General features: G+C 47.5%; 3 protein-coding genes across 6 annotated transcripts; 2 read left to right on the top strand and 1 right to left on the bottom strand.

Moving 5' to 3' along the window:
• The first annotated feature begins 67,969 nt into the window (after window positions 1–67,969).
• On the top strand, window positions 67,970–244,747 carry GALNT10 (polypeptide N-acetylgalactosaminyltransferase 10). 2 transcript variants are annotated; one of them, XM_036424766.2, is made up of 12 exons: window positions 67,977–68,265; window positions 150,995–151,097; window positions 153,671–153,809; window positions 172,890–173,056; window positions 213,669–213,854; window positions 216,770–216,953; window positions 220,447–220,564; window positions 231,110–231,217; window positions 236,458–236,679; window positions 238,538–238,654; window positions 240,363–240,512; window positions 240,995–244,747. In XM_036424766.2, exons 1-12 carry the CDS (start codon window positions 68,107–68,109, stop codon window positions 241,151–241,153), a joined length of 1,812 nt encoding a protein of 603 aa, XP_036280659.1. In that variant the 5' UTR covers window positions 67,977–68,106; the 3' UTR covers window positions 241,154–244,747. The 2 variants fall into 2 exon arrangements, with proteins under 2 accessions (XP_036280660.1, XP_036280659.1); XM_036424767.2 differs by lacking the exon at window positions 231,110–231,217 and having other exon boundaries at window positions 67,970–68,265.
• Window positions 244,748–254,932: 10,185 nt separating this feature from the next.
• SAP30L (SAP30 like) lies at window positions 254,933–269,506 on the top strand. 2 transcript variants are annotated; one of them, XM_036424768.2, is made up of 4 exons: window positions 254,933–255,790; window positions 259,911–260,033; window positions 262,270–262,368; window positions 264,357–269,506. In XM_036424768.2, the coding sequence occupies exons 1-4, from the start codon at window positions 255,593–255,595 to the stop codon at window positions 264,483–264,485; spliced, it is 549 nt and encodes a 182-aa protein (XP_036280661.1). In that variant the 5' UTR covers window positions 254,933–255,592; the 3' UTR covers window positions 264,486–269,506. The 2 variants fall into 2 exon arrangements, with proteins under 2 accessions (XP_036280661.1, XP_036280662.1); XM_036424769.2 differs by having other exon boundaries at window positions 254,939–255,790; window positions 262,270–262,290.
• A 13,673-nt stretch (window positions 269,507–283,179) lies between these two features.
• HAND1 (heart and neural crest derivatives expressed 1) lies at window positions 283,180–286,724 on the bottom strand. 2 transcript variants are annotated; one of them, XM_036424596.2, is made up of 2 exons: window positions 285,730–286,724; window positions 283,180–284,170 (listed from the first exon to the last, which is right to left on the bottom strand). In XM_036424596.2, exons 1-2 carry the CDS (start codon window positions 286,273–286,275, stop codon window positions 284,069–284,071), a joined length of 648 nt encoding a protein of 215 aa, XP_036280489.1. In that variant the 5' UTR covers window positions 286,276–286,724; the 3' UTR covers window positions 283,180–284,068. The 2 variants fall into 2 exon arrangements, with proteins under 2 accessions (XP_036280489.1, XP_036280488.1); XM_036424595.2 differs by having other exon boundaries at window positions 283,180–284,173; window positions 285,730–286,687.
• Window positions 286,725–287,031: the final 307 nt, after the last annotated feature.

Below are 287,031 nucleotides of genomic sequence, written 5' to 3'. Positions count from 1 at the left end.
AAAAGGAAGCATCATGATGGCACGCAGCTGGCCCCAGGAATTCTGGACCAGAACCAAATTTGGTGTTTGTGGATTGGATGTCAATTTGCTGGCTGTGTGACATTGGGCAATTACTCCTCGCTGCTGAGCTGCAGTTTTCCCATGTGTGGAAAAAGAAAATGATACTCCTTGCAGGATGGGTAGCAAACCCAAGTCATTCCATTTCCCTGGCCCAGGCTTTTAACCTTGATTTTACCTCAAGTTCAGGACCTATTCAGTTTCATGGCCATGTGGGGGACAGTTAAAACGATGGCAGGTAGTAAGAATAGAATCTACACTTCCGGAGTGTGAGGTTGACTTAAAGAGTTTGGAGTTTGGACTAACGTAGATGTGCTATCTCATGGGAGTACATATTTTATTCAAAATAGTATATAAAGCATTTGGTTTTATAGCTTAAAGTTATTTTTCATACCTGTAAGCCTTTAGCCCAGGCTACAGCTTGCAGGTGAATCCAGCCTGCCACCTATTTCTGTAAATAGAGTTTTATTGGTTTTGTTTATGCCTATGTGTTTATGTACTGCTCGTGGCCACTTTGGCAGAGCTGAACATTTGTAACAGAGATCATAAAAACCACAAAGATTAAAATATTTACTGGCTGGCCCTTTATAAATAAGGTTTGCAATCCTGCCATAAAGTATAAGATCATTTAAGTTTTCATAATAATAATAATTACAGTAATGCCTGATGCTATTACAGTAATACCCATGTGCTTGCTCCATGCTACATACTGTTCTAAGGGCTTTATATGTGCTATATAATTTAATACTTACAACAATTCCATGGTTCACACAGTATTGCTCCCACTTTATAAGGAAAAAGACTGAGGCAGAAAGAGGTTAAGTCACTTGCTCAAAGTCTTGTAGCTGGTAAGTGGCACAGTTGGGATTCTAATCTAGGTGGTGTAAAGTATTAGATTTCCTTAGAAACCTTTACATCCATTTTCCTTTCCACTCCAACTGAGCCACTCAGGATATGGAAGACAATGTTAGGTGGTCCGCAGATGCGTTAGAGACATCCCCTCTTAGCATATGAATGCTATTCCATTTTAAGTTATCTTTAATGTTATGAATCTCCCTTTTAACATACAGCAGTGCCTTGCTAAAATGTAACTGTACTGCTTTGTTTCATAGTATTTATTTTTATAGTTGCCTTCTATTTGTAGCCAATGATCCTTGTTTTCCTTTTAGAGCAGTTTCTTTTCAAAACAAATTGATTTAGGAATACAATAGAGTCCATTCAAGTGTTAAAGAAACCATATTAATAAAGGTATAGATGGTGTGTAAATATGACAAAAATCATGGCAATGGTGCAGAAATGAATGACAGAGCCCAGGGCACTGGCCCAGGATGCAGGTGACAGGGCCCTAATCTCAGTTTGGTATGTGGCTATGGACACAACAGGTGTCCCCTGAGCCTCAGGTTTCTTATCTAGTGAGGGAGGGAGTTGAATTAAATTATCTCCCAAATTCTATGGCATCCTAGTCTATTCTTCTTGGGCTTGGATTCACCGTGCTTAAGCTTGAGCCAAGATTAAATTAGATTTGCTAGAGATCCATCCTTTCAAATCCTGTAAACACAGAGGACTCGGCATCCCTGTGTCTCTCCCTCTTAGGGTGAGCCTATTAATCCCTATCTAGATTACTGCAGAAAAGGTGGGGAGACAGATGCGTAGGGTGCAGGATTCAATTTGTGCTTCTGGGCTAGAAATTAAACATGTCCAGGTTGGTCCAAGGCATTTATCAGGAGAAAGAGCGGGTCTCCGACGTTTCCTCATTCACAGTTATCCCACCCGCCCACAGCAGGAGTGGCCTGATGGGGGTTTCTCTCCCTCTAGAGGCTGTGTGTGTTCACCCAGAGACACTGTGTCATAAACTCATGATGCCTGGGAGGAAAAGAGAAGGATTCTTATTAGAAAACACAAGATGCAGCACTTCAGTGGGGCTCCAAGCCTGTATGACAAATAGCCTGGCCAGTACTGGCAAGAGGAGGAAGACCCGTTCTTATCTTTAAGGAGACAGTGGGTGGAAGAGTGGCCGGGAAGCAATCTGTTTACAGCTTATTGATATACTTAGTTCTTAACCCTACACCCCCACATCAGTTCTGAGAGGGTTCTCAGCAGCATTATTCATTTTTTATACTTTATTATACAGATGAAGAAATTGAGACTCAGAAAGGTTATAGTTCCCTCTCATTTCAATACAATCCTATAAGGGCCATGTATTATCATTCCCTATTATATATGTAGGGAACTTGAGACTTAGGGAGGTCAATTTACTCAGCTAGTGACCTGACTCTCTCTCTAAGTCTTATCTCGGTGCTTCCTCTCATGCAGGCCTTAGCAGGAGAAATGGGGAGGAAGGAGAAAGGAAGGAGAGAGGGAAGGAAGGATGGAGAGAAGAAGGGAGGGAAGGAGGGAGGGAGGGAAGGAAGGAAGGAGGGAGGGAGACAGAGAGAAGCTTGATTCCAATGGAGATGATAAGAGAAAATAAGGAGAATTTCCCCCATCTGTCATAGCTTCATAAGGGCATCAACATTCAACAACATTGTCATTTTTCATTTCGCACTGTGTGTCAGGAATTCCTGTGTGGTCAATATGATGCACAGTTTTTTCCCCAGCCATCCATGCAGATTTGAAATCATCTGTCAGTCCTTCCCAGTGACAGCTGATCAAGGTATCTGTGGCCAAAAGCCTCCTGGGTCCCTCCCACCACTGCCTGCAAGGAACAGGTTAAGAGCCACATTGTCTGTCTTGATTAAATCCTGCACCACCACCACCACCACCACCCCCCCCCACACACACACACACGGGCTCATACTTAGGCTCTGTACATAGTTTTCTGAAACACCTGACCCCAAGGAGTCTCCATCTGTAGTGGCACCATCCAGGCCGAACCCAGAGCCCCTCACGTCCCCTCCATTTCTGGGGTCCCTCAGAATGGCTCACCCCTATCTGTGGCTTCCCCCAGAGGCTGCCCTTGGCGGCCAGGTGTGCTCTGCCCTCATGGCCAGAGAGCCAGAAGTGCTGGGGAGCCAGTGACTGACCAGGGCAGGAGTATGAACACCCAGCACCCTCGCTTCAAGTCAAGGCCAACTGTAAGTTGTCCCTTTAGCTCCAGAGCTGTCCCTGGGTTGAGGCTGGGATTGAGCCTGAGATCACACCTTGCCTTGGCCTCTTCTCTGTCATGTTTCTACTTGGAGCACATCTCTCATCCCTCATCTACCTTCTTTTCCTCCATGTCCACAGACTATTCCCTTCACCCAACATCCCATCCCCATCATTTCCTGAATCTGTCTCCCTTATGGGAGGTTGTCTTATGGATGTAATCATGGTAAATGGGAACATCACTGATCAAAGTTATCCACTTTATGGGTCAGCAGATTTCTAGGCAACAGTCTGGTAGTGTCTATGTTAAGGTGACCAGACATACCGCTTTTGGTGGGACAGTCCCTATTTTTAACAATTTGTCCCGTGTCCTGCGGCGTTTTTAAAAAGTCCCAATTTTTGGAAAGATTCTTTTAAATCTTTTGGATTTTTTTAAAAATGCCGTGGGACGCGGGACAAATTGTTAAAAATCAGGACTGTCCCGCCAAAAGTGGGATGTCTGGTCACCTTAGTATGTCCATCTTATGTGTAAAGCCTTTTGGGTTTCACTACACATAATGCTGATCTATCCCATGCCTTTAACAGAAGAAAGTGAATAATTTAGAGTTGAGTTTCTTCTGGTCCATCTACTTACTAATCTTTGATAAGTGGCCTAACCTTTTTTATTTTATTTTATAAAAGCAAAGGCTTTTGCCAATCTTTTCTTCTCTGCAGATATTCTTAAATTGTTGTGATATAATTAGGTGTACCCCTCACTTGATTTTCTTCTCCCTGCAGGTAATGGAACAATTATACTTCCTTTCCCCCTTGATAGTAAACATGGTCATGTGACTTGATTTGGTCAATGAAATGTGAGCAGTGTATTTAAGAGCTGATGTGTCATTCTCCAAGCCCTCTTCCCTTGCTAAGGTGAACCCTGAAGCTTCAGTGTGAGTTGGTGGCTACTCCATCAGCATGGGAACCTGGAAGTTGTGATAACAGAGCCCCCTGCCAATCCAAAATGGGCATGTAGCACACACAAGAAATAAACTGTTGTTGTAAGCCATTAGAATTCAGTGCATGTATTAGTTTGCTATGGCTGCTGTAACAAAGCACACCAGAAACTTATTATCTCACAGTTCTGGAAGTTAAAGATCTAGGATCAATGTGTTGGCATGGCTTGGTCCCTTCCGAGGGTGGTGAAGGAGAATCTGTTCTAGGCCTCTCTGCTAGATACTGGTGATTTAATATTCATTCCTTGGCCGGGGGAAGCATCACCCTGACCTGTGCCTTTATCTTCACCTGGCATCCTTCCTGTGTGCACGTCTGTGTCCAAACTTCCCCCTTTCCATTAGGACACTAGGCCTATTTGAATAGGGCCCACTCTAACAGCCTCATCTATTTAATCATAGATGTAGTGATCCTACTTCCAAATAAAGTTATGGTCTGGTGTCCTGGGGGCTAGGACTTCAACACATGAACTTTCAGAGGACACAGTTGCCCCATAATAGCAGATGTTTGTGACAGCAGCATAGCTTAGCCTAAACTGACCAACATAAGGACCATCTTCCTCATGCTGCATTGTAACCTCTTGTTTTCACTTGAGAATAAATAACTTGCCTGTAGGCTCAAAATCAGTAAGAGGGAGAACTAGTCCAGGCTTCCTGATTCAGTAAATTGTGCTTCCAACTAGTCTCCAGAGGGTGGTCCCTGACAGTCAAGAGCTTTGCAGTTCACCGCAGTCCCCACCACTCCCTGGTCAACCCAGACACTGAGGGTAAGTGCCCTTATTTATATATTCCTTGTTTTCCCTTGTGGACACTGCATTTACAACCTTGCACTATGCTATACTTCCTCTGTAATAAGGATTAAAAGGGTAAGTCGTGCTTTTTTAATTCAACCTCCAGGTCACCAAAAACCTGGGAGTCATTAAGACCATCTGTGCCACTCTCATCCTACACTGCATCCGCCCCCCACTCACTCTGTCCCACCTTCTGAGCACAGACCAGTGGACTGGGTCCATCTTGCGCTTGTTTTCTGCCAAGCAAATTTCCCCTGAAAGGAATGAGCCGGGGATAAAAATATTGGGCTGATTAGAGCTAATGGGTTGTCGGGAAATGGCAGCTCCCCCCGGGTACATCCTTGACGAAAGTATCTCCCCGTTACAAAGGATGCGATCAAATGGCAACTTTCTCTCATTCCTAACATTCGCATCTCACAGCACAGATGAAAAAGAAAGAAAGAAAGAAACGCCACTTTGTGAAGCTTATGCCCAGGCAGAGACTCAGAAGCTCTTCAATCATTTATTGATTTTTTCCCATCTTGCCATTCCTATTGAGCATGATGTCTTTTTTATCCCACACCGAGGGGCTTTGTGCGTGTGCTGCTCCTCGTTAATGTGATCACAGAGGGCAGATCTAAGATGTGATTCGAGTAAATGAAAGCTTCTTCAGAAGCCATCCAGGTAGAGGCATTCTTTCCTAAGCCCTCGCCCGTGCCTTTGAATTCATTAGCTCGGAGCACACGGCACCTCCAGAGAGGCACGTTGGCCGTGTGTACATACCCCTGAGAGCCCGACTCTGCAGACTGGCACCGAGTCACCTTCTCCCAACCTGAGCAGACAAGGCACGCATTGTGTTTACTCCAACTTTCTCATTAATTTTGCTGGCTGCCTGACAGCCTCTGCCTCCTCAGATTAGATTTCTGGAATTAGGCTGATCTGCGTGCTGCAAGAAAGCTGCAGACCCAGCAGCGCCCTCCATCCAGACAGTAATTCCCGTCTCCATTTTGTAAGCCAAGGCAGCTGAAGCTCTGCCAGGGAGGACCTCTCTGAGTCTGCAGGGCTGAGAGGCCTTCCTGGACAGGGCAGGTGATCTGCCTCACCCGGAAGCAAACCCCATCGAAGGGCCACCGGCCACTGGGCTGTAGCGTGCAGCATTGGCCCAGGATTTGGGTGGTGTATTCTAACATGCAGCACTTACCCTGAAGGATCGCTCCAATAATCCATTAATGCTTTCGTGCAAATGAGCTCCACTAAATTGACTCTAGCCACCTAACAGGGTCAGGGGGGACACAGCGAGATAAATTCTAGCAGAAGAAAGGAATTTTAAAAAGCAGCAGAAGCAGGACCCACGACCATCAAATGGGCATTGGGCACCAGGAGGGGGATTAAATGGAGCAAGGCCAAGACAGCACAGGGAGACAACTCCTAATCACCCAGCAGTCTTAGGGGGACTCGAGATGACGTCAAACACTTTGTTGAATATCTAAGCTGTGTGACCTTGACTGAGACTCTGACTCCTTTGCAACTGTCAAAAGCCAAACCAAAGACCAGTGGCTTATCTCCCCAAAGGCAGAGGGGTGAATCAAAGGATCCCTAGAGAGCCTTTTTTCCAGGAATTTTCTGTGAAATACAAGGGACTCCAGTCAGTGAAAAAAGCCTCGGGTTTAACCCTTCACAGCCTTAGCGTCATCGTCAAAGCCAGATAGACTTTGCTTTAACGCTGAGCTCTGCCATTGCACAACTCACTGAGCAATCTCGGATGAATCCCTCAACCTCTCTGGGCCTTAGTGTCTTGTCTATAAATAAATCATAAAACCTACCTCACTGGGTTGTTGGGAGGTTTCAATAGGACAATAGGAATAATTTAGCACAATGTTGGGCACAAATTAGTGCTTAATAATAATAATTTAGCTATTGTGTATCATCATCATCACCACCACCACCAGCAGCAGCATGCCACACCTACCAGTGATCTTGTGCAACATCATGGTGAAGGGATGGGTCCTGGGGTCTGACCATCCTCTCAAATATGAGTTCTTATGGGGACCAGGCATCTTACCTGGAACAAGTTATTTACTAGTATTCTCAACTTTGGTTTCCTCATCTGTAAATAGGGATGATAAAAATACCTACCTCAAAGGTGAGATCTTGTAAATGAGTTGCTAAGGGTGGTGCCTGGCACACAGTGAGAGTGTAATATCTGGGAGGTAGGGACCCCAAAACTCCCTTCCCCATCTTCTGTCTTCTGTTTCTGCATCTCTTTCTTTTGTGACAGATGTGACCGAGTGGGTGGAATGAAATCCAGTTGTGTGGATGATTAGAATAGAGCAGAAACCCTCTCTCAACCAGAGTGGTGAAGACCCTGAGAGCCAGCTCAAGGAGCAACTCCAGTTTCTTCTGGGTGTTATTGTAGTCATCTAGCTTTGGGACTGCAGTGCAGAAGGATTGCTTCCCCCAATGTTGTTCCCATAAGAGTAGAGCTGGGGAAGGTAAGAGTGGCTGAGCGCTCTGAACAGTGGCTATCCTTCTAATTCGCACTGCCCAGAGAAGTGATAATATAATAGGAACCCATTCTCAGCAATAAGCGCTAGGGAACCACAGGGTCTGATCAATGTTTTCCGCAATCCTACTCAAAGCCACTGGCTCTTACTTTGTTAAATTTGTTTTCCTCCTGGAGCGTTACCTTCTGACCCTCTCCTTTGTTGTCCTCTTCTCTCTCTCTCTCTCTCTCTCTCTCTCTCTCTCTCTCTCTCTCTCTCTCTCTCTCTCTCTCTCTCTCTCTCTCTCTCTTTCCCCCCCTCCTCCCCCTTTTCTATCTTCCTGTACCCTTCTGGCTTTCAGAACTCCCAAACCCCACTCCCAAATCTTCCATGTCTTTCTGTCATTACTGCCCTAATATGGGGAGCACGCAACCATTGGGTGTTCCTTTGTTTACGAGACATTTACTGAATGCATACTAGGGGCTGAGGATATAGAAAAGAATCAGACAGCCTCTTGGTTCTCAAGGAGATGGACTAACAAATAGTGGATGTGCTTCCAAACAACTACAATTGCTTCAGCAAGTGCTTCCCAGAAGTGCACACAGAGTGGGTGTATACAGGAAGTGCCCAATTCTGGTTGGGTGGGGCAGAGAAAGCTGTTCTAGAGGAGCAGATGCTTGGCCTGAGACTGAGGGGTAAGTCTAGGTTTTTAAATAGTCAACCATCGTTTTGAGTCTTCATTCAAACAGCTTTGACTTAGACATGCATTTATTGAACAAGAACCAACATTCCTAAACTAACCAGGTTGTTTTGACATTTGTATGACCCTCAGTTTTCGTCCCTGAGCCTCAGTGATCCATCAGGGGAAAAGCTTCCCCTCTGGGGCTCCTTAATCCCAGTCAGTGACTAAGGTGGAGCTGAGTGAGGAACTAAACTAGGGAAGTGGCCAGGGAAGTCCCTAATAAGGCTCCTCAGTCATATGTGAAGAATGAGGATTTGTGCTTTACCATCTCTAAGGTTTATTCCTTAAATGATTAAGGAATAAATCATTTTTAAGTAATTAAGTGAGTAAGCCAACGTTTTCAAAATAATCCAGTGCCTTCCCATCTGTCTGCAAGCCCAGAGCTCACAAGTATGAGGGTCCTGGACTTGAAAGCCAGACCTCTTTCTACCCAACTATTGATCTATCCTCCCTCTCACTAGATCAATGGTGGGAGCAATTTGTGAGCGACAGCTCACAGAGATGGCATGTTACATTTAAGCCATTTGGGGTTTGAAGCCTTTTAAATCCTTCAAAACAATGCCATACCCTGCTGTGTCTCTGGCATAATAACAGGCCGAGCAGGGCAAATCTTGACTCAACTTCCATGTGACTATGTGAATGTGTGGGAATTAAAGGAAAGAGAGAATTCTTTTATTCTTTTTTTATTAAGTCTTAGCAAATACAAAGACCTTTTGGCCCAATTTTCCCTCTGAGTTGATGCCATGCACCAGTAAATCTGGATCTGAGAAGGACCTAGTTTATCTTGAAGTGTTGAGGATTTAGTGAATGAAGCATAGAAACTTTACTCCCAGGGTTTAGAGAAAGCTACATATCCAGTTACCTCTAGAAAGGTGGGGACCACATTTGCTCTATTCACTGGTGTATTGCCTGGCTTTGCTTAGTGCCTGATATGTAGTAGATGCTCAAGAATATTTGTTGAAGCAATCTATGTTTTTAACAACACCATCTCCCACCCCTATGCCATACAAGCTTTCTCTCCATCACTTCATTCCTGGTAATGTTATCAATCATGCCACCTCCTTGGATTTCTAGGGAACTACTTTGGATGTTCCATTCTCATTGCTTCCCTGAGTGGATTTGCTTCCCTGAGTCTTGCATCTGAAACCATTCATTTGTCAATTCTATTCTATATAATAAAAGGCTAATATGCAAATGGATGAACCACCAGTTACTATGATGTGCACTGACCACCAGGGGGCAGGCGCTCAAGGCAGGAGCTGCCCCCTGGTGGTCAGTGCACTCCCACAGGGGGAGCACAGCTCAGCCAGAAGCCAGGCTCATGGCTGGCAAGCACAGCGGTGGTGGTGAGAGCCTCTCCCACCTCTGCAGCAGTGCTAAGGATGTCCAACTGATAGCTTAGGCCCGCTTTCCACATGGGTCCTGGACTGGGAAAGGGTGCAGGCTGGGCTGAGGGACACATCCCTAGTACATGAATGTTGTGCACTGTGCCTCTAGTATGTGTATGGAGGGCCTATTTTGGTCAAGCTTCCAATTAGTGACACAAGTACAAAGATAAGAGACATATGTGAGATGCACTTGAGGAGATGTCAGTTTAGGAGAGGAGGCAGGGTGACAGACATCTGAAATCAAGGGCATGAGCCCAGACAGAGATGAGCAAAGCTGGACACAGGAAAAAAGAAGACCAATTCTCAAGGCAGCCCTATCTGAGTTCAGAGAAATGAGAGGTGTCTAGTTTGTGGGGTTTGGAAATTCAGAGTGTGGAACAGTGAGAGAATTCTAAAAGGAGTGGCTTTGGAGTTGGGTACATGGGTTGCCTGGCAGCTGGTTGGCTAGAACCAGGATCCCTCCCCATTCACCCAGCCGAAGGGGCAGTACCAGCTTTCCACAGGATCATGGCTTCCCTCATTTGGTAAAGAGGACTCTAACCTTCTATGGACCCCCCAATGTCAGGTGTGGGCCAACTGGTGTCCCCCAAACTATTCCTATAAGTGGCTGGCACCCCAAGTTTGGACTAATGGCACCAAGTGGCCTGGGTATCCCTCTGTTAAAGCTGTTTTATCACTTTTGCCCTATAAATTAGAGAAAAGCAGGGCCCCTGCTGGAAATCGGACTGCACTGTGGGCCCAGCAGTGGCTTCTTTCTATGGGGATGGAAGCACAGACTTTGAAAGGTTTCCCTTCTCCCCCGAATAAAACCTATTCTTAACTCGTGCCATTCAGCCCTAAGCCTGACACATGACATCATGAAGGTGTCCATGTGACATGGACATGAGGACACGCAGCAGTCGGCAGAAAGAGCATCCGAGTGAGCAGAGTATAAACTGGAAGGAATTGGGGGATACCGTGAAGAAGAGAGGACGGTGTATGTTGGGAGTTGTGGGAAATGGCCAGCAGCAATATCTGGAACTTCATCACTCAGGACCTTTGGGTAGATAGCTGCCTGCCTTCTTCCCTTTTTCTGGTAACAGTGAATAGTCATTGGAGGAACTTGCTTCCCCAAACATAGCATGCAGTCCTGGCCACATTCTGGCCTGGCCAGGAAGGAGCAGATCTGCACCATTAGGACTCTCAGATTTAAATCCTGAGCAGAATGACACAGGGACAGAAAAGCTCAGCACCAGCTCACCAAGGAGCTGTTTCTGCCTGGACCCTGGAGCTGCCTCTGCTGGCCCTGCCCATGGTCAGCCCCACAGACTTCCATTAACAGCCTCCTCCCACTTGGGCCTGAGTTACGCTGAGTCAGTCTGCTCGCTTGCAAACAAAGAACCTTAACACGGTGATTTTCAACCTTTTTCATCCCATGGCACACATACACTACTAAAATTCTGTGGCACACCAAAAAATATATTTTTTGCTGTTCTGACAAAAAGGTATAATTTTAATTCATTCACATCAAATAGCTATTGTTGTGTTGGCTATTGTTTTGTTTTTATTGATTTTAGAGAGGAAGGGAAAGGGAGAGAGAGAAAAGCATCAATGATGAGAGAGAATCATTAATTGGCTGCCTCATATACATCCCACAGAGATTGAGCCTGCAACCTCGTGCATATGCCCTGACCACAGAATTGAACCTGTGACCTCCCGGTTCATAGGTTGCTGCTCAACCACTGAGCCACGCCAGCCAGGTTGTTGTTGTTGTTCTTTTATTTGACAATATAAGAAAAAAGAGGTCAGTGCCCCTATCTAAGTAGTCAGGTATGTAATGTTCTAAAAATTTTAATCGTTGCCTTAACAGGTGGGCTTGAGCACCAGACTGAGGCAAAAGAATGCCAGCCCAGGGCACAAGTGACATCTAAACCCATGCCTTCTGAGTATACGGTGCTGGGCAGTTCCTTCACTTTTGGCACCATCAGAGCATTTACCCACTCCATAGGTACTGAAAATTGGGATTCAGGGAATTGAGGACCTCCCAGCTTACCACGGTGATCTCAGTCTCCTGTAGGGGATGTTCACTTAGGGAAAGATGTGTGTTGGTGTTCAGGAGGGGTCTTCATCTTTTCCAATCCACCTCTGTAGCTTGATAAAGAAATTAAAGTTTCACATGCACTAGGATGTGTGTGTATGCCTAGGTGTTCCAAAAAGTCATGGAAAAAAAAAAAACAAGTCATGAAACTTATTCAACAGCATCATTTGCAGCCATTGCTCTTACTGATAAAATTCACACCCACCGCATCATCCAGAGCCTGGTGGCAACCATCCTTCCTGGAGCTCTGCCTGGGATCAGGCTCTCCCTGACTCTGCTCTCTGCCTTTTTCAGAGGATCCTGGCATGGGGAGGTGCCAGGTATGGCCCTGGGAGGAGGCCTCCCAAGCAGAAGCCCTTAATCTTTAAGTTCACCTGCCTAGAGGCCACAAGCCACACAGGCATGCCCACCCCCTCCCTGGATTCTACTTCCCTGGGTAGAAAGAAGGAAGAAACTACAGGAGATGTAGATTTCAACCCCTTAAGGGAAAGAGCAAACTGAGCGCCCCTGGGTCTCTAACTGTCAGATTGCTAAGCCTTTCACTCCTTGATGTTGCACATAGTCAGCGACAGGCGACCTGTGCCTTGCCACAGAGGCTTTGGCCATCAAGCATAGTTGTCTTCAAGCCCGGTTTCATCTTCCCAGACATGCTTTCTGTGCAGTGCATTCTGGGTAAGGTAATTAAATCTAAATCCAGGAGAGGGAAGACAACTTCGGTCTCTTGCTATTAAATATATGGTCTTGATTAACGAGGAATTTCTTAACATCTTAGAATTTCAGAGCCAGAAGCAATTTTAAAGGTCATCTATTTCAAACCTTCAACTAATTCCCTCAAGTTAAAAAACATATATTCATAGATATGTGCCTACTGAATGCTTCCAGGCTCTGTGCTAAGTAATCTACATGCATTTCTCTCATGAATAGTCTTTGGATCCTTACAGTAGTCACTGGTGTTCTCTCCACCATCCAGACCAGGAACCTGAGGCCAGAGCTTTCTGCCATTCGCTGCAGGTCACAAAGTGAGTAGGCAGAAGAACCTCTTCAAAGATGGTGTCCTGGCAACTCTTATTCAAGCCTTATGTGCATACTTTAAAATGTTTCAATATGCTGCTAGTTGGACATTAAAAGATAGCCAGATTTCCCGTGTTCCATGAGAAGTCAGAAGGCCTGGCTGGCCACCCTCGGCCACATGCACGTTTCTCCATGGCAAGCATGAGCTTGAGCTGAGTAGTGGTCGCCCCTTTGGAAACAAATCACATCACATTAGCAACCGGCTTTGTGGCTTTCCAATGGCTCCTAATCACACTTGGAGTAAAATCCAAGGTCCTCACCACATCCCACAGCGCCCATGGGCCTGGCCCTCCCATCTGCTCCACCCTCACCTTGTCGGCTCCTATGCTCCACACCTTGGGGTTCCCCGCAGTGTTCCGGCTTAAAAAGCTCTCCGGGGGAGGGGGGGGGGGGCTTTTGCCCTTGATGTTTCATGCACCGAGAAAGCTATTTCTTCACTTCTCACAACTGACTTGTGCTGAGTCTTTAACTCAAATATTACTTCCTCTGAGTGGCCTTCTTGACCCCTGTTTAACTGTTTTCTGTAAACACTCAAAAAGCCATTACAATTTTATTTTTATTTTCTAAAGAATAGTTTACTGATATTTTTAGAAAGAGGAAGGGAGAAGGAGAAAAGGGGAGAAATAGGGGATGTGAGACTGCAATATCGATCAACTACTTCCTGCATGCCCCCTATGGGGGATTGAGCCTGCAACTTGGGCAGGTGCCCTTGACTGGAATCAAACCCACAACCTGCTGGTGCATGGGACCACACCCAACTACCTGAGCCACACCAGCCAGGGAAAACCATTGAAATTTTATATGCTGGGTAGCTGCTGCTCAAAATTACCCATCTTCAAATGGCAACTGCCTACAGAATAGATTGGCATACAGAGAAGTTAGAGGCAGGAAGATAAGTTAGGACCTTATTTCAAGAATGCCTGCCAATAGAGATGGGGGAGAGGTAGTAACAGAGGTGGTGCTGATCCAGGGGGAGTAGGGAGAGGGGCCATGGGAGGGGAACTGGTGCCTTGTGTAAAGACTGGAAAGGTGAGGGTGGAGGGAGCCATCGCTGGAATGTTAAACCAGTTAAAGGATGAGCTAGATTACTGAAATTGTTAGCCTCTTTCTCTGGTGGAAAGCAGTCCTCTGTGCAACTGCCGCCAGAGAACCTTACATCATTTCCCTGCTCCAAAGCAGGAAAGTGGATTTTTACACAGAAATTTGCCTGCCAGCTGCACTGAAGCCTTGACATTTTAAGTGGTACCTGCCTTTTTGTGTCAGACATGTCCCACAAATAAGAAAGCGACAAGCTTCCCTAATGGGCATTCAGCGTTCAGTGGGGAAGTTTGGTGCCTGCAGAAAACAAAGGGAGCGTCAGCAACAAATACATTTTGAGCCTTTATCTTTGGCCGTCACACCCGCTGTCTCCGTGCTTAGCCAAGCAAGGTCTTCAGGAGGAAGGCTGAGCAAATGGGAGCCTCCTCCCCACCTCCTGCTGAGTCAGTGTAGTAAATTGCAGCAGGCACATAGAGCTACCCTGCAATCAGCAGGATCAAGCCCCCTGTGAGCACAAAGTTGGCTTTCTAGATTTGAAAGCAGGTGCAAAAGCATGTTGGCCTCAGACTCTCCTAGGAGGAAGAATTGTAAAGGTACGTGAACTCCTCTCGCCATCCTGTGATGGAATGAATCCCTTTAACGTGATTTTGTTGGCATGTTCTTCCCTAGCAGGGAGCTTACCACTAACCCAAGACTACCTGGTCAATTGAGGCCTTATACTGAGCCCACTAATTCAGCTGGGGATTTCAAGGCCGAGGTGAGAGAAATGACTTGCTCTAAGTAATATATTAAGCTGGAGGCTGACCTTCCTGGGTCTTCTAGACCCCAGTCCTGAGCACATTCATTGGCCAGAACATAGTGTTTTAAAGAATGGTCCTGGGGTCAAAACCCAACCCTTGCCTTGGGTCAAGCCATATTTTTTTAAGTTTCAGTTTTCTTGACTAAAAAAAAAAAAAATAAAGACAATAGTAGTACCTAACTTACTGAGTTATTGTAAGGTTTAAATGAGAAAATGGATACCTCGTACTTGAGACTGTGCCTGGCATATAGCAATATGGAATGCTTTTAGCTGCTAAATATAGTTAATACTGATTCTTCCAATGTTTACCTACAAGCCTAGTTGAACATTAGAGGATCACATATACCATCCTGACTCCTGGCTGCTCATTATTTGCTTCTGTGTGAATCCTAGGATCTCATAGAGAGCCAAGCTAGCTCTAGACCAGCGTTTTTCAACCGCTGTTCCGCGGCACACTAGTGTGCCACGAGATGTTGCCTGATGTGTCGTAGGTGCAGACAAGACAAGAATTTTATAATTTTTCACTATTTTGTTTACTTAATATTTCATAATAAAGTAATTATAAAATACTTTCTTTGTGTTTATTTGATTCCTATTCAAGAGAATTACTTTATATATAGTCAATATAGGCACAGAGTTAAATTTTTTAACATTTTCTAATGGTGGTGTGCCTCGTGATTTTTTTCATGAAACAAGTGTGCCTTTGCCCAAAAAAGGTTGAAAAACACTGCTCTAGACTTCCAAAAAGACAAGCTGACAGGAAAGGATTCAGAGTGGCCAGAGATATTCCCTCTCTTCCAATCTTTACAGACCAGCAACCACCCATCTCCCTGATTACAGAAGGCAATCTTTGAGCTGGACCAAAACTTCTCTGATATTTCTGTAAGCATACCATTTATCAGCACCTTGGACAGCATACAAATCAGTACAGATATCGGAGGTGTCAATTCTTTGACAGTGCCATATAGGTGGCATCTACACTAATAAAAGAGTAAGATGAAAATTGACCATACCTTCCCGATACCCACCAGCCAATCAGGAGTGAATATGCAAATTAACCAAACAAAGATGGTGGGTTAATTTGCATATGCAGCCGCTGAGGACCAGGGGCCAGGTAGGATGCTTGCATCATAGCCATGGTGTCAACATAGGTGTTCCCCACCGCCCCAACCCTTCAGACCTCTGGGCAGCCTGGAAAGGCAGAACAGTGGCTCCCACTAGAGCAAAGGCAGTGCAGACAGCCAGGGGAAGGAAGGCCTCTAGTCTATAATATTTGAAAAGAAGGGTTACAGCAATCTTATTTCCCTGAGGTAAATTCCAAGGAAAGTTGTACAGCGGAATAAAGCAAACAAACCAAGAATAAAACCTTCTAGATGTATGGCTTTCATTTTCCACTTCCCACAGAAAGCATGCTCCCTCCCCACTTCCCCACTTCTCCCCCCAATCATTAAAAGTGTGGGATAGAAATAAATAAATAAATAAAGTTGGTACCCATTCCAAGGAGAGTGATTGGAACAAAGTAGGCACATTTCATGGGATTGGCTGATTTGCCAGCTCCCGCTCTGCGGCATTGTTACAATTACAGCTATTCTTGGGGATGTAATTCATTATGGAACCATTATTCCCAAGAATCAGAGAAGAGCAAAAATCAAAGGTTTATCATCTGGCTGCTGTGCAGAGAACACAGCAGGCTGCCTACTGGGCACATCCCGGGTGGCAAACAGAAAGCTCAGGGACAGATATACATTCCACTGAGCTCCTCTATCTGTCAGAATAAAATGATCCTATTTGCATCAAGGAAAGAAGGTTTCTAGCCTCTTGGTTGGCCTTCTGGTTAATTTCCAGTCAGCTGGCCAACAGAGGAGGACTTGCTGCCTGGAAAAGAGAGGTGGGGGTGGGGGTGTGCACCATCACTTCCAGTGCTCAGAGGAAGGACAGTTACCAGTTGTGGAGCTCCTGCTATGTGCCAGCATTGTGCTAGACACCTTATGTGTACGGGAGAGATAGCACTAAACCCCATTTAGCATATGACGAACGTGAGGCTGAGAGAGGTTATTTTGAACCTTTTCAGTGACAGAAACCCAATTCTGACTATCTTAATTTTTTTTAATAAAAGGGGAAAATATTGGCTCAAGTAACTAAAAAAGTCTAGGGGTAAGTTGGTCTTCAAGATATCAGCTGACTGGAAGAACTCAAAGGTGCCATGGCTATACATCACTTGTCTTGGCTTACTTCCATATTGCCACCACCTCCCTGACAGGCTTTTCCTCTTAGTTGTCAGATGGAGACCACAAACTCCTTGCTTCATTCTTCCAGCCTAGCAACCCCAAGAGGGAAAGAGAGCTTCTCTTCCTTAATAGTTCCAGCAGAAGTCTCAGAACTGACACCCATTGGCTTGACATGGGTCATGTGCCTAACTCCAAAGCAAGCCCTGTGGTCACAGCAATGGAGTACCCTCATTGGCCAAGCCTGACTTGAGGGCTTACAGTTGGACCTGAAGGAGAACCCATCCCCTCAAAAATCACACAGACGAACAAATGGAGCAGAAGTAATTCCTTAATAAAATTTGACTTGCAGCACCAAGAGAGGGAGGAAAAAATACAAGCAGACTACTGACAAGTGGCCACTTTCTTGTATCATGTATGTAAATCTTTCATCACACACCATGTGCTATACCAGGCTGCCCGTGCTTCCCACCCCCCACCCCTGCAAGCCACACTGCATTGCTAGCAAAGATAATATGTTATGTTCCCACTGGGTTCCAAAGGAGAGGACCAGGAAATTATGCTAGGTGATCAAACTCCAAACTAACATCTTCTCAAAAATCATCCATTTCCCTGCTTGGGGTGATTGGATGACAAGGAAGAAAGCCATAAGGGTTCTTCTATGGAAAGGAAAAATCCCTTATATTTTCCAAGGAACCCATAAAAAATATGGGTGTCTACAATATTTAAAGCTTTATGCAATGGACTGAGAACAGAAATAAATGTAAGACATAATAAGGTATAAAGAACTAAGTAAGCCATTATTCTTGCCGTCAAGAGAGTAAGGAATAATTTTTTAAAATTATTTACACAAGAGCAATTGTTAAATTTGTACCAAGTGATTTATACATGCGGTTTCATTTACTCTTCACAACAACCCTGTGAGGTGTGTAACAGAAAACAACCATTTGATCCAGGCTTAGAGATATTAAGGGGCTTGCCAGGTACCCGCAGCTAGCAAATGACAAACCCAAGATTTGAAGACAGGCCTCCTGATTTGAAATTAGTGTTCTTGACAGAAACCTATAGGCACCTCCATTCTTGCTAGGAGATGAGGTAACATTTCTTGGAAGCACTTGAGTGGTATATCAGCAATGTTTGGTTATAAGCCACAGAGTTCACATGCATACTGAGTTAAACAGAAATATAGGATATTTTGGTCCTATGCAGTTGAAACTCCCAAGGACTGTGGTTTACTGATCCAGGGGCACATGTAATGTCCAGGACTCACTCTCTTCTGAGTGAGCTCTCTTCCCAGGCAGCTGCTCAAGGTTAGCCACCTTGCAGAAGGGGTAGGGGGGGCGAGGATTTCAACAAAAATCCCTGATCTGAAGCTTGTTGGACTGTGAATCATGTGCCCAGCCTGACAGCCAGGGATACACTAATTGACAGTCCCTAGAGTCTGAGGAGCAGGTTGCATTAGCTTCAACAGAAACATGTGCATAGACCAAGAATGGCAGGATGTTCATCAATATAAAATCAGATTGCTTTTATTAACAGGAAGGGTAAGAGATACTAAGCTGATGAGAACAACTGATGGCTATATTCAGTATCTATTGCCTACTCTGTGAACAATATCTGCAAAAGGAAAAAGGTGAAGTTTACACCGTTCAAATCCTGGCTGTTGCCATGGAGCCCATCCAGACACCAGCAGGCCAGCAACTCTGGCTGCCTTTGCAATGGAATCCAAGCAGGGGGAATAGTCAGCAGGGGAGCAAACTCTAGTTTAAATGCAAATACCTCTGAGAGGAAGCAGTTGAGGGAAAAGAAATGATGAAAATGGAAGAACAGAGTTGGGACTGATAAACCAGGAGTACCCCAGCATGACCGTCTCTGCTCCATCTCCTGCCAAAGTGGGAAACACTTTTCTAGAAGTGATTTGCCAGTGGTACACATCCCAGTCACCCCTAACAAGGTTCTTAGAATGGAGCAGAGCAAGCTTCCCGATGGACAGAGTCTGTTCCACAAGGCAGGCCCTTTATTTGTTTTGCTGGTCATTTTGTCTGCAGTGCCTGGCCCAGCACACAACATAAAGCAGGTGCCTAATAAACATGCACTGAATGAGTGAACATCTGACTTCAAAGCACATGCACTAACCACCATGCGAAGTAGAAAAGGCAGATGTTCATAAATTATTGTGGCAACGAGGAAATAGATGGAGGAGCAAGCAGCCACAAGACACCAGCTAGGAAATGTGGAGGCCCAACAGGCTGCTGGTTCCCTTTTAACAAGCAGGCTTCCTGTCTGGCAATAAAGAAAACGATTTGGTTTCCCACTTTCCCTTTTTAGTAACTGCTGGGAACCTGTGGCTGGAGCAGCCATCAGCTGCAAGTGAAAGACCAGAAATGGGTATTGATGGACATCGCTGTTACTTCCTCCCAAGCACTTCACCCATGGCTTCCTGGAAGCACTGCTCTACCGGCCCAGCCCCTGAAATCACATGGAGTGCAGTCTATGTTTTTCCCCAAAACTGGGTTTTCAAATTTCCACTTAAAGGAAAATGGAGAATGGGAGGGTATGACCTGAAGTGACAGGAAAATCAATAGCAGGGTTTCAAAGTCATTCTGGATGAAAGGCTCAGAGGCCATATGATAGGAAGGGAGGGGACAATGAGGGGTCTGTTGCAGGCCTCCTGGGTCTTCTCAGAAGACACACTCCCTTTCTCCTGGGAGTGGGAAGGAATGGACACAGGGAGATGAAGAGTGGCTGGAGAGAACTCAAGTTTGGATGTAGACTGGCCTAAACAAACAGGAACACATGCTCTCCCCGTTCTGGGGCCACAATCTGAAATCAGTGTGTCTGGAGCTGTGCTCCCTCCATGTGCTTCAGGGGAGGGTCATTCCTGCCTCTTCAGCTTCTGAGAGGTGTGTCACATCTCTTCAATCTTCATGTGGGCCCTCCTCCATCCTCACAGGACATCTCTCCCATAATCACCAGCCCCACCCCCTGTTCACGTGCCCACTTCCAGCTGCTCACTTCTCCCTGCCCCCTTATTCAAGTGCCAATTCCACCCGATCGTGTGGCCCTGTCCCCTTGGCACCTGGTGGAGCCACCTGCCAGCTGGGCTGAGTTGAGAGGGAGGTGGGCCAAAGCTAGGGACCTCTGCTCCCCCTCTCTGAACCTCAGTTTTGACATCTAGAATCTGGGCACGAAAACCCAGTTGCTGCCTCCTGTCAACCCAGGTGCTTCAGCAAGGGGAGCCCCAGGCTGGACTCATTAGGGGAGAGCCCGGGAGGTAAGGGCAGGGCTTTAGAGTACCCTCCCATCACCCTATAGTCTGGGTCTCAATAAGGGGAGTAGTCCCTGAGCCAAGTTACCTTGCACTTCCCACCAAGCAGCCTGCCCTGGTGTTCCCACTGAACTGTCACTGCCAAGGAGCCCCAAGGGGTGAGGGTTGGTGGGGGCAGGAGTCAGGTCCAAGGCACAGACAAAGGGATGAATCTCCCTGTGAGTTCCTGCTGTTCCCAGAACCTGGTCAAAGCCCCAAAAGATGGGGCAAGCAGGGGTATATTACCTGAGGCTGTAGCTCCGATGAATATAGACTGGCCCAAACAAATAGGAACACACATTCTCCCCTTCTGGGGCCAGAATCTGAAATCAGGGTGTCTGGGGCTGTGCTCCCTCCATGGGCTTCAGGGGAGGGTCCTTCCTGCCTCTTCAGCTTCTGCGGGCTCCTGGCCATATCTCTTCAATCTTCATGTACTCCCACATGTTGTGTGTTTCAGTTTGTGTGTGTGTAGGTATGAACAATGTGTATGTACTAGAAAAAGGTAGACATATGGCTATGTACATTTATATACATGATGTTATGTCTGATTGTGGGTAAGTTAATATGTGAGAGGGAGGGAGGAAGGAAGGAAGGAGAAGGAAGGAAAAGCTGAAGAAAGAAAATTTGGAAGAAAGCGGGGAAGAGGGAAATGAAACAGCACAAGACAGGATCTTGCTGTTCTTTCTGGAAGCCTCTGCCAGCTCCAGGAAAGCTGGCTGGACTTGCTTCCAATCTCAGGGACTCTCTCTGGAGCCTGTCCATCTGCTGGCTTCTCTGTTCCAGAATCACCTCTTAGCACTTAGAAATCTCCATGAGGCTGGGAATGAAGGGGGGCGGGGGGTGGGGGGCGTAGTCAGAGTGGCAATGTGCATTTCCTCGGCCTTTCCATGAGTAAGAGACTGCTCAGTCCCTGGATGCTTTGTCCCTGACTACCAGGGCCACCCTCAAAGCCGGGCCCCCAGTCTGTTGGCTCCCTATGATTTCCACAGCAGCACTCTTGCTGCCTCCCTTCCCCTGATCCTCTCCATTCCTCCAGGCCTCCCTACACACTGCCGCCAGACTTGCATTCATAAGATGTAGGGTGCCCATCACCCTCTGCCTGAAGGCTGTGCATGGCTCCAGGCCTGGCCTGACCCTCTGATTATCCAAGCTGGGCTCAAATAGCTCCTCCTCAGAGAGGTCTCCTCCGAACCTTTCAGTCTACAGCAACACTCTCCTCCTCCCCCAGCTACTCCATTAAAATTTTTTACTTCACTTTTAGTTGTGAAAAATAACACACACAGCAAAGTACATAGGACATAGGTGCCAGCATAGTAGATGATTCTAAACCAAACACCCACGTGACCCTCACACCCCCCAAGTAAGAAATAAAATATTGCCTGCACCCTAGAAAGAAGCTCTCCTTTATTCCTAAATGGTTCCTCCCAGGCACACCCTCTCCCTCCTTCCTAAGGTAACCACTACCTTCTCCTATTGGTGATCTTGTCTGTGCGGATTAACAAGCTATTGCCTCCCTGCTTCCAGCCCACAGTTGAGATCTCCACATTAGGATGCTAAGGCTGGGACCCTGCAAGCCACTTTTCTCCTCTACCATCTAGCTTCCTCTTCGATGCTGCCAAGAGGGAGATAGCGAGCCTGGAAGAGTAAGAAAGGACTTGCTTTTCCCTATTTGCTTTCTAGACTTGTCAGTGTCACCACAGCAAGGCAGTTTGTTCCAGTAGCAGAGGTTGATTCCAATCTGTAGTTTTTCCAGGGCTCACAGAAACAATCTCCTGGTGCCCCTTCAGAGACATGAGCATCTGCCAGCTGGCCAGCACCCCCTGCTCAGAGGTGCCAGTCCCAGCTCTAAACCTCTAAGATTTAATCATTCTAACCTCTATCCTCTGTTCCCCTCAGACAGCTGCTTCCTGCAGTAACCACCTCTGTGAACTGCTTTTGCCTTTTCAGGTCTTGAATACCTGACGCGTGACTTTTAAAACTCTCTGTTAAAATAACTTGTGTGACGGTGTTTCTGCTTCATGAGTAGGCCCTGACTGATATAATTACCTTGTGGGTTGTTTTTTTTTGTGTGTGTGTGTGTGTGTTGTGTGTGTGTGTGTGTTTTAAATATTTCTACTATCTAAGGATGCATCTCTAAACACTAAATTTTTTTTCTAATATTAAACTTGAGCTAAACAGGATCATACAGCATGTACAGCTTTTTTTTTTTCATTCAAAATGTTTGTTGCATGTGTTGTATTGTAGGTATTGTAGTCTACTCATTTCCATTGCCATGATATTCTATTGGATGAGCATGCTATATATTGTAATTTATCCAGTTTTCTCTTGATAGACATTTGGATTGTTTACATTTTCTAGCTCTTGTTAATAATAAATACTACCATGAATATTCTTATATATATATTTATTGGTACAACAAGGAATTGTTAGGTCACTGGGAATGTCAACAGAAGTTTTCTAAAGGAGTTGTACCAATTTATACTCTCATTTGCAACATAGGAGAGGTCTTAATACTTCATATTCTCATTAAGTCTTGGTAGTATAAGTCTTTTAAAAAAACATTAGCCATTCTGTTGGCTATACAGTGGTATCACATATAGTATATGGTACTATTGCATTATTGTATTAATTTGCATTATCATGACTGATGAAGTTGAGAAGCTTTTAAAATATTTCTTGGCCATTTACATAACCTATTTTGTGAGATTCCTATTCAAGAGTCTTGTCTGCTTTTCTATTTAATTGACTTATTTATTGATTTGTAGCAGTTTGTTGGGAGCACAAGAGATTTGGTTGGAAAGTTGTAAGGAGGGCATTCTGAGAAAAGGGAAGTGTGTGGAAGGCCGCCTGCTCTGTTTATCAGAATTCTGACTTAGGGGAGACTTAGGGGAGTATCGAAAGTGTCACCCCTGGTTATTCCTTGACGTTCCCAAGTAAGTCTGTGCATGTGCAGACCTCCGGGTGTTTACTGGAATCCTTATGCTTAATCCCTGGAAGCCTTTGCCTAGAGGACAATGCAAACACATGTGTCCTCCCAAGATTACTCACCCTGCTGATTGTACCTAAAAATGCCAATAAAAGCCTCAGGAGTCAGGCAATCGAGGCTGCCTGGCTTCTTCAGCTGGGTGGTCCCTTAGCCTTCTCTTTCACAGTGAAACTGTCAGAGTAATCTGTTCATCTGTCGCTCAGGGTCTGCTGCTCAACCCCAGCAGCATCAGCTCTTTATATATTCAGAATATGACCTCTTGATCAATTACATGTTTTGTAAATTTCTTCTCGTTTCAGGGCTTGCCCTTTTACTTTCTTAATAATATCATTTGATGAACAGAGGTTCTGAATTTTAGTGTAGTCAAATTTTTACTTTCCCTCTTTATGATTAGTGCTTTTAAAAGTATTTTTAAATGATTTCTTCCTCAAAGAAAAAAATGTTGTTATCTTTTGAAAACTCTGTTGTTTTGTCTTTCAGATTTATGTCTGAAACCCATCTGATACTGATTTTTATATAGTGGTGCTGTATCAGTGGATTCTTATGAATTCTTTCAAAGCAAATGTGAATTATATAATTTATTTTTTTTCTTTCCTTTACTTATTTTGTTCTTTTTAGCCCTATGCCTTTAATTTTTTTTCTTATTCTACAACTCTGGCCAACATGTTCAGTATAAAATTGAATAGAAGTGGGGATTGCGCCAAGACCGGTTTAGCTCAATGGATAGAGCATCAGCTTGGGGATTGAAGGGTCCCGGGTTTGATTCCGGTCAAGGGCATGTACCTTGGTTGCGGGCATATCCCCAGTAGGGGGTGTGCAAGAGGCAGTTGATCGATGACTCTCTCTCATCGATGTTTCTAACTCTCTATCTCTCTCTCTTCCTCTCTGTACAAAATCAATAAAAATATATTTTAAAAAAAAAAGAAGAAGTGGGGATTGCAAGCATCCTTGTCATATGCCACATCTGAAAAGGCATGCTCTCAGCATTTCATCATAAAGTAAGATGTTTCCAGAAAGATGGGTGTGTGTTTTTTTTAGATATTTTTTTTATCAAATCAAGTAAATTCCCTTTTATCCCAGCTTTTCTCTAAGTTGTATATCATGACTAGATATTAAATTTTATCATATGCATTTTCTGTGTCTCTGGGATTATCATTTGATTTTTCTTCTTCAGTTAACAAGAATAATATAGTGAATAATATAGGCTAATTTTTCAATGCTACACTAGCCTTGCATCCAGGAACAAACTCAATTTAGTTAGCATGTAAATCCTAATTATATGTTACTGGGAATCATTTTTCTAGTATTTCAATTAGGCTTTTTGCATTTATGTTCATAAGTGAGATAGGTCTTATTTTCCTTTCTTGTATTATCCTTGTCAGGGTTTGGCATCAAAATTATATATCATAAAATGAGTTGAGAAGTATTTTGCCTCAAAAACATGAGTTGAGAAATATTTCCTTTTTTTTTTTTTCTATTCTCTTGGAGAGTTTGTTTAATACATTTGATAGAAACTGCCTGTGCAGCCATCAGGGGCTAGAATTTCCTTTGAGAGAGCATTTTAATTATGAATTATGAATAGCCTTATCAGATTTTCTATTTCTTCTTGCATCTGTTTGGCAAGTTGTGTTTTGAAAAAAAAAAAAAAAAAGAAAGAAAAAAATGTGTTCATTTTACCTACTTTATTTAAAAGTCATTGCTGTATAATAGTTGATACAGTCATTTTTCAATTTTTTTTAATTCTGTATATTATGTAATGATATCCCCCTTTTCATTGGTTATTTGTTCCTACTCTCTTTTCTTCTTTGATTAGTTTTTCCAGCAGTTTTCCAGTGTTCTCAGTTTTTTCAAGGACCAACTTCTGACTTTCCCTGTAAAACAGGAGTGAGCCATTCTCATTGACTGTCCTAAGTATTGAAGTTATGAGCCTAGCACATTGCACATGGTAAGTGGTCCTAAAATGGGAACTCCTGTTAGTGCTGTTATTATTGTTGTGGGTAGGTCCTGTTCCCATTGGAGTTCTCCTTTAGGCCCAGTTGTTGGGAGGAAGGAGCAAGCCTCTTGGGTCCACAGCCTTTAGGCAATGAGCTTTGGGTGGTGGGAACAATGACCAGCCTGAGTCATAATTAGAGGCAGATGAGGAAACTGAGAATCAGGAAGAGAGAAAGACTAAGGAACAGAGTAAGGATGGGGCAGGAGGCCCAGACAGCTCTCTGCCCTGAGCCTCAGATCACACATTGCCTTTCCAGTACCAGCCACAAATGCTCTTTAAGAAAGTCCCTTTGCCCTTTCCTCAGCCACCTCCAACACGCTCTCAGCAGTATATTCCATTAACTTGAATTTTATCAGAGTGTCAGTCAGTGGTGCTCTTGATCAGCTGCCCCGAAGTCACGCAGACACCAGTGAGGTCTGGCTTTGTGATCTGTGCCTTCCCAAGTAACCTTGGAAAGTCTGATAATCTCAGAGAGCTTTCCTGAGCCTGCAGAGTCCTGTCAGAGCCCGGTGGAGACTGGTAGAGCAGCAAGAGATTGGCAGTCGCTTTAGCAGGGAGAGTGGATGTATTCCCAGCTTTTTTACTCTGGGGAGTTTCTGCTGCTGTTCAGGCCACAAACAAAGCAGCAGTAAGTGCCCGGGCAAGACTGTACCTGGTGGCAGTTTGCTTTGAGTGACTGGCCTGAGCAAGCCTAAGCATCAGGACTGTGTGGGAAAGTCCAGGTGTGGGCTGTCCCTGAGGGCCAGTGTCATCCAAAGGCCAAGCCGCAGTGGTCACTGGCACCCTCTGCATCTCCAGAGTGCTTATGGATCAATCAGACCCTGATCACTCCCGCCTGGAGCACTGCACTGCACTTCCAGGTAGAGGGAATGGCCCATCAATAACAGTAATAACTTACTCCTGGCAAACAGTTATTAAACCACACGCTGATTTCATCAAGGCCGGATCACAATGATCATCCCAATAACAGTGTGTGCTTCCCTCCGAAGAGGACATGGTTTGAAAGTGCAGCCCTTGTTTGATGGGCTGACGGTGGAGTTGTGAGCTATTAGCTTTGTCATTTTGAGGAGGAAAGAAAAAGGAGTTGGGCAAATGTTGGATTCAAAGGACCATGCCATTATTCTGATACAGTAATTAAATAATTTATTTGCTAAATATTTTTTGAGTACCTACCATGTGCCATGCAAGATTGGTTAGATGCCAAGGATGTAGCAGCTGAATGAGATACGCTCAGTGGATTCATCAGCTTTTGCCACGTAACAATATTACCACGTATTTAGCAGCTTAAATAACACACATTCGTGATTTCAGAGTGAAGCAGGAATTTTGGGGGGGTGAAAAAGACAGGTTTTAGGAAATTTTAGATATTAAGAGGACCATGGAAGAAGCACAGGGCTGCAGAGCAGCAGAAGGTATATTTCCATAGAACAGGGGAGCTGAAAAGCTGCAACAGGTACATTTCCATAGACTGAGGGAGTGGGAATAGCCAAAGGTCTATATTTACAGAATAAAGGGAAGGAAGCCCTTCATCCAGAAGGAGAAGAAGGAAGCCAAAGGGAATAAAAAAGCAATAAGGAAGGGGCGGGGTGGGGTGGGGAGGCGGGGAGACTTCACTTGTCTCATATGAGGTTTGACCTTTGAGCCTAGAAGTTACAGTAGTAACCAGTCTAGGGGAATAGTGACCAGAAAGGATATCAAGGCATTAGGATCTGCAGCCTTTACTAGTATAAGCCATAGGGAAAAAGAACTCAGTGTACCCTTTTCCCCCTCTTCACGTGGGAGTCTGTATTCGTTCTTCAATAAATCTCTACCTTTACTATACTTCCCTCTGTCTGTTACAGTTCCCAAACAACCAAACAATGCAGGAGGAGAGTTTGAAGAGATTCACTTTATTCATCGCCCGATGGGCTCAGAGAAAATGAATTCAAATTCAAAGGCTACAAGCAGAACTTCCCTTTTAATTAAAGAGCCAGCCTTGTGTATACTTAGTGGTTATCTTGATGCTGGCCTTGAAAACAACACAGTTCTATCCAATTAAAAAATGTACCTGGCATGGCATTGAGATTATGGGCATATCTAGTCTCTGGCCTACAAGGTATATAGCTAAGTTTATCTTCATCATTATTCAAACAGGCTAAAGCAGACTAAAATGTAAACTTTTTTTTTTTTTTTTTTAGAATAAGAGGCCATCTAAGAAAAACAGAAAATTCCAAACAGCAGTTTTTTACGAAATAGGGGTTTTCCTTCTCATGTTCATGGATTCATTCGTCAACTCCAGCAGACAAAGGACCCAGGTTCCAGTCCAAAAATTCCATTTCAAGAGTTTCTGTGGGTCAGGAGTCCAGGCACAGCTTCTTAGCCAAACTTTCAGATGAGAACCCAGCCCTGGCTGATACTTTGATTGACATCTTGGGTCCTCTACAAGTTGTCAATCAAAGTATCTGCCAGGGCTGGGCTCTCATCTGAAAGTTTGACTGGAGAATAATCCATTCCTGAGCTCATGTAATATTTAGTGGACCCAAGTGCTTGCATGCTAAAAGTAAGAGCCTAAATTCCTAGCTAGTGTTTAACTGGAAGTCACCCCCAGTTCCTTGCCATGTGGCCCTTCCCAACACAGCCACTTGCATCAATCAAAGCCCGCAAGAAGGGAGGTTTCCTGGCAGGGGCGACATTATGCTTTCATGTAACGTAATCATAGAATTGACATTCCATCACCTCTTCCATATTGTATAGGTTAGAAAGTTCTAGGTCCTGCCCACACCCTCGGAGATGGGATAGAGATTTGGTCAAGGTTGCACAGCTACTAGCCGTCAAAGCCAGGCTGATGAGTGGAAAAGGCACTGAGCTAGGAGGTAGGATTTCTGAGCTCTTGCTACTAATAGGTCTCTGTCCGTTTCTCTCTCTAGAACTCAGTTTTCCCCATCTGTAAAATGACCTTGAGTCCCTTCAAATGCTGACCATGCTCTGATTCTATCTGGCTGAGCAGCAACTCCATATCAGCAGCCAATCTGGGACTGGCATCAGCTATCTCCACTCTGGACTGTGCCTCTTTGAAAGCCTGGAGTCAGTGATGTTGGGGACTGTGGTTAAGACCCTTTTCTCAGTGTGGCTGCCTGGTGAACTGGCTATTCCCAAACAAGCCCTTTTGCTGGAGACAGTTCTGTCTACTGAAGCACGTGAGGAGGGCACCAGCAGGAAGCCACACTGGCTGGGTTTAATCTATGGTGCATTTATTAAGATTAGGGTTTTAATTAAAATTGACATTTCAAAGACTACTTGTGATGGAGCTCTGCTTTAATGAGAAGCACATCACAGTGGCATAGGTAACCCTCCCACATGCCAGGCAGGAGTCTGTGGAATTGATGTAGGGGCACCCAGTTCTCTCCTCTCCTTGCTAAATTAGCTTATGATCCACCCACACAGAGTCATGGTAATGGCGGCAGTGCTGGTCTGACCCTCTGGGGACCAAGACTCCCTTCCAGATCTTTGGGGCTGAGTTTCTTCACATGTAAAGTGGGCTTGATTATCCACTTTTTTAGAAAACACCTGCTGAGCACTTAGTCTGGGTTAGAACTCCTGGTCCTTCTCTTCAAAGAATTCACAGGTAAGAGGAGCAGAGGCAAGAAAGTCAATGTCAGTCTTGGTTGGGTGGCTCAGTAGGTTGGAGCATTGTCCACCTCAGGTTTGATTCCGGGTCAGAGCACATGCCAAGTTGCATGTTTGACCCCTGGTTGGGGCACATACAGGGAGGCAGCCGATCAACGCTTCTCTCTCTTTTTCCCTACCTCTCTCTCTAAAAATCAATAAACATATCCCCAGGTGAGGATAAAAAGAAAAGAAAATCCATGTAGGATAAGCCCTTAGCTCAATGCCTGGCACATAAGAAGCTCTTGTGATAATTCTTTGTCTGGGTGCTATGGGAGCCCAGAGAAGGGCTCTTGAAATCCCACTGGGGAGAATAAGCCATGCTTCCAAGAAGAAGTATGGTCATTGTTTGACTCTCCAAGTATTTATTGAGCACCGACTGCATGCAAGGTGATAGACATAGGGTGAGAGTCCTTGTCTTCCAGAGCTTTTACCTATGGATTGAGATAACAATACTTACAACATAGCAATAATAGCAATGACTTCTATTTAAAGAGCACTTACCCTGAGCTCACTGTTTTATTTGCATGTCTCACTTCATCTAATCCTCACCAACAACCTTAGCATGTAGGTACTATTATTTCCCCCTTTTACAGTTGAAGGACCCAAAGCTCATAGAGGGTTGAGGACCTTGCCCAAGTTGCCTAGCTAGGAAACAGCAGAGCTGGGCTTCCTACCATGGACTGGGGCACTTAGAGCCTGCACACTTTGCCACCATATTATTTGGGTTTGGGATTTAATTGTGCACAGCTAGTGATGGGGTTAACCCATTGCAAGAATGTGTGTAAGTGTGGGGGGAGAGCAGGGAAGATGGGAGGGAAGTATACATGTTTTCACCCTTAGACTGGATGGAAAAACCAAGCCCTGGCCCCAAACGCTGAGTCAGGAGCCTCTGCTGAGGTGGAATTCATCAGAGAGAGAGCCTGAGATAAAACCCCATCTTCAGGTGGGAGACTGGTTAGGCCAGTTCTGATAACCATCCCTCACTGTACCCATGAAGAAACCAAAGGATCAAGATGTGAGGTTCCTAATGTTACACTAGCTACCACACCCAGATAAACGAACTGAGGGCAGAGGTCAGACTTGTCCCAGGTCATACAGCTCATGAGTGGTGGCCCAGTTCCAGAGACTACCCTGTCTCTACGGTGTATGACCCCTGGGAAGTTCTGGAGGTTCTGTTGTGTTGCCATTTGAGAGGAAGGAAAAGGCTCATCAAGAAGCCCAGATGGCCTGGTGACCTTCCTCAGCCTTCAGTGACCTTGCCTGAGAATGATACAGAGCTGAATTGGGATGAGGCTGAAGGAAGCCATAGGACCTGGACCAGGAGATGAGTGTTCCCAGAATCACAGTTCATGAGTGACCATCAGGACTGGAACCAAACCCCAACCCCCTCCCCACTCCAGATTTGGGGCTCTTTCCCTTGGTTATAGGCTCCCATGGCCCCCGAGGAGGTGACCACTTATCAGAAATATTAGAGATACCCAGTGAGATGTGGGGGCTAGGCCTGATGATCACAGAATTTCCCCTCTGAAATTAATTAATTATTTAATGCACTAAACATTTCTATTCTTCAGATACCCTGCCACGCATTTCCCCCAGACTTTATTTATTTGATTTAAAAATGTGTGCCAGATGCTGCTTATTCAGTGGGAAAAGAGACAGACAAGGCCCTCGCTGTACAGCCATCCCTACAGCTGGTTATGACTTTTCCCATTTTATAGATGAGGAAACTGAGGCCCAACGGATTAATCAGCTTGTGAATGGCAGAGCTGAGATCTGAACCTGTCTGTCACTTCGGCATTTGGCCTCCCCGTGTAGCCCCCAACATTTATTCAGAGAGAGATTTGGTTTGGCTCTTTATTCCCAAAGCCAGACTCCCCCACAGTGTCTACCCATGTTCCCATTACCAGCCAATGTCACCTCCTTGCCATCAATTCTCTTTTTCTCCTGCCAGACTTTCTCTGCTTTTCACTCAGGTTCCTGTGAAAAGGCGTGATGTCACGCCTTTCCACTCTCCCCCTTAGCATCAGTTGCTTCTGCCAAAGTCTCCTTCTCTTCCCTTTTCCAGCTTCAGAGTGTCTAGTCATTCTTTCAGGCTCGAGTCAGCTGCTGCCCCCTCCTCTGAGAAGCCCCCCTTGATTCTCTGAGGCAGAGACTGTCCTCTCTGCTCTCCAATCCCTACCCCTTCGGAGCATTTTTCATGGGTGCCTTGGCATACTCACACACGTCTGTCTCTCCCACGTGCCTGTGAGTTCTTTGGGATCAGGACCACCCACGTGGCTCTCATTCCTGCCACATCCATAGTCCCCAGACACACTAAGTGCTCAGTAAATGTCTGTGAAATGAATGCTCGAGAACAGCACAGCCTCTGTCTCCCTTGGTTTGCGTCCCGGCTACAGTCCAGCTCTGTCCTCACCCTTTATCCCAGCTGCTGACTCTGGGTTTAGGCCTTAGATGCTTCATTAACTAATAATAATGAGTCACTGTACTAGCCTCGGGAGCATTGTAAACGATACAGTGTCAGGAGAAGGCGGTGGGATGTGGAATTTCAATGAGGCTGGCACGGTTCTTGGAACAGAGGAAATGCCACGTGCAGCCTTTTTTTCTCCACCAGAGCTCACACATCAGGCCTCACCCACCAACTTAGAATTACTCCTCCAGCTCTAATTCTAGGCTGATTGCAGGGATTGCAAATGAGTGTCATACATATGTCAGGTGGGTAACGGGCTCCCCAAAGACCTCCATGTCCTAATCCCCAGGGCCCGTGACTGTTACGTCACGTGGTGAAAGGAAAAGGATTCTCCCCTCAGGGCCTCCAGCAGGAACCAGCTTTGCCCGGTCTTTGGCATCAGCTCAGTGAAACTGACCTCGAGCATCTGACCTTCACAACCATCAGAGGATAAATTTGTGTTGTTTTAGGCCAGATTAAGTAATTTGTTACAGCAGCAGGAGAAAACTAATACTTGAGTCTGCACCCTCTTACCAGTCAGACCCTGGTAAAATGCTATCCTAATTTGTGCATGTAGCCTCAGAATCATTCTTGACACAATACATCGGGCAATCGCTAACAACTGATCAAGGGGGAATGGAACCCATGTAGTCTTTTGTATTTGAAGCGGTCCAAATACCTCCTTCAGTGGTTTGGGAAATGGAAACCCAAAGAGAGGAAGTCCTTTCCAAGGACACGCAGCCCATTAGCGGCAGGACTGCATGCCCAGTCTTTCCCCGATGTCAGCCCCTTACAAGCCAGGATGCTGGCAGAAGCATCAGTGGTGATACATGTCCTGAGCCCTCCCTGCAGGAGCTGTGCTTCCATTGTGCATTCAGGGCTGGGTAGAGAATGGGCCTGCTCCACTCACTGCCCCCTCCTGGAAGGCTGGGCTCTGCAGCACAGGTTCTGGCAAGGCCTGGACTCTCAGGGCTGATTTCTTCATCTAAGCTCTCCGCTGAGATTCCGGCCACCCAGCTAATGACTTACTGGGGGGATCATTCTGCTTTGCTCAAATCTCTTCCTCGGGAAACCTAAGCTTGTGAAATGAGATTCCTTAGGGGAGATCGCTGTTATCTGAGAAGAAAAGATATCGGGACATTAGCCTCTGCAACAGGTGGGGGAAGTTATGGCTTCAGTGACCCAGGCGTCTTCAAACTACGGCCCGCGGGGAGGAGTCTGATCCGGCCCGCCAGGTTTTTTGGGCAGTGAGCGCAGCCGAGGTGTTACAGTAGGAATTAGTAGTTCATATAGTCCGGCCCTCCAGCTCTCTGAGGGACCATGATCTGGCCCCCACTTTAAAAAGTTTGAGGACGCCTGAATTTAATCGCTTTTCTGCCCAGGTTTATTAGCAGGGTGTGATCAGGGGCTCAGTTGTGGCTGAGGAGGTCATTTCCTGCTCAGAGACCCGGAGGCTCCCCCTGCCTTCCAAACAAAGTTTTGTTTTTTTTTAAATAAGTTTTTATTGTTCATATTATTACACATGTTCCTTCTCCCCCCCCCCCCCCACCATTGCTCTCCTCCACCAGGTTCCCACCCCACCCTCTGCCCTTTCCCCAATCCCCATTGTCCTCATCCATAGGTGCACAGTTTAGGTTCAGTCTCTTCCCACATCCCCCTCTCCCCTTTTCCCCAAGAATCATCAGTTCACTCCCCTTCCATACCTCTGATTCTATTATATTCAACAGTTAATATTGTTCATCAGATTTTTTTTTTAATTTCCTTGGTTTTTAGATTCACTTGTTGATAGTTACATATTTGTTGGTCATGATTTTTATCTTTATTTACTTTCTCTTCCAAAAGAACCCCCTTCAGCAATTCATATAATTCTGGTTTGGTGTTGATGAACTCCTTTAGCTTTTTTTTTTATTAGTGAAGCTCTTTATCTGACCTTCGATTCTGAGTGATAGCTTTGCTGGATAGATTATCTTTGGCTGTAGGTTCTTACTATTCATCACCTTGAATATTTCTTGCCATTCCCGTCTGGCCTGCATGGTTTCTGTTGAGAAATCAGCTGACAATAGTATAGGTGCTCCTTTATAGGTAACTACCTTCTTTGCTCTTGCTGCTTTTAATATTTTCTCTTTGTCTTTTGCTCTTGGAATTTTAATTATGATTTGTCTTGGTGTGGTCCTCTTTGAATTCCTTTTGATTGGAGTTCTGTGGGCTTCTTGGACTTGTAAGTCTAATTCTTTCACCACGTGGGGGAAGTTTTCTGTCACTATTTCTTTCAGTATGTTTTCGATATCTTGCTCTCTCTCATCTTCTGGGACCTCCATAATTCTGATGTTGGTTCGCTTGAAGTTGTCCCAGAGGTTTCTTACATTATCTTCAATTTTCTGGATCCTCATGCCTTCTAACTTCTGTGGAGGAGTGTCTTCTGGCTCTTTATGTTCCAAATCTTTGACTTGATTCTTGCGATCTTCCATTCTGTTTTTAGGACTCTGTATAATATTTTTTATTTCAGAAAATGTATTCTTTATTTCTTGTAGATCCCTTATCATTTCTTTTAGATCCCTTATCATTTCTTGTTGATCCCTTATCATTTCTTGTTGATTTCTTATTAATTCTAGTTGATCTCTTTTCATAACCTCATAGGTCTTATCGATCTTTTCTAGGAAATTCTTGAAAAATCTTATAAGCGTAGATTTGAACTCTATATCCAGTCGCTTTTTGTTCTCCATTTCTTTCGTTTGTGATCTATTTCTTTGTCGCATTTCGCAGCTACAGATGGGGCGGGGTTTCAGGATGGAGCCTACAGCCTTGGCTTCAGTCAGCCCTGCCCTATGTGGTCTCAGTAATCCCCAGGGTCCTTCAGTACTCGCTGCAAGCGCCTCTGAGAGAAAGGTGCCCTCGATTTTTGCCTGCTACCAAACAGTCTATGCTCTCCCCCAATGAGCCCTGTATTGGGGTCCAGTTCAGTTGGAAGCAGAGTTGGAGGTGGCGTTCAGAGCAGTCTGGAGCCCCAGTCTCCTTCCCCCCAGGGCAATCCCGCAGCACAGCCGACCATCCCTTCTCTGCTCGCAATGTGCGCGCCTCCAGGACCTTCTTTTGCCGCTCCCTCGGAGTTCCACCTTACAGCCCAGCTCCCGCTGTGTGAGCCTGGTCCCCGGAGTCTGGCCTAGAACTGGGGTTCAGAGCAGTCACAACTGGGGCCCAATGCAGTTGGAGAGTTTATCTCCTTCCCACTAGGGAACGCCAACCAAGCACTCAGCCGCCCTCCTCTCCGGCTCCGTCCTCTCCGCGCGCCGCGCGTCTCCGTACTTTAGGCTTTTCCAGCTCCTCTGCGCTTCCTTCTGGTTTTCTCTTTGCTTCTGGATGTAGAATTTCCAGTCAGTCAACTTTCCTGTAGTTCTGGGTAATGTCCATTTTATATTTTAGTTGTATTTTATTGAAATTGTTGTGTGCGCTGCGGCTAGGTGTTTACCTGGGCGCAGCCATCTTGGATTCTCCCCAAACAAAGTTTTGCTCATGGGATATTCCCAGTTCTCCTGATTGAGCTTCCCCCTTTCTTTCCAGCCTTACCTGCCACTACTCTTCCTCTAATGTTACGGGGAAGTTCACTGTTCTCTACGAAGAGCCGTGGGGAAATGGCTTGCCCATTAGTGGCAGTGCTGAGGCCAGAGCAAGAACGCTTAAATCCTACCATGCTTTCTATCCTACCTTCCACCACGCCAGGGGGCAGGAGACAAACATGAATAGCATACCAAACTAAGTTGTAGTTTTGTGTGCTTTTTAAAATATATATTTTATTGATTTTTTACAGAGAGGAAGGGAGAGGGAAACATTGATGAGAGAGAAACATCAACCAGCTGCCTCCTGCACACCCCGACTGGGGAAGTGCCCACAACCAAGGTACATGCCCTTGACCAGAATCGAACCTAGGGCCTTTCAGTCCGCAGGCCGACGCTCTATCCACTGAGCCAAACCGGTTTCGGCTTGAGTGTGTGTGTGTGTGTGTGTGTGTGTGTGTGTTTTAATGTTTATTATTTATTTATTTTTTTTTTATTGAAATCAGAGAGAAAGGGAGAAACAGAATGATGGAAACATCAATGATGAGAGAGAATCATTGATTGGCTGCCTCCTGCAAGCCCCCTACTGAGGATCAAGACCACAACCCAGGCATGTGCTCTTGACTGGAATCAAACCCACTGGTGCTCTACCCACTGAGCAGAACCAGCTAGGGCTTGATTTTTATGATTGCAAAATCCCTTGTAAACTAGTCTCATACTTTGGCTCTGTATATACTGTGGAGTCGATGTAGGGAAATGATTCTGCATGTTGAGTTGGGAATCCTGGGCTTTGTTCCTGTTCTTGACCTAAACGGTGTGACCTTGGGCAATCCCTAAGGTCTCGACTACATGATCTTGAAGTGTCTTCCAGAAGAGATTCCCATTTTCTCTGGACAGCCTGAACATCCTTTCTGAACTGGTAAGGAGGAATGGTCCTAGGTTGGTGGAAACTGGCCTGGCCTGAGGAGGAAGAGCCCACCCAGGAGCTTGGCTCAGCAGCAGGAAGGGGTTACTAGCAGGGTTGCACGCCTGCAGGCTGGACTGGAAAGAGAAAGCAGGACTCTGGGTCCTGGAAGAGGGTAAAGTCAGCTTACGGAGCAGACTGTTCACTCACAAGGTGTCAGGAGCCCTGCTCTGTGCCAGACACTGAGGCACAGCAGTCAGCAGCTTTGAAAAGGGTCTTGGTCTCAACTAGCAGCTTAGACTCAGTAATGGGGAGTAGGGGAAGACAGGCAGTTAAACAGGCAATAACAGCACAGAATGATGGGTTCGGGGGTGTACAGAGCTACAGGAACAGGAGGAGGGTCCCATCGTGGTGCAGGAGGGGTCAGAGAGGACACCCGGGGAGTGCCCCCCTCAACCTGAGCTATCTAATCATTTGCAAATGAGGAATACAGGAAGGATGTTCTAGGCCAAGGTGCAGTACAGGCAGAAAATGCCCAGTCTTGGAGGTCAGGGAATAGCTAGAGTGATGGACAGAGGAGGAGACTACAGAGTGAGGGCTGGAAAACCGGCAGCCGCTTTGTAGCCAGTGGGGGAGAGAGAGCAGCGGGAAAGGGCATCCATGTCTGGCCCTATAAGGTTTCTCTGTCTGGATGTAGTATAGGCTGTAGTAGGTCATTTGAATCGATGGTAAAGTCCACACTCTATTTCAGAAATTGTTAATTTTCAAAGCAGCAATGCACATGGCTAAAATAATCAGCCTGATCAGATAGTCAAGGCTAAGACAATCCTTAGGGTTGTCTTCAGAGGGGTAAGACTGAAGCTGTGTTACTGTGTAGAGCAAGCATGTCAAACGCATGGCCTGCAGGCCGAATGGAGCCCACAATTAATATTTTTGTGGCTCAGCCAATATAACGATTTGTAAGAAAACATTAATTTTATCATTGCTCTTGTTCTATTTTATACTATACTTTTAGAAATAAACCTATGTTTCTATGAAAATTGAAGCTTGTGTTTTTTTTGTGGCTCACATAAACTTAAGTATTTTTTATTTGGCCTGTGTTAGCCTTTGAGTTTGACATACTTGGTGTAGAGAAATAATATATGTGTGTGTATGTACTGATTGCTTCAACAAATACGTATTGAGCACCTACCATTTCAAAGATTGCACTAGGCCCTGGGAACCACAGCAAAGAAGATGTGCTAGGTTCCTGCATGCGTGGAGCTTACAGTGTATGTGCATGTGTGGGGAGGGTAACGTGAGGGATGGGGATGGAAGGCACTGGGAGAAGGCGCATGCAGATAGGAGCATTCATCCCAACAGAGATGTCTTGCCCTGATTGTTGCTCCCCCAGCTTTGCTTCTTGATTTGTTCCCATAACCTCCTACCCGCGCCCCCCCCCCCCCCCCAATACTTTTGTGGACCAGCGGGAAAGGCACAGACTCCTGGGAGCTGCCGATGGCTCAGAAGTCCCAGGTGCAGCAGAGGAAGCACTGAGCAGTGCTTTGGCTCATCCTTGCAGGCTGTTCCCTTCTGGTGTGGATCTTTTATCTACTAGCTCAGTGCTGACAATCGATGCTAATTCAGTCTTCTGAGACCGAATGAAACAGCCTGCATTTAAAGGGCTCGAGCTCTCTTTTCTGATTATCAAACGACCTACATAATCACTCTCACCCCAGTCTGCCTAGCAGGCACTCTTCTCCACAAAGCCTGACCAGGCTCTCTCTGTTGGGAACTGGCTGATTTCTCTTGGGCTTGCTACGTGGAGAGGAGACAGGGGAGCAGAAGCCTGGCCAAGGATTCCAGAACCAGTTCTTGCCCCTGATCTGTTTTTCACTTCCTAAGTGGCTCTTTGAATTTCTGCCCCATCACTACCACCCTCTGAACCTCAATTTCTACATTTGTAACATGAGGAGGTCCCTCCCCACTCTAAGATTCTAAATCAAGATGCCAGATCATACTGCTCCAGCCTTAAACAGTCCCCAGGGACTTCTCTGGAACCACATCACTTGTGAAGCACAGTGGTTAGTAGCACAGTGAATTGTGTGTGTGCAGATATGTACTGATTTGAACATTTCCAGAACATAGTAAGTGGAAAATCAAGTTGCAGAATGGTTTCTATGTTGTAATGTCATACATACATACACACACACACACACACACACACACACACACACTATATAAGCCCACACACGCATGGAAATCTGAATATCTCTAGAATGGGTCTGTAAGAGCCTTGTAACAGAGGAAGAAGGGAACAGAATATCTAGAAAGGAGATTTTAGGAAGGAGATTTACATTCCACTGTGCCTTTTCATACTTCTGATTATTTTAGCCATGTGCATTGCTGCTTTGAAAATTAACAATTTCTGAAATAGAGTGTGGACTTTACCATTGATTCATTTATTCATTTAACACGTATAAAACATCAATTATGTGCCAGGTACTGATATAGGAAGTGGTGACTGAGTCACCCCTGCCCTCAGGAAGTCCACATTCTAGACTAATGACATAAAAATCAATAAACATCTAATACTAGAGGCCTGGTGCATGAAATTCATATGCATGCACAGGGAGGAGGGGAGGTTCCTTAGCCCGGCCTGCACCCTCTCCCCCCATCTCTGCAGAAGGCGTGGCACTGGGACCGGGATAGGGCCCTCACCACACCACCTCTGCCATATCTGCAGAAGGGGCAGCGCCTGGACCGTCATGGCTGGCCTGATGGTGCAGGCTCACTTGCTCCACCCCCCACCCACTGGTCATTCTGGAAGGTTGTTCTGCCACCAGATCTAATTAGCATATTAGCTCTTTATTATATAGGATAATGCCAGGTATAGTTAAGGTCTGTGAAACACACAAGACAGACATGAAAGTGAAGTCTGGCTTCCCAACAAATTGTTTGACCCTAAGTCAATTGTTTTACCTCTTCGGTCCTCAGTTTCCTCCTCTATGAAGTGCTAGTAATAATAAGACCTGTTTCATGAGGTTTCTGTGAGAAGTAATGAAATTAATAACAGTACCTAGGATATAATAGATGCTTCATAAATGTCTGTTATTGTTGTGGCTAATATTACTGGGGAAGGAGTCTAGAGGAGAGTGACCAGGCCACGAGTTGTGTAATGCCGGAGGAAGATGGGGGTGAGCAGATACCTGAGACAGAGAAGGTAGGGGAGCTAGGAAGAGGTGAACAAACTGGGATGATTAGGGGTAGGAGTAAGATGATACGGAAGAAGACGGGCTTGAGGGACCAAGCCCAGAAGACCGAAGTGGATTTGGAGCCTTAACCAGCAGGGAGCCTATGCAGTTCCCCCTAAATGCCAGGTTGAGCCAGAAAATGGGTGGCAGGTAGGATGCCCATCCATGGCATTCTCAGGGCCCAGGGTCACAGCCATGTAGGTGTGTTAGTAGGTCTGGGTCTGACTGAGTGGTAGATATCTCCATGTTATGCTGTTGGCTGGGAGGGTCCATTCAAAGCTTCCATCCCATTTCCTATGAATATGCTACATTTCTTACTATTGGGTGACACTATCTGGGTAACACTCTCTGAAGGTCTTTGTCAAGACTTTAGATGCAATCTAGAGAGGGAGGACTTCCCAAGCAGCTGGCCTTTGGACTCCCAGAGATTCCAGGACAGTCCTCTGGACCTTGGTCCCTGATTGCTGGCTCAGTGACACAGGGCAGGGTCTCAGAAATGTCTCTTTGGAGGCCACACCGCCATGCCCAACCAATGACAGCTGCTTCTCAGGCACAGAGGGCTGGGAGCTTTTCCTCTGCACCCCAGTCAGATCTTACAGTGGGCCAGAGTCCCGCTCAGAGATCCATCTGTGATAGAAAGAACACAGTCACGTATTCATGGACTTCAAGTTTGCTGGATGCCCATGCATGTGTGTGTGTGTGTGTGTGTGTGTGTGTGTGTGTGTGTGTGTGTGTGTAATATGTATGAACAGGGAAAAGAAGGGAGTGCAGGTCTAGGGAAGGGAGAAAGCCAAAGTGAAGTCTTTGCTTCTCAAGAGAAAATGAAATTCAGACAAAATCATTGCCCTGGGGGCTCTGTGAGTCTCACCTGCATTCAGTGAATCTCATTCAGGGAAGCCTTTTATGCAAATCCACACAAACAAATTCTGGGCCCTGCTGGAGGCAGTCCTGGGAGGGCCGGCTCCCTTGCGGAAGCTGTGGGAGGAGACACATCTCCTGAAAGCTGAAGATAAGAGGCTGGCCACAGCCCACGGGACTCATTCGACAGTTCCTCTTGATAGCTTCGTAGCCACACACAAAATATATGCCTATGGCTTTTTGACACAAACTCAAAATGTCAAATTTTAAAAAATTCTTTTGAGCAGCAAAATCCCCTTTTGACCAACGGAGGTTTTAAGCGGAACACTGGCATAGGAGAGATAAAAAGGCAAGAGGCTCTGGTCCCAATATGGAAATGAGGATGGAGTCCAGTGCCCCACCCATTCAGGCTATGCCCGCCCACCTTCCGTCAGGCCTCCCCTCGGGAAACAGAGGTCTTTGTGCACATTTAAAACCTGTTTTCTCCCTCAGGCTCTCTTCTTCAGGGATGGAGAACCTTGCAGTCCCCTGCTGCTGTGACTACATCCCTTTGTACTCCACAGGGCCAGCAGGCCATCACCTGGAGCTCAGTGCCGTCCTAGGCTGGAGGACCAGTTCATTCCTCCTATTTAAGAGGAATCTTAAATAGGCTGTGGCCAGCAGCTTGGGAGATGATTTACTCATTCCTGTTTCTATGGTTTTGCCACACTGCCAAGGCCATAGGTTCTGGGGTCATGGGTTCAAATTCTGACTCTACCGCTGAAAGCTGTGATCTTGGCTAAGTCCCCTAACCTTGCTGAGCCTTTATCTTCTAGTCCCATGATCGGCAAACTGTGGCTCTTGAGCCACATGCGTCTCTTTGGCCCCTTGAGTGTGGCTCTTCCACAAAATACCACGGCCTAGGCGAGTCTATTTTGAAGAAGCGGCGTTAGAAGAAGTTTAAGTTTAAAAAATTTGGCTCTCAAAAGAAATTTCAATTGTTGTCCTATTGATATTTGGCTCTGTTGACTAATGAGTTTGCTGGACACTGTTCTTGTCCATAGTTTTTGCATCATTGCTTTGTATAAGAAGTGAAGGAGCTTCTCAAAGGCATATGCCCACATGACCCACGGAAGTAATAGAGATGAGTGATCATCACATGGAGGCCAGCAGGGGAGCACAGTCCTACAGGGGAAGTTGCCATTCGGATTCGGCTTCCCCTGGTTATTCCCCATGGGAAGGCAGGCCCAGGAATGGCATTTCACCAGTTTTCCAACAAAAACCAGAAATTCAGATTTTATGTAAAAACTCCCAATTTTTTTTAGAACGTAGCAACTCGTTTTATTTTTAAAACACTGTGGGTCCAACAAAACACACCTGGAGGGCCAGGAGCTTGTAACCTAGGATGTCAAGTAGCAATAACTGGTCCCCAGGAGTCACTCACTAAGCTCCACAATGAGCATGCCTCTTCCTTCTCCCCTTTCTCCTTGGTCCCGATCCATCCCATTGCCTGAGTTCTTCCTCTGGGAAGAGATCATAAATACACCCAGCTGAGCCTGCATTTAGAGACTGCAGGTGTCTGTCCTGCCGTCCCCACACTCTGACTGGTTTCCCCTAAGACATTTTCCTCTGGTCCATGGATGTCTTGGCAACTCTTCGCAGGTGGTTAAAGGCAGTTGGGCAGCTTCAGAGAGAGAGAGAGAGTGTGTGTGTGTGTGTGTGTGTGTGTGTGTGTGTATGTGTGTGTGTAGGGCGGGGGGGGGGGGGCGGGGCCTTCAAAGGTACCATCTCTGCTTCCTGCCTCTTAAAGTAAAACGGGCCTCTCAAGGAGCTAAGGATCTTTGCTCTGGGATCCTGAGCCACATTGCAGCAGGATTAAGCATCTTTCACTAACCATCCTCTCTGAGAGGAACTCTCCAGGCCTCTGATAATGTCCTTGGAAGATACACATCTGGAGTTGGTCCAGCTGCTTTTCATGTTTCTATGCTGGGACGGTGTGTGGGTGTGCGGGGAAGGATTAGGGACACGGAGGGGTTGGTCTTTTATTTTCTTCCTCCCTCCCTTCCTCCCTTCCTTCTTGGCCTCTCCTCCCCCCCCCCCCCACCCCACCCCCCTTTTTTTTTTTTTTTTTTTTTTTTACAAAAGTTACTAGACTTTCATGTAAATGATACATACTCACTGAAAAATTTTAACTCAGCAAAGTTCAAAAGAACAAAGTAAAAAAGACAAAACTAAAACAAAAACCTTGCTTCTCAGAAAAGTCACTGATAACAACCTAGTGAGGATCTTCCCAGATGTCTCTCCATATGTAGGTAAGCTGATATAGGAATGAGTGTTTAATTTTACATGGCTGGGCTTATGAAAATATCTGCACGGTTGTCTCTCAGACAACATGCCAGGGATGTCTTTCCCTGGCAATGTTCTCTGGTCTACACCATCGCTGTGGCTGCAGAATATTTCACGGATGCACCTTAAGTTATGTATCAGTCCCTGTTGAGAAGGTGAACAGACTCCCCCTGCCAAGGGCCCCCAGAGCCTCCGTGGACCCAGAACATACCATCCCACCTACAGATACCGGGACAGCTTCCTAGCTCGTCTTCCCGCTTTCAGGCTCTCCCTCCCCCGCTTGCCCCCCCTCCCCCCAACAATCCATGCCTACATAGCAGCTGGAGCTGGCTTGCAACCATGCCTGATAGTTCTGTGACTTCTCTTCTCAGAACACTTAAATTTCTTCCCATCACTCAGAATAAATTCCAAACCACTTATCATAGCCTATTAAGGTTATCATATTCACAATCTGCCCTGCCGCCCCCCCCCCCCCCCCCCCCCGGCTCCCTCTGGCCTCCTCTCTGCTAGTCCACAATCATTCATTCCAGCCTCAACCACTACTCTCACAAATCCTCTGCCAGCAATCCTCCCCCTAGCTTTTGCTAACTAGCTTTTCCACCGCTCTGGTCTCAGCTCAGAGAGCTCCTTTCCAATTTACTCTCCACCTCCCTTCAGTGTGGCTCTCCTTGCTCCTGCCAGTCATGATGCCATTACTCGGCTTTTTATTTTCTTCACAACACGCATCACTTGAAATTATCTTATTCATTTGTTCTCATCTTTATTATTTGCCCATGAGAGTGGGGACCTAGTTCCCAGCGCCTGGGCCCTGCCAGGTGCCCAGTGGCACCCAGTAATCCTTTGCTGAATAAAGAAACCAACTGCCTAGCCTCCACAAACCCCAACATCCCTAAAATCCCTATTTCCTCTTCCCCCTGGGTTTCCCTGCATTTCTTCCTTGAAATAACTCAAAGTGAGCTCAAATGTCTCTCTGCTCCTTACACCCAAAAGAGTCCAATCCAGAAGCCAGCTCCGGCCTCTTCTCTGCTTTATTGCCCACACATCTCACTCGAACCCCACTCTTCAGACAAATGGGGTTCTTGAACTTGTCCATACACACACCCCCTCTGCCAGGAAGTCTCCTACTCTCTCTTGCTCTTGCCTTCAGACTTGACCCATCCTCAGTCCCGCTCAAATGTCACCACCTCACACGCTGTCCCATTTTTGGCTGCAGCAATGATTTCTTCAGTACTCACGTGACACAATCCTTTCCACCACCGGGACATTAGCATTTTACGCCTTCTAATACTGTCATTTGTATCCCTGGCTTCGTCTTGCCTACTAGATTATAAATTCCTTGCAAGCAGAGACTAGGGCTTCTTTACCTTTTTATTAACAGAAAACATGGAGAAAGTGTCTTGCGTTCATTATTAGCTCTTTTAATCCTCACCGGGGCACTTGGAGTAACCTTGTTTTATAGATGAAGAGACTCTGAACGTTTAAGAATCTTGCCAAAGGTAACACAGCTAAGAAGGGGTGAAGCTCTGATTTGAATCCACAGCCTGAAGCTCTAACCGTGAAGCCAAAGCAGTTCATCTTGGTGCCTATGGCGAACCCCCCTTCCGGCTGTTGTTCTCTCTGTGCAGTAGCTACAGGCCCTCAGCTCTCAAATCCTAGGGCCTTTGAAGTGAAGGACCTGCAGGGATTCTGTTAGTGTTAACACAACAAATCAAAGGCCTGAACACTCAAGTCCAAGTCTGAGTGTCTGCCTGCGGGGCTCTGCCTCATTACTCACTGATGAGTCAAGAGTCAGGCTGGGGAGCCAGGCAGCGAAGAGGGATTTCTATCACACTGCTGCACTGAAGTGTTTCTCTAAATGGTGCCCATGCCTCCACCTCTCCCTCTTCAGCCAGCTGGGAATGCATCTGGCAACTTCTCTGTTTGTTTCTCCTCTCCTCTTTGCCAAAGTTTACTGCTCAGTGATCTCTCAATGAAAACCATTCCTGATAAAATGCGTGACCTTGGGCAAGCCTTTACCCTGGACTCCTCAGCATCCAGTTGTGTCTCTTCTGTAACTGAGGTCAGGCCACCGAGGAGGAAGTGGTGACCCAGAGCGCCGATGGGATCTGCCCAAGGTCACCTGGCCAGTGGATTGCTGGCACTGAACCTACATAAACATTCAGGGAGTATTGATGAGCCCTCATGTACCCACAACTCAATCCCAACGATTTGTGGTCAATCTTATTTCACGACTCTCACCCACTTCCTCCCCCCAGATTACTTAGAAGGAATGGTTTTCTGTGGTGCTCTTGCTTGGGCTTGGTCCTTGAGCAGTTTAATAAAAGAAAAATTGGCCTTGGTGGTGGTGGTGGTGGGAAGGGGGGAGGTCTCTCACCTTGCTGTGTTTCCCTCTGGGCTACCAAAATCTCACTGCTACCTGGTCCTTTGCTTGTAGTGACCTTATCCATTCTCCCTGGTCTCCCTCTGAGTCCTCGTCAAGGGTCTAGTAACACAAGACATTCTCCCAGATCCCTGAAATGTAGAAATCTCTAAAAAAGCCAAGCCCTTTAGGAAGGGTTTTCAGACCTACTGTATTTTCCGGCGTATAAGATGACCTTTGAAATGAAAAAAAGTCAACTGAAAATCGGGGGCAAAAGACCAAAATTGCACAAAAATTACCTGCAGATCTTGACGGCAAAGTAAGTCTTTTCTTTGAAGTGGGGGGTAGTCTTATACAGCGAATATAGGCCTAAATCTGTTTTAACTATAAAATTAGGTGGTTGTCTTATACGCCGGGAAGATTGTGACTATTTCATCTTTCATAGAGAATACCTCAAACCCATACAAAAGTATAATGAGTATTAATGAACTTGCCACCCAGCCTGAACAATTAGCAACTCGTGGCCAATCTTGTTCCATCACCCGCTTCCCCCTCCCCCATACTTTGGGACTCTCAGAAGTCACACATTGATATATATTGCTATAAATGAGCCAAAGATGGCCTCTGTGTATTGGCTCCTAGATTGTTTATTTCACTGCAGGCTAAACCCATTAGTTTAAAAGCCCATAGACGCCAAACTCAAATTTTTAAACATCCATTTGTTTTTTAAAAAAATCCCAAATAAGCAGATTTTTTAGCCACTTAGAGCCTGTCTGCTTTGCACACCCCAGAGACCTCACCCAGCATCTGCTGACCATTGATGAGGTGGAGCTAGTAATTATGAGATCCCAAGCTGTCCTTCTGAGTTTTCTGACCCAGCGATTTTCCACCCTATGGATGAGTGACAGATGTCATCTAGACACCTATGGCCCCTCTGTGACCCTCCTCTCCTGTGTTCCTTCCCTCTCCCTGCCCAAAGCTCTCAACAGCCTGATGTTGTGATGAAATTCCCCTCTCACGAAACACTCACCCAATAAAGCTTGTACATTAATGTTTCTCATGGTCATATTTCTTTGATGTGTCCCCAAATCCCTTGAACCCTTACGATGACTTCATCTGTAAAAATTTCAGTACATATTTCTAAAAATAAAAACTCTTTGAAAAACTACAGTGTATTACCACATGTAAAAATTAATGTTTCCTTATTATTAAAGTTTTAGTCAGTGCTCATATTTCCAAGAGTCTCATAAAGTCTTATTTTCTCTATTTATTTGGATTATAATTCAAATATGATCCACATATTTGGTTTGGTTGATATGGCAATTAAACCTCCTCAATATATATAGTCTCTCTCTCTCTCTCTCTCTCTCTCCATTTTGTTTGTTGAAAAAACCAAGTTGTCCTGTAGAGTATCCCATGGATAAATAAAGTTAATAAGATTGCATTCCCCTGATGTTGCATGTGAGCAGCCCAAAGTGGGCACAGCCTGAGGAGGGCATATAGACATGTCGAGGCTTATGATTGGCCAGAAGTGGTTACAGCCAGAAGTGGGCACAGCCAGAAGTGAGCATCTGAATAGAGGCCAGGGGGGCATGTGATGACCCAGAGCAGAGGGGCAGGGGCTCCCCATTACCAGGAAGTGGTCAGGTAAACAGTGGGGCAGGGGCAGGTGTTTATGCAAGAGATGTACCGCGAGGATGGAGGAGGGCCCACATGAGGATTGAAGGGATGTGGCCAGGAGCCCAGAAGCTGAAGAGGTAGGAATGACCCTCCCCTGAAACCTTGGAGGGAGCTCAGACCCAGACACCCTGATTTCAGATTCTGGCCTCAGAACAGGGAGAGCCTGTGTTCCTGTTTGTTTAAAACAGTCTGTATTCATCGGAGCAGAAGCCTCAAGGAATTTACACCTCCTTGCTCCCCCCACTTTTGGGGCTTTACCGGGTTCTGGGGACAGCAGGGGCTCACAGGGGATTCATCCCTGAGTCTGTGCCTCGGCCCTGTCTCCCCCCCCACCCCACCCCCTTGGGCTCCTCGGCAGTGACAGTTAAGTAGGAACACCAGGGCAGGCTGCTTGGTGTGTAGTGCAGTTACCAGCTGCCAAGGGGGCATGGCTGCACTATCATCTGGAAGTGGGCACCTGAACAAGGGGGCAGTGGCTAATCAGCAGCCGGAGGTGAGCATGCGAACAGATGTGCGGGGCTTGTGATCAGCCAGAAGTGAGCATAGCCAGAATTGGGCACGTGAGCAGGGGGAGGGGCCGTGAGAGGTTGTCTGCTGGTCCCTCCCTCCAATCAAGCCAGTTAATTGGCGGCAGTGAGCCTCATAGTGACCATTTGTTCCGATGGTTATGGCGTCCTGGTTGCTGGCTTTTTATATATGTAGATGCAGTAGCTTAGTTGACTCAATCCTGGATCATTTGTTCCTGGAAATGTGGATGGGAGAAAAGATCGACTGGGGGTATGGAAAAGAATACTTAAGCTCTACCACTGCTCACCTCTGCTGCTTCTGTCTTCTGGGATCAATGTGGAAGAAGGAAAGTATAGAGGTGACTTGTCTCACGGATTGCAATCTATTGTTCAATTTCTTGAGTTGTCTTGTGTGTGTTTTTAATTCTGGGAAATTTTAAAAGAACAGTACATACCAAGTAACTAAGTGTCCACTATCTAAAAATGACCATTTGAAAATGATTTGTCGGATTTCTTAAAAATGCAGCATGTAATTCATCTAACCACTTTGGTTCTCCATTCTAGATCGTATTTCCTCCAGAGCTCATCCCCAGCAACCTCAGTCATTAATTCAGGTTATTTCTGCCTAATCCATTTTATACTTGCATTTATAGATATGTGTTAACCATGTGTATCATGAGCAAATAAAAGTTAAAAGTTGAGTTTATATAGAAGGTATTATACTGTATATACTGCTCTCTGCTTTTCTCCCCTTTAAGCAATACCATTGAGAGCTCTTTAAAAGTTAAGAATGATGTCTTATTTAATCTCTGCATCCCTGGTGACCTTGTACATTCTAAATGCACAATAAATCACCAAAGAAGGAAGGGAGGAGGGTAGGAAGGAGGGAGGGAGGAAGAAGAAAGAAAGAAAGGGAGGAAAGGAGGAAGGGAGAGAGGAAGAAAGAAAGGGAGGGAGGGAGGAAGGTCTTTTGAATAAAACTTTTTGTGTGGCTCCCAATTAAAAGTGGGGGTAATTCAAAGGCCTGCTAAGTCCTCCACGCCATGAGTTCCCATTAGAGCAGTCATCCCTCCACCCTCTGATATGCTCACTAGCCTGTTCTTGTGGGGAGAACCAGCCATGGCTCCGAGAAGTTCCAGGCCACACAGCTGCCTCATGTGCTCAGCTCCAGTGTGGCCCAACTCTTGCTGGTCATAAATCAACCAGCCAAGGCTGAAGCTTGCATTATCTCAAAAATCCTCAAGGATTTGGGGATTTGCTGCCAGTTCAAACACTTGTCTTTCCTCCGTTCCTCCTCCCTCTCCCTCTCTGTCAACCACAGAGCACCTTTCTCTCTGCCTCACTGTCTTTTTGAGTAGCTTGCTCTGTCTCTGATTCAGAATTATAGCCTCTGTCTTCCTTCCTTCAGTCCCAGCAACTACTTTCCTGTATTTCTCCCTTCCCTCCCCTGAGTCTAGCTGTAGCCATAGATTCAGGATCCCAGCTGGGCCATACATCTCTCCCTCTCACTTTTAAGAATGCTTTTTATGGTGGCCTCTAGCACAAACAGCTGTTGGAACTTGTTTGAGAAAACCTCTGAGAGCAGATGCTCCAGCAGGCCTTTGGATTCTTCTTTCCTTTGCAATCTGAGATGGATTTGGGAAGAAATTCATTCATTCATTAACCCATTAAATAAATACTTATTGAGCTTTTATTCTATGGTCACCAAGGTGGATGCTGGGAATATAATAGTATGTAAAATAGTCCCTACAGAGTTTATAGTCTCTTGGGGGGTGGGGGAGAGAGGGGACATATATAAATCTAATAGCCACTTAAATATATAACAATAAATAATGATTAATGCTATGAAAATATGGTCCACAGTGTTCTAATAACAGTTAATGTCTATTAAGAGTTTATATAATTGGCACTATTGTAAGCATTTCACATACATTTACACTGAGTGGCCAGATTATTATTTCTAAATGCATAGTAATCTGGCCACTCAGTGTATATCCTATATAATAAAAGGCTAATATGCAAATTGTCCCCTCGACCAGAAATTTGACCAGCAGGCAGGCGGGCCAACTGCCCATGTCCCCTCTCCCTGGCCAGATTAGCCGGACCCCCATCCATGCACAAATTCGTGCACCGGGCCTCTAAAATATATATATACTGAGTGGCCAGATTATTATGTGCTCAGAGATCATAATAATCTGGCCACTCAGTGGATATTAACAAAGGGTTCTATAGCTTCCGTAATTCTCTTTTACATGTGATGAAACTGAGGAACAGAGTGGTTGAGAAACTTGCTCTTGGGCACACAGCTTGTGAGTGCGAAGGCCAAGGTTTAAACATGCCATGGGGTTAGGGGAGCAGGGGGAGGAAAGCCTTCTCTGAGGCTCAGTTTCCTTCTGCGTATGAATAGAATTTTCTTTCCCAAGAGCACACAGAGAACAGGAGGCAGGAAAAGGAGTATTCTCTGACCTCTTGAATTGCATACTAGTCCAGTTCTAAGGTCAAGTAGACTGGAATGTAAATCTGACTTAGTCTCTCAATTAATTAAAAATTCTATTAAGCCCCATAGAATTTCCTGGAAAAATAAAGAGACTTTTGGGGGTGAGAAGATGGGAAGGAATAGACACCTCCTGCTAAGATGGGCATGGAGGGGTTGAGCCTCCTGCCTGGGACATACTCGGGGAGAGTAAGGTCCTGGAAGGAAGGACCCTTGTGTTCTCTATCGTAACTCCCACACTTCACACACTGCCTGGTGCTTAATCGTCATTCATTGGAAAATGAATGCATGGATAAATTGAATTTAATCTAAGTAAATTAAGTGTGTGTATGGGGGGGGGGGGGAAGAAGAACAGATGGAAACTTCGTGTTTCTTCCAAGTTAGGGGTTTATGGTTCCAAAAACGTCATTTCTTTCCTCTCTCACTAACACCAGCCAACAATGCAGAGATTTTTCTGCCAGGTATCGGGGTCAGTTTCTCCTCTTTCTTTTCAATCTACATGTCCAAAATGTTTTCCTTCTGTTTCATAAAACTCCCTGTTTAATTTTTTTTTTCTTTCGGTTTTTGCTGATTCAATGAAGAGCTAAGTTTGATTTAGAAACCTTACCTCTTAAGTCTCTTTTGATAAAACAGTGCCCAGAGGACCTGTCCCTTTAAAGCCTCTTTATAAGTTTCGGAGCTAAGTAAAATGCCGACCACTTTCAGGATAATTACACCAGAGCAGACACATTGTTCCTGGAATCTGTTTCCCAATCTGAGTAAACAGAGCCTGGTCCTTTTTATGTTCTTATAATATGCTTTGCTTTCTCCTTCTCTGTCTGGAGAGCTGCCTGAGGCTTATTTAATCTCTGGACCAGAGAAGAGGGAAGGATTTGTTTGAGAAAACATCTTCTACAGGAAATTTGGCTATGACGGGACATTTGGCTTGGGGTCTGATTCTTTGCTGATTCTGGCACATTCGATGGCTTTCTCTGTCCCACAAAGAGGATAGGGAAGCCAAGAACTGCTCAGCAACCATGGAAAAGAGTGAAGAACCAAATGTAACCACCAATTCAAGAAACTTTAGGCTGAAACAATCAAGTAAAGCAAAGCCCTCTGTCACCTCTTTTTCACATGTGATGTGTAGGATAAGGATATACATGAGAATCAATCCAATGGGTTCCAGTCCAACTCTGTCACTATGCGTGATCCGAGACATGTGACCTAAGTTTTAGTGCCATCAGTTTTCCTCTCTGTGTAATGGGAATAATAATGGTATTTTCCTCAAATGCTAATTATAAAAATAAAACTAGATAATACCTTGGAGAACAGTGTCTGACAAATGATGATGATCTGTGACATGTGCATTTTCACAATCATACTTGCATGTGGTCACATTTTCTTTGCTCGCCAACTAGAGGGCCTGCATCAGAACCATGTTCTTCTGACTCCCAATTTCTATGCTCTTTTATTCTGGGCCATTCCAAAGGAATTTGACTGGCTTTCTATGACTCCCAAGACAAGGAAGTAGAAGCTACAGGAAGAGAGATTTCATTGCAAAATAGGGAGATTTATTTTTAAAGGTCAGAGGTATCAAAAATGACAGCCTCAGAAAAGGATGTGTTTTCTGTCCTTGGTGGTACACATATATAGATCTGGCCAGGATGTTGTGAAGGGAACAGAGAAGTTAGACTTGGTGGCCTTCCAATCCAGACAGTCTGAGTTTCTCATAAGAATGGGGAGTGTTTCTTTCTGCCAGCCCTCCACCCCACACTCCTCATTATTTTTCTGGGAAATCCATGAGGCTTGAGAGTTTATCTGCTGATCTAGTCCTCACACTCCAGCCTGGTTGACTTAAGAACTGGATTTCTTTTGGATTCAAGAATCTGGATTCTAGTCCTATTTCAGCTTCCTCTTCTCTAAGTGGTTCGGCGGGGCGGGGAGGATTCTGTAGTTTGCACCTACCCAGCATCAAAACCATTGTCTGGAACAGCCCTTCCATTTCTCTTCAGGGACCACTCCTTCCCTACTCTCAGTCCATGTGGCTCTAGTGACATTGTCTCAACTCCATGGTCAGCCCATGACCCAAATCTAAATTATGGGCTTTTTCAGCTCCCTGGCTACAGTATGTGCTTCAGGAAGGGGCATTTTATTCTAGTTAGTGGTCGGCAAACTGCGGCTCACAAGCCACATGCAGCTTGCGAGCTGTGGTTTGCCACTCTGTTGACTAATGGGTTTGCTGACCACTGGTTTCGACCAATCAGAATCCATCCCAAAACCTTTGCTAAAACTGTTGACAAAGAGATGCTGCTAAGCTTGATTACATGCAAGCTTGGATTTTCTGGGGTTCCCCACATGGGAAGAGCCTCCCCAAAAATGAAGTCAACATAGAGAAAAGCAAAGCTGAGAGGGGATGAGAAAAAATCCTGATGATTCTTTTTAATGCCTGGCTCCAATAGTACCTCAAGTTAGACATGCAATTAGCGTGTTTCAGTTACACTAACCAATAAATTTTGATTGTGTTTGGTTTTTAAATATTTGGTTATTGCATTTACTATTTTTTTTTATTTCAGAGAGGAAGGGAGAAAGATAGAGAAATAGAAACATCAATAATGAGAGAGAATCATTGATCGGCTGCTTCCTGCACACTCTCTACTGGGGATTGAGCCCGAAACCCAGGCATGTGCCCTTGGCCAGAATTGAACTTGGGACCCTTCATTCTGCAGGCTGACGCTCTATCCACTGAGCCAAACTGGCTAGGACAGTTATTGCATTTATTTATTTACTAACTTATTTCTCAGATACATTTGACTTGGATTCCAATCACCTGCAACCAAGAGCTTCAACAGAAACCTATCTCAATGCACTACTGAAGGCATGTCTTGAACTACACTGGTCTCTGTATCAAAACATACCTAGTAAAATCTTTAGGAACTGTTATTGAGTGTGTCACTCTACAGAGAAGCCTTGGGGTTTTTATGCAGCGACATGTATATCTATGAATTTGGGACCACTTCAATCACTGCCATCATTATCTCCATACTCCATATGTATAACCCCAGTCTTTACTACCATTTTCAGGGGCTGCCCCTCCCCTCCCTATTTTAGTGAATGAAATTATCATTTATCCACCAAAGACTGAAAGCACCTACTATATGCCAAGCATCGTAAGAGATTATGTTTGGAATACAAAGATGCATAAGGTGGCACAGGGTAAATGCTCAGTATGTGCCCACTATTCCTAAAACTGTCCAAGGTCTAAGGATGGCAGGGGCCTGAAGATACAGATTTAATAGCCTGGAGTGGAGGGAGGGGGTTCCATCCAAGGAGGAAATGCTCATCTTTGGCCGAGAATTGGGTGTCTAAGGACAGCTGTGGGGGGCTCAGGTTGAGGGAAGAGGAAATGTCCTCTTCTGGCTTTTCTAACCAGGTTCAGACATCTAGGGGAGCAAGCCTAGGGCCAGCCAAGGCTGGGGTGAGAGGCTCTCGTTGTTGAAGAGTGGCAAGACGAGCAGATACAAAAACTAACCATCCTCAACAAAGGGCATGCCAGCCTTTCCACTCAAGGCCAATTATTGGCCAGGCCCCACTTTGAGAGAACGTCCTTGGGGAGAAAGCACACCCCAGTCCCCCAGAACTTTGCTGTCAGATGTACCCTCCTCCTTGCCCCCTGCTGAGCTAGCTGGTTTGCTGCAGGGGCCGGCTGACAGCAGAAGGACAGCAGGATTTATCACTGTCCTCACTTGTCCATTTGTCTCCGCTTGGAAGGTCCCGGCAGGGGAGCTTCCAGGGACCGCGGGGAAGCGCACTTGAGCCCTTGACAGAGACACATGGCGGTGATTACACGCGACGTTAGGCACAGTTACTGTGAGGCACGGCAGCTCCGAGTCCTCTCTGGAGCACAGTCTCAGACGGACTCCTCAGCCTTTTTTGCTTCCAGCTCCTTTTATACATTATATGCAGGGGGAGGGGGAGAGGGGAGGCTCCTCTTTCCCAGGGGTGGAGACGAGGGTTCCCTCTGCTGGAACAATTGATGGGGCAGCCTGGGATGGTCTTGTTGGTCACCAGCTTCTTGTCCTGAGATGCCAAAGCATTCGTTTCTTTGTCAAGCATGAGACTCAGATCAAGATCTGCCTGGAAAGGGGAGTGTGGTGACGCAGCCCGAAGCGCTGGCAGAGCGTTCCCTAAGACGAAGGGTAGAGGAAAGAGAAAATGGAATCACAGAGCTGTTCACAGCCATGGACTCCAACTCCTGAGCTAAGGTTTGATTTCCCTCTTATCTCTGCCAACTTTTTAAAAAATATGTTTTTATTGATTTCAGAGAGAGAAAGGAAGAGGAAGAGTTAGAGACATCAATGATAAGAGAGAATCATCTGTTGGTTGCCTCCTACACACCCTTTACTGGGGTCTGAGCCTGCAACCCAGGCATGTGCCTTGACTGGGAATTGAACAGTGACCTCCTGGTTCATAGGTTGATGCTCAACCACTGAGTCAAAATGGCCAGGCTCTCTGCCAGCTTTTTATCTGGCATTTGCTGGCACACCTTCATTGACAGGGGGCCCACCACTTCTTAGGGAAGTTTATTCTATTCTTGGGCAGCTTGGGCACTTAGAAATGTGCTTCTGATGGAACAAGAATCTGCCTTTCAGTCCACCTTCCCCATCATCATTTCTCCGAGAGTTGCCTTTTGCATGAGGATCATCTGAGGAAACTCCTCAAAATGCATAATCCTGGGCCCAGCCCCAACCTGATAAAATGAATGTCTAAGGCAGGGGTCTAGGAGCCTGTGTGAGTAAGAATGTCTGATCTGTAAGATAAGAGTGCAGGCCCCTGGTATGAAGCAGAAGACTACTCACAAGCAAAAAATATCCAACGGAAAAGCCAGGAACCTGGAGGACAAACTTCTCCAACTTGTCACACTCTGCCAAGGATGGGGCTGATTGTGGAGGAATCCCCATCAGAAAGGGATGAACTCCTCAGGAAATCACAAATAACAGCTGCCATAGTACCCAGCTGTGCAGGCACAGTCCTGTATACCCCTTCCTACGTAGGCACTGCAATTACCTTCAGTGAGCAAATAAGGAAACTGAGGTTGAGAGAGGTGACTTCTCCAAGGAAATACTGGAAAGCGGCAGGACTGAGGTCTGTCTGACTCCATGCCCCTGAGGACCATCTGACAACCTGTTGGGAGCCCAGATCTAAACCCCCCGAGGTCCAGGCTTCATCCTGCATCTCAATGAGCAGACTCAGAGTTGCTGTCATTTAACTGTAAAACCAGTTTTCACCCTAACTCCTGGTAGGGGAGAGGTCCCTGGAGGCACTTCTGAGCACTAGCCAGTCCCCAGGGAGGCGAGGCTGCTTGGGGCTTCCAGGGGGTGACTCTGGCCCTGGGGAACCACACAGACCCTCAGGGAGCAGTCCTGCTTTCCTAGGCTGCTCCCCTCACCTGGCCACTCCTGTGGTGAGGCCCATACCAAACATTTACCCACAATAGACATGTCTATAAATGGAGGCAAAAAAAAAATAAAAAATTAAATACTAAATAAACAAATAAAGACCCACATATCACATGTCTGAATAGCTGACAGTTCTAAATTAAGGTAGCAAACTACAAAAAGAAAAAAAATTCATGTTCTATCATTATCTTGACAAACAATCTTTCATTGTGACCTGGAAGGCCAAGTTCAATTTTAGAAAGTGAAGGAGCTCCTTCTTACTACATGGCAATGGGGGGAGTGCTGACCCCCAGCCCTGGCTCCTGGAATGGCCCCCTTTCTTTCCACCCCAACTCTTCCCACCACCCAAAGGCCGCATGTACGTGTGTGTGTGTGTGTGGACACCCATTACCTGCACATCCCAGCTCTGCCCCCGTGCCCTGCCAATAGCTGCACCTGGCACCCCTTAGGCTGGGCAGACTCATTTTCAGGAGCTATGTCTTGCCCTGCCTGGTCTGGTCATGGCTCCTGAACAGCTTTCTCTGCCCCCTGAATCCATCTGCTGCAGCAGCTAATCACGGGGGCTGGGTTGGGAGCGGGCTCCGGGCACGGACACGGCAGCTCCTCAGGCCACCTGCATTAGTATGTCACTCAGCCACCTGGGGGCTGCAGTTCCTGCTCCCAGCCTGCCACCAGGCCTGGCAGAGGGGGCTGGGAGGCAGCCCCTCCCACAGCAAATGAAGCAGCAGGCAAGGAAATGAAGTATTGAGCTATTGCTCCAGGTTGCAAATGAGAGAGAGAGGTGGGGGAGGAAATAGAGAATCTTATACTTTGAGAAGGGAAGCTGGTCACCTAGATCATGAGGCCATATCTGCTTCACATCTCACCTGAGATTTGAAGTTTAAAAAATACTGTAATGGGGATGCTATCAGTGGCAATCCTACAGGTCATTGATCATCAAAGTGCTCTCAGGATCAACAGCATCAGCTTCACCTGTTGTTAGACATGAAGATTCTCAGGGTCCAATCTGACCTACTGAATCAGATACCCTGGCGGGGTCCCAGACTCTGCTTAACAAGCTCTCCTAATGGTTCCAGTGCTCACTGAGTCGAGAACCACTGGTGTAGGCAATGCAGAGTCATTGATTGTTTCAGAGCAGAGTATCAACTCATGAAAGCCCCGCTCATCAATATGTACTCATTCAACAAACATTTACTGAGAGCCAAACACTGTGTTAGGCGCTGGGGATTCAAGCTACAGCCTCTGCCCTTGAATTGCTCACAATCAGCTCAGAAACAGGCAAGTAAACAGATCACTAGGATGTGGCAAAGGCTAACACAGGATGACAGGTGGAGAGCACTGTGTGGTGGTGGATCACCAGATAAGACTTCCCAGAGGCAGCTCTGCCTTCGAGGAAACGTGGATGGGCAGGTATTACCAGATGCATCGAGCGGGGCACAGCAGTGTGCTCCCAGTGACAAAGCCTGTGCCCTTGATCACAGTTTAGGCAGGCTCCTCTGCGGTCCTCTTCTCCACTAGGCCTTGACCTTGGCCCCCATCCTGTCATCCATCCAGCCCAGACATAGCAAAGAACCCTGCTGAGTTACCCACTCACCCTTAGCTCTGATCAAATGCTTCATTCCTGGCCCATGGTGTCTAAGCCCTTGGATAATTCTATCATTATCTTGACAAATAGTCTTTCATTGTGGCTTGGAAGGCCAAATTCAGATTTAGAAATTGAAAGAGCTCCTCCTTACTACATGGCAAAGGGGGAGAGTTGGCCCCCAGCCCTGGCTCCTGGCATCCTCGCCCTGCCCCACCCTCCCCCCATGTCTTTAGCAAGAATCCTGTTAGGCCAGTTTAACAAGAACCCTCTACCCTTGAAGCTCCTCTTAATAACTTTCCACCATTGATCTCTTCACTCTGCTCATTGGCTATCAATCCCCAGATGTCTTCTTGGACTATGAGCTGAGCCCTATCTCTCTCCCCTATTACAACACCCCTATTATAATAGTCCTGAAGGAAGTCTTCTCAGCTGGTTTGACAAGTGTCAGAGCGAATATTTCTCTGACACTGAACAAGGGAGCACTTGTGCAGAGAAGCCCGGAGGAAGGAGAGAACTTGTCCTGTCCAGTTCGGGCCCTTAGTATGGCTCACATGTTAGAACAGAGCATGAGGGAGGGTCAAACAGGAGACAGAGCTGGAGAAGCCTACAGGGCGTGTGAGGCTCCCTTGGAGGTGGGGTTTGTCCTGAAGGCAGAGGGGCGTAGGGGGAAGTTTTCAGCAGAAGAGTGTCATGATTAGGCTTGTGTTCTAGAAAGATCTCTCTGGCCCACACTCTTACCTTACTGATCATGGTGAGTAGTTTGGGGAGCCCAAGCCTGGGGCCCCCAAGAGACTGGTGAAAAGATTGCTGTGCCCATGGAAGTGGGATAGACAGAACTGGAGTAGAAGAGGTGGTTGGGGGACAGTAGACATCTTTGAGATCAATGTGGAGAGAAGGCTGCGCATCAGAATCACTTGAGATAATTTTTAAAGCCTCCCTGGTCATCCAGTTGTAGCCAAGGCTAAGAATCACCGAGGCAGCCTGTACTAGTATATTCTTCCAATAAAAGAATTCCATACATTTTTTATATGCTTATCTGTTCAGATTCCTATGTTTAAACTTGCTCATCTTTGAACCCCAGTGCCTGTGTTCAGTGAATGAGGGGATGAATGAATATATAACCTGCATCCTTCTGCTGTGGCATCAGCCCTTTGGTTGCTCAGAAGAAATAGAAACCAATTTGTCACTCTACGTGGATTAGTCAGTTTAATCAACTACGGGGTGGTATGATGTATTTACTGAGCTAAGTAAATACCTAAAAACAATTCCACTGTTAATACTGAGTTGTCAGTGCTTTTATACACTTACCTGCCTCACTGCTCCTCCCTCCTGTGCTTACTCTGGAGGCCACCAGGTGGGGTGGACTGGGAGGGGGGAGACCTGGGTTCCAGTGCCCATTCAGTTTCCTCCACAAATCTGTGGAGTCTCTTCATCTTCCTGATGAAGAGGCTGGGCCAGACCAGGAGTTGAAACTTCCAAGACCCACAAGAGCCACTGTGGCAATTGACCACTCAACCCCAGCTTGGTGTGCAGGAAAAGAGGCCCGGTGTTGCCAGATCTTGCAATTTTTAAGAGAAGCCGCAAGTGTAGTTTTTAGATAAGAGGCTTGCTTTGAAAAAATACTGTGTGGGCCTAGGCTGTGAAGAATCAAGGGCTCTCATACATCCGACCCTTATGATAGGCAATTAGGCAATGTCTTTCAAAACTAAAGGAGTGGTTACACTTTGATCCAGCCAACCCTAAACTCTAGAAAATATCCCACGAAGATGCACCTCCATTCTTCATAGAACAAGATACACACAATGTTATTCACAATAGCATGATTTTAATAGCCCCAAATTGAAAACAACTCCAAATAACTGTTGAATCTTGATTTATTCACATCATGGAGTACTTTGTGACTTTAAAAAAGAATGGACAATCTCTACGTATTTTTATGGAGTGGTCTCCGGGGTCATTTACATGATCAAAGCAAAGTGCAGCACAGTGTACAGAAAGCGCTCTTCAAACTGAGGACAGAGGGAATTTGCAAACTGAGAACAGAGGAAATTGGCTCTCTGCCCTGGAAGTAAAGGTGAGCAGAGAAAGAGAGAAGGAGGAAAAGAGAGGGGGAAGAGAGAGAGAGAGAGAGAGAGAGAGAGAGAGAGAGAGAGAGGGAGAGAGATTGAGCATGTGTGCTCAGGCCTCCTACAGTAAGTGGCAGGGACTTATTTACTGCAGACCTCCTACAGGGACAAGCACTGCCATTGGCAAACCCAGGGTCTCATTAGAAAGCCTAGGTGAGTCACGCATGTGTAGAGTTTGCTATGTAGTAAGAGCTCCATAAATGTTTAGCTACCAAAATCAACACCATCTTCATTCATATGTAGATGATGAGATGGAACTTATAAAAGTAGTATGGCAAAAAGAGGAAGGGGCTCTTCGTTCCACTGTTGGGAGCAGGGAGGAGCCAGTGAAGGAGTAAGGGAGGAGGGGATGACATCTAAGCTGCATGAGAATTCATCCCCATAGGATGTGAAGAGTAGCCCTGAAAGGGGAGCAGCATGAACAAAGGTACAGAGATGAGAGAGAAGGACCTACTACTAGCCCTTTTGCACCAAGTACAAGGTCAGCAACTTGAACTTTATTATGAAGACAATGGTGAGACAACCAGCAGGAAGCAACGTGGCAAGTTTGCAAACCAGAATAATCACTCCAGTGGTGAAGGTGAATTTTAAGCGGTGGAAGACTGACGTGGCAGAGGAGTTGGGAGACGATGGCAACAATTGGAGTGAGAGATGACTAAGGCTTTAACTTGGCCTCTGAGATTAGGATATCAAGGCGAAGGCTCCTTAGAGTGTAAGAGAGAAACTCTTACAGAATTCCAGGAAAAGGCTGTAGAGGAGGAAACCTCCCAGAAAGTCCAGGGCAGTGTTCCAGGCAGGCACCCCAGAAACCGGGACTGGAATGGGGAAACCAGGAGCCAAAGGGGTATCTTTCATACTTTTCTGTCTGAGCATCTCTGCTCCGTTGTTTTCTTCTAATGGATGCAGTTCCTGGGTTACTCGTGGTTTCTGCTTTTCCCTGACCTCTCTTTACTGGTGGCCCAAGGGTAATCCCCAACCTTTAGGGGTTACCACCTGCTGCCTTCTTCCCTCTGGGCCACTTGGTTCCAATTTGGGACAGGATCTGAGTGGCTCTGCTCTTTTTTTTTTTTTTTTTTTTTTTCTTTTTTTTTAATATGGGTTATAGGTTAAGGGCTGGCCCATAGAGGAGGATGGGGGCCGGTTCCTGAGATAGAGAATTTGGCTATTTGAGATGGCAGGGTCTGACAAGGGACTCTGCTTGTGGGCACCTGAAACACATCTCATATAACAGGCCTAGATGGGAAAGGATAAATTTTAAATTTATTAGGCAATAAAACCTACATTATTAGGTAATTGTTTGGACCAGGGAGGTGAGTTGGAGTGGAGATGATGCCAGGGGTTGGCTTGGTAACTAGGTGATCTCTCAGCTCCATTTTCCTCTGTGTTGGTGCTATTCTCGGGTTCTAGGAAGCTTCCCCACTTAATTATAGTAAGTCAGGGTCTCTGCAGAAAACGGGTGCTGTCTCACACTGAGAAGTTTAAAGAGTTTAGTAAGAGGACTGAAGGACAAAGCATAGGATAAACACGGGATAGAGCGGCACATTAGGGCTAGAAGGAGTAGGGTGCTGTCCAGTGTTCTCAGAATCCAGGGAGGGAGGCCTGCCTGACACAGCCAGCCTGTGGTGATAGGAAGCTGGAGAGAGTGACACCCTGCCCTGGCTCCCCAAGCACTAATCCAGTGGGAAGACAGAGTAAGGAAGCCCACTGATGTGTGCCATACAGTCTCCCTGGGGCAGGAAGGAGGAGCTCTGGAGGAGAAAAGGTATGACGTCCATACACTCCTCCTGGTGGGGTTTATAACTGCCACCCCTCTCAGCCATGCAAGCTGGAAGGGGCCACACTCCCTGATAGCCTCAATCTGGAAACCCCTGTTCTAATTGGCTTGGGCAGGTCAAGCATCCATCCTTGCATGAGTCACTGAGGCTGAAGGGGAGTGGGTGCTCTGATTGGCTAAGCCAGAAGCTGTAGGTGGAGTCACTTCTGATCCAACCTCCCAGCTGAGATGGGGGAAAGTAAATCCCCAAGGAAAATCAGGGTGTTGTTAGCAAATCAGATAAAAAGAACATATGTCCGCTACTGCCCATATAGGACTCTTAGAAGGCTTTTAAGTGAGGGTTTGTGGTTCCTGCTGGATTGGTTGGGGGAAGAGAGCAGAGTGCAGCTATGAATGAGTGAGCCCAGGCACAGGGATGGGGCGGGCCCCTTCTCTAGCAGGAACGCATCTTAACATGCTGTGGCTTCACTGCTCACCAAGTGCAGTGTCTCCTCAAGAGTGAAGACCCCTCATCAAACCTTGTTTTCTAAATCTATTGCCAGCAGTGAGACATACTAGCAGGTGAGACTTCTTTGCTGAAAGATGCCACCTAGTGGATCATCAGATGACCTGCCACTTAGACAAAGAAAAAAAAGAACGAAAGAACGAAAGAAAGAGGAAATAAAACATGAAGAGAGTTTTCACATCCTAGAAGCCATGGAGCAATGGCCCTCACCTGATAGGAATTGGAATCCCCTGAGATGGCCAAGTCCTATCTCCAGAGGTTCTGACTTCATCGGTCTGGGGTGCAAGGTGGGCATCCAGAGATTTAAAAGGTCCCCAGGGGACTCTAGGAGCAGCCAAGGTGGAGACCACTGGGAACCGAGTTCCCACCCTTTATCTTGCAGAGGAGCTCACAGGTGGGAGTCACTTCTCCAAGAGTGTCAGACTCCCAGGAAACCCTTTTCCTTCTGCACCCACCCCCTCTCTATTGTGTCTTTGTACAACTATTTTTTTTTCTTTGTTCAAAAAATGAGAAGTAATGAAACAGAAGCACTCTTGTTTCCCAAGCCCTGATATGTATTTTAGTGGCCGTGCCAGGAGGAGGCTGGCTCCCAGTACACCTGATATTTGCATCTGACCCCTCTGACTAATACTCTGTTTGAGATGTACCCACCCAGTGACGTAGTATATTTACTCTTTAAGGTGTATGGCCTCTCTGTTTGCTCTCTTAAAATGTGCCCTACTCACAGCACCTTCCACGTCCACTGTCTTGATTCAATAGCATTCCCTTAGAGTTGGAAGAGCTGGCTTTAATTGGCATCTCACTGTGGAAATGACAGAGTAAACGCCGAGAGAGAGACAGGCAATTTTCTGTCTCCAGGTCATTTCAAATAGGCATCCTGCAAACCCTTTCTTTTCATTCAAAGTAGGAGCTGAAATGCCACTAAAAGTGCACACTGGACTGAATCACCAGAGTGAGAATCTATGTCTGGCTCCCTTTCTCCATCCTACTTGCAAGCTTGAGTTTCAGAAGTTTATTTATTTATTTTTATTGATTCCTGAGAGGGAGAGAGAAATAGAAACATTGATCAGCTGCCTCCTGCATTCCCCCTACTGAGGATCAAGCCCGACACCTGGGCATGTGCCCTGACGGGGAATCGAACCATGACCTCCTAGTTCATAGCTTGGTGCTCAACTACTGAGCCATACACACCACAGGGCTGAGTCTCAGAATTTTAGAACTAAAAAGACCACAAAGAACATCTGGTTGAAGTGCTTTATTCAATGCAGCCATATTCCATATTTATTTAGACATCTCCAGTTTCTGCTACCACATACACTCATGGATCCATACGTACATGATAAACCTGATGCTCAGATAATCTGAGCAACCTGTCTGACACCAAACAGGAAGTAATGGGCAAAGTCTGGACTGATCGAGGCTGACCAGCTGAAATTTCAGCTCTAGGACTTTTTTCTTCCTCTATATTAGAAGGTTGAGCCTTGTTAAATGTTGATCCTGGTAGAGATAGTAATTTGGGTCATTATCACCAGTGTTAAGGAGTTTCCTGAGTGTAAGTTTTAAAGAGGTGGGTCCTTGATTGGTTAATTATTTAATTGATTCAGTTCTCAAATGTTTGCTAGGAACTTCTTTGGGGCCAAGTACTGTACTAGGCATTGAGAATGTGTGTGGGGTGGGGTAGGAGAGACAAAGGGAATGATCTCTGTCCTCATGGGGCTTACGATACAGTGGAGGAAACAAATACCAAACAATCATCTTGTAACCATAAACACTGTGGCTGTTTAGGAAGGGCATTGCTAAGAGGTCACATAACCAGGAAGCTCAGTCTGTTCCCAGAAATCCGGCAATCCGGCAGCCTTCCCTGAAAATGCCTAATGATCTTGGTGTTCTCCAAGGAGAGGAGACGCTAGGGGCTCGAGGCTTGCAGCAAACTCAGAAGCCCAACACCTCTGGCTTCTCAGGCTTTGCTTAGGATCAAGCGGGCCTCTCTCTCACCACCCTGGAAATTGTGTTATTACAGAGTCACGATGCTCCCCATTTCGCAGATGAGGAAATTGAGACTCACAGCAGCTAAGGGATTTGGCCAAGTTTAGAGTGTTAAAGGTAGACTGACACACAGACCAACACCTCCTGACTTGCTGATCTGTTCTACTCTTACACCCCCTCCGTTTTGGGCTAGGCCAGATCAGCCTAGGGGTATAGCCCTTAACAAATGGGGTCAGCAATAACAGACCATAAGAAAGGTGAAGGCAGGTAGTTGAGACGGTTTTCATATCCTTATCAGCAAAGTTAAAGGGCCTGCCCCTGTCACCTATTACCTGTCCTCTAGCTGACCCTTTGTGCGGAAGTGTCTCTCAGAGGGTACTGGAAGACATGCCTGTTACTGATGACAACAGGGATAACTGAAGAGTGAGAGAATAAACAGCTTCCCCTTCCCCCTAAAAAAGACAGAGAGAGAAAAAAAAGAAAGAAAAATAAAGATGTGGAAGTAAAGATGGGAAGATGGGAGAGAAGAGAGGAGATACTCATCATTCATCAAATGTATGTATTAAACCCTTTCTGTGTACCATGAAAGCAAGTAAATAAGCAAATATATAAGATTTTAGCCAAGAGGAATATGCACCGTGAAGAAAACATAGAAAAGGTAAAGTATGATGTCACTCATATGTGGAAGCTAAAGAAAACAAACAAACAAACAAAATTGAAATAGACCCATAGACACAGAGAGCAAACTGGTGGTTGCCAGAAGGGAGGGGCTTGTGGGACAGGGGGACAGGGGTGAAGGGATTAAAAGGCTCAATTTGATAATTACAAAATAGTCATGGTGACTAAGTAAAGCGTAGGGAATATAGGCAATAATATTGCGGTAACTGTGTATGGTACCAGTTGGGCCACTGGAAATATCGAGGGGAACACTTTATAAAGTCTATAATTGTCTAACCCCTATGCTGTATGCCTGATGCCAACACAAAATTCAGCTTAAAGAAAATAAAAGTATGGAGAGAGCACTGCAGGCGGGCAGTCAGGGAGGGTCTCTGTAAGGAGGTGATAATTAAGCTGAGATTTGAAGGCCAAGCGGGAGCAACAAGGTGGGGGGAGAGCCAGAGACACAGCGTTCCTGGCCCAGACAAGGGCTCATTCAAAAGTCTGGGGGCTGGGCTGAACACAGTGCCATCAAGGACCAGGATGTGCATGTGGCCCATTTGGAGCGAGTGACAGGCGGGTGACACATGAGGTTGGAGAGGCAAAAACCCAAACCCAGGGCCACAGCCCAAGGTTTTCGTCACGCAGCTGAAACCCTGTTTACCCCTCCTCGGCATTCCTCTTGGTGTTAGACTTTCATTTCGGCCACAGTCACTAGTTTCATTAGGCCCACGTCTGCAGTGTGCCCTGTATGCACATCATCTCATTTAAGGCTCACAACAGGCCAGGACAGCTCCGTCTGAAAGGAGCGTTTCTTGTTTAATTCAGTGGATGACCAGATCAGCTTTCCTAGAGAAACAGCCAGAGCTAATGGGCTGCCCGCAGGTCTCAAATGACACTGCCTCAGTGAGTGGGATAAAGCCCCAGGAGTTTCCTCCCCCTAGCATCCCACATTGTAAGAGATCAGAGTCCAGGATGAAAGCTGGGCTAATGGGTTAGAGTTTCCATTGAGGGCCGACCAGGCCGACCAGCTTTGATTAACAAATCACTCAGTAAGACACAAGAAAAAGCTCAAATCCAATTTTACACAGAATCCTCTGGGGAGCTGGAAGAAAGGATGGAGAGGAGAGAGACATGGAAGGTTTTCCTGTACATAATCTCTCTTCACTCAGCTACACTTCACTCAGCCATTAATTACTGAGCATCTATTTTGTTCCAGGCTTGGGTGGGGGCGGGGCGACTTACCTTCTGGCAGTTGAGCTGGAGTCTGAGCTGAAATCCATGTGCCCTGGCTTAGCTCCTGCTGCTCTGGCCCAGGAAGAGGGGTCACCCTTTTGGCAATTTCCTCTGCCTGGAAGGAGCATGGGTTTTCTAATTTGAAGAAGAAAAGGAAGTCTGTGCTAGCAGAGGCAGGACAATACTCTACAGGACAAAAAAAAAAAATTTTTTTTTTACAAAGTTCCCCCTTGCTTGGAGCTCACAGTCTAAAGGAGGAAACCCAAAATGATACCTGTTCTGAAGAAAAATCAAGCAGATGGTAGCGATGGGGACACTCTTTAATATATTAGATGATATTTTAGATATATTGGTCAGGGAAGCACTCTCTGAGGCTAGACATTTGATTTGGTTGGTACCTGAAAGATGGGAGGGAGAGAACCAGGCAAAGGTTTAGAGCAGTGGTTCTCAACCTTTCTAATGTTGTGTCGCTTTAATACAGTCCCTCATGTTGTAGTGACCCCCAGCTGCTGCTGCTCTACAGCAGCGGTTCTCAACCTGTGGGTCACGCTAGCAGGGTTGCCTAAGATCATCGGAAAACACAGATATTTACATTACGATTCATAACAGTAGCAAAATTACAGTTATGAAGTAGCAACAAAAATAATTTGATGGTTGTGGGTCACCACAACATGAGGAACTGTAGTAAAGGGTCGCGGCATTAGAAAGGTTGAGAACCACTGGTTTAGAGGAAGAGATTTCTTGATAATGGCACAGCAAATCTGCAAAGGCTCTGAGGCCATCTTCAGTTGGTTCATTTGAGGAATACAGCAAGAAGACCAGGGTAAGTAGAAGAGTTGGGAAGAAAGCAAAGTCTACAAATCAAGCTGATCATATAGACTCTACACTGTAGAGCCTCGTGGCCTGTGGCAAGGATGCTCATAGATTAATGTAACATAACGGGAAGTCACAGGTGAGGTCCCAGGACCAGAGCAGCTTCATGTTTGTAAAAGGATCATCCTAGCTACTCTGTTTCTAGCATTGTGCTCCTGATGTGGCGGCACATGAAAGAATTCTGCAACATTATCTTTTCCTCCATGTTTGTCAGAGACAGGAAGGAAATTCAATTACATAAACATTATGTATCAACTGAAGTGTTTAAAAGGGGTTTGAGGGTTATAGTTATAGCAGCATTCTTCACAATAGTCAAAAGATGGTAAATAGTTCAAATATCCATGAATGGATGCCTGGATAAACAAACTGTGGTATATTCTTACACTGGAATATTATTCAGTCTTAATAGGGGTAGAGTTCTGACACATGCTATAACATGGATGATCCTTGAAAACATTATGCTAAGTCAAATAAACCGAATAGAAACGGACAAATATTGTATGATTCCACTTACATGAAGTACCTAGAATGGACAAAGTCATAGAAACAGAAAGTAGAATGATGGTTAGCAGCGTTTGAGAGGAGGGAATGGGGAGTTAGTATTTAATGGATACAGAATTTCTCTTTAGGAAGATTACAAAGTTCTGCAGATGGACAGTGGTGATGGCTACACAGTAACGTGAATGTGCTTAGTGCCACAGAATGGTTCAAATGGTAAATTTTATATTATGCATGTTATTACAATAAAACAAATATTTTTAAAGGGCATTAGATAAGAATCTAGGGATAGAAGAGTGAGCAGGCTAGGCAAAGGTAACAGCCAGTGCAAAGGTCCAAAGGTGGGAATGCGCCTGATGTTCTCTGATGAATAGCAAGAGGGCCAATGGGTTGGGGCATAATGCAGAGAGTAAAGGGTGAGGCTATTCACATATAGCCTTGTAGGATCTTGTCATTCTTTCTAGAAATCCAGGGGGAGGCCGGGAGCCACTGAAGCAATTTGAGCAGAGGGGTGATGCTATCTGAACTTTATTAATTCAGGATCACTCTGACTTTTACTTTTTGTCATTCCAAGTCTCATTTGCAAATGATGATAAGAAAAGCATTTATTTCACAGGGAAGCTGTGAACATTAAAAGAGGTGATGCATGCCAAGGGTTTAACATGGTGCCTGACATAGCATTCAGTAAAAGGTAAGCGTTACTGTGACAGAAATCCAAGGAAAGACAGCAGCCCCGTGAGGACTTTCGGAGGACTTCATGGAGGAGATGGCAGTTCAACCAGACATGGAAAATTGCATAAGACATAGATGGGGAAGAGGAGGGCTTTCTGGGTAGAAGGAACTAAGTGGTCAAGGAGAACAGCCAGCAATTGGTCAGGGCAGAGAGGAGGAAAGGATGTTTGATCTGCCCTAGCAGGCCACAGTGTGGACTCTCTAGACTGAGCCTACATAATGAGAGCTTTGAAGGTTTTGTAGCAGCTGTTAAAATCTGTAAGCTTTGATTTCAGAAACCAGAATCGCCTCCCCTCTGCCTGGAGCTGGAAGAACTGCGAAGGAGTCTTCAGGACACTGGTCCGAGGCTGGGCTGGATGGAGGTGGAGAGAATCAAGAAAACGCTTTTGGGGTGAAAAAGAGGAAGGCAACTAAGAGGGCATGTGGTCCCTTGGCATCAGAGGAAGCAATTCTGTGAAGAGCACTGAGGAGCCACAGGCATCACTGCCCAGCTCCGTGGCCCTCCACAGTGCCCAAAGGGCCACACTCCCTCAGAGCCCTCCCTACCAGACACATGTCACCGTCTAATGTGATTGTGCATTTGATGTTTTAGTTCCCAAATGTGGGGGCTAGAGTCTTTTCATTTCGTCCCTGTGCCTGGCACAGTGTCTGGTACACGGTAGGCGTTCGCTAAGGGTTTGCTGAAGAGCTAAACTGAGACAGTGACCGACAGGAGGTTTCAAATAAAGGGCTTCCTGAGCTGATTGCCTAGAAATACACGTGGGACTGGAGGGTATCCCAACCCCAAGGAGGCTGGGCTTTCGTGAGAAAAGGTCCTGCAGAGAGACGCCGCGGTCACCTCCCCGCCGTTTTGCAGGGTCAACAGACAGGTGGCAGGCGGGCACAGCTTTCCACAGTTGACACAAGGCGTTCACACCTAAAGTCGGGAGCCCCGAAAGGAGGAAAAACGAGGGTCCCATTTCACAGGTGTGGCCTGAGTACACAGGGTCCCCGGAGTCACAGTAAGCCCGCAGGTTCTCTCTCGGAGCCGAGCCGAGGTGGGCGGGGAGCCCCAGCTGCCGGGGCTGCGGGAGTGCAGCGTCCCGCCCGGCTCCAACACACCCGCACCCCCCGGCGGAGCGCGCAGCGTGCCCACCGGAACGCGGTGCAGAGGCTACCAGGCAGGGAAGTGGATCCCCGGGCGCGCCCCAGCGCGCGGAGACGCCCCGAAGCCTCCCCGCACCAGTTAGCGCCCAACTCCCCAACTCCGGGACTTTAGCAAAGCTCCTACGGGCGGGGGGGCCTCCGCGGAGCGGACCGCGCCATCGCGGCCCAGAGGGGGGAGCGGTGTGCGCTCGGACCCCGCGGCGCCCGGGCGGGCCAGGAAGAGCCACAAGAAGGTTTTGTGCTCCGAGACAAGACGCTCGGCAGCCGATCTATCGGAGGGCGGCGCGGGGCGAGCGGGTGGCCGGGGCTCGGGGCCGGCGGGGCCGGCAGCGGACATCCCCCCTCGGCGGTGGCGCGGTGGCCGCGCCCGGCTCCCCGGCTGGCGAGCAGCGGAAGTGCCGCGGAGTTGGAGCGGGGCCGGCGCCGCGGCCGGTTGTGCTCGCCGAGCTGCTGCCGCCGGGCGGGCGGGCGGGCTGACGCTCGGAGCGGGGGGGGCCGCGCGGCGGGGCCGGCGGGACGCGGCGGGGCTGACCGGCCCCGATGAGGCGGAAGGAGAAGCGGCTTCTGCAGGCGGTGGCGCTGGTGCTGGCGGCCCTGGTCCTTCTGCCCAACGTGGGGCTCTGGGCGCTGTACCGCGAACGGCAGCCCGACAGCACCCCCGGGGGATCTGGGGCTGCGGTGGCCCCAGCGGCCGGACAGGTGAGTCCTCCAGATGTTTGGGGGTTGGGGACACTTGCTCCCCTAATTTGCTTCTAGCTTTCGGTTCCTTCCCCCTGCCTTCTCAGAGTCAGCGCCGGAGACACTTCTGTTCTTTCCTTTTTTTTTTTTTTTTTTTTTTGGATGGGAAATTGAGGTTCGGAGAAAAGACAGGGACTGGTCCAGGACCCCACGCCCGCCAGAGGCAGAACCAGAACTGGAAACCAAGAATCCCGAAGCCCTGTCTGGTCGTCTGTTTCTTACCATAGGTTCCCGTCCTTCTTTCTGCCCATGTGTGGGTACCTCTCACCCCTTCCAGCATCTCTTCTTTTGGAGGATCCTGTCAGCATGCCGCATCCCAGGGTAACTCCTGGAGATCCCGGTGCTTCTAAATGGTGTCCAGGTCTTTTCTAATTTTCCCCCACCTGCTGATCCCTGCGTTCCCTACTCGGGTCAGCCCCTTTCCTGTGTTGCCATCTGTTAAAAGATGGGCCTCCCCGCTCTCCCTATTTGCTCATCCTCCCAGATCCTGTGGGCTCCTTGGAGTATGCAAAGATCATGCTCCCCTGGGAGCTGCAGGCCCTCGGGATGGGGAAGGGGACTGAGCTCCTGGTTCTTGAGGAGCCTGCTTTTTATTTTTTTTATTTTTATTTATTTATTTTTTTTTCCTTCTGAGGGTCTAGAAGTGGGGGCTCTGATAGAAAGATCCCCCAAATTTCCCTGAGTCTATTTGTGCCCAGTGCCCAGAAGATGGAATATTACATGCTTTCCTTGTCCCTTCTCAGAATACTATGACCCCTCTGAACTTGTTCAGGCTAATTAGGTGTGCTGTTTCTTGCAGCATAGACTAGAATTTTAATTTGTTTCTGCCTCCTCTGAATTCACCCATGGATGCAAGGGTGTGTATGTGTCACACATACTTCTAGACTGAGAGCAGATGCTCTGTCAGTTGGCTCCTAGCCTTCCAGCCCCTGACCCAGTAGCTGACAGTGAGCGAATGCACGCTTGACAAATGTTTCACCCAGTGGGATGTTTCAGGTTTGTGAAGGGATTTCCTTGTTCCGTGGGAGGCGGATAATTTGTGCAGCAGGGTCAAGTTTGACTGATTGTTGGCAGGGCGAGTGAAGAAGCTGACTTTTGAAGCTGATGGTTTCCCTTTCCCTTCCCGCTATCAAGCTGCTGTGTGGGGAGTGAGTGTGGCATCTTGAGCAGGGCTCCTTGTGACAGAACTGGCCAATTGTGAGTGTAGCCTGTCGCTCTGTAATTGTTGTAAACCATCCTATAGGCCTGGCTGATCTTTCTGGTAGAGCTTACTGTTTGGACACTCAGGGCCCTAACTCCTTTCCTAAATCCCTGGCAGAAACCCTGGCCGCCAGCTTAGACATCCATCCTTTAAATTCTGTGTTCCTGCGGGTGTTTGCGCCATGAATTCTTTCTTCTGTTCCCATCCTGGGTCGGGGTTAGGAGGTCAGGGTTCTGTCCTCTGCCCTGCCATGAACTTGCTGTGTATGTCCTTGATCACCTCTCAGGTCCTTCTCCGAGCCTCCCTTTCTCCTTACGTAAAATGTGGTTATTGGTCTAGCTCCACCATTCTGTAATATCATCCATAAATCAATGAGGAGTACATTGACCACCCTTTTTTTTTTTTTTCTTGTGGCAGGAGCCCCCTGTAGCATCCCTAGCTGTGGGGGCACCATCCTGGACTTACCCCAGGTCATAGGAGGGGAGAGTGCCCTGCTCAAGTGCAAACTCCTTTGGAATAGCTCTGGCCGTTTCTATAATAGCTCATAAGATTCTGCCTCTGCCTGGAGAAAGCCCTCGTATTTCATTTGCTGTGGATGCCAGACATCCCGATTCTCATTTTCTATAGACCCAGATGTGTAGAGAGAAGGTTAAGGTTAACTGCCAGTTTGGCCTGAACTTTCAAAGTAAATTACTCACTTGTGCAACGGGGAATTGATGGAATAAGGCAGCGAGAGAGAGGGAAGCAACAGCTGGGCGCTGCTCAGAGCCCTTAACGGAAATGGTCAGACAAGCACATCTGGGAAGGTCTCGTTCTTGCTCATTTCTTTTGCTCTGCAGTATCATGAAGAGCAGGAGGAGGAGGAGGAAGTGGTGAATGGGGTGTGGTGGTGGTGGTAGGGGGTACCAACTGATTATCCTTGCTTTAAAGGAAATGCCTAGGCTCCCTGGGAGCAGCCGAATGGAGCTGTTTCCCCAATGACAAGCTCTTGTATGTGCTATAGGATTCTGCACTCATCCTCTGCCTGTCAGGAGCACGCTGCCAAATTCCCACACAGTCCCCTGTTTGTTCCACTCTCCTGCAGATGCACAGCGCCGGGCTTGGCCCCTGGTCCTGCGTCTGAATGTCAGCTGGCCTTGAGGGAAGAGGCTGACTCCTCACAGTGACGGCGCTCTGCCTCTCATCCCGGAGAACCGGGATGTGTGCGGAGCATGCCAGGCTGCTGTCTGGGAGATCTGGCATTTTGAGCACACAGAGCTGCTTTTCCTTCTTCTCGATAGGGTTGACCAGTTCTGAGCTCAGCCTGTCACTCCTGTAATTGTTGAGCCTGATCCCAGAGCACCTCGTTGATCTTTCTGGTAGAAGTAACTGCAGAGGCTCTGGAGGGGAAGTCTGACAGGACTTTATCCAAATGAAAAATATATTCCTTGTGGGTTTGAGAGAAGTTTCTGTGAGAGTAACAAATGCACTGTTGGAATGGTCCTTTCACTCCTTGATTTCTCCATTGGATTGAAGGATACAGAGTTTTAAATTAAGAGCATTTATCATCTGCTGGAGCTTAAGTCTATACAACTGTCACACTGGCTCCAGAGGTGCTGGGTAGGGCAGCTGATTTATAAAGGACACAGGATGCTCTTAGGATTTCCAAATCCATCTGGTCAGACAGCTCAGCTGGCTGCTTTGAAAGCTGCAAAACCAAGCAAGAAAAGCCAGTCTTGAAGCCATCTCCATTTTAATTTGGGGGTTCCCTCTCATTCCTAGCCTCCATCTGCTTCACATCTTGGTTTGATTCTCCAGTCTGTTACGTATTCCAGATTTGGGAACTGGCCATGAAAAACCCATACTGGGAAATGCGATGCAGTTCCTCCCCATTTCTGAGCCGTAATCTCTTGCGAGAAATGACTTCCTTGGATAAAGAGCGACCATGGAATAGAAATTGGTGGGTTAATGGAATACCAGTGACTTAAAATTTCAAGAGTCAGGAGTTTTTACTCATTGTATCTTTATTTTTCATTGTGAACTTTATTCCTAGAACATCCAGAAATCAATACCTTTCCCCCCTCTGTTAGTCTTCCTGGTGGCAGAGCCTTAGCAATCGGAAAGTTAAGTGCCATAGAAAGGTAGCCATGGAATGATTTCCTTAATTTTCCACAGAGGGGCTGGGATCCTGTAGATGGCTGATCCCTTCCCTGCCTGTGTGCCCAGCTGAAGCCTGATGCTACGGGGGAAGGCTTGTTGATTTACCTGAGCAAATCTTGCTCGCCACCTGCTTTCTCTTATCCTGGGCTTGCAATCTCCCTAGGAGCCCAGCTGAGGAAGGCCTTGGAACAGAAGCCTGGGCTCTAGTTCTCTCTCCTTCCTTAAACTTACTGTGTGACCTTAGAAAAGTGGTTTAACCTCTCTGGGCCTTGGATTCCTCATCTGTGAGGTAAGAGCTTAGATTCAGAAGGGAAGAGGTAATTGTGTGTATAATGGAGCTTCCCCTCCCCTGGCCAGGGCAGACATTGCTAAGCAATCTCTTTCCCATTAAACCCAGACTTGGCCTCAGACTGTTTGTCAACACTGCTACTCAAACGGCGTCAACGGCATGTTGAAACTCAAATGTGATGTAGGGGTTAGATACTGTGAGGACTTTTCCAACTCTAGCATCCTGGAGTTCTGTGGGCTTGTTTGGAAGCATGTACTGGAAAGGCCTGGATAGTAGCCGTGTGTTTAAACAAGCTTTCGAATCTAACTGGCGAGGAGGCCACCGCTCAGAGATATGTTCAAACCCCAATGCCTTCTCTCAGGCCGTAGTCTCAAGATGTTCAGCTTTTAATCTGTTGGCTCCAATGACAGGATAAAAACTAATGGGGCAGGAATGAATGAAAGCACAAAGGCCTGTTTGAAAGATAACCATCTAGCTGGCTAATTGCACCTTGTGCACAGCCAGCTCTTCCACAGAGGTGGCATCAGGATCTCATCACTGAAAAACTCCTGGAGGCAAACTGGCAGCCAGACATATGTCCCGTGACAGCTAAATGCTCATGGGTGTTAGCAGTGGGTTGTTTCATTCTGAATGTATCTGACCCTCTGCATTCCATCTTGGTGTCAGAGCCAGGAAAAGAAGAGCTGATGGATAAGGCTCTGCTCCCAGGAAGATGGAAATAAGAGTCCTGCTTCTCTGAAAACCACTGTCCTCACGCCCAGTGAAGTGGGGTGAGGAGGTAGCTTATATGTGCCTTAGTTCCAGTGGCCTCCTGCCCCCCCCTCCCCCATCCCCCAGAGATGTCTTAAAGTAGAAACCACATCTTCTTCTAGCACATAGCAAAAGGCTTGCCACTTGTAAGATAGAATGTGTTTGCTCAGTTACGTGTATCAGCAGGAAGGGGGCTCATTTTGTAGATTCAGAAACTGAGGGGAAATCAATTCACAGAGAGGCATGCAGATCAGAACCGAGTTCTTCTCTCCAAGTTCTCACTCTGTTTGACCATGAATGCTCCCCCTCCACATGCTAATATTTGATCCTTCTCCGCCGTTATTTTCTTCATGAGCCGAGAGTATCACTCCCAGTTTGGGAGGCCAGCACTTACTGAGACCAGCTCTCTGCTGGAACTTACCTAGCTTTTACATTTTCTCTTCACAGATGTTTAGAGTTTCAAAGCAAGTAAAACGGATTAAATTTTAAGGTGGCAAAGGGATCCAGCAGGGGAACTAGAGGAGTGAAAGGGACGCATTGCATGTAGCATCCCAGGTGACACCATCACTGCTGTCCGTGGTAGATGGACTAATCCCAGTTCCAGCGCCACCTCAGATTCTCTGTCAGTTGCAGGTAACAGGATGAATTAAGCCACGTGGGCTGACGTGGGTCAGGGAATTTATTAGCTAGCTTCTGTAATCGCAATCGACTTCAGGTATGGTGTGACCCAGAGGTTCACGTCCTAGACTAGGGGTGTCGAACTCAATCAGAGAAGGGGCCAAAATCTAAAATCCAGCCTAAATCGCGGGCCGAATGGTTTACTGAACAGTCATGACCTGTCATTGTGATGGAAACGTAGCGGAGTGCAGTGATGACAGCGCGGTGCGGGCCACATTGCAAGGCCTGGCGGGACGGATTTGGCCCGCGGGCCTTGTGTTTGACACATGTGTCCTAGACTGAGCCCCCATGGTAGCAAAAAATGGTTGCAACTCTTTCCCATCTCATATCCACACCCAGATCCCAGAGAAAGAGTCTGTGACTTCTGATAGCTTCTGTAGAAAAGAGGAGACGTCTTGCCTATAAGCCCTAGCAAGATCTCCTTACGTATTATTGGCCCAATTTGGATCTATGGGCTCTCTGAACCATTCACAGTGGATGCTGACAGACCTAACCCACTCTAGAACCGCTGGTCATGTCAGGCCACCCTAGTCTTAGGAAGAGCAGTTGGGGGAAATCGGCTGGGGAGGAGGGGAAATGAAATCTGGGGAATGTCCCCTTCAGAGTCCTGCTGACACAGGATCCCAGGCAATCGAGGGATCAGCCGTGTGGTCCTCGAGATAAAACCCCTTGGCCATCCTGGACTCGGTTTTGATCCCTGAACCTGTAGTCTGGAGGTCTGATTCTCATTCTGCCCCACCCTTGGCTGTAAGCCTTAACTCTGTGGGCCTCAGTTTCCTCCTGGGGATCGTTGGCCAGCTGGAATAGAGGGCTGAGCCAAGGAGCAGCTGAAAGCCGCCTTTATTTCATCTTAAGTATGAGTTCTGCTGCTGCCCTCCTCCCCCCTCACAGGCGTCCTGAGAGCTGCCCCCGCCCCTTCGCATGCCCATGAAAAGCCAGTTCATTGAAAATTTCCCTTAAGCTGAAAAAGAACTTCTGTCTCTTCAGCTCTGACTCTTTTTTCTGCCTGGCCCTCTTAGCTGGAGGAGGCGGCGTGTTCATACTTTGGAAGCTAGAGGAAGCTAAACAATTCCGCTTGCTGGGGTGGGTGGGTGTGTATTTATGAGTGTGTGGCTTTCTCTCCATGTGTCTCTCTTCTCTCTTATCTTCGGATGGTTCCTGTTTGGTGCCCTCTGCTGAGTACAGATAGAAGAAGAAAGGGAGGAAAGCGGGCCATTGGTTTCCTCCCCTTCGGCTTTGAGAGACGTCTGAGTTTCAAATGCTGGATTTTCTTTAGTTTGGTGATAAAAGCCACATCATAAAATGATGCTAAGGACGATGATGCTGAGCATGATACTGTTAATCATAATAGCAGCTACCATTTACGTGGCACTTCTTCTGCTAGGCAATGGATTAATAGGCCCTTTATCTGTGCAGCTTGTCAGAGAGTCGCAGTAGTTCACAGGTAGGAGCAAACGAAGGAGCCGGTCCTCCTAGATTGAGACCCTGCGAGGCAGTGTGTCGTGCCTGTGGCCGAGGGAGGGAAGGATGGATGCCCCTGGGGTCATTGGAAGGTCGGCAATCCCAGCACAGGTGGTTGGCCCAACAGATCAGAAGTGGACCAGGGGCCAGGCAGTCTCTCGAAACGGGGGGTGGGAGGAAGCTGTGCATGCATAGGCAGCTCTTTGTGTCCCCCTCCCTGATCCTTTGACACCTGAGGCAATTATTGGGGTGGTTGGGGGGAAGAGACATAGCTGCTTCCTACCCTGGGAGAGGACCCAGATCCCCTGCTTCCTTATAGGGGTGTCGAACTCAATCAGAGAAGGGGCCAAAATCTAAAATCCAGCCTAAATCGCAGGCCGAATGGTTTACTGAACAGTCATAAACTGTCATTGTGATGGAAACGCAGCGGAGTGCAGTGATGACAGCGCGGTGCGGGCCACATTGCAAGGCCTGGCGGGACGGATTTGGCCCGCGGGCTTTGTGTTTGACACATGTGTTCTAGAAAGTATTCTCTGCCGCCTCCAGGAGGCATGCACGGGTTGCGCCAGCCCTCGGGTTTCTCACAGTCTCAGATCCCCCAAGCTTTGATTTTCTCATTGGCCTGCTTCTATCAGAGGCCTTCGGGACGGCACAGCCTGGTGTTGCTTTCTGCTTCTCCCTTCCTGCACCTGATGGTGTGTTCCACGTGCCTCTGGGGCTCCACACACACGGCTCCCTTGCCTCTGGCCCACTTCTTCCCTGCAGCCTCTCTCCTAAACCTGGCTCACCCCTGCTGGGCAACCTGGGGTAGCAAGGATGAGTCGGGGTCTCAGAGCAGAACCCCTCATGGAAATGTACCTTGCAGTGTAGGAATCGTTTTTAATCTGCTCAGACCGGCTGCTCCTGAAGGCAGGAGCTAACCTCCACCTTGGTCATCCACTCTTGTTTGCCCCCAACATTTGATGATGACGGAAGAAACAAGCGAGTGAAGATGGTTGGTGCTCAGTTACTGCTGGCCCAGTGCAGGCAGCTTTGCCTGAGGAATGGTTCTTCTCGAACTGCATGGCGCTTCAGAATCCCTGGGGGGTCCACGCCCAAGGGGGGGGGCGGTGTCAAGGAACCTTGTATTTAACAAACGCTATTGAGAGCCCATCAGGGAGCTCTCTTCTCTCTGCCCACATCCCCAACTTGCTAGCACCCCCCAGAGGCAGACAGACCTCGCCTTCTCCAGGGGCCCACTTTGCTTTCCCCAGGAGCACTTGGGGACCTGCCTTTGAACTTCTGTTCTTGGAGTTGCCAACCAGCACTCCCAGGGGAGCCGTGGGGAGCCTGTCAGTGGCACAATACTAGGTGCAAGCGTCTCGGAGTCCGGATCTTAGAACTTAGATCTTGGATCTTAGATCTGGGATAGGCAGTGCACTTGGAAAATCCCTCTGCAGTGGGCCGCCGGGACCCTCCGAGACCCTCCAGCTGTTTTCCTCTGATGTCTGTGGTCTGTTGCCCTTCCAGGATGGGTGCTCTGCCATCCTGCTTCGGAGGCAAGAAGGAGGTGCCTGTGCCGGGAGAGCAGTGGTACTAAACTTGGGGCCTCTTGGGAAGGGGTGGCATTGTGCAGATCCTAGGTGCCTCTCCCTTGAGCCGGAGAGAGTGTGGGATCAGGAACCAGGCCTAGCTCTGCCTCCCCCCCACTCCCCCACTCTCTGGAGCCACAGCCTCCTCCTAAAATGAGCACAGTGACCGCTGCTCCACCGTGCCACGGAGAGGGTGGAATTACATTAAAGATGAGAAAGCTGAGGTGCAGAGGAGTTCCGTGACGTCACCGCAGCCGGACAGTGATAGCAACAGGATTCTGACCCCTGTGCCTCCTGCAGGTGGAGCACACAGCCCCGGGCTCCTTTCCGCTGCCTCCCCGCCCCCCGGGCCTGGGGCCTGGGTGAGCTCCCCCGTCCCTCCTGGACATGAGGCCGTGGTGGGAGGTTATCGCCCACGGCCCCATGAGCCTGGGCTCTGGAAAGCTCTTCCCTTCGTTGCGTGTGCAGACGGCAGCGCCCGGGCAGATTGCAGCAGGCCCACGTGCCTCCCGCAACACCAGTTAACAAGGCTGTGTGTTTGTGCGGGTCTCCCCCCGTGGGTGGCGAAGGTGAGCCCTCCAAGGGGCGGACTGCGAGGCTGAGGGGGCCAGTGAGGGCTGGAGGGAGGTGGCTTCTTCCAGGGAATAGGTTGGAAACAGCTGCCGGGGGAGTGTGTGTGAAAATTACTTCCTGCTGCTAAAGCACATTGTATGTGCTCAACTGAAAACTGTTATTTTTTGCATGTTTCCTCCTGAGTATTGATCAGAGTCAGCTGCTGACAGTTAAAATGTGTGTGTGTGTGTACATCTATTTGTGAAATAACCAATTTCTAAATCTGGCACCTGACTTGAGTAAAGAGGTGGTATTTCTATTCTTGGGGCACCAGGGGCTGTGGTTTGGATTCCCGGGTTATTTTATTGATAATAAACCCTAATGGCTGTCTCCTTCAGAGGACTTCTTTTATTTGACCTTTGCATTATGTAAAACCCTCGTGTGTACTTTAATGGAGGTTGTAAACTGGCGGGTGTGTTTTTTATGGCTCACCTAGTGCTGGCCCAGGGATGGTTGGGTGTCTTTATTTTTAAATGTTAAGAAGTTATCGGTACCTAAACATCAGAATGGTTCACGTTTTTAAAAAATTCTCATTTCTGACTTGCGGGGTGGAAATGGAAAAGTCTGGCACCAGGGCCCCCGGTTCCAGTCTCACACAAAGGGGTCGGGTCTGGGTAGCAGCTGCCCCCTCTGGACAGGCCAGCTCTCCGCTTGGCCATGGTCCCAGCGGGCTTTGTGTCCCCAGACCCGGGTTCGGTACCCTCTGCACAGCCAGCTTGGCCTCCGGAGACATTTGGGTTCGGGAGCCCGGCTCCATAACCTCTGCCCACTGTGTTCTCTGTGTATCATGGAGGAGGCGGGGTGGGGCTTATGGCCCCCACTTTAGAGATTATGAAAAACAAGGTTCAGAGAGCAGAAGTGATAGGAATGTTCCCAGAGCCAGTTCAGTGGAGGCTCATCGTGCCGTCAGCCTAATGTACTTTCCAGGAAAAGAAAAAGGAGAAGATGGTTCCTTGGAAATATAAATATGTGAACCACAGGCTCTTGAACAGACTCACTTCAGTTTATATCAGCTGCTCCTGCTCTATCTGAGCGCAACAATCCCTTCCCTTGCTCCTCTGAGTCTGTCGGTGTCTGAGTCAAGTTCGCTCCCGCCGCGCCAGGGACTGCCGTAGGCTTGTTGGAAATGGAGTGCGTACAGGGTCCACTTGGTTTTCGGCCTCGTGCTTCCTGGCACGTCAGGGAACCCCAGAATGTGCATTCCTCTTGGGGAGAGAGATGGGGAGGGGGCTAGGAGTCTGTGAAACGAGAAGAAAGATGGCTTTCCCGGCAGAAGTGGCACTTTCAGAGTTCCCTGGGGGAGGGAAGTTGAGGGCATTTTTGGAAAAGAGAGAAAGAGCCCATGTGAGAGCCATTTGGGGCCCCCAGAGATCACTGGCTGAGGCAGTTCAGCCGAACCCAGCCAGCTTTGCCAGGACAGGAGTGGCTGCGGCTCCACCCCCTTCAGGAACCTTCCCTTAGAGTAGGGGTGTCGAACTCAATCAGAGAAGGGGCCAAAATCTAAAATCCAGCCTAAATCGCGGGCCAAATGGTTTACTGAACAGTCATAAACTGTCATTGTGATGGAAACGCAGCGGAGTGCAGTGATGACAGCGCGGTGCGGGCCACATTGCAGGGCCTGGCGGGACGGATTTGGCCCGCGGGCCTTGTGTTTGACACATGTGCCTTAGAGGCTCTAGGTGGCTGCTGGTGTGGCGGTGGGCACTGGCACTGTCGGTGTGGCGGGCTCTCTCTCTGAGTCCCGGCTCCACAGTCCGCTAACCTACTGAGCAGTTGCTGCACGCCACGCACTGTGCCCATCTAACTTCATTAGAGTCATAGCCCCAGGAGGCAAGCGCTCACTTTTGCTTGTGGTTACAGTGAGGCTCAGGAAGCTTCCCACAACTTCCAGGAATACAGAGGAAACAGGTAAGCGGTGGGACGGAAACGTGTTCCTACACTGGTGTTCCTCACCGCCATGCTGTGGCAAGTCACTTACCCTCCCCTGGCCTCCGTTTCCTCTCCCCTAAAGTGGGAATAGTTCCTTCCTGGCATACAGCGGAGTACAGATAACTCTTCCTGTCCGTCCCCCCCCCCCCCCGCCCCCACTCACCTCAGACAGAGACACACACACACACACACACACACACACACACACACGCATTTGGGCCATTGTCAGGTATTGCTGTCTGCCGTGAGGCAGCCAAGGGCCCTGCCAGGGAACAATGGGGCACATAAGAAGGCTGCTAGGTGCCAAGCCAGAGGTATTAAAGGGACATTCGATTAGTTTTAACTCTAATTGTCAGGCTTTTGCTCTCTTTTTTTTCTCTGTAGCTTTTAGGAGGGGAAAAAGCCTGGTATGGGTTTCCTCCCTCTGTGGTTTGTGTGGCCTCTCTTTGACTTTGGGTGTGAGTGTGCCTCTTTCACTCTTCTCCTGTTCTCAACCCTCTCCTCTCCCTGTCTCTGTATGTCTCTCTGTCTCTCCCTCTACTCCTGACGCAAATACGACGACAGATGAGACTAAAGAAGCCACTACCACTGTGGAACCCACAATTCCAAGGGGTCAGTCTTTCATCTTGTCCCATCTCCCCAACCTCAGCCCTCCCGAATGGTCAGCCATCATTGGCTTGAGCACCTCCAGCGATGGGGAGCTCACTCCCTTTAGTTCAGCAGAGTGCTAGGTAATATGTTACGGCTCAGGGTGACTTAGAGGATTTCTTCAGTTCCCACTGCACATTTTTTAGACTCCTCTCAAATCTATCCTTTCCCAGAAAGTATCCTCTGATCTTTCCAGTTAGGATTAATTTCTGTCCCTTGAAAATGCTTACAGAGTATAATTTGTACAACATTAGTGGCATGGAGGATAGAGTGCAGTGTTTTGCCATCTCTCTAGGCCAGTGGTCGGCAAACTCATTACTAGTCAACAGAGCCAAATATCAACAGTACAACGATTGAATTTCTTTTGAGAGCCACTTTTTTAAAACTTAACCTTCTTGTAACGCCACTTCTTCAAAATAGACTCACCCAGGCGTGGTATTTTGTGGAAGAGCCACACTCAAGGGACCAAAGAGCCACATTTGGCTCGCGAGCCGCAGTTTGCCAACCATGGCTCAAAGGAGGTAATGTGGAAGAAGCCTTCTCAGCCAGACAGCCCCTGAGATGAGGTTCCAGCCGGAGAGAAGGAACCCCATAGGACTGCCACCTGGGCCTAAGCTTCCTCTGTTTCCTAGAAGGTCCATCTCCAAACGTGGCCAGTGTAGTTCATCTGTTCTTTTAGCCCAGGGGATATTTTAGGTCTTGTGGATTATGTAGGCTCTGCTGTGACCACTCAGCTCTGTCATTACAGTGTGAAAGCAGCCAGAGACAGTACATACATGAATGAGCATGCTGTGTTCCAACAGAGCTTCGCAAAAACAAACAGCAGGCTGGATTTAGCAAGCTGCAGCTCGCTGGGCCAGTTGTCATCCCTTCCGGGTGGAGGAACCACCTTGAGTTGCCGTGTGATCTTGGGCAGGTCCTTCTCCCAGAACCACATCGCCCATTAAATCAACGAATGGATTGAATCATATCCCCTCAAAAGATACGTTGAGGTCCTAACCCCCAGTACCTCAGAAGGTGACCTTTGGAAATAGGGTCATTGCAGATGTATTTAGGTAAGATCAGGTCATGCAGGGTGGGCCCTTAATCTTATGTGACTCACTAGTGTCCTTGTAAGAGGAGAGACACAGAGAGGGAAGACGGCCTTGGGAAGACTTGGGCAGAGGTGGGCATAAGCCAAGGAAGGCCTGGGGCAGCTGGGCGAGGCTTTGGAGGGGGTGTGGCCCTGCCAACACCTTGATTTCCACTTTACAGCTCCCAGAACTGTGAGACCATACATTTCAGTCGTCTTAAGCCTCCCGGTTTGTGGTACGTTTTTAGGTAGCCCCAGGAAATCTTCCATTGTTTTGTGTGGGTACATGCGTGCAGTTCTATGTTGTGTTTGGGCGGAGTGGATAAAACACTTTGCAAAGGCAGGATAATTGTCTTAATCTCTTCTAGGGACTTTGATTCCTTTTTAATTCATGGGGAAAATCCTCTCCTCCTATGGAGGATTAGCATATTATCCTGCACATATGCATCCTTTATAAAGCCACTCTCCTTATAACCTTGAGCACCAATGAGTAAACACATGGCACTGTCTTTACTTAACTGTGTTATCTTTCTTTTTCTGAGTTCCAACTGCAATGATTTCCACAATTTTTATTCTGTGTTACAATGTAATTGATTGGGGGGGGGGGGGGCTGTGTGGTAGGTACAGAAAGCAACTGCTGCCTTTAGAGAGCTCCTGGCTACAAGGGGACAAGTTCATGGTGACCTGGTGCATAAGGCAGAGCATCCTTCTACTGCAGGAGCCAGCCAGGTGCTGTGGGTGTGAAGAGGAGGAGATTGCACTGATTGAGGTCGAATGGACTTCTGAAAGTGGCCCTGAGAAAGGTTAGGAATCTACAAAAGGGTTCATCCCAGGACCAGGGCCTCTCAGGTGGCAGAAAGGAGAGACCCTGTCCCTGGAACAGGGAGTAAGCCAGTCACTGAATCTTCAGATGTCTCTTAGAGAGGAACTGTGGGAGGTGGGGTCCGGAGCACAGGGGGTGCAGCAGACTGGACTTCAGGACATTGGGACGTCATCAGTAGTTTTGCAGAGAGGACCTGGTCGGACAAATGCCTCAGAGAAGTGGATATGGCAATGCAGGAGTCCTCCACTGGAGGCCAGGGGACCAGTTTGTAGACTGTGGGCCTTGAGAGAGAAAGGATGAATCCATTCATGAATCCACTAAGCCTATTGTGAGGCCACCCAACTATGCTGAGCTTCAGACACCCATACTAGTAACTTCTATGCAGGTTGCTTTGGCCAGTCACAGTGTCAGGTGGTTTACATACATCACTGTTCTTAGTCTTCACAGCAACCCAGAGGTGTGCACACTGTAAATATCCCCATTTTATACAGGAGGGCACTAAGCACCAGGGAGAGGAAATGTCCCGCCCAAGGTCATGCAGCTGGTCCTGATGGAGCTGTGACTGCCCTGCAGTTCTCAGCCTTTACCTCTGCCCAGGGCTCCACACACCGGACAGGGACCCTCTCGTAGCTGCAGGGATCCCACTGTGTGAGCACTTGAAGAGTCAGTTGACCAGACGGGCAGGGCAGGTGGAGCAAGAAAGGCCGTCTGAGGGGGGAATCCTGACCTCAAGCTTTGAAGGGCTGGGGGCATGGTGGGAGCACAGTTCCAAGCCCAGAGTGGGCAAAACAGCATGGTGTGTGCAGGGTCTCCCAAGTTCAGTGCTGCTGGCTCCTAAAAAGTAATGTCAGGAGTGGGCCTGGGGGACGCAAGCACGCTGGTGGGGCCAGGCCCATGGGCTGAACTTCACTTGCGGTTCCCAGAGACCGGCTGGGCAGAGAGGTCACGGGACCAGGTTTACTTTCTGAAGGGTCCTGGAGGTCAGGAGTTGGAAGAGACCCAGCAAGTCATTGTGTCACCACTGTCAGATGTCTTCACGCGAGGCCAGATGAGACAGGAGCTCCCAGGACAGAGCTTGGGGGCCAGAGCACGCCCAGCACAGGGTGTGACTAGGAGGCTCAGCCTGTCGTTTAGCTGGCATTTGTGCCTGAGGTTCTTCTTCATTCAGTGTGTCATTCAGCTGCAGCTTTTGACTGAATGCTGAATGTGCCCAGGCTGGCTCTCTGCTAAGCACTTGCCCGGCCGGAAAGGACATGGCCTCTGCCCTTGAGGACCAGCTGAACCACTGAGCAAATAGTTCCAGGGCAGCCAGATGTGGGCAGTCAGAGGAGTGGGCCCGAGAGCAGAGAGAGGCTGCACAGTAGCCCTCAAGCTGATGTCCCTGCTGCCACTTCTCTCCTCACCTGCTCCCCACCTCACCCCTAGGGTCATAGGGCCACAGGTTTGTCTGGGTCAGAGACCCAGCGCTGCCCTTGACTAGCTATTGGGAAAGTTCCCGAATCTCTGTCTCCCCATTTCCTCTGCTTCAAAATGTCCATGATAGGAGCACTTGAGATCTTCCTCCATGGTCTTTAGTTTGGCTCAAATAAACTCTTAAGAAAATTCAAAAATAAATTAAATACAATGGGCATGGCAATAGTACCATAGGATATTATCAGGATTAAATTAGTTTGTACACACACAGCACCTGGGACAGTGCCGGGCCCATAAGGAATGGTTCATAGACTCTGTTGTCATGTCAGTTCCAGAATCCCCTAGCCTCAGCCCTCTGTGTGAGGCGCATTGCAGGATTCAGAATTATGTTAGTCAGGATTCAATCGGGAAAGAGGAACCACCCATGAACATGGAACATTTGTTGTAAAGAATTATTAATTATGACAGGAGATTGGAGTAATGAAGGTCTGACTGTTGCAAAGTAAAGGGAACTCTAAATATGATCTAAAACACATGTGTCAAACACAAGGCCCGCGGGCCAAATCCGTCCTGCCAGGCCTTGCAATGTGGCTCGCACCACACTGTCATTACTGCACTCTGCTGCGTTTCCATCACAATGACAGTTTATGACTGTTCAGTAAACCATTCAGCCCGCGATTTAGGCTGGATTTTAGATTTTGGCCCCTTCTCTGATTGAGTTCGACACCCCTAATCTAAAGAATGTGGGCCCCAACTGGCGTGACCCAGTGGTTGAGCATGGACCTATGAACCAGGAGGTCATGATTCAATTCCCAGCCAGGGCACATGCCCAGGGTCGCAGGCTTGATCCCCAGTAGGGGATCTTCCTGGGGAGGGGAGTGCTGAGCTGCTCAGCCAGCCTTCCTTAGCGTGGGTGTCCTCCTCCCCACTGCCCCCTCTTTTTTCCTACGGTGATTTCTGAGCCAAAGCCTGACTGCATGAATCTCATCCACCTCCAGACTTCCATCTGATTTCTCTTTTAATTTAATAGGAGGGATGCTGTCATCCAGGTAGGAGGATTGCCCCTTCCACCCCAAAACTACGGCTTCCCTGTTGTCTGCTTGCTGAGAAATTCCCATGTGGTTCCTCTCGTGGTTATGTATTTTGCTGTATAACAGTTATCTCAAAATTCGGAAGCTTATCACAACACACATTGATTACCTCACAGTTTCTGTGGGTCAGGCTGGCTCAGGAATTCGGAATTAGCTGGGTGGTTCTGGCTCCTGGTCTCCCACGGGATCGCAATCAAGATCTTGGCCAGGGCTGCAGTCACCTGATGTCTTAACTGGGTGGGAGATCTGTTTCCAAGATGCTCACTCACGTGGCTGTTGGCCTGAGGGCCTCCAGGCCTCTGTCCCTCACCGCCTGGATCTTTCTACAGGAAGCTGAGTGTCCCTATCGCATGGCTGTTAGTTTTTCCCAAAGCAAGCGGTCTGAGAGAGAGCAGACCAGAAGCCACATTCCTTATCGGACCTCCAACATTTGTCATGTGTATGTATGTATGTATATACATACATACATACATATATATATATATATATATATATATATATATATATATATTTACAGAGGGATAGAGAGTTAGAAACATCGATGAGAGAGAAACATCAGCCAGCTGCCTCCTGTACACCCCTCACTGGGGATGTGCCCACAGCCAATACATGCCCTTGACCGGAATCGAACCTGGGACCCCTCAATCCGAAGACCGATGCTCTATCCACTGAGCCAAACCAGTTTCGGCAGTGGACACCTCTTGAAGGGAAAAGTGTGAAAGAACTTGACTTTAAAAACCACCACAGTGCCCGAGGGCCTCCTGTGTGCCTGGCACTGCAGGTGGTTCAAGGGATCCCAGTTTACATCTGCTTGGGGAAGCAGGACATACCCCCAAATTTGTCCTAAGAACTGAGAGAGCCCCTGGAAAATTAAGTCAGGATGGACAACCAAGGAGAGCCGTTCAGAGCAGGTTATTGACCCTGTATTGGCACTGTCCTACATGATGGTGAATCCTGATGCTAGCATTTAGCATTTTCACCGTGACGGGCTCTGTGCCAAGCAGGACTGCCTTATAGCACATCTCCATTTGTGAACAGTATCCCTTGGACTTGTGTAGTGGGTAGTCCTGATGCCAGGTGCTTCACTTATGTTATCTCGTTTATTGCTTTGGACTGCCTTGTGGGTCGCTGTTATTATTATTATCCCCATTTCACAGATTGCAAAAGTAAGGCTGAGAGAAATTAAGTAACTTATGCAGGCTCACACAGCCAGTAAGTGGTGGCAAAGGGATTCAAGCCACAGGCCCCTGGAGGTTTAAATCCCAGCTTCTCAACGTTAGCACTTTAGAGCCTTAAACAAGCAAGCGACTTTAACAGCTCGGTGCCTCAGTTTCCCCATCAGTGAAACACATGTGGAAGTGTTCGGTGTTCTCAGGCCAGTGCCAGACTGGGCCAGGCATTCGCTACTACTGCTGTTTGTTACTGACGCTGAGTCCAACACACAGCTGGGCTGTCCTCAGATTCTTTGCATTAGTTTGTTATAATGATCTGAGATGAGAGAAGCCCAGATGGTGGCTGAGCTGGGGTTTAGGAAGCAGAACTTCAGTTGGCAACTCTCTTTGGAAGTGCTTTCCCTTTTGAGGAGAAAGGAACAGGAGAGGGAATATCAGCCGGGATGCAAACCTGTGCCGGGTGTCCTTCAGCCAATTATTAACACTTCTGGGCCCAAGGATCTCTTTTACAAAAGGGGCTTGGCAGCACCCCTCCTTCAGGGTCCTCCATTACAAAGAAGAAAGAAGACGGAGAGGGTGTGTTTTGAAAACGATAAAACTCTGGCCCTAGGCTTATGGATCTCTTCATTCCCTCCCAACTCCCTGAGAAATTGTGGCTTTTTAAGCAATTGGAACATAGAAAGGCTGATGGGAATCACTCCTCCCTACCCATGGCCACCCACACCCTCTTTGCTAAAACATTTTGGAGATAAATCAGTTTTGATCTGAATTCTGAGGATCAGAGCAGCCTCCAAACAAAATTAAGAACCAGGTGGTTCTGTGTTTGAAAATTCAAACCTAATAACCAATTTGGAGGACATCGCTTTTAGAATTAATCATTGTTGTCTTTTTTTTAACGAATCGACATTTGTCTTCTGTGTCGTTCCGTTGTGAAATTCATCCGCATGTTTCATTCAGTGTGATCTCAGAGGCTGCGTGCACTCAGTCACACTCTGGGGAGTAACAGAACCTACTTTGCAGGTGGTGGGAAGGGCGTGGGGGGGTGGTGGTGGTGGTGGTGGTGGTGGTGGTGGTGGTGGTGGTGGAAGGGATCTTCCTCCTTACATTTCTTCACTTTAAAGCACTTCCTTGTTTAAACTTAAAAAGGGGATTTTTTTTTTTTAATTTGGATGTGCATGTACCTATCTTTAGAAAAATTATTGCATATCTTAGTATATTCATTACCCACTGAGGTTATGAGTAGGTTCTCCATGATTCATCTGGTGGTACAAAGAGATGGGAGGGGATTCAGTCAGGTACCTGTCTAGGAGGCTCCTTTTCAGTATGTTCCCTCCATTTTCCCATTGTTAAACTGTGGTTACCAGAAGACAAAAAGGGAAGAAGGTGAAGGTAGAAGAGGAGGAGGAGGAGGAAGAGAAGGAGGAGGAGGAGGAAGAGGAGGAAGAGAAGGAGGAGGAGGAGGAGGAGGAGGAGGAGGAGGAGGAGGAGGAGGAGGAGAAGGAGGAGAAAAATGTCAGAGAGAAACCTGGCGCTGTCTTTGATTTCTGTTCTCCAGCTAATCTGACCTCAGAGCAATTACTTAAACTCAGAGCCCCCATCCCGCCTCTAAAATAGGAATAAGGACAGCAATAGCCGTGTTGCAGGGATGATTATCTGAGAAAACACGTGTGGGAAATATGCCTTGTAAATGTCATTTTACCACTGTTGGTACTGAGATACGATTGCATACATGTGTAATTTGTGTGGTTAGAAAAAATTTTTTAAAGGATTGCTTTTATTTTTAGAAACAGGGTTTGAGTTGGAAGGGAACTGTAGGAATCATTCATCCAATGTCTCGCCGTGGGGAGGAATCCTCTCTGCAGCAGCCTTCAAATGTAGTCTAGTCTAGCCTTGAATAGCTCCAGGGACAAGGAGGTCACCACCTCTCCCTTTTCTTCTTTCTCCTCATCATTCCAGCCCTTTGGTTCTTCTAGATATAGGAGAGACCAGTGACTTTTCTTTTCCCTAAGATAGACAGCAAAAGAATAGCGTCATGATTGGACATGAATAAGCGTGCCATAGCATGCACTGTGCAGATCTGCCGTCGGTACACGTTACTGCTGCAGGTATGGCAGCTGCTCTCCAGAGCATTTACATTGCTTGTGCAGGGGAATCTGGTATTCTCTGTACCAGAAACTACTGAGTTGCAGGACTCGGGCTGCACCCCTGGAGCAAGAGGAGAACCTGGCAGGGCCCTCTTAGCTCTGGGCATCTGAATACCTTTCTCTTTTCCGGCTGGTGATTTTTCCAGCTCTAGGTGTATATGGATTTATCTGAGAAGGTGCTGTGGGAGGCAGGAATTATTCCTTTCTCCCCTTCCCCTCCTCAGTTTCAGGGGGAGACTGGGAACAGGTAGGAAGCCCATTTGCTTCAGGCCTGCTTTCCCCATGAGGCTTTTCATTCCTTTCTGTTTAAGATGCAGTGGCGAGGAGGTGTGGCCGGCCTGGGGGCCTCGAGACCATCCCAGCCAGCACTTCACAGACTGTCTGTGGAGGTTCAATGGGTGCCTCAGGGATTCTGTCAACATTGTTTCAAATGCTGTTAACCCTTCTTAAAGCTGAAATAATAATAATAAGAAAAAAAAAAAACTTAGAAAACCACTCTGTGTGTTGTGTACCAGCGGTCACCAACCGGTGGTCTGCGGACAACTGGTGGTCCGTGAGGCCGAAAGGTTGGCAACCGCTGTTCTATCCCACATGTTTACATGTTGAAGGCCACCAGCTTATGCTTCCAGCGTCTGTTTAATTGAAGAGGATCCTGAGGTAGTAGGGCAGGCTGGTGTTAAAAAGAAATGCACGCACTTATTTATTCAATATAAATACTGTCCGTTACATCAGAAAGGTCTTCTCAACATTGGGCAACTAAGGCAAAACAGAGAGCTTGTTCTTTGAAGCAGATGTAAAGCTGCAAGCTCTATTGTCTTTAATTCCTGAGGTCACATTATTTGTTGATCACAATAACCTTATTGTCCTCAATGATTAGCTTAAAGAATACTATTAATTTGAAAGTTTTAAATTGATAATAATGAAATGCAACTCTCCGGGGTATGGACTTTACTCACTGAACACCTTGCAGCCTTCCAAAGAACAGAAAGGTGGCATCCCTTAGAGCAGCTAGCTTGGGATCTGCTTCTAGTCTGTCATTGCTTCCTGGTTAAACCGTGTTCCAGGTAGATTGGATAACAGCCTGGTATTTGCATTAGATGGTTTATTTGCTGGGAATTTACATTGATATTTGCATGTTCTTTTTCCTAGCAGGTTTTCCCTGCTAGATGTTGTTGATCCATGAAAGAAAAAAGAAAAAAAAATGTTCCTCTCCTGTCATCACAAGTGAGAAGTTCTTCCCTCTGCCCAACCTCAGGTCGTCATGCTTTAATAATAAGACCATATCTTACCTGCTGTCCAATTTCTTTCCCATGTGCTCAGAGGCGTGTTGGGCAGTTGGCCCATAAAAATCACTCCAGCAGCCATGGAGCGCCTAAGATGGTACATAGATTACCCTTAGGCCGCCTTGAGGCCTAGGAACACCCTTTTCCTTCCTCTTCTTTCTCTCACTGGATTTGTTGTCCCCACCCCCCACCCTGTCCCCCTGTCGGTCTGGCAGACCTCACTGCCTCCACTCCTATGCTTCCCTGCTTTTGTGAACTACAGTGGCTTCAGGCTAAAGCCCTGCTCTCTATCCCAGTGATGCTGATGGAGCCCCAGATCTGCACGTTCTATGAACTTTAGCAGGTCAGGTGTCCCTTGTGAACAAATAGGATATCACCATGCTTTCTGCCAAAAGGTGGCCATGGTGGTTGGTATAGACACTTCAGTGCTTTGAGAATGGGAGATTCTGCTTGCTGCCCGTGTGCCTCTTTGCTATGGAGGTGTTGTGTCTGCTCCTTAACCGGTTAGCACCCCAGCCCTCTCTGCTGGTATATCTGTTCCCTCCTTTCTCATCCCAAGAAATCGGGTAGGAAAGGAGATTGGGAGTTCCAGCTTGCCTTCTAAATGAAATAAAATTAAAGCAACTTCCCGCATACACAGTCAGAGCACTCCTGTTTCCCCCACCATCCAAACTTGGTGAGGGGATTTCTCTCTCAAACACCACACCCTCCTTAAGCAGGACACAGGCCCAGCAGTCAGAAAGGCCTGGATTTGAATCCTGGCTCCGCTGTTGGTCATCGTTGTGTGAATCTTAAGAAAGATGCTCAACCTTTTTGAGTCTCGGTTTTCCCACCTGTAACATGGAGTTAAAAGTTACCCACTTCATAGACTTATGCTAGAGGTTCAGGCGGGGCTTGTGCCTGGAATTTTGTAAGGGCTCAGAAATAGCTCTGTGTTTGTGATAGTGGCGATTGGGGACTGATTCCCTTTCTACAAGGAAGCTATAAAGTTTACTAGTAACTCACCTGATTTGCCCTGGATAGAAATGTTGTGGATGGGGGTAGAAAAAAAACGGAAGCATCCTGTGTGATTTGTCCCCGCGTTTCCTGCCTGCGCCCTTCCCCACCCCAGCCTGCACCCTCCTCTCCCCTTCTGCTCCCCTCCTGCTCCATTGGACCCTCCTGCTTCCCCAGAGCAGAGAAGAGCCTCAGCTCACAGGGTCCGCCTCCTTGGTGGGCTTCTCTCAGCCAGGCAGGACATTCCCCTGTCGGGCTTGGGGCTTCTCCCTCCGCACTTAGAGGTCCCTCTCTCACTGGGGAGCCCTCCCAGGACTCGCAGATGAAACACTTCCGTGCCGGGCAGATCGTTTTCATTGAATTCTCCAGCACTCTGTCTTCAGTGCTGAGGAGAGACATTTTAATTAATTACAGTCCCCGTGGGCTCAGGGATCAATAGCGGCAAAGAGCTGTGGAATGAATTCCTCGCCTCTGCAGTTTCCAGCTCTCTCCATGACTTTGCATCAAGCGCAAAGGCCCCCGGGCCTCGCTTTCCTGCTCTCTGAAATGGGAGTGCCCCTTTCCCAGGGGTGTTGTTGGGAGCCTCCAAAAAGGGTTGGTGATTGAAAGGGTTGTAAACTGTGGAGTCCTGGCCACAAGTCAATTACTGTTAAGACTGCATTTGTATCCCCAAAGGGCAAGCATGAGGGATGCACTCGGTGGCAGGAGGTATGCTAGGCGCCTGGGGCCCTTCCCTCTCCCCCCTCTTTCCCTTTTCTCTTCTCTCTCTCTCCTCTGAGCCATTTCTGGAATCTTCTTGCTTCTGCCGTTTGATACCTTAAGATCAGCTGTCAGGCTCCTTCTCCCTTTCTGAGCCCGAGAGAAGCAAGCAGACGGAAGCCAGCGGCCCAGAATTAAGCAGGTGGGTGTGTAGGTGAGGACAGGTCACATGCTCTCCTGGCCTCACGTTTCTCCAGAAGGAGAGATGATCCTACTAGTGAGACCCGGGATAGGAAGCCAAAAGGCTGGGTCCCCAATTGTTCTGATGTGCACTGTGCTGACCACCTTCAGCATCGAGCCTTCACAGCCGTGTTTGTTCCCGCCTCTTCCTCTTGCGACGTATTCTGTACACAACGGAGTCCTCTTTCTGAAACACAAGTCTGGGCCTGTCCCTACCCTGCTCAGAGCCCTTGCCTTCAGGATAGAATCCAGAGTTCTTGGTGTGGCTGCCCAGGCCTTGCATGACCTGACCCCTGCCAGCTTCTCCAGCCACCAGCTTTTGGTCTCCCTTTAGGTCTCTTGGCTCCAGCCACAGGCCCCCGACTCCCGACGCATTTTCAGGGATCCCAGGCTTTAGACATGCTTCCGCTTTGGGCTTCCCCTAGCCAGGGCCTCTGCATGCTTCAGGTCTCTGCTGAGACCACACCTTCCCCGACAAACCTACCCTGACTGCCTGGCCTTCCTCAGGTTGGGGGAGATCACAGCCCTGTCCACAGCCTTGGCCGCCTCCCTCACCTACCTGTCCCCTCTCGGATGCGTGAACTCCCTGAGAGCTATATGCCTATGTGACTTGCTCATGGTCATAGCCCCAGGCCCCTAGCTTACCTCCTGCCGCAGAGTGCATGCCAAATGCTAGAGTGGAGGAACAGGCCAAGAAGGCTAGCACCGGTGAGAGGCCTGGGGTGTCAGACTCTCCAAGCACCTGCCAGACACCAGCTTCCTGGCCCCCCGCAGCCCTCTAGACGCAGGGTTCCTGTGGGTGAGCCAGGGAATCCCATGCCTAACCATGTGCACACTCAGGTGGGCAGCTCAGTGATCTGGTCCAAGCCTTGCACTTTACAAAACGGGAAAGTGAGATCCAAAGACAGTAAGTGACTTCTGCAAAATATCTCTCTCCTCCCTTTCTCCTCTTTCCTCTCTCTCCCCTCTCTCCCTTTTTTTTCTCTCTCTCCCTCCCTGCCCTCCCCACCCCCCCCAAACTCACACAAGCACACATTTTTATGAAACAAAGGCCCAACTCTTTTTTCCACTCCCAAAGTGGAAAAAGCCACAGGAAGCACAGGAGAGATAATTTTTTTGTCCTTGTTTTAACCTTGGATCTGAACTGGGAAATCTGGGAATATTGTTTATTTCCTTTCCCTAAAAAGTACTTAACCTCAAAATATGCACTACTTATTTTTAAAAGTCGAAACAATGACTTTCGCTCCAAGACTTAACATAATTTTTCAGAACTTGGGAAATCCCTGCTGCCTCATTTTTCTGTTTCAGAAGTGCTTTGTAGAAAGTATGAATTACCCTGCCTGACGCCTTGAGGTCTATTTTTATCAACACGAGGACGTTGAGACTAAAACTGACAACATATTTACTGTTGCTCACGGTACTGTCGGCTCTGCCTCTCTCCCGAGCCCATCCGAGGAGAGAAGCCTGTAGGAACGTGTGCTGGTGATTGACTTGACTTACTGGGAAGAATGGGAGGAAGGACCCAGCTCCACGTGTGACAGAGAAAGCAGAGCACGTTCAGAGGAAAGCCAGGGGCGAGGACGTGGCGTCCAAAGGGAAGGGTGCAGGAAGCTGGGCGGGTTTCCACGGAGGAACCAGTGGCCTGAAATGCTGGGATGTCGGGGCTGGGGGGTGGCATTCAGGTAACGCAGAACCAGGATGTGGGAGAGTGGGGGAGGGAAGTCCTTCCACTGGGATATAAGGAGGAACTTTCCAGCAAATGGAATCTTGCCAATGAGTGTTCTCACAGGTAATGAGTCCCACATCGACAGAAATATTCAAGGCTGGGCCGTCTTACAGGCCTGGCTCAGGATGTCGGGGAGGAGAAGTCTGGACTAGATGAAGTCTAAGTGCCCTCCTCACTGACTGGAGAGCAGACCCAAGTGCCCACAGCCCAGGCCAGTGCCCACAGCCCAGGCCAGTGACCTGAGTGAGAGAAGGGTTCTCAGGTGGGGGCTGGGGACAGGGGAGAAGGGGCTCCAGCTACTTGCTTCCAAATATGGGCCCAGTGAGGCTAGATCTTTGGATTTTCCAAGAAAAGAAAGACTTTGGGTTTGTGTGTTTTTGTTATATAGACTCTCTTGAGTTTTAAATATTTGGGAGCCAAGTAAAGCCATCTGTGCCCGCCGTCTTGGCCACAGCCTGCCAGTTCAGCCCCTCTTTTCCAGGAATCTCAGGGGAATGTGAGCTCAGCCCTCAGGCAGAGGGTGAAATGGGCAGGATTATCTCTCCAACATTTGGGGGAACCAGGCTGCTGGGGTGGGAAGGCCTTTCTGAGAGGCAGCGCAGGTGACAGCAGGTGAGGGCTAGAACCGGGGTAGGCAGGAGGAACGGCAAGGTAAAGAGTGCTGCTTCCTTCCCAGCCTGTTCCACGGACACCGCTGGAGCCTTCCTCTTAAAATACGGTTTGGTGAAGGGAGCACTGGGAAAGTCTGGAGCGGGGAGTTTGGCTCCAGGCACAGTGGGAGGAGGCGTGCTTCCCTTCCCCCCTGCACTGTGCCAGGGTGACTGACTGGCACCCCCTGGGGTTGTGCTGCTCTCAGTCTGCACATTCATGTCGGGAGCCATTCCAGAGCTCTGCCTCTCCTCCCCCAAGGATCCGTATCTTAAGGACCCCTCCTAGCCCCCACGCCTGAAATCGCCCAATTAACTCTGCTTTCGGATGAAAGCTTCACGGCACCGAGGTATCGCCTTCAAAATGCACACAGAAAGAAAGGCCGCAGGAATGCAACCTGACTTCTGTCTCAGGCTCCAAGCGCTGGCCTGCCAGGGATTCGGGCACTGAGTAAATTAGCTCAGCCACGGAGCCAGCCTGGAAAAGCCAGTCCTATCCAAACCACACAGACGCACTCCCCGCTGCGATCTGAGGCCCGTCTGCCTCGCTTCCTGCCTCTCGGCCCTCCTGCCTCTCTTTTTTGCTGACACCGCGCTTTCAAGGCCAGCTTTCAGACCAGTGAATGGCTTGCTTGCTTGCTTTTATTTTGTTTTAAAGTTCAGTGTGGGGTTTTTTTTTTGTTTTTGTTTTTTAAGTATTAGTACTTTTTTTCATACAACTTTGTGGAGGTGTATTTGAAGTATAATAAACAGCACATTAAAAGAAGTGTGTAACTTGATCGGTTTTAACATACGGTATGTATAAGCCTATGAAACTATCATCAGCATCAAATAATAACCAGTTCCATCATCCCTCAAAGGTTCTTTGTGCCTCTTTGTAACCCATTCCTCCTTCTGTCTCCACAACACCACTGACCTGCTCTCTGTCTCCCTAGATGAGTTCTCACCGTCTAGAAATTTATATAGAAGGATCCATACAGTCTGTGCTCCTTCTTGCCTTCCTTTTTTTTTTTTTTTGCCTGCCTTTTTTAGTAAGCATGATGATATTGAGATTCACTCTTGTGAGTATCAATATCTTGTTCCTTTTTATCGCTGAGTAATATTCCATTACCTGGCTATACTGCAATTTGTTTATCCATTCATCTGTTCATTTGAGTTGTTTCCAGCTTTTAGCTGTTCCAAATAAAACTACTATGAACATCTGTGTACAAGTCCTTGTGTGAATGTGTGTTTTTGTCTTTCTTGGGTAACTACCTATAAAAACAATGGAGTGTCTGAGTGGTATGGTAGGTGTACATTTAATTTCTTAAGAAACTGCCCAATTGTTTTTCTGAGTGTTGAGTTCCAGTTGCTCAACATCCTTGACAATGCTGGCAGTGATCGTCTTTAATTTTAGCTCTTCCGCTGCATGTGAAGAAATGAAATTTACATGCGCACATGACATTTGCATGGGCTCTTGAAGAGCATTTCTTCATGTGTTCACTGGCCATTTTGTATCTATTGTGAATGCCTGTTAAAATCTTTGGGCAGTTTTTAATTGAGTCGTTTTCTTATTATTACCGAGTTGTGAGAGTTTTTAAAACTGTATTCTATAGTAACAAGTCTTTTATCTGCAAATATAAATATATTCTCCCAGTCCATGGCTGTGCCTTTTTGTTCTAACAAGGTGTCAGTATTAACAGTCAAATCTGGAGCATTTGGGGTTTCTGTTCCTAGAAGAATGTAGAATATTTAACAAATGTAGTAAACTTAGAGAAGTCTCTAGATCCTGGATGTGGTATGAGAGCATAGTGATAACATGTTAGCTCTTGGTTTGGAAATTATTTAGAATATTCTGAGAAAAACACTGTGTGAAGCAGCATCCTGGGAGCTAGAAGAGACAGAAGGAAAGGTACAAACATCACCGGACATGGACAGTGTTCTCAGAGGGCTCACATCTATGGAAGAGGGGGCAAGAGGCACGCATTCTGATCATAATGATGAGATGTGCTACATGCTTTATTGGCATGACCTCAGTCTTCAGCACAGCCCTCTGATGTAGATTTCCCCCATTTTGCAGATGAAGAAACTAAGGCTTAAAGACGTCAGGTTAGCTTCCCCAGTTCACATAGCTAGCACATGGCAGACCTGGATTCAATCCCACGTCTGTCTGACTCCCAAGTCCACGTACTTAGCCTTTAAGCTAAATTGCCTCTCAAGTAGATCGTAAGATAGGATGTGTTAAGGATTATAAGAGAGTTAGAAACAGAGTGTTATGGAACAAGAAGTGAAAAAAGTTAAAAAAGTCTGTGCCTGACAGCAGCATGGAGGAGTTAACATTTGAGTTGGGCCTCAAAGTATGTATTCAACCTCGGTAACAGAGATGGCAGAAAGGGGAATGGCAGTTGAACGGGAACAGCATGACCAAGGATGCAGGGGTGAGAACGGGCTTAGCATTTACTGACTAAAGCCCTATATTTTTCAGGGGGAATGGTAAGAAAGGTGATTACAATCTCTCAAAGGGCCTTGAAAATCAGGCTAATTTGATTCCAGAAGGCAGTTGTGATCCCTTGATGCATTTGAGCAGGGAGTGGGGCTTATGATGCGATGCGATGGCTGTGTGTCCTGGTGGGGTGAGATTCAGATGGACAAGGACGTAGAGGAGGGACAGAGCACAGTCAAAGATCTCGTACACCCTGCCTGACTATGGGTATTGAGGGCCCAAGGAGGGCATTGGCCATAGGAATAGCCGGGCAAGGATCAATATGTAATTCAAAAGTAGAAGCTACAATTTTTATTCTCTGAACTTTTCTGTATCTGGCACTAATTTGTAGTCCTTGCTGCCTCCTCCTTCGTTGTCCATCTGTATTTTGCATACTTCATTGCTTCTAGGGGCCCGGGAGAAGAGAGAAACTCAATTTGTCCTGACTGTAATTTGTTGGCTAATTCTGATAAATGAAGTGGTGCCTGGAGAAGGCTGAAACTTTGGGCCAAAATAAAGCTTTATAGCATTCATACATGCACTTATTTGTCCAGGTAACCAAATCCATTCATTATTACTCCGATGTGTTTTTTTCCCCAGCACCACCAAGCAATTCTCTAATTTTCAGCAGACACTGACTGGGAGTCCTATAGATTTAACTCAATTCCGACACTTAGCTACCTAGAGTTAGTGTCAGATCCCACAGGTTAAGGGCTCAGTCCTGTAAGATGCCCCTACTTCTGATGCCAATCGTAAGTCCAGGTTGTCACCCGTCCTTCAGAATGACCAGATATAAATCAGAGGTCCCCATGACTTCCTCCTCGGGTTCAGTTAACTTGCTAGAGTAGCTCCCAGAACTCAGAGAAACATTTACTTATGTGTACCAGTTGATTATAAGGGATATTGTAAAGGATGTAAGTGAAGAGCCAGAAGAGGAGGTACATAGAATGAGGTCCAGAAGGATCCCAGCAGAGGAGCTTCTGTCTTATGGAATTGGGGTACACCCTGCCTTCATGTTTACCAACCCCAAAACTCATCAGATCTTCTTATTCATGAGTTTTTATACATGGAGAGTATTATGCTAAGTGAAGTAAGCCAGTCAGAGAAAGGCAAGTATCACATGATCTCATTCATATATGGGATCTAGTGAACAAAATAAACTGTTGAACAAAATAGATCCAGGGACATAGAAGCATGGAACAGGCTCTCGAATCTCAGAGGGAAGGTGGTGGTGGGGCGGGGGGGGATGGAAAGAGATCAACCAAAGAACTTGTATGCCTATAATCAATAGCATTGCCCCCTTTCCCAGAGGTTGGTAAATGGTGTTTCTAGTGACCAGCCCTATCCTAAGGCTATCTGGGGGATCCACCTGAAGTCACCTCATTAGCATAAACTCAGGTATAATCAAGAGGGCCTCCTTGTGATTTGTCCTTATAAGTGACAAAGGACAGTCCTATCACTCTAGATATCCAAGGGTTTTAGGAGTTTTGTGCCAAGAACCAGGGACAGAGACTAATACTATATTTCTTAGTACCGTATTTTTCGGACCATAAGACGCACTTTTTTCCCCCCAGAAGTGGGGGGGAAAAGTCCCTGCGTCTTATGGTCCAAATATAGCCTACACATATACTTTTAAAAAAAAGTTTTTTTACTTGCCCGGCTCTGTGTGGTCTCTGTGTGCTTGCCCGGCTCTAAAATGGTTCTAAATGCTGCTGTTTACTTTACAGGGTTGATTACATGTGTTTATGACTGTGATGTTGGGTTTTAATGCACATAAAATATTTTAGGACACTATTTGTTTCAGAATCTTTTTTTCTTCATTTCCCTTCTCTAAAAACTGGTGCGTCTTATGGTCCGGTGTGTCTTATGGTCCGAAAAATACGGTATATCATCCTTTCATCCCAACATTGATTTTTTCATTTGATATTTATCAAGTATCTAATACGTGCCAGATACTATGGTAGCACAGAAGATACAGTGAAGGACACACACAACCTCTGTCCACAAGAAGCTCACATTTTAGCAGAGTCATTTCTGCCTCCCTCTGGGTTTTTGTTTTGTCTCACCTTTTTATGTTTCTTGACTTTTGGATCTTTTTTTTCTCATTTTACTTTTTCCCTCCCTTCTACTAAGCTCAGTATTCTGTTTCTACTCTTTGAATAGATAACAAACAAATTTTAACATGTATTTTTGAGTCTAATATTAATATTTTAGCCCGGCTGGTGTGGCTTAGTGGTTGAGCATGGACCATGAACCAAGAGATTGCCCGTTTGATCCCCAGTCAGGGTACATCCCCGGGTTGTGGGCTCAATCCCTGGTAGGGGATGTGCAGGAGGCAGCTGATTGATGTTTCTCTCTCATCAATATTTCTAGTTCTCTATTCCTCTCCTTTTCTCTCTAAAATCAATAAAAATGTAATACTTAACAATAAAAAAATGAAAAAATAAAAATAAATATATTTTAAAACTTTTTTAAAAATTAACATTTCACAAGGAACCTAGTGAACACCTGATCTTTGAGCAGCTCTCGCCTGATTTACATGCTATTATTGTCATGCATTTTAGTTATTTTTAATTCCATAAGACTGCACTATTGTTACTTTATGCAGGCCCTCCAAATGGAGCCACTTTCCTTCTGCCTAAAACATATCCTTTGAAATGTCTTTGAGGTCTGTTGATAGTGAACTCTCAGGTTTTGCTTGCAAATATCTTCATTTTGCTCCTGTTCTTGCTGGGTATACAATTCTAGCTTGACAGTTGTTTACCCTCAGTACGTTCGATATGTTATTCTACTGCCTTCTGGATTCTATTACAGCTGTTGAGAAGTCAGGGCTCACACATTGATTATTTCTTTAAATTAAATCTGTCTTTTCTCTGGCTACTTTTAAGATTTTATCTCTGTTTTTGATGTTCTGCAGTTTCACTTGATGTAGATTTGTAAAAACCGCTTTATTGAGGTGCAGTTGGTATGCAGTAAGTTGCATGTGTGTAAAGTGTATGATTTTGGTAAGTTTTGATGTATATATACCCGTGAAACCATCACCACATCAGATAAGGAGCATATCCATCATCTCCCCGATTTCCTTGTGTCCCTTTGTGTTTGTGACCCCTCCTTCCTAGCCCTTCCACCCTCCTCCATTCCCCAGGCAACCACTGATCTGCTTTCTATCACTATAGATTAGTTTGTATTTTCTAGAATTTTATATAAATGGAATCATACAATATGTGCTCTTTTAAAAATCTGGTTTTCTTGTACAGCCATGATTATTTTGAGGTTCATCCTTGTTGTGGCATATTTTTAAAATATATATTTTTTTATTTCAGAGATTAATGGGGGGGGGGAGGGAGGGAGGGAGGGAGAGAGAGAAAGAGAGAGAGAGAGAGAGAGAGAGAGAGAGAGAGAGAGAAAGAGAGAGAGAAATAGAAACATCAATAATGAGAGAGAGCCCTATTTGGTTTGGCTCAGTGGATAGAGTGTCTGACTGTGGATTTAAGGGTCCCAGGTTCAATTCCATTCAAGGGCATGTACCTTGGTTGCGGGTACATCCCCAATAGGGGGTGTGCAGGAGGCAACTGATTGATGTTTCTGGCTCTCTATCTTTCTCCCTTCCTCTTTGTAAAAAAATCAATAATATATATATTTAAAAAATAATAATGAGAGAGAATCACTGGTTGGCTGTCCCCTGCATGCCCCAAATTGAATATCAAGCCCACAACCCAGGGATGTGCCCTGACCAGGAATCATAGGTTGATGTTCAACCACTGAGCCATGCGAGCCAGGTGCATGTGTTTATACTTTTATTCCTTTTTTATTGGTCAATGATATTCCTTTGTATGGATCACATTTACTTATTGATGGACATTTGGATTGTCTTCAGTTTGGAGGATAGTACAAAGTTGTTGTGAATATTTATGTACAAGCTTTTATATATGTTTTTATTTCTTTTGGGTAAATACCAAGGAGTGGGATGGCTAGATATGTTAGGTGTATATTTAACTTTTTTTTTTAAAAAATATATTTTTATTGATTTTTTACAGAGAGGAAGGGAGAGAGATAGAGAGCTAGAAACATCAATGAGAGAGAAACATCGACCAGCTGCCTCTTGCATACCCCCTACCGGGGATGTGCCCGCAACCAATGTACATGCCCTTGACCGGAATCGAACCTGGGACCTTTCAGTCCACAGACCGACGCTCTACCACTGAGCCAAACCGGCTTCGGCTGTATATTTAACTTTTTAAAAACTGTTTTGGTACTATTTTATGCTACCAGCAGTGTATGAGAGTTTCAGCCTCTCTATATTTTTGTCAACAATTAGTATGATCAATGTTTTATATTTTAGCCATTCTAATATGTAGTTTTCTGGTGATTAGTGTTGCTGAGCATCTTTTCATGTGTGTACTTATTTGCTTTCTGTAAATCTTCTTTGAGATGTGTCTGTTCAAATCTTTTGCCCATTCTTTAAAAATAGGGTTGTTTGGCCTTAGCCCAGTGGTTGGCAAACTGTGGCTCACAAGCCACATGCGGCTCTTTGGCCCCATTGAGTGTGGCGCTTCCACAAAATACCACGGCCTGGGCAAGTCGATTTTGAAGTGGCTTTAGAAGAAGTTTAAGTTAAAAAAATTTGGCTCTCAAAAGAAATTTTAATTGTACTGTTGATATTTGGCTCTGTTGATAATGAGTTTGCTGACCACTGCAGCCTAGCAGGTTTGGCTCAGTGGATAGAACGTTGGAACTGCCGACCAAAGGGTCCCGGGTTCGATTCCAGTCAAGGGCACATAGCTCAGTTGTAGGCTTCTCCCCGGCCTGGGCCCTGGTCAGGGCGTATTCAGGAGGTAACCAAACCACGTGTTTCTTTCACATCCATATTTCTCTCTGGTTTTCCCTCACTCTTCCACTCTTTCTAAAAATCAACGGAAAAATTTCTTCTGGTAAAGATTTTTAAAAATGGGCTATTTATTTCTCATTATTGAATTTGAGGGTTATTATATTCTGGATACAAGTCCTTTAACAGATACATGCTTTGCAGTATTTGCTCCCAGTCTGTGGCTTATCTTTTTATTCTCTTAATAGTGCCTTTTGAAAAAGCAATCGTTTTAAATTTTGGTGCAGTTTGATTTGTCAATTCGTTCTTTTATGGGTCATGCTTTTGGTATCGTAGCTAAGAAATCTTTGCCTAACCCAGACTCATAAAATTTTTTTTCTTATGTTTTCCTCCTTGCAGTTTTATAATTTACGTTTTACATTTAGATTTAGGATCCATTTTGAGTTAATATTACTTGTATATTAATGTCCAGTTTTTCTAATATCATTAGACTAGAGGCCCGATGCACAAAATTTGTGCAAGAGTAGGCTTTTCTTCCCCTGGCTGTCAGCACCAGCTTTCCTCTGGCACCCGGGACCCGGGCTTCCCTCACGGCTTCATCTGGAAGGACATCTGGAAGGATGTCCAGTCTAATGAGCATATTACTCTTTTATTATTATGGATGAGCAGGCTGTCATTTTTCTACTTATGTGCCTTTGCACATTTGTCAAAGATCAGTTGCCTCTGTATGGGTGGGTCTATATTTGTACCCGCTGTTCTGTTTCACTGATCTGTTTGTTCTGCCACGTTGTTAGTGGGATCACTTTATGCTAAATTCTCAGCTTGAAGTTTTTCAGACCTCCCAGGTACTTTGATTATGGACTATAAACCTGTCCGAAGAGCTGAGCATGTACTCGTTGCCAAAAGTTGAGTCCGAGCTCTGGTGAGTGAGGTTTATTTCTAGTTTAGACTTACACTAGGGGTGCAGGGAGTTGCAGTTACATGTGAACGGTGGTGTAAACTCCTGTCAGATTCCCACCCGGCATGCACTCCGGCTTTGTCCTCTGCATCCTGTGTTCTCAGAGGATGTGCAAACCTGCACTTGTGCTCACCTGGTTTACCACACGCCGCAGACAAAAGCCAGTGTCCGGTCTCTGCGTTCCCATTTTCACTTGGTTTTGGTCTCTGATTATTTTTTACTTTCTTGAAAGCTGATCGATGCGTAAAAAAGACGTGTGATTTCCCCCCCCCCCCCCCCCCCCGTCATTGCTTTTTATTTTGCCTTTTTCGTTGTTTTCAGCTACTGGTTTTCACCATACAGTTGGAAATAGAGGTTGGGCCTCAGGCTTTATGGCGTGGCTGTTAGGATTTGTTTCTTCTGAGGGATTAATTGCCTTTTATGTCAGTTTTTGTTCCCATTTCCTCTGGTAAGCACTAGAGAACCAGGGGAGTAGGGAATTTGTTTTTCCTATATTGGTGGTGTGTTCACTGTGGGATTACGACCACCTAATGAGTCCCTGGGCTTTGCATTGCTCCCTCTGACTACATCATCTGTGCCAGTACAGGAGCGGTTTTGCTTTAGTGTGATTACACTGCCTGCACTCTGCTGCATCGAGAGTCTGTCCCTTATTATATACTCATATACTGTTCTCTGTCTCTCCTTTAGATTATTTATTACAGGCAAAGCAATGTGATTATTGGTGTGACTGTTGGATATAAAATCTGTCTCCCCTGCTAAGAACTTAAGTCCCGTGAGATCAGGGACCAGGACAGTCTTAAGGTCCCATAGTACTACCACGTTCTAGCACAGTGCCGGCATGCAAAGAGCGTTTGGTTTAAACATGAGGGCATGAAGGACAGGATTTGCCAGACTACACCGAGGAACCAGAAATTTGCAATAGCTCAGGTTAGAGCCACAGCCACTTCTGGACTCTGATACTGTGTCATTCTCCTTGTCACGCACATTGGGAGGGTGCAGAGATGAGACAAACCAGGGGTCTCGCCCCCCAGGAACCCATAATGCAGTGGAGAAAAGGCAATGTTTCCATTATTGGAATTTCCAAATTCAAATGATAAAGACAATGTTGGGGTGTGCCCTCACTGTTTATGAACTATCCAGGGTTAAATACTACATTCCTTTGTACACACAGCTTTGTATCCCCAAACAGCCCTAGATGGGCACCTTGTGCTGAAATGGCCAAATACCTGTCTCAGCCTCTTTAAAACAAAACAAACAAACAAACAAACAAACAAAAAATATATATATATATATATAATTGGTTATAGAGAGGAAGGGAGAGAGAGATATATATAGAAACATCAATGATGAGAGAGAATCATTGATTGGCTACCTCCTGCATGCCCCCCACTGGGAATTAAGCCTGCAACCCAGGCATGTGCCCTTGGCCGGAATCAAACCTGGGAACCTTCAGTTCGCAGGCTGAGGCTCTATCTATTGAGCAAACCAGCTAGGGCATCTCAGCCTCTTTTTAGTTCAGTTAACTCTCCTGAGTGCTTCTCTGTGTCCAAGACTGTATCAAACTATATAGGGAATTATAACTTTAAAATAATACCTTGAGTCCTGCCCTAAAGAAGTTTGTTTGTTTAGGAGGATGGAGATCATAGGCAGCAACTACTGGTCCTGCTCATAGAAGCTCTAAGTGGACATAAATAGAACATTCCTGGGCCCTTCGGCATAGGACACAAATAAGGGCACCCTGCCTTGGTGTGCAGCAATGAGTCCCTGTGCAGGCCCCGAACCTGCACCTTAGGCCTCTGTGTCTGACTTGCTGAAGTGCACGTGGTCCCAGAGGTTGTGTTCCAGGTGTGAAGAGGCTCTGCTTCTCAGACCTTGAATGTTAGGAAACATGGGGTCATCTAGATCCCTGTTAGGCCTCTGAGGAAACACAGGTAGTGGACAACTGTGGACCACTGATCCTTTTCTCCCATGCACCTCTTCCGCACTGCTTCTTAGCGGCTGTTGGGGTCAACCAACGTGTAGTGACTCTGAATTTCATCCAAGTTCTAATTCTCACCCTTTCTGGAACCCAGTCCAGCCTTGGGTGTCTGGCTTAGCTCAGCAAGATAAGATGCCACCTCTAGTAAGCAAAGGAGAGTCATGTTCACATGGCATACCGATGTACCTGCCTTCCAGGCACACACCACACGGCTCCTGAGGGCCACTCGGCAGCTGTGGAACTCGGGGTTGGCTTTCCCTTATTTGTAGCAGAAGAGGGGTGAGCTGGGTCTATGATTCCCAGTCGCTGGCTCACAGACTCGGTCCAGCTGTTAAAATTGTCAGCAGTCCAAGGTAAAACAAAAGAGAAAATGAAGAGAGCGAGCAGTGAGTTTTGTCAAAGAGCTCAGTGAGTTACTGATCCCCAGTGGCCGTCTTTCCAACTTGATATAATACGTCCTTTATTTTATGAAATATGTTCTTCTATGTCCTTCATTTTATGAAATGATAGCAGACGGTGGGTTGTTTGTCTTCTTGCTTGGTTTCAGTATACTTACTGAGCAGAACACAAAGCTGACAGCACTGTTGTCTCTTCCTAACATGTTTTTTTGCGGGGGAAGGGGGAAGTTTCAAGTTCATAGAATTCCAGTGTGTGTATTGTGGGGAGGGAACGAGACGACAGTCCCTTTCTCCTTACTAGCAGGAAAGTGGGGTTTTGATTAATTTAACAGTTGGGTTTGTTTTTTACCTTGGGCACATTAGAATGAGAAGGAAGCTGCTCTTTGGAGGAACAAGGCCATTGTGGGGCAGCACCATGGGCCTTCTTTTCAAAGTTACCCACTTGTCTCTATGTCATGGCTTTGGTTGGAGCCTTCCTGCCGGTATGTCTCTGCCTGTCCGCCTCTTATCTTTCTGGGATACAGATGAGCTCTCTGACACTGGCACGCTGGCCTCTGCTGAATCCTAGAACCCAGGTTTTTGTGCCCATCCACTTTTCTGGTGTCTGTGTGGAGGATTCTGCGTACATTGGGCGTGGGTTAGCTTCACCCCAGAGAGCCTGCTAATTCGTATTCCCTCGCAGTATGGCAGCTCAAAGAATGCTGCAGGCATGGGTTGTTGAGAGGGAGAGCCAGAGGGTTCATCAAACACACAATGAGAACCTGCAAGACAGTGGGAAGAAACGGAAGCAGATTTTTTAAGCAGATTTTTTTTTTTAATTTTAAAAATATTTTAAGCAGGTTTTTATAAAATTGGACAGTATTAGAAAGCCAAGTCCCAGGTGGATTCAAAGTCCAGCCCCATCTCGCATTGCTCGGTGGCTTCAGGCAGGTCACTTAATTACTCTTCATTAATTTTATCCTTATTAAAAATAGAAGACTGTTATCTGTCCGTCTACCTTTATTTGCTTATCGTATGGTTATTTGGCTATTGTATGTAATTTGGTTATTATAAATGAATACCATGGGCTTTGACAATGGCCGGATGCAAACAAGATTTTTTTTTCCACTCAGCGCACTTACTGCTATGTGTCCACCATAGTTCTATGGGGTAGGGATAACTCGGTGTGAATATCAGACCCTGCCTTCAGGAAGCTTACATTCTAGTGAAAGAAACAGACAAGCAAACCAGCAAACACATGAATAAGACAGTGACGATGGGGCTGCAATGGAATAAACAGGCTGGTGTAAGAGAGAGTCAGAGGAAGTCTCTGTGAAGAAATGGTGGTCAAGCTGTGACTTGAAGATTGGGAAAAAGCCAGGAGAAAAGTATCCGGGCAGAAGAAATGACAGGTGCAGGCCGCCGAGGCCACAGAGACCTGGCTTGCTTGAAGACTAGATATTAGTGCAGTGTGGCTTCAGGGCTGTGGCTTATACCAAACATATGGTTAACTTTTCAAAAGGTGTGAAGTAGCTTCAACTTCTTTTCACGCTCTTCTTCCTATTTTTTCCGAGCTCTTTTATCTAGGGGAACAAAAATTAATTTGCAGGTATGTTCTGGATATTAAAATCATTCTTAAAAATAACTTTAGACTACAGAAGGGAGAATACTGTAGGGTAGATGAGAGTGTGGGCTGAGTCAGTCCTGTGTGTGTGTGTGTGTTTCTGCCTCTCCCCACTCCCCATCTCATTAGTTCTCTGACCTGGGACACATGACTCAGCTTCTTTGAGCCTCAGTTTCCTCATCTGTGAAACGAAGATTGTAGACCCTGAACTCCATCCCTCGGAGGATTGTTAGGAAAACTAGATTTTTAAAAAAGTAAATTATAAATGTGGAAATGCTTGGAATGCATAAAGAGCATTATTAATGGGAAGGGCTGTCTGGACTCCAGGTTGGCTCTCGGCATCGGGCTTGCTTGGCTGTCAATAATTGGATACCGTCAGACAAGATTTGCAGTGTGAGTTCAATCAGTGTTAGCTCGCAGGTGGGAAGCCTGTTCCAGGGCCATGTCCTTCACGTGCAACAGCAGTGGTATCACACGGAAATAAATGAATAATAAATGAAAGGCTCCGAAGTCAGGCTGTTCCTGCAAGATTTCTGTGCCCAGGAAACTCAGCAGAAAGGAGATGGCCTCGTTGCGCTGTCTGCCGGGGGGAGGGGAGCTCTCTGCTGCAGCGCCGGCAGAGCCGAGGCTCTGGTCCCTGCGAACGTGTGGCTTGCCCCGGATTGCTCAATGGGGTAGTGGCAGTGCTGGGCTGAGTGCCACCCCAGTGCTCACTGGACCCCAGCCTCGGCCTCGGCCTCCTGAAACAGTCATGAACAATATCTGGTGTTGCTTCTGACATACTATGCTTGCCCAGGGGAGGCAGGGGAGCCAGGGCCGCCCTTGCGGCACTCACAGCCTAGCTGGGAGACAGACTTAAGTCTGTAATGTCAAGAAGGTGACAGAAGTGCTTTCGTGGAGCAAGCCCGGGGTTGCAGTGGGAGTGCTTGGCAGGTACCAGGCAAAGACTGGTTTTCATTTGGGGGTCCAGGGAAAGCGTCTTGGGAGATGTGCCATTGAAGTAAACATCCGAAGGATGATTAGCCAGGTTGGAGGATGGGATGGCAAGAGGGGCCAGGCAGAGCATCCCCCAGAGGTGGGTCTTATCTGACTGGGGTTCGGCCTTGAAGGGCCAGACAGTGAGATCTGGGGGTGGTTCTGGAAGGAAGATGTGCTCCGTGGGAAGGAGTTTAGATTTTATCCCAGCGGCAGCGGGGTGGCTTCACACGGTCAGGTCTGCAATCTGCAGCAGTCACTGCAGCTGCTCTGTAGAGACTGGCGGGGAGGGGGCAGGGGTGCCGTGGGGCAGCCCTCTGGGAGGCTGTGAGGTCCAGGCTGTGGAGAAATAGACACATTCAAGTGACATTCAAGGATTTGCTTCCACAGGACTTGCACCGGCTTCTTTTTCCTGCTTACTGTCTTATCCCGTCATCAGACATCATGCACTGCAGGGCTGACCTGTGTCTGATGTTCCATGATGCTTCCAACGCCCCTCCCTTCTAAGGGCTGGAGAGAGACCCCAGCAATATGTTCCACGGCCTGTGTTCTCTTAGAACTTGCAAAAGGAAGATGGTTTAATCATTCCAGGTAGGACTGCTGCCTCTCACCTCCGCCTTCCCCTCTGGTTGGTGGTATTGGCCATTTTTCAGGTCCTGTGGAGGGAAAGTGGTGTTGGGGCTACATCTAAAAACGACATTATGTGCGTCTTTCACGTCTAGGCGTTTTCATTAATGACACCATTGTACTGTGCCTTGGGTTTTGCAAGGAACTTGTCACATATGTGATCTCACCAAATTGTCTTAACAGCCAGAAGGCGGTAGCCCCCTCATTTTATTGATAAAGCAACTGAAGCTAAAAAGTCAGGAGGCCTTAGAAGTACAGAATTTCATAATAACAGGGATCCTTTGTATTTTCCTTTTGTTCATGGTGCTGATGACAGGTTCCCACTTATCTGTGCTGGGTCCCGCAAGGTCTGTCATCAGTCCCGGTCAGGGTCTGTGCTCCTGGTCCCCAGACCTCTCTGACGGCACAAGGACATTTTACTGAGGTTTGGGGAGCCCCTGACGGGCTCCCCCTTAGATTTTTGTTGACTGGGGGAAACCAGCAGGGACATCCAGATCCTGAGCCCTGAAGCTAGCCTCCTCCTGTTTGCAGCTCCACAGCCTGTCCCTCCCCAGCCGTGTGACCTGGGACAAATGACTTAACCTCTGGGCACCTGAATTATCTCATGTAACACAAGGACAGTGATTGTACCACTGCGTGGAGCTGTGGTGAGAATTCAGTGGGATGATCCATGTACAGTGCTCAGCCAGTTCCTGATCCACAGCCTCGTGTGGTCGCTGTTACTCTGCTCATTAGCACTTTCACACGAAACGTATCCGTCATCAAATGGGCCACTCTCCATATTTTTTTGGCCATTGTACATTTTTTATCAACTGGCTTACAGCATGAAAGTGTAGGCTCTTCTGGTTTTCTTTTTAGCATCTCTAGAAGTATTTTTTAAAGCTCAGCCCGCATTCACGGGGAGCCCCTGTAAATCCACTCGAAAGCAGATCTCATCACTAAAAACCCACAAAACACCTCCGTGAAAACGCGAGCGCTGGGCTGTAATTTATAGCGTCCACTCCGTGCTGCCATTTGGCATTCTGCAAACCGCCGCTGCCATTAGCCGTCACTTTTGAGTATTTATGATCTTGCGGTCGGGGCACTTTGATTCTCATCACAGAAACAGGGTCACACTTGGAAAACGTACCCTACGCTGAGCTGGAAAATTAGATCCCCCAGGGCGGCTGGCGGGTGGGGCCGCGCAGGGGACTGTGTGGCCTGCCGTGCGGGCTGAGATGTGCCCTTTCCATACACCCCGACTGGAGGCTGTCTTTGTGTCTCGGCCTCCGCCTGCCTGGCTGACTCTCTGCTTGGCAATGGCCATGCGGCTGGGGCAAGAGATGTGTCGCCAAATATGAAACCGTTTTCCACCCGGGTGCCTTTTACAGCCACAGGGTTGGCAGCGATAGAGCTAGGACTTGGCAGGAATTCCTCTGTGGTCCCAAACCGGTTCTTTGTGTCCCAGGTAGTGAGCGAGTTTTGGGTAATGCAGATGAGCACGGGTGAATTAAGTGTGGCACCAACATCCGACACTGGCATTAGGCATCACACCGTCTTATACTTTGGGCCTCCGTTTTTCCTCTACTCAGTGGGAGGATTGGGTCTTGGTGAGCTCTGAGGACCATTCTTCCGACCCGTTGAATCTCTTGATTCCCGTGAGGTGCCAGGCTGCCAAGTTATACAGGGTTTTTGGTCATTAGAAGTTGGGGTTTTCAAAGGAGAACAGAAACAGTGTCCAAGTTGCAAGGTTCTCACTGTGTATGAAAAGGAACACCAGCTCCATTATTCTGTAATGCAGCAGCTGGCTCGTGAGAGTTTATTTACTAGGAGACTCTGCGAGACCTTGAGTGGGTCTCTTCTCTTCCTAAACCCACTGCTCCCTCTGTAGGAAACCCCTTCCCCTCTGCCAGGATACCACTTACATGAAATTGCCATGTCTCTTTAGGCCCCTCTTGGCTGGAACCATTTTTCAGACTTTCCTTGTTTCTGATGACCTTGACCTCTCTGAGGAGTCCTGGTTGGGTATTTTGCAGAATCTCTTAGGATATGTCAGATGTTTTTCTCATGTTTAGACAGAGGTTATGGTTTTGGGGGAAGAAGAACCATAGACCTGAAGTACCATTTTCATCACACACTGTGGTCATGACTTATCCCTGTTGCTATTGACCTGGATTACCTGGGTGAGGTAGTGTCTGTCAGATTTCTCTACTGAGAAGCTGCTCCTCTCCCCTCCCCACCCCCATCCCCTATTCACACTGCCCTCCCTGGAGAAAAGCCACTGTGTCATTTATTTTTTCATTACACTTTATTGACTGCTCCCTGCATGCCTGGCTGTGCTGGGGACTAGGGATATGGACCCACGTAAGATGTAAGACGCGGCCTTTGCCCGTGGTCAGTGCAGTGAGGACAAAGGAGGTCCCCTCACAACATGTTTTCCTCTTCTATGTCTTTTGTGCTTTAAGTGAATTTTCCAAATGCCCTCCATTTCTTTCAACCATAAAATTTTAAATGTTTTTTTTTTTTTTTTTTTTTTTTTTTTTTTTTTTTAACAAAACAAAACACGAGGCTAGCTTATTTCCTTCCCACACTCATCCTGTGACTCCTGGATGTTATTATTTTTTAAACATTTGCATAGTACTTTCCATGTTGAAAGCATTTTGTTAGTCATTAGCAACCCACATTAATATGCAGATTGAATTCATCTATTTCAGGTAGAAGTTGGTCTTGAGGAAACAGAATAATAGCTTAAGTGTTATTCCTGCCCACTTGCATCTTCTCTTTCTCCTCCCCCACCCCTGCGTCACCCGGATCATTATTAGGATTACAGCCGCGATTATTAAACGCTGATCGAGCACCGAGTGTCTGCGGTGCTTCCGAGAACTCAGGGGAGGCCGCGTCCCTGCACTCTGGCCCCGGAGCCGCGCAGAGGCTGCCATGGGGGACTCATTAGCACTCGGAAGCTGAAATTGGCCTCATAAATAGTCATCCTTGGGAAACAGTTTTCAGCTCCTGTTTTTATCTTAGTTGCACTACACGAAATACCTTCTTGGCTCTGTGATTGTCTGAGGAGGTTGGCTTCTACCTTCAGAAAAAAAAAAGTGTGTCCTCCACAATAAAGCGATCATTTGTTGAGCTTTTACTATGTACCGGGTCCTCAGCGTACCTTATACTGGATTTACAACACCCTCCTGGGGCAGGCTCTGTTGTCTTCCTGCTTGTGTGATGGGACAGCTGAGGGGAAATCTCAGGGCTGGTAGATGTGGTCGCTGGGATTTGCACCCTTAGCTCTATCGCTGCAAAGCACAGACATGTTAGTGAGACCCTAGACACAGGTCCGAGTACTCACTAAGGCTTAGCTGCACACAGTTTTGGGGACCTCTCAGTCTGTTGGTTTTAATTTTACAGTGAGATGTTTAGATGCTTAAGGACATAGACCATTTCTTTTCTTTCTTTCTTTCCTTATTTATTTATTTATTTATTTATTTATTTATTTTTATTTCAGAGAGGAAAGGCAAGGGTAGAGAGAGACAGAAACATCAATGATGAGAGAGGATCATTCATCTGCTACCTCCTGCGTGCCCCCTACTGGGGATTGAGCCCACAACTAGGGCATGTGTCCTGACCAGGAAGCAAACCTGAGACCCTTCAGTCCACAGGCCGACGCTCTATCCTCTGAGCCAAACTAGCGAGGGCTAGACCATTTCTGATAGTAGTTTTTTTGTTCGTGTCCTGGCTTGAGTGTGCACCTCCCTTGTACACGGAAGATGTATACTCCACACCTAATAAATGCTCACTGATTGACTGAAACAGCAATTCTACTTTGTGGCTAGGGAATGGAGTCTGGGAAGTTGGGAAAGGTCACACGGGGTATCTAGCTGTAAGTATCTTATTTAGGAATCTGGAATCCAGCCCCTTGGATGAGGAAAGGGAAGTTCAAAGCCAGGTACACCAAGGTCTACAAGACCAATCAGAAGATGCCGTTTCACTGTGGTGGGGAGCAGAGTTAGACCTGGGGTTGAGTTCCTCTCAGCTACTTCCTAGCTGTGTGTGCAGAGAAAGCTATAGCAGCGCCTCAAGTGTCCTCATCCTTAATTTGGGAGAAAAATACCTGCCTTGCAAGGCTCTAGAGATTAAATAAGATAGTGCTCAGAATACACTTAGCGTAGCTCTACAGTGCAGAGCAGAGCAGAGCTTAAGTGCTCAGTAAAAGACGAGGTGTTACTGCGATGGGGCTCCTTGCCAGTCTAGTATTCCGAGCCCCAAATAATTCTGTGTGATGGATGCTCCCCTGTCTGTTTTTCCTTTAACTGAGATCTTTCTGGAAAAGCCCGTGGAAAGAATGCGCTCCTGCCAGTTAATGAGACCTCAGCCCATTCCCGAGAGCGGGAGTTTGCAGTTTGGCAATTCCCTGGAATGCTGGGCCGCAGCTGGGGAGCAGAGCTGCCGGGTTAGCCGGCCCAGAGTCCCTGAAACGCAGAGACTTTTGGGGTTGAGTGATGGTGTTGTAGAAAGCTTACAAAACACAGATAGGCATGAACACAAAAAGAGAATTCCCCGTGAACATGACTGTCCAGAGATAACCACAGCTGCATGTTCGTATCTGTCCACTCACACATTGTTGTCGTTGTTACGTGTCTTAGTCTGGGCTGCTGTGGTGAAGTGCCATGGCCTCAGTGGCTTACAAACAACAGACATTTATCTCTCAAAGCTTTGGAAGCTGAAGTCCAAGATGGCGCCAGCGTGTCCGGGCTCTGAGGAAGACCCTCTTCCCGTCGTGTCTTCACGTAGAAAGAGAGCCAGGGTCATGGCATTTGGAGGTGGGGCCTTTGGGAGATGATTATTAGGTCATGGGGTTTGAGCCTCTTGAGCGGGTCCGTGCCCTGCCTGAGATGCCTTTGACTGAGGTGACCAGACGTCCCGCTTTTGGTGGGACAGTCCTGATTTTTAACAATTTGTCCTGCGTCCCGAAGCATTTTAAAAAAGTCCCGAAAGAATCTTTCCAAAAATGGGGACTTTTTTAAAACGCCATGGCACGCAGGACAAATTGTTAAAAATCGGGACATCTGGTCACCTTACTTTAGACAGCAATGCTCCTTTCCTAAGAACACAGTAACTTAATTTTTGTCCAGTGCTTACTCTGTGACAGTCACCATTTAAGGAATTAACTGCGTTACATACTTGAGGTGGAACTGTTATCTCTTCTATTTTACAGAAGAGAAAACACAGAGTGGCTAAACAATTTCCTCAAGGTCACACAGCTCCTAATGAAAGGACCAGGAGTAGGGCCCAGGGCTGTCAGATTCTGAACCGTGCGAGGTCGACCACGAGGCAGGGTTGCCTCCTCCGGTTAAACCTCAAAGAGAGGGAAAGTTATTTACGTGGGAATGTGAGGAAGACTCCAGGTCCTCCTGGCAATCAGTCCTGGGTTAAGAGTTCCTGGGAAACAGGAACAGCCACCTCCTTTGTCCAATGAAAACTGTATTTCTCCTCTGCAGAGCGCCCAGAAGGGAGTGGGATAGAGGCGAGAGAGTAGTGCCTGTTCTCTTTTTCTAAGTAGTGTTTAAGCTTCTGAGATGTCTGAGCTCTGAACTCTAAAGGGCACCTTGAGAGCCTCTAGTCCGCAGCCCTCATTGCACAGAAGAGGATCGGAGGCCCACGCAGGAGGGGGCTTGCCCGGTCACTGTGAGCCTGAGTGGCAGCGCCAGGAACCAGAGGCCAAGCCTCCCGCCCATGCTCAGGCCAGAGCAGCGGGCTCTTAGCCTCCGTTGCCATATTTCACGCCAGTTGGGGATGAAAAGGCTCATTTTCTTCTAAACTGGGGGCTCTGCCCAGACTGGGCACTGGTGGGCATGGCCACCTGGTGATGGATGGGTTGCATAGTTAGATATCCATCAGATGGGCTGGTTTAGTCACTGCATAATCTCCGCCGCATTTGCCTGAGAATTATTCCAGCCTGCTTCCAAGTGAGATGAGATTCCAACCCCAGGCGTTCCGGAGAGCACCAGAGCAGGTGGTGTGTCTGTGAGCCCGAGGGCAGTGCTGGGGGAGCTTGAGGGGGGGTGGGGGTCAGTGTTCGTCCACGTAATAAATAAGTTCAGGGAGCCTTCTCTATGCCAGGGTGGGTGGTAATCCAGCGAACAGCAGGGCGGCAGGTGTGAGCACATGTAAGCCCAGTAAAGTGGAACAGGTGTGGGAGAAGCCGGCGCAGCAGCCGAGAAGCTGGTGCAGCCACAGGGGCCGTCACTTCTACCTGAGAACGAGACGGCGAGGAGGCGCCAACACTGGGCTGCATCTGGAAAATAAATGTGGATTTTCCAAGCAGAGGGGGGTCCGACATTTCAGGCAGAGGGAAAAGGCCAGAGTTTTGGTGGTTCCGAAAGTTTTTAGGTGTAGAGCATGGGGTCAAGCGGAAAGCACCTGGATGTAAAGTAAAGATGGGGGTGCTGAGCAACAGGAGCCTCGTGGGTTCTGCTCAGCGAGCTACTGGTGTTCAGGAAGCTCCCTTAGCGGAATGAGTAGCTCAGCTGTGCATTTAAGAACGCTCCCTGGGCTGTAAGCCTGGCGAGCAGACTGGAGGCCAGGAGACCAGTTTGAAGACTTGTGTGCTGATGCAGGGCGGGATGAGGACCGGAACTGCTGCCACGGTTATGGGGATGAATCTGTGAAGACGAGATAAGAGGCCAGATGTGGGAACCGTCCAAGAGGTGCAGTCGGCAGCACTTGGTCACCAGGTGGACGTGGGGAGCAGAGGGACAAGCTGAGGCTGAGGACAGCAGTGACAGGTGGCATACAGTGAGTACGGAGCTGTGTGCCAGGCACAGTGCTGAGCACCTGGCCTTGGCCATCTCATTTCATTTTCAGAGGTGCTTTCTGTATAAACTTGCTGTCTCCAAGGTTCAGCAGAGGAAACTGGCTCAGAAAGGCTAAAAGTTGCCCACACTGACACTGAGGGAAGTCAGGTAGCTGGGGTTGAGCCTAGGCAGTGTGCTTGCTCAGCTCTTGACTTGGACCGCTCTGCCCCTCGGTGGCTGGGGCTTCTGGCTTCAGTCACTGGGTGAATGTGGGCACTTTCCTCTAATGCCAGCCATATAGAGGAGTTAAAAGGGGGGTGAGGGGGGAGTGGCCTGGTCTTTTCGTCTCAGGTTAGGAATGTGGGTGTTTGGGGTTCAGGGCTCCAGATTCATTGCTGGGAGGTATCCAGAAATACTAGAAATGGTTATGAATGGTTATGAAATAGTTGGCAGTAGCTTTGCTTCCTTCCCCGATGCAACAGGAAAGCACTAGGTGAGAGTCACATCCAGGTTCCAGGTTAGCCTCTGCTGCTTTCCAGCCCCGTGATCCCGAGAAAGTCTCGTTAAGTCCCAGGGCTGCCCTTTCCACTCCACCATGAGGTTGATGTCTAGGCACGCTGTGCAGGAAGATCAACTGGAAGGCTTTTTTAAACACAGATTTCCTGGACCCACCCCAGAGCTGTGATTGGTGGGATCTAAGAATTTGCATTTCTTACCAGTTTCTGGGAAATGCTGCTGCTTCCGGTCTGGGAACTGCACTTTAAGTACAACTGTCCCAGCATGCTCTGTTCCCTTTGAGTTCAGGGCTCCCTTTCTGTGGGCAGGGGCACACCAGGCAAATGTATTCTAGTATTAACACCAGAGAACATTCCTTCCGGGACAGAGAACGCTCCCCAAGTGAAAGGTATGGCACTTTGAAATGATCACAGGGTGCAATCACCCTGTACTTCCATCCTCTTATATTCTTTTTTTTTTTAAATATATTTTATTGATATCTTACAGAGAGGAAGAGAGAGGGTTAGGGAGTTAGAAACATCGATGAGAGAGAATCATCAATAAGCTGCCTCTTGCACACCCCCTACTGGGGATGTGCCCGCAACCAAGGTACATGCCCTTGATTGGAATCGAACCTGGGACCTTTCAGTCTGCAGGCTGACACTCTATCCACTGAGCCAAACCAGTCTCGGCATCCTCTTATATTCTTTATACCAACTTTCCCTGCATGGTTTTCAGGGTGGTGGATCAGTGGAGTAGCCCTGCATACCAGCTCTTGCCCTGAGCAGTGGATGGATTGAAGACACCCAGGACAGGCACAAAGTCCCTGGAGCTCAGGAACTCAGGAGCCTGGGAGAGGAAATGCCTGATAGAGTAGCCAGCAGGCTAACCTCCACCTTGGTTGCAGCAGCCTGTCCCCTGAGCATTGCCATGGGGGTGGCGGAGGAGTTGCATCTCTGTCTGCTCTCCCCCAGATCACCTGTCTTGGCCTCCTTGGCCTTTGGAGGTGATGAAGGAAAGGTGGTTTTCCTGACCACACTCCAGGCGTGAGCAGCATCGCGCCTCTCTGTGACCTGTGCCGGAGGTCTGCTGAAGAAATTCTAGGGAGACAAATGGAGATTCCATGGAAATCAATCACACGCAGCTGGTGTTCTCTGCAGGCAACTGTTCAATTTCATTTCCTTTTCATTTTTCTTCCTGTTCCCTGCGATCCACTCCTTCAAGAGCTTGACTTGTGTGATGAAGTGGTTAAACGTAAGCTGACTGCTGGAACCTTCTGTGTGTTTGTACAGAACTGGGCAACTTATGGGTCATGAGTCCTTCGGACCACTGAGGGCATGTGGCCTGTGTAAAGGCATTTCTTGAAGTCTTACATATCCGTGTCTAGGTCAGGTTTTTAATTATTTTCACTTAAAAACCGATGTATAATTTTGGCTGCATTGAGCTGCAAGTCATAGACAACCCAACTCATTTTAATGATCTGGAGATTTGTTATCTCCCATAACAAGATCCCTAGCAGAAAGGCAGTTGTGAGATTAATTCATTCAGTGGCTCAGCAGCATCACCTCGGATTCATATTCCTGGCATCTTTCTGTCATCGTGCTGCCATACCCAGCATGTTTTCCCCAGGTTCAAGTTCTTCATTGTCACAAGATGGTTGCCATAGCTCCAGACATTCCTTTTAGACTCAGAAACCTGAAGGATGGATAACTGAACAGAATCAGAATTCTTGCCCTGGCTGGTTTTCTCAGTGGTAGAGCATTGGCTCGAGGTCTGAAAGGTCTCCCATTCAGTTCCCAGTCAAGGGCACATGCCTCGGTTGCTCTTCGATCCACAGGTCAGGGCACCTGAAGGAGGCGACCAATCAGTGTGTGTCTTGCATCAATGTTTTTCTCTCTTCCAAGCCTTCCTCCCTTTCTCTTAAAAAAAAAAAATTGGAAAAAACATCCTTTGATGAGGATTAAAAAAGAAATCGGAGTTCTGATAAGAAGGATGAAGGGGTTGGAGTGAGAAATGACCCCTGGGTGACTCAATCCAGGTGTCAGTTCTTGATAACAAACATTTACCCCTTTCTCTTCTAAGACATTAAGTGCAAACATCTTGTCCAGACATAATGAGACTTCCATAGTTTGCTCTCAACTTACATTTCCTGCTTTTATCTCACTCTCAACTTTATTTCCTGTTCTGTTGACTTCTTTACGCTTTCTTGCCTTCAGGGCTATATTTTTACCTGAGTGGAATTGCCTGAACCCTGGATCTTAAAGTTGAATTTTAGAGGTTACAAAATCCCACTTCATTTCTGCTTCCTAATAGTTTCTTTTTTTCTTTTTCTTTAAAGACATTTTTCTTAGGACGCTTTCAGTTACAAGCGACAAACTTCTCAAACTGGCTTATGCAAAAAAGGGGGATTTAGTGGATTATGTCACCGAAAAGTTTTGGGATTCACTGCCTTTAGGCCTGGCCAGATCCTGTAAGTAGTCCTAGAAGTCTTAGAAGTCTCCAGGAGTCTCTGCTCAGTGCCGGCTGCTTCTCCTCAGATAGCCTTCCCCATCATGGCACCAGAGGCCTCCAGCAGCCCCAGACACCCTTCCTCCTGCTTCGCAGCCCCAATCATAGTCACCGAACCCATCTTCTGTGTCTGCTCTGGACCAGGTACTTGCCCCTGAAGCCTTCCACCGTGGTCAGGAGGGTGCCATTCTCTTTGGTATGTGGGTCAGATTTCCATTCATCAAACTGCGGGAGAGGCTGGCTCCTCCAAACCTCCTGCACTGACCGTGGGAGAAGGCTGTGTCCCCAAGGCCAGGGTGAGGGTTCCAAGAAAGCAAAGGAATGAGGGCTAGGCAGGCAATTGCCTGCTTTTTATATTATAACAACAGATATCTTAATGTCCATTAAGTGTCTCTAGGACCAAATAAAGAACCCTAACCAGGATCCTGGCTCTCCAAGAAAGAAGGACTAAATGCAGAATTTTAGTTACCACTTCAAACACAGGTAATCCCTTACCAGCAGTTCAGATATCCTCTTTAAAAAGTTAAAGGGGCCATTGGAACATTTGCCGAACCCACACTTTTCATAATAGAAAAGGAAAGGGCAAGCTTTATTTTCTCATGCATAATTAATATATATATATATTTTAAAAAACCTAGGAAATTTATAATATAAATTATAAATATATATAATTTATAATATATATTATAAATTTCCTAGGGTTTTAACCCACCTTCCTAGTAGAGCAATGCTTCGTTTACCTGCCATCATTAGGGGGTTAGGTTTTCTGGACGAGAGGATTTTGCAGATATGTTTGTGCTTTTAAGATTTAAATATGTTTTTTAAAAAATATTTCTTATAACACTTGTTTGTACTAACGGAAACACTGATCTTATGAACATAAATATGCATTTTTTAATTATCTTTTTTTTTATTGATTTTTTACAAAGAGGAAGGGAGAGAGATAGAGTTAGAAACGTCGATGAGAGAGAAACATCGACCAGCTGCCTCTTGCACACCCCTCTAACAGGGATGTGCCCACAACCAAGGTACATGCCCTTGACCGGAATCGAATCCGAGACCTTTCAGTCCGCAGACCGACACTTTACCACTGAGCCAAACTGGTTTTGGCTATAAATATGCATTTTTTAAATGCTTCTAGAAGTTAGGATTTGTACCTCGGTGTGAGAATCCACAGAATAAACATGGACATGACTTGAGGGAGGGGACTACTTACAGGACATTTAATAATATTTGTAGGAAAATAAACATGAATACATTATGGAATAGAATGCAAGAATCTTAGGAATTTTTCAAATGAAACCTGAGTCGGTTCCATTGCCAGCCGGCCCCCACCCTTCCGACCTCTCCCATCCCTTCCTCCCCTTCATGTCCACGTGCCTTTGGAAGAAGCACCTTGACTGTGTTCAGAGGCTCCTTGGGCTCTTGGCCTCTTCACTAGTGTCACAAAGTGGCAGTGCTTTTTCCTTCTTTAGTTATATTGTCTCGAGGTGTTCTCCATCACCACTTGGTTGTTATTTTATTCTAGGGAATAATTGGGCATTACCCAGAGACACCAGCAGTCAAGCTTTTAAAAATGAATAACATTACAGTTCATACATATACCTAACTTAGGAGGCTGGACAGGACAGGAATTCTATTATTTTTCTGTAAATAAATCCAAAGGCTATGGGACTTGCTCAGTGTGGAGTCACACTGGCAAGAGATTGATGGAGATTGTGGGACTGACCACCAGGTAAATGGGACATTTACTGGCTGGCTCACTGATGCCAGCTATGATCCTGTCATGCAGGAGGATGTGGGTTTTCTGTGCTTGTCTGGCATTTGTGCAGAATGGTCAGCCTGGTCATCTCTGAATGATCTTTATTTCCTGTCCTTTGGAACTTTTTCTTCCAGGCAGGTGCAGGACTTTATGGGCTGGCTATTCATGGCCATTCACAACTTAACAGCTTTGATGTGTTTTAAAATATTTTTGTTCATTTCAGAGAGGAAGGGAGAGGGAGATAGAGACAGAAACATCAGTGATGAGAGAAAATCGTTGATTGGCTGCCTCCTGCATGCCTCACACTGAGCATGTGCCCTGACGGGGTATCGAACCGTTACCTCCTGGTTGATAAGTTGATGTTCAACCACTGAGCCATGCCAGCCTGGCTGATCATGAGGTTTAATTGTTGTTGGCCCCCAATGAGGCTTGGCTCTATCCTAGGTGAGGATCAAGTCAAAAGTCCAATTATATTTCTCTTGGTTGGTGATTTTTTTTTAAACTTTACTTAGATCAGAATTTTTTTTAAACATTTTAATTTTGACATAATTTTAGATTTACCAAAAAAGTTGCAAAAATAATCCTTTATACCTTTCACCTAGCTTCTCCTAATGTTAACATCTCACACAGTCATAGTACAATTATCTAGACCATGAAACAATATTATCGGCCAATCTATAGATCTTATCTGAACCTTGTCACAGTTTTCCATTAATGTTCTTTCTTCAGTTCCAGGATCTCACATTACATTCAGTTGTCATATCTCCTCAGTCTCCTCCAACCTGTAACATTTCCTCAGCCTTTTCTTTGTTTTCCATGACCTTGACACTTTCGGAAAGAGGAGCCAGTTATTTTTGTAGAATGTCCCCTGTTTGGGTTTATCTGGTGTTTTCTTGTGATTAGTTTGACACATTTGGGCAAGAGTACCACAGAAGTGACATTGCCCTTCTCAGTGCATCAGACGGGAGGTACCTGATGTCTTATTATCAGTGATATTAAGGTGGCGTGTGCCAGGTTCCTCCTGTGTAAAATTACTATTTTTCACTTTGCAGTTAATAAGTATCTTGTAGGGAGACACTTTGAAACCATGTGACTATCCAGTTGTAGGTTCATTTTTCTTCAATGGACATTTTATGTGACACTCTAGCTTAGAAAACAGGTAGAAGTAAATTGTTTTTATTGAAATGGACATGAGATGGAACAACATCCCAGCAGCCTCTTACCACTCCCTCCCAAACACAACCCAAGTTGTGAGTTGTGTCTGCTGACCCCTACACCCCTGTGGAATGCTGTTTGAAGATCATAGCTCTGGACTGTGGTTTTGACTTTTGGTTTTTATGATACATTCATGTGCTCTAAGTTGCTGCACTCAGAATATTCTGCAAGATGGTATTCTTCCCAATTGAAATTAGCGGAGTTAAATTTAACTTCAACAACAGGAAGCATACTGATGCCAATCAGCAAACATTTATTTAGCACTCCCTGTGCTAATAAAACTAAGGAGTATACAATTCATAAAACACAACCCCTGCCCATGAACCTGCATCTTTTATTTTAGAAAAGTGAGAGCTTTATAATCTAGAGCCAAGGATGAGACATGAACATCCCCCAACAAGTTTACTTTTGGGGGATAAGATATTTGAGGATATTTGGTTTGTGTTCTGAGTGAGTGCAGCCCCCACTTTGACCTAACTAGCTATCCTGTGTTGGTCAAAAGCAGTTCCTTTTCTTCTGAGAAGCATATATACTTCAGAGCAGGGGAGGGGAATGGCCGGCCCGAGAAATCATTTGGTCTGGCCCTACCAAGGCATGAGGGGTGAGTTCATTAAATATTTGACCACAGACAGCAGGCTAATTTTTAAGTGATGATTTTGTGTGGCCCATGCATGCTGTTTATAAATATCCAAACGGCCTTTGGCAGAAAAAAGGCTCCCCACCCCAGCTCTAGAGGAAAAAACAGAGACAGACAGTTCTCACCACCCCGCCCAAGGCGAGAGCCACCTTTTGGCGCTCTGATTCTCCTCCCCATAGCTGAAAGACTCCGAATTCTTGTCCTTCATGGATGAGGGGTTTGGGCTGTCCATAATTACATTACTATTCCAGACACTGTCTGTGCGCTTCTCGCTGAGGAGGGAGGATTAGGCCGTGGAGGCTGGAGCTGGCGCAGCCAGTCCTCTGCCCGATCCTGGCAGAGGAGATTCTGCCTCTGGAACGGTGTTTTCTGGCTGAGCCTTTGTTCCTTAATTAGTCTCCTGATTCTTTTCCCTTCTCGACCCGGGACGCATCCCCATTTGGATGAATGCAGATACCTCTAATGAAGTTTTGTAAGTGTTCATTTTAAACAAATCAGAATACTGTCAAAACCACGGTAGTGGCAGGGAACTCAAGGATAGGAAATAACTTTTCAAGGCATATGCTTCTCAAGGGAGTAAAGTAGCAAATACCATCTCCTTAAATTCTGTTTAACGTGAAGCCTTTATTGACTGCTCATGATGGTTCTGCACAATTTAATGCTCTTTTAAGTGAATATTATTTAGCTTCTTCACTCAAGTCAATGCGGCCTCGTGGATCTGTAAATTTAGATGCTGATCACAACCAGAAGTCAATGTATAAAACGGTTACAATTTAATTAACTGGTAATAGATCTTATGCAATGTCAGCTTAAAGGGAATGTATAAATATTGCTTTTTGAACCGGCCTCTGCAGAAAGCGTAGACACCAGCCACTCTCTTTCCTCCCTCCCTCTCTCCCTCCTTCCCTCCCTCCCTCTCTCTCTCCTTCCCTCCCTCCCTCCTTCCCTTCTTCCCTTTTTCTCTTTCTCTCCCTCACACACATGGGATGAGCTATGGAAAGGCCCTATTAACTGCAAGAGTGTTAGGTGGGTCAGAAAGCGGGGGGGGGGGTGGGGGGGGGCATTATTTAGTGTCCAGCCCATCAGCCTTGAAGAATTTGACGTCAGAGGTCAGTAAAGCTTCCAAACACTGTGAATTTCGTTTTATGAGACATCATTGAAACTCATCAACTCATGGTTTGTCTTTGGCTTTTCATGGAGAAAGCTAGAACATTTTGAAGGTTCATATGTAGATTTGAGCTAAAGAGCAATTGTTAGTTCATCCTATCCACAGAAGGGGAGGGGGAGACCAGGAAACAGAGGCCCAGAGGAGAGGGACTGCACTCTTGGCGCTGTCCAGCAGCACCACGGGCTGCTGGTGAAGTATATTCGGGAAGTCACCCAAAGCTTCAGATCCCCTGGGAGTCTCGCCCTGGCTGCTGCTGCTTCTTCTTATTATTATTATTTTAATATATTTTATTGATTTTTTACAGAGAGGAAGGAAGAAGGATAGAGAGTTAGAAATATTGATGAGAGAGAAACATCTGTCAGCTGCCTCCTGCACAGCCCCCACTGGAGATGTGCCTGCAACCAAGGTACATGCCCTTGACCAGAATCAAACCTGGGACCCTTCAGTCCGCAGGTGACACTCTGTCCACTGAGCCAAATTGGTTAGGGCTCGCCCTGACTTCTTGTGGCTAGGAGCTGAGGCCCTCAGGCACTGCAGTTCATTCATCTGTAGCTCCGATTCAGTTCCTAGGGAAAGTGTTCACCAGCCAAGTAGGCCCCAGGAAAGAGCTTTAATCTCACTACCAGAAGCATGTCTCTCCCACAGCCAGAGAGTCCTGCCCTCTCTGAATGACACCTGAGGCCTCTGCATGGACTCCCTGCAGTTCCTTCAGCCTAGTGCTGCCTGCATTTTGTCGTCGCTTATTTAATTGTCTTTCCTGCTCAACTGAAAGCTCAAGGGGGAAAATTCCTACCTATGTAGTACAGCGCCTGGCACACGGATGCTTCATGATAATTATTCAGGAATGAGAGAGTTAACCTCAGATCTGTGGACCTCCATCTGTAAAATGAGAAGGGGAACTTGGCCCTTTCTACTCCATGTGGGGCCAAGTAAGATAACATGCAGAAGAGCCACGAGGCTACAGAAATGTGCAGGGATAGTTGGTGTGAGTTACTAGCAGTGGTGACCTCGGAGGCTTTCGCTGCATTGCATTGAGCTCTTCTTCCTATGACTTCCCTTCGATGAGAATGCAGCTGAGTTGTTCAGTAACAGGAACTGACAGTATCCTGCCTAGAATGAGAGACTCTTGATGTTTAGAGAAACCTCCCATGCGTTCCTCTCCTTCCACGTTATGGATTAGGGAGAGGCCCAGAGATGTTGACTTTCCTATAGGGAACCCGCAGCTAAGCCAGGACTAGGCCCCAGGTTCCCTGGCCTGCCCCCCTCAGCCCAGTGCTCTAAGTCTTCATTCCTGTGAGAGAAGCTGTGGAGTATTTAATTAGCTACAGTCTGAGATGTGATACGTGTCAGAGCTCATTACCCGGGTGGGCTTTATTCTCCAGTGCTATTCCTTGTTGTAGTTCAGCGACCCCAATTAACTCCAACACCCAGGACAGCCTGGCTGGGCCGGCGTTACCGAGGGCCACTTTGAGGCCGGCGCCCAGGTTTCCCGGTGCCCCTCAGACCTGCTCTCCTCCACTCTGCCTGACCCGCCATCCTTCCCCTGAGCTCCCTACTGCTCCTGAACAGAGCATTAAGATGTTGGGAAACATTCCCCAGTTAAAAGGCACGACATTTTGCTTGGCACTAAGCTGGCCTCCAGCCTCTTACAGGCTAAGGTGGTTATCTCCCTGAAGGCTATACCATCAGTACTCCCGAGCTGCCTGTACAATGGACAAGGGAATGGTGCTGCAGGATCCACCAGTCAGGGATGAATCTCTTCTCTGAACTAGATTTTTTTTTAAAATATATTTTTATTGATTTCAGAGAGGAAGGGAGAGGGGGAGAGAGATAGAAACAACAATGATAAGAGAGAGAATCATTGATTGAGCTGCCTCCTGCATGCCCTACACACTGGGGATTAAGCCCGCAACCCAGGCATGTGTCCTGACCAGGAATCGAACCATGACCTCCTGGTTCATAGGTTGATGCTCAACCACCGAGCCATATCGGATGGATTCTTAAAAAAAAAAAAAATATATATATATATATATATATATATTTGATTTTTTACAGAGAGGAAGAGAGAGGGATAGAGAGTTAGAAACATCAGTGAGAGAGAAACATCGATCAGCTGCCTCCTGCACACTCCCTACTGGAGATGTGCCCACAACCAAGGTACATGCCTTTGACCAGAATCGAACCTGGGACCTTTAGTCCGCAGGCTGACGCTCTGTCCACTGAGTCAAACCGGTCTCTGCAGATGGGTTCTTTTAATGTTAACATCAGAAAAGGAAAAAAAAGATTGGGAACTGGTCCAGATTAAAGAAACGAAAGCAAATGACAGTAAATGTCCAGAAACACGGATTAGATTCTGGTGTAAGGGGAGAAACCAGCTCAGCAATAAAAACAATTAGGAGACAGACAATAACAAGTGTTGGTGAGTATGAGAAGTCAGAACTTTCATACAGTGCTGGTGAGCCTGTAAAATGGTACAGCTGCTTTGAAATACAGTCTGCAGTTCCTCAAAAGGTTCAACACAGTCACCATATGACCCAGCAGTTCCACTCCTAGGTGTACACCCAAGAGAAATGAAAAACATGTTCACACCAAAACTTTTATGTGAATGTTCATAGTAGCAGCACTATTCATAGTAGACAAAAGGTTGAAACAACCCAAATGTCTATCAAATTATGAATGAATATACCAAATGCGGTATACCCATACCATGGAAGAGCATATTCACCCATAAAAGGGAATGAAGTGCTGATTTGTGCTACAGCATGGATGAACCTTGGAACATGATGCTACCTGAAAGAAGCCAGACGCAAATGGCCACATATTATATGATTCCATTGATATGAAATGTCCGGGATAGGCAACTCCATAGAGACAGAGCATAGACTAGTGGTTTCCAAGGACTAGGGGAGGGAGAATGACTGATAATGGTACAGGGCTTTTTTGTTGTTGTTGCGGTGATGATAGTGATTTAGAATTAGTGATGAAGAGTGCATAACTTTCCGAGAATACTAAGAACTACTGGATTGTACACTTTATGTTATGTGAATTATGTCATTTAAAAAAATAGGTATAAAGTAATTTGGCCCGGGCTGGTGTGGCTCAGTTGGTTGGATATCAAAAGGTTGCCTGTTTGATTCCCGCTCAGGGCACCTGCCCGGGTTGCGGGCTCAATCCCCCATAGGGGTCATGAAAGAGGCAGCTGATCAATGTTGCGCTCTCACATGGATATTTCTCTCTGTCTCTTTCCCTTCCTCTCTCTCTAAAAACCAATAAACTGTTCTTTTTTGAAAAAATAAAAAAGTAATTTGGAGGACAAGAAGGAATTTGAACATGGAGTGTATATTGGATAATACTTGGCCCTTTCTACTCCATGTGGGGCCAAGTAAGATAACATGCAGAAGAGCCACGAGGGTGGGGCAAAAGTAGGTTTACAGTTGTGAATACATGAAACACAGTTTATTCTTGTATTATTATTTATTATTGTATTATTTTCCATATGAATGATTATCAACCTACTTTTGTCCCATCCTGTAGTTTATGTCGGCATGATAATGGAATTGTGCTTAGGTAGGAGAATGTCCTTTTGTTTGAGAGATGTGTGCTTAGTGGTGAAGTATCATGACTTCTGCAGTTTATTTTCACATGATTCAGCAACAAGAATGTTTAGATAGCTTATTGAGCAAATGTGGTAAAATAGTAATAATTGGTAAACCTAGGTGTAGAGTTTACTGGTTTTTATTATTCTTGCAGCTTTTCTACTGAAATTGTTCAAAATAATAGGTTGGTATATAAGATTTTTGAAAGACAGTGAGTTGGTAAATGGGGTTCCTGGACCCAGTTCCAATGTGTGTGTGTGTGTGTGTGTGTGTGTGTGTGTGTGTGTGTAAGCAGTGGCATGTATAAGCATTCTGGTTCCTCAACATAAAAGCTCTTTAAAAAGGGCCCATCAGCTGTCCTGTGGGTTTTATGGTGGCTTTACTGAGTAGTCTTGATGGACTAAGTCATTGATTCAGCCTTAAGCCCTTCTCCCCTCCCCGAAATCAGGGGTGGGACGGAAAGGTCCAATCCTCTAACCATTTGGTAGGTCCACTGTCCATCAGCCTTAGGTGAGGTCCAAAAGTTATCTCAGTAGCATAACAAGAGACACCGTTGTTGCTCTCATTTAGGAAATTCCAAAGGGTTTGGGAGCTCTGAGCCAGGAATTGAGGACAAAGACCAAATAATCTAAGATACTTGTTTTGGTCATCTGAGTGACCAAATATATACATATATATCTCCTGTCACAGGTGGAAATGTTAGAATACCAAGGGACAGAGACAAGTTGAAAGGTGTTTTGGCTTTCCACCTTGACCCTTTAGTCTCGGTCCAGGACGAGACTAAGCAATTAGTACTGCCTTCCGCAGGGGGAAGTAATTCCATTTCTGAGTAGTACAGGACCAGCTAGCTGTTCTCAGGGAGTGCTGGAACCTCACAGCCAAACACTGTGGGCCCATGTGTCACCTGTCTAAGGGGAAGGGTTTCTTCTGACCTCCAGTGAACCTGAAATGACACAAGCTGGCCACCAGTCCCAACTCCCTCCTGACCTTATTCCTAGGGTGGGGAGAGGTATGGCAGTGGGAAACGTTCTCTCTTCTCCAAGGGAAACCACTAAAATAGCCAGCAAGCATAATTTCTGAGGAGAGAGAGTTCTCAGTTGATTTTCCAAACTGTCCACGTTCTACCTTGTTGGCAATATTTATATTACAGAGCCTTGTGGTAATTTGTCAAGTTCCTTGTTCCTTGTCCTGTTCCCCCAAATATAGAAAAATCAGCAGGGTCTCAGGCAGTCTTGAGACATGAGGGAGGATTGGCCACATCCCTTCCAGAATAAATGGTAAAACCAATCATGGAGAACGTCAGACCTGGGAAGGACCTGGAGCTTTGTCGTTTTCATGATTGTCTATGAGGCCTTCCACAAGGGAAATCTTCTACTCTCACTGCCTGTGCCACCCAGGAAATAGAGTCAGGAGCATTGGCAAAAGCCTTTGAACCAACTGCTTTTATGGTCTGCGGGCCGATTTTTCAATGCACAGATTTGCTATGAATTTATAGTGTTTTGATTCTAAATTCACAATGCGCATCTTTAATGGCTCCAAGTTTGGATAATTTCATGCTGTTTATATCCTAGCAGCAATGGTTTATGCATATTTCCCCAGTTATTGCCCTCCTAGGAGAAGAGTGAACAGCCTCCTTTGACAAAAGACCGTCCCATATGTCCTGGTTCAGTGCATCTCTCTCCAAATATCGTTTTGCATTGAGATGTGAGGAAAGCATGACAGCTGGGTGAAGTCCCCACCCCAGTTTGCAGGCAGGTGGTTTGTGGGTTTCCTGGACCTTCTTTTTTTTTTAATCTTTATTGTTGATATTATTACAGATGTCCTCACCATCCTATTGTCGGTGACCATAAGTAATGCATATAAGATCTTTGTTTTTTGTTTTCTTTGTTTTTTAATATATTTTTTATTGATTTCAGAGAGGAAGGGAGAGGGAGAGATAGAAACATCAATGATGAGGAAGGATCATTGACTCGCTGCCTCCTGCATGCCCCCTACTGCGGACCGAGCCCATACCCAGGCATGTACCCTTGACTGGAATCGAACCCAGGACCCTCACTCTGTACGCTGACGCTCTATCTACTGAGCCAAACCAGCTAGGGCTAAGATCTTTCTTTAATCTCCTCCTGCCCCCTCACTCCCCCTTTTTCTGAGAATCGTCAGTCTGTTCCATTTTTGTGCCTCTGATTCTATTTTATTCACCAGTTTATTCTGTTCATTAGATTTCTTATTTATTTATATTTTTTATGTTTAATAACTCTTTATTCAGATTATTACAGTTGTTTCTTTTTTCTTCCCATAGATCCCCTCCACCTGGTTTCCACCCCACCCTTTGCCCGTAACCTCCTCCCTCCCCCACCGCCCCCGCCACTGTCCTCATCCATAGGTGTGTGATTTTTGTCTTCCTTCCCTCCGAGAATTATTTTTATTTATTTTTATTTATTTATTTTTAATATTTTTATTGATTTTGTACAGAGAGGAAGGGAAAGAGACAGAGAGTTAGAAACACCGATGAGAGAGAGTCATCGATCAGCTGCCTCTTGCATACCCTCTACTGGGGATGTGCCCGCAACCAAGGTACATGCCCTTGACCGGAATCGAACCTGGGACCTTTCAGTCCCCAAGCCAATGCTCTATCCATTGAGCCAAACCGGTTTCGGCCTATTTTTATTTTTAGATTAAAGTGTTGATAGGTATGTATTTGTTGCAACTTCGTTGTTTATATTTTTTATCTTACTTTTCTTCTCCTTCCTCTTAAAAAATACCCTTCCACATTTCATGTAATACTGGTTTGATGGTGATGAACTCCTTTAGCTTTTTTCTTGTCTGTAAAGCTCTTTATCTTTCCATCAATTCTAAATGATAGTTTGCTGGGTAGAGTAATCTTGGTTGTAGATCTTGCTATTCATTACTTTGAATATTTCTTGCCACTCCCTTCTGGTATGCATAGTTTCTGTTGAGAAATCAGCTGACAGTCAAATGGGCATTCCCTTGTCAATAACTAACTGCTTTTCTCTTGCTGTCTTTAAGATTCTCTCTTTGTCTTTAGCCCTTGGCATTTAATTATGATGTATCTTCATGTGGTCCTCTTTGGGTTCTTCTTGTTTGGGACTCTCTCTGCTTCCTACAAGACTCTACAAGTCTTCCTGGACTTGTAAATATATTTCTTTCACCAGGTACGGGAAGTTTTCTGTAATTATTTCTTCAAGTAGGTTTTCAGTATCTTACTCTCTCTCTTCTGGCACCTATCCCCATAATGTGAATGTTGGTACACTTGAAGTTGTCCCAGAGGCTCCTTACACTGTCTTCATATTTTTTTTTTCTTTTTTCTTTTTGCTCTTTTGATTGGGTATATTTTGCTCCCTCATATTTCAAATCATTTATTTGATTCTCAGAATCTTCTACTCTACTGTTGAATCCCTGTATATTATTTATTTCAGTTGGTGTATGCTTAATTTCTGACTGTTTTTTTTTCATTTTTTTGAGATTTCTGGAAGATTCTTGAGTAACTTTATAACCGTGGTTTTGAACTCTATATCCAGTAGTTTGCTTTCTTCCATTTCTTTCACTTATGGCATGTTTCTTTGTCTCTGCATTTTGGCTGCTTCCCTGTGTTAGTTTCTATGTATTGGGTAGAGCTGCTATGTCTCCTTGAGTTCATAGAGTAGCCTTGTGTAGTAGGTGTTTGATAGGGCTCAGTGGCTCAGTCTCCCAATCATCTGAGCTGGGAGCTCTAGGTGCACCCCTTTCTGGGCTGAAAGCACAGTCTTGTAGTTGAGACTTGATTGCTGTTGGTGTCACTGGCAGAATTGACCTCCAGGCCAATTGGCTGTGAGGACCAGCTGCAACTATAGTGGGAGAACTGCTGTGCAGAAGACACCCCTATGAAGACTTGCTTCAGTGGGGCTTTGGTGCTCACTGAGTCTGCCCCATGAGTATGTTGCTTATGGATGTGTAGAGTTGGAATATGGTATCATCTGTCACCGACCACCGGGTAGCATCTACAGGGAAGAGCTACAAAGAGATAAGCAGGGTTTTCCTCTTTGTATCAGGTTTGGAAGTGCCCAGATGAGGCCCAGCAATGCAATAGGAGGCTTGTGCTAGTTCCAGGTCTTGGGCCTTTATTAATAGGTTTGGGCTCCCTGACCCAGTTGCAGCTTTTTTGAGAGATTTTAGCCTGAGGACAGGCCATTGATACGCAAAAGCCATTGCAAGCAGCTTGGATGGGGTTGTAAGTTGGATGAGGCCGTGTCTTAAGGAATCACCAGGGCGGAGCAAACAGAAATGGCTGCCAGTCAGCCCTGTAACCAGGGAGGTCCCAGTATAGGAACAATGATCCCTGTGAGCACCTCCATCTGGGAGAAAGCCACCCCCAAGTTCCTGTCCCAATGCCAGACAATCCATTTCCTCCTTGTATATGTCTGGGTCCCCCAAAGCCTCGCCCTGGTGCTGAAGCTCAGAGGAAGCGGGACTTTATAAGTTCAGTTTATGGTGCCGGCCTTTTAAGAGGAACAGCTGGGTCTCCAGCAGCCTCTGTGTCACTGAGCCCCAATATGCACTGATTTTTACAGCCTGTAGTTCTTACTGCCTGTAGGGACTTCTTTTCCAAGCTCTGAGACCAGGCTTGGGGTCTGGTGTGGGGCCAGAACCCCTTCCTTGCTCCTCCGGGCATCCTCTACAGAGACAATCTCCCTCCTGATTAAAAAAGCGGCCCATGTGGGTGCAGACCAGCCCGTTCTGCGCCTCTGCACCTCCTACCAGTCTCAGTGGGCTTTCTTCTTTACTTCTCTAGTTGTAGTTCTTCCATTCAGCCACCTTTTCAGTGGTTCTTGATGATGGTTGTTCTGTATTTTAGTTGTAATTTTGATGTGGTTGTGGGAGGCAGTGGGTACAGGTGTTTATGCACACCGGCATCTTCTGCGCTTTCTTTTTTTCTTGGACCTTCTTGCCTTCTCCCAGATGGTCCTGTACTTGAAAGTCACCAATTAGGCACTTTGCAGTCTCGTGGAGTTTGTCTATGGAGACATTTTCCATCCTCATTGAACAACAACAAATGTTGCCCACCTCGTTTTCTCAACAGAAAGAATTCTGTTAAGGTGCAATGAGAACCTAAAAAAAAAAAAAAAAAATGTTCCAGGAATTTTCTTTCTGGGAGTCCAGCCTGAGGAGGTAGTCAGAAATGTGAGATGTTTATTGAAACTTAAAAAGAGAATTTTTATCATATTAAAATACGTGTAACATGAAAAAAATTTAATAGTGGAAAATTGGAAGCAATTAAACGTCCAGCAGTAAGAGAAATGATTCATCCATGTATTAGAATATAATATACCCTTTGAAAATACTTTCAAAGAACTTTTAATAACGGGAAATTTATCTTGACACAATGGTAGGTGAAGAAAACCGGTTCCAGAACTCCATTTAGGTTTCAGATTGCAGACATGCCCATTGAAACAAGATTAAAAAAAGGATCACCACATAATTATTAGCAGTGGCTATGATTGGGTGCTGGGATTATGGAGGATTTTCTAAATTATTTTTATTTTATTTTAAGATAATTGCATATTCCACATGCAGTTGTAAAAAATACTACAAAGAGATCCTGTTTACCCTTTACCCAGTGTGCTGTAGGGGGTTTAAGTTTTCCTCTTTGTGCTTTTCTCTTTTCCAAATAACCTATAGCCAGGAAAATAAGAATAAGGACTGTCATTAAAAAAACAAACACACACACAAAAAAACCTTACCAATTTTCTGGAGAACCTTGCACCAAATTGTAATTGATCTTGTCTTTCCCTGCCTGGCCTTTGGTCCCTTGTTAAGAGCTTAGCATCTGCTAATATTATAGTTAATTGGATCTTTGCCTATATATGGGCTTTCATACATACATAGGAAAGAGACATTTTTACATTAAATAAAGTTATGTCTAGGCAGTGTGGTTGAGCGTTGACCTGTGAAACAGGAGGTCATAGTTCAATTCCCACTCAGGGCACATGTCCAGGTTGTGGGCTTGATCCCTATTGTGGGGCACGCGGGAAGCAGCAGATCAGTGATTCTTTTTCATTATTGATATTTCTATCTCCCTCTCTCTTCTTCTCTGAAATCAATAAAAAATATGTATTTTTAAAATAGTTAAAATCAGACATCCATATGATAGTGTGGAAAGTAAGACTTGAGATCTGAGATGAATGTTGAAGATAAAGATGTTGAAGAAATGCTTCTGGACTTGCCGAAACTGGTTTGGCTCAGTGGTAGAGCGTGGGTCTGCGGACTGAAAGGTCCCGGGTTCGATTCCGGACAAGGGCATGTACCTTGGTTGCGGGCACATCCCCGGTAGGGGATGTGCAAGAGGCAGCTGGTTGATGTTTCTCCCTCATTGACGTTACTAGCTCTCTATCACTCTCCTTTTCTCTCTGTAAAAAATCAATAAAAAATATATTAAAAAAAGAAAAAAAAGAAAAAAAGAAATGCTTCTGGACTTGACTTGTGCCGTCTGCTGCTTCAGTGGCTTCTTGTTCCAGGGGCAGGTGTCAGGAGCACACAGCTCTGTAGGGATCACTGGGGAAGAGGAGGACAGGAGTCACTCTCCTCAACTTTTAGAAAAACGACTTAGATTTCCTCTCTGCCATGGGGCCACATCCTGCCTGAACGCACAGTCTTTGGGTTGGAATCTTGACCCCAGCATTGACCTCGCCCGCAGCATGAGATGTTCAGACCAAATCATCGCTAAGGGCTCTCACTCTAAAATGCTAAGGTCAGGCGGCCTGAAGGCGTGACATTCACAGGCTTCCCAAACTCCTTCTACCTAATTGAAAGTGCACACTGAACTTGCAAGGGTTTCAGCCTCCTTAGAAGTTAGTCTTCATTGATGTGGCTATTTCTCTGCCTCCTGGTGAACCTTTCTCTCAATACTTCTCTTTTGTCACTTAAAAAAAAAAAAAAAGTCTCAAGAGAAAGAAGGTTATAGAAAGGGATTAAGAGGATACCCTCTTCCTCCCTCTCTTTTTTCCTTTTATTTCCCTTAAAGATTATCTTAGGGATGTCAAAAAAGCAATTTTTATAGGCAGGTTGGTCTTTTACAAGAGATGTGTTTACCAAGCATGAAATTAACATTTTTGCACAGAGCCAAGTAATTGCTTATAACATGGTGACTTGAGTAGGAAGGTTGCAGCTTGAGCAGTTATTAGCAAGGCCAGATGGCACATGCAGTAGTGCGATGGGCAGATCCCACCACCAAAGCAAAGCTAGCCAAGCACCTCAAGGACTAGGTCCCTCCTCCTGAGGATTTCATTCATGAGGCCCTTTCAGAGGTTGGGAGCAGGACTGTTTATTGGCATTGTGGCCCACCGAACACTGCAGACTTTTTTTCCAGCCCCAGTCTAGTTGTGTGACTGGGTAACAGTTACAGACTTACCTGAACTTAGCATCATTTTGCCTAAGAACAAGGGTCAGGCTGGAGGTGGCCTGGACTCACGGACTCACCAGACGTGTTACAGATAAGATGGGCAGAGTGATTTCACATCCTCAGAAGATGGTAATGACCGCTCCCACCTGTCTGGCCCTTCATTGTCACGAAGTGTTTTCATGTTCCCGGTCCTTTCTGAGCCTCTTTATAGTGATGAAGTAGTCCGGGCAGCCCTTATCCTCCCCCTTCTTCGGATGAAGAAACTGAGGCCTGGCCTGCTTAGGGTCACATGTGAAATCACAGCTCCTGGGACATTAAGTGGTCAGTGGGAACAACGTATGTTGCTCACTCGGTACCTTTAAAAAATGAAAGAGAGGGATAACTTGGAGTGATGGTGTGACTGAAGAAACAATTGCCTGGACAAATATTTAATTCCTGTAAACGAGGGTGGGGCTCTGTATAGAGAAGGTCGTGCTTAGCTTGGGGTTTAACAGTAGAGTCATGGGCTTCTTTAGATGATTTTGCTGCACTTAAGCCTTCCAAGGCCAAGGGTGTGTGTGGGGGTTCTGACTCTTTTATGTGTCCATTTCTGTCTGGTGGAAAGCTGAAGTTAATATTCCTGTAAATTTTGTGTTCTTTAAGCCCTGACGATATAAGTGCCTCATGTCTGACCATGTGTGACTCTTATAGGAAACTAAAACGCACATAACGAGAGGAAGGAGTTGAAAGGCAGAAATGCCTGTAGAGCCCATGCTCAGACTCAGGTCAGCTGGCAGAGCATGTTTCTTAGAACTTGAGCCCTCACCCAGCCGGGTTAAGCAACGACCTATGAACTAAGAGGTCAGGGTTTGATTCCAGTCAGGGCACATGCCTGGGTTCCAGCTTCAATTCTTAGTAAGAGGAGCGGGGGGATGTGCAGGAGGCATTCCATTCTCTCTCATCATTGATGTTTCTCTCTCTCACCCTTTCTCTCTCTCTCTCTCTCTCTCTCTCTCTCTCTCTCTCTCTCTGTCTCTGTCTCCCTTTCTCTCTCTCTCTCTCTCTCTCTCTCTCTCTCTCTCTCTCTCTCTCTCCCCCCCCCCACCCCCCTCCTTCCTCTCTGGAATCAATAAAAATATATTTATTTTAAAAGAAAGAAATTGAGCCCTCTGCACTGTGAAAACCGGCTTCATCACTCCTCTGCCTCCTTCTTGTGTAATTTTTAAAAACACGAAACACAGAACGGGGCCTTTCACATATGAGACAGCTGTTTCCTCAGGTCTCACGCCGTCCTTGGGAATAGCCTGCATCATACACCCTGTAATTATGCCCTGTCTGGTGGTGTATTTTAGCCTTCTGAGTGACAGTTGAAATTTCTTGGTAAAAACACCATTGACAGCAAGGCTCTCTTTTCACACCCTGATTCCAGGAGGCCCCTCTGTCACCTTCTTGGTGACCACACCGGCCTCCAGGGCCACCTGCCTGCAGTAAGTACTTCAGTCATTTCCCCAAGAAGGGCTCCCCAAATTCGCTTATCCTGGGGGCGTGGTGAAGTCTGTGCACCCCTCCAGAGGGAGCCAAGCCAATCTGACTGATTAAGGTAAATAGGGGAGTGTCGGCAGTGGCTTTAGCTCCAGGCAGGTAACCTAGGCAACGGCAGGGAGTCTGCACCTCTGCTGACAAGAAATGTGGGATTAATTTCCTCACAGACCTAGGGCCTTCTCTTATGCTCACAGTCCACTTCAAGTTGCATAATAGGGAGGGGAGTTGCTCATAGCCTGCCTGGTGTACAGCAGGTGGTTTGTCCATTCAGGAACATGCTGTGGGCAGTGTAATGGGCGGGCGTGACATCAGAGGCCTCAAGGTCAAGAGCAACTCTTCAGCTGTAGTAACTTGAAGAATTTCCTGCCCTGCCTTGGGTTATCCAGCTCCAAGTTCCTATGCCATCTACCACTTCCTATTCGGTTTCCTCATCTATATAATGGGACCATAATAATAGTGCCACCTTTGAGACTTGTGAGGATAAGGTCTGTAAATTGCCTAGCATAGTCTGGCTCATAGGAAGGCCAGTAAATGTTGGCCTGCTGGGCCTTGTCTAGGAAAGAAGGAGGCTCTGGGTGCCCTGCCCTCTGTGTACTCTCTGCTGCCAGGCAGGAAGTGGGCTCGGCCTGGAAATGGTGCAGGTGAAGGCAGGCAGGAAGAGGGGCTGTAGGTGGGGAATGCCCGCAGAACGACAGAGGCACCGCAAGCAAGCAGGAAGTTTGGGAATGAGGACAGCAGTTTGGGGCCAGGAGACCATGGGGAGGGGGGCAGGGCACCCAGAGAGCACCTGAACTGCTGGTGGGTCTCCTGAGGCCAAGGATGCCCAGGGGTTGCCCCTCCCAGGACTCTGTTTCCAGCCTGAGACCCTCCACCACCCCAAACCCCATGATGAGCGCACACTTTCACAGCCACTGCTCCTGGCTGGAACGCTGGGCAGTGGAGAACGTGATCCTGCTTTCTCCACCATATGATGCAAAGGCCATGGGGAAATATGGTCACACAGAAAAGACTTGACATTTTCCTGTTTAGTGAGTGAGGCCAGAAGATGCATAACGTGTGGTTTTCGCAGCTGCAGGTGGATGGGGGAGAGAGTTTGCAATCTATGGAAACATTTAAGACATGCACGTTCTAAAGGAAGAGAGAAGTGTCTGAAGCGTAACATCCATAAATAGCCCCGGCTGAGTAATCTCAGACAAGTCAGCCCCGGGGGCCAGTTTCCTTATCAAAAACTCTGGAAGGAACACTCATGAAACTGTTAATCGTGGATATCCATAGAGTGGGGCTAGGGGTTGGGAGTAAGGAAAGATTTCTCTTTCATGGTATATACTCTTTTAACTTTGTGATTCTTTCACCATGTGCCTTTATTATTTTTAAAATTGCAAATCAAATGATAGGTACAAGGAAGGGTTTGGCTTCGATCGTTGATTTTCAAACTTTTTGTTAGGAACACTTACCATGTAATTTTTTTTTAAAATATATATATATATATTTTCTATTTTATTTTATTTTTTTTACAGAGAGGAAGAGAGAGGGATAGAGAGTCAGAAACATGAGAATCATCGATTGGCTGCCTCTTGCACGCCCCCTACTGGGGATGCCCGCAACCAAGGTACATGCCCTTGACCGGAATGGAACCTGGGACCTTTCAGTCCACAGACTGACGCTCTACCACTGAGCAAACCTGTTTCGGCTTGTCATGTAATCTTAATTGAAAGCCTACTGAATATATGACAAAGAAGAAGTCGGCGCCCCTCCTGCCAGGACTCACTCCCCTGCCACCAGTTGCAGCCTCAGGAAGGGATCCATTGAATATAGTTGGAAAATAACAGAATTAAGAGACTTCCCTCAGGCCCCTCCCACTTCTCCTGTACTTTGTTTGCCTTCGATTTAGCAAAGGAATGAGGGAGGCGGGTGTCTAGTCCTGTGGCACAGGCTGCTGCTTTCGCCGCTGTAGCTGCAGACATACTCTGCCCTCCTGTGGGCCAGCAGCTGGGGAGGATAAGCTGTGCACCGCTGAGTGTCACTCAGACTCAGGGGGACAGGAAACAGGCCACCCTTGGATTGCTTCCCCCAGGTTGCATTTACAGGGAAATGTTTCAAGGTGGATTGTGCAGCCATTTCAGGCAAAATTGAACCTGGTGCTTTGATAGGCAGGATGCTGAAGGGACAGGGAAATGGTATGAGCTGGGAGAAGACCCATTCACCTTGCAAAAGTGTGGTTAGGAACACAGGCCCACTGCCTATCGACACTGATCTTGGCAAGCTACTGAGCTTCTCTGAGTCCATTGCAGAATCCATAAGGAGAGGAAATACTGTGCCTCGCATCCCCAGGACTGGCTCATCGTATTCACAGGTTCCACCCACACCCGAAGGGGAGGGGAGTGTATAAGCGGATGAGGCTCCCTGGGGCTCATTCTTAGAATTCTGCCTACCACGAGGGTTTGGTTTGCAACGAATGGGAAATTAGAGCAAAGTGGTTCTTCATCACAGACAGTTTGAAAGCATTGGTTTAGAATCCAGTAGAAAGGAATGACATGGATACAAATGGCTATAATTTGAGACCATAAGTGCTAACTTCCAAAAAGAGAAGGGGAGAGAAAGGACAGTGAGAGGTCAATGGGAGGAGAGATGATTATTTAAGTGGAGGGGAATAGAATTAGGGTTCTTGAAACTATATAGTATTTGAATGAAGCATTGAAAGGCAGGTGCAAGTTGGATATTTAAAAAAATGAAGCAGGCCCTAGTGGGTTTGGCTCAGTGGATAGAATGTCAGCCTTCGGGTCCTGGGTTTGATTCCGGTCAAGGACACATGATTGGGTTGCAGGCTCGATCCCCAGTAGGATCTCCTACTGTGCAGGAGGCAGCTGATCAATGACTTTCTCTCATTATTGATGTTTCTATTTCTCTCTTCCTCTCCCTTCCTCTCTGAAATCAATAAAAATATTTAAAAATGAAGCAGGAGAACAGGATTCCAAGTGGTATTTCTATTTTGGTACCTGTAGTCTCTGAATCCTCTACAAGGTCATTTTGTTACTTCTAATCACCATAAACAGTGCTGCATAACAGACTGTAGCTGTAGCAACACTCAGCGGCTTCACACAGCAGACGGATATTCTTGTTTATGGGTCTTCAGATCAGTCAGTTGGATGGTTTCTCTGGTCTGGCTGGATTCTCTCCTGCATCCCTGGTCAGCTATGGTGGATGAGGTGGCTCTGCGGGCCTTGGCTTGGCTCTCCCATACCAGTCAGCTGGCATAGGATAACCTCGGTTCCCTACGTGTCTCATCTTCCACTTGCCCCTCGGGGTCCCCCCTGCCCCTCGGGGGACCCCCCTGTCCCTTTAGAGGAGACAGAAGAACAAAAAAAAATAGGGTGAAAGAGTCCAAGTCTCAGGAGGCTTAGGCTCAAAACTGACGCACTGTTATCAATACTACTGCCTCATTCTTTCGGCCAAAGTAAGTCATGGCCTGCCCAGGTTCAGAAGGTAGGGAAATAGACCCAACCTCTCACTGGAAGGGGTGCATGATTCCATTGCAAGGGGCATGGGTACAGGAAGGGGTGGAGGACTAGAGCCGCTTTCCATCAGCCCAACCCGGCTATCCTGTGAAATCGTCCTAAATTCTCTAGAATAGAAAAAAAAAAAACTCCCTCCCAACTTCAAATGCATTGTTTCCCAAACTAAACAAGGGTTTGGGGAGAAATTTACATATAAGAAACCATTAAAACATATGTAAACTGATCTGTTAACCACAGTTATAAGAAGCAAAGATTATAAAACAGTCTGGAGTCTTCTATGCAAGTAGAAGATAAAAGAGGTATGTTCCTGGACAACCTATCTCCTTTGCTCATGTGGTGCCCTCACCAGCTCTCATGCATCAGTGTCCAACCCAGTGCCTTCTGCAGAACTGTCCCCAGACCAATGATTCTAAGAGAATAATTCATGGTTCTTCTCCCAGGTCACAATAGCAATTCTTGAATGAAATTATCTCAAATCTGACCTGTATCATAGACAGACGCTGTGCCCTTTATGATATTCTGTAAGGCACGTAACCCAAGGCCAACAAACAGTAGTTGCACAATAAACATTTATTGGATGGATGGATGGATGGATGGATGGATGTGTAGACAGATGGATGATGTGTTTCAGCAGTTGACCAGAGCCTTCCTTTAGAACACATGTGTCAAACACAAGGCCCGCGGGCCAAATCCGTCCCGCCAGGCCTTGCAATGTGGCCCGCACCGCGCTGTCATCACTGCACTTCGTTGCGTTTCCATCACAATGACAGTTTATGACTGTTCAGTAAACCATTCGGCCCGCGATTTAGGCTGGATTTTAGATTTTGGCCCCTTCTCTGATTGAGTTCGACACCCCTACTTAGAAAGACCTTACATTATCATAAGCTTTCTTTGTCTCCTCCTCTGTCAGTAGGTCAGCTTAAAATCTACTAATTGTTCCATGTCTATGTGCTTTAAAGAAAACAAAGAACCAATTGTACATTGCAGAGGGGAGGACCTGTGTTGTGTTCTCCCTCATAAACCCTGTCATTATTAGCATAACATTTCAAAATGAGGTCCACGAGTTTCCTAGGATATAAATTGTTCGCTCTTGGGGGTGGGAACTTCTCCAATAAATTTGTGAAATGCTGGATTAAACAAAGTTGGGCAGCTTTCTTTTCTATGAGACTTTGCAGACCATAAATATGTTAATATACTTTGTGAATCTCCAAGAGAGCATGAGAATATGTAAGGACTGAAAATTGGAAGGATTAGCTTTCTTGGGAATGAGGAACAATATCAAAATCTCCTGATCCATAAACATGATACATCTCTCTATTTAAATCTCTGATTTGTCTCAGCAGAGTTCTGCACATTTTTTTGTTAAATTTGCCCATCAAATATTTAGCATTTCTGATGCCATTTAAACAGTATGTTTTATTTCAGTTTTCGGTGTTTCATTAGAAATACAATGGATTTTCATATGTCAACCTTGTATTCTGTGCCACTGCTAACCTCACTAATTACACTAGCTTTTTTGTAGAGTTCTTGTCATTTTCTTTTTGTGTGTGTGTGTAAATAATCATGTCATGGACAGATAACATTTTGGCCTGTATAGTACAGTCGGTGAGTGGAGACGTAGAAAGACAAAGGACTTGCCCCCCGTCCCGCTCTTCCTGAATGCAGAGGCAGGAGTCTGACACCTGGGCCTTCTGGACCTGCCTTCAGGGTCCTCTCCATCCCACCAAGTGGCTTCCTAGGTTTCAGACTTCAAGAGACCACTTGTATCTGCTAAGCTTATATTTGAATGGCTGACACACAGGAATGGTTCATCTTTCTCTCACGTGAGAGTCTGGAGGTGAGCACTCCAGGGCTGATAGGACAGTCCTGCTCCATGAAGTCCTCAGGAACTTGGGCTCCTTCTCACTAACAGCTTGCCCATCCCAAGGGGATGGACCTCCACCTCGGAATCCAGCATGGTGGCGTTTGCATTCTGGGCGGCAAGATGGGTGGGATAAAGAAGAGGGGAAAGGTGCAAACCCTATGATTTCTTCAGGTAGGTCCCATGAACTTTCTCAACACCTGTATGCATAACTCACTGGATATAACCCCATCTGATCACATCTAGCTGCAAGACCGCCTGGGATATGCCATCTTTATTCTGAGCAGTCATATTCCCAGTAAAATTCCTGTTACTCTGGCAGAAAAAGAGAACAGCTCCTAGGGGACATGCAGCAATTTCTGCGCGAACCTTAAGGAAAGGAACACACAGTTTGAAATGAAGGAAGGAAGAAGGTAGAAGAGTTCAAAGTCTGTGGCATCTTTTAGAAACCATTTTAGGATCAAGTGGACCAGCTCTCTTTTAGAGTTTTGTAGCTCATTAACTTGACCTGAAGCCTTTTAGTCAGAGGATAAAGTTAATCCTCGGGACCCCTTTATGGTATTAAATTCTTGTGGCTGTCTAATCATGGATGACTTCCTCTCATCTAGAAAAGCTAAAACAAAAGATGTCTCTGTTCATTCATTCACTCAACGAAAATTGCCATCTCCCACCCTCGTGGAGCTCACAATTTGGGGACAGTAATGAAATCATCACCCAAATGGATGTGACGTCACAAAGGAGCAATAAGGATGCTCTCAGGGCCCGCTCGGGGACATTACCCAGTCAGGGAGGTCAGGGGAGGCTCGCCGGAGAGTGTGGAGCCACTCCTTCAGGAGTGTCTAATGTCATGACAGAAAGTGTTCTGAGAAAGCCATCCTGCCTGCTGCTGCGGTTACACTCGTGTGGTTTTACTCACTGGGGCAGCGTATGTCTAAGAGCTCATTCTCTGAGAATAATGCCAGAGTGAGACTAAGGTGTGTGTGAGGGGGTGGGGTGGGAGGCAGCACCAGAAGAGGGGATGCCATCAGTCACTTCTTCCCCACCCCACCCCACCCCACCCCGCCTTGGGGGACGTTGTAGGCAGTAACAGCCCGCCAGCTTGAAGATCTGCTGTAGAAATCAACCCGTGGATGTCAGCCTGCCAGGTGTACTTGGGAGTTCACCCTTCCAGCTCAGGCAACACTGACTGAGTGGTGAGGGCCGCTGGGAGCACAGTGCTGAGAGTTCTCAGGTGTCTCTGCAAGGTAGAATATTATGCCAGGTCAGTGATGCCTGCTTTCATTCTTTGTGACTGTAGCGAAGAAATGGGAAATGGGATAAAATATGTGAAAGTGCTTTGTAAATTGCAAAGTATTATCAAAATAATCCTGTCTAATAAAAGGGTAATATGCAGCCGAAACTGGTTTGGCTCAGTCGTGGAGCGTTGGCCTGCGGACTGAAAGGTCCCGGGTTCGATTCCAGTCAAGGCCATGTACCTTGGTTGCGGACACATCCCCAGTAAGGGGTGTGCAAGAAGCAGCTGGTCGATGTTTCTCTCTCATCAACGTTTCTAGCTCTCTATCCCTCTCTCCTTCTCTCTGTAAAAAATCAATAATATATATATATATTTTTTAAAGGTAATATGCAAATTAACCGTCACTCCATCACAAAGATGGTGGTGTCCAGTCCCCTCAGCCCGGCTGGAATTCCCCAGTCCTGGGGAGGGTGGCCACTGAGAACGGGCAGCATGAGCGGCTTCGTCGCTGCAGTGATGAGGCAAGTGTCCCGCCCTGGCCACAGAAGACCTCTGGCCATGGAGAGCCTCTAGGCAGCAGGCGTGGAGCAGCCAGGCCCCGCAGAGAGCTACTGGCACACAGATTCATGCAAAGGGCTACTCATAGCTAGTAATTATACCTATGATTTTTAGTGCTTCTTACATACCAAATGCTGCTAAGAACCTTGACTTGCTGTCTCTTATTTAATCCTCACAATAACCTTTATGCTAGATACTATTAGCAACCCACTCCCTCCCCCTCCTTCTTGTTGGGAACCCAGGCTTGGGAAAACTGTGACTTGCCTAAGGTCACATAGCTGGTAAGCAGCAGAACTGTGACTCCCGGTGGGTCTTTCTGACTCTGAAGCAAGTGCTCTTACACACTCTGTTTTTCCATCTTCAGGATGTAGGGCAAGCATGTCAAACTCAAAGGCTAACACAGCCAAATCAACAAGGTTTAAGTCTATGTGGATCGCAAAAAAACCAAAAGCTTCTATTTTCATAGAAATGTAGGTTTATTTTGAAAAATATAGCAGATATATATAAAAGAACTAGAGCAATGGTAAAATTAATGTTTTCTTCCTGACACTTGGCTTCTCTTCTCGGCTACTATCTTTCCTACTTTGGGGGAAATCTTGTTCGCAGTGATTACTTTCAAAACTGACCCAAGGTGAATGTCAGTAACTTTGGATCTGACAGGAGATGGTAGATAACTGCTCACACCATTAAATTGGCTGGGCTGCAGAAATACTCATTGTGGGCCTCATGAGGCCCTCGGACTGTGAGTTTGACATGCTTGATATAGGGGGTGATGATTGTAATTATTACTATCATGAAGCAGTGACTCTGTTGCTTGGTGACTCAGTCCCTATTTCCCAACTAGAAGACTCAAGAGATGGGTTTGCCGTCATTTTTTGGTCCTTGAAAGACTTGGAACTTGCCTTCTACTCAGTGTGCCAATTCTGCCTGCCTCTCCCCTTACCCATCCACATCTGCTCTGCGGAGCAGTATAATGGCCCTCTGTTTTGCTTGACTTGAGCCTCTGTAAAGAACACGTGTTAGGGTTTTCTGTGGTTCATCATACACAAGACCCCGATGAATGAGGTGCAGAAGAATTATTCGCTTCAGCGAGTTTTCCTCTCCTGGAACGGACCACATGCCTGGCGAATTGCTAGACACTGAGATGTGGCAAGGAGGGGGCAGACCGTTAGCTGTGATGATTGCACTCAGGTGGTGGCTGGCACTTTGCAAAATATTTTTCCTATCCCTTTTCTCCCCCAGCCTCCGTGTGGTCATCTACAAAGTGGGTAGAATGGCAATAATATAGTAAAGTTTCATCTTATGAAAGGGTTGGGTTATAATAAACACCAATTTAGAAGAAAATAACATAAAATCAGTATTGGCCTTGACAGTCGCCCATGGGATATAAAAATAAACCACCTCTTTAAGGTCCAGTGTGGGCAGTTTTTCCTCCTTCCTTAAAACTGATGACTTTCTTTGATTGGAGTCATCACGGTGCCTTCTGAGGGAGTGAGTTAACACCTAACCATCCTCTATCTCCGCAGGGAAGCTTTACTGACCCCCCTGAACAGACGCAATCACCCTGATCCGATCTGAAAGAAAGGGGCTTTCTTTGCACCACGTACCTTTCTTTTAGGCAATGAGCCACGGTGACTATTTTAATTTACTTGTGGTTCTGGATTAAAGTCTGTAACCCCCTGCCGCACACAGCACTGTAAGCTCTCTTGCTCTCCAGTGTCTCCTGGACACTTCGCACAGAGCCTGCGTGTGTTTGTATTCATTAAGCATTAAAACGGATGGATGGACGGACGGGCAAATGGATGGATGAATGGGTGGATGAGACTCTCAGATGAACATTAACAAATGATCAGAGTATTGTTGTTGTTCCCCCCCCCCCCCCCGAGATAAAACATTTAGAAACTTCCTCAAGAAAATGGTTCAAGTTGCCATTGTCTTTTAACATGGAAAACTTATTATGGGTTTCATTTGCCCTTCAGATAACAGCAAAGAGTCTTGGCTTTTCTCGCCCCCCCCCCCCCCCATCTGCTGCTTTTAAAAAAAGTACTTTAATGAGCGTTTATACCTTACGTGGCAAGTGACCTTTTCTGAATCATCTGTATAAAACGGTGAATTGGATGGTGGTATGGCTCTGCCCTTGGAAGTACAGCAGGTCCTCAAATAGTGTCATTTCGTTTAATGTGGTCTCACTATCATGTTGATGAGGGATGGGGGGAATAGGCCCCGGGGCGTTTGCAGGTGCTCCCCGCATGAGTGGGTTTTGTCCAGTTCCTCGGGTTTGCTCCCATGGCCCAGCGATGTGCAGGTTGGGGAACTGAAGTGTCTGCCTTGTCGCAGTCTGAGTGTGGTGTGTGTGCCCTGGGGCGGTAGGATGGAAGGGCGTCCTCACCAGGGTTGGTTTCCTCCTTGTTCCCTGAGCTGCTAGGATTGGCTCCAGCCTGTTTACTCACGACTCTGAACTGGAATAAGGTTGGAATATAGCAATCTTACTTGTTTTTATTAATCTTTCTTAAATGTATAGTTAGCTCACATTTATTCCAGTGTTTAACATTAGAAGTGTTTTAGGTCTTTATTTAGAAGTTTGGTGATGTTTTTATGAATACAAAGATGTCATAGGAACTCTTTTTAAAAAAAAAAAAAATCTTTTAAAATTAAATTTTATTTTTCAATAACATTTGACATATAATATTATATTAGTTTCTGGTGTACATCCCCAGTGGTTAAATATTATATAAATACTAAGTTATCATTCCAGTAAATCTCATATTCATCTGACACCATGCAAGGTTATTAGAATATTATTGATTATACTAGCGGCCCGGTGCATGAAATTTGTGCACGGGAAGGGTCCCTAGGCCTGGCCAGCGATCAGGGCCCATCAGGGCCGATCGGGGCCCGATCAGGCCCCACCTCCCTGCCTCTTCCTTCCCTCGCTCCCTCAGCGCCCCACTGGCTGCTGGTCGCCCACCATATTCCATGCCACCCCCTTGAGGTCAGCGCACATCATAGCAAGTGATCAAATTCCTGGTCTCCCCGTTGAACTCCCGAGGGGATAATTTGCATATTAGCCTTTTATTATATAGAATTCCCTAGGCTGCACTTTACATCTCCATGACTATTTTGTTACTACCTATTTGTACTTCTTGCCCCCTCTCCCTTTTACTGAATTTATCAGGGTGACACTTGGTTAACAAAATTATACAGGTTACAAGGAGCACAATTCTGCAACACATCATCTGTGCGCTGTATTCTGTGTCTGCTACCCCAAGTCAAGGCGGGGAGGAGGGAGGTGGAGGAGGATATACCGGCGATAACGGAGATGGAATTTAACTCACTTATGCCAACTAGCCGATGGTAGCATTGGTTGCATCACATATCGTTTCACTTAAAGCCTGAGGATGGTAAGTGAGGACTTACTGTTCAGGACCAGCCTTTTAAACAGAGGTTCCTATCTGTGAATGGCCTTGCCCTCTTAGGGAATCAGCTTTCAGACTCCAGACTCCTGGTGTTGAGATGACAGAGGTGTAGGAGGGAGGGAAATTGACACACCCATTGCTGAGTGAAACAGGACCTGCCTGACACAGGGGCCCAGCAGACGTAGGCCATCTCGTGGTTTCGGGGTTATAGCATCTCTATTTACTCACAAACGGTGCCCTTAGTTTTTATTGTTTTCTCCTGCAGCTTGGGCCTGGTTGTTGTGAAAGGTCGGCTTTCTCAGGCAGCAGCCTACTGCAGAAGGGCTGGGCTCAGGTCACCCCCAGCAGTCTGCCTTACTGGAGGCCAGGATGGGAGTGGGCCTCAGCCTGCAAAGAGGGGGCATGTCTTCCTAAGGACACAGGATCCCCTTTCTCCCTGCTTCTCTCCCGAGAAGAGGAGCATTCTTAGGTTAATTGCAAGTGGAAAAAAACTTCATTTTTTGAGTTCTACTCCAGCCTGTTTCTTGCTCAGACACCTTCTGTGGCTCCCACCTGCCACACAGCTCAAGTGTAAGGCCCTTGGATTCTGGTCCAGACTTCCTTCCCTCCTTGCTCATGATTCTTTTGTGCCCCACTCACTCCAGCCAAATCAGGCCCCTTGCCATTAAATAAATATGCCCCTTACTTTCTAACCTTCATTTCTTTGCCCATTTCTCTCCAGCTGGATTCCACCCCTCCATTGCTAATAGTCCAACTCCTACCCATCCTTCCACATACCTCCCAAGCCTCTGTTCCTAGAAGAATTCTTCCCTGATCATGTCAGGTAGACTCTAACCTTCGGGTCTCGGAAATGCCCATAGAATGTCTCTGTACAACTTTCAAGACCGTTAGTTACAGTGTTGTGTGTGTTTTCCTGTCTCACCTACTTGTCTCCTATGTGTGATTTTTGATGAGACCAGGGACTGTTTCATTTATCTTGGTCTCCCCACAGTTCTGCAATGACCTATTCCCATTTGCGGAATGAACGAATAAATAAATCAAAACAATCTAGTGTATGTCCTCAAAATTCATGAAGAAAGTGCATTTATCCAACTGTCCAAACTCCTTTGCTTAAAGTAATTTTACACCTTTGGCTGGCTTACGTCCCCCGTGGCCCTCTTTGAAGTATAACCTTGAAGGCAATCTTAAAGGATGCTTTGTTGCGTGTGTGTGTGTCTGTGTGTGTGTGTGTGTGTGTGTGTGTGTGTGTGTGTGTGTCTAGGAAGGTTATTAGGATAATCTACTTAGCAGATTACCAAATGCTTGGAATTATATAGAGTCATTTAAACCTCAAAACAAAATCATTCCAGCTCCTTTGTAGGGGCAGTAGAGAGGAGGGTCCGGGGAAAGCCATCTAAAATTTGCAGCAGAAACTGGTCTGTAATGTGTCCTCAGACCCTGAGTGAAGCAGGCGACCTCCTCAGTTTTCCTTTCAGCTTTGCCATTTCAGAGCCTGCAGCTCTTTCTCCGTTATCTTGAAGGCACTGGCCAGCTGATGTGCTGAGCAGCAGTTGCCGAGTCTGCAGTGCGGGGATCAGAGCGCGCCCTGTCACAGGTCTCTCTTCTGGGGCAGGACACAGTTGGCTTGCTTCGCCACCTTTCTTCCCTCCCTCCGAAGGGTGCCAGGCACGCTAAGTAGTGATTAAACAAAAGATTAAAATTCCATTTGCGTGTGTGAGTGTGTGGCTGTTTGAACACTAATCACATCTTCCAGGGAAACGGTAAGTAAAAGCACGAAGATACCAGGAGCAGTTATTTAGAGGGGCCAGTCAAAATCCATTTCCAGTTTATTATTTACTGCGATTTCCACGTTAATTCTGCCAGCCTCCCCCACCCTTCTCCCTCTCCTTTCTTGCCATGCTCCTTCCCAGTCCCTTATGCTTCCGGTAGCAAAAGGATATTTGCAAACTGAGAAGGAAAATAATTCCCACTTTCCTAGACAGATCTGTGAGTCTGTAGAATTAAAGAAACTTTAAATTATCTCTGGACTAGAATTCCAGGCGTGTTTGTTGTTGGTTTTTTTTTTTTGTTTTTGTTTTTGTTTTTTGCATGATATTAAATGACCTCTATTGCAAAGAATTGCTGTCTTTTGAGAAGCATTGTCTAAGCCTTTCTTGTTGCTAAAGGTCGTGTGGCATTTGTTTCTAATGTAGATTGCCATTATTAATTAAGGACACTTGGCTTTCCTGAGGAACATTGGATTTCCACGGGGCCATATGACCTGTTAATGAGGAAACTCTAAATCCTGTTATCAGCAATAGCCAGTTGAACTGGCTCCGGTGCAAAATAGGTTGCCTCTGCAGGGCTCACAGTTTTATTATTTGATTCCCATCCCTTTCCTAGTGTCTCTCCCGCCCCTCCCCACTCTTCCCCCCATCCCCAGCCCCACTCCCCAAACATGGTCATCGCAAACATTGTATCACAACCTTTCTCTGAAAAGAATGAATTGATAGCAGTAGTCCGTTACTGGCAGGGCCTAACTTTGTGCCAGACACCAATCTAGATGCTGTGTAGAGAGTGACTCAGTTCATCCACCCAACAACCTGCAGGCCATTCTGTTAGTTTTCCCTATTTTTTCAGTCCAGGAAACTGAGGTCCATCTCCCCAGGAAGTAAAAACCTAGGCTTTTCCAACTCTGGAACCAGAATGTTCTGAATCATTAGGCTACCTATCACAGTGATGAGCAACCACTCATTCATTCACTCATTCCACTGAGGGCCTAAGGTGGGCCAGGTATCGGCCTACGAGAGCACAGTGACATGCACTTGCCTGCAAGAAGCTCACAGTCTGGCTCGGGGAGAGAACAGCCAGACCTGCTGTGGGTTGGGGGCTGACAAGTTATGGGATTTAGGGCAAGTCTGTCCCACTCTGTTAGTCTCAGATCTCGTATCTGTAAAATGAAGCAGCTAGTTTTAGACAGGTGTTTTTCCACCTTGATTGTGAATCAGACTCAACTGGGGAATAGTGTTAAAAACACATCATCCTAGCTTCCCAGCGCCAGATACTTTGATTTAATGGGTTCAGTGTGGGGCCCAGGACTTTACATCTAAAGTGAAGTCTCCCAAGAGCCAGCGCCCTTTGAGAGAAACGGATCTGGCTGTAAACTCCGTTGCCTGTTCCCTCAGTGCCTAGCACTGAGTGGTTCTCAGTAAACGTTTGGTGATAGTTTGAATGATCTATGAGCTTTCCACGATGGACCTCAGAGACTCTTAAACACCTGAAATTGACCACAAATTTTATTAAGGTTTGTGGATAGGGCCCTGTGGGCTCTGATTGCTCTGTTTTCTCCTACTAACAGTTCCGACCTTTTACTGGAATCTTTTAAACCCATATAGTAAAATTTGAGTCCTATATCAAGGTGATTTGGTGGGAACATGTCAATTTAGATTCTTAAAACCCTAGAAGACTTGATATCCACATTCTGTGTGTAAGTTCTGAAAGTGCTCAGAACACAGGGTTTGTGATTTTTCTCAGTCCATCTGAAAGTATCCTTTGGGCAGGAGTGCCATCTCCATTTTCCTGGTAGAAAAATCGAGGTGCCCGTGACTCCGGTAGCTTGTCCAAGGTTCATATTGCAAGGGTTCTCTCCACTGAGAACTAGCCCGGAAGTCAACAGGCTCTTCTCTTGCCTGCTTGTGTAGCCTTGGGTAAGTAGTATGGCTTCTTTGGGCCTCAGTTTCCCCACCTGCAAGATGAGGAAGGAAGGGCTCATTGTCTCTGAGCAGCTGCTTAGCTTGGATATTAGAGGACCCTCTCCTAACTACAAGTTTAGACGTGCAGAACCCCTGTGTCCACGAGCGCCAAGGTCTCTTACGTTAGGGATGATGGGAGAACTCGTGATACCACCTACAACAGGTCATCTCTGCAGATCACCCCAGAGGAACATACACCTTTAAGGCAAAGTCAGTGGAGATGGTAGAAGCCATGGGTATGGTGGAACTTCTAGAATTTAGGAACCTTAATTCTCTACCCTGTAAGTTCAGCAATTAATTCACTGCCCATTCTGAGAACAAGATTTAAGGAGTTTGCTTCTGTGAGGCCACAGCTGTGAGATTCAACCCCGTCCCCCATTCCCAGCTGTGTGGGAAGACTTTCACACAAGAGGAATACGAAGGAAACTGTGCCCATCATGGAGTCTTCGACTCTCAAAATGTCCTTTAAAGGTCACGTAATGGTGCTCCATGGGCCAGCAGCGTCCGCATCACCACGGAGCTTGTTAGAAATGCAGAATCCCAGGCCCCGCCCAGATCTCCTGAGTCAGACCCTGCGTTGAACAAGATCCCCACGTGATTCTGTTGCACATAAAATGTGAGCAGCACTAGCCTGACCAGCCCTTGATTTCCTCCTTCACACCCTGATGGGCAGCCTGTTCCTGGCCTCTTCTAACGTCTTCCAAATGGTCCTGTTTCATCCTAGCCCCCTGACCCAACCCTTGGAATTTCTTCTCCATCCTACACTAGCCCCTCAGTCATTCCATAACTTCTGCTAATAGCTGCAGGTGGTGTGGGTGCTGCTGTTTTCGAGACCACACTTTGAGAATCACTTTGAATTGGTACCTTCCGTTAAGGCTCCTGCAGGGCCTTTTGAGTTCCCCCAGTGACCTAAAGAAACCAGCCGGAGTTCCAGTCTTTGGGCAGCAGAAAGTGGAAAAGGCCTTGGGAAGGAGGGCTGGAGAAAAATCGCTAAATAGCTCACGATTGATCAGTCGTGTCATTGAGACATATTTATTTGGGCAGGTCCCTGACCCACCCCAAGGCTCTGTTTCCGTATCTTTGAAATATGGAGGTGGCCCTAGCTCAGTTTCCAAGTATATTTATTTGTTCACTTGCCTGGAGATTTGTTTTTAGCAGAGGACCATTTTAAAATGAAACCCCACCTGGATCTTGAGTACAGAAAACAGAGAGATGCATCCTGGTCTGATTGGTCTGACTGACAGAGGGTCAAGGACCTGCGCTCAGCCTCCCTCTCCCCGAGGCAGCACCAAGCATTCCAGTGCAGCTCAGCACAGTTGAAATCCCCGGAAGGCTGAACTTCCAGCTCAGCCTCTGCGATTTCTGTGAACCCCGAGAACCGTTTGCGGGCACGTGGCCTCTGTTTTTTCTTTCCATCCCTGACCAAGACATCCGGAAGGCCAGCTTTCGGAATTTTCTTCTTGCAACTCGGAGAGGCCTGTAGGAGGGAGGACAATGTATTGTTATTGTCATTAAAGCTGTTGTAAGGATATTGCACTGTTGTAGACAATCTGCTAACTTAAGAATCAGCCGGAAACTTAATTAAACCAGTGTGTGGACTGTTTTATCCCGGTGGCTTCTTTCTACAGCTGACATTCCGGCACACCACACTTTCAGGGCCTTTGTAGTTAATTACATAGGAAATAGGACTATTGGATTCTGCACGCCACGGTGGCAAGGACTGGCTTGCGGGAATTTTAACGGGCAAGGTGACGTGGAAAGCCAATCTCATCCAAGGGAACACGGAAGATACCTAAGTGGTGTTACCTTGGGAAGGTTCTGAGTCTTTAGACTTCGCCACAGGGCGTGGGAAAGCATCTGGCACATTCAGGTGACCCCAGGCATGCAGCCTCATTTAATTAGGGAAACTGGCTCTAATGGGCCCAAGAGGATGGGCTCCCCTCCCCAGATGCATCATAAACAGCTTCAGAGCCAGACCCCATGCTCTCTGGGGACTGTTGCATCGGCCTGTTTCCTTTCAGCATTCAACTGTTGGTTCATCCATCCCACACAGTGGCCAAATGTTCACCCTCCTGTGACTTCAGAAATGAACAAGGCCAAGCCTAGTTTTGCGACTCTCCTATCCCTGAGAGTCTGTGCCCAGGCCGTTTGCCTTGCGTGCCCCTCGTTTCAGCCTGTCTGAAGTTCAGCCTTCTGTCATGAAACCTCCAGTTCTCCCAGGTGGAGGTGAACACCTGTAGCACTTTCTGCGGGCCTGTCATCAGAGGGTCACCTACACTGCCCCACCCCTTAGGTAGCCACCGGCCACCTGTGGCTGTGGTGCACGTGAAAGGGGCCTGAATCGAGATGAGCACAAGTGTAAAACACACGCTGCAGGTTGAAGACTTAGTACAAAAACGAAAGTAAAGTATCTCAATGGATTTTTTACATTGCGTGGTGAAATATTTTCCATAGCGTTTATCGGGGTAAATAGAGTACATTACCAAAACTAACTTCCCCTGTTTCTTTTTCTTCCCAGCGTGAATACTAGAAAACGTAAAGTTGCAGATGTGGCTCACATTTGTGGCTCGTGGTGGTGTTATATTTCTCTTGGCAGCGCCACACGTACTGCTTTTTCTTGAGTGAAAGGAATGTTTGTCCGTCTGGGTTTTTCTCTGCTGGTTTCTGACTCCTAAGAGGGTGGGCTCATCATCCGGACTTTTGTGTACCTGGGTGGCACTGACAGAGGTATACAACGGGGGTCAATAAATGAACCATTGACAGACATTCAATCGATGCCAAAAGCTCCCTTAGACAGTGTAATTTCTGGGTCTCTGTTATTAAACTTACTTCCCCCTTTTCTTTTCCTTTTTCACAGTTTTTGTCTTTTTCTTTTTTTTTTTTTTTTTTTTTAAGGGATCACAGAATCAGCAGAAGAAGATATTTTTCTTGGGAGATGGACAAAAGCTGAAGGACTGGCATGACAAAGAAGCCATCAGAAGGGATGCTCAGCGTGTAGGTACGGAGAGAGGTGCCCTCCACGGGCAGGCCTGTGGAGAGAGTATGCGTGTGAGCATGTGTGTGCGTGTGCGTGTATGTGTGTTTAATGGGGTGTCTGGACCTCCTGTCAAGTCCTCTCCATCGGCCACCTTCTACCCTCCCTTCCCCTGATTCTGGAATCCCCTCTTCACCTGTGAGCTGGCCCCATCCTTTCTCCACTCACATCACCAGATCCACTGCTTTCAGGAATTTGCCTTGCCACCTTTATTGGGCGATAAAAAATGTCTCCCCCTTATGAGATGTTTTATCACTAAAATGAGGAGCAGCGATAATAAGAGCCACCATTTATGAGTATTTACAGTGAGCACGGCTCACGCTTCATTCTGCACATTTTCTCGGTGAATCCCCAAATCAACCTTTATGGCCCATTTGATGAGAAGGGACCTGTCGTTCAGAGAGGTGGGGTAATCTGCCCACTGTCACACAGTGAGAAAGAGGAGGCTGGAGGCTTAGAATTTAAACCCAGGTCTGGAAGGCAGAGTTGACCCCTACCAGCCCTACAGCCACGAGGCTGAATGAATTTATTGGGCTTCAGCTAACATTTTCTTTGGCTAACTCGTCTCTGGAGCAGTTTCTGTTACAGCTGGGGAGTTGGGAAGGGAGATTACTTGGAGAGTTATTTGTAGAGAGCCTGGACTAGGAGTCAGGAGGGCAGCTCTGACACCCCTTATCAGCCATGTGGCCGTCAGGAAAATTCCATAACCCCTGAGCTCAGTTTCCCCTTCTGTCACTGGAGCTCATGCTTCCTGCTTCGACAGCCTCGGGTATTGGTATGAAGTAGCTTTACCCTGGAAAACACTAAAGAAATAGAAGCGATTGGTATTTTATTCGTTTTTATCTCAGTGAAAGGCACCCACTATTGATTTTCTTAAAATCACATTATGACAAAAACCAGATTCCAACAAGGCTTTGAATAGAGCTGAAATGATAACTTAACTGAAATTCAGGGAAATCTAAAGACACGACATGCATTTTTCTGTATGCCAGTAATTCAGAATGAAGGGTTAGGTTAGGGTGGGGGAGGGCTGCTTAAATTTAAAAAAGGAGACATTTCAAAGGAGCTGACATGCCAAACAGTTGTACCAGAGTCATTAGCATGCCAAAGAAAGGAGTAAGCCCTGGAGAAATTATCCAGAATAATAATGACCGGTGCTAACTGGGTACCAGATGCCTTGCCCTACATCACCTCCTTAATCATCACACTGAACCTTCTTATCCCAATTAAGACACAGGCGACAACCAAGACATAGACAGGCAAAAGGCACGCCCAAGGGGACAGAGCTGGGATAGCCCGGCTGGACTCTGGCTCCCACCCTGCCCACTGCAGGGCCCACTTGATAGCTCCCGTCCTGTCTTCCTGAGGCTCCCGCCCCGAGAGCTGCTTCTGCTTCTGCTGCACCTGAGTCCCTTGTGGAACCCGTCCCAGGCACTGGCCCACGGTGTTTGACATGGAGCGTCAAACCGATGGCAGTCCTCTCCCTCATCGGGCAGGATTGCAGTAGCTACAGTCCATGAGCTCCACCTCTTAGCTTGCACCTCCCCATCAGGCTCGTGCTGTCCATATTCGCTTTACAAACAGCACAGGACGATGCTCAGAGCGTACGCTCCAGAGGATGAGGTCCTGTCTGACCAGCCGTCTCACTGCCGTTCCTTCAGGACCCTCAGCAGTGTCGGATTCTGCAGTCTCGGTGCGGACATCCCCACTCCCCACCCGCATCCTGGGAACCCTGAGGATAACTTCCTGGAGCACCGGGAACTCTTTCCCCAGCTGGATTGTACAGAGAGCAGAAAGAATACCGCTTTATCCAATCGAGTCGGTGGCTCACATCAGCGCTTTCCAAGCAGTCCTGCCCGAGCCTGGGCAGATCTTAATTTGTTTGCTGGTTTTAAAAAACTCAAAGCATCTTGTATCGTTTGTGGCTATTTAAAAAAATTTTTAATTTTTTTATTGATTAAGGTATTACATATGTGTCCTCATCCCTCCATTAACACCCCTTGACTTGGATATAAAGTTTGCCCTGCCTGGAGAATAGCCATAACATTTCCTCACATTTATATGGTGCTTTATCGTTTACAAAAAGCTCTTGCCTGCACAGCATCTATTGGGCTCTCAGCATGCTGTGGGTACCAGGGCGGGTCAGCTACAGTCAGAGAGGTGCTGTGACTGCCCCGGGATTGATCAGCTCGTACGTGGACCTAGTCTCCCTCCAGGTGATTAGACTCCCCGGTCAGGGATAATTGGGGCTCCTGGCAGAGTGGAGGGAGCACGGGCTTTATCCATCTATAGGCTGAGGGCTCTCATGTTCGCCCACTTGCTTCCTGTGGCGATGACACGAGGACAGGCTCTATAAAGTGTGTGGCTCGGCCGTGACGGAATGCTCACTCCCTTCCCCTCTGTACACTCCCCCCTGCAAAAGCTGCACAGACCCTCTGTATCCAGCATCAGGTTTCATCTTTGTGGTTGTATCCTATTTTCCATCCTTCGTCCCCTGCCATTCAATTAGCAACATTGACTTTGCTCTTTGCTCCCAGGAAATGGAGAACAAGGGAGGCCATACCCCATGACGGATGCTGAGAGAGTGGATCAGGCGTACCGAGAAAATGGATTTAACATCTACGTCAGCGATAAGATCTCCCTGAATCGCTCTCTCCCTGATATCCGGCACCCGAAGTAAGTGTGACATCTCTCATCCTCTGGGATGGGAGGAGTTTGCCCTCCGCTCTTGTTGAGAATTAAAGCAGCAGGTACAGGAAGCGCTGCCGGAGGAGAGTCCCTCCTGTTACACGGGGCTTTGTGGGAAAGTTCGTGTGATCCATGTTTCTAGGATGTAGAGCAGCTGTGGCAGAGGGACATAGAGACAATGGTGTCTCCCTAAAAGGGCCAGTCACCTCTCTGTGTTCAGACAGTGGGAACAGGGAACCTCTGCATTTCCTTTGGGCTCTGGCCCACGGGGAAGTTCAGACCTCAACTTAGAAGACAATTGCAATGACAGTTTCAACCATTACTCTCCACTCTCTGCGTGTGGTGTTCCTGTATTTTTAATCTTTATTTTAGCTATCCTGAGTATATTTATGTCTTGTGATAAGCTACCTCAAATCATTCGAGAGGGGACGTATGGAATGATTATAAAGGTAACTGTGGCTCCCAGCCAGCGTGGCAGTGGTTGAGCCTCAACCTGGGAACCAGGAAGTCACAGTTCGATTCCCGGTCAGGACACATGCCTGGATTGTAGGCTCGATCCCCGGTGTGGGGCGTGCAGGAGGCAGCTGATGAGTGATTCTCTCCAATCGTTGATGTTTCTATCTCTCTCTCTCCTCCCGTCCTCTCTGACCAGGACTAGAACTGTAACCTCCTAGTTCATAGGTCGACGGTCAAACCACTGAGCCTCGCTGGCTGGGCTTAAAGTCATGATTCATATAAGGCCACTTGGTGAATAAGGACTGAGCCAGGTGTTGGGCTCCAGTCCACCCAAAACCTATGCCTCGCCTGGAAGCCATCTGCCTCCCGGGCATTTTCAGTAGGGTTACTGTGGTGGTCGTGTGATTTGCTAGTAGAGCTGTTTATTGTTCTTAACGCTGGTGTGCATTAGCCGTCTGGAGGGCTGATAGAACACGGGATATTGAGCTTCCCCCCTGTAAACCTGGATCGTTAGATTTGGGTTGAGGTAGGAGCTGGCATCACAAATAAGCGCCCACGGGATGCTCGCGCAGCAGAGCTGGGTCCACGCCGTGGGGACCATTGCAAGTAGATTTCACGCTGGCTCCTCCATGAAGGTAGTTCTGAGAAGCACTGGAGCATAAAGGTTCTGTTCAGGGACTAAAAAATAGAGCCCAGGAAAAGAGAACAATGGCTAACGCTTCTAAGGTTCTTACTGTACGCCAGGCGTCGTTCTAAGCCAGTGCTGTTCCCAAAGCTGGGACTTCAGCCTTACCCAGGAGCTTGTCCAAGTGCACATTCTCAAACCCCAGCCCAGATCGACTAAATCCAAAGCTCCAGGGTGGGGCCCCGCACTCTGTGCTTTAGCTAGCCTTCCAGATGATTCTGATGCACACTTCAGGTTTAGAGCCGTGTTCTGGGCACTTTCAGGGCATCAACTCGGCCAAACTTTCCAAAAACTCAACGAGATAAGTACCTTTATTGTCAACATTTTACAGATGGGGAATGGAGGTACAAAAAGGTTAAATAATTTGCCTAAAATGACAGAGCAGGGAAGGGCTGGTGCCAGAAGGTGTATGCAGAAATTCTGACTCTGGAATCTGTGCTCTTAATCACTGAAATATAAGGTCTCTCCACCTGCCAGAGTTCAATTGGTAGAAAGCAATAATCAAGAATTAATCTTGGTAGCATGTTCGGCTACTCACCAAACGCTTTCAGCCCCATTACATCTGCCAGTCCCTGCAGCAGGGAGTCGGCCGTACTAGCATCTCCACTTGGCAGGCGAGGAGACTTGCCTACAAGGTGCGCTGCTTGCCCAGGATGGGGCCCTTTTCCTAAGGATTTCTCTTAGGGAGGGGAGGAAACGAGGGTGGGGGGGAAGGGCCTTGGTGTGCTCCCCTGTGCGGCTTGCAATTTGTTTCCTGGTCTTCACTGTCAAGCCCGAGAATTTTTTCATCCAACTCTGAGCATGTAGTTCAGATATTGCTGATGTTTCTGGATTCAGAACTGTGACCTGACTCTGAGGGTCAGAAACTCAATTTATGAGTTTAACCCCTTGCAGAGTTTAGAATTCTGCACTAATATCATCTTTCTGGCTCTGGGAAAGAAGTTCATCCGGGAGCTTCATCCCCTCGACTCCGCTGTTCCGTGGTACTGTGGGCTCTCTAGCTGTGCCTGGGGTGTTTTAAAAACATACAAGGGCCCTAGCTGGTTGGCCTTCAGATTAAAGGGTTCAGGGTTCAATTCCGATCAAGGACACATGCCAGGGTTGCGGGCTCGATCCCCAATGGGGGGTGTGCAGGAGGCAGCTGATCAGTGATTCTCTCTCCCGCTCCCTTCCTCTCTGAAATCAATAAAAGTATATTATAAAAAAAAAACAAACAAAAAAACATACAAAGGCCAGGACACCACCCCAAGCCACTGGGCTCTCAATTTCTGGGGTTGTGGCCTGGGTCTCTGTGTTTTCTAAAACCTTTAAAAGCAATTCCTACGTGTAACCAGGGATGAGAACTGGTACAAAGTAGAAATATGTTTACAATGAGAGAAAGAGAAGCTGAGTGTGGTCACCGCTTTCATCCAGCCACTCATCTGTTCATCCGGTAAATAAAGAGTGGGCAAAAGTAGGTGTACAGTTGCTCATATGGAAAAGTAACACAGTAATTAATTACTAATACAACAATAAACTGTTTCATAAACTCACCACTGTAAACCTGCTTTTGCCCCATCCTGTGTACGCATAATGGTCTTCTGTGTGCCAGGCCCTGTGCTTGACATGCTGCTAAAGGAGCCCTTATTACTACTGCTTTGTGCAAGGGTGGGCAGAGGCATAAGGAGCTCATTGCGCCACAGTGAGACCACCAGTAATAGCGGAAGGCAGAGAGTGCTCGGAACCTCAGGGCACCCCCACCGGGCTTGGAGGAAGGGGAGGGAAGCAGATGGGGTGGAGGGGAACATTACAGGTAGAGGACTGCCTGGGCGACCCAGTGCTCGTTCTTCAGCTCACGAATTACAAGGCTGAGTCTTTGCTGGTTAGAAGTGGAGCCAGGATGGGGACCCGGCCCTTTGTCCTCCAGCGCGGAGCTCTTTCCCGACAGCCGGGAAAGAGAGCCGGCTTCCTAACGCAGAGCTCCGCGGTCCTCGGAGAGAATTCCGGAGGCTCTGTACACAGAGGCGAAAAACGTTGCTTTCTTTTTCTCATTGGCCTCTAACCGAAACGTGTTCCCTTCCGTTATGACTAAAGCGCCTGTGATGTAGTCACCACAAGGAAGCATGCACTTCCTCATCCCTTGACAGATGACCCTGAGGGGTGGTGGGCACCCATCACTGCTTGGAAATGAAGGTAGTTTCTAGAACTGCACCAGGTCTTGTGGCTTCCTGTGCCCCTAAAGAGGCACATCTATTACTGTAGTTTACATTCTTTTATTAACTTGATAACTATATTCCAGTCTCATTGGTTTCCTTTGCAGTCTTGTGTAGTTTATTTTATGAGTTAGAAGCCTTGTTCTCAGAAGGGCTCACATGTATTACCCAGCCTGGCAGAGGGTCCTGGACAGAAGTAAGGCGAGGACCCTAGTTCTGGGTGGATGGGAACTGAGCTGGAACATGCCACAGGCTCCTCGGTGACCAGCCACCCACCCAGCCAGCAACCACGTTACAGCAAAAAAGGCCCAGCACTCCTGACTCCCCCCTTTTTCAGAATCCCCGGTTGTGGAGGCTGACTTTTCAGAACTGAGTTAACAGATGTCTTAAAGAGCTTTTCTTTTTCCTTGGGGAGGAGGGAGAGAGGACTTTCCTGCTCTGTGACAAGCAGGAATTATGAATAAATGAGAGCAGTTGGGCTGCTCATTCCCTCTGGTTTCTTTTCACTTAAACAACTTTCCCAGCAGGAGCTGGGGTTTAGGTTTGCCTTTTATTCTTCGAATTGAATTTTGGCAGCAGCACGTCAAGAACAGGGTCGAGGGGCCGTTTGCTTGTGCCAGCTACACTGGCTTTCCCCAGAAGCCGCACGGGGGAACGCGCAGCCACAGAGAATAATGGAAACTAGAAAATTCGGCCTGTCTTACTGTGCTTGCATGTGGGAGGCGGCCAGCTGGCTCTGAGCAGACCTGCCCTCTGCACCTCCTGTCCAGGGAGAAGAACAGAGGCTGGCTGGTGGGCTGGCCCGCTTTCCCCGCTCCAGGGGGCTCCTTGGGCGGCTAGACAACCCCTCGGGCACAGAGCTGATGGCGTTGGAGCCCCAGCTGCTAAGGTGCCCCAGGCCTGCAGGTTCCTAAGCAGAGCCCTCTGTTCAGTGACCAGTTTCTCCCATGTAAAGACTGTCCATAGTGGGAAGGAAAACAGCCTCCAGTTCTGACTGCTTTCTCCAGATCCAGGCCATGGGCTTCGCTTCCAGAAATGAATGAACCTGAAGGGAATCTGTTGCAATAAAAGGCCCAGGTCTACCAGATTCCTGGGTCCATGCTCCCTTTAGCTTTTTGCTTTTTTGTTAAATTAACATGGTTAATTTATGGTGCATGCTGAATTTCCTGAAAAGAACTGACAAGTTCATATTACTATAATAGACTAGTAGTAATTATTGAGCATCTTTACATCCCCAATAGATTTCAAAAGCAACAATGGAGGGAGTTATAGCCTAAGTTTGACAAACATGTGTTAAATATATACTCTGGTGGGGAAGTGGGGGAATGACAATTTGAAAGCACAGGAAATTAAAGCCAACCACATTTGTAGTAGCAGTAATAATAATAATAATATTAGTGCCCCAATGTGAATGTACACATGAACATTAAAAATGCTCTTTAGGGGCCAAGCTGGAGGAATGGGGACCAGATTTACTCTCTTAGCTAAAACAACTGAAAAATTTTTAAAAAGACACTGGGTACCAGGAAGTGAAGGAGCGTAATCCTAAAGGGATAGGAAACAAGTGAGGAGAGCAATACATTGTCTGAGCTTTTTTCCTCGAGAGGGTTTTCAAGCCACCATGCAGGGAGTGGGGGCAGGTAGAGCCCCGAGGACTTCCTGAGTTTATCTGATGTTGCTGAGAATCCAGGGAGACCAAAGAGGCAAAGAGCTCACAGCACCAGAGCTGCACGGAGACCGAGCTACAGAGGTCTACACAAGGTTCCGGGGGTATTCAGCAGATTACTGATGAACTCCTTCCTATACAAAAGCTACCGAAGGCTGGGAAAGGGATCGCCCAAAAGGATTACAGGGAACAGTGCCTACCTCTCATGCAGAGCTAAGAATAGTGCCTCTTCACACCACTCAGACTAGGAAGCCTTGTCATTTGTAAAAGAAAAAAAAGCATTAATTATGACCCAGGAGGATCAAACTGTTTCTAAGTAACTTAACTACATCCCAGGTCAAACCTCAAAACAAAAATATTCAGAATTAATTAGGGTAAATCTAACCAAAGATTATCAGGCATGCAAATAAGTAGAGAAACATGGCTCATAATGAAGAAAATAATCAGAATCAGCCCAGAGTTGACATAGATGTTAGAACTAGTAGAGGACACCAAAACAATTATTAGAACTGCATCCTATGTATTTAAAAAGTTAAAGAGACATGGAAGATATTAAAAAACCCAAAATGAACTTCTAGAAATGAAAGCAACAATGTCTAAGATGAAAAACACAGTAAATGGAATCAAAGGTAGAACAGATACTGCAGGAGAAAAAGATTAGTGAACCTGAAGTTATAAGTAAAGAAACTACTTGAAACACGGGGAGAAAAAATAATTTTAAAAACTGAAGAGAATTATAAGAACAGGAACAAGACAGGGATGCCCACTTTCGCCACTCCTGTTTGACATAGTACTGGAAGTACTAGCCATTGCAATTAGACAAGAGGACGAAATAAAAGGCATCCAAATTGGAAAAGAAGAAGTAAAGTTATCCTTATTTGCAGATGACATGATATTGTACATAAAGAACCCAAAAGACTCCATTAAGAAACTAATTGACTTAATAAATGAATTTGGCAATGTAGCAGGATACAAAATTAACGCCAAGAAATCCATGGCATTTCTATACACCAACAGTGAAACTACAGAAACAGAGACTAAAAAAGCAATTCCATTTACCATCGCACCAAAAAAATTAAGATACCTAGGAATAAATTTAACTAAGGAAGTAAAGGATCTATATGCAGAAAATTACACGACATTGAAAAAAGAGATAGAGGATGATGTAAGGAGATGGAAGAACATACCATGTTCATGGATTGGTAGAATCAACATCATCAAAATGTCCATACTTCCTAAAGCAATCTATAGGTTCAATGCACTCCCCATTAAAATACCAAGGGCATATTTCACTGACCTAGAAAGAACTCTCCAACAGTTCATTTGGAACAATAAAAGACCCCGAATAGCCACAGCAATCCTGAGAAAGAAGGGTAAAGTAGGAGGGATCTCAATACCGGACTTCAAACTGTATTACAAAGCCACTGTTCTCAAAACAGCCTGGTACTGGCACAAGAACAGACATATAGATCAATGGAATAGAATCGAGAACCCAGATATCAACCCAAATCAATATGCTCAATTAATATTTGACAAAGGAGGCACGAATATACAATGGAGTCAAGACAGTTTCTTCAATAAATGGTGTTGGGAAAATTGGGTAGACACATGCAAAAGAATGAAACTAGATCACCAACTTACACCATACACAAAAATAAACTCAAAATGGATACAGGACTTAAACATCAGACGGGAAACCATAAAAATACTAGAAGCATCCTCAGGCAGCAAAATCTCAGACGTATGCCAAAAGAACTTCTTCACTGATACTGCCCCTAGGGCAATGGAAGCTAAAGAGAAAATAAACAAATGGGACTACATCAAAATTAAAAGCTTTTTTACAGCAAAAGAAACCATCAACAAAACAACAAGAAAGCCCACGGTGTGGGAGAACATATTTGCAAATAACACCACTGATAAAGGTTTAATCTCTAACATCTACAGACAGCTGATACAACTAAATAAAAGGAAGATGAATGATCCAATTAAGAAATGGGCAAGGGACCTAAATAGAATATTTTCAAAAGAAGACAGAAGGAAGGCCAAAAGGCACATGAAAACATGCTCAAAGTCACTAATTATACGAGAGATGCAAATCAAAACAACAATGCGGTACCATCTCACACCTGTCAGAATGGCCAACATCAACAAATCGACAAACGACAAGTGTTGGCGAGGTTGCGGAGAAAAAGGAACCCTCGTGCACTGCTGGTGGGAATGCAGACTGGTGCAACCACTGTGGAGAACAGTGTGGAGTTTCCTCAAAAAACTGAAAATGGAACTCCCATTTGACCCAGTAATCCCACTCCTAGGAATATATCCCAAGAAACTAGAAACACCAATCAGAAAGGATATATGCACCCCTATGTTCATAGCAGCACAATCTACAATAGCCAGAATTTGGAAACAGCCTAGGTGCCCGTCAGCAGATGATTGGATCCAAAAACTATGGTACATATACACAATGGAATACTATGCTGCCATAAAGAAGAAGGAATTCTCATCATTTGCAGCAACCTGGATGGAATTGGAGAACATCATGCTGAGTGAAATAAGCCAATCAATGAAAAAGAAACACCACATGACCTCACTCATTTGTGGATAATAAAGAGCATTATAAACTGATGAACCAAAAGATAGATATAGAGACAGTAAAGCAACAAGCAGATTGTCAAATTACAGCGGGGAGGGGAGGAGGATCTGGGGGAGATAATAGATCAACCGAAGGACTTGTATACATGCATATAAGTACAACCAATGGACATAAAACTATGGGGAGGGAGGGGATATGGGGGAGGGAGGGAGGGGGGCAAAAAAAAAAATCATTAAAATATGTAAAAAAATAAATAAATAAATTAAAAACTAAAAAAAAAAAAAAAAAAAAAAAAAAAAAAAAAAAAAAAAACTGAAGAGAATTAAACTAAATGTAGTTGAATATTCATGTAATTGGAGTCCATAGGAGACAAGGGAAATAATGGCCAGAAGTTTTTCAAATTGAATGACAACTATAAAACCAAAGATCCAAGAAGCTCAGTAAAATCCAATCTTAAGAAACATAAATAAAACAACACCAAGGCACATCATAATCAGATTAATGAAAATCACTGGTGAAGAGGAAAGATTTTAAAGCAGAGAAATAAAGCATATTCCTGACAGAGGACCAAAAATAAGAGTGATAGAATTTTCATTGGAAACAATGCAGGCAAGAACACTGCGTAGCAATATCTTTCAAGTACTAAGAGTAAGGGAAAATTCTGTACCCCATGCATGAAAATATATTTCAAAAATAAAGGCAAAATGAATACTTCACAGCCACGAAAAAATGCTGAAAGAATTCATCACAGCTGTCATGTACTATCAGAAATGTTAAAGGAAGTCCTTTTAGGGGTGGGGGGGGCAGGAGGGGGAAGAAAGGTACCAGATGGAAATAGAAATATTTATACACAAAGAATGAAGATCACTGGAAATAGTAACCATGTGGGTAAATTTATACTATTTTTCTAAGTGCTTAAATCTTTTAAAAAGGTATCTTACTCTGTAACCAAAAATAATAGCATATTGTTGAGTTTAAACGTAGATAAAAGTAAAATGTATCCCAACATAAAGATTAGAGGGGAGAAATGACAATATACTATTTTAAGGTTCTTGTACTACTCGTGAAGAGGTGAAGATGGACTTTATAAGTTAAAAGCACTAAAATAGCAAAACAAAGAGTTATAGCTAATAAGCCAATGAAGGAGATAAAATGGAGGCATGAAAAATATTCAATTAATCCAAAAGAAGGCAGAAAAGAGGAAAAAGGGAAGACAGATCCAAAAGGAGAAATCAAAAGCAGGTACCAAAATGATGGAATTTAACCTAACCACATTAATAATCATGTTAAATGTAAATGCTCTAATTATTTCTGTTAAAAGGCAGAGATTGTCAGTTTAGATAAGAAAGCAAGACTCAGGTACATGCTGCCTGTGAGAAACACACTTTTAATATAAACGTACAAATAAGTTATAAGTAAAAAGATTTAAAAAAAAAAAAAAAAAAGCCTGTCTATCAAGCTAACACTAGTCAAATGAAAGCTGGAGTGGCTGGCTATACGTTAATATCAGTCAAAGTAGATTTTAGAACAAAGACTCACCAGGGATAAAGAAGGTCATTTCAGTCTTAGCAGGCTTGGTTCAATGGATGAGCGACAGCCTATGGACTGAAGAAGGTAAGTTCATAATAATAAAGGGATTATGCATACATGAAGCAAAAGCTCATAGAACTGCAAGGAGTTATAGACATAGCCACAATTATGACATTTCAGCACTCCTCTTTCTCTCTCTTTCCCCCTCTCTCTCTTTCTCTGTAATTCATAGAACAAGTAGATAGAAAACCCGCAAGGATTTTGAACAGCAGCACCATCAACTGATGTGACCCAATTGACATTTATAGAACCCATTAACAGCAGAATACACATTCTTTTCAAGTGCACAAGGAGCATTTACCAAGATAGGCCATATTTTGGAACCAAGAAAACAAGTCTCCATAAATTTAAAAGGTTTCAAGTGATACCAGTATGTTCTCTGACCACAGTGGAATAAAATTTAGAAACCAATAACAGACAGTCTCTTAACATTTCTAAATGTTTGGAAACTATGTAACTAATTTATGAATAACAAATGGGTCAGAGAAGAAATCAAGAGGAAAATTAGAAAGTATTTTGAACCAAATCTCAATGAAAAGAAAATAATATTAGAATTTGTGTGATGTCACTAAAGCAATACTTACGGGGAAATTTGTAGGATTCAAGGCCTATATTAGAAAACAGTGCTCTCCAAATTGACCACTTTAAGAAACTAGAAAAAGAAGAATAAAGCATTTATTTAATTCCAAAATAATAGAAGAACAGATAAATTTAAAAGAGCAAAACAGAGATCAATTAACTAGAGACTAGAAAACCAATAGAGAAAAATCAATAAAACCAAAAGCTGGTTCTTTGAGATAGTCAATTAAATTGATTAACTTCCAACCAGATTAATCGGCACAAAGTATTGGTATCGAGAATCAGAGAGCTGACATAACTACAGATTCTGTAATATTAAGAAAATAATAAAGGAATATTCTTAACAACTTTATGCCTGTACGTTCAACAACTTAGATGAAATGGCAAATTCCTTGAGAGACACGAACTAGCAAAGCTTACTCAAGAAGAAATGATTAGCTTGAATAGCCCCGTGTCTAGCAAACAAACTGATATTGTAGTTAAGAACCTTCTCACAAAGATGGGCTCACTGGCGGGTTCTACCAAAAATTTGAGAAATAACACAAATTCTGTACGTACACTTTTCCAGAAAAATAAAGAGGAATGCCCTGCGGCCATCATGCTTGGCTTCCAAAGCCCAGTAAGCCCAGAGAGCAGTGAGGAGCAGGGCTGGAGAGAGGCCTGGGGGTGGTCATGGTCGAGTTTATCTTTTCACCAAAGTGAGTAAGATGGGAAGCCTTGGAGGGCTCTGAGCAGAGAACAACACGATTTGATTTTCCTTTTCAAAGAATCACTTTGGTTGCTGTGTTAAGTGTAGACTGCAGGTGGCCAAGGGTGAAGGCAGGGGGAGAGTTGAGTGCGTGACAGCAGTGCCGGGATGAATGGCAGCGCCTCAGACCGAGGTGGGAGCGGCAGAGAGAGACACGCTGAAGATGGACACGCCGAGGTTTAGTTTCAGACAGTGTGACTATGAGGAAACAGAGAGCAGACAAGGATTACCCCAAGGTGTTTGGCCAGAACCAGTGGGAGGTGAAGTTGCCATTTACAGGAAGGAAGACTTTGGGAAGAGTAGGTTTGGGGGAAATCAAGATTTTGCTTTCAAAGCTGAAGATGTTATTAAACATCCAAATGACACTGTCAAGGAGGCAGTTGGAAACGGTGACAGGTTCCTTTGCTGAGTTGCTGTGTTTTTGTGGTTTTAATTAACTCGCTTTTCCTAGAACAGCAAGAAATGCCTGCGGCACCACAGATAGTAAGTCTAAAAATGCCCCAGGATTAGCTGTGCTCTGAGGTGTGGCCTGTAACATCCGTGTGCCATGTTCAGGTCACAATGAGGGCGAAGCCTGCCATCTGCCTGGAGATGAATGACAAGTCTCCACCCAGCTCCCTCCCCCCCTCCACACACACACACACACACACACACACACACACACACAGTGCACACACAGTGCCACAGAACAGGGATAGGCTTGGGTGACAAAGGTTTTACATATTAGCAGTTTTTTTTCCCTTTTTATCTTAAATCACGTGGTGAAATAAGCTTGTTTGACACTTATGATGGAGGACTTTGTGTGAGATGGACGCCCCAGACATGCCCAGGAATGTGGCTGGTGCAGACTCCCTAGCTGGGCAAGTTATTAGCCAGGCATTTGTGTGGGAGGTGGGAGAGGGACAGAAAGAGGGGCTGGAGCCTGAATGATAAGTGAGCTGGGAAAGGAAAAAGTCCAGGTGTGTTTTTTTTTATGTTGGTTGTTGTGTGTGAGTGTGTGTGTGCGCGCTTAGTTTTGTTTTTTTAGTATCACCGACTTTTCAGGAGACTTCATAAGATTCTCTTCTTAAATGACTCCTTTCTGAACAGCAGTCTTTCTTCCAAGACAACAGTTATTGATCCATCAGACCTAGTCCTGGGGTTTAAAGATGCTCGTATGCCTTAAAATAAAATGGCAGCCAGTAACATTCCTCAAATCGAAGTTGTTTTCTGTAATTTAAAAAATAGGTTGCCATGAATTCAGCCCTTGGGTTGAAATTGCAGAGATGATTGGCTTACAAGCAAAAATGGCTGCCTGTCAACTAAAAACCATGGGCATGTGTCCCTATGATTTATGCTAGGTGGGTGGAAACCAGCCGACCTCCGCGTGCGCTGGTGTGTGGCTTGTGGTTCTTTCGCCATTTCGGCAAACAGACGCGTTTTCTTGGTCTGATAGACATGGAAGCTGTGCTCTCCGTCAACAATAACGGGGCCCACTTACTGCGTGCTGTGTGCCAGGCACTGTGCGGAGTGCTCTGCCAGCCTGGCCTCACTTGTTCCCACTTTGAGGTTCTGTGTGGTAATACTTTTCATCCTCTCTATTTCGACATTATTTCCTCGTTTACAAAATTATTGTCACAACCCCTGTGTGACTCCAGCCTCCCTGGAATTGTATCTGATGGGGTTTGCTAGCTCCGCTTTGCGGGTGCACAAGCCGGGCCGAGGGAAAGTTCAGCTCCCTGCTGCAGTTCACACAGCCAGAAGGCAAAGAAGACACGGACCTGGACCCAAGCATGTGCTTTTTCTGCTGCATCACACGCAGGCGGAGACCCGCTCTTCACGGAGAAGGAGGGAGACATGCTCAAAGTCTCGCCTTTTGTGCATGATGCTTCTGGGAGCAGGCATAGCAAGCAGGACTGGCCGGATAAACGGACGGACGCAACCAGCAGACTGCGTTCCTTTACCTCGTTTGTCCAGGAGCAGATAAAAGGCTCTCGGTAACACTGGCCACAGAGATGAGTTTGGTTGCTAAGTGGTATTGGCTTTGAAAGGATGTAAGGAAAAAGAGAATAATGACTGGAAGATAAAGGCGATTACCAATTTTCTCCCTTCATTAAGATGGTATCAAGGGCAGCATGATAAGACAAGCACGGAGCAGCTGTTCTTACCGAGAACAGGACATAATTCCCTCCTAATTGTAAGCCTCCTTTCACCAATTTTTTTGAGTGGGGAAATCAGTAGTCACACACACCCCCTCCACCCCACCATATATACTCCTCTCTATTCTTAAATCTGCCCAGGTAGTAGATGGTAACAGTTTAGCTTTCTATAGTTCTTCCTTTGCTTAGGCAACATGTATAGATATATCCAGAGGTTTGGGGTTTTATTTTATAAAAATACGACTATTCTATTGTATATTTTATTCTACAGGTATCTTTGCTTACTAGATTATGGTCATATCTCTAAGGTATTCCTAATAGCTGTGTAATATGCTACAGGAATCTAATCTGTTCAACCCTTCTTCTGCTGGCAGGCAGACAGCTTGTTTCCAGATCTCTGCTTCTGGAAACAGTGGCAAAAACAGTGGCAAAGAACACGTATTGTATCTTTACCTTTTGTTGCTCCTTTTCTCTCTCATGAATCATTAAGAATCTTGATATGAAAGCCCATTTCTTCCTGGCATTTGCCTGGCAGCTAACACCCAACCGGGATCTGAGGTGTGGTCCTTACGGCCGTCCTTTCATGCTGGTAATTCCAGCCCCTGGACCTTACAGACCACATTGACAGCCAGAGCCGCTCCGTCCTGCCGTCAGCCTGTGTTTCAAGTGGGAGCCCGTGGGATACACTGCCTATTGCAGCTGTAGGAGGGCCGGTTCTGTCATGTGGGACAGCTGGGTGAAGAAACTTGGATTTTGCTGTGGGCTTTAAAAAAAAAAAAAAAAAGAAAGAAAGAAAGAAAGAAAAAAGAAAGAAATTTGTTATTTTTACAACTGTCTTAAAACTAGATGTGATCTGAACAAAGGGTCTGTAAAATGTGAATTCAGAGGGGAAGAAAAGACAGCACAACCAGGGCCCTTTAAATACCGCTTGATCTGAATGAAGTCCCCGGTGCGGTTAGGAGGTGCGAAATTGGTGATGAAGGATGGTGCAGAGGTGCCCAATTAATATTCGTAATCCTTTGTGGTTCTCCTGCCCGTCTGTTGAGTGGAGGGAAGAGCAGGTAAGTGCAGCTGGCGGTCAGCAAAGTCTGACCGGAAAAGGACCTTCCTGAAGATGCCAGCCTGGGCCAGGTTGTCACAGTCATCCTCCGGCTCCTCTGATTCTAGCCTGGCTGTGCTAAAGAGGAAGCCAGTGCCTATCTCATCTCCTCTCCAAACCTCACAACCTTCCTTGGAAAATAAAAGCGCTGGACAAGGCCCTTCTAACTCTAGTTCAACCCAGCAGCCATTCATCACCTACTCGCTGTCTGCAAGGCACAGGGCTGGGCATGCAGAGGCGCCACTCACAATGCCTTCCCTCCCCGTCTTTCCAGGCTGTTCCCAGTCTGTCTTCATCTCACACTCATAGGCAGTGAGAGAATGTTATCATCTCTTACTGCTTATATTATTTGTCTGCTCCCCCATTTCACTCTGTATCCCATGGGACAGAGACAACAGCTTGTTTCTCCCCATTATAATCCCAGGGCATAGCACAGTGTGTGTCACATAGTAGGTGCTCAGGAAACATTGCTTGGATACACAAACGATTGAGAGTAAGCCAATGAGAAGGCTTTGAGCCATGAGCTGGCTAAAGTCTGGGGTACCAGGTCTACAAGAGCAAAACTCTTGCTGAAGCCTTATGGAAGCCTCATGCCCTTTCCTGGGATGGCCACCCCAGACTCCAAGAGAATTGAAGTCAGGAGCATGCTCTGCTGTGAGTTCTCCACACGGACTCCTCTGCCTCCAAGGACAGAGCTAGCTACTTCGTCCTCCACAGGGCTGTGGTGTTACCATTCTCGTGGTGTTACCACCCTCCTTTCCCAGATAAGGAAACTGAGGCTCAGCAAGGGATGGAACCCAACTCTGGGTCTCACAGCTAGGGGGTGGCTGTCAGGATTTGAACCCAAGTCCAGGCACAGACAATGTCAGGTTTGTTGGCTGGAATCAAATGTGTTTTATAGTTCCCTTCTAAATGGTTGGATTTTTCTAGTTCAAAGTTGACGCAGAGGGAAGATTTTTGCAGCGCTTCCCTTTGATTTTGACTTCTCTCCTTTAATATTCTAGAGTCCCGCAGTGAGCCCCGCTTAAGGGCCAGTGTATTATTGTAATTTTATCTTTGTGTTCCAAGAGTTCAGAATCCTTTAGGGAATGTTAAATGGGGGCCCGCTCTGTCACAAATGAGCTCGGTCAGCTCCCAGTGCTCCGCTGCCTCCCGCACCCACCGCCCAGGCTGCTTTCTCCGAGTCGGTGAATGAGTTTTTGCCTCTGCCCTTCAGAAGCCACCGTTAGGTCCGAAACAGATTCATTCCACTGAAAGGCTTAAAGAGCATCCAGTTACATCAGCAGGGATTCTCTTAGTTACAAGTGGCAGAAACCTAACTCTAGCTGACTTAAGAAAAGAAAATGTATCAGCTCATGTAAGTGAAAAGGCCAGGAGTAGACCTTGACTTCAGCTGTGGCTGGGTTCAGGTCCCTAAGTGAGGCCAGCAGGAACCCCTCTCTCCAACACTTGGCTCTGTTTTCTGTTCTGTCAATCATTTTAAGACAGGGGACAGCCTGCATGGTGGCCCCAGGCAGTCCAGACTTTATCCTTGCGTGCTGTGTCTCAGCAGAAAAGAGCTTAGCTCGCTCCCAGTTGTCTCAGCAAAGATTTACTCTGATTTCCCGGTGCCCAGCCTTGAACCCATCACTGGAGAGATGCCATGCTCTGATCATCCTCAAGGAAAGCAAGGATCTCCCTCTCCCCCCAAATCTTGTAGAAATGAGGGGTGGGAGGTTCACCGTGGACAGTCAGGATGTTATTACCATAAGACTAGGGAGACAGGAACAGGAGAGGGGATACAGAGCAGGCACACAGCCTTGCCATTGCTCAGTGCAGCCCCCTTATTGACTTAAGTAAGGCCCAGCCAGAAGACTGGCGTTGTTGCATGCGAAGCAGATACAAGAGGCAGGACTTCAGGCTCCTACTTAGTTCCCCCAATTTTTGATTTTCATCTATTTGTTCCTTTGCTTACATAATTAATAGCTTTGACACATTATCCCTATAAGAAGATAATATGTATGAAGGGCAGCTGGGTTTAAATCCAGGCTCCAGCCCTTCCCAGCTATTTGGCCTTAACAGGTTCCTTAACTTCTCGCTGCCTTGTCTCCTCTCTGTAATAGAGGCAATGACAGCCCCTGCCTCCTAAGAGCATTATGACTGTGAAGTGACATTAATCCCTCCAAAGTGCTTAGAACATTACCGGGCATAATGGGAATCCTTAACAGATAGTTTCTCCTATCACCGTTGTCATCTCCCACCTTATTTGGCAACCGCTTATCGGTATTCTATAGTTGGAATTTTCACATCTATTGAAACGTTCCCTGTTGATCTCCATTCATTTTGTTCTCCGTTCACTGCTCCAGTGTGTGTCGGGGGACACCCGCGATCGTGCCTTGCTGACCTCACGCTCTGTGCCCCTAGCTTAACCTGGCCCTGGCTGTGTGTGACCCAGCTGCTGGTGGCAGTGCTTGTGCAAAGGGCAGGATGTTCTTCTCTCAGGTCTGCGTTGTACGGCACTGCTTCTTTTATGGCGCCATCTGGGGCCAGAGTATGGAGCTGAGAAGGCGTCTAGGTTGTGTGCGGGAAGGCTCCCCATGTCACTGCTTTGACCCTCGGCAAGGGCATTGCTCTATCTGGTCCTGCCCAAGGATGGGCTCAGGAAGCCAGGCTGCAGCTGGGAACCCACAGAGATTTGGATGTTGTGTTCAGAAGCAGATATACGTTCAGAGAAGAGGGCAGAGGTCTGCTGCTGTCATTATCCGTTGTCCTTCAGCCTTTCTGCATTTTCCAGACTTCTGCACTGAGCAGTTAACAGTTTTATCAAGAAATACACACGCATATAAATGTTATTTTAAAGAGGTCGTATCCATATTTAAGTCCCAGATCCAAGGCCCTTAGCTTTCTGGGCTCTGTTTTCCATGTGAGAAATGGTGTGAGCACTCCCTCGTTCATCCCTCCTCGGGGGCTGGTGCCGATCTAGAGGAGAGAGAAGGGAGAGCACTTTGGGAACCATCAGGCACAAGGCACCGTGGGGAGGCAGAGGTTATTGTTGTCTGATCATAGCCACTCGGAGCCTCTTTCACGGGGAGCGGTGCCCTAGTTTCCCCTTCCTGGAGACTGCATCCTCTGGGCTGCTGTCTGAGGGCTCTGGCGAGGGGATGCTCTGTGTTCGCCACACACAAAGGAACTTGGCATGTGCCACCAGCCATTGTGGACCTCTCAAGACACAGTGTGCAGACAGGTCTTAAAGGGGACTGCTAAGTGGGAGGGGGGTCCCCTGTGGCTCTGGCAAAGGTGGGTGGCCGGGGCTTTTGGCAACAGGAAGGTGGCCGGTGGCCTGGCCTGTGGAACTAAGTTTCCTGCTGGACACTGGAGGGATTCATGTCAGCATGTCACACAATTATTTTTATTTAAACAAAGAGCCTCTGCTAAGCTGGGACCAAACTTCTGACTAGTGCCAATGGCAAACGTCAACATGCCATTTTTTGCCTATTTAGTAATTAAATGGATGGATGGGTGGGTGGGTGTGTGGATGGAGAAAAGAGGGAGAAAAAGAGAGGAGACCAAGAGAAGAAAAAAAGGCATATGGCTGTAACCGGTTTGGCTAAGTGGATAGAGTGTCAGATTGCGGACTGAAAGGTCCCAGGTTCGATTCCAGTCAAGGGCATGTACCTTGGTTGTGAGCACATCCCCTGTAGGAGGCAGCTCATTGATGTTTCTAACTCTCTATCTCTCTCCCTTCGCTCTGTAAAAAAATCAATAAAATATATATATATATATTTTTTTTAAATAAAAGAAAAAAAGGCACATGTTCAGGTTTATCATTCAAGCTAGCCTTTTAGTTGAGTTCTGAGTAAGCTTTAGTTCCAGGGTTGGGTTAGATTAGAAGAGAATTTAGTCTGTAGCAGCCTTGTCTACGATGCTGTTCATGTTATCTGCCGACAGGCTGTGGGCCCCGCTCTGGGGTTTCAGAGAGCCGGGGCTCCCACTGGGTAACGGCTCTATTGTATTTCGCCCCGTGGACTCCAGGCAATTTATGGCAGCTAACCCCCTCAACCCGCCCCGTGCTGCCCCAGTCACGCCAGCCTCCTGTGAAATTGGACGGAAGGCAGGACCTTTTGTAGCAAGCTAGATGTCACCTGTTTTTCTTGGCCACAGAGGACCCAGCTGAGTTAAGGGAAAGGGATTTTTTAAAAGAAAAAAGTGCTTCCGTTTATTTTTTAAGGCGGATAGAGTGAAGTTGGAGAAGGCTCCAGGAGAAGGCTGGCTGAAATGATCAAAGGGGTGAGAGAGGTGAGGAAAGGGGAGCCGGGTGGAAGAACACGAGGGGACATGCAAGAATTCCGGTCCCAAGGGGAAAGAGAGGGGCTGGCTTCTCCATCCAAACAGGGCTGCCAGAATTAGAGGAGTTCATTCACACGGTTGCACCGGAGCTCACCGCCAGAATCCAGGAGTTCAGTCCTCTGCCCCAGCCGTCCTCGGTGCCTCCAGCGGAGAGAATTTGAAACTTATGAACCCTGACCCACTTTTTCTCCAAGAAACATTTCTTTCTGAAAATTGTCAGATATACAGAAAAGTTGAAAGAATTGTACGCCGAAAGCTCAAGTTCCCACCATTTAGATTAGCTAAAGGCAGAATATGAGCCTTGTCTGGATACTGATTTATATAAGCCAACTATAAAAAGACACAAGAAGATCCAGGAAATTTGAACACCAACTAGGTACTTGATGATATTAAGGGACTCCGGTCATTCTTCTGGGTGTTACAATGATGTTAAAGGCCCACAGAGGCAGGGCCTTCCACCCTGGAGCTTGCCCTGGGGCTGGTAGAGAGCAGAGGGGGAAATGCTCCCTTTCCAGGTAGAGCCCAGGTAGGGAAAGGGAGAGGCGCAGTGTATTCTTCCAAACTCCTGCACAAATGGTTTGCCCTCCATTGGGGAGGAGTGTGGGGAGGAAGAGTGGGGGAGGGAGCAGAGTTACTGACGGGCTGTCCTCCACGCGGAGTCTTGAGGACGGGCACCACATTCCCATTATGATCCAGGCTGGAACAGGTTCAGGCTGGAACGGGTTCACAGCACTCAATCCCAGGGTTGCTCCGTCAGCATTGGCTGTCGTCATTTTGGGTCTCGTGTACGTCCCCCTGTGGAGTGTGTGAGCAGGGGTTGGAGGCAGAACTTCAGGATGCTAAGTCAGATGGAGAAGGTTCCGCAGTGATGGAGGTGTCTCTGGCTTTCACTTCTTCCCGAAAGGCTGGAGAAGGCGGGGATTTGCCGTTGGCCGAACCACATGCCTGCATTCTCTTGACAACTGTCCTCTCCCTGTCCCCCGTGTCTCTCTCCAGCTGCAACAGCAAGCGCTACCTGGAGACGCTCCCCAACACCAGCATCATCATCCCCTTCCACAACGAGGGCTGGTCCTCCCTCCTGCGCACCGTCCACAGCGTGCTCAACCGCTCGCCCCCGGAGCTGGTCGCTGAGATTGTGCTGGTTGACGACTTCAGTGACCGAGGTAGGTCCCTCCACCTGGTTCCTGCCCTCCATGCTCCAAACAGGGACTTGCTTGCCCCGGGGGGTGACAGGTTTTCCTGCCTTCAGCAGCACCACTTACCAGTGCTTGCTGTGACTGGCACATACACATTACTATCTTGTTGCGTCCTCGCGGCAACCCATGATGTAGGTTCTATTCTTACCCCGTTGGCACCACTGTAGAAATGCATTAAACTGCAAACAACAGGAAACTTGGTAAACAGCAGTTCAAACAAGAAAGGGGTTACTTCATTTACGTATTCACTCATTCATTTTATAATGAGATTTGGGATTGGTACAGCTGCTCAAGGCTATCATCCAAGAACCAACCAGGCTTTTTTCTTTCCACTTCCTCATCCCCCTGGTCACAGAATGCTGCTGTGCCTCAGGAAGGAGGAGGAAGGGCGGAGAGGACAAAGTCTACCCCTTTCGAGGCTTTGCCTTCTTCCTCAGGAAAGTCTTCTTATTCAGGAGAGTTTGTCCACAACTCTGGCATCGGGCACCCCTCTCTGCCAGGGTGGCGGGGCCATTTGGTTTGGGGCGCTTTGGTTTGGGGCCTCTCTAGTGGAGGCAGGAAGGGGAGCAGTGGGTTAGAAAAGGTGTTATGTGAGCCCCTTAACAGTATCTGCCACACCAGATGAGAAAACTGGGGCTTGCAGGTTAAGTGACTGACTTACCTTTGGTCACACAGCTCTTAAGTGGTGTTGTGACCAAACCATGCCTGTCTGGCCCCAAGCGTGATCTCAACCACTGGACCACACTGCCCTGCAGCCAGTACCCTCAAGCTTATTCTTTGTGTCAGAGGTTTCACCAGTTGCAACAAATCACGAGAAACCCTTTAGTCTGCTCACCTTCTTGTAGAGGTACTAATACATAGTGAAGGAGGGTCTAAGAGCTCTCCAGAATAATTAGGCTGACCTCCCTGTCAATCCATTTTCAATGCTACATATATATACATACGTGTGTGTGTGTGTGTGTATGTGTGTATGTGTTGATTTTTTACAGGAAGAAAGGGAGAGGGTAGAGAGTTAGAAACATCAATGAGAGGGAAACATTGATCAGCTGCCTCCTGCACACCCCCTACTGGGGATGTACCTGCAATCAAGGTACATGTTCTTGACAGGAATCGAACCTGGGACCCTTCAGTCCGCAGTCCAACATTCTGTCTACTGAGCCAAACCAGTTAGGACTTAATGCTGTATTCTTAATTACATGAATTTATTTAAGCACAGTTGTTTCAGTGGGATGTGTGAGTGTATGTGAGAGTATGTGTGCGCGTGTGCGCGCGCGCACACACACACACACACACACACACACGCACCTAGACACATGTATCGTAAAACCTTCCCTAACTCTTAGCCACAGCATCTATCACCTTATATGAGATTTACTGTGTCCCTGAAGCGAGGTCCATGAGTCCACTGAAGCCAGGCAGGGGTCTGTCTCCTTGTCCCCATCGCCCTGGTCTTTAGCAGATAGCCTGGCAGTAGTTACATCTTTGATCCTGTCCTTTCACTTATCAGACCTGTGACCTTGACCCAGTCACCTAACCTCTGTGCTTCAGTTCCCTCGTCTGTAAAATGGGACCACTACAGTACTTCTCTCTTCAGGGCTGTGACTATTCAATGAACTATATGTAAAGTGCTTAGGATGGTGCCTGGCACGTGGTGACCCCTAGAAATAAACAAGCTTGGTACTGTTACTGATATTTATGTCTGGTTGTTGGGGAGGGAGTCAGGGATAAACATACAGATGTGGAGGCGCAGGTACAGTCTTCCACTTTCCGTGGGTGAAAGCGCTTTGCGAATTGTAAAACACTGAACAAAGTTCTGTTGTCTCACCTCCCCCCTAAACTGTCTCCTGCCCAGTCACCACTTAGGGGGCCATTTCAATGTGCCAGGCGCATACATCCTCCCATTTATTCTCGACAGCAAACTGTGAGGGAGGCCCTGGAATGGTGAGCCTTTTGTGAGGGACTGGAGTTAAGTGTCTTGCCCAGAGTCACACAGTGGGTGGCACACCCAGGCCTGCGGACTCAGAGCCCAGGACCCTTGCTCTGTACTGTGTGCTGTTGAATTGGCTCCAACTCCTGGTGTTCCTGCAAAGGAGGGCCAGCCACCACGTCCTGTCCTCAGCAGCCCTGCTGGGCTCCGGCAGACGCCTGCCTGGGGCTCCTCTCGGGAGTCAGCCTGGCTCGTGTCTGGTCTTCCTCTTTGCCTGCCGCCTTCTCGTTTTCCCAGCATCATCGTCTCTTCCAAAGCACCCTGCCTCCCCATGATGTGCCCAAAGTGGGGCAGCTTCACTATTGCCGTCTCTGCCTCCAGGGATATCTCAGGCTTAATTTGCTCTGGGACCCACTTCCTCATCTTTCTGGTGGTCCAGGGTATCCATAGAGCGCTCCTCCAACACCATCTTCCGAAGGAGTCGGTTTTCCCCTGTCTGCCTTCTTCGCTGCTCAGTTTTCACATCTGCACATAGTCCTTGGGAACGCGAGGGAGCGGATGGTCTCTGCCAAGACCTTGTTCTCCCTCTCTTCTGCTTCCGTTCCAGTCTCCTCTCCCAGCCTCGCCGGCTCCCAGTCTGGGCCAACCACCCCAGGCCCAGGCCTGCAGCCGGACAGTGAAAAGGAAAATAAGTGAGCGCATTGTCCATGTGATTACTGGGTTGCATGCCCTCTGCTGCAGCATAAACCACTTCTGCTCATTGGGGCGAGCACCCAAGCCTTCCCGCAGGCATGGCTGCCTGCTTGCTCCAAGCAGGCTCATTGCCGGGTCGTTCTGAGGACCATGGCAGCAAGGGTTGCACTCACTCGCTGGCTCTGTCGCTCCTTGTGCACCAGACACAGCAGGGCTCTCTGTCCCAGAGCACGCCACGCTCCTTCCTGCCTGGGGATCTCCCTGTGCTGCTCCCTCCACCTGGACATCCTCTTCCCAGCTCTTCCCACGGCTGGCTTCTCTCACACCATCTTCAGTTGGGTCCCCCGCCACTACCACTAGTCACTATGCTGCTTGTGTGATCACATGGCTATTTGTTGACCTATTCATTGTCAGTCTTCCTCGCTAAACCACTTGTGGTCTAGAAGCAGGTGATGAATAACTGTGAATTAGTGAGTGAAATGAATGAATGAATGAATGAATGAATGAATGAGGAGGGAAGGAGAGAGGAAGGAACTATATGGCAGCTACAATCACACACAAAGAAAACCATCTCTAGCCACAGCATCATTTTCAGCCAGTGAGATAGATGTGGCTGTGGAAGACCCAGCAGTTTCTTCTGTGACTGACGCTGGCCCACATTTTTGTGTCCCTGTCACCTGTTTTCTGAAGCATCAACTGTCCTGGGGGTGGACCCACAGCACTTAACAGGTCCCTCTCTGAGCATCATAAGGCTTCAGCCCTCCAAAGGTAGAAGAAACCAATGTCAGCTAGATTAGAAGCAAGCATTTCTCCTTGTTCGATGACAAAAGAATTTCAAGGTCATCTAAGCTACTAGCTGTCACCATGCACCTGGGAGCAGGTGAGGGCCCAGGAACGCCTTGGGGTATGGAAGGTACAGAAAACCTTCCAGGTGCAGGTGGGGTTCAGGTACCTCTCCTGGCATGGTGTGTATTTGGTTTCTGAAAATCACTCACTAAGAAGAGCTCTGTTGCTTTAAAATGTGTGGAAATCACAGCTGTACCTCAGCCTGCTCATTTTACAAGTGGGAGACCCAAGGCCTGGAGATGTGAGCAGGCTTACCTCAGAGCCACAGCTAGCTGGTTGCGGAGGAGACAAGACCCCCGTCTGCAGGCTCCTAGGACAGCCTTGTCCCTCCTCGCCTCGGCTGGTTACCTGAAACACCTGCAGAAGTGCATTCCTCCTTTCTGCCCCCACGGACACTTCTCAATAAATTACTTTCCCATTGTATTAAACAGCAAACTTCCTGCTAAAAGGAGCTCATTATCCAGCACGGCCAGTCCCGGGCTCTAATGGTTTGCACTTCAAAATATTCCAATTTCCTGAATGTTATCCTCGGGGATAAAAATAACATGACCCTCCCTCTCATCCCCATAAAAACTTTCTTGAGAAAGATAAGTCTTATAAAACTGACATTTCTGCAAGTGCATCTGTTTCTCCAGAGACCAGAAATATAATACTCATCCAGTGTGGCGCCATCCCCACACCCAGTAAGACAGAGAGGAGACCAAATACTGTCCCATTTCACCAGTGACAATGAAGACCAGCGTCCCTGAGTGTTGCCCCATTTTCTCAATGAATCACACAGAGCACCCAGAGGAGAACTCTTAACCTCACTCCCCTCTGTCCTGCCCGTCAGCTGTCAGAGTTTGCAACCTGCGTGTTTTCAGAAAAGCAATCATTATTCTTGTTTCGAGAAGCAATTCTCAAGGCAGCTTTGGAAGAAAACTTACTCAGCGGTGATTGTCTTGAAAATGAGATTTGGGAGAAACAATTTCAGAATTACGGAGAGGCTTGTCTCAAGTATGGCAAATACGGGCCATCGCGAAAGACATTGCTCTGGGCCCGGTGAGCAGCGGCAGTTCCCAGAGTTGAAATTCATAGACACTAACTTCAGGCTGGATCGGTGCTGCGTGGCAGAAGGCACTTTCCTCTGAAATGAGTCTCCTCCAGGATCCTCAGGGCAACTAATTGAAATTCAGCTAAGGGTCGAGACCTTGGGTAGGAGACAAAATTGGAACGGGTGAGTTCTTTAAATAAGATTCAACACTCTGTGCAGGCAGCACTGGGGACTCGCGTGGAGGCCACCGCTGACACCGGAAGGGCCCTGGCCGTGCTTACAAATAGGGCACTGCAGACCCAGGGCCTCAGAAGCTCTTCAGACGCGTGGGCTTTGCTTGAGGATTCGGGGTCACGGGGCTGTTTCTGCACTTGGGAGAGAGGTGAGGGTATGGGGGAGCGGACCTGCCTCCAGGTCGCACTGCCCGGAGAGGAGATTTTTGTTAGGCACCACAAGAAAGCCCTTTGTTCGTTTGTTTCCTTCTGTTCCTCTTCTTCCCTTCCCCACTTTTGAGCAGAGCTGGTTTTCCAGAAAAATTGGATGCGTAGTCATGGGAAGGCTCATTGTCTTCGGATGAGCTACAGGCTGCCCGGGATGATGAAGTGCAGAAATGAAAGGCTGTGGTATTACAAGCTCACGGACAGCATTTTCCCCAACTCCACTTCCTTCCAACAAGCAAATAAGCAAAAACGTACCCAGGGCCGGGCTCCCTACAAGGAGCTTCTTAAGCAGGTACTTGCAGAGCGCCTGGTAGAATGTTGGCACACAGTAAATGCTCAGTGAGTATCTGCATTTCAACATGCCCCACTTATCCTGCCCCGTAAGCATCCATTCCTCGGTTCTTGTCATCTCTCTCAAACAACCTCCATTTGCTTCCAGGGTGATCACCGCTGTTGGGTTCATTTTATTGCTTGGGTTCTTTCAACCTAAGGTTGCTTGTTTTTCTCTACATTTGTCCTGATTTCATTCGTAGCCATGCATTCAACAGAACTCACGAAGTGACTCTGCTGGACGCGGCAGCAGCACGAGGTGCTGGGGGTACAGCAGGAATAACACAGACTTCCCTTCAAAGGCTCACACCCAGTAGGGCACGCAGACATGGTAAGGCGCAGTCGTAAGGCCACGGTGTGTGTGCCAATCGTGGGGCACAGGGACGACTTCCCAGAGACAATTTCAGCTGAACTCAATCCTACGTGATAAGTAGACTTCCTCCCTGGGGTAGGGGATGGGGAGGAACATTCCTGGCAGACAGAACAGCCAGGAGTGCAGGCCAGGAATCAAGGAGAAAAAGTTAACAATTAGGCTTCCCCTCCCTTCCCCTCTCCCCCCACACACAAGGTCTGTATGTTTGTCAGACTATTTTTAGAGCGATTTTACCCCTCCACACTCTATACACACATAGACTCGCCCACATGGCCTCCTCCCTCATCAGTGTCCTACACCTGCACTAGAGTGGTACATTTGTTACAACCGGCGAAACTATGTTGACAAAAAATCCATAGCTTATATTAGGATTTACTCTTGGTGTTGTTCGCTTTATGGTTTTGCACAAATGTATACTGACATACAGCCACCATTACAGTATCATACCAAATTGTTTCACTGCCCTAAAAATCCTCGGTGCTTTGTCTGCTCGCCCCTCCCTCCCACATAACCCCTGGCAACCATTCAGCTTTGTACCGTCTCCATAGTTTTGTCTTTTCCAGAATGCCTAATATAATTGGAATCACACAGTGTGCAGCCTTTTCAGACTGGATTCTCTCACCTAGGAATATTCATTCAAGGTTCCTTCTTGTCTTTTTAAGGCTTGTAGCTCATTTCCTTTCAGTACTGAGTAATACTGCATTGTGTGGATGTTACCACAGTTTACCCATCCACGTTTCTACCGAAGGACATCTTGGTGGCTTCTAAGTTTTGGCAGTTATGAAAAGCCGCTGTAAAATATCTGTGAGCACATAAGTTTTCAGGTCACTCAGGTACGTATCCAAGTTGTGCAGTTGCTGGGTAAGAGTATGTTTAGTTGTGTAAGAAACAGTCACTCTGTCTCCCAACGGCATTGAACGTGAGTTCTTGAGGCTCCACACCCTCCCCAGCATTTGGTGGTGTCAGTATTTGGGGTTTTTGCCATTCTAATAGCTGTGTAGTGGTAGCTCATCATTGTTTTAATTTGCAATTCCCTCATGACATTTGCTACTGAACATTTTTTTCACATGCTTATCTGCCATTTGTATATTTTTTTGGTTCCCAGTGTCTTTTTATTTCCTTTTTTTTTTTTTTTCGTACCCTCCTTATCTCCCTCTAGTTTCACACACACACACACACACACCCTGAAGTGACTAATGTTAACAGTCTGGTGTGTACCATTCTAGATCATCTGCAGAATAATGCTAACATGTAATCCCCATGCAACAAGAACTAGGACTTACTGAGCATTTACTGTGTACTAAGTGCATTCACTCATTCACTGCCACAGCACAACCACGAGTTCTATCACTTTTCCTACGTAAAAAAGGTAGTAATATCATCATCCCCATTTACAGATGAGAAAACTGAGATACAGAGAGGTTATGTGGCCAGTGTGTACTTTAGCTCAAAGGGGCAGAGCCCTGATTTAAAAGCATGCATTCTGATTCTAGAACCTTAACCCATAATCTTTACATGCTAATTCCCCCTTTACTGGGATTGTCCTGTACACATTGTTCTTTTTTTTTTCTTCTTCTGCTAATGTGTCACAGACATCTCTCGGGTCAATAGACAGCTAACTCATCTGTTTTTTAATAGATAATATTTCATAATAGGAATCTACATTGAGTCCCCTCCCATTGCCCTTTGAGTAGTAGACATCCAGTCATATGTAACTTTTATAGCCTGGCTTCTTTCATTTAACTTTCTCCAATCATTTCCCCTTGTCATTATAACGTGACTATTGCATCTTGCTTCCTCTAAGCATTTACAGTAAAGTAGAAATAGGAGTCCAATAACCAGAATATTAGCTGTGTTGTTCGGCTGATCCAAAGAACACTACATGGGTCTGTTCCTCCCACGTCCTCCTGAGCAAATGGACACGGGACAGGTGTACCAGCTGAGGGCAGGGCCTGCGCAGTGAGCACATCACAAGAGGATAAAGCAGGTCGTGCAGGTAGAATGACAGCTCATACTTCACCTGCCAGGCATCTCCTCCCTCTGCCCCTACCCCCTCCCAGAAGTGCAACAGTGTTCCCTCTACCGAAATATGAGTGCGAGGGAAGCCGGTCTATCTTACAGATGGCAAAACTGAGGCTCAGGGAGGCTGGTGGTCGGTGGCTTAAACTGCTTCCCTGCATCAGTCTCCTCCTGGTTAGCAGTCCCATTGGACGGGAGGCGTTGAGCTGCCCCACGATGGGTTCCGTAATTTTAAGAACCCTACGTCTTCAGGATCAGCCTTTAGGGTGTCTTCCCACTAAGAAAACCCACAGGCTCTTGAGCCCCTTCCCTTCTCCTTTAATATCTCTGACACCCTCACTCTTCCCTCTCAAACTCCAAGGAGAGAACTGCTAAGAAGATTTAACCGTCACAGAATATCAATTAGTTTATAATGAGGGGAATCTATAAACCTTTTGGTGGAGAGCTGGCAGGAGCACAGGAGGCAGGAGTCGATACGTTTATAGGGTATTTTGTGAATCTTTAAAAAAAAAAACCTCAGGGTTTTGTGAATCAAGGGCTGTATAAATGATTTACTAGGAGAGAAAAAAAATCAAACAAATCGCTCAGATTGCATCTGAAGCATCAAGCGCTCTGATATTTGGGGAAGAATCGTTTCTGTAGTGGAAAATAGCTGTTATATTTCCAGAAAGGTGACGCTTCTACCAAGGCAGGTGAGCCTTCTACATTTTAAAAACTTGGTGCAGAAAAGCGGTGCTAAATTGCTGATATCCTGCCGGTTTTCTTGCAAGGATTGCAATCTAACCTTTCCTGCTGTGTTATTGTTCTCTTAAAACCGTAATGGGAGGAAGCAAAACCCAGTGGAGCAGGTTATTGGAGCGCCTTCAAATACGGTCCCCAGCGAGAGGGTCACAGAGCTACCCCCTCCCGTCATAGTCAAAAGCTCCTCTCTGCCTGTCAGTGGAGGGCTGGCTGAGTGAATGTTATTTACTCAGGGTCTGGAGGGAGGTGAGGTGAGAGGCTGAAGTAAAAGTAAGTCCAGTCCAAACCAACCAAGTCCCTTTCCCGTCATTCACGTTTAGCTCGGTGGCTGGAAGGCTGATTTTCTCTGCATCACCAAGGCCAGTGGTGGGCAAACTTCGGCTCTTTGACCCCTTGAATGTGGCTCTTCCACAAAATATCTGTGCGATTGAAACACACAATGCAATTGAAACTTCGTGGCCCATGCGCAGAAGTCGGTTTTCGGCTCTCAAAAAAAATTTTAATCGTTGTACTGTTGATATTTGGCTCTGTTGACTAATGAATTTGCTGACCACTGACGAAGGGGAATAGAAATGGCAGCAATGATGATGATGATAATAATAATAATAATAATAATAATAATAATAATAATGCTACCTAACGCCTATGTGGCACTTACTGTGTGCCAGACACTGTGGTAAGCACTTTAAACATACATCTAACTTTATGGGAAGCCTCTGGTAGCCAACATTCACCTAACGAAAAACGTCGCATTTAGTAGAAAGGTCAAACCAAACCAAAACACAGGAAATGTGCCTCCTCTCCAGGCCACACTGCCTAAATAAAAAAAAACTTTTAGGTAAAGAACCATAAAACTTTTCGCTAAAGATATGAAATGCTCAGCCATAGCCTTTGATACACCACCCATATGCCTAATAGGTGTGTTCTACTCCTTTCATTCACCTTATGCATTAGCCAGGTCTCCCCATACTGTTGGTTCTAGAAGCTTAATGAAGTGCCTTAGCCCAAAAGCGGGCATTACCTCCACCCTGCTGCCCAGCACCCGGTCTGCGGGCAGCTGCAACGTGGACCGATTGCACGGAGATACGTCAGGGCATCTTCCCAGTTCCCAGACAGAACTTCCAGGCCCTGGGAGGCTCCAGCGCGTGTTTATCAGGCAGCCAGATTCCAGAGCCAGTTCTGGTTTGATTTTAATCCAGAGACACCTCCGGATCTGTAAGCACCGGAGGCTGAAGACGTTACTGCTTTTCAGAGCCAGAGCAGGCCGTGCGTGACAAGCCCTCAACACAGGAAGGCCACATCCGCATGTTTCTCTGTCACCCACAGATTCCAAAAACCGAAAGGAGGAAATTGCAGCAGTCAGGAGATGTAGTATTCTTGAGCACTGAAAGTTTAATTTCTCTCTTCTCTTTTTATTCTCTTGGCTGTCTCCAATAGAAGAACCTCACGAAAATGTCAGGTTGGCATCCTTCTGTAGAACAAAGAAACCAACCTCGTGAAAACCGCGGTAACATCCTTTCCTCTTGCGTGATGTAGGGCTGTTGCTTCCTATCAAGCATTAGCGTGCACACTGCCCTTTCCCACCATGGGGATTCTTGTGTATAATCAGCTTCTTCTCCCGAAAGACTAAAACACTCATTCATCCCAGCATAATTAAAAAATAAATAAAAATTGTGTGCTTCATGAATGCAGACCCCTTCAGAGAGGCCCACATTTTTTATGAGCATCCAGGGACCTCAGATAGCCAGTATCTCCCCCCACCTCCTTTGGCCCTCCACTCCCGTGCCTGGTAACGGATGGGTTCATTGGGCATTGCGAATAATCTGCAGCGAGGGTGGAAACCGGTGGAATCAATCATAAGGCTATGTTTTCTGCCCACTCTTCTCAGAACCTGTAAGTTGTTTTTTCCTGTACGCTGACAAAATATACGGTCTAGGATATTCTGAATAATAACTGCGCACCAGGCTCTGATAATGGAAAACTCAAACTAACAATAAGCTTCCCAGAACCTCTCCACAGCCGGTGGGATTGTTTTAACCCAGCGGGAGGAAAGCCCAGCTCTGACCTTTCCCAGAAAGCACGGCCCCGCTGCCACAGGCCAGGGGAAGCGGCACTTCAACTCCTGAGTGGATGGAAATGACCATAAATAGCCCCTCTTCCCGAGCAGGAATATCCTTTGGGAGATGTCACTGCCTCCTTCCAGTTTTCAGGCGAGGACCAATGGAGACGTAATTGGTTGGGTGAACCTGTTCCTTGTGATCCTGGGGGAAAAGCCAGTCAGGAATACCACCTGGCCCTGAGGGGGCTCCCGCCCTCCGGCCAGTGGTATCCCGTCCTCCTGCCATGGTGACCCATCCAGGGGGCCGCCGACCTGTGGTGCCTGCAAACCGGACCTAAATCCGGATGTGTTTCAGGCCAGTTCACCCTGTCCTTTCCCCATCCCAAAACCAACACCTTCCCTGCTTATGTAAATCAGTTGGGGTTGGGTTTCCGTCACTCGGCACTCGGTCGGAGTTCTGTAAAGGGTCCTTGTTGCTGGCGGTTACTCTTACTATTAACTGCAACAGGGGATGAGGGTGCTGAGATACCCCGTCTACCTCAGTGTCTTGTTGAGGGACGAGATGAAATTGGGAATGTGAAAGAGCCTCGTGAGGTGAAACTTGGGCAGTAGGACAGCCCTGGCTGGTGTGGCTCAGTTGGTTGAGTGTCGTCCCATGCACCAAGAGGTCGCCAGTTCGATTCCTGGTCAGGAAACATGCTTGGGTTGTGGGCTTGATCCCAGTAGGAGGTGTGCAGGAGGCAGCCAATTGATGTTTCTTTCTCTCTCTCTCTCTCTCTCTCTCTCTCTCTCTCTCTCTCTCTCTCTCTCTCCCTCCCTCCCTCCCTCCCTCCCTCCCTCCCTCCCTCCCTCCCTCTCTCTCTCTCTCTCTCTCTCTCTCTCTCTCTCTCTCTCTCTCTCTCCCCGCCCCTCTCCTCCCTTCCCCATCCCCTTCCCCTTCCCTTCCTTTGATGCACAGACTTGGCAAACACTGGGTTATGGAAACAGCAGGCCACATATCACAGCTCTGTGCTTTGTGATACAATTGGATAGATGGTGATTTCTTTATCTGTATATGCCCTGCGTTACTAGCACATGTGTCAAACACAAGGCCCGCAGGCCAAATCCGTCCCGCCAGGCCTTGCAATGTGGCCCGCACCGCGCTGTCATCACTGCACTCCGCTGCGTTTCCATTGCAATGACAGTTTATGACTGTTCAGTAAACCATTCGGCCCGCGATTTAGGCTGGATTTTAGATTTTGGCCCCTTCTCTGATTGAGTTCGACACCCCTACCTTAGAGCAAGCACAAGGCCCTGTGGAAGGGCGTGAGTTAGGATGCCTTCAGCCGCAACCAGACCCCTGTTCCCGGGATGCCTTGTCATAAACACTTGCCCCACTGTAACCATCCTGGTGGATTTATGGCCCACGTTTAATTTCAACTGCTGTTCATTAATTCTGATGATCTCACTTAAATTATTAAGCAGTCATATTCCAGCTTCGAGGGCACTAATTATATCCTTGAGAGGCTGTTATTATGTGGGAGAGTGCAGACACTGGACCGGCACACGCTGCTTTCTCCCCACTCATCAGGATTTTATCCTCTTTCAGGGATTTTTTTTTAGTTGCTGAGTGTGTGTTTCGTACGACAAGATCTCAGAGCTGAGGACTTAGGAAATAGCCGGAACACGGGTTCTCGGGTTGTGGTGTGCCTAGGAATCACCTGGAAAGTATGTTTCACAGGCAGGCTCCCAGGCCCTGTGCAGCCACAGTCCGGGCCCTCGGGTGGGATGGAGCCCAGGAATCTGCACGATGCCCAGCTCACCGGGAATTTTTTTGTTATTGTTTTGTTTTGTTAATCCTCACCGTAGGATATTTTTCCATTGATTTTTAGAGAGAGTAGAAGGGAAGAGGAGAGGCAGAGAGAGAAACATCGATGTGAGAGAGACACATCGATTGGTTACCACCCACACAGGCCCTGACCAGGGCCAGGATGGAGCCTGTAACCGAGGTACATGCCCTTGACCAGAATTGAACCTGGGACCCTTCAGTCCTCGGGCCGACACGCTATCCACTGAGCCAAACCGGCAAGTGTGTCCGAGAATTTGATGCAAATGGTCCTGGGAGCCCCACAGGGAAGCTGAAGCCGGAGAAGGCAAAGGTCTCGTTCAGAGCCCCACAGCTGAGCCACAACCTACATCTCTGCCCACTTGTAAGGATCAAATGAGATAATAGATGAGAGAGCACTTTTGAAAGTATTCAGCACTATAAATATGAGGAGGCACTATTATTTTCGAGCCGGAACGTCCTTGTGACAGAAATGGCCTGGTACTTTCTCTCTAAATTACCATAATCACCTGTTTGAGGCCGCATCCAAGCCCATAACTCTGAATTCACCAGGCATGGAATAAATTCATTCTGAAATGTCCAATAGAATTTTTTTCTTTTTATGTGAGAATGTGCTTGGGTCCCTGCCTTTTCTGTTATGGATCCCATCTATTCTGGGGGAGGCCAATATCTCCTCCAACCTAGACCACCTGATTTCAAAGGCCTGCTTTTCAGCACACAGATGTCTGGCCTTTCTGGGGACATTTAAAACACACCTGTGAACATTTTTGCTCCCAAAGTGGCTTCCTCCATATGAGCCCACTTTTAACCACTTTCATGGCTTTAGAAATAGAAAAAGCTCAAATCAGGGCACCCGGGTATTGGTTCTTCCAGCTCAGTGTGCTCACCTGCTTATGTTTGCTGCCACGTTTCCCATGAGGCGAGATCGGCAGTTCTGGCGGCCACCTTGGGGTGCCGGTGCCACTTCTGTTCTGTGCCACATCTGTCCTGCTATGTCACGATCCACCCGACAGCTCTCAGGAGAGCGATTCCCGGTAGCGAATTAAAACCCTCCTCCTGGCCACGTCCGTCAATGGGATGTCTGTCTGCCCTGATCTTCCCGTGGCTCCCTCCAGGTTTCAAGAGACTCTGTTTGTAACCCCACCCCCAAGTTCCTTCCACTGCAAAATAAATTTCTAAAAAATGTGCTAGAGTAAGTTCAAGAACAGACACTCCGGTTCTATTCACATGTCAGCTTTTATTTTTAAATATTTCTTCCACACTCCCACGGATCCTGTCCCTTAGTGCTCTCCACGTGCAAAAGCTTAGGTTCAGGCGCTTGCAAGCTACCCACACACCACGTCTATTTTTAAATCTGGAAGAAATCGAGGCTTTCCACTGTGTTCCGGCAGCACGACTTCAGAGCTCGGGGCTTCCTGCACTGTTTCCAGGAATCTCCCCCTGCTTGCACATTTTAGAGGAGATAGGAAAAGGAGAGACCCATCAGGCACTGTAGTTATATGGCCGACTGAGGACAAAGCCCTGCCCTCATCCAGGGAGCACCCATGGCCGACCAGGCACCTTCAGAAGTCAGGTACACAGGCACACAGTCATATCCCAGTCCAGGCTACCCCCATGGGGTATACGGCTGCTGGCGGGACCACCCATGGTGCCCAAAGGGCAAGGATGCAGCAGCAGGTAGAGATACTGGTTATGTTCTTTTTTTATCAGTCTTGGCTGACTTAATATATAGGCCAAAGCTCCCCGGTGAATAAATCCCTCAACTGATGCAGTCAGATATCCACCCTAGTCTAACATTTTAGCTAATCACGAACTCAACAGACTGAACATTTTCAGTCATCTAACAAAGACATTTCTTCTCTTGACAATTTCTTTGGATGTTTGCCAATGTCTACAGCCAACTTAATTACAAAGGCCCACCTTGGCAGTACCAGGAACCAAATTTTATGACCACCAATTCCTCTGTAGATCCTACTGTTTTTATAACAGCACAAAATTAAGCATGTGCAAATTATCATTATTTTTAAACTTAAATGCAAAACTTAAACCTGAAGTTGTCTGGGCTTTGAGTCCTTGGCCTCTGAGAACCTCAGCTTTAGAGTCAGAAGGTAGAGTGACATTGAACTAGTACGAAAATCTCTCTGTGCCTCGGTGAGTAAAACTGGGCTACTGCCTTAAAGAGTTGTGAAGCCTAACAGAGAAATTCCTCATAGAGGGCTTAGAACAGCGGCTGGTTCAGAGTAACCATGGCTTAACCCGATATCACAACATTCCTTGATCTGACAATCTCTATTCCTCTCTCCTCTTTTCCATTTTTCCCTCTTCCACCTCCTTTGTAGCTATGCCTTAAAGACCCTAAAACTTAAACTATCCTATATAATAAAGATGTGTTATGCAAATTGACTATCACATCCTCACAAGATGGATGCCTACAACCAGGCCAGCAGGGGGATTAGTGAGGGACAACCAAATGACTGAACAAGCAGGCTGTGTGGGGCAACTAGGCTGACAGGGGGGCAGTTGGGGGCAACCAGGCCAGCTGGGGGGGTGGAGAGTTGGGGGCGGCCAGGCAGGCAGGGGGGGTAGTAAGAGGTGACCAGGCCAGTGGGGGGGGGGGGGGGGAAGCAGTTAGGAACAACCAAGCCAGAAGGGAGGAGGCAGTTGGGAGTTACCTGGCTGGCAGCAGGGGGGCAGTTAGGGGCAACCAGGCAGGCAGGTGAGCGATTAGGAGCCAGCAGTCCAGGATTGTGAGAGGGATGTCCGACTGTCGATTTAGGCCCAATCCCAGGGATTGGGCCTAAACCGGCAGTCGGACATACCCCAAAGGGTCCCAGATTGGAGAGGGTGCAGATTGGGCTGGGGGGATCCCCCTCCCCCTGTGCACCAATTTTGTGTACCGGGCCTCTAGTCTTTATTAATAACTTATAAAAACAATAATAAATGCCATCATTTGTTAACACTTACTCCATGCCAGGAACTATTGTATTAATTGAGCTCCCTGAATCCTATGAGATTGAATTTATTACAGATAATACAGATGAGGAAACAGAATTAGAAAGATCCAGTTCACACTTCAAGCAAGTGGCAGAGTCATGAACCAAGCTCAAGTTTATTTGGTTCCAGAGTAGTATACTATTTATTATGTATTCCTTCCTCTGTGCAAGGAAGAGTGTGTAAGGATGTAATGCCTTTTATTTGCCACAGTTTTTTTTCTCAAAGATCCATTCACTGCTGGCACTTTGAAAATCGGGGGCTAGGTTGAGCTGGGATGAAATATCCTCTTATTAGGACAGTGAATGAGAAACTGGGTCTTTTTCTGCCAGAATTCCCACAGCTGATTTGCTAAGGATTTTTTTTTCTCTCCCTCTAAAGCAGAGTGTGATTTTCTTTGCCTTCAACCTTCATGCCACTGGAAAATTTTAAATTATTCAAGACATTGAAGGTTTATTATCCGCTGGAAGGCTGTACTGTAATTGCAAGGTGTCATTTAAAGAGCTGTCTGTCTGTGAGCCACCTTGTTCTGAATACCTGCTCCTGCACAGATCGAGAAGATGTATATTTATCCACCAGTGGTGCTTTATAACTGCCTTAGATCAGTCCTATTCTTCTTCCTCCATGGCCCAGGCCCCAAAATAAATGTCTGGGGATGCGCAGAGCATGGAAATCATTTGTGTATCATCGGCCGTTTATTTCTCTTCTGTCATTTGCATCATGATGGACAGCCATGTGTTTGGAGGGTATCATTTTCATTGCGGTCTTTGATGCCATTGTCTGTGTGCAGCACCGACTTGGATATTAATCAGCCCAATTAGAGAATGCCCTTTCCAATAGTTTATCACCCCCATGCCGTGCTGTTCACACCATGTTCATCATAAAGATACGTCTGCTCTTGTTTTCTTCTTCCTTCTGCTCTGACACCTGTCTCGATGTAGAGATGGATCCTTTCCCATGTTTATCTTCAGCGACAAGAGAAAATATCTTTCCGAAGGGGCATGGGGAAGATACATTATTGTTTCCTTCATAAATGCCTCATCCATTCGATGGCACTTTGGAGTAAAACGTTAATTTGAAGAGTAACTTTTTCCAGGTGTTGGGATGAGAACAAGTCGGCCAGTATTGGTTCCAGCCCTTCCTGGAAATGGTTTTGTGACCTTGAGCGAATTACGTCCTCCTTTGGCCTTCAGTGTCTGCGTCTGCACAGTGTGGATGGCTTCTGAAACCCCATCCGGCTTACTTCCTAGAACTTAGAGTGGCTTTTCTCACCTCTTCCCTGAGTTTCACGTTTAGAATGTGATGCATAATAGTTATCCTAATGAATATCAGTTATTCGCTCTGGCACGACTCTCGAGAACTACTGAGGTCTGGAAAAGCATTGCCCTTGCACAAAGTGGCCTGACAGCTCTGTTTTCAGAAGCCCAGGTTTGCTACTTATACTTTTATTTTTTCAGTCTTCTCCTTTATTGCATTATTCTTAGATTATTTTTACTTCTTGTCATCTGCATTGTGTCTGTCTCTAGGAGCCCTTTCCCCCTTCTAATTTGCTACTTCAAATCAGCTTTGAAATAGTAAATTCAGTACTAAAGTTATTCAGACAGAGGTGGTTTTATCTAAACTTGGGGTTGTCCATTTTTAATAAATGAATAATCAAGGATGGCTTCTTAGAGGAAGTATAGCCTAATGAAGGATGTTCCCTGGGCTAAGAGAACAGCCTAGGCAAAAGCAGAGAAGCAGGGTGGTTTATCAGATAGAATGATAGTAGACTAACCTTTGGCTTCTCTACTGAGCTGGGAGCTCAGTATTTCCCAGTACCTAAAAGAACATGATTTGACAAAGGATTCCAAGTAGGAAATGCAGTCTAGGAGAATGTACTTTAAATTCTACAATATCAGAATTTATAGACATTTAAGAAATTCCAGTATGTGAATGTGTATGGGTCAGTGGGAACAGAATATTTTGAGGTCTGCAGAAACTGGCTCAGTGGTAGAGCATCGGTCTGCGGACTGAAAGGTCCCAGGTTCGATTCCAGTCAAGGACATGTACATCGGTTGCCGGCACATCCCCGGTAGGGAGTGTGCAAGAGGCAGCTAGTCGATGTCTCTCTCTCATCGATGTTCCTAGCTCTCTATCTCTTTCCCTTCCTCTCTGTAAAAAATCAATAAAATGTATATTTTTTTTTTAAAAAAGAATATTTTGAGATCCATGCTGGTGCAGAAAATGCAGGATCTCTGATCACCATGATTATCAGTCCCTCCCGAATCTCTAGAGCTATGCTGTCTAATACAGTAGCCCCACGTGTGACTATTTAAGCTTAAATTAATTAAAATTCAATATAATTAAAAATTCAGTTCCTCAGGCGTCCCATTGCATTTCATGTGTTCAATAGTCTCACATGACCAGTAGCTACCACATAGGAGAGCATGGGCCAGTGAATCTTGTGAAACAGAAGTTAGCATTCAGTCCCACAGAGCTAGAGGTGGGGAAGGGATTCTGGGGGTGGCATTTGGAATAAAATTTTAGCATTTGCCCTGTTCTTTAGCCTCGCTGGGGTGCAAAATCCTGGGCCCAGAGTCCATAACTCGAAAGTCCATTGTGGCCATGCAGGGAAATAAACATTCTTACTCTGCTGATGGGAGTATAAGTTGGCAGTGTTATTAAAACTCCTTTAAAATATCCTTTAATCTAGCAACTCCATCTGTGGACATTTTTCTAAGGAAACAATCATAGATAAAAAATAGATGCATGTGCATGGATGTTCACTGTAGTGTTGTTTATAATAGCAAAAACCAAGGAAGTAGCCTGGCCAGTGTGGCTCAGTGGTTGAATGTCGATCTATGAACTAGAAGGTCACGGTTTGATTCCAGATCAGAATACATGCCCAGATTGCCGGCTCAATCCCTGGTGTGCAGCCAATCAGTGCTTCTCTCTCGCCATTGATGTTTCTATCTCTCTCTCCCCCTCTCTCTTCCTCTCTGAAACAATAAAAATATTTTTTTAAACCAAAAACAAGGAAGTAAGCAGTAGTGTGCTCCGGACGTTAACAGCGATCTGGGGTAAAAGTGAGGAGCCCTGATGTGTATGTATTATAGTACTTGCTGATTCCTGTGCTGTAAAAACTCCCTCCATAAAAAAAAATAATAATAATAATAATAAATAAATAAATAAAAATAAAAACTCCCTCCATGGCTGGTTTGAAACTACCAGTGTAATACAGACTTGGGAAGAGATGTTTACAATTGCTCTCCTGAGTTTGGACAAGCCACTCCAGCACATCAACAGCAAATGGTCTGTCAGGGGACATTAACTGCATCAGGTAGAAGACACTGTGGCGCCATTGAAGCCAGTGGTTCATTGAAGCCATTGAGTGTGCGTGAGGATCACCACAAGGCTTGGGCCCCACCTTGGAGCTTCTGATCCACTAGGTCAAGGTCAGACCAAGAATTGGTATTACTAGCAAGTTCCTGGGGAGGACTGATCCCATTTGCCCTGAGTCACTACTTGGAGTACCTCTGCTGTAGGAGAAAATTTTTATATGACACCATTGTTACCAAAAAGATCTATTTTGTTCACAAAGTAGTGTGCATTGTATGTATGTGTAGGAATAACAGAATTATAACAATAGCTGCATCTATTGAGTCCTTATAATGTGGTATAAACACTGCTGGGCATTTAATATCATTATCTTACTTAATCCTCACAACTGTTCTCTGAAGAAAGTAATGTTAATATTGTCCTCGTGTCTCATTTACCGCTTGAGAGTTTACAAAGTTCTCGCTTCGGGTAACGTGCCTGACCCTCACCACAATCCTATGGGTTAGGTCCGTGGTCAGCAAATTGCGGCTCGCGAGCCACATGCGGCTCTTTGGCCCCTTGAGTGTGTGGCTCTTCCACTAAATACCACGTACCCTAATTAAGTTAATAACAATGGACTTATTTAGTTTAAGTTTAAAAAACTTGGCTCTCAAAAAAAATTTTTCCATCATTGGACTATTGATTTTTGGCTCTGTTGACTAATGAGTTTGCCAACCACTGGGTTAGGTCATCTGACTGCTCCTGTTTAGAGATGAGGCAGCTGAGGCTTAATAAGTGAAATGACTTGTCCAAGGTTACACACCTAAATAGAGTGGTTCCCTTCCGTTACGACTCATTTGTTTTCTGGCTCCTTCTCCTAATTCACTGTGTAATCCAGAAGGTACCGTTTATTGAACACTTACTGGATGCCAGGTATTTTACTTACAGGACAGTACTCACTTCACAACGACCCTGAAGGAAGATACTACTGCCTTTTTAGAGATGAAAGTGAGACTCAGAGAGGCCAAGTGCCTCGCACAAGGATACCAAGGCAGTTCTAGGATCCCAAAGCCCGTTGATTCATTTGGAGAACATTTATGAAACGCCCACTATATACCTGTCCACCTGACACCTGAGTTCCTGACATCAGCCATTCATGGCCTCCCTCTGCACCCAGCACCCGCACCCAGGCCCCACGGACTGCTTCCAGGCAGGACTCAAATGAGGAGGGAGGAAGGGAGAGGAATCCGAGGCATAAGGAAACCCACATCCCCACTGACTCACCAGCCTCCCAGCAAGCCCTGCCCCTCTCTGACCATGGTTTCACCCTCTGTAAGAGGAGGGAAATGGACGACACGTATGATTTTCCAGCTTTTTCTCTTTTTTTCTGTAGTGAAAACGTTGTTCAAAAGAAATATTAGCCAAGAGCCTGATGCAGATGGTAATTTAAAGCATGCTTCTCCCCCTGAAGGAGGGAGGAGAAGCCCGGTCGGCTCCACAGCTCCAGGGTGTGAGGGTGAGCAGCCAGTGCCCTCTGTGCTTTCTAAGCCCGGGGCCTGCGGAAGGCAAGGCCACAGGAAGGGCCAGGCAAACGGCGCTTCCGAGGCCGACCTCAGGCTCACTGTGGGTTCCCAGGGCCCGTCCTTGTGCCCTGAGGACCAGGGTTCCTCTCATTGGTCCAGGATCCAAGAGTTAGCCAGGAATTTTTTTTATTTACTTTTTTATTTTGATTTTTAATCTTTTAAAAAAAAAAACTCTTGTACCCACCTAAAGACTTCTGGCCTCGAAAATTCACACCTGGAAATCAGAAGCCTTGGTTTCCTTGGTTAGTAGTTCTTAGGTAAGTCCGAGGTGTGTGCATGGAAGAGGCCACAGTAGCTTTTTTCTTGGAAGGCGGACCGGACCGTTCATTCCTTAAATTTGGGAAACACTGGCACAGTCTGTCCCGGAAAAGCTGCCGAGGGGACCTGTGACAGAGAAGAGGGTTTGGTGGGAGAGAGCTGCCTGAGGAGGACAGTGATGTAAAGATAACCCCCGCGGAGGGCAAGTGCAGGGAAACCGAAGCTACGCATCGGATGCACATCTGGGCCCAATCCTATCAAATGTAAAAACCAAGCAGAACGTCTGTAACCACATATATATTTTTCAAATGCTGGGACGTGTATAGAGTAACACGTTAATAGAGGGTGGTGGGATCGCACATGGTTTTTATTGCCGTCTCTTTTCTGATCCATTAAACGCCTTTGGTCTCCGAGAACTCCACGTGGTGAATTACTGCCCCTCTGCTCCAAGTCATAAACTTCCGGCTTTGAAGAGTTTATGTTCCTTTCAAAGTGCTGGATACAGCCCCTTGACCTGCTTATTTGGCCCTCAAAATGACTTTTTAAATCTGACTGAATTGCCGGTATTTGAAGTTGAGAGAATTCCCATAAAAGTCTGCTGCTCTGGTTCTCCCGATAGCTCTGGGCCCACATTCCCACGTGACCCCAGTGGGTTTGCGAGTTTCTGTCCGGCCCATTTCACACCCCCCTCCGCTGCCTGGTCCTAGGAGCTTGTGCCCCGCCCCTTCTGCTTCCATCCTGGGGGCCCTGTAAGTATCCTATAGGGTCTGCTCCTCCTGTGAGCTGAGGTGCAGACTTACCTGAGGCCCAGGGGGCCCCCAAATTGAGGGTTTAGGAGTAACCATTGGGTTGGAGGAGAAAGCTTCAAGGCGCTTTTTGCCAGCACTTGGCGTGAGATAAATAGGAGGAGGGGAAAACAAGAGTGTCTGGGGGAGACTCCTCTGACTGCATCCTCATTAATTACTGAACATTAGACCAAAATTAGCAACAGGGAAGCGTTGGTACCTCTACCGAGCAGTTCATATTTCTAAACAGGCCACATGGAAAACCGTCTGCACCATTTTTCTCCCTGCATGACACTCCTGGAACACGGGGAGGGAGATCTGTTCAGGACAGTCAGGTGCCCTCGGGCCTTGATGAAGCAGGAGAAAGGGAATTTGAAGCGTACTGTTTTGGGGGGGAGGTGTCTTTAGAAACTGAAAATCGGAGAGTTGGGCTTCTCTTGGGGATCCCAAGACTGATGTCATTGTTCCTAGCGTGGTGTAGCGATTACAATAAATAACAGTAACCACAGCTGTTGGTAGTGATGCTCAGTCCGCCTCAGACACTGCATTCCTCATCTCACCCTAGCACCCTAAGAAAGGAGGGTCTATATCATCCCCATTTTCCAAATGAGGAAACTGAGGCCCAGCGACATTTGAGTAACAGTCATATAGAGCTAATCCGTAGGAAAGCGAAACATGCCACCCCAGTCGGCCTGGTTTGGGAGCCCTCTCCTATCTCTACCTTTCGTTTTCACCACTGATGATAGCAATGATGTTCTCATCATCTGCATCTTGAAGCACCCTGCTACACCAGCATCCTTCCCGGCAAGCACGAAAGGGATTACTGTCTCCGTTCAACAAGGAAGAAAGAAACTGAGGCACAGAGAGGGAAGGTGCCACTGGTGGGGTCACACAGCTGTGTAATCTGACATCCTCCGCGCATTCCCAGGACATTCTCCCCCATGGATCGCAGCCATGCCCTCCCCGTCACAGGCCTGCAAAACTTGTTGTCACAAGCCTCTGCCTCATTAGCTGCGCAGCCAGTTGTCAGCATTGGGTCTCTTTCCACCCCTCCCCTCCCCGCCGCTTCCCGCCCGAGTGTGTGTGAGCCTTGCCACAGGAGCCTTATTAATCATTTGCAGTTGAAGGTTACCAAGAAAAATATGCCAGAGTGTGACAGGCCATTAGTATTTGTGTTGTAAGGAAACCAGTAATCATCTTAATTGGTGCACACTTTGGAGCAAAGCGGGGCTGCGTGCCGAAGGCTTGTCTCCTCCCCCGTACGCCGCTGATGCATTAAAAGCCACGGACCACGCACCTTCCTAACCACCGCTGTCCGCAGAGGCGTCTGGCCCCTGAAATCCTGGGCCATCCAGGTTAGATAAGCCTCTATTCTCAGAGTAGCTGGGTCGGAGTATTTGACCCTAGAGAGCATGATGAGGTCAGTGGAGCAGCCTGGCCTCTGGCCGGCGGCCCCAGGAAATTCATGGCCAGTGCTGTGGTATTGACGGTAACCAATTTGCCTCCTAAAACAGATGGCCCCAGAGCACCCTGGGAAAAAGAGCATGTCCTCCTGCCCCGCCCCTATTCAGTGACCCTCCTCTGGATCCTAGCAGGGCTCTGTTTTTCCCCTTTTCCTTTTGTTTTGTTATTGTTAAGCATTTACTTCCCTTTTTAAAAAGATGCACATTCTATTCTTTCCCTCCCTGTCACCAGAGATTCTTGGAGGCGTAGGGCCTGGTCTGCTCTTTGAAAGGCTTCCATTGAGTGTTAGCACAAACTAAGGTTTTGTCCAGCTCCGCTTTATCTAGTTTGTATTATGAAAACAGTAGCTATTTTTTAATTACTTTATTATATTAAATATGCCATTTAAAATATACCCTCTCTCCACACTTCACCCATTTTCCTTTTTTCCAAGATTCTCACTATTCTTTTTTTTTTTTCTCTTATTGATTAAGATATTACATATATGTCCTTATCTCCCCATGCTGGCTGGGGTGACTAAAAATTGGGAATTTGGGGAATATCAGAAAATTCTTAATGTGCATATTCTATAATCCAGAAGCTCCATTTCTCAGTGTCTCTTCTAGAGAATTTCTCACCAAGCTTAGCATGAAGCATATGTGAGGGTGCTCAGGGCAGCACTGTTATAGTACCAATGAGAAATAAGCATGAGTAGGGGGAGGGGCACACACCATGAATATCCCTAAAATAGAATCTGATGCAGCCATTAAAAACAAGGCACTAGATATTGTACTTAGAAAACCCTAGAGACTATGTCAAAAAATTACCAGGCTTAATAAATGAATTCTGCAATGTAGCAGGATACAAAATTAACATCCAGAAATCTATGGCTTTTTTATACACCAATAAGGAACTCACAGAAAGAGAAACTAAAAAAAAAAAAAAAAAAAAAAAAAAAAAATCCCATGTACCATTGCAACAAAAAAACTAAAATACCTAGGAATAAACTTAAGTAGGCAAAAGACCTGTACTCAGAAAACTACATTACATTGAAAAAAGAGATAGAAGAAATAAACAAATGGAAGAATATACCATGTTCATGGATTGATAGAATCAACATCATTAAATGTTCATAGTACCCCAAGCAATCTATAGATTCAATGCAATCTCATTAAAATACCAATGACACATTTCACAGATCTAGAACCGTGGTCAGCAAACGTGATCAGCCCCTTGAATGTTTCTCTTCCACAAAATATCGCAGCCGGGGCAAGTCTATTTTGAAGAAATGGCATTAGAGGAAGTTTAAGTTTAAAAAATTTGGCTCTCAAAAGAAATTTCAATAGTTGCACTGTTGATATTTGGCTCTGTTGACTAATGAGTTTGCTGACCACTGACCTAGAACAAACTCTCCAAAAATTCATCCTATATAATAAAAGCCTAATATGATAAGTGTCCTCCCATCCATTCAACCAATCAAAGCATAATTTACTAATGATATGCTAAGGCTGCTCAACTGCTCACTATGGCATGCACTGACCACAAGGGTTAGTTGGCTGGTTAACCAGTCGCTATGATATGCACTGACCACCAGAAGGAAGATGCTCCAAACAGTAGGTGAGTTTGCTGCTAGGGTCCTGCAGTTTGGGACTGAGTGAGATGGGCCAGACACACCCTGGAGCCTTCTCATGGTCTCTTTCTGGCTGGCTAACCTCCCGAATCCCTCCCTGACCCAATTGTGCACCAGTGGGGTCCCTCAGCCTGGCCTGTGCCCTCTTGCAATCTGGGGCCCCTCAGGGGATATCAAAGAGCTGGTTTTGGCCTCATCCCTTAGGCCAGGCTGAGGGACACCACTCTTGTACGAATTCGTGCACCGGGGCTTCTAGTATAGAAGAAAAAAAGACCCTGAATAGCCACAGCAATCCTGAGAAAGAAGAACAAAGTTGGAGGGATCACAATACCAGATGTTAAGCTATATTACAAAGCCACTGTTCTCAAAACTGCCTAGTACTGGCACAAGAACAGACATATAGACCAATGAAATAGAACAGAGAACCCAGAAATCAACACAAGCCATTATGCTCAATTAATATTTAACAAAGGAGGCATGGACATACAATGGAATCAAGACAATCTCTATAATAAATGATGTTAAGAAAATTGGACAGATACATAAAAAAAAAAGAAAGAAAGAAAGAAACTAGACCACCAACTTAAACCATACACAAAAATAAACTCAAAATGGGTCAAGGACTTAAACATATGACAGGAAACCATAAAAAATAGTAGAGGAATCCATAGGAAGAAAAATCTCTGATATATACTGAAGCAATTTCTTCACTGATACTGCTCCTAGGGCAATGGAAACTAAAGAGAAAATAAACAAATGGGACTACATCAAAATAAAAAGCTTCTGCACAGTAAAAGAAACCATCAACAAAACAACAAGAAAGCCCACTGCATGGGAGAACATATTTGCCAGTGTTATCCCTTCTAACCTGCCCATTACTGACTTTGGACTGAATATTTCACCTTTCCCAATTTTAGTACTGTGTTGGACAAAATGGGGCTACTTCCCTCAGTTGGGTTCATTGGAGGATGGGGTGAGGTAGGGGGGGAAATGCACATTCTAGAGCTACATGTACTGATGTAGAAAGATAAGATAGCTGTGACATGTTGTGAGGTGGGGGAAAGCAGATTTCGGAAGAAATAAGTAAGCATGGACACATTGGAAAAGTGGGTGAGGAGTATGCTGAGCGAAGGGTAGCCACCTCTGGTGGATAAGACTAGAGTGGCCTTTGTCACTCAGATGTTAAAAAAAGAGTTTACAATAAATGCATCACATTGAGAATCATTAAAAAATAGTGAAGGTTTTCCCATTTTAGAAAGAAAAAAGATGAAATGTTTGCAACACTTTATATCTGAAAATGGGAATCCACCGGTATCAGTTGTGGTTTCTTTCAGTAAGCTGTGTCCTAGCGGGATTTTGCACAGTGTCCACTTACAAGGAATGGCCTTCACCCCTGACCAAAGCAGTAGTGACTGCAGCACGTCCTGCCCATCTGCCTCGGGGCTTTTGCATTTGCTGCTCCCTGTGCAGCAGCCTGTGATCAGTCTGTGCTACACTGCTGGGTAGTCACACTCGAAGCACAGCTAGCTCCCAAGCAGGCTTGGGTGTGATTGGCAGAGATACACCTTCCGCTAAATGGGGAGTGATGTTTGAGTGGGAATCTCATGAGTGGGCAGTTCATTTGATAAATATCCTGCTGTGAAAGTGACTTTTACTTCCTGGCACTTCCTACTTTCAGAGACTCACAAGTAAATACCTGGATGACAGCCACCCCACACGCAACATGCTTGACATCTTCCCTGGGCTGACATGTTGAGTCCTTTGAAAGAATGTTGTATGTATAGACTTTTCAAAAATAATAGCACCAAATAACAATCAAAATTTATCAAGTTCATCAGACATCTGTGAGCATGTGCCATATGCCAGATGCTGTGAGAGACGGAAAAATGAGCCACTCTTCATCCTGCCCTCGAGAAGCTTGCTACTGGGCAGATGGACATGGATCCCAAACTGGAATGTGCAGGAGATGCAGTAAGAGCTGAGGTGGGAGCCTGTGCTACACTTAATGGGCACCAGAGGAGAGCACTGTTCATGCAGAGGGCAGCTCAAGGGCACTGTGAGCTGAGCCTGGATGGAAGAATAAGATTCTCTGGGCCAGAGAAGCCGAGAAGGATGCTCTGAGCTGAAGGGTTAGCAAGAGTAAAGGAACAAAGGCAAAAAAAGTAGTCAGTTGGTGTCTGCAGAGAGATAATGGGATACAAGGTTGCAGAGAAAGGGTCGGGCAAAAGGTTGAGATGGGAGGTGGATTTGGAAAAGTGGGCTCTGGACGTTGCTGAGAGGCCTGAAATGTCAGCAGATGACATCAGCAAGCATGTGCTGAGTCGCCAGGGTGGATAGGATGAGAGCTGAGGGATAAAAGGCCAGACCTATGTACCCAGGTTAATTCCTGATGTGAAAGTTTCTGTAAATAGCTGCAGACCCCATGGTCCTCACTCTGGCACTAACCAGTGAGGAAGCAGAGAAGAAGCCCAGATGAGAAGGCTGTAGGACCCCAGAAAGCAGAGGTTTCCAGATAGTCAATGTTACGTTAGGTTGGGTTGGGTCGGGTTGGGTTGAGTTGGGTTGGGTTGGGTTGGATTGGATTAAGTTGAGTTGGGTAGGATTAGGCTGCATTGGGTTGTGTTGGGCTGGGTTGGGCTGCATTGGGTTGAGTTGGTTGGACTGGGCTGCATTGGGTTGGGTTGGGTTGGGTTGTGTTGCATTGGGTTGGGTTGCGTTGGGTTGGGTTGGGTTGGGTTGGGTTGGGTTGGGTTGGGTTGGGTTGGGTTGGGTTAAGCTGCATTGGGGGTAGCAGTAGTTAAAGGGGTTGGTAAGGAGAGCTCTGATGGTTCACTTTCTGCTCCTGTGCACAAACCAGGAAAACTTCCCCAGGAGAATACCTTTGCCCTTTAACAAATACAAAACTGACAGGTTGACACTGTTGCTGAAGTGGGAGACTTTTTCTCTTTTTTACTAACACCTTAGTGGAAGCGGCCTCCTGAATGAAACATGTGTTGCTCTTCAGGCACCTGGCAAGCTGACATAATTTAAGAGCAGCTACCAGGAGCCCACAACTGGAATTGCCCATGAACCTGCTCCCCCGGAGGGGCTCCAATGGGGTGAAAAAGCGGACCAAGTCCAAGGGGCCAGGGCGTCCCTTCTCATCTGTAGCTGACTTGTGGGGAGTCGCTTTCCGAAAGCAGGGACGGCTGTAATTAACTTGATCATGTTGGTTTCTGGAGTGTTTTTATTTGTGGTCTGATTATGAAACAGATTTATGGCCCTGCCCACCAGCTGAAAAGGGACCGGGACATTTAGCTGAAATTAAAAGTGCAGATAAGACCGCCTGTTTAGATAATAGCATATTTTTAAATAGATTACTCATCTTTGGTGAAATAAGGGAGAGGAGTTAATTTGTGTGATGAAGTGCTTTCTATTTCTGGGAGCTGGCTGGTGGATGTGATTGCCTGAGGAAGGAGCATAACTCATTCTTAAAATCATGTCCAGGCCAAATACCTGCCCTCCAAGGAAAGGGGCAATTTGTAACGTGATGCCACAGAACAGAGGGGCTTGTAGTTGCAAAGCAAATGTTTGGGGAAGGTGTACAATTTGTCTTTGGAGGCCCAATTCCCATTCATTCTCAGAAAAGTGCCAGAGAAATAAACAGAACATGTTGATCTGAGGCCACTGATCGTAAGGGGTGAAGAAAAGAGACAGACCGGGGCTGGAATGCTGGACATCACCAGTGGTGGTTTCTGGTGTAGCCAGATTGAGTCTCAATTTCTGCCTCTATAGCGTTAACCCCATAAGGTGGCAGTGAAGATTGTGTGTGGGGCGGAGTTGGCACCCAGTGGCTGCAAGCCAGAACCGGCTGCCTCCCTGGCTTCTGGCTTCTGCTCCAGCACTCACCCGAGAGCCCCTTGAAAGAATCAGTGTGTGTCCAAGTATCAGGGAGGACTGGAGACTTTCCTGAAAACTTGATGGAAGAGTCGAGGAGGGGTTTTACGTCACAGACTCCATAGCAACCCCCTGACAACTCTCCCCAGACATTTCTATTCTCCCCCAGCCTCTGGGCCACACACACAATACACGGCCTCAGTGGTTCCCCTCACCTCCTCCTCAGTTTCCCTCCAGAAAAGTATTTTATTAGGAAATATACCCATGAGCACTTCACCCAGCCTCCTCCTTTCTCACCTCCCCCGTTATCAACCACCATGCAAAACAGCTTCCGGTCATGTAGATACCCTCCCAAGGTCAAGGTGAAGTCTCTCTCCTCCCCAGAAGAGAGACTTCTGTGCTGCCTTTTCCAGGAATTCCTGTGTATCAATGGAAGATTGTACTTGCTGAGCTTGGAACCCCACCAGAAGCTCACTGTTCTAGGAAATTACATCAACGGTGGTGCTGCTCGTGGTACCTGAGTTGCCAACCCACGTACCTGTACCAGTCTGTATTAGTTGAACTTACAGGTATTCCAGGTTATGACGTGTAGGTGCAAGCATTTGGCTACATCTCCGTCTTCATGTAGTCATCCCAAGCATTTGCATATTGAAATGTGTTACCCTGTTATTTTCTCCTTTATATCACAGTGGGGCAGTACATAGATTTTTTTTTTTTTTCCAAAATCGGGTCTTAAGCATGTTTTATTGTTTACAATTTTTATTTTAGAATATTAAAGGGAGTCATACAAAGTAACTGTTCCATAAAAGGACATTGAGTAGGAAAGAGTTGGAACCCCTGAGTCAGGGATGTTGGAGCTGTGCTGGCTTTTGAACTTGGGTTCGGTGCCCTCTGACCTGCTGTGTCCTTGACGCTTCCCAGCTGCTGAGACAATAGGCCCATAGATGCCAAAGCCCCAATTCACACTTTTGCCTGGCAGCTCTTGTGGGGAGAGGAGAGACACATACTAGGTGGAAGGAAATTGGCCCTTTGGGAGTAATGACTTTCTCCACCCATGTGGTGTTCCAGAGATCTCAAACCCACACACAGGACTTGACTGTTTGTAGGAATGATTGTCAAGGTAAGCCAGGCAGCGACAGTCGTGTTTGCAGAAGTGGGCCTGGTCCGTTTTGGTGCGTCCTCAGAAGCCTGGTGATAACAGCAGCCACGGCAGTGGGCGCTGTGGATGGGCGGCTGTCCTCAGGCCAGGCCCGTGGCAGAGGCCCTCCGGATCAAGTGGGGCCTGTTTAACACTGTAGGTTCCAGACCGAGCCCAGACCCGGCTCTGATGGTGATAGGCCCATTAGAGGGTTTTGAAATCAGTTTCTGAGGTCATGACCAGCTTTTTAACAAAAACAAAATATAGGGAGGTAGAATAGAAAAGGCATCTGACCACATCACACCTCACTTTCTGTTATACATGTGTGTAGTGTATTTCTTTTTATGTGTCATAGTCAGAAGAGTTGAAAGCCACAGTTCCCCAGTATATAGACGTCGGACTCAGAGACTTCCAGGCGTATGGGGCATCCTTAGGGCTGGGATTTGAGAGCTTTGCAGAGGATGGAGGGCACCTGAGCCAGCACCCACCCCCTTCCCAGATTTGCTGGGGGCCAGCAAGTTGGCTTGGGATCCTTGCAGAATTTCAGTTTTCTATTATTCTAACAGGAAAGGTGGGTTTCTGATTCTAATCACTTAGAGACTCTAGCATGGTCACAACAGCCTAGGTTTATTTCTCTGAGCTCACCTTCTGCATTAGGGCAGATCAGTTCTCTACGGTTCCCACGTGTCAGAATCAGTTGGAGAATTGATCAGGTCCAGCTTAGTGGGCCTCAGCCGTCTAATTCAGTAGGTATGGGGTGAGGCCAGGGAGCTGGCATTTCTAACAAGGTCCCAGGTGACACCAGCGGTCTGGGACCACACATTGAAACCCACCGTGTTAGAGCAACAGTAAAGACTGTGCCTGCATCCTGCCAGACACACAGCAGGCGTGCAGCTAATGCTTCCTTGATTAAATGGGCTGAATCTCCGGACAGAAAGGCCCTCACTTGATTCCCAACTTTGAGCAGTGCGAGAAACAGCTGGTTGACATGGACTTGTGTGCTTTAAGTGGGTGAATTATATGGTACATGAATTATATCTCAATAAAGCTGTTATCAAGAAGAAGAGGAGGTTGAGGAGGAGAAAGGGGAAAAGAAATGACTCATTTCTCAAAACCACCCATGGAAAGTGTCCATTACGCCTTAGGTTGTCTTACAGAGAGAGACCAGGTCAGAGGAGAATAATGAAAAAGGTCTTTGAGCTGATCTCTGAGGCCCCTTTCAGCTCTGCCAGCCTCTGAAGTTCCTGCCTGAGACTCAGGGCCAGAAAAAGCACGTCTCCTGAAGGGCTGGTCTGTCTTCCTTTTCCAAATGGAAAAGTAAATGATGCTTAAATGCCTGTGCGTTTCACCTGCCAAACCCTTCCTGGTGCAATCACAGCTTTCCTCCTTGACCTCGCTGCTCATTTCCCTGCTATTTATACTTACCTATCTGACAGTTTTTCAAGCAAGTGAAATCCCTGGACATCCCAGGGAATGGGGGATAAGGTTGAGATTATGGGACTAAAAATTGATACCCAGCAGGTGGAATGGAGAGACCATCAAGGGATGGTAGTTTCCTGTTTATAATGCCAGTGTGGGGATCAAAAGCATATCAGCTCCTTCAAGCTGTCTGAACACAGGTCAGCACAGAACTTTTCTGAGCCTGAGTTTCCCCTAATAGAGTTCTCACGGTGATGAAATGAGACAGTGTGGATAAATGACAGCATTTAGCACAGGGCCCGGACACACCCTGGCATTGACAGTTACAATAAGGATGATGGTCCATCTCATCTTAACAGGTTTCTTTTGGCTGGAAACACCTGAGTATCGAAACAGGGCACTTTTTAAAAAAATATTTTTTATTGATTTAAGAGAGAGAAACATCGATGTGAGAGAGAAACATTGATGGGTTGCCTCCTCTATGCACCCCGACTAGAGATTGAACCCGCAACCTGGGTATGTGCCCTGAGCGGGAATCAAAACAGCGATCACCACCCCGGCCACGGCAACACTGGATGACACTTTTGACTGCTGGGTGCCCTCCCTCCTGCAAATGGGCTGGCAGTGCTTTAGAATACACTGTCTACGACTTGCGAGTAAATAAATCAGTCTGGAAGCAGATGAGCTATGACACTTTAACAGCCAGACACCCGGCAGAGCTGAGACATGACAAGACCCAGAACGCCCACGGCTCCCAGAAGCTGCCCAAGTGTGCAGAGGGCAGCCTCTCCCGCCGTAGCCTCTGCGTGATCCACAGCCCCCTGGGAGCCATGGCACCCCACTGACATGGGGACCGTGCTGATCTTTCTGGTCTGGGACTTCTCCTCCTCCTCCTCCTCCTCCTCCTCCTCTTCCCCCTCCTCCTCCCTCTCTGGCCTGTCCATGGGGCCCTTCCACATGCTGGGGTCCTGTCAGGGCATGGGGCGCACAGGGCGCCTTTGTTTCTGGGGCTCCTGAGCAGGCATCTGCCAGCCTCCATGGCAACAGAGATTGAAACTCTGGCATTCCACTTGGGAATTAATTTGATTGCACACAGCGGTAGGTTTCTGAACGAACCAAACTGAATCCGAATCCTGTCTTCACCACTGAGCCTCCTGGCTGTGTAGCCTTGCACCAGAACATCTGAACTTGACTTGCCTCGTCTGGAAGCGAGGATGATGAACCGCGACCTGCTTCCCTCTCAGAGAGGTCAGATCCCATGAAACAGCGGGGGAGGAAGGCGAGTGGGTTTAGCAGGGTCCTTCGGGATACACTGCACTAGGCACGAGGGGTACACTGGCGGGCAGAGTGTTCTCAGAGCTCACCCTCCTGGGGGCAGACAGGGTAGGTAGTCCATGAATGCGGACAGGTGAGCTGCGCTGAGTGGCATGAAGGACAAGTTCCAGGGCTCTGTGACTTCTGCCCTGGGCACCTGCTGAGTCTTCAGGACAGGAAAGGCTTCAGTGATGAGCTGCAGTCTGAGCCGAGACCTGAGGGAGGAGCAGGATTAACGAGGGGGGAATGAATGGAGGGGCTCGGGATCTCAGGAAGCCAGGCAGAAGGACCAGCAGTGACAGGAGGAGTGTTTATGGGCTCTTGGAATCCTAAAAGCAGATGGTGGGGGCAGCAGAGAGGGGGGTGCATGATAAGGGAGGGGCAAGGTGAGGCTGGAGAGGAGGCAGAGAATAGCCTTGCATAGCTTTATGGTTCCTGGTAAGGATTTCGGGTCTTCTTCCAGGAGCCATGGGGAGCCATGGAGGAGTTTTAAACAAGAAAATGGAAGGGTGACAAGCACCGTTTACTTCTAAGAGACCACCTGAGCTGCTATGTGCAGACGAGGCCGAAGAGGGACATCGTGGCAGCAGGGACAGCAGTTGGCTGTAGACTGCAGTGGTCCAGACAGGGACAGTGGTGGCCTGGACCCAGGGCCAAGTTCTTGCTGTGTCGCTGTTACGTGCCAATGCGTGAGGGCCCACCCTCTGACTCAGTCCGAGGGCTGCCATGATGAGGCACTATAAACTGTGTGGCTTAAGACAGCAAAGGAGGGTTCTCTCACAGTTCTGGAGGCCAGAGGTCAGCAGTCCAGGTGCTGGTGGAGCCGTGCTCCCTCTGAAGGCTCTCGGAGCAGTCTCCCTTGCCTCTTCCTAGCTTTTGGTGTCACCAGCCATCCTTGGCGTTTCTGGGCTTGTAAACACATCACTCCCGTCTCTGCCTCCGTCAGCACATGGCACTCTCCTGTGTGTCCAAGTTTCTCTTTTCTTTTAAGGACACCAGTCATCAGAGTAGGGCCCACCCTAACCAATAGGGCCTCATCTGAACTTCATTACATCTGCATAGGCCCTATTTCCTAAGGAGGTCATATTGACAGGTCCTAGGGGTTAAGACTTCTTCAACATACTTTTTTTTTTGGGGGGGGGGGCGGGGGGTTGCTGTTCAACTCACAGCGGCTCCTTGGAATGCAACGACCTGTGCCACAGCCTGCCAGGTAGAACCATCCTCAGTCCCAGGTGCCCTCAGAGCAGACAGGAGGGAGAGACTGCCTTTCCATGCAGGCCCAGGGAAGTGTGTGTGTGTGTGTGTGTGTGTGTGTGTGTGTGTGTGTGTTCAGGTGGGATATACTAGAACTGGAGAAGTGCAGGGTCCTTACTCAAATCAGCTGAGAGATGTGGGCAAGGCCTCCTTTTCCCCAGGCCTCAGTTTCCTCCCTGTAGCACCAGAATTGGCAGGACCCACCCCGCCCTCCTTGCAGGGAGTCCCCTGAGATGATCAGCAAGTGTTCCTAAGACACTCTGTGTCCAGCGATGAGGTAGCTCACCCAGAGTGCTCTGGGGAGAGGGACAAGTCTCCTGGATGTCATATCCTTCCACGTTACCCCCTGCTCTCCTCTCCCAGCACAGACCCCATCGGCCCCAGTAGCACCCAGTAGGCGGGGGCGGGGAAGGGGGTGAAACAGGAGTGACTAGCATTTGACGTTTCCGAAGCTGAGTGATGGATGAGCGGGAGGGAGGGGGTCATTATTCTATCCAACTTTTCAAAAATGTGTTTGAAAGGATTCTTAATTTTTTTTAAAGTTTAGCAAAGTGCCCAGCTCGGGTAGCTCAGCTGTTGAGCATGGACCTATGAACCAGGAGATCACGGTTCGATTCCCAGTCAGGACACATGCCTGGGTTGCAGGCTTAGTCCCTGGTGTGAGGCCTGCAGAAGGCAGCCAATCAATGATTCTCTCTCATTAATGTTTCTATCTCTCTATCTCCCTTCCTCTCTGTAGTCAATAAAAATATATTGTTGGTTTTTTTTTTTAAGTTTAGCAAAGAAGACTTTAGACTCTGGAGGCAGACTGGGTTTAAATCCAAGACCTGCCACTTACTGTGTGGATGTAGGGAAAGTTGCTGGACCTCCCTGGGCCCCGTTTCCCCATCGTAGGGACACTAATCATGACTTGCCTCATGGAGCGTTTATGGAGATGGGATGAGTAAATGCATGTGAAGTCCTTGGGTTGGTGCCCTGTATGGGTGAGCCTGAGCCTGAGACCATTATTACAATATGTATAGAAACTGGCACCGGAGAACAATGTGGTGATGGGGGGAAGTCATGAAACCACAGAGTCAGCTTACAGGTCCTCCCATCATACCTGCGTCTCAGAATGCGTCTTCGTGTGGGTTTCCTAAAGCAGAGCCCGAGTCGGGGTTTGAGCACAAAGTACTTGTCTGGGGAGGAGATCTGGGAGAGCACTAGTGAGAGTGTGGACATGAGAACAGGAAAGGGAGGGGCCAGTAGGTGCCTGTGACAGAAGGGCACCACGGCCGCAACCCCACGTGACCCCACTGGGAGCCCTGAAAGTCAGCTCCGTGCACTTGTCCGGGGTCAGCCAACCAGAGGCAGCAAGGGCGCTGGGGTGATGACCCACCACCACCACAGTCCTTGGTTGAGGTTCGCCATGTGGGTGCAGAGAGCCCCAGGCAGAGGCAGGTGCTGGCGGGTGACGTAAGGCAGGCGGTGAACAGACGCTGAGGAGGGGGCAGGGGGGCACCCAGGCCCACCCGGGAGCTCTTCGATAGGTGCTCTTCCAACACCTGCCGAGAGCCTGACAGCAATGGGGCTCACCTTCAGAAGCAGCCTCCCCCTTGCTGGATGGCTCTGGCTCATCATTGAATTCGAGGGGTAACACAAGCAGCGCTGTATTGTTTTTACAAGCAGAGCAGCCGATGGAATAGGAATGGTGCATATTTGACATTAGGGCAGCTGCCTCCCTGCTGCTTCAGGGCGGACATCTGTTCTCAGCGCCGACACGTGCCCGCTGAGCCAGGGTGTAGCCGCGGAATCTTTTGGAACACAGCGTTAGGTATCCATTAGAGACCGTGAGCATGGCACGCCGGTGAAGGCTGTTTTATCCCTGTCCTAGTGCTTATGAGGATGGGGGAGGGCATCCCAGGGTTAACAGCTCTGTGTCACAGACTCACTCTATGGTTCTGAGGAGGACATTTACCCTCCCTGGCCCTCCCTGGACCCCTCTGGTAGAATGAAAGGACTGGCTGAAGTGCGGTAGAGAGAGAATTGGGTGCATTAGGAAGAGCCTGCCCATTTGCAAGCAGGCAGGGCTGGGTTTTACACCTTGGCTTCACCATTTTTAAATTGTTCCTTGGGAAGGTTACATTGCCCATGCCAAGCCTCATGGCCGCCTCTTCTCTAACATGAGACCATAGCACCTTCTTTGATGTATCTGAAGCAGGGAGCTCAGCGAAGGACCGTGATCCTCATCATATCATCACCATCATCTTCTTCATCTGAAGTCCCTTGCAGCTCTAAAATTCTGTGACTTTATGGAATGTCCTCGTCCAAGTGGCAAAAGCAGGCAACGATCCTGATTTTGTGCAAGTGCACTTTCTAATAAGGACGGGAGGAGCATAATTGCCCCTAAATAATGGCTCCGACGTTACCACAAGCTGTCAAAAGCACTTAATTGCTCGGTCTGTAATGATGCAGCCATCTGCGTTCGGGGTGATTTCAGCCACGGGGCCTGCCCGCGCGGGGCCCTCGGTGATTAGAGCTGGGCCCAGTGATATTTCTAATTCCGATGGGAGTAGTGGTGTGCAGTGTAGGAGATTATCTCATCCTCCAGTTAATGACTTACCAGTTGAACCCAGCGAAGAAGAAGCACTTGTCACACTGACCATGGCTTTTTTCTTTTAAAGACAGTTTTCCTGCCCCAACAGCAGCCTATCTGGAGAGTGATCATGCCTTTTGCTATCTTGTCTCAATGCCCAAGCAAGTCTCTTTTGGAAAGATTTAGTCCCTCAATTAGGGAAAATTGATTTCTGTTTTCTACAGAGTCACTGTTCCAAGGATAAGTGGGAAAGGGCAGGAGACACCATATTAATCTTTGCGAGCGAGCGAGAAGGCATCTGGGGTGTCTCCGTTTTCCAGCCTCTGCTGTATGTGTAGATCATTTTCTCTCTGTTTATCTTTTTTTTTTTTTTAATATGTTTATATTGATTTCAGGGAGAGGAAGGAAGAGGGAGAGAGAGGTTGAAACATCAATGACAAGAGAGAATCCTTTATCTGCTGCCTCCTGCACGCCCCCTACTGAGGATCGAGCCCAAAACCCAAGCATGTGCCCTGACTGGGAACTGAACCAAAATCTCCTGGTTCATAGGTTGACACTCAACCACTGAGCCACGCTGGCCAGGCAAAGTGAGCTGCTTGAAAAAGTCGAAGTAGGGTAAGGAGAAGAGGCACAAATCATGCAGTCGTAGATGATTGTCGGCGTAGGAAAAACATGCCTGGAAGGGGAGAGTGTAAGTTTCTACAGGGAGCCCAGCAACTTACTGGCTATATGACCCCAGGCCAGTTTCTTCTCTTCTCTGAGCATCAATTTTCTCATCTGTCAGATGCAGAGTGTGATTTTATGAACCAACGGAGATAAAATATGTGAAGCTGCTTTGCAAACTATAACCTTCCTTACCAGTGAAAGTGATTCATTTCTTTCCTGGGTTAGAAAAATAAAAGGTTCAGTAGGTTTTGGATCACACAGCCAGGCGATCCTGGCGTGAAACACAGCTCTGCTGCTCACTGTGCCGGAGGCGGGCCCTTCTCTTCTCTGGACCTCAGCTTTCTGTCTATGGAATGAAGAGACAGACATACCCCAATGGGTTCCAGGCCTGGCTGTGCCTCGCAATCCCAATGTGGTCAAGTAAACCCAAAGATGCTGGGTGCTACCCTCCATCTGTCATATCACCGGGGCCTGGGTGATGTTCTGCAGCCTTATTTATAGTCCACTCTACAGGTGACTTGGACACAGCCCCTGATTTGGGGGTTGGCAGGGAGGGGCCTTCCAGTCTAATGCCTGATGGAGGGAATTCAGAGCAGGATTGGGGTCTTGGTTAGGGAAGGTGGTCACCCCAGGGGCTGGCAAGAGCTCTGTGAGGTCTGGGCTCAGGGCCATTGGAGACCTTCTGTTCCAAACTCTGATTTCAGAGTCGGCCCAGAGGACATAAGTGATGGGCTCACTGTGCCAAACTGGGGAGCACAGTCCGATTCTCCGGGTCCCCAGTCAGGGACACTTCCACAGCACTCCAGCTTCCCCAACGAAGAGAATGTGTGTTTTGACCAATATATTTTGTAATCGAGCTAAAAGTTACAAGTAGTGAAAAAAAAATGTAGCTATCTTCAGTATACAGTTCCATAAGGTTTTAACAAATGTATACACCTGGGAAAGCAGCAACCCAATCAAAATGTAGACATTGCCTCACACCAGAACGATCCCTTGTGCTCCCATTGTTGTTGTTTTTTAATTCTCACCCAAGGATATTTTTATTGATACTAGACAAAAAGGGGGGGAGAGAGAGGAAAAAAAAACATAGATGTGAGAGAAAAACATCAATCAGTTGCCTCCCGGGGATTGAACCCACACCCATTTGATGTACAGGACAAGGCTCTAACCAACTGAGCCACCCAACCAGGGCTGTCCCAAAGCTTTTTTATCCACTTATCTACTGATGGACACTTGGGCTGTTTCACTAGCTTGGCTATTGTAACTAACGCTGCACTAAGCAGAGGGGTGCATATATTCCTTTGGATTAGTGTTTCAGGTTCTTAGGATATAGTGCCAGAAGGGGAATTGCTAGGTCATAAGACAGTTCCATTTTGTATTTTTTAGGAAACTCCATACTGCTTTCCACAGTGGCTGCACCACTCTGCATTCCCACCAACAGTGCATGAGGGTTTCCTTTTCTCCACATCCTCGCAACGCTCGTTTGTTGATTTATTGATGATAGCCATTCTGACAGGTGTGTGAGGGGATTTTTCATTGTGCTTTAATTTGCATCTCTCTGATGATTAGTGACATTGATGATTAGCATCTTTTTATATGTCTGGCCATCTGTTTCTCCTTTTGGAAAGGTATCTATTCAGGTCCTTTGCCCATTTTTTTTAAACTGGACTGTTTGGGTTTTTTGGTGTTGAGTTATAAAAATTCTTTATACATTTTGGATGTTAACCCCTTATCAAATGTATCATTGACAATCCCATTTAGTGGGTTGGCTTTTCATTTTCTTGATGGTTTCCTTTGCTGTGAAAAAACTTTTTAGTTTGATATAGTCCCATTTGTTTTGGGTTTTTTTGTTGTTGTTGTTATTTCCCTTGCCCAAGTTAATATATCAGAAAAAATATTGCTTCAAGAAATTACCAAATTTTTACTGCCTGTTTTCTTCTAGAATTTTTATGGTTTCAAGTCTAACATTTAAGTATTTAATCCATTTTGAATTTATTCTTAGATATGGTGTAAGGTTATCTTGTTTTATTTTCTTTTATGTATCTGTCCAATTTTCCCAGTACCATTTATTGAATAGACTATCTTTACCCCATTGTATGTTTTTGCCTCCTTTGTCAAATATTAATTGACAATAAAAGCATGGGTTTATTTCTGGGCTGAGAACTGGCTTTTAATATGGAGTCTTCCAATCTATAAATATTATTTATCTATTCATTTATCTGGACCTTTATACATGAGACTACTACAAATGCTATTTTTGTTGTACTTTCCAATTGTGTTTTGCCAGTGTATAGAAATAAAATTGATTTTTTTTTTTTAGAACCTAACAGCCTTATGGAAATATAATTTACATCCCATAGAAATCACCCATTTTAAGTCTGTAGTTCAATGTGTTTTTAAGTGAATTTATGCAGTTGTGAAACTAATACGATAATTCATTTTTAGAATATTTCCATCACTCCAAAACATTTTCTTGTGCCTGTTTGCAGTCAACTCCCAATCCCAACCCAGCCTCAGCCAACCACTGAATTCCTTTCTGTCTCCGGAGTTCTACCTTTCCAGAAATTTCACATAAATGGAATCATATAATATCTAGTCTTGTATGTCTGACTTCTTTAACCTAGCATAATATTTTTAAGGCTCAACCATATTATTGCAATAGCTTGTTCCTTCTTTATTGCGGAATAACATTCTATGGTATGGCTCTTCTACATTTTGTTTTCCATTCACCCTTTGATGGACATTTAGATGGTTTTCAATTTGGGGCTGTTATGAATGCTGCTGCTGTGAACATGAGTGTACAAGTTTTTATGTGGACATGTGTTTCCATTTCTTTTGGGTGTATGCCTCAGAGTGGAATTGCTGGATTATAACCATGTTTAACTGTTTGAGGAACTGCCAGGCTGTTTTTCTAAGTAACTGCACCATTTTACGTTCCCACCAACAGTGTATGAAGATGCTTATTTCTCCATATCCTTGTTAACACTTGTTATTATCTGACTTTCCGATTATATCAGTCCTGGTGGATGTAAAGTAATAATGGTGTCACATACTACTGAGGACTTGCATATTCCCTGATGATTGATGATGATAAGCATATTTTCACGTGCTTTTTGACCATTTGTATATCTTCTTTTGAGACGTACCTATTTATATCCTTTATCCATGTTTTTAATTGAGGTAAAATTCACATAAAATTAACCAGGTTCAAGTATTCAATTGAGTGGCATTTAGTACATTCGCAGTGTTGTGCAACCATCACCTCTATCCAGTTACAAAATATTTTTATCATCCCAAAAGGAAACCCCATACCCATTAAGCAGCCGCTCCTTATTCCCCCGACCCAGGCCCTGGCAATCACTAATCTGCTTTCTTTCTCTATGGATTACCTATTCTGGAATTTCATACAAATGGAATCATACAATATGTGGTCTTTTGTAACTGGCTTCTTTTACTTAGTATAATGTTTTTAAGATCCACCCACGGTGTAGCATATATTAGTTCTTGATTCCTTTTTATGGCTGAGTAATAGTCCATTGTATGGATATATTCTGTATTTGTTTATAACATTCATAGGCATTGGAAACATGGGTTATTTCCACCATCTGACTATTATGAATAGTGCTGCTATAAACATTCACGTATAAATAATGAAAAGATTGTTTTTACCTAATCTGGGTCCCTTCATCCCTTGCATTTCCATAAATCTTAGGATGAGCTGTCAGTTGTCAATTTCTGCAAAGAAATCAGCTGTGATTTTAATCACGTTGACTCTGTAGATCAATAAGGGCGGTTTTATTAATATCCTAACAATATTAAGTCATCTATTCAATAAGAACATGAACTGTCTGTCCATTTCTTTTGGCCTTCAGTTCCTTTCAATAAGGTTTTGTCGTTTTCAGAGTGTACAGTTTGTACTTGAAAGGGGCAATGAGGCAGTGTGTCGAGAGCTGTGTCTACACTGTAAAGTGCAGTGCACAGGCAAGGGAGAGATCATAAGAGTAAGACTACTGAGCAGCTCTTCTTACCCAGAGTCCCTCTTTCCTCTTCTGTCTCCCTCCCAGAGCACCTGAAGAAGCCTCTTGAAGACTACATGGCCCATTTCCCCAGTGTGAGGATTCTCCGAACCAAGAAACGGGAAGGGCTGATAAGGACCCGGATGCTGGGGGCCTCGGCGGCCATTGGGGACGTCATCACATTCTTGGACTCACACTGTGAAGCCAATGTCAATTGGCTCCCCCCCTTGCTCGGTAAGGGACTCTCCCAAAACAAAGTAGGCGATGCGGCATGAGCCAGCAGCAACTGGCCCCAGCCACAGAAGTTGCTGAGATGCACCCAGCATGGTGCCAGGTGCCCTCAGAAGTTCAGGAGTGCTCAAGGAGACCCTAGCGACCCATCCGGTCCTGTTCCTTCCTTTTACAGAGAAAGGAGCTGAGACTCAGAGGGGAAGTGGCGTGCCAATGCCGTCCAGCACATCAGTTTCTGAGACATGATTGCTCTCCCAGATTACGTCAATATTTCTTAGAAAGCAAGCCAAAGCTATCTACCATTAAGAACCAAACTGAGAGCAGTTACTATTCACCGCACAGCTCCTGTGAGCCAGCAAGGTTGCAAGCATTGTCTCTAATTCTCACAAAACTATGCCAGGTCAGACATATCCCTTTTTTTATAGTAGAAGAGACTGAAGTTCAGAGTCAGTCTCTTGAATGTATTCGATTTATTAGAGACTATCATTCAGTTTATTGAATGATGCATTTATTCCCTTGGGCTCTACGTGTCAAAGTCACCATCTGTCTGGCCCTGAAGTCTGTCTTTCATGATTCCGCATTGCCTCCCTAAATTCAGTCCTCTTTGGAGAGTTTATGCCAACTACCAGGGGAGGACCATCGATGGAGGGCAGCATGACGCAGGCGTCGTCCACCGTAGCTTGGAGGACAGAAGGGAGACACGAGGATTGGATGCCGGCGTCTCCTGGCTGGTTGGAGAACCAGGCCTGAATCTCCAGGTGTCCGCTTTGATAAAGGCAGTGCGCCGGTGCGGACAGTTGGACATTGAAGAGGAAATGTCCCACTGAGACTGGGAGTTCGGAGAGGGACGGCGATGGCGGCAGACTGGGGGAGAGCTACCAATCCAGAGAGGAAGTGAACCCCTCAGAAGTGGAGGGATATGCTCTCTGTAACAGAAAGCTGGGGGAGCAAAGGGGGCTGGAGTTTAGGGCGAACTTGAGGGTGCCTCAGAATCCCCTGGAAGTCTTGTCAAAACACAGAGTGCCGGGCCCCACCTCCAGGGTTTCCAGTTTGGGGGGTCCCGAGTGGGGCCTGAGAAGCTGCATTTCTAACCAGCGCCCCGGTGGAGCCAGTGCTGCTCTCCAGGGACCAAGCTTTGAGGGGCACTGGGTAGGCCACGGTTCGGGGGTGAGAACGGAACCCAAAACCCACCCAGTTGGAGTGGGATAACCAGTGTGCTGGGTCCCAGCACAGATCAGCACATGTTAGATTATGCACTTGTGTGTGGTTAGGAAAAGGATAGAACCCAGACTTTCTGGTAAACAGTTGATTTCATTAAACCAAGAGGTCTGCCTCTGCCTCTCCTGACTGAAAGAGAACAAAAAAAAAAAAACAAGAAAGCCTCACCGTAAATCGCCTAATTGATAGTTGTGAAGGGACAACCCATTCGTTGGGCCATTCGGTGGCTCATAAAGAGAATGGAGTGGTGGGGCGGGAAGCCGAACTGGTTGTCTCAATAGCCCTTAACTCTGTTTCTATGGAAATACAGGAAGGTAATTTTCATAATCTGCAGACAAACATGGAAGAAGCATCCCCCTCTCTTTTTCTTTTTTTTTTCTTCCCTTTTTGCAATAGAAATGTGAACCACTGGTGTCGATTTAAACGTCTGCCCAGCTAATATGATCAGCAGACAGAGCACATTATGGCTTTTGTCTCTGAAGCCATTTACACCTCTGTGCACAGCTCAGTCTGCCTTCTTTGGAGAGCGAGCGTTTCTGAGTGAGAAGGAATCAGCGCCCCAAAGGAAAACCGCTGTTGATCATCATTTCCTCCATCATTATCATTACCATCATCATCATCATGGCTCTGCTCGTCTCCTAGCTTTCTAGGCCACATCCCCATTTGAATTTGATGACTCCGTGCTAGAACAAGCAGGCCAGGCATTAGTATCAACATCTTGCAAATGAGAAACCTGAGGGGCAGGGAGAACGGGGGAGAGGCTCAGCCTTCCAGCGCCTGCTTCTGAGCTTCTTCCAGCAACCCCGGTCACAGACGGTATCGGGAGTGCTGATCAGGTGCTGGGCGCCTTGGCCTCCTTGTCTCTCAGTCTTCAGAGACCCCCATGAGATAAGCGGTATCTTCCTCCATTCTGTCGGCAAGGAAACTGAGACTCAGAGGCATCGGATGACCTTCCCCAAGGTTATACGGCTAGTAGGTGACAAAACCAGGGCTCGAACCTGGGCATTCTGTCCCTAAGTGAGCCCAGCACTGAACAGGGCTGGGCCGATGCAGCCCCTTGACCTCAGACCTCTCACGGTCAGCCAGGATCCAGCAGAGCACTGTGTCCTAAGTCCAAACCCTTCCTGAAGTGAGATCCCCAGACCGGCCATGAATAGTGAGGAAGGGAGGCCTTCTCTAGCTCCCTCCCTGGAGAAGGGTTCTGCTTCATTAAGAATTCCCAGGGAGCTGTCACAAGGTTGCTCCATCTCCACCCTCAGAGATTCTGCTTCAGTAGGTGGGGAGGGGTAAACACACCCCTGGTGGCAGCTGCCCACCTACTCTGCCCCCACCACACTCCCCATTCCAAGTCTTGAATCTGACTCCTGGCCCGAAGCCAGCAGACATTTCCCACTCTCCCCCACTCCCCCCCCCCATCCCCCCCAGCACACTGGCACCCCCGGAGGAGAACGCCGGGTCTTAGAGATGTTAGTTATGTAGCTGACCCAGGACCCCCGTCCTAAGCGTCAGGACTGGGATGGGAACCCTGGTCCATCTTTTTTAAAGCTTGCGCCCTCCCTTCTCCAGGATTCTCAAGCTCAAGTGTTCAGATAATTTACCCAGGAAACACATTAAAAATTCAAACAAGCTGCAGAAGAGGGTCATGCACTCAGCTGCTCCCCCATCCTGCCTCCCTAATGTGCATCTCTTGGCTTCCTCAGACCGCATCGCTCGGAACCGCAAGACCATCGTGTGCCCGATGATTGACGTGATTGATCACGATGACTTCCGGTATGAGACCCAGGCGGGCGACGCCATGCGGGGCGCCTTTGACTGGGAGATGTACTACAAGCGGATCCCAATCCCTCCAGAACTGCAGAAGGCTGACCCCAGTGACCCATTTGAGTAAGTATGAGGAACCAGGCTGGCCCCAGTAGCTGAGCTGACCCAGTGACTCCCTCCTCAACACACACAGCTCAGGATTGCCATCTCCCCCAAAAGTCCAGTGCAGACAGGCCAGGGCAGATGTCCCCAACCAGAAGCACAGTCCATCCCAGCTTGTCACAGACCTTCAGCTCATGGACCACCAAGCTGGTCACCTCGTCCTTGCCCACCTCTGTGCAGTTTGCTGCCATTGCCAACTGAGGAAATGAGTTGCTTCCCTGAGGAAATGGAGGGGGTCAGGGCGATGGAGCTGCATGAGCAGAGCCCCGGTGCCTCTTCAGCAGGTCAGACGTTTGTTCTTCTCCTGACCTATGTCCTCAACTCGGTCCAACACTACTAGTCAAGTCAGAGAGGAGGTGACACCTGCCCAAGATGACACATAATAGAGGCTGAGTCAGAATGGGCTGCTCCAGGAAATGGAGTTTTCAGACTAACCAGAACCCGCTGTATGGTTTGACCCTTTGCCATGAGGCAATTCATAGGCTCTAAGGTTTGAAAGGTACATAGGGCGGGGCTTGGCCCGTGCCCCCTCCTCACTACGGGATGAGGAAAGGGCACATTCAGGTCATGCAGCTGGTTAGTGGCAGAGGCCCAGCCATTTTCCCCTGAGGCCTCAGTCTGCTCATCTGGATATTGAAGGGTTGGCCCAATCCAATTCTCAACCCTGGGTGCCTATTGGCATCAAGTGCAAGTCACCCTCCCCCCAACCCCCAGCCAATTACTGCAGAGTCTGGGGGTGATATCTGGACATCATTTTTGTTTTCTTTTGTTGTTGTTAATTATCACCCGAAGATATTTTTTTCATTAGTTTTTAGAGAAAGTGGAAGGGAGGGAGGGACGGATAGATGGTGGCGAGTGGGGGGAGGGACACATTGGTGCGAGAGAGACATCAATTGGTTGCCTTCTGCATGAGCCCCAGCTGGAGCTGGGAATCAAACCTGGGTTCATGCTCTTGACCAGGAATTGAGCCCATGACCCTTTGGTGCACTGGCCAGCGCTCTAACCACTGAGCAACACTCGCCAGGGCTGGACATCATTGTTTTTTTAAGATCCCGGGTGATACTAATGTGTGGCCAAGGTGGAGAGCCACTGGCCTAAAGGCTTCCTGAGGGACTCTCCCTGTGTTGTATCCTCTGATTCCTTCCAGAAGTCTCTCCTCTATATTGCACTTGGACAAAACCCAGGGGAGATGCCGCAAGATAAATCCTGGTCATTTTCTGCATGCCTCTCCACGGTGCCAGCAGGCGGGCGATCTGTAGGCACAGCGTGGTGTAATGATGTTGGAAAACCTCGGGCTTTGGTGGCACACCCCGGTGTGAATTACGGCTCATCCACTTACTCCCTGCATGCCCTTGAGCAGAGTATATAGCATTTCTGAATTTCAAATTCCTCCATCTGAAAACGGGGCTAGTGATAGGGCTTTGTGAGAGCTGGAGATAATGCCGGTCAAGTGCACGGCAGACACCAGACACTCAGAATTGTTGTTGCTGTTGCAGATAATAGATCGGGCTAAAGGAGAGGCTCCCTCTGGAGTCACAGCCTCAAGCATCCAAACACCTTGCGGCCCATCGCCTACCTGTTGTGAGGCCTCCTAATGAGGCAGCTCCTTGGCCGGGTCCCTGGCAGCCAGCCAGGCTGGTTTTTGAGTGCAGAGTCCTGGGTTTGATTTCATAAATATGCCCCTCCGAGCAGCATATTTAAGAATCCAGCCAGAAAACCCAAAGCCACCATCTTCAGAAGATAGGAGAGAGTTGATACCATTGCCACCTTATCCTCTTATAGTCCTAGGTACTTTCAGAAATACCATGTTTCCCCGAAAATAAGACATCCTCCGAAAATAAGACCTAGCGCATGGAAAGATAAGACATCCCCTGAAAATAAGACCTAGCGCAACTTTGGGAGAAAAAATTAATATAAGACACTGTCTTATTTTCGGGGAAACGGTTTACTAGCAAGGTGAGCTAGGAAGGTCTGCTGTGTAAACGGGAAGCGGCCTCACTGAGGTTAAAATCAGCACTGTCCAGCAGAAATCTCATGCAAGCCACCTATGTATTTTTACATTTCCTAGTAGCCATGTAAAAAAAAAAAAAAAAAAAAAAAAAAAAAAAAAAAAAAAAAGGCAAAGAGAAGCAGGTAAAATTTATTTGGTAGCATATTTTATAGCTAAAACATTCCCATTTTAGCATGTAACCAACATTTTGAAATCATTAATGAGATCTTCTCTGTTCTTGTCTGCATACTAAGACTTAGAAATCTGTGTGTGCGTTACACTCGCAGCTCCCCTCCATCCAGACCAGCCACATTGCAAGTGCCCCGGATGGGCAGCACAGGGCCAGTGGTTACGTCCTTCATCGCAGGCACGCTACAGGCTAAGAGGAGCCCAGAGCGCAGTGAGGGTCTCCCATCCTTTTCACTCAATTGCCCCTTCCTGACAGGAAGTGGGGTACCGTGGCCGTGGGGGGTGTGGGCTGTGGCAGTTTAGAGGGGTAAGTCCTGCTTAGTGGCTGTGAAGCCTTGAGCAAGTTACCTGCTGCACCCTGGTTTCTGCTTGCATAAAATAGGATGGTAATGATGAGGCCTGCCTCCTGGCGTCTACGTGAGGAGTGAGAGCGCTTTATTGCTAAATTAGTTCAATTCAGCATCTGGGATAGTCAAGCCTTCAGTCAGAGTCAAGAGGACCCCTTTTATTTTTGTGTGTTTTTCCATTGAGATTTTAGAGGGGGAGAGAGAGAAACATCTGCGCTCCCAGGGGTCCTTATGGCCCCACCTGTCTCCTGGGTCCTCTGTCCTGAGGTGCGGCCCTGCCACTGGCATCCCTGGGTCCGTCCGGCTGCTTTGCCTCCAGACGCCTCCAGCATCTGCTTCCCAGCCGGAACTCAGTGAATGAATTGATAAAGATGGCCAAGGAGTTCACCCTAGTCCCGTGTGACTGAAAGATCGGAGGCCGTGGCTTCTGTCGCCTCTCGGCAGAACAAGTGTCTATGCTGAACGGACAGAACCCTCTCTGGAGCAGGTCTAAAACACAGGTTCCGAGGCTCCTTCCCCAGAGAGGGTTTTGTAGGTCTGGGTATAGGCTCAGGAAGCTGTATGGTTTCCATCTCTAAGACATCTGACAGCCAGCCAGACTTGGGAAGGCCTGGTGGGAGGGCTGGTGGGGAGAGAGAGAGATGATTCAGCTACAAGGTTCATGGGGAGAACATGCTGTGATTTCATTTCACAAGGATTCCCTGGTGTTAAACGCGTATAGGAACGCTGGGCCCGCTTGGTTAAAAGGGAGCATTTATGAAGGGAAGTGTAGGCGAGGAAGACAAAGGCCTGAGCCTCACCCGAAGGGCCTGGGATTCCCCGCAGAACACGTGGGCTGTGCTCATGGAGCAACGGGACCCCCACCGCAGGGGAACAGCAGTATCCGCGTGCTCTCACGTCCTCACACCACGCTCTGCTTCCTTGGCAGGTCTCCCGTGATGGCCGGTGGACTGTTCGCCGTGGACCGGAAGTGGTTCTGGGAGCTGGGCGGGTACGACCCAGGCCTGGAGATCTGGGGAGGCGAGCAGTATGAGATCTCATTCAAGGTGAGCCAGCGCCTGGAAGCCCCCTTCTCCTGGCACCGCCTCTTGGCAGCTGTGCTGGCAGGTTCCCCCGCTCTTGTCTGTCTGAGCCTGGAGACAGAAGGCCGTGGGGTTCCTAAGGTGAAGGGTCACCGTCTCCCTTTCGTTGTGGCTCTCAGGTGAAGATCAGGTTTCTCTGAGGGGAAGGTTAGCCATGTGGTCAGCCAGGACTGGCTTCTCACATCCCCAGAGCCCCTAGCAAGGTGTCTCCCCAGCTCATGATGGATGGCCAGGGGGCACCATTGCCAGACCAGAAATGGGCACACCTGTGTTCTGAGATCTCACCTGAATATAAACTTCCCCGGGGTGGTGATCTTTGTGTGCTCCACTTACCGCTGTATCCCAAGTACCGGAAGGGTGTCTGACTCAGAAGACACTTCCTAAGTGTGTTGGTTGAATATTAAGAGCAGGCCTGTCCCTGGCCAGAGCCACCTCCTTGGGCAAGGAGTCCCCCTACAGAAACTCACTTTGTGGAGAACAGTGAACGGAGAAGGATTTGCCCAAAGGACTTCTGAAACCCAAAATGATTCCATTCTGTGTGTTTTCTAAAGGCCCGTCTAATGATGCTCATCGGGCAATTACAGCACTGCAAATGGCATTCTTCCCCACACAGTTTATTTACAAAGGGCTCGGTAATGAAGCCATTTTGGAAGTCTGTCGCCGGGGAGGGGAAGGAGGCTGGCTCCTGCTTCCATTTGATCCAATTATGTCCTTCACCTCGAGGGGAAGAAGACGGTGTAATGAGGAGGCTCCCTTCCCCTCTCCTGGCTTTGAGAGCGAGAGTTCCCGGATCCGTAGCCGCCCATCTGCCGGTGTTTTGTCCCAAGGCCCCGGGGACAGCCCGCCCCGGCGCCAAGCGGACAGGAGGGCTCCATCCTCTGCTGGCGACGCCTCCCTGGAATGCCAGCTGTTCCATCTCAGGCAGAGCGGGCATTTACAAAGGGCCAGATTCCCTCTGATTGATCTCTGCTGAGATCCCGTTTCTTCTTGGTGACAGAGAAGAGACGCGTGTGAAAGACTGAGTGTATTTTCAGAAATTAAGACAAGTTGATACGTGCCAACAGCACTGATGGATTAATAATTTGACTCCAATTCCAGACTACACCATCTATCCTGATGGGAAAACCTTAGAAAAGATGTCCTAAAGGCTCTGGAATTTCCAAAAGAGTCGTTGACCCTTTTCTTCCCCTCTTTCCTATCCTCTCATTTCTCTTAGCCAACAGAGATTTTTTTTTCTCCCCAAAGGCACAGTCACGTCATCAGCACCATGTCCTCCTACCCCATTGCATTAGTCTGGACTCTTGATTACAGGTGACCAAAAGCCTAGTCGACCTGATTTAAGCGAAAAGCCAGAATCAATTGGCCCACACAACTGGGGTTCCAGGTAGACCCTCTGGGCCCGGCTGGATCCAGAGACAAACTCGGCCCAGTCTCGGTCCCTCTCGGTCCCCTGGCCGTGGTTGGCTTCCTGTGTGGGCAGGCTTCCTCTCTGTGGGAACACTCAGCAGCCCATTGGACAGAGTTCCTCTCTCCCATCTTCCTGTGCAAGTCCCCACGTTGTGTCTCATTGGCCGGCTGGTCCCTTACCTCCCCAAGCAACGTTCATATTGGTCCGCTAACAGTCACATGTCCATCCTGGAACCAGGAAGCTGGCCGGCTCCCCAAAGGGAAGTCTGGCCACTGCATCCGAAGGGGGGATAGATGTGGAGCCTGGCGAACCATGGATGTCCACCTCCCCCAGCCCAGCAGCACTGCTCACGGACCACAGGCCCATCTTTGGAAGCACACACTACTCCCCTTTCCTCAGTGTGGCCACTCCACACTCAGCCTTCTGGGCTCAGCTCTTGAGATGGCCTCCTGTCCGCCTCACCTAGCTCCCTGGGTTCACCTACCTCATGCTGACATGACCCAAAGGTTGGCCTGTCTTCCCCACTGGACTCTGAGCTCCCTGGAGGCTGGGGGTGAGTCTGGTCCCATCCCTGTACCCCAGGGCCTCTTCGTCATAGCATTTTAAATAACTGTTACTGGCATTGATTCCTACCTGGTAGTACTTTTTCCGCCCTGCCCTCCCCAGCCTCACACCACAGCCTCTAGGTGATGGTGATGTGCTGGGGAAGGTGTCAGTGAGAAAGCAGGGTGCTGGCCTCTCATCCCTGCTCGCCATCCACCTGGGACCTGGACTTGTCGCTTGACCTCTAGGGCCCTCACATCCCAGATGGTGTTGAGGTACTTTTCCCTCTTCCTCCCCGATGAGGTAGGATGGAACAGGATGCTCTCGCACTGGCGCAAGGGTAGTTTGGGCTGGAAGTGGCCGTGGCTGTGGCAGGGAGCAGGAAGGGGGCCGCACCTTTGGTTGTGCGGATACTTCTCTCTCTGGATCTCGGAGTTGAAACTCTCCTAACGCAGGTTAGGAGAGTTTCAACTCCGAGATCCAGAGAGAGAAGTATCCGCACAACCATGTGGCTGACCAGGCGTGAGAAAGATGCGGGCTTTGGGGTGAGGTAAATGGGTATTTATTTTATTAATAGCAGTTTGGCAAAATCTGTTACATTTCACAGCAAGTGCGTTCTTTGACCCAAAATTCCATGCTCAGGAGTTTCTCTGAGAGACAGTGCATAGATGAGCAAAGATTTAGGTGGAAGCTATTTATTGAAGCGTTACTTACAATAAGGGAAATTGAAAATGACCCAAATGTGTGTCCTCGGGGGATAATAAGGGAGTGCCTATCCCAACAGTGGGATGCTCTACAGACGGTGACTTTCAGTGGTTCCACTGTTACTTTAGGACGGTGCACAAGCAGTAAGCATTCGGTAGAAACCAGGCTTGGATTTTGAAATGTGATCTTTTCTTGGGCTGCTGGTACGTTGAACAGTACTCTCCCTGGTGCTGGGCAGTAGCCACTCCAGCTCCTGTGAGCCACGCACGCGGTCAGAGAGTACACAACCAAATCCCATAGGCTAAAGAAGGGAAAATATGTAGGTTTTTCAGCTCTCTGGGCCCATCCCCTCTCAATATATATCTCAACACTTGGGCCATTTGCAAGTCCAGGGCTAGGATTTCCCACAGGCCGGCCAAGAGGAGGGCGTCCAGGGAGAGCGGAGCCCTGAGTGTGAGTCCACAGGGTGGCGCTGGGGGCAGAGATGTGCCCCAAGACCCTGGGAGAGACGGGGGCTTGGGGGAGTGGTCTGAGGGTGCCGTGAGCAGACTTGTGAGAGCCAGGTAGTGGTGGAAAGCCACGGAGGGACAAGGGAGAGCCACGTTCCACCTGAGAAGGAAACCCATCACATCTGAGTAGCTTAGAGGCCTCGGGTGAGTGCTGTTTGCATTGTTTGACACCAATATCCTTAACCAAAAGCCAAACTGGTCCCAGACTGGGCAGATTTAAACAACAGAAACACTCGGGTGTCTTTTCCATAAAACTCACAGCGTCCTCAAGAGGAGGAAGTGAAAACCGTGTGTGTGGAACAAGGTAGATGCACCCAGAACCTGGTCAAGGGTGACGTTGAGACCTGGTGCCCTGAGAGGTTTGGGGAGGAGACCAGGGTCCCTTAGCTAGACGGGGCAGAGCCAGAGCTGAATCCCAGATGTCTTGACTCTAAGTCCAATGCTTACCAGTGGGAGGGGCAGAGAAAAGGCAGGCCCAGCAGAGAGAGGCCATTGATATAGGTAGAGCCCAGAAGTCAGGACCCCAGGGGGGCTGAGTTGCCACGTGGGAGGAAGAAATGGTTTCCAAAGGCTAGTGCTGCAGTGTCCCTGCGGGGGACCGGTGTGCCCTCCTTCACTGGGTGATCCAAGGATGCTGGGAGCACCTCTGCTGCGTGCAGCATTTTCCTCCCGGCCACGTGTGCCCAGGCTTCCCAAGAGCCATCTGCTGGGAACAGGGGAGGCATTCTTCTCAGGACTCTCAACAAGCCATTTGCAATCCCATGCATTCTCTGGGGAGCCTGCCCTCCTGCCACTCCTTCAGCAAGGCGGCTCAGAGCCCCAAGGGTGCCCGGGCCACGTCACCCCTGACTAACACACACCTGTCTCTTTCGGGCCTCAGTCTTTCACCACTAAAAATAACAAAAGTAACTTCTTCAGGTGGTGTTGTCAGAACTAAACAGGGCAAAACATGTGCTTGGCCTGGAGTCAGGCAGAGGAGGTGCGTAGAGAGTGGTGGGTGTTCTGATCAGAGCCCCCATGTTAAATAGAGCAGCACAGGATGGGGTACAGGGGCGTCATAATCCAGTCGCCCGGGTTTGGGTGAAGGCTTCATCAGCTTGTTACTGTGTGGCCTTAGGAGAGTGACCTAACTCTCTGGACTTAACTTCATCTGCAAATTGGGCATGGTATACCCTTACTTCACGGTGTGGGTGTGAACATATTAGCCAAACTGGTAAAACCTCAGCTCAGTGCTTGGCACTTAGGTGGTCCCTGGGTGGTTGCTGTCAATGTTGGTGATTGATGTGATCAGGCTGCAGTTGCGGGAAGGCGGGAGTGGAAAGAGCTTTGAGGCTGGCAAGACAAGAGGCCAAAGGCCTTGGCACCAGGCCCTGCTGGGGCACGGAGGCTCAGTGAGACCTTGGACAGCTCCCCTGCCCTGACTTGGTTTTCGTCTCCTCATTGACAAGGGCACTAACAGCACTAACAGCCCCAAACGCACAGGCACGTCTGGAAGGCAGTGTGAGTGGCCGGCACATTCTGTCAAGAGGCGTGTGCACGGTTGTCCCAGCGTGGCCCCGGATCAGCAGTACCAGCAGCACCTGGGAACCTGTTAGGAAAGCAAGTGTACTCAGGCCCCACTGCAGCCCTGCTGGGTCAGACACGCCGGTGGGGCGCAGAGGTCCTTGGTTTAACCAGCTCTCCAGGTGATTCCGATGCTGATCCCAGGTTGCAGCTCGTGGCTGGACTGCATAGACTGGTCCTGAACAGAGAGGGTGCTCAGGGTGTGGAAGGACAGAGAAAAGGGGGAGATTGGTCCGCAGGCTGGCCAGTAGGTGCCAACACCTCACTCAGCTTTTAAGGCTCCGTATCGTGGAGCACTGGGTCCGTACTGGCCAGAGTTTCTATTCCATTTCCCCCAGTAGGGTTTCAGAGTAAGGCGGACCAGTGACTAGGCCATGTGTGAGTGTGTGAGGGAGGGAGGGAGTGACATTGTTCCTGAAGACAAAAGCCCATGTGCCCGAGTGAGTGACAGAGGACCTTGATTGCCAGCCAAGGGTGACCTCTGTTTCGCAGGCACTGCGAATGCTGAGAGGGGTCTCTGTGGGGTCAGGATCGGCCTTAGAAAGATTAAACTTCTTCCTGGAGGCCCCAGATCTGCCTGGTTCTGAGGACCCAATCCCGATTCCACCCTGGGCTCCGCCAGGAACCATGGGGAAGGCACTGCCCCTGACTGGGCCTCGGCTTCCTCACATGTCACACATGTCATGGTGTGATGGTCACTCCCTCCCTGGGTGGTTATGCGTGTGCTCTCTTTCCAAATACAAGTTAAAACCTGAAGGACCCTGGAGCTTTACTGAATTCGTTTATTAAATATTTAATTTATTAATTTAGATACACATAGGCTTAAAGCCATTTGTATAAAGTAATACAGTAATTTAGAAGTAAATTCAAATTGTTTTTACTAGTAAATATAGTAAAATTGTTCTTCCTACTCTTTCTACCAACAGTATCCAGGAACCATTATAAACAGCCCAAACTGGCAAGAGTAAGGTCCCAAAATGGTACCTTGATGTTCAAAACAAACTGATATGTTCACAGTAATAGGAACAGTAATAGGAAGACACGGGTAACGCCCTCCTTTTCTGACGGGAACTGAGGGCATGCGGCAGTGCCAGCCGCCGGGCAGTGCCACGTGTCCAGGTAACAGCACAGGGTGGCTCCCAGCTCTCGGTGCTTCAGAATTACCTCCTTTCTGCCTCATCGCAAACCGGGAGGTAGGCACAGTCATTCCTCCTGTTTTAGAGATGAGGAAACCGAGGCTTTCAGACTCAGAACCTGCCTGGACTGTGAGTCGGGCGAGGAGCTTGGATATGTCTAACTCTGGAACCCAAGCTCATAACGCTCCCCTCTCTTCCTCCTAAGCACACAGATCATGCAGAGTAATCGGTGGTGATTATTATCTTCTTATTTCCCCCAAGGGCAGCTGGATAGGATTTGAACTCCATATAGGGATCCTCAGCCAAGATGCCTACAGCACAGGATGGGGCTGGCTGCCGCCTTCTCCCCAGTCCCATCCCTGGTCCCATCCCTGGTCGGCCTCCAGGCAGCCATTCCCTTGACAGAGACAGAGGTTCCTCCCCAGCCCTGCCTGCTCGTGTTCTCCTCCCTGACTAGCCCTTCCTTCCGCCGCCCTCTCTCTGGGCCCCACTGTGTCTTCCTACTCATCGCCACTCGTCTCTTTCCTCCTCTGCTGAAGAGATAAGAGCAAGCGATTGTCTTTTATAGTCGCTGTAATGAAGCCTGTCAGCACACAAAGAAGTTCGCTAATAAAATAAATCAAAGCAACGATGGGAATGAATGGGGAGTGAGCTTTTACCCGGAGATTTATACTCATCTTGGGGCATGCATGGTGCTTCCAGTGCGAGGACTGTTCCTCTGGCTCCTCCGTGGAGACCCCTCTGGGGAAGTCCGGCTCCCGGAGCAGGCAGGGCTGGGGTGGGGGCTGGGGGAGGGCTGGGCGGGGAGGGAGGCAAGAGAGCTGACAGCAGAGAGGGGCTGCACAAATGTCATCGCAGTGGCCTGCAAATACAAACAGGATGGGGTCCCGTCAAACTTTCTGGCTGTGGCCGGCACTGCGACTCCCCTGTCTCTGCCACCAGCTGGCCTCTTGTGCCGGTGTCCCCGAGGGCTGGGGAGAACACACTGGCGTGCCGGGCCCCCAATGGTGCCCGTGACTGTGCCCCCACCCCACCCCATCATCCTCCTGGTCTCCAACTCAGAAAAAACTACCTCTTCTCTCTCAGCCTCAGTTTCCCCATTTAGAAATTGGACCACAGGACGAAAGGTATGATGGCGTTGGGCCAAAGGGCAGACTCCAGCCGAGGAGAGGGTGGCTCCCAGGTGAGGGCCCGGTGTGAGGTCATGAGCTGGCATTGGGGCCGCAGAGTGGCGTGTGCTCCTCATCCCCCAGTCGTAGTGTCTGTGAGTCCTGAGTGGCTGCTGCCCCAGCCGTGAAGGAAGTGGGGGAATCCTAAAGGCACCCAGGGAGGTGGCCAGCCCTGACCAGCTCTCCAGCCCAGGGCGAGTGGGGATGCTATTCTTTGCCTCCAGCTTTTATCGTGTCCTTAGGAGGAGAGCCCCCTCCAGTCTGGGGGTCCTCCCTTGGACCCAGTGAGCACCAGGTGCTGATGCTTTGGCAGGTGCGCTCCGGGTGGCAGAGCGGGGTCTGCAGGGCTGGGTGTGCCTTGCACAGCCCTTCTCACTGCTCAGCTGCTCACAGGACTCACGGGAGTGGCAGCATCTTTGCCAACCAGGTGTGTCTGTCTCTTAAAGGCGGCTCCCACCCTGAGCAGCCTCCGTGGCTCGTATCCAGGGCAGGGAAGCCATGAGGTAAACCCATCCTCCGAAGCCGGGATTCCTCTGGGCTCCGGACATTCCTCTCAGCAGCAGATCAAGGTCACCCCGGTCCCTCGGGAGCCTTCAGGCTGGTGGCCAGCGCGGTCAGGGCCAAAGAAACCCGAGGTCGTAGCAAAGGACGGGATTTGGAAATTGATCATCTCCGCATTAGGGAAGACTCCTTGCCAGGCCGAGCAGGGACACAGCCTCGTTAGCTAATGCGAGTTTAATATGGAGCGGAGAGAGCTGGATGCCAGCCTAGCCAACCGCCCCAGAGATGTTCAAAAATAGAACAAAGGAAGGGGTCCCCCACCTGCTCTGCACACGCTGCCCCCCCCCAAAACGCAGGGGCCGCCGGGCAGCGTCCTCCGGACAGAAACATCTCTTGGGCATCCATCACTTGGTGTAGAGGAAGAGTTATTGTTACGGGACCCTGGCGCCTGATCAATATCTCCTGCTTTGAAAATAAACTTCTTGGCTTGGCCTTGACATTAATCTACCATCAGGAGCCCATTATCTCAAGACCAATGTTCTGTTCTATTGACTTGCTCGATTTTTTTTTTTTTATCTCTCCCCCCAAGATCAGAATAGAATTGCATTTCTCCAGGCAGCACGCCCACTGATGGCGGCCCCATGCACGCATATCCCCGTGTGGGAAGCCCAGGACGGGGCATATCTGGGTGGATAGAGCGAGTGGCTGGCGGGGGAGGGAGGGTCCAAGGGGACTGAGAACCCTCAGGTGCATGAGGTAGAAGGAAGAATGAATGGCCCTTCCAGAATTAAGACATTAAACAAACCCCCAGTGTCCCATTGAGCAGCTCAAGCTGAAAATGGCTCTTTGGCAGATAGATGGTGTAGGTGTGTCCACTCCTGCTCCTCATTCCACAAGTGAGGACATATAGTGGCAAGATTAACAATGTCCCCAACCCATCTGTGTCCCACCATCGCCACAGCCTCCAAACCATGACCGAAACTGAGAGCCACAAACCAAAGCCTTGACGGCCTCATCCCTGCAAGACTCCCCCAGGCCTTCCCTCCCCAAGCCTGCACCCTCGCAGCCGTTCTGTTTGTGAAATAGGAATTGGGTTGTGTTGTCTCCCTCACTGACAACTCTCAGCGCAGACCCCCCTGTTCTGCCCTTTAAGACCCTTCTGCTTGTCCCCACGCGAGTCTTTGACCTTCCCTCCCATCACTTCTTCCTCTGCTCCAGGCCTCTGGCTTGCTTTGATCAGTGATTGTGCCAAACCTGGCCCTACCCCAGGGCCTTTGCACTTGTCTCCTCACCACCTCAAGTCTTCATGTTACTTTACCTTCTTGTCGTTTAAGTCTTGCCTCAACTATCCCTGCTGGTTAAGGCTTTCCTTGACAAGTGGAGGTGACAGAGCAGCCCACACATCCACTCCATGAGTCTATCCAGTGACCTCATTTTGGCTTCCTTATAGCACATATAACTTCCTGAAACAGTCTCCCTGTGTAAGTTACCTACTTCCCCAGGGAGAAAAGTACCCCAAAACACAGCATCTTACAGTAGATATTACTGAAAGTTTCTGTGGGCCAGGGACTTGGGAGTGGCTTAGCAGGACAGTTCTGCCTGGGGCTGTCTTGAAGTTGGAGTCAGAGTGTCAGCCAGGGCTGCCGTCATCTGAAGGTTTGACGGGGGATCGGCTTCTAAGACCACTCATTCGCTGACTGGCAAGTTCGCACTATTCGCAGAAGGCCTCGACTCCTCAGCCCTGGGCCTCACCATAGTGCTGCTTGAGTGCCCCAAAGCCAGTGACCCCAGGGAGTAAGGTGGCAGCCTTATCATTTCTGCAGGGCTCTATTGGTTACACAGCTCAGTCCTCGTGAGCATTCTGGGGAAGAACTAACATGGGGTATCAACACCAGGAGGTGAGAGGGTCATTGGGAGGGCCGTCTAATAGGCTGTACCACACTCCCCCGCTGAGAGCAGGAGCCCTGGCTGACTTATTCACCACTGTATGTGCCCAGTGTTTGGCACGTAGCAGATACTCCATAAATATTAGCCAAACATATGAATGAATCACGTAACATTGCTGTGCCTGTGTGCAGGTCTGTGCTAAGCACTGTCTCATCCCCCGGGCCCACCCCATCTCATCCTTTGTAGATGAGGAAACTGAGCCTCAGAGGAGTTAGTACCTCGATCAAAGTCGCAAAGCTGATAAGTGGCTGAGGCAGGATTTGAACCCAGGACTGCTGAGGAGGGTCTGGTTAGTGGTGTGAGTCAGCATTGATTGTACTTAAACATTCTCAAATTGTAGCCAAATCCAGGAGCTCCTTGTGATGCCAGGTATGGAGGGAGAAACATCCGGTCCCTCCCTGCAGCAATCCCAGCGGCATGGCGTAGCCGGCCACACTGCAGAGAGGTGAGGGCAGGCTCCTGCTGCCCCAGCTCAGGGTGACCCAGCCAAGAGGCAGCCATCCAGAAGGAGCCTCCAGAATCCAAAGCCACAGCCCATGGCTGCCCTGTCCCCTTGTGTTCCTGCCCTAGGCCTCACTGAGCGGTCACCTCGTCCTTCCCTCTGAGCCCCCATGCCAGGCCTTGGGATTGCTCACGAGGGCATACAGGATGGCATATAGCATCCACGCTGTTTAGAGCTCAGATTCCAGTGTTGACAAAGCTGCATGTGAATTCTGGCGCCACCTCTTGCTCGCCCTGTGGCCTTAGACACACCTCTAGCTTCTCTGAGCCTCGATTGTCCTCATCTGTAAAATGGGGCTCTGTTCCCCCTGTGTCCCAGGTGTCCCGGTGAGACTGCAGTGCAGCTGTGCACATGAAGCTCGTGGCAGTGGAGGCACTCGGTGCGGCCAGCTATGGGTGCTGCTGCTGTCATGCCAATTCCCTCCATCCCTGGTTCGGTCAACGGGCCTTTCGTTGGCAATCCAAGCTGATGCTTTCGATGAATGGGAGGCAGGAATGTCATCTTCTCTCTCCCTTTCGCCCTGCAGGTGTGGATGTGTGGGGGCCGCATGGAGGACATCCCCTGCTCCAGGGTGGGCCACATCTACCGGAAGTATGTGCCCTACAAAGTCCCCGCCGGAGTCAGCCTGGCCCGGGTAAGCTGGCGGCTTCGCTGGAGGTGGGGGAGGGCCCATTAGCAGAGCAGAGACCCTCTGAGGCCCCGGTGGCCCCAGGCCAAGATAATCCCTAGGTGTGCCCTCCCCCCACCACTCTCCAGGAGAAACCCAGTGTAAAAGGACTTAAAGCCCTGTTTACCCACTTAGTACCTACCTGTGTGCCTTTCGGAGGGTCACTTGACTCCTCTAAGCCCGTTTCTGCTTTTGTGTGAAGGAAGCTCATTTTCCCCAGCTCTTGGCATCGCCAGGAGAATTAAGGCGATGGCACCATTTCCCCACCTGTGACGGACAAGGGGATTTGAGGTGGCAGACACAGGAACAGTTTATTGACGTGTGTTCAGATTAATGTGGATGAGAAATTAGCATGTATTCGTGTAGCAAACACGTGATTTCGCAGACATCATGACTTAGGGTAAAGCTAAAGCGGGTGCAACGTTAAAGAAGCACGTTAGGTAACTATTGCCGCTGGCTGAGTGGTGTGTCTGGGAACGCTGGAGGCCCGGTACTTAAAACTTCCTGGCACAGGAGCCATTAATAAATGTCGAGGTCCGTCTCTTCTCCCTACCCCCGGCCACTTTTATTGCCAAAAGTCCTGACAAACTATTTCATGCCTTCAAATGGGCTGTATTAATCATTGCTGGAACTTCATTGGCCACTGGCTACCGATGTAAATCTGTTGGCCAGAGATTTGGGGGTTTTCGGGGGCAGGGGTAAGAGTGATAAACAGTTCACTAAACTTTAATAATGCATTTTAAAATATTAAGTGTCTCTTGAAAAAAATAATCAAGGTGACCACAAGAGAAAACAGAAGAGAAAGGGATATTTCCCCTGAGGTAAAAAGGGTCACAGGAAGATCTGGGGAAGCTTGAAAGGTCACCGGCACAGCTTTGCCCGGGGAAAGCCACCCCGCTCCTCCACCAGACAGCGCCCCCTTGTGAGCCTGTTTGGCATGAGCCTCCTCTGCCCAGGCCTCCCCCTTCCTCATCACCAGACAGTGGAGGATTTGCAGGATTGTAGCCCCTGGGTCGGGGGAGAGCCTCTGACCTGCAACTTACAAGAAGACAGAGATTCCAAGTGCAAGAATCCCACCCATTCCCCCTTCCCCCTCCCCTCTGTCCTACCTTCACCCCCCACACTCCCCAATCCCAGGCCCTTGGCTCTCTCTGAGACCGCTGGCTGGGGCCTGTGAGGATGGCGTTGAGGGAAAAGAGAGCCGGCAGTGCTCTCTAGTGGTCGAAGACTGCAACAACAGCCGCACCAGCCATCCGCAGGGATGGGTTCTAGGTTCAGCAGAAGAGGCAGGAATCACAGTTCATCTGAAACACCACTTGCAATCTCAGAGCAGGTGTCAGGCACAAAAGCGGCGCAGTCGCTCAGCAAGCCAAGACCGACTCTCCCAGCTCTCTCTTAGGGACAGCGGGACCATGGACCCCTCTGACCCCCGTTCCCAAAGCATCCTCTCCCTCTGCACAGCGATCATCTGTGCGATCCGCGGGGTGGAGAGCCACCACCGCCTCCTGTTTATGGAACTCTAGGAGGATTCAGTGGTAACTGCTAACCGTAGTAACAAAGACTTCCAGCTCGCAGAGCATCCTACGTATCTATCCAACTTCATCCTCATTTGTTCTTAACCCCCATTTTAGACAGGAGGAAATGGAACATAGAGACGTTAAGTTCCAAGAGCCAGAATTCAGTCCCACCGGAGGTCTGATCAGGCCTGAGACAGCATCTGTCCCTTAAACAGTGACTGCTAATGTTAGTACCAGTTTTCATGTCAGCGTCAACATTGGCAAGACGGGAAGTTTATTTCAATGTTATCTGAATTCTGTGTTTATATATTTCCATTTATTTTTGTCTGCACCGAATCCGTTTCCTGTGCCTTTCCACCAGCGAACAGTCTGAGTGGCGCCCCGTGTAAGGTGGCGGGACCACAGAGCTGCCTACGCAAGCTCCCCTGATGTCCGATCTAGAGACTGATACCCTCATTTAGCTGCAGATCAGATATTAAATGTTTGCTCCACGTTGTAACAACCAGTTCCTTCTAGAGCATTATCTCTGGGAACATCACTTTGATGGGTTTGAGGAGAGATATCCCCGAAGCCCTGAAAGGGACCGATAAAGTGGGGGCAGCCGAGGTCTTACTGAAGTTGTGCCGACTCCGGGACCGGTAGCCAGACAGCAGAGAAGACGCTGAGCGGGGAGGAGGGGCTTGCCTCCAGCCCGCCTGCCTCCAGAGCAAGCAGCCACTGGGTTCGCTAAACCTGCTCCACGCCTTCTCTCCGCCTCCGGGAAAGGGGTCTTAGGGCAGGCACCCCCTCAAACTTGGCACAACCAAACTGGAGACTCACTCTGAGGGCTGAGCAAATCTCTGTGATCCCAGCACAGGGAGAGCAGGACTGGGCCCCAGAACGAGGAAGGTGTTAGGAGGAGGGATAAGAGGGCCGCGCAGCCCACTCAAACCCCTGGGTCCTTTCCAGGATTTTCCCAAGTGGAGATGAGGGAATAAATGGAAGTCCTTTCCTTCAGTCCAGACACTCAACTGCACGAAAGTTCAAGATCTGGGAGAAAAGGCTTATTAAGCTGTGTCTGGAAAATGCAATATTCTTTAAAATAGTGATTTTTTTTTCTTCCCTTTTTTTATTGAATTTGTTGGGGGTAACCTTGATTCACAAAACCATACAAGTTTCAAATGTATAGCTCAGCAAAACATCATGTGCACACTGCATCATGTGCCCTCACCCAAAGCACAATCTCCTTCTGTCCCCCCTACCCCTGTCCACCTCCACCCCCCTTTCCCTCTAGGGGAAAAAAAAAAAAAAGGTAAATTATATATCAACTAGCCGAAACCGATTTGGCTCAATGGATAGAGCATCGGCCTGCAGACTCAAGGATCCCAAGTTCGATTCCAGTCAAGGGCATGTACCTTGGTTGTGGGCACATACCCAGAAGCGGGTATGCAAGAGGCAGCTGATTGATGTTTATAACTCTCTGTCCCTCTTTCTTCCTCTCTGTAAAAAAATTAATAAAATATATATTTTTTAAAAAAATGTTTAATAAAAATAAATATCAACTAAAATGAAAATATATGTGATTTGGTCCTGTAAGAAGAAGGCTGGAGAATGTCAGCACCCTGCCTTGGTCAGAAGGGCCACGCTTGCCTGCGGCTGGAGTGAGTTAGATCGTGAGCCAAGGGAGGGGGCCGTGGGCAGCCTGGGGAAGGGAGAGGTCAGGCCGTCAGGCCTTCAGCTTCCTCCGGGCACAGTCTTAAATTACACCCAGCCTTTGCCACGCCGGGGCCTGCTGGGGATAGCGCTGCCCCTGACCTCTGTCCTAACCTCTTCAGCACTCAGGAAGGAGGCGGTGGCAAGGAAGTTCCTTCGCTTCCCAGTCCCACACTCAGAGGCAGCACAGTTGAGGAGTTGGTGAGTCTTGTCTTTGGTACCAGAGCCTCCTCCTACTGGCTTCCTTCCTCCTCACTCGGGAGTCACCGAACTGTTTCCGTGTGGCCCGTGAGCCTAGAATGGTTTTTACATTTTTAAATAGTTGAAGGGAGGTGGGGGGGATACAGGGGGTCAAAAGATTATTTTGTGACACATGAAAATGAAATGTCAGTGTCCATAAAGTTTTATTGGCACACAGCCACACGCATTCGTTTACACAGTGTCTAGGGCCGCTTTATAGCTACATCATCCGAGTTGAGGTCATATGGCTTGCAAAGCCTAAAGTATTTATGATCTGGCCCCGTACAGAAAACATCTGCTTCTAGAGCCGTCATTTTCCCTGAGGCGTGAAAGACTGATAACAGCCTGGGTGCTGACTCGCTTGCACCCTTCAGAAGAACATTTGGAAAACCGCAGTCGGAAAAAATGTTTTTATGATGGAGATAAAGCCTGGAGACTTAAACGTGTGTGTGAAAGGGGAGAGGAGATTTCTGGCAACGGCCAGGGGTTCGAGGGCAGGCGATGGTGGAGCAGGAACTCCCCCCTCCCCCTCAACCCTGGCGCTGTGCTCTTCCAGAGCAGCTGGCAGATGCTCAGCAGGTGGCGTCTGCCCTGCAGATGGGACAGGCACGTTGGTCACTGCTCTGCCTCCAGGTCTGCTCAGCTTGCCAGGAATGTGGTGGTCTTTTTTTTTATTTTATTTTTTATTTTATTTTTTTATGGATAATCCTTGTGCTTCATAATAAAAATAGCAGAACTGTCCCACCTCAAAATAAGCTGTTTAAAATTCCAGCTGCTGAAGGGATTCTACCTTTTGGTTGCAAATTATAATTTGTTTTTACCGTGCAACTCGGTCAGCACTTTTAATTGAAATGACAGTAACCCAACTCAGACTGGCTGAGGCAGAAAGGGAATTGGCTGTCGGTGTAAAAGGAGAGTTCTAAAGTGGCTGGGGCTTTGGGCGTGGCTGCATCCGGGTCCTCCCTCCAGCCCTCAGCTCCTCTTCATCCTGGGTTGACTTCAGCCTCGGACGGGCTTTAGCCCAGCTGCTCTGGCTGGCATCTTACCCCTCAGAGCAATCCAAGCAGAAATACGGTGATCCCTTGCCATAGTTCCAGCAGAAATTCCAGGGCTAGCAGATGTTGTTGGTTCTGATTAGCTTGGCTCAGATCACAGGTTCCCTGCTGACCAGTCCCCGTGTCCAGGGCTGTCTGTATTCCCATTAGCCTGGCTGAGTCCTGTGCCACGTGAGATACCAATGAAGCGGAGGTGGGTCCCCAAAGAAAAACCGGGGGGAGGCCATCCCTAGAACAGGAGGGGATGGGAACGGGCCTGGAATACAACAGCCTGTTACCCAACCATAAGTTGTAGCGTCCTTAAAGCTCACATAGATGATAGACATAGGTGGTTTACAGACATGGTGGGGCTGAGGTCATTGGTGCAACAATGTGAAATAAGAAAGACTGGCCCAGCTGGCATGGCTCAGTGGTTGAGTGTTGACCTATGAACCAGGGGGTCAGGGTTCGGGTCCCAGTCCGGGCACATGCCCAGGTTGCTGGCTGTAGGGGGCGTGCAGGAGGCAGCTGATCAGTGATTCTCTCTCATCATTGATGTTTCTCTCTCTCAGCCTCTCCTTTCCTCTTTGAAATCAATGAAAAATATTTTTTAAGAAAAAGAAAGAGAGAGAGAGTGGCCTCAACCTCCAGAATCTTTGCACCCCACGCCCAGCCCTCCGCCTTTCAGGGTGCCTGACCTTTGCCCCTGCTGCCGCCCCTGCAGAACCTGAAGCGCGTGGCGGAAGTGTGGATGGACGAGTACGCCGAGCACATCTACCAGCGCCGGCCCGAGTACCGCCACCTCTCCGCCGGGGACGTCGCCGCCCAGAAGAAGCTCCGCAGCTCCCTCAACTGCAAGAGTTTCAAGTGGTTTATGACGCAGATCGCCTGGGACCTGCCCAAGTTCTACCCGCCCGTGGAGCCGCCGGCCGCAGCCTGGGGCGAGGTGAGCCGGAGGGCAGGGCCAGCTCCCGGCTGGCCCAGTGCACAGACCATTGCCCCGAGCACACACGGGCCCCTGTTCACAGGGCAGGGAGACGTGCCAGAAAGGTATCCGTGGTGAAACTTCCTCCTCCTTCCCCACCTTTCTCTAGCTTTGTTTTATTTCTTTTTTTTTTTTAATATATTTTTATTGATTTTGTACAGAGAGGAAGGGAGAAAGATAGAGAGTTAGAAACATCGATGAGAGAGTCATCGATCAGCTGCCTCTTGCACACCCCCCACCGGGGATATGCCCGCAACCAAGGTACAGGCCCTTGACCGGAATCGAACCCGGGACTCTTCAGTCCCCAAGCCGATGCTCTATCCATTGAGCCAAACCGGTCCGGCTGTTTTGTTTCTTGTTGTTTTTTTGGTTTTGGGTTTGTTTTGGTTTTTTTGTTTGTTTGTTTGTTTGTTTGTTTTGTTGGTGTGTGTATCTTTCTGTTTAATGACCCAAGTAGCGGAAAATCAAAACTTTAAGTGATTAACATAAATATTACCATTTACCGTTATATTGTGCACTACCAGTTTTAAATGCACATCATAAGGCATTTAACGCGTGGTAGGACCGATGACATTTCAAACCTTGTGTACACATGTGTATTTCTTACCAAAACAGTGGAAACACTGTTCGGAATGGACAGGCGGATAGGTGAACGCTGTCCCCCTTGGGCTTGCCGGTGGGTGAGGAAGAGCTGCAGGAAAAGGAGCTCCGGGTGACCCACTTCCCTCTCCTCCGAGATGTGACCCGCTACTTAAGCGCCTGGCTGGCCCCGGGAAATAAGGCGGTGGGAACGGACTGTGTTACCAGAGCTCCTGCTCCTTCCAGGATCTGATGATACCAGTCAGCGGAGCCAGTCCTGGCTGGAAAGGAAAGCTGCCCACTTAGCCTTAGATGACGGCACACACTCCCCTTCAGTCTTGCTGAAACATGCCCCATCCCCCCACCCGCCCCCCCACTCCCGGCATGTGGGATCCCGCAATTCTGGGCACCGCAGCCGCCGCGAAGACAGGTGTGGAGAAAAGAGCAGGGATGCTCCTGCAGCACGTGTCACCTCTGCTCACAGTTCGGCTCCGCTGTTCCATCAGATGTCACTCACACGTTCAGAGATAAATGATTAAACATGTTAAGACGGAGTCAGCAGCGCTGTGATCCAGCACAGGCCCTCCTGAGTGAGGGGCTCCGGGCCACGACTCCTGTCACAGGCCCTGAAGCCCGTCTTGCTGGGGAGGCGGGCAGTCTTCCCCGGGGCAGGGCTCAGTCGCCGGCTCCTGGCTCCTGGGCCTCCGAGCTCAGAGGACCCTCTCACTTGTACATGGATGTGGTGGAGCTTGGGGAGAGGGTTCAAATTCTCTGAGGGTGAGCCAGGGAGCCTTCCTTTGCCTCCCCTCCAGCCCCCGCCCCCCGGAACTGTGCTCTAAGACAGCAGGGTGTAGCAGGGGTCCTCAAACTTTTTAAAGTGGGGGCCAGATCACGGTCCCTCAGAGAGCTGGAGGGCCGGACTATATGAACTACTAATTCCTACTGTAACACCTCGGCTGCGCTCACTGCCCAAAAAACCTGGCGGGCCAGATCAGACTCCTCTGCGGGCCGCATGTGGCCCGCGGGCCATAGTTTGAAGACGCCTGGTAGAGGATGCCCTCTGTGGGCTGAGCATCCTTTCCTGAGGGGCTCCAGGCACTGCCCCAACCCGGGCTCCGTTAGGACAGCTCGGAGCCCAGCCCTTCTGAGTCTCTGCTTCGGTTCCTCCCTCCACCCCGTAGGGGCCCCCCGGGGAATCCCACAGCGCCTCACTAGTCCACCTCTCCCTCTTTCTGTCCAGATTCGCAGTGTGGGCACCGGGCTGTGTGTGGACACGAAGCACGGGGCTGCGGGCTCCCCGCTGAGGCTGGAGAGCTGCGTCCGGGGCCGCGGTGAGGCCGCCTGGAACAACATGCAGGTGGGTCCCCTCCCGGGGACTGGCGCTGGTTTCTCTGTGCCCAGGTGTGGGGACTGGGAGGGACCGGCCCTGGTCAGTGCCGAGTGACAGTCAGCCAGGGAGCGAGTCAGAAAGGCTCCCTGAACACCTTGGAAAGAGGAATCCTTCACCCTGCGGTCAAACCCTCAGTGTGCACTGCTGGTCACCAGACCCGGCAGCAGCACGGGTGGGTGGCCTTCCCAAAAAGGGAGTCATGGGCGCATGTCACTGAAAAGTCTGGGTGATGTCATCGGGGTCTCTCCCTGTCTCTCCGCTGCTTCTCTCTCTGTCGGCTTCCTTCAGAGCCTGCCCCTCCCCACGGGGCAGCAGAGGCCAAGCCCCCCAGTGGGAGGCAGGTCCCTCCCGGGAGTTCTCACGTGCTGGCTTTCCTGAGCCCAGCACGGTGGGAACGGTGGGAACGTGATCAGGCCCAGGTCACACCCACAGCCTGGGGTGTGGTCAGCCGCACCGAAGAAGGGGAGAGGTAGGATGGGTTCCCCAGGGCCATTCCCAGGAGGTGAGCTCAGGAGAACGGGAGTGCGGGCCAGCCTCAGCCTTGCTGGGAGAGCCGCTCACCCTCAGGAGGCTGCATTCGGCTTTCAGAGGTCCCGTCGTCTGAGCAGTGTCCCTGATGCTGATTCACACGGCCTCCTCCTAACCTGGGCTCCAGGCCCCTCCCCGTGGGTTTGCTGGGACTTTGGAAGCGACACTGATAAAGCCTCTGAGGCGGGTCTGTGCAGACACAGACGTCAGCAGGTGCGCTGTGTTCTCACCGAGGAAGGACAGCGCCTGCCGCCTCTCACCCTGCCCAGGCTGGCCTGCCCACCTCTGCCCTCCCTCTGAGCGGCTTCCGCTTCCCCGGGTCCTTTCTCGATGACAGTTCTCATTAAACAGAGGTTCTTCTTGACGAATTCTTCTGGATTCTGCAAGGCCATTGTTATGCCCAGATTTCAAGATCCCTAAAGACCACCAGTGAGCCGAGTCCGGTGCAAAAACAAAGAGCCTTTTATTCAAGCTCGAGCCTGGTCTCTCGCAGCGGCAAGATGCAGAGAGCCCTAGTTCTAAGAGTACAGCTTTTTTATAGGGCTGAGGGTTGGGTGGAGGGTGAAGCTCAGACCACTGAGTTGGCTGGTTTCGATTGGTGGGATGAGGGCCAGGGTCCAGTTATCCCGGGTTACTTCCCTCTGCATTTCTATTGGCTGATTTAAGAGTGGGTTAGGCAACTAGAACTATTTTGTAAAAAAAAACAAAAAAAAACTGCAGTTTAAAAATGTTTGCTTTCTAGCCTGTTTGAAGATAAACTCAGCTATATGACCTTGTAGGCCGGAGACTAGATATGCCCATAATCTCAATGCCATGCCAGGTGCATTTTTCCCTTGAATAGAGGTGTGTTTTCTTTCAAGGCCAGCATCAAGATCATTACTAAGTGCACCTAGGGCTGGCTCTTCAACAAAAAGGGAAGTTCTGCTTGTAGCCTTGCTCTGCCCTTTCACCATGATGTTGGATTTGCTCTAAAACAAGGGGGGGGGGGCGCGAGCGGTAAAGTCGTAACAAGATCCACCACAAGGTGGTGGGAACGGCTGTAGTCAACATTCCCTTTTTCTGGACCTCTGTATCTAAATTTCACATAATTAAAAAAATAAGTAAAGTGCCCTGGCTCGGCCTCGTTGTCACGATGTCCATGTGACAGGTGTTCACCTTCACCTGGCGGGAGGACATCCGGCCCGGGGACCCCCAGCACACCAAGAAGTTCTGCTTCGACGCCGTCTCCCACACCAGCCCGGCCACCCTCTACGACTGCCACGGCATGAAGGGCAACCAGCTGTGGAGATACCGGAAGGTAAGGCAGGCGAAGGTAGGGGCGGGCGGAGGAGGGCGACGGGCCGCCTGCTTCAGACGGGAAGCAGCGTGGGGCCTGCCTCCCGCCAACAGAGCCTGCTCACGCACGCACGTGGCCACAAGCCTATCTGCCTGATTTCCAGACATTCGAGAGAGGCCCGAAATCCAGAGTTTTCCGTGAAACCTCTGGAATCTGAACTGTTGGTAACTGCGTCCATTAAACATGCACACAGGGAGGACCAATGCAGACTGTCTAGAGATGGTCAGGGCCCAGGCCCGGACGTGGCTTACTTCACGTATGCCCACATCCCGGTGGGCACGACTCAGGCGCACGAGGGAGGCAGACAGTGTCTCACTGTGCGCTCAGCAGGAAAGCCACACAGGTCCGAGCGGCTGGCCGGCCACCGCCTCGCTGCCCTGCCCGTAGTTCCTGCCGCTGCTGTTGGCGCTGCCTCGCTGATTACATACCTCCGTGTTTTGCAGGACAAGAGCCTGTACCACCCCGTCAGTGGCAGTTGCATGGATTGCAGCGAAAGCGACCACAGGATCTTCATGAACATCTGCAACCCCTCCTCTCCCACCCAGCAGTGGCTGTTTGAACACACTAACTCATCCGTCCTGGAAAAGTTCAACAGCAACTGAGCCCACGTGTCTGCCGCAGGCCTGGCGGGGTCCCCCCTGCCGCTCAGCTCACTGCGCCTTCCTCTTCCCGGAGAGGCAGGGCGTCCATGGGCACCGCGATGCCAAGGTGCTGGCCAGGCGGCTGCTGGTGCTGAGGCCCCACGCTGTGGAGGGGTGTGGACAGCAGAGCCCACGAGCGGCCCCACGAGCGGCAGAACCTGCTTTAACCCCTGATGGCACCGTGGAAGTCCAGGCCGGCCTCCAGTCGCCGTGTTCCCTTGAGCATTTTGCGGGGAAACGCCAGGGCAGCCCTAGGCCACTCAGAACGCGGCTCACGTATGCAGTCCTTCAGAAAGAGGCAGTTTTGCCTGTTCAAGGCAGCCGTGAGCACATGACCCCCATTTGCAGCAGCAGAGAAGGGGCTGCTGGTGTCAATCTTGTGGTGTTGGCCAGCCGTGGGGGTAAGTGCAGTTATCTTCGTTCTCTGTCCCAGCCCCAGGCCGCACAGCGGGCCCTCAGAGTGTTCCGTCCTGAGCACCCACAGCTGCCAGGCCCCGGCTCACAAGCTGGGCCCTCGGACATGCCTTCCGTTGCAGTGTGGACATACGAGGTGCCTCTCCTTGCTCTCTAGGAGCTGGAGATGCCCATTGTGTGCCCTCCAGGCACAAGGACAGCCCAGCCATCAGCTTTTTTAGGCTGTTTCCGATGGCCTTGGGCCCATGGAAAAGGCCTAGTAAGATCCCAAACCAGAAATTCTGGCTGAATTTCCCTGTTCACTACTTCCACTTCTCTTCTTTCCATCCCTCCTCTCTCTCTCTCTCTCTCTCTGGCAATTCCTTGTCTCGGGAGAGGCACAGAGGTGTGGAGTGCTCACCTCCCAAGTCCAGAGGCCTCCCGGGTAGACCATGGAGGATGCCTGGTCTCTGACCTCATTATGGTTCTAGTTCTCACGCCGAACTCTACAATTTGTAAAGAGCTCTAATTTGATCACAGGCTAGAATGCTACCCAGGATTCTGGGATTCTGGCATCCAGTATGACTTCCTAGAATGTTGTGATTAGAGGAGGCAGCCAGGGGTAATACAGCCACGGCAGCCCTCAGCCGAGAGACAATCTGAGAAGTCCCACTCCGGGGGGGGGCTGTGTCCATCCACTCCCGCCAGAGGCCTTGTTGTGACATGGTCCTCAGCCAGACCGGAAGCCCTGCAGCCTCCCACCCCTGTGTCCCGGAACGGATGCCCCCCAGGTCCCCACGCAGTCCCTCCCGTTTACCTTTAGCTCCATTCATCCCATGCCACACTCCCGGAAGGCTCCCGACAAACAGGAAGCATTTCCGCAGCCAGCCTGCCACGCACTGATCCAGCGATGGACATGGCCTTCTGCAGCCTATGGTTCCCATCAGCCAGCCCAGGAAGTACTTGAAATCAGTATTCCAATTAGAGTCGGCTCTCTCGATTGTATTGTTTGCCAGTTAAATAACTGAGACGTAAATCTGGGAACAGAGCCACAAATCTGCCTTTGAGATGCTGGCTGATCTCAAGGCCGTCAGTGATCTAGGGGAGGGGGGGAGGGTCGGGAGAACCACCCCAATTAAGCGTGCAGCTGGCAGAGCGTCACTCCTGTCTGCCCCGCACAAGCCCTGCTCTGGCCACCTCTCCGCTGGAGAGGCCGCCCTGTGCTGGCCAAGCCTGTTTGCTGAGCCCCGGTGTCCTCTCCCAGTGGGCATTGTCTTTGGAAGCGGCCCTTGGTGGGAAGGAGTCGAAGATGAGGCCCCTTCCAGAACCTAGGGTAACAAGAGTGCTGCAGCTTGGAGAGTCGATTTAGGATTCCTCATCAGAGAGCAATGCAGCATCATTAAAATAAAAACTGTGCCTTTTAAAAAATGCAAATGTACAGCAAATCCCTAAACTTGAACCATTTCCTAGTGCCTTGCTAGACAGACATAAGGGGTAGGGATTGGGGGGCGGGGGGGAGGGGATGGGGGGTTGGTGGTATGTGCAGATCCTATTGGATGAGTGTCTGTTCCATAATGTTGAATTCCAAGCAGGAGCGTTAGGCCTAGAGCAGGATCTGGGATGGAGATGCCCCCTGAGGGCAGAGGCCAGCAGTTGCTCCCGTTAATGTGACACTCCAGATTAAAGGAGCAGCTGGTCAGCTTGTGTAGTTAGTCTGTGGCCTAAAGGGGCCTCCGTGGCCCCTGGGACAGGCCCTGTTCAGAGGCCGTGTCTGCAGCCCCCGCCCCTCCGAGCCCCCGGACAGAGTGCAGAGCGCTGGCTGGGTTTCCAAATGGGCCCTCTCCAAGTGGATGCGCGTTCTCGGCATCACTGGGCCTCATGTGGAGAGCAGGAGCAGCCTTCCTCCCGCCCATCTGTTGGGTCTCCTTTTGAGTCTGGTTTCGCTCCCTCAACAAGGGATGGGCAGGTCCTCCGAGCACTCCGGCCTCCGTCATTGCTGAGCCCACATCTGTAGGCGCTGCTGGTTGGCAAGGTGTGCAACAGGGATGGCAGGAGACAGGGTCACTGCCTGGCTGGCCAGCTGGCTGATTGCCAACACTGGCCACTCGTTGTCTTGGCCTCATTTATTTTAGACTGGCTGTCTTCAGGATTTCACAGTCCTGCTCACACCCCCAGCTGATGCCCAAATCAAACAGCCTGGAGACTGTGCAAATGCAGGGGTGAGAACATGGGCCCCTTTTTTTTCTAAAGGCTTTATTTTGAGCATGAAATCACAAAACAAATGAGTGGCTAAAATGTATCATGACCATGTGGTCACCAGCAGCCCTTCCAAAGGGGACTCCAGAAACATTTCAAAATATAAGCGCATCTCGCTGTACGGACAGGGCTCTGGAGGTGGCCCAGTGTGCCAGCACCTGTGTGAAAAGCCATTGCCTCCGATTGGAGCTTGTTTCAGCTTTAAAAACAGTCCAGAAACTGCTCAGAGGCAGAGGGGGTACGTATGGGGGGAGAGAGAGTAACATTAGGTCCAGGAGAGAGAGCAGTTGCTTCAGATGGGGCCTCTGGATCCCCAAAGCCCATGTTAGAGGCGCTTTTCAGACCTCCTACCTGTTGGATTTCTTTTTGTGCATCTCCATTCCTCTGGTCTCTGGAGGATTAAACGAGCTGCAAAGCACTTTACAGCTGTAAGTGGGAGATCTGGAATCCTTGCTTCAACGACCCCCTGTTTGTGCAGATGGGTGATCTCGTATAATTCCTGGTAGACTATGCATTTTCAGTGTTTTCTGGAGATTTCTAAGTGTGGGAGAGGGGCAAGGAGTGTGGTTCTGTTCTGGGACTCTTTGCTTTCAGCTGATGGTCTTTGTGAAAAATCCTAGTCATATTTTAGTTCAACTTGATCTTGAGCCGAAGCCCACTGCCACCTCTGGGGTGGGTCTGGGGTCTACATTCCAAGTGACAAGGTCCGGTGCCTGACCATAGGGTCAGGCTCCTGTTCTATCTGGGCTAGAAAACTGGGGTCCCCAGGGGCTTAGTGATGATTCCCTAGAGAGAGCTCGAGACCACCGGCCTTTCTTCTCCTGCCTGGAAAAGCGCGCCTTTGTGAAGAACTGATTTCATGTACAGTTGTGATTGTGACTGAGTAAAAGTCCAGACTTTCTCTAACGTGGTCTCTGGTTCATTCCTTGTCACGCGCCACTCCCCGTTCCACCTTTCCTCACCTGCTCGGTACCTGGCCCTCTGTTGGTGGCACTGAGCAAACTCCCAAGACCTAATGCAACTGACCAAGATGATTTCAGATGTGAGTAGGGCGAGGGAAGGACATAAAACCAGATAGTTTTGAGGCTGGAGTGCCGTGCTTATTCAGAAACAGATTTAGAGAACTTGGCAGTTTGCTCAGCATTGGGAAGGATGGCCAGGGAATGCCTGTCTGAAAGAGCTGGAAAACATGAGGGAGTGTGAGCCAAGAGGCAATGTGGGGAGAGAGTTCTAGGCAGAGGGAAGAGCCAGTGCAAAGGCCCTGAGGCACAGAGGAGGTGAGCTCACAGCAGTAAGCAGGGTGGCCCTCGACAGACTACACCCAGGAGTGGAGGATTTCAGGAGGACAGCGACAACATGACATAGCTTAGCTCCTTTCTGATGCTCACCCATCAGCCAAAGCCTCTACTTACCAAAGCATGTTGATACTTTGAAGTATGAGATTTGTGTGATACCCTGTGGTGGGAAGAGTGCTGGCTGGCCCGGCTCTGCCGCAGGCTTGCTGAGATCTGGTGTGAGTCCAACCCACTGTCTGGCCTCAGTTTTCCTCAGTAAAAACGAGACATTTCCAGATCCAGCCTCACTGATGTTCCTGTGTTTTGAGTCTTGACATGGAGCTGCAGGGGACCATGAGCAGTGCTGCCCGCTGTGCTGTCACACAGGGTCCACCAGAGGGCGCTGCGGAACACAGCTTGGAGAAGGCTGACAGCAGGAAAGGGGGAGTGTTCACTGGCCACCGTGGCGGGTTTAAGCCCGGAGAGGGTGGATATTTCCTTTTGCAGCTTCCATTGTTTTTTGAAAAGTCTTTTACCACCCGGGATCATGACAATTTTCTTCTAAATATTGTAATGGGTTTCTTTAAAGAGCTTAAACGCTTCCTAGGAATAAAAAGGAGGAGAGGGAAGGCATTCCAGGTGTTGGGGGGCAACAGGTGTGAAGTTGCTGTGGAGGGAGGTGACAGATATGCAGGTTAGTGGGGCTGGAGCTGAGTGGAGAGAAAGCGAAGAGGCAGGAGGGGCCATGTGATGGAGTCTGGTCTTTATTTTAAAAGCAGAGGAACCATGAGAGGTTTTAACCTGGGCAGAGTGAGGGCATCAGATGTGGCCTTGGCTGACGCTGGAGCCAGAGGGACTTGCTCAGGGAGCTGGGCACACAGTAGGCCTAAGGGTGAGAAACAAATCCAAGCAGCTGGGCCTGGGTGCCTTCTCAGTCACCAGCGCTGGGGTGGGTGAGAACAGAGAGGGCATTTCTCATCCTCCCAAGCCCTCAGTGAGGAGAAGCCAGGTACCCAAGGGGCCTGGCTGCAGAGTGGGAGCTCCGGGTCCTCGTTCAGAAACAGCTTTAGAGAACTTTGCAGTTCCTCAAAGCTTTGAATCTTCTTTTTCTCTCTATTCCGTTGAGACGGGGGCTTTGAGGGTTCCTAGTAGGAGCCCAATGAGTATTGGATGGACAAATACAGTTTGAGTAACGTAGTTTCGGATTACACTTTGGGCCTCCCCTCCCTCCCCTCCCAACCCACAGACCTGACAGAGTGCTCCCACGTTTGTTACACGCATTGCACCCTTCCTCTCCCTGGGCCTCCAGATCTTCCTACACACTGGGGGAAGGGGAGCAAATTAATAGATCCTGGGCAGCCTGGACTCATAGTTCTGAATCTTGCATTTAGGAGTTTGTGATGGCCCCGGTCATAAGGATTCATTTTCCAAGCTCAGCAACACGGATGGGAATGGGACCCCCTTCCGGTTCTGCTGGTGTCTCCTACCCCAGAGCTCCTGGACTTTTGCTAAAGTGGGTCCAGGGTTCAGTATCCAGAGCGTCCTTTCTGCAGCTGCTCACAGCTCTGCCAGCCTCTGGCCTCAGGCAGCTGCCTCCTCTTGTTCCCCCTCAAGGCCTGGGCCGCCTGGCTTAGCCATACCTGGGTGCCAAGACCTGCAGTTCTTGCCCTCACGTCTGGCTTGATTGAGGGCTGGCCGGGCGGTGGCCTGTGGTGCACTCACATGCTCACACAGATACACACACACACACACACACACACACACACACACTGCCAGAGAAACAAAGGACCGGTCCGTGAACCCTTAGGAAGCAGGTTTCTTAGTAACTTTACAGCTTTTGTTCATGAGCTACTTTGACTTGAAGTAGCGTCTGATCTCCTGCCAGCTGCTGTCTGGGGATGGGGGGGAAGGGGCGGCGATACGCCTTTGCTGGAGCTGAGAGCTGAGCGCCTCACCATTACTCTATTTACTGTACATCATTAATTCGTTAACATTGAACTCAGGGCCAACAGCACTGCAACTGGTGACTCAGTGAAACTAACACATCTTCGTGCCTATGAACACGAGACAGCACCTCAGTGCTGCGCTTGAGGGGCATTTGAAGCCGCAATCACCAAAGGAAAGGTGGTACAAAAATATGAAAAACGTGCCACTGAACAGACCACAACGAGGACACTTATTTGCAGCGTGAGGGCTGCATCGACCTCGGCTGGGAGCATGTGTGTTGGAAGACTCAACTATTCTGCCGCTCTGCCCGTGCACATGTCTGTAAGTGACCTCCGAGGAGCCACCAGTACTCATTGTGAGGTTGCAAATACATTTCAGTGAGTAGGACAGTCACAAATACAAAATCGGCGAAAAACGAGAATCTTTTCTTTTACTCATTCGTTTTTTAATGTCTTTCTCCTCCACTTAATTTCTGAGGGCAGGCCTCTTTCTGTACCTGCGTCCACCATCTTACCCCCGGTTCTTATCAGAACTGGCTTGGACCTCAGACATGGTTGAGTTTCTGATCAATCAACCATCTACCTCTGGAATTTTAGTTTTGCAAAATTTATTAACAATCCTTATTATGTATGTTATCACTAGCTACATATTTAATTGAGGCCAAAAGAAAACATCTTTTCAGGACTGACTTTTCCTAACTCGCAGGGCCTGGGCTTGGCAACTCGCAAAAGACCGACAGAGAAAGGAAAAGTTCATTTCTTCATGGGCATTAGCATTGTCCAGTGACCCAAGTAATTACGTACAGTCTCCTACTTACTGTCGGTTGAATTATAATTGAGACATTTGCTTAGTGCTCTGCCGTTAAAGAAGTGGAGAGGGCTAAGGGCTGTTTTTTGCATTCCCGTGACGCCCCTACTTCCATACATAATTGGTTTCTTGAAAATGTGACTAATGCCAAAAGTACAAAAGTCAAACAACAAATTGATTCTGTCAGCAGGGCACATCTGTTCCTAGGGAATAAGAAATGGTATAACATTTCCAATTACAACTGCATTTGTGGACATAATCTTCGATGATATATTTCCTGCCTTTCCTGCTATATCTTCAATTTGATTATTTTCCTTCACTAATAAAAAAAAAAACAAAAAACAGGCTTAAGAACATCAAGTGGAGGCTAAAGATGCATCCCTTTCAACAAATCTAATGCTTTCTTTTTATGTCAATTAGAGTTAATGATACACATACTCCTTTTTTTGAGATATAATTCACCCATGTAAAGTGTATAGTGTTCTTAGTATATTCACAAGGTTGTACAACCATCACCCCTTCCTAATTCAAGAACATTTTAGTTGCTCCCAAAAAGAAACCCTAGCCATTAGCAATCCCTCCCTACCCCAAACTACACACTACCACCACTCCCACCCCAACACCTAAGCCTCAGCCACTGGTAACTGCTAATCTGTTCTCTCTGGATTTGCCTTTGCTGGACATTTCACATAAATGGAATCACAACATGTGGTCTTTGTGTCTGGCTTCCACTTAGCATATTTTCAATATTCATCCATATTGCTGCATATATCAGTACTTCGTTCCTTTCTATTGAAGAACACTATCCCATTGTCTAAATAGACCACATTTCGCTTATCCAGTTAGCATTTGATGGATATTTGGGTTATTTCCACCTTTTGGCTATGATGCATAATGCTACTACTATGAACATTCTTGTGCAAGTTTTTGTGTGGATGGATGTCTTCATTTCTCTTGGATAGAAGACAAGAGTGGAATTGCTAGGTTATATGACAACTCTACGTACCACATTTTGAGGAACTGTTAAACTGCTTTTTCCAAAGTGGCTACGCCATTTTTTTATTCCTACCAGCTCAATGCAGGCTTCATTTTTTTTTTTTCTACATATCCTCACCAATACTTGCTATTCTCTATCTTATCGATTATAGCTAGCCTAGTAGGTATGATGTAATTTCTCATTGTGGTTTTGATTTGTATTTCCCTAATGACTAGTGATGTTGAGTATCTTTTCATGTGCATATTAGCCATTTGTATATCTTCTTTGAAGAAGTGTTCATCATACCCTTTGCCCATTTTTTAATTGGCCAATTTTTTATTATTGAATTATAAGGGTTTATTATGTATTCTGAATACAAGTCCTTTGTCAGACATGATTTGCAAACATTTTCTTCCATTCTGTGGTTTCACCTTCTTGATAGTCACATGCTTCTGATCACAACTATTGGTACTTTCATTTATTTTTCATTCATACAACTTTATATGATGCAATAAAGCAATCAATTACTTTTCCTGATCTTTGCTGTGCAGATGGATATGGAGAATTCCTATGTGGAAACTGAAAAATTGGCAGAACTACCCAACCATCTTGCAATATGATATCTTCTTTGCTAACATGCAGAAACCTAAACTTGGGTACAATGGCAAGTGTTAGGTGTCAGCATGTAATGGATGAAATAACTACTATTTATTAAACATTCACTATGTGTAAGACACTGTGCTAAGTGCTTTGCAAGATCATACTTGATCCTCACAATAGCCCTTTGAGAGAAGCACTATTATCATCCCATTTTGCAGATAAAGAAAACCGAGGCTCATGTCGTTTTTAAAAGTTGCCGATGGCCCCACAGCTAGGAAAATGGCAGAGCTTAGATTCAAACCAAGTGCTTCTGAGTCCTGAGCCTTTGCTCTTACCCATAATGCCAATAACTACAATGCCCGTCTGGTGCCAGGCTGCAGCCCAAGGCCAGAGGAAGCCTTCACAGCTCCTCCATGGAAGGAGGAAATCAAGGACAATGTGGGCTTTTCATAAAACTAAATTGATTCCATTTAAATGACTCTCTTTTTGTCCTGAGATTCTCCCTACTTTTTTTGGCATTCCATATTTCCTACTTAATAACAGTGCCAATATTTCTTATAAAGGAAATATAGGCATAGAGCAAAATATCCAAATAAGAAAAAGGTTATTAAAATTCAAGTTCTTCCTACCTTTCTTGTGCAGTCCCCACCATGGACGTAACCACAATGACTAGTTTCTCATGTATCCTTACCATGTGAGTGTGTGTACGTGTGCATAAAATTTTTAAGAAATAGAGATGGAATTTACACTCTACAATACGGCTTTGTATCTTATTTTTTATCTTAGTAAATATCTTGGTATAATTGGGTCTATTTAATTATTTGGGGGGGGGGGTGTTTTAAGTCCCTATTCAGTTAGCTACAGAACTGGAGAACTAGTGTTTATGCACTGGGCTACAGCAATAAGCAAGAAAGCCATGGTCCCTGCCATCAGGGGTCTGAGATTGTAATGGGAGAGATGTCACACAACAACAAGGATAAAATAGTATAATTGCTGCCGAAACTGGTTTGGCTCAATGGATAGAGCGTCGGCTTGGGGACTGAAGGGATCCGGGTTTGATTCCGGTCAAGGGCATGTACCTTGGTTGCCAGCATATCCCCAGTAGGGGGTGTGCAGGAGGCAGCTGATCGATGACTCTCTCTTATGTTTCTAGCTCTCTAACTCTCTCCCTTCCTCTCTGTACAAAAATCAATAAAATATATATTTTTTAAAAATAGTATAATTGCCTATTGTGATGACTGCTCATAAAAAGACATTTAAAATAGGGGGAGGGGCAACCCTGTGGGGAAGTGGCATTTAAATGAAGACTTCAAGGATGGAGCCAGCCATAGGAGGAGCAGGTGGAACAGCATTGCAGGCAGAAGGAACTACAAATGCCAAGACCTCCAGGCAGAAGGGAACTTGGCTTGTTTGAGGAACCTCAGGAAGAATAAAAGAGGCAGCCAAAACCGGTTTGGCTCAATGGATACAGCGTCGGCTTGGGGACTGAAAGGTCCTGGGTTCGATTCCGGTCAAGGGCATGTACCTTGGTTGCGGGCATATCCTCAGCAGGGGGTGTGCAGGAGGCAGCTGATCGATGACTCTCTCATTGATGTTTCTGACTATCTCCCTTCCTCTCTGTACAAAATCAATAAAATATATTTTAAAAAAAATAAACAAATAAAAAGGTGACACATTTTTAAAAAAAAAAGAAGAAGAAGAAGAAGAATAACAGAGGCAAAGAGATGGCAGGGGCACTGTCAGAATGCACTGGGCAACTGATGAAGGGCGTTAAGCAGGGTGTGGCATGGTCTGCTTTGGGCAGATGCTCCCTGGAGATTTAGTGGGTTAGGGACTGGCTTCGAGGCCAGTGAAGCACATCAGGCAAATGATGCTGGTGGGTGGCTTGGTCTGGCTGCTGGCCGTAGGAAATGAAGCAAACAGGACAGATGCTGGAATCAAAAGAAAATGTTTCAATGATGGGCCAGCTTGGAGTGCAGGGAGAGGAAGGGAGAATCGAGGGTTGTACAGGTTGCATAGTTTATGGATTCAGATGTCAGAGAAGGTTTTAACTTGGTCAGCAATACCTCTAGAGTACTCAGAGAGCTGAATGTTGCTATCTGGAGAGTTGGAAAGTTATAGACCTGCAATTTTAAATATGGTGGTAGAGGGGGTTTAGGTAGATTTGGGTATGAAAAAGAATGTTACACTTACTCAAGATGCCCATTTTATTATTTTTTAAATATATTTTTATTGATTACAGAGAGTAAGGGAAAGGAAGAGAAAGATAGAAACATCAATGATGAGAGAATCATTGCTCAGCTGATTCCCGCACACCTCCCACTGGGGATGTGCCCGCAACCAAGGTACATGCCCTTGACCGGAATCGAACCTGGGACCTTTCAGTCCACAGGCTGAGGCTCTATCCACTGAGCCAAACCAGTTTCAGCAAGATGCTCATTTTAAAACCTAGCCTTTCTTAAAGGCTTTAAGTTCAACTTATAATCTTATTATTCCATAAATCTAGTAACTTTTCATATAAAAATAAGAATTATGTCTATGTTCTTTGATTACTGTTCAATTAATTCTTACATTTAGTAGAGTCAGTCCTCTTTAAACATTTAAGACTTACAGCTTTAATTAATCAAATTCCCTTAGACATTTCAGACTACAGTTACAAATTTAATGGACCCGATTGTCTAAAAACACTTTAAATGCCTAACAGAGCAGATTTACAAATCTAAAAAGCAACACCTTTCTAAGCGCTTAAGCAACCGTTGTAAATTAATAACCTAGATAAAGGTAGCAAATCAGATTCTGTTGGCCATTTCAATAATCTTAAATCCAACACAAAGCAGAACAAGAATCACAGAAATTTCTCTCCTGTATTCCTTTCTTCTTTCTCTGAATATTTATATTTCCTTTCTGGAATAACAGATTTGTTTCCAAATATTGCTATTTGGAACTAATCTGCTTCAGAACCTGGGGAAAGCTTATGATTAAAACATTCCTTGAGGACTTCAAAAGTGCACATAAAGAGTAGTTTCAAAGCCTATGTCCCTGCCCTCAAAAATATAGAGAGGCTAGGGGTATCATTCTGGGTCCAGCTAGGAGAAACCACACAATAATTTGGGAGGCAAAGGGTAATAGAAAGATGTACTAACTATATCAGGGAACTGTTGAAAACAAGGCGGTGCAGAGGAAGAAGTAAAGAGAACTGGAAAGAATATGCAGGCACAGCAGGTATAAGGAGAAGCCAGCACCCCCAAGGCTCAGATAGAGCACCTGAGGAAAAGGGCCCTTGTCCCTTCCCCAGCCTGCCCCAGGGGAAGCTGGGACTGAAGAAGCTGTAGGGAGTGCAATAGCCTGACACTGGATACAAATGCTGTTGGGAAAAAATATCTAAGTGCAAAATGTATGTAGAAAATGTAGCATTCTTACCCACACCAATCAACTTTGGAACCAACATCACACACTAACTTGTACAGATGCCCAGCTGTTTTCTGTGTATATGTCTGAGCTCCCCTGTTTAAAAAAATATATATATATTTCCTTTTAAGAAGTATGCTTCACCCTCCTCCTGTGGCCAACCTGAAATGAGTATACACAATATGGCCAATAATTTACTTTTGAATGTATGAACTCTGAGGGATGAATGCTATTAAACTGTGCCTTTTTTTTTTCCATTCATTTTTTAATCCTTTTTCCCCCCTACTATAAAAGCAATAAATATTTATTGGGGAAAATGCAAAGGTAGAACAAAAGTAGAAAAATATTAACCATATTTCTGCTACCCAGAAATAAATATTACTAGCACTTTGGTTTATTTCTTACATACAAATAGTGGTGTGTTTTTTCCTTCTTATTTTTTAAAACAGAGATGTACATGCATTATATCTCATATTCAACTGTATATCCTGCATTTTTAACAACATACAGTATTTCTCCAAGTCATCAACTCTTTGTTGGAGACATGGATGAATTATTATATATAGAAAATGTTTACACTGATGTTGAAACTACCTTGAATGTTGAAAATATGACTGCAAAATATCTCATTCTGAAGATGTTACATAGTTTACTTAACCACTTCCCTTGTGGAAGTTTTAGGGTATTTTTCTTATTATAGATAATCCCCTAATGAATATTATTGTTTAAATTTTTCTCTGGTAGGCCAATTTTCTAAAATGTCCCACATGTGAAATCATTACTAGAGGGTACAAATACATGTAAGGCCACTGAGGAACATTGAAGATCACAGGGCATCTACTTCTAAACATGGAAACTAGTAGCTCTCTTTTTTTTTTTCAACTTGATAGAGCCAGAAGCCTCTCCAATTCCACCTACTACTACCAAAACAGGTGCACAGGCTCACCTAACACTCCCTGGCCCCTCCATGTCTCTGCCAAGAAAATGCTACCCAGCTCTACATGATTGCTCGACCTCACGACCCTTGCTAGTCATTTGGAGCCTTCCGCCCCCAAACAGCCCAGTGGAGAGGTAACCTGACTAGGGGTGCCAGACTGGAGGATTCCCCTATCGGCCTCCTGGGTATGTGTGACACCCTGGGCACCGAACCCCACGCCCAGAGGCTTGGCAGGGCACTGTCGCCTCGCAGGTAGACCAGGAGGCTTAAAGCAATAAAAGCTGCCGCTTCCAGAGCTGCAGGAAGGTCCCAAGAACATCGCAATCCTTCCCCCCACACTGATCTTGGCCCTTAATCCGCCACCCCCAGCCTTCTTACCATCTGCTCCGCAGCCCCTGCCCTTCCTACCTACCGTCCACCTAATCCAACCTCCAGGCCTTACCCCGATTTCCGATTCTTCCGAGTAGAGGGATCACCCACGCCCCTGGGGGTCTCCTCTTACCCTCCCTTTCTCTTTCCGTGCCAACCGAGCCAGGCCCAGGCTCCACAGATGGGTCTCGCCGCCCTCAAGCATCCTACCGCCTTTCAAGACTCGCCGTCAGACCCCCATCATCACCTCTGCACGTCTTTCTTTCTACCTCCGACTTTGTCCTGTCTCTCCTGCCATGACCGGCTTTCTGTCCTCTTTCACCCACCCTACAACCCACCGGTCTGTCTGCGGGTCCTTCTGTCCCCGATCCTTCCGTTTCACCCGGTCGGTCCCCCTCAAGACCGTACCTCCACCCCGCAAAGGTCCCCCTCATAGGCCCCTCCCCGTGTCCCTCTGCGCCCCCGCCCACGTCCGTACTCCCGCCCGTCCCCTAACGTGATCCTCCGTTCCCGCAGTCTGGTCTTCCGTCCAGGCAGGTCCCCGGTCGCCACCTCTCCCGGGACCAGTACATTCTGCGGCCCCGATCCCCTCTCTCAACCCGGGAACTCTTCCCTCTTCCACTTTCTCTACTTTGAACCCATCCCAGCAGAGTCCAGGAAGTAGCCAGGCGCCGGGGACTGGCGGCTGTGCGGGCCAATGGGGAGCTCCAGCGGCGGCGGCGGCCCCGCCCAGAGATCAAACGCTGCCAATGGGCTGGCGGAGGCGGGACTTCCGCTGTCCCGGGGAGGGCGGGGGGGCGGCGAACTGTTGTGGTGCGGAGCGTTGGGCGGGCGGCGGCCGGGTGGCCCAGGGGCTGCCGCGGGACTTGGGGCGCAGCCGAGCGGCTGCAGGGGTGGGGCGGGCCGGACGTGCTGCGGGGCCCCGGGCACCGCGGGTTCGAGGCCGGGCCCCGCGCGGGGAGGCCGCGCCACCCCGAGGGAGCTGAGCTGCCCGGCGGCGAGTTTGCTCCGCAGCCGAAAGAAGGCGGGAGTCGGCGGGTCCCGAGAAACCGTCTGGCCGCCCGGGCCCGGAGCCCCCCGGGGAGCTTGCCCCTCCCCGGGACGCCCTCCCGGACGCCCCCGCCGAAGGGTGACGGCGCTGGGCTCCCGGCCGGAGGAGCCTCCAGGTGACCCCCGGCGGGGCCCTGCGAGCTCGGGAGCCAGCCCCGGGGCCTGGAGCCGGGGAGGCAGGGGCTTTCCGGAGGCGCGGGGCCGGGGGGCCGAAGGAGCCGGGACGCGGCGGAGCGGAGCCGGGCCTCCCGGGCGCGCGGCGGGGCAGCGCCTGCTCCGGAGACACAGACTCCGAGACCCTCGGGCGCGGGGGCCGCGGCGACCGCCCCGCGGGGTGGCCTACAGGGGCGCCTACCCCCGGGAGGCCGGCCGGGGCCGGGGAGATGAACGGCTTCAGCACGGAGGAGGACAGCCGCGAAGGGCCCCCCGCCGCCCCCGCCGCCGCCCCGGGCTACGGCCAGAGCTGCTGCCTCATCGAGGACGGCGAGCGCTGCGTCCGGCCGGCGGGCAACGCCTCCTTCAGCAAGAGGGTCCAGAAGAGCATCTCGCAAAAGAAACTCAAGCTGGACATCGACAAGAGCGTGAGTGCCCCGTCCCCGGCAGGGTCCCCGATCGCTCCCGGCCGCTGCCCCCCGAACTCCGGGCGGGACTCCGGGGCCCTCCCCGGCGCGGGCCTCTCCGCCCTGGATCCGCAGACGAGGAGCTGGACTGGGGATTTCAAAGGCCGGCTCCGCGCCGACCTGCTTGCTCTCCCTAGGATTCTGCCCAAATGGGGGAGGTTGGGCGGGGGCTCCGGAGACCCTTCCTGCCCGGGAAGATTGACAAGTTTTCAGCTCGTTTAATTGGTGTAGACGTCGGAGCAGGGAGAGGAGAAGGAGCAAGTGTTGGGGAAGCGGTGATGAAGGCACCCGGCTCTTCTCCAACTTCTCGGCGCCCTGTGATTCCTTCGGGAGGGGAGAGGTGGCAGTTACTTCCCGGTCTGCCGCGGCCTCCGCTTCTGCAAAGGGTCACGGAGCTACTGCTCCGCAGGCAGCTGCAGGGAAACGGGGTTCTCTAACGCGTGGCAGGAATAAGGCCAAGACCAGGGTGCTTCGGAGGTGGCTTTTGCAGTCGAAGTGACTGGAAGCAAGAAAATGCATTTTCTTAGGGGTTAACTTCTTTAGAAAAGCCCAGTAGGGAGGAGGAGGAAGGGTGTGTGTGTGTGTGTGTGTGTGTGTGTGTGTGTTTAACTTGACTAGAATCCCCCTGTGTTTTGTGTCTTAACTATAGGAAAACTTTTCCTGTGTGATTTCACCTCCTCTAGTTAACAATTCTGAAGATGTGCCTGCAGTCAGCCAATTAGACACGTTTAGTTTGACATCTGTTGCTTCTGCCTCTTGATTAGGAGTTGGAAATGCGTTAAGGGGGTATTTAATATTCAGATAGATCTGCTAACATCCATTCTCTTTTAGAACCAAAATCTGTCCAGTGTGGAGGGAAGTCAGAGATTGTTTGTTACAGTGAAGGGACTCCCACTTTCCCACTTCTGATTTTGCAGTTGAAACAGAGGCCCAGAGATAGGCAGTGACAGTGCCAAGGTCACTCAGCACCTAACAGCCTAATTTCTTAACCCCATTATCTGATTTACTTCCAGGACCCATGCTTAGTTAGGTGAATAAATAAAAAAATAAAAAAAATTGGCCCTGTTCTTCCAGGCTCTTCCCTCCCACCCTCAATTTAAATAAAAAAAATTAATTATAATGCATTTACAATTATTGAATGGAAAGATGTTATTTTTAAATGGTCAGGGTGGATTAATGGCTTTTTTATTACAATTCTCTATGAATGAATGAATGAATGAATGAATGAGTAAACAACTGATTAGATACTTAGGTGGTCGGGATTAGGGCACATGTTGAAGTAAAATGCTTAATTCTAAGCAATGAGCTCAGCCTCTTGAAAACACTGCCTACCTTCTGTGTAGGTTGTTGGGAGCCTTCACTTGAACAGCTTATGATAATTATATTTCCCAATCCTTAAGAAAAAAGAATTTTCCAGTTCTTTCAAACCCTTGGAAACTGTCACATCTGAATGATTGTGCTGCTGCGATTGGGGCTTCTTTTACCCAGTGACCCCACTGGAAAAACCTGTGCTGAGCCACGTAGAGTGTTTCTCACACACTGTCTAGAAGAGAAGCAGCCTAAGCCTGGCACTGACTTCCCAAAAGGCAGTGCGTCTGAAGGAGTAGCATTCGAGGTGGAATCGCTCACAGTTTGTTTCAAGGTGGTGTAGAGTCATTATTTCTGAAAGGGATTCTATTTCATTCTCACAGGCTTAGGCAGGAATTCAATTCTAAGAATCTGCTGTATTACAGGAATGCTTAGCTGTTGTAGAAAATGAAACAGGAAAAATAAACACTACATCCCTTGCTGCCAACCTTTCTTTCTCCACCCGCCCCCAAAGGCCACTGAGCTCTGAAATTTCTGAAAACCAGTATGTACTTGAAAGTGGTTAAGTAGAAATAATAACTATTTATCTTGTAAAAGGGTGTAGCAGGGAGCTTTTTTAAAGAATAGCACCAAAAATCCAACTTGGGCAGCTTTACTCATTTTATATAGACATTGGCAGTGTTCTGTGATTTATTAAGATACTAGTGGCCTGGTGCATGACATTTGTGCACTGGGGGGTTGGGATTCCCTCACCCCGGCCTGTGCCCTCTTGCAGTCTGGGACTCCGAGGGGTCCTTAGTGCTGCTGTGGAGGCGGGGACCACCATCACTGCTGTGCTTGCCAGCTTCTGACTGGGCGGCACTGACCACCAGGGGCAGCTCCTGTGTTGAGCATCTACCCCCTGGTGGTAGAGCGTGTCATAGCAACCAGTTGTTCCACTATTTGGTCCATTCGCATATTAGGGTTTTATTATATAAGATAACATGCTTTTAAACAGTCCTCCAATGGACATATTTTGGCTTTTTTTTTTTTTTCTGGAGAAAAGTGGGAGTATAAAGAAAATACTGGAGTAAGAAAGAAAAATGTAACATGGGTCAAAAGGCCTGAATAGCCTTGGCCAGGTCGTTTCCCTACTCTGGGTGGCTTCAGTTTATCCCTCTAGATTAAAATGAGATTGGGACTAGCGAGTTTGCACTGGTGATTGCCAAGTTTTCCTCCATCTAGCTTTTCATTATTCTATTATCTTGACCTGAAATCTCCCAGCCACAACTCTCGGAAATAACCTCTTCTCCTCCTACGAGGTTTGTCTCTGTGAATTTAAGGAGCAGTTCAGTCTCTTGGGTTTTACATGCGGAACTGGCTAACATGTATCATGCTGAGAGTTGCTCTCTTCCCTGACAATGTCCAGTAGTATATATATCAAGTAGATTCTCTGGGAGAGTGATACATTGCTGTGTCGGAAAGACCTTTTTTTCAGAGTTGGATCTGGCAAAGCTGTCCCAATTTGTAACCTTATGTAAATGGTGACTTTTACTAGCCTAAGCTGCTTTTAGATGCAAGGGACGCTTATGTTGATGGAACAACTTTTATTGAGCACCTGCTATCTGTAAGACACCATCATAGTGTAAGAAACGACTCCTGACTCACTAACCCAACCACATGGAAGTGGTATTTCATTGGAATAAAAGGCAGTTTTTGTTATTTTCTCCATGAAAAGGCCTGAATTAATTGATGCTGGTTTCCTATCAGCTTACTCTTCTCTTTAAGAATTTAAAGAATAAACTGAAATTCAGAAGCCTCTCGAGAACATCTGTGCAGCATCTGTTTCAGTGTCAACAGCCCCAAGTCATTTCCATAGGCATTGGGTTTCTGTTAGGTTTTTGAATCGCCCCCCCATTCCCCCCCCACACACACACACACACACCCGTCAACCTGGTACCAACATTCTTAAAAGCATATTCACATCTCAGTGCTGTGCCGCCTTCACTATTACTCTGCCTCCAGCCTGTATTAGAAAGTCAGCAGCAGGGCCTGTGAGAATGTCTGCATCTCTCTCCACTTCTCTTTGTGGAGCAGCTGTGAGGTAATGCAATCATTGGAAACTGATGCTCAGAAATAAGGTATTTCAGAGAGTTGTCATCCTGTTATCAGTGTCAAAATAGTGTGTCCCATATCCCATTACCATAGTTTCTCTGCTGCCTTTTTTTTTTTTTTTTTTTAAGTTCATAACTCCTCTAGGTCTGAAACTGTCATGTCACTCCCAGTTTCAAAAACCTTGGGGGACTCTGTCTCATCTGAAGGAAAGTCAAAGCTGTTCTGATGTACACCCCAGCCCCCAATTTCTCCCTACTTGGGCAGTGACCTCCAGCTAATACTGTCTACCCTGGGGCTCCTTCGCTCATGCCTCTGTCATCTTCACCTGAACCTCTGAGTCTTGGCTCTTTGCATCTGGAATGCTTCCTGTCTATCCACAAATCCTCCCTTGTAGTAGGGGACCTCCCCCTAGCGATCTCTGCTGTGGGGTCTCTCCTTGCTGAAGGTGGCCACAGGTTTTCAGAGAGGACTTGGTTTCTAATACACTCCCAATGTGATGGGAGTATTCTCTTTGTGGGTGCCTTGTTCTGCAGCTCAGTAGGGAACAGCTGAAAATATGGCCTGCACCTTGTTCTTCCTTCTCGCTCTCCCATGCCTGGAAAAGGAGAGAAGCCCATTAAATTGACAGATGCTCTTTCCATGGAATTGGCAGCTCTGACTTTTATTTGCTTCCCATCAGGTAAGGCACCTGTATATCTGCGATTTCCACAAAAATTTCATCCAAAGTGTACGAAATAAAAGGAAGAGGAAGACAAGTGACGATGGAGGAGATTCTCCTGAGCATGACACTGACATTCCTGAGGTAACGGTCAAAGACATCAGCTTGAAAAAGCTGGAAGGGCGGGTTCTAATCTGTCCTTACCTCAGGCCGGGTCTGCTTTTTGTGCTAAAAAGTCATTTTAGACCCTTTGTTTTGCTGTGGTTTATTTGAAAAGTGAATCCCAGAATCCGAGTAATGCTGAATCTGAGAGCTGAACGCTTAGAAATCGCCTGGTCTGACTGCCCCATCATTTTGCAAATGGGCACAAGGACCTGAAGTCACACAGACAGTTTGGGGGCTCCAGTCTAGTGCCCTTTTCAGTAGGCCACACTGCCTTTTTTAAAGAAAACGCTGGCAAATGATTATATACAACCACAGTGTCAAGTTTTTTCAAACTTTATTTTTGTCTTAATGTTGGAGACTGAGTTTGAATGGTTTGGGGGAAGTCACTCCCCGCTTCCTCCTCCCACCCCTACCCCCTCCACCCCGGTTTCTAGGCTACAAAATGAAGGCATACATTGTCAGTTCATCCCAGCTCTGATTTTCTATCACTCTCCAATTCCTGGTCCAGGCTTATTTCCAAAGTCATTATAATGGACCAGGGGTTCTCAACCCTGGCACTATTGACATTTGGGGCCAGGTAATTCTTGTTGTAGGGGCTGTCCTGTGAATTGTAGGATGTGTAGCAGCATCCCTGTATTTACCCACTGGATGCCAGTCACACTACTCCCTGAGTCTGGATGATAAAAAATGTCTGCAGACATTGCCAGATGTCCTCGGGGTAAAGGTGGGGGACAAAATTGCCCCATGTTGAGAACACTGCACTAGATGATGAGACCTAGGCTTCTCAAACCAGAGGCCGCCTTTCCTTCAGGGGCCAGAGTCCATTAAACAGGCTGCAGGAAGGAATATCGGATTCTTTTTCTACTTAAATTGTTTTCACTTAAGACTCAGCAAAGAAGAGCCGTTTATAGTGTACATTGAATATTTGACACATGAATATTTCATAAGGCAGTGGCCTGTTAGCACTCAGTGGAAATGACTATAGGAACAGAAAGAGTAGGTGGGGTGTTGTCTGCAGATGAGGAAACCTTTGAAAATATAGCCCTTTCCCTCTGCCCCTCCCTATGTCCCCTTTTTAAGAGTCTCATGCTCTACCGACTGAGCTAGCCGGGCACTCACCCTATGTCCCTTTTTTAAACATTGGTTTAATGTATCTTCCAATTGCCTCTAGCATTATTAAATTTTATAAAGAAATGGATGTATTCAATTTCTAAATGCTTTTCACAAAATAACAAAAAAGAAAAAGGTTTGAGGAATGTTTTGAAAAGAATGAAGGACTTTGGTCCCTCATATTGATCATTCATTTTGTTTTTAAGTGCTCTCCACCTGCCTGAAGCAAGAACATCTCTTTTAGAGGCAGGTAAAGGCAGCCCAACTTTCTGGGCCTTCAATGTTTCATGACTGTGCAGCTTTCCTCTCTTCTGTGTTAGGAGAAAAAGGGGGGGTCCTTTCCCCTTTGTTATCCAGTCATCTGCAGAGACCCTGACCCTAACCTGCTGATTTGTACACTCGCCACAGTAGCTTTCGAGCTTTTTCTGGAGGGTTGTTAAGGATTCTAATACCTGAAGGCTGAGCCTAGGAAATCACTCTTTGAGAATAACAGTACTTCCCACTGTTCTTCATGCTTCTCTATCCAGTCTGCTGCCAAACTCTGGCCTGTCTTCCTTCAGGATGTCTGTCTGGTTTGACCTTTGCTCATGCCTGGTCTCCCCCTCCAGCATCACCACTCCTCCAAAGTTCTGCTTCCTCCTTCACTTCTGGATCGTTGCTACAGCATCTTCCTCTGCCTATCCCCACCCATCAAACCCCCTCTTGATCCATCTTCCTGGAACATCACCTGGCATGCTACCACCCAGTTTCACCATTTAAACCTGTCAGGATTGCCCATGACCCCCTGGCCCATCTATTCATTTCCTGGCTTTCTCACTCATTCCCTACTCTTGCTCTGTCCCTCACTGCCTTTCTAAACCCTGCTCTCCTTAGTTAAGCTTCACTGCTTCCATCAGCCTTCTGGAACCACCCTTCCCCAGCCAGAACTCTTGTTCCACTGTTATTTTTGACCCCCCAGCTAGTTATTAGTCCTCAATGGACCATTTCTAAGACTTCTTTGAGTTCTGTCCACCCCACCCCTAGGGTAGTGTGAGGCACATAGTGGGCTCTCAGTGAGTCTTGGCTGCTCAGGTGATGGATAATGTGTTTCTCCTCTTCCCTCCAGGTTGATCTGTTCCAGCTACAGGTGAACACTCTGCGACGTTATAAACGACACTACAAATTGCAGACCAGACCAGGCTTCAATAAGGCCCAGTTAGCAGAAGTAGGTAGACAAAATTGTGCTCTCCAAAGAGAGAGCCAGTATTGTGCCTTTGATGGTGACCTTGATTCTCCCTCCTGCTCTCTGTGCCTATGGATCATAGTTCCCTCCATAGCTCTGGAAGCAGCTTTATAGTCCATCTTTTGCACAATTTAGAATCTCACACTTTAAGACTTAGAAAGGCTCTGATTTTCATAAAAGAAACCATGGCATAGAGAGAGGAAAGGACTTGCTTAAACTCACACAGCAAATTGGTGTGATTCCAGAATTGAGACTGGAACCTCAGGACTCCTGATTCTAAGCCCTGAGTGTTCTTTTGTTTGTTTGCTTGAATCTTGTTTTCCAAGATTCTTTAGAGATATGGTCCTTCTTGTGTATCAGATGTGTCAGATTAATCATCTCAGAACCTTTACTCATGTCCTATAGGAGCTATTTTTCTTCTTTTTTCCCCCCTTGATTTCTTCTATTCTGATGTTGGTAATAGAAATACTTATTACAAGAATGGTGCCCAAGAAAGGTTTCGCCTGCCCTGGTTTCTTAACATAGTTTGGATGGTGGAAAATGCTCCATTGGCTATTATTTTAATACTAGAGGCCTGGTGCACAAAATTCATGTATGGAGGGTGGGGGTGTCCCTCAACCCAGCCTGCACCCTCTCCAATCTGGAACCCCTCAAGGGATGTTCAACTGCCAGTTTAGGCCCGATCCCTGTGGGCCTAAACCGGACGTCAGGCAGTCGGACATCCCTCTCACAATCCAGGACTGCTGGCTCCTAACCAGTGAGTACCTGCCTGCCTGCCTGATTGCTCCCAACTGTCCTCCCCTGCCAGCCTGATTGCCCACAACTGCCCTCCCCTTCTGCAACCTGCCTCTTTCACGCCACACAGAGCCACGGGACCCCAGAGCCACGGAACCCCCAGGCCGCACTGCGCAGAGCAGCCACTGGGCCCTGCCACTGCTGTGTGCATGGCCATCTTGTGGCAACGTCGCACGGGGGTGTCACCTGAGGGTGTGACACCACCTAGACTATTATTAGATAGGATAATGATTGGCTTGATATTTCTGTCCTGTTGGCACTGGTGTGGGTACTCTCTCATCCCCTTTTCTGCTTATTGTAGAAAATTTGGAAAATGGAGAAAAGAAAAACACAACCCTACTATCCAGAGATAACCACTCTGTAGTTCTTTCTTTCTTATTTCTGTCCTAGTCACTCGGTCTATTCAGAGATTACCTTAAAGGCTCACAGCCCCACTGGTTTTTGTCTTTCCTTTAGAGGTAACTTGCTGATCTCTCATTTTTTCTTAAACTTCTCCTTCACCATTATCCATAAAACATAGGAGCACACAAGCCTTTCCTACTTTAAGATTGCATTCCCCACTTGCCAGTATTCACCCCTGGTGGGAGGGATAGGATTAGGTGGGGCAATGGGAGACCTATTCTCGGGACTTGTAAAATAAAGCAAAGTTTCAGGAATAGAGAGTGAATGGTTCATTTTTATTCAAATCTGGTGTATCTTTCAAGATCAATTCTTGGGTCACACACTTACATCTGTTCAGTAGGCTACTCATTTGACATAATTTTTTAAAAGACACTTTTTGCCAAGTACCAGGGCCTGAGGTTATGGTAGCAGCTGGCCAAGCAGAGCAGTCCTGGTCTCTTCATCCATGGAGTGACCTTGAGATCATGATGGGCAGCTGGCTGCCACTAAAATAAAAAGAACTCCATCTTGGGAGTATTGAGGGTTAAAGTCCTGCTTTGGAAGCCTGGAAACCAGTCACCTAAACCCCAGGAAATGGGTAGTCTGAGTTCTGCAGCTCTGCAGAGAGTTCTGTAGTGATCTTAACCCCCTCCATAGCTCTGGCAGCAACTTCCTGGTTCCTCTTTTGCACAATTTAGTCTATGGCCCTGATTTATGCATGCTTTTGGTGTTTGTTTGTTTTTTCTTTTCTTTTCCTTTTTTTTTTTTTTTTTTTTTTTTTTGCTTCCATGTAGACTGTCAGTCGACATTTCAGGAACATACCTGTGAATGAAAAAGAGACCCTTGCCTACTTCATCTACATGGTAAAGAGTAACAAGAGTAGACTGGACCAGAAGTCAGAGGGCGGCAAGCAGCTTGAGTGAGGATGAAGCACATCTTCCAGGAATGAAGTATAATGTTTAATGCACAGGTGATATCTGCTACATTTAAGCCCTTAAAGACTTACAAGTTTTATTATAAATAAAAATGTTTGAATGATAAATACTGTAAATCTTTTTGGTCAGGAGGGTTATATTCTCCTGATTCAGCATGTATATACAAAGACTTTCTTTTAAGGCAACTACTGGGTTGAAACAAACAAGATCATAAAAGAATGAAAGAAAAATTATGTGTTGCAGCATTTAAAACAGCATTAAGTCAGTGCTACTGGAAATGAGGGATACAAATATTTTGGTAATCATCTTATAAGCCCACACTGCCACGTGTGAAATGTAGCCCTGTTGTTGGCGGCAGAGTTCAGGTGATGGTGGAGGTGCGTGAACAGACCCAAATGTGCTGGGGACATGGGTGCCCCGCCTTGTTGCAGGCTTTGTTGTTTATCAGCAAATCAGTTTGACCCTGGTCCCCCTCGCTACCGTAGGCACAGTAGGCACTCAATCAGTATCTGTTGGCTAATAGAGCTGTCACTAATAGTGCCAGCCTTGTAACATCTGCTCTGCTCCTCCAGTTAATGAGATCTCTGCCATTTCTATGGTTTACCACTTAACTTCTAGAGTGCGGAGGAAATCCTGATGAGCCAACAAGAGGTTTCAGCTCCAATTAGTACTTCAGGAAAGTCGCGTGTGCCGCACTGTGTCCACAGAGACTCCAGAAATGCGAATGCAGAGACCCTCGCAGGAGATGCAGCCCTTTGTACACTCCTCTAAGCTTCATCTTTGGGGTGAAGTTATGTATTCCGACTTAGGCCATTGTCCTGGGCCATAAATGCTTTGGCAAATGGAGATGTTTAGTGGTTTAGGGCTCACTTTCGGAAGTACTAACCCATAGTTCACACTCACCAAAAAAGCTACCAAGGACCATGTGATTCCTGCTCAGAAATCCAGCGCTGGAATAGAAAGTCTGACTGGTCTTGACGACCTGCGCTCAGGAGTCAGCAACAGATCATAGGTTTAGGCAACGAAGGTCAGTGCCGTCTAATGCTCATTTTTATGAGCAATTTGCCTCCCTTTTAGGGAGAAAGATTGCTAAAATGATTTCTTAAGTATTAATACCTGATTTTTTTATGTTAAAAAACTCAGCTTCCTCTAATTATGTCACAGCCAAAGTATCCTTTGAAAACAAAGCTTTATATCCAAAAGTTTGCTTTTCCAAAATTTCCTAATCAATGTGTTGGGGGCGTAGGGTGTGGACAGTGAATGGGAGAAAGGGAAGAAAAAAGATGTAGATGCTAATTTCTGACCATCTTGACACACACTGGGGTCAAAAGAATCATTTTCTTACTCGGTTTTAAATCTGAGTTCTTTCTTAAGCCTTAAATGCTAAAAGGAGCAGTGGACAGCCTGGCCTAGCAGAGAATTAAATGTCTCACGGATGGCTTCATCTGAGTACCACCACAGAGAAGTCAGAATGGAAATCCCTCCTGAGCAAGGCGGTGGAGCAGTGCCATGCTGTCTATGGACTGGAGACAGGGCCACCACTCACTAAAACTCCGTTTGCTCCGTTGCAGCATGCTTTCACCCGTGTTCAAAATGCATGTCTAGCAGATGGCAGCCTTTTTAAATATGTATAAATGAATGTACATAGAAAATACTCTAGACTGTGAGGGGTCTTATTTTAATACACCTGGCTGTGAATGGCACGCCAGGGTGCTCTGAATGTTTTAGTCATTCTGATCCAATATGTAGTTAGACACTGTCTCATAGCTGAAGGATCAAGAAGGCCCAAAGGTGTGCGGCTTATCTGGGTTTTATTCCTGAGGCTGAATAAGAAAGGCTTTGATGGTGTCTGACACCAAGCCCTCTTTTGTCAGGGGCTTTTTTTCTCATCAGACTGGAGTTTGAGGGCAGCTAGGCCTGCAGGCTAAGGCATTGGAAACCTGCCCTCTGGAAATGTCCCTATCTTATTAAGAAGGTGTATCTTCTGAAGTTTAAACCAATGATGGATGTGTAGGTCACATCACTGTTCTTCTAATGGCAAATCTGTTTTCCCAATGAGAGAGACAGCAGTGTACTTCTGTAAGAGCACAAGTGGGTTAGGATCCATCTGTTCACGTGTCTGTAAAAATGCTTCCGGTCCAAAGTAAAGCCCAGGGAAACTCCCCCTCAGCCAGATGCTGTGTGCACTTTGTCGCATGCTGTCTTTCCTCTAAAGAGAGCTAATTTTGGAAAGTAGAAATTGTGGGTATCTTTTTCACCTTGGAGACGTGTTGGGTGAAAGAAAAAACAAAGCTGTCTGAACTTACTATTGTCCTGTGTGCAGAAGTCTGTTCTGTCATCAGCCCGCTAAACCACTTGCCTTAGTCTCTTGTGCATTTTCCGTGGCTTTTCGTCGCAGGAGGCTCTGCCTGTGGAAGTGGCCGAGCCCCCAAAGCAGCTGAGTCTGGCTTCAGGGAGCAGTGGATCTGGGAAAGCGGTGTTTGCCTTGGCTGCCTGCATTTTTATGCCACCCGTCAAGGACTCTTGTGCTTCTCTCCACCTGTAACATTGCAACATTGCCTTCTCTCCTCTTGGTGCTCCTGGGCAAAACTGGAATTGGAAACAGAACTGGAGTTGTTTTCTTAAATCCTGCCTCATTTCCGGCCTGGTGTGGTTCTTCACATGCCCTGAAGATTGTCACACGGAAATACCAATATCCTGCTATTCATGTTGCTTCATTTTAAGGTTTTTACAAAACAGAAAGCTCATTATATCAATGAACAAGCTCTTAGGTTGGCAACAACACTTGACAGTGATCACAACTGAATCCCACGAAAGATTAAAGATTCAAGACTGGCGATGTGAAATGAAGAGGAATTTCACTTATATGTTCCAGCCACCACGTTGCTACTAGATGTTTCTGTCATGACTGGATATTCACTGCTGGCCTTTCGGAGACAGAGATTCCTAATTGTTTGCAGTTAGAATGTTGCATCTAACCTCGGCATTTTAGCTGTTTATTTTGTGGACATTTTTCCGATAATATCCTAAACAACTGTCTGGTGGAAGGGAGAAGCTAAGAAAAGAAGCTCACTACAGGGGCCTGGCCTATTGAAATAGGCTGTTCCAACCCAAAGTAGCTGCTGCTGGAAGTCATCTGAAGGCTCTCAGTCACTACAATGGCAAGATCTAAAAGTTGGGAAAGAGGCTTTAAGTCATTCCATCCAGTCTGCCCATAGGTGCTGACATTCTGCTTACAACCATCCCACCTAGGATTTGAACAATCTGGGCTTAAACACCTCTGAGGACAGAGAACTCACTACCTCCTGGGAGTATCTGGTTCTATCTTTGCAAACCTCTAGCTTTTCTTGGTTCTCTGTAGCTTCCATCTGAGTCTCTGCCCAATGGGGGCCACGTGGAAGAAGTTGCTCATCTTGGCCAAGGATCTAATGGCTGGCAGGGCATAGCAGGTGTCTTGTGAAAGGAGCAGGTAGCAGATGGACACTTTGTTGTCCTCACTCTCCACACCCCTGAGTATTAGTGCATTTAGTTCCTTGTTGAAGAATGTTGAGGAAATCCCACCCACCTGGTTTGCTCACTTGTTCTTGCTGAAGCTGATCGAGTGCGTCAGCAGAGGCAGGGGTCCTATTGGCCTGATGAAAAAAACACAAGACAGAGGAGGCCTTGGTTCTGTATTTGTCCCACAAAAACTGATGCTCACAGCACTTAGGGAAGACCTTACCTAGAAAATCTTAAAATATTGCTCTGTGTGGAGTTGAAAGTTCCCATGGCTGCTGATGGCTTGTACCTTAAGATTCCTATAAGTACTTCACATACTGTTTTTACTAAGAAACTGCTAAGGAACCTGGGGGAGTGGAAGCACCACATACCTCAATGTCAAAGTAGTGCCATATTTTCAAGCTAGAGAGTCCTATAAGGTTGCTGTTGTTCAATTCACTTTAGAGTTAAGGAAACTAAAATCCAAAAACATTTGCTTGAGTCACAAGGCATTCTCTGGACTAACCTCTCGTCCTGTAGCATGACTGTAATCCAGTCTAAAGTGACCTGCCTCTGACTCTTGAGACCTTGCAACTGAGTAGAGGTTCCCAAGACCATCCTGCAGAACTCAAGGTTGAATGAATGATTAGAACTGAAGCACTCATTTGAGTTTTGTAAAACAAATGGGAGCACTCAGTTGAGTTTTGAAAACGAACAGAACTAGCCTATAATTTAAGACTAGGATTCAGAAGTCCTGGCAGGCTTTAGTGTTGTCCTAGAATCTAAATTCTCATGAAGTGGTCTTGCTCTGTGATCTGTTGGTCAGACCGTGGCCTTTCAGGTCGTCGTTGGAGCTTGTGTGATTCCTTTGGCACTAATGGTCCAGACAGCTCTGTGGCCCTGTGATGCACAAGCATTCCAGCCCATTACTGGCCTAAGCAGCTGAACTAAAGGACAGGTGAGCTCGGGAACATGCCCTGGGAAGCATGGTGCTTTAGGGGTGCCTTTTTATTCTTTCATTCTTATTACTGACCGTTTCCAATTCATGGTTAGGAAAGGTAAAGGTGATCTGATGTTTTCAGGTAGACTGGGGCAAGGTGGGACCTTTTCTTAAGGTAGAATGTCTACAATTAGTTATTTCATCTAGCTTGTATCTTAAAACAAACCCTCAGTTGCTTTCACTTAGTGAAAGCATCTTTGCCAATGACAGGGTTGTACAGGATCCCTGTTTTACATTTCTATTATCCGTTATGCCCATCAGAGTGTTGGGGGTGTGGGTTTTCTTTCTATTTTGTAACTGCCTTATTGAAAAGCAAGTGCCCTTCCATTTCAAGCCTCCTCATATTGTACATGTTTCCTGCCAAGCGTGGGGGATCATTTGTATTTTAATTTTGTAATCTATGGCTCTGTACTGTTGAAAGGCTCTCATTTCTGTGAGGTCTCCTTAGTAATGTATGTGAGTTTTCATGTTGCAATATCACACAGATGGGACGGCCTGACTTTCCCTCTTAATAAACGGTCTGAATGAGTAACGAGACACACTCTATTGTTCTCTTTGAATGTCCACGTGAAATTCAGTTGCTTTCGCTTTCTCATTTGGGTCCCGGCTACAAAACACAGTGATTGAAGACAGAGGTCTTTCCTCCCAGCTCCCACTACTAGCTGCTTCTCTCCCGAGTTCAGTCCCAGTGCACACCAAGGGAGTGTAGACTGGAACAGAAGTTTGGGCCCTGGGTCGAGTCCTAAATGCTGCATAGCATACCAGACACCCTGCAAGTAGCTTCCCTCTCCGGGCCTTTCGTTGTCCATCTGTAAAGTGAGAGTCCTAAGTAAACCGGATGGAGAATTGCAAATGGAAATGATGCAGGGGGCACGCTGCAAACTGGAACACTCAGTCTCTTCTGAGGGCAGCCACTACCCAGCTCCAGCCCATAGTTGCCATGTGGGAATGCCAGTTCTTGCAGTTTGACAAGAGGAGCTGGAAATAGACTTTTATGTAAATAGCCCAATGTTTAAATGTCCCCAAATTATTTTTAACAGTTGGCACATCATCTGAGTGCTTGTTAGAAATCTCTGTCTTCCCCCTCAACTGCCAAGCTGTCTGATGAACCAGAATCGGCCTTTTGATGAAGTCCCCAGGCAGGATGGGGTTACCTGACTGAGCTTTACAGGTGAAGGTACCCGCGGCCCCGTGGAATGAAGCCCCTTGCCCAGCCACCCTCAGACTCTGGTCTTTCACTTCAAATGTCACTGGTGCCACTTTAGCACACACTGTCCTCAGTAGAATGAAAGTAAAAAAATGTAATGTTTTTTAGCATATTAACTAGAAGTAATACATGTTAGCTCTCAAACTATAAATAGCACCAAAATTTACAGTGTCCTTCCTCTTTCCTCCTTCCTGAGCACTCCACTCCCCTGTCAGCAGTGGGAGGATGACTTCTCAGGAGGCATTTGGGGACAGGGAGAGTGGGAGTCTTGGCTCTCACTGGGATTGATGATGGATTGTTGCTGAAGGCCATCACTTAAGAGCAGTGGTTCTCAACCTTTCTAATACCGCGACCCTTTAATACAGTTCCTCATGTTGTGGTGATCCCCAACCATAAGATTATTTTCGTTGCTACTTCATAACTGTAATTTTGCTACTGTTATGAATCATAATGTAAATATGTTTTCCAATGGTCTTAGGCGTGATGGTCTCGACTCACAGATTGAGAACCTCTGCTATAGAGCCCAAGACGATAATTCATTTTTTCCACTCCCCTGACTGCTGCCCTCCCATTTGTTATATGTCCAACCTCAGAATGCTGCCCCATCCTCTATCCCATCACACACTGATCCTCTGAGAGGTGCTTTGTCCCCAACCTTACCCACACAGGCTAAGTTCTTCTGGAGCCAACCTCTGAGGATCCTCAGACATCGGTTGTTATAGGACTAGTGACCCAGTGCATGAAATTCATGCACATTAAAAAGGAATTAGAGGAAATCTTATATAATAAAGAGGTAATATGCAAGATGGCTGCCTACACCAAGGCCAGCAGGGGGGTTAGAGAAGGACAACCAAACAACTAAACAGCAGGCTGTGTGGGGTGACCAGGCCAGCAGGAGGGGGAAGTTGGGGGACCAGTCTTGCAGTGGGAGGCAGTTAGAGGCAACCAGGCCAGTGGGGGTGCAGTTGGGGGCAACCAAGCCATTGGGGGGGGGGGGTAGTTGGAGTGACTGGGCAGGCAGGCGGGGCAGTGAGGGGTGACTAGGCCAGTGGAGGGCGGGGGGGGGGGGGGGGGTAAGGTTGGCAGTTGGGGGTGACCAGGCCATCAGGTTGTCTTGCCCGGGTGCGTGGTCTAAAGTCTCCCGGCCCAAGCTGGGACAGGGAGCATGCCTTGAAGTTCCTGTCAAGCTCCGCCAGGTGGGGGATGCAGCCTCAGGTCCCCTGCCCCAGCCCAGCACCATGCAGCCTCAGGTCCCTGCTGATTACTCATTAAGGCTAGTTATAGAAAATCAGCCTCTACTATAGGCGCAGCCATCTTGTGTTATGGAATCCCTGCCTCCTCTGCTGTGGGCACAGCCGGCTTGCTATGGTATGATGATCAATTTGCATATTCCCTCTTTATTAGATAGGATGAGCCCACATCCTAATGTACCATTAGAACAGAAGTTTCACTGGGAACCAGACACCCTTTTCTCAGAATAAACCTTTAGAATATTGAATATCAGATCATCTGAGGTTCAGCGTTCTTTAATGTGTGGCTCTTGCCACCCCATCAGAATCTCCTAAGAACTCTTACAATGCACTTCCTGGGCCCCTGTCCCCATTCTCAGAATGGAAAGCTCAGAGGCTAAAGTCCAGGGATACAAATTTAATTTGCCCAAGTAAGACTCAAGACCAAACCTCAGGTCCAGAGGGTTCCCAATCCAGCAGCTTCATCCTCATCTGGATTGTGGTCAGAAGTTCCCAGTGAGACCTACTAAATGAGGATCTTCTCAAGTGGGCTCAGGAAACTATTTTTACAAAATCTGAGGAATTTGTATGTACATCCAGGTTTAGAGAGCACTGAGCCCAACCCCCTAAGACTCATGGAGAGAAAACAGCTCTGAAGTGACCTGCACAGCCACGAAGACTATCAAGATGAACTACTCAAATGGATGGTCTTCGGTCTGCATAAAACTAAAGTGAAAATAGCCCTGGCTGGTGTGCTCAATGCTTAGAGTGTCGACCCTCACACCAGAGTCGCAGCTTTGATTCCCAGTCAAGGGCATGTACCTGGATTGTAGTTTCAATTTCTGGCCCTATCGGGACATGTACAGGAGGCAGCCCATTGATGTGTTGTGTATCTCTTTCTTTCTCTTTCTCTTCCTCCCTTCCACACTCTCTCTAAAAATCAATGGAAAAAATATCCTCAGGTGAGGATTAACAACAACAAAAAACCAGAGTAAAAATAATCCACAATTTCCAGCACAGTACCTGGCATGTAGGGGGACACATTTAATGTCTTTATTGAATCTTCCATTTACATAACAGTGTTTTGGTTTATAAGTACCTTTCATTTCCAGAAATAATAAGAGCTGTAAGTGCAGTATGCATGCATGCCAGACATGTTTCTAGTTTTACAGTTTGCATTGATTCATTCAGTCTCACCACAATCATATAAAGTAAGGACTGTTATTAACTCCAGGTCACGGAGGTGTGAATGCAGAGGCTGAGGGACTTGCCCAAGTAACAATGACAGCTAGACACACTCCGGGATTGGGACACTTGCAAACCCCACCATCAAAGAATTCGGGAATGTCACGCTTTGAAGCAGTGCAGCCACAACAGTCACCCCTGTCCCCCCATCAACTGGATTTACTAAACTTTAATGAGGGACTCCTAGAAGCCACTAAGACTATAGGTAGGAAATTTAATAGGGTTTAATGGAGGTTAACAAGGTACATCCAACTTCCCAGCCAGGTTTTAACTTACCGGAGCTATACAGAGATTAACAAGCCCAGGAGGTGTGAAGGCACCTGCATGATTTAATGGGGATAATGAACCTGTCAGAGGTTGGCTGAGAGGGACAGGGCTGGGGCACTGCTGTTAACGAGTCAATCTGGTTGAAGTCAACAGACATTTATGAAACAGCTGGAGCCTGACCTGTTCTGTCCTGGGTACCCAGGGAAGCAAGTAAGAGAAGGCCACAACCAACATGCCAACCACGGCTGGTCCTGTTGGTGGGATCTGGAGTTTTTCTGTCTCCTCTGTGCTTTTTGGGGATTATCTAAATTGTTTATAATGGGCCTGAGCCATTTTCACGAAATCTATAAAATAGTAATTTTTTAAAATGTCTTCAAAACACATACTCTTTGCTCGCATAGTTTGTTACATATTCCTGAAACCTGTAGAAGACAGTAAGAGAAGTAAAATAAAAAACAAAACAAAAAAAAAACGGAATATAATCTTAAATTCGGGCAGCACTTGATTCCCTAGTATTGTCACTCGCTACTAAATAATGATACTTGGGTCACACTGGTGAGTGAGGAAGTCCCAGCAAATCCTCACCTTCTGCCTCCCAGATAGTGCTTTTTTTTCACTGAGCACTTACCGATAGGTACTGTGTTCATCACTTCACAGGCCTTAGGACCCTATGAATACAATTATGCTCTTAATACTATAAAATAAGGAAAATACTATACTATAAAATAAGGAAACAGAAATTTGTAAGGTGAAATGGCTCATCCAAGATCACCAGAAAGTGGTGGGGATGTAAGTCAAAGGCATGTCTGTCTGACCCCAGCATCCACTGTGCCCTGCTGCCTTCTAATTGGATAAGCTGCTATCTCAAGGGAGTATTGTTTAGAACAAGGAAGAACTGGAAACAACTTCAAATAATAGGGGACTGCTTTTAAAAAGATTATACTTTTATATTATATACTCACAATAATTACTATATATAAATTATGTATTACCATAATACATAGTATAAGTATATATGTCAAAATTATATTTACTGACATTCTTAGGAATATATACTATATATGTATATATGTATATAAATTACATTAGAGTATATACAATGTGGATATGCATAGTTACATATGTGTACCCTCCAAAAAAAGTATACACACGTTAACAGCTGAGAGCTCTATTGATGTTTCTTTTCAGATTTAACTCCCTATGCCTTTATAACTATTCAAAATGTGCATACATTTTTGGGAACACCCTGTGTATACACACACACACACAGCTGTATTTAACGTGACTATGACCATAGTGTAGGCATATCAACGCATCTATTTACCAACCCCATGTACAGCCATACTATACCTGTATCTATAATATTATATAAAATCCCGAGAAAGGGTGAAATGGGAAGGAAAAGGCCTTCTGAAAACCAAGGGAGCTTCCTGGAAGAAAAGGCTCCTAAGCAGGCCCTTTGGAAACTGGCAGGTTAGGCAGGAGGCAGAGGGTGAGGGAAGTCCAGCCCGGAGCAGACAGCCTCAGATGCCAGAGTGCAGAGCTGGAACGTGGGGGTCACCACACCTACAGCCATTAGAAACAAAGCCACACAGCGGAACGCGGTCCAGAGAATGCGTGTCTGCTGTGTGCCGGCCCGGCTGTCTGCGGGGCTCTGCACCAGCTCGGCCTCCAGGAGCCAGGCTTTCAGGGGGTTCATACCCACACAGCGGTGGGCAACAGGCCTCCGGCTGAAATCCCCAGAGTCTGCGGGAAGGCTCGGAGCCCAAGGCACAGAGGAGGCGTGCGTGGGTGCGAGCGTGCGTGGGTGCGAGCGTGCGTGGGTGCGAGTGTGCGTGGGTGGGTGCGTGCGTGAGCGCGTAATGGGCTGGCCTTGTTAGGGAAGCCACGTAGTGAGCATAGTTAGCTACGGTGGCTAGGGACGCTTCCTGAGGACTCTGGGCACCAGCCAGCCCGGACTCCGCTCGGTGAGCCCTTAGAGGGCCCTGTGCCCAGCCAGGTGACCCATGCAGGGGGGACCAGGCTTTAGGAGGTGCAGTCAGCAGAGCAGGGAGTGAAGACATTGGCTTGATCTCATCGAGACAGGTTGAACTCGGCTGAGCCCATTGAAACAGTTCCACGGAGGCCCCACCCTCTTCCATGGTAAGGGTGTTTTATTTCTGGTTTCATTCTTCAAGCGCCTTCTGTTCAAAAGCGATGGCTTTTGTTTGTTAAACACCTACTAGGGGATGGACACTGCTAGAATATTTTTTGTTCTGTTCTATTATTGAACAAAGATATTTTTTGTTCTATTCTTATATTCTTTTGTTCTATTACTGTTCCTGACAGTAATCCTCACACAAACTTGCAAAGAAGTGATTCTCCCTTATTTTCAAGTGGGGGAAACTGAGGCTCAGAGAAGTTAAATAGATAGTTTATTCAGAGTCTTATAGTGAGCCAGAATTGGAACCCATGCTAATCTGACTCTGTGTCCCATGCAACCTCTACCACAGAGAGAAGTGGAATAGTGACAGTGGGAGGACGGGGGGGAGGGAGGGAGCGCGATGGTAGGGTAGTGAATGCTGTTAGAGTTCCGGGAGCCACCAGTCTGAGGTATTCAGGGCAAGTGGGAACAGCCCTCTGCATGCCATTAGCCCAGTGCAGTGGTCGGCAAATTAATTAGTCAACAGAGCCAAATATCCACAGTACAACAATTGAAATTTCTTTTGCGAGCCAAATTTTTTAAACTTAAACGTCTTCTAACGCCACTTCTTCAAAATAGACTCGCCCAGGCCGTGGTATTTTGTGGAAGAGCCACACTCAAGGGGCCAAAGAGCCGCATGTGGCTCGAGAGCCGCAATTTGCCAACCACGGGCCCAGTGCAATTGTGGCAAAAGAATTTTTAGTTACCAGGAGAAGACTGTGTTTTGTTCAGCTGCTCCCACCCAACGAAACAAGAAAACATGTGATGCATTTTAGACTTGATGTAATAGGGAAATACAGACTCCTACCCCCAGGTGCCTCTAGGAAGAAAGCCGCAGAGATCTTGCATTGTAAAACCCCATCATCCCTCAGGAATCTGCCTCCTACCCAGGACTCCGGGCTCTGTGAACTTTCTGGGTCCCTTCTTTCCTGAAACTGCCAAAGAAAGTTAGCAAGAGTGGGCCTGCGGGGCTCTCCAGTCCCTGTATGGGAGTCGGAGCCCTCCCTGGTTTCTCTACAGAACACAGAGGAAGGAGTATGTCCACCAGGTGGCGGCCTCCCCTAGTGGTAGCCCCAGGAGGCATGGGAAGGCTCAGGGGCATTTTTTTGTCCCCCTCACAGATGCCATATTATAAATATTATTCACTAAGCACTATTTACTAAATGCTATTGTGAAAACCTAGACAGTCAAGGCAGAAAGGGACTTAGCTCTCTGGTCGCACTTTCTCCTTTTACAAATAACACCAGAGTCCAGTAAGGGCACGGAAATGCTCACGGTCACACAGCAGGCTGAGCCCCCTTCTCTTGGCCTCTGGGTCTAGGGCTCTTTCCATCACACTAACTGTTCTCACACTCCCATGAACACCTCCCTCATCCCATTGGACCGCCAGAATACTAACCTAAGCCCGTGGTCTGCAAACTGCGGCTCACGAGCCACATGCGGCTCTTTTGGCCCCTCGTCTGTGGCTCTTCCACAAAATGCCACGGCCTGGACGAGTCTATTTTGAAGAAGTGGCATTAGAAGAAGTTTAAGTTTAAAAAGCTTGGCTCTCAAAAGAAATTTCAATCGATGTACTGAGGATACTTGGCTCTGTTGACTAATGAGTTTGCCGACCACTGTCCCAAGCCAAGAGCTGAGCGCAGGGGAAAGCCATGTTCCCTTCCCCTTACCTGCCACTCCCTATTGCTTCCAAAGCATGCCCTCAGCCCAGCCCCAACCACAATAGCAGCAGTAGTCATAGCTCATGTTAACTACTGTCTATTCTGGGTCAAGCTACGAGCTTTTGGATCTTCAATCTCTGAGCTCTTCTGCTTTTCCTTTTTCAGAAGAGGGCTTTGGGGCTCAGAAAGGATAATAAACTCACCCAATGCCACACAGCTCATCCAACCAGCTGATCTGGGTGTCAGTCTACTAAGGTGACAATTTGTCCCGAGTCCCGTGGCATTTTTTAAAAGTCTGGAGTTTTGGAAAGGACTTTTTTAAAACTCCGAGGGACGCGGGACAAATTGTTAAAAATCGGGACGTCTAGTCACCTTAGTCTAGACCTCCCTATTGACCTTGGCCCCTCCTCTCATGCTATATTCTCTGTTTCAAAATCTTTCAAAAATGTTTGCCTATTTTAGCCTGACAGTTCCGTAAATTGAGGAAAGCTATTGTTAGCCCATCTGTGAGATTAGAAAACTGGGGCCCAAGAGGATGATTGGCCCAAGGTAGACTTGAATCTGAAACCCGGGGCTCCACCCACTGGGTGAAAGTCATGGGACTCAGCAGCTGAAGTGGCAGGTTTGGGAGACAGATGGGTCTGGGTTTAATAGTTCCGTGACCATGAATAAATTACCCTCTGTGGTTGTTAGGAGGGGTCACTGAGCCCAAATATATTGAGCACTGCTGCCTGTACACATTAAGTGTCTAGTAAATGGTGGCTATGTATTGATACGATTAACTAAAGCTATGTGTCTAATATTCCTGCTACATGAGCCCTAAGACCTGCATTGTTCAATTTGGCAGCCATTAGCCACATGCAGCTATTGAACGCTTGCCCTGTGGTCCAAACTGAGATATGCTTTAAGTATAAAACACCCCCCCCCCCCCGATTTTCAAGGCTTACTATTAAAAAAAATGTAAAACATCTCGTTAATAAACTTATATTAAATACAGGTTGAAATTATATCAGACATATTAAATAAAATAAATGTCTAACATAAAGAACATAAAATATATTATTAAATTTAATTTCATCTGTTTCTCTTTACTTTTTTAATGTGGCTACTAAAAAAATTGTAATTACATACGTACCTCGTATTTGGGGCTTACGTTATATTTCTACTGTATAATGCTGCCTTATATAGTTTCAGAAATTCAGCTGCTACTGCCTACCTACCTTCAGTTCACCTTCATGATGTGGAGTGTGAGGTCTTTGAACCAAGAATCGACTCACTAGCTGTGTGCCCTTGAGCAAGTCACTGCTACCTTCTTTGCCTGTCAGAAGTATGCACTACATTTCCAAAACAAGCAAACAGGCTTAAACAAAGTCTTAGTACCTCACAAGATTATTGTAGGGATTAAATAACATAATGAAAATAGCTCTGCAGTGGACAGCATGCTGAGTACTTCACACACCTTATCTCATTCAGTCCTCACAAACCCCAGCAAGTGGAGACAATGATGGCTCCATTTTTGTAGATGAGAAAATTGAGGCTCAGTAACTTGTTCAGGGTCTCTTGCCACTGTATTGTTCTTTAACCTGCACTAGAGGTAAACGGTGTTAAGTAAACAAAGGGAAAAGAAAAATACACATGACCTTGGGCCCCGCCTTTGGGGCCTCAGTTTCCCCTGCTGTAAAATGAGAGAAATGTTTAGATCTTTGAAGTCCTGGTATTTTGGGATGTTTTGAACACTTCAGTGAATATAAGACTTCTGGAACTCGCAAGTCCAATGCCTTCTCTGTCCATTCTGTGGGGATAAATGTGTATTTCTGTTTGTTTTAATAACATTTGTAGGAGCTTTATATAGTGTCTATGTCTGCTTACATTAGACGCTGTGTATTATAGTTAAGAGTCTTTCACTGTTTCCCATATAAACCTTGTGGGGTTTTTTTTTTTTTATGGGTTTGGGAGAGCTCAGCTGTAAAAACTCAGCTTTAAAAAAAAAAAATTTTTTTTCCCAAACAAATTCAGTTTAAATCAAGAGACTGGTTTCAGACACTTTAGAGCATGCATATTTTTTTCTTCCCAGTCACTTTTCATTTAAAAATGAGATTGGCTGATTTCTTAGTTTCATTTCTTTTATGAGGATTTAGCAAGACCATAAGCTTAGCTGCTGGTTGCGTGAAGAGAAAGGATGAATAGCCTTTTCCAAGACAGCCCTGGGCCTGGAGTCTCCAGGCATCCTTCTGATCCCTCGACTGGCTGTGTGACCCTGAGCTGATCACTTTACCTCTCTGGGTTTTCCTTTCTCCTTCCATCCATGAGGAGCCATAATCCCTACCCCTGCTTCCTTCTAGTTTCTAGGGAGGAAAATGTGATTAGAGAAGTGAAGGTATCAAGGAAAGGTGAATGACCTATACAAACATCAGAGGCTGGGGCAAAGAATAACATTCTGAATTTTCCACCAGCAGAAAATGGATTCCTAGATTCAGTGTTACAGCTGGGAAAGAATCTGGGGGTCAAGAAACTCACCCCTTCATCACTATATACATGGATCCACTCTGAGTGAGGATAGAGGAAGAGGATTCCAGGTGAGTCGGAATCACAGATTCTTCCCCCAAAATCCTTTCTTTCTCTACCTTACTTTACCAAGGAAGATCAGATTAAGAGGCTGTATTTGCACATACGTACATACATACATACATACATCCTGGAGGTACTCTGAAATGTGGGGGAAAGCCATGTCTCTGGAGACAGCAAGACCTGCCTTTTGATCCACGCTCTGTCAGCCTTTATGGTCCATGTGACCTTGAACAAAGTCCTTCACCTCTCTAAGCCTCAGCTGCCTTAGTATCAACCTCACACAGTTCCCATTAAGCTTAATGAAATAATTCATGCCAAGAGCTTTCATAATTTCTTTAATTAATTTTAGCTTTGTTGTTATTTCATGCATTAATAGGTTTTAAATGTGAGAAAAGTATTTATTTATCTTGTAGAAGGAAAAATCAACTCTTCAAGACCAATATTTACTATTGTATGTTAATTGGTGCTGATTATATGGATTATTTCTTACTCATTATGTTTATACCCACAGCTAGGTACTCAATTAACGTGTACTGACTAAACAGCGTACTCAGAGTACACTGGCCATAGGTGAAATTAAAAGGAAATTGCAGCTTACTTTTTTATTGTAAAACTAATACTTATTAATTGTATAAAAGAAAGTAGATGCCCTAGCTCAGTGGTCAGCAAACTCATTAGTCAACAGAACCAAATATCAACAGTACAACGATTGACATTTCTTTTTGAGAGCCAACTTTTTAAACTTAAACTTCTTCTAACGCCACTTCTTCAAAATAGACTCGCTCGGGCCATGGTATTTTGTGGAAGAGTCACACACAAGGGGCCAAAGAGTCGCATGTGGCTCGAGAGCCGCAGTTTGCCGACCACGGCCCTAGCTGGTTTGTCTCAGTAGATGGAGAGTTGGCCCTCAGACTGAAGGGTCCCAGGTTTGATTCTGGTCTAGGGCATGTACCTCAGTTGCAGGCTTGATCATTGGTTGGCCCAGGTTGGGGCGCATGTAGAAGGCAACCAACCCATGAATCCATGCATCTCTCGCACATCGATATTTTTCTCTCTCGGTCTCTCCCCTTCCCTCCCACTCTCTCTAAAAATCAATGGAAAAATATCCTAGGGAAAAGAGTAGGGGGAAAAAATACCTACACTGGAGGAAAAATCAAAATTATCCTTATTCCCTCAACTCAGAGGTAGAGGTATAAATGTCTTGATGTATATTCTTCCACTTCTTCTCCATGAATGATACTTATGCATTCATTAATTTACTTTTACATAAAACAGGTCATGATGGACAGTCTTCAGTAACCTGGGAGAGCTTTTATTCCCCCTCAACATAATCTATAATGAACAATCTCCATGTCAACCCTCACATTTTTTTTCTAGTAGCTGAGTAGTAACCCACTGTACGGATGGATTTCTTTAACCAGTTATAATTCTGTAATTATAGCCCATCTGGGTCCTTTCCTATTTTTCACTCCTTATTAGACTAGTCCTGTAGTTAAAGGTTTGTAACACCAATGAGTATTTCCTTATGAGAAATTCCTGGAATTTACTTTTAAGCTCATGATCATTCCATTCCCCCCCACCTTTAAAAAAAAAAAAAAAAAAAAAAAAGGTGATGCCCTTAAAAATAATAAAATAATAATAATGGCACTGCTTCTGCCACAGCCGGGTTGAGGTAGGTTTCTGGCAAACAGCCTTGAACCGTGGGAGAGAATAAGAAAGCAAAGGCCAGGCTCTAAAGCCATTTCACAGGAGGGGGACTGAAGAAGGGTGAGAGGCTCGGTGAGAAGAGAGGAGAGACAGCCCAGAGACCGGTTTCTTGGAACCCGGAACCACTCCGTTCCTCTCCAGGGGTCCCACTTTTCCAGTCCTGACGTGGGGGCTGAGCATTATCTAAGCCCCCCGGAATGAGGCTTGGGGAAAGTGGGAGGACATCCCAGCGACCCCGCAATGGGCATGTCCCGGCTCAGCTCCCAGGTCCTAGGTCTGAGGTTGGGACCGACGTGGCTGGGGCTGAATTTGAGGCTCCACCCGCTCCTCAATGGGGGTTTGGGCCCGGGCCGCTGGGGTTGCCGAGCAGGCCTGGTTAGGCAAACGTGGCTGGGGCTGCGCAGGCGGTACCTACCCCTCGGCGTCCTCTCTCCTTTCACTAGACGGGACGCAAGAAAGGGGACCCGGTGCGCATTCTTCCCGTGCCTCGGATACTTTGGAAACTAAAAATAGCCCCGAGAGCGGCGCTCGGCATTGAGACTGAGGATGGTCTGAAAACCGAACTGCAGTCCTGGGTTCGAATCCCAGTAAGGCCCCCTCCGTGCTGGCGCAGGTCGGTCGGTTTGCTCCTTGAGTCTCAGGGTCTCAGTGCGTGCGTGCGTACCAGGATTTCTAAGGGGCTTTCTAGCTCTAGGAAAGGGAAAGAAGAAGAAGAAGAAGAAGGAAAAAAAAAAAAAGAAGAAAAAAACCACGATTTTTGTTTTCTGCTCTGCCCGAGGGACCTTCGGGCCTGGGGCCGGGAACTGAGGCCGGGGGAGGGGTGTGCCAGGACGGCTCATTACTGCGAGGTGTTGCCCTAGTTAAATCACCGGTCTGTTTGATCTGGAGGCGGGTGGCGAGAGGGAAAAAAGAAAAAAGTAGGGGGGTGGGAGTGGAGAGAAGCTCACACCTCCCCCACCATTTCCTCACGTCCATAAAACACCTTTTATTAACTCCTTCGTGTCCGGAAAGGCCCGCGTGGCCGCTGTGCTCCTGCCACGGTGTTTACAGCCAAGACTAATGGGGCCCTATATTCACCCCGATGCTGGGACGAGGCGCCTGGGCACACCTGGCCCAGAGCGGCCGGGGGTCTCCTTTCTGGACCCCCAGCTCCCGATGTCTCGATTTAACCATTCCCACGCGCGTGTTCCCCCAGAGGGAACATCAGAGACCCGTCCAAGCACTGCAGACTATGCGACCCTCGGGCAATCATGGGAGCTGTTCAGAGGCATAAAAGCACTTAGCCTAGTGCCTAGCACAGTTGTGCGCAAGCAAAGCAAAACTAGGTTGTCTGTACTCTTATTATCCAGGGACACATAACAGTCTTCTTTTGCTCACCCCGGTTTAGCCCTGGGTGAGCTAAAAGACGCACCCTCTTTTATGCATCCCACACCCAGCCCTGGGTGTGCATGTGAGAGCACAGAGATGGCTCTCCTACACAAGTGGCGGAACTAGCACGCAGGACCCTCACCCCTTTGCACAGTCCATACGCCCTCACAACTCTTTGTTGAATGTGTTGTTGCCGGAGAGAAACCTAAATGTCTCCATGTAACCATTCACAAGCTTATTTTGCTCTCGTACAAAATAAGAGCTGCTTCAGCTTGTCGAGCCCTTACTTCGCGCCAGGAGCTCTGCTAAGCCGAAGCTCCCGTTGGCCCTGGCACAGGCACTGGGCTCTGAGCAAGTTTCCTCTCCTCACCGTTACCTACACAACCGTGTTCCTCATTTACTATGGGTAAACTCTGTAGGCTTGAACACACCCCTCTCTTCCCAGCTTCACTGCCCTCTCCTGACCACCTCAACAGACTTTCTTCTGACACCAAGTGCATACTAACCCGGTGTTAGACCCACCTAACCCTCAGCCCGGCAATCTGGGTCTAATTCCTTTCTAGTTTTCCTTTCTGTGGGGTCACTAAAGCTATCCTGTTCTAAGGAGAGCTTTGTTCTTCCTTCAAGGAATAAGTCCTTTCTCTGCCCCCTCCCCTTGACATGACTTGTAGTTTGGTTTGGCATTTATCTAAAAAAGTAGGAGCAGGAGGCTCTCTACCTAGCAGAAACAATGAAGCCAGGGATACCCACCAAGACACCACACAGGCTTCCTCCGATTTCAGAAAATGTTTTATTAGTCAAGAGCGTAGATACTGCTTTGGCGAAGGGAGAGGGCGGTGAGTGGTCATATAGATTTGAGGTAGAAAAAGGGTGGGGTAGGGGAATAGACAAACACCTGAGCACAGCAGGCATCGTAGGTAGTTTAAATACATAAAAACTTTTCAACATTGGGAAAAGCTTTTATTTACAAATGAAGGGAGGGGAAGGAGCCAGGGGGAGGAAGGAAGGAAGAAGAAAGAAGAAGAAAAAAGGAGAAAAGAAAGGAGAGGAGGAAGGGGGGAAATGTGTTTCCCTTGGAACTAAGTAGGAAGTGCAGCGACAAAAGTAAAAAATAAAATCACCACTGTTTGAGGGAGATCAACAACAAAAGGCAGCCCTCCGTCTTCACGATCTGGTTCTCCGTTCTTGGCAGTAAACTATTGATTCCACTTATTGCATTTTAATTAGGGAATTGAGCACTCCAGGGTTTTGATTGGAACCAGAGTGCATTAGAAAGAGAGCCAGATAGCTCGGTGGGGAAGGTGCTGGGGGTTCCAAATTCGCCCCAGAAGGGTTGCAGGGGTGCATCTTAGCCGCTCGTCTGTCCGGAGTCCCGCAGTCTCTCCCTCCCGACACAGTGCTGCCAAGAGCCGCCCTCCTGGTTATAGGGGTGGATATATATATTTCTCTTTCTCTTACTGTATTAAAAACAATTTCAAATGACATTGCACGTGCGATCCAAGTGTGTTGTTGCAGCCGACGACCTGCCGGCACACAGCAGAGGCTCGGCAGGACGCGCCCCATAAGGCCCGGGTCCCAGAGCCTGGCACTCTTTGCCCTCCTCTCCTCCCGGGCCTCCGGGGTCGGCCGCGGTGGTGAGGTCCTCCGCGCGGGCCTCGGCTCACTGGTTTAACTCCAGCGCCCAGACTTGCTGCGGCCAGCCTGTGCGCCCTTTAATCCTCTTCTCGCCTGGGCCCAGGGCAGGAGGAAAGCCTTCGTGCTGCTGCTGCCAGAGGACATGCACAGAGAAAGAGGCGAGAGAGACAGGTTTAAATCTTTCTGCTCCGGTCGCCAGGGCGCAGAGTGGGGTCGGGGAAAGGTGTTGGGAGCAGTAACGGGGAGCCTTTAAATAAGTGACGGATTTCTGTTTGCGAAATAGGCAAACAAGCTCATAAAATCTGCCTTAATGCGCCGTCTGGGGAGTGGGGGCGGTATGGGCTGGGCAGCTGCTGGGGGTTCCAGAACGAGAATTTTCTGTGTCTAGTGAAATTGATGCGCCTAGATTTGGCATGATGGCGCCCAGGAGAGACTGCAGGGATTGGGGATGGGAGGGGTGAGACCCCACAGTTTTCCCACCCGCGCTTCGAGGACTGCTCTCCCCACGGACTTTCCAACCTGGCTTAGCTCCTGGGCTTGGACACTACGTTGGATCCCCACCCGCCTGCTGGTGCTGGGTAGCTTCAGACAGCTGGGCGAAGGGTACTCGGCCGGGTCTGCCATCCCACTCCCCTTCCCCGCTCTCAAGCACAAACCAAGCCGTGATTCTTAAAAGAGGCGGTGAGGTGGGGAAGGTGGGAATACGCCCATTAACTACCGCCATTGAGGCGTCGTTGGGCCTGCATCTCCAGCTGCAAGTCTTTCCCAGTCTCCCCAGCTGAGCTTTCCCTAGTTTACCACAGCCTCTGCGGGTCAGACCAAACCCAGCGGGGCTCTCTAGTCAGCTTCCCGGGGGAACAGCCTGAGCCCTAGCATACTAACCTAGATAAACTAGTTCTCTAGCCTGGAAATCTCCACCCTCTGAGGTTCCACAGCTCTGGGCCAGCAGAATCAGGCTTCAGAAAGTGTCTCCCTCACTGGAGAGGATCGAGAAAGGCCAAGTAGAGACTGTGATCTCCAAAGCCAAAAGAAGGTAGGTAGTGAGACTCTCACTTGTAGATACTGACACACCAAACCATCAAGGTCGCCCATGGAACGAGCCCGTGGGAAGTGTGCTCTGGACTGAGAGTAGAAGACCTGACTTGTTTTACCCCAGCTGCACCTCTGACTCATCCGTCGGAGGCCTTCACCTCCAATCCTACCCCTGGCCTGTTTCCCTGTCTGTAGGAGGATGTAGGTAGACTAGCCTCTCCAGCAAAGGTCCTTTGAAAACAATAAGTCCATAAGCATAAATTCACACTCAGGCACATCAAGTAAGGAACTCCTACAGCATTCTTAAAGTGGCTTCCAGGAGAGCCAGGGATAGCTAAGGACCCCTCGAAATTGGAAGCGAAATATATGTGTATTTTCTCAGGGTCTTAAGCTTCCAGCGGATTCTTAAAAGGGACTCTATAGCTCCTCCAAAAAAGTTAAGACTATGTCTTAATTCACAGCCTTACAAACAATATCCCTCATGACGTTCATGTGTTAATCTTTCTCCCTCACGCACACAATCCCACATTTCAACCCTCTCAGAACTCCCCGCAGCCTCTCAAAATCTCACACACCGCCACACAGACTCCTCCATCGCGCGCTGCCTGCGGGTGCCCACCGCCCTCGGCCGGAGCTTAGAGGCCCCGAACTTACCAGCTCCCTTTTCCGCTTGCTCTCGCGCCCGCCATCCACCTTCTTGATTTCAGCCTTGAAGGCCTCGGGGTCACCGGCCTGTGCGTCCTTGGCCAGCACGTCCATCAGATAGGCGATGTAGCTGGTGGCCAGGCGCAGGGTCTTGATCTTGGAGAGCTTGGTGTCGGCCGGCACGTTGGGGATGCACTCGCGCAGCTCCGCGAACGCGCTATTGATGCTCTCGGTGCGCTTCCGCTCCTTCTTGGGTCCCGAGCCTTTCCGCCGGCCCAGGCGGCCGCCGAGCGCCTCCAGGCTCCCCGGGCTCTGGCCGGGCCGGGCGTCCGGGATGTAGGCGGCAGAGGCCGCCGCTGCGGTGGGTGGCGGCCCGCCGGTGGGGAAGTCCGGAGCGGCGTCAGGGGGACCCAGCAGCCAGCTCTGGAAGTAGGGCCGCTCCTGGTGGCAGCGCGAGGCCGGGCCGAAGAGGAAGGGCTCGTGGAGCACCGGGTGCGCGGGGTGCGGGTGGTGGTGGTGGTGGTGATGGTGCGAGTAGCTGCCCACGAGGTTCATGGTGGAGCGGCCACCTGGTCTGCACCGCCGGTCCCCTTAGCGCCGCCCCATGCACTCCCGAGGCGACCGAGGCCACCCGTGAGCTCGCGGCGGCGCTCCCGTGGGTGCGTGGGCTCCGGGGAGTCCCAGACGGCGGTGGGTGCACGGGCTCCGGGAGGGTCCGGGCCAGACAGCCTGCCGCTTCCGTGCCTGTGCCACGAGCTGAGGCTGCAGATACTGACGCGGCGTGGAGAGACCTGTTTAACCCTTCTGCGGCCTCCCCTGCAGGGTCTGGCTTATATAAGGCCACGGCTTTGATGTCAACCTCTCCCTGGAACCAATGGCAGGGGGGGTGGGGGTGGCCGTCCCTGTTTTTAAGCTCAGCTTGAGCCACTCGCCTCCAGGCTGCCTGCGGGGGCGACAGGGAGGCGGCCCGCCCCGGCCCCTCCCCCTCCCCGTTTTCGGCTGGGGTTGGGGAGGCAGGGGCAGCGTACTGGAGGCGCAGGCCTGTCAGCACCCCGGAAGGTGGTGGCCACCCGCACCCAAGGAGCCAAGGGGGGAAATCTAGAGTCACCTAGCGAAAAGGTCTTCTAGAGCCCACCCTTTGCCTTCACACGGGGACACTGAGGGCCAGAGAAAGCAAGCTTCTTGTAGACCCTCCAGAATTTAAAATGGGAACCCCAGAGCTCTCTAGTCCCGAACTCCATAGCTCCCCTTGGCGTCAGAGGCAGAAGACGAGGAGGGATCGCTGCTGGAGGCAGGGTAGGCCCCTGGCGT

Source organism: Pipistrellus kuhlii, unplaced genomic scaffold (assembly GCF_014108245.1).
Source record: "Pipistrellus kuhlii isolate mPipKuh1 unplaced genomic scaffold, mPipKuh1.p scaffold_m20_p_8, whole genome shotgun sequence".
Lineage (NCBI taxonomy): Eukaryota > Metazoa > Chordata > Mammalia > Chiroptera > Vespertilionidae > Pipistrellus > Pipistrellus kuhlii.
The sequence above is the reverse complement of the archived record's forward strand: the minus strand, read 5'-3'. Positions and strand labels throughout refer to the sequence as shown.

Excerpts from the sequence above, each read along its gene's own strand:
- GALNT10 (XM_036424766.2), top strand. The coding sequence starts at position 68,107 with ATGAGGCGGAAGGAGAAGCGGCTTCTGCAGGCGGTGGCGCTGGTGCTG. Across the intron at positions 68,266-150,994 it reads TGGCCCCAGCGGCCGGACAG|GGATCACAGAATCAGCAGAA; the intron begins GTGAGTCCTCCA and ends TTTTTTTTTAAG. Across the intron at positions 231,218-236,457 it reads CCGGAGTCAGCCTGGCCCGG|AACCTGAAGCGCGTGGCGGA; the intron begins GTAAGCTGGCGG and ends CCGCCCCTGCAG.
- SAP30L (XM_036424768.2), top strand. The coding sequence starts at position 255,593 with ATGAACGGCTTCAGCACGGAGGAGGACAGCCGCGAAGGGCCCCCCGCC. Across the intron at positions 255,791-259,910 it reads AGCTGGACATCGACAAGAGC|GTAAGGCACCTGTATATCTG; the intron begins GTGAGTGCCCCG and ends GCTTCCCATCAG. Across the intron at positions 260,034-262,269 it reads ATGACACTGACATTCCTGAG|GTTGATCTGTTCCAGCTACA; the intron begins GTAACGGTCAAA and ends TCTTCCCTCCAG.
- HAND1 (XM_036424595.2), bottom strand. The coding sequence starts at position 286,275 with ATGAACCTCGTGGGCAGCTACTCGCACCATCACCACCACCACCACCAC. Across the intron at positions 284,174-285,729 it reads GCAAGCGGAAAAGGGAGCTG|CAGCAGCACGAAGGCTTTCC; the intron begins GTAAGTTCGGGG and ends GTCCTCTGGCAG.